This window comes from Gambusia affinis, linkage group LG09 (genome assembly GCF_019740435.1).
Source record: "Gambusia affinis linkage group LG09, SWU_Gaff_1.0, whole genome shotgun sequence".
Lineage (NCBI taxonomy): Eukaryota > Metazoa > Chordata > Actinopteri > Cyprinodontiformes > Poeciliidae > Gambusia > Gambusia affinis.
Genome location: NC_057876.1, coordinates 6,389,628 through 6,676,565, shown reverse-complemented (window position 1 = coordinate 6,676,565; position 286,938 = coordinate 6,389,628). Strand labels below are relative to the sequence as shown.

Below are 286,938 nucleotides of genomic sequence, written 5' to 3'. Positions count from 1 at the left end.
GGGGGATTTCAATGTAATCCATAGGGGGGCGCAGAAGAAAATCTCTGGGAGGCACACTGCCTTAAGTAGTTATTTGGTGGCGCCTCAACCGGTTCACGTGTTCAGAAGTTTGATTGATAGGTGCTACATGTACCTTCGTGTAGTATGTAATTGAGCTGTAACTAGCTAGGAACTTTTAGCCAAAGAAATGTTTGGTGTTTTTTTATTTATTCATTTGTGTTATCATCAGTCTAGCATTTCAAATGCATAGTAAAAGGCTCAAAAATAAATATTGTGGCTATGATGAACGCAGGTCAGCTTCTGACTGAAACATGCTGCTTGAGTCACTATCACCATGATGAGTAAATCACTTTCTAACAGCCTGGATGAATCCACTCAGCACATCACTTTTCTATATTTTAAACACTCAGAAAATGTTGTTGTTGTTGTTTTTTTTAACATGCTCAAAGTGAGTGAAACCAAACTCTTCTTACCTCAAAACAACCAAACCGAGGTTGATTTGATTCAGTTCCTATTACATGACAAAAGCTCAAATCTCAAGAGGAACAATTAGAGCAAGCATTTTGAGATACAATACACTCAACAAACACAATTAATTAAACAAGCACACCTTTATATATATATATATTTCCTCAGGATCTTAATTATTAGTAAAAACAACGAACTTCGCTTGCAATCTCACAAAGCCCCTGAATTCACTAATCAGGACCAAAATAAAAGAAAGAGCAGATGAAAGAGACCCGCTTTGCTTTGATACGAACATACAAGACGCTGACCGCGGGATTATGCGCCGCTGATAAGGTAATTAACAGACTATGATAGTGTAATTAAGCAACCTCAGAGAAGAAAGGCTGCTGGAGTGGCGTGAGGATGCTGCTGCTCATCCAAAGCCCATGGCGCCGCTTTAAAGGCACACCGTTTGGTCCGGCGCCTCTGCGCGCGGGAAGCGACGCGGGCCCGTGAAGAATTAGCTGACAAACGCCAAATAACTTCATTGTGATGGAAATAAAAGCACCTTTTGGTGTCTTTTTTTCTTTTTTTTTTTTCGATTGTAAAAAGGCAAAGATCATATCGCAGAAACACAACGTGGATTGTTAGAAAGTCTCTCTCTCTCTCTGTCCATATGTCAGCGTACGGCCTCAACAGATTTCACCCTATGAATGGCGCCAGCTTGAATTCACTTAGGTGTTTACCTTGCGTCGCTTTATTGAGGATGCATCTTCGTAGGGCTGGCCTCGCCGAGTGCACTTCCTCCAATCCTCCCCTCGCCTCACTTCCTCCCCCCTTCTGTGAGCACTGAACCAGCACAAATTCTGTTTTATTCTATTTATTTGTTTATTTACTCTTATCTCTTTTCCATTTCAGAGGCTTGCTATCAGAGACCTGCAAACCTCAGAAGCCGAGTGGCACGGGGAGTTTTTTTTCTTCTGTGTGCGCGTACGTCTGTGCGCTGCAGGATGAAATTAAAATACAAATAGAAAAGGAAACAGAGGAATCATCACTTTTTGTTATCGTCCGCCGCACTCGTTTTTTTTTTTTTGCACTTCCCTCTGTTCACAAACTCCCCCGGGGCGCCGAAACAGAAAACGCTCAAAATGAACTCACTCCGCGACTCACAGGATATCTTTTAAGTAAGATTATAAACAGTTGGGGGGGTCGGAGGGATTTGCTGCTGCAAAAGCCAGTGGTAACGGTCAGGACAGTTACAGAACGGTGTGACATTATTCAGCTGATTCAGAGCTGGAGAAACGTCAAGGCGGAGTCATTTGTCTCACAGAAAAGCGACTTGTCATGAAACCGTTTGAAGATTGCGTGAAACTACACATAAACCCTCTGTCCAGCCTTCCTGTAGTAGAAACGGTGTGACATGCAGGGCTTGATTAAACCATCGGCACCCCCTTTTTCACATTTTCTCTCAATAAAATTACAAACTTTAGCGTACTGCTGTAGGCTTTTGGTTAGCTTGGCTTGCAGTTGTGCGGATCGTTGAAAAAGTTTTCCTTATTCTGTCTTCCGTACTCTTTGGTCTTTCTGCTGAGTTTTGCTCATTAATGTTTTCGACCTGAATGGTGCACATACCTGAGTGACGTTGTCCCCCCCACCTTCTTCAAATCAGACCAAAATAGTGTCAAACGTTTGTGCTGCAAAAAATTCAGTTTGTGCCGCTGCCATTTCAAAGATATTAACATTTTTTTCCAGAGGTCATGAAAGGTCAACTAACCCCCGCGCCACATTCTTCAAATCAGACCAATACGATGTCGATCAACTCAACTACGCTGGTACAGCAAAAAAAGATTTGTTTTGTGCTGCTTTGGCTTTGAAGATATTGATGAAAGTTTAAAGGTCAAAAGGTTAACCAGCTGCCTCCCCCCGCACTTTTACAAAATCAAAATGACCTTTAAACTTTCATTAATATCTTCAAAGCCAAAGCAGCACAAACAAATCTTTTTTGCTGCACATACCAGCACAAACGTTTGACACCGTTGTTGTCTGATCTGAAGGTGGTGGTGGGTGTGGGGGTGGGGGGGGGCTTCACTCAGCTGCTCCACCGCTGTGGGTGAGCATGAACTCAGGAGGCCGACTGGAGAAAACATGAAACACAAATAGAACATGAGGATCTGAGTAACAACAACCAAACCAAACTAAACCTGAAAACCTGAAAACCAAATCCACAATATGAGATCAAATAAAACGGAGCAACTCAAGAATATGTTGATGTGATTCTCCATCTGTTTTTGATGAACTGCTACTTCTCTCTGTGCTCTCCTGGGAAGTGAAGTGAATTGAATTGAATTGAATTGAATTGAATTGAATTGAATTGAATTGAATTGAATTGAATTGAATTGAATTGAATTGAATTGAATTGAATGTCTTACAGGGAAACATTGGAGCTAAAGAGAACAGGGTCTGTAAGAGCAAAAAAAAATTATCAAAATAAAACTGTACTCAAAACCGAACGCCCTTCAACTCAGGACAGGTTATTTATGCAGAGCTTAAACTACAGGTTAGTAAACCCAACTTACTTATTCAGTCACTCAGGGCAATTCGGTCGACTGGATTGTATTGTTTTTACTGGATCTTTAAAAAACAAAAACAAAAACCAACATATTACTTGTATATTTGGAAACTTCTATAAATAAATTCTGCTGGCTTTATGTATGTATCATGTGGAAATAAAAGTAGTTTTACTGATATTCAGATTGTTTATAGCCCAGTTTTTATATGGTGAATTTTAAAATAAATATAATTCTTTTTTTACCCAAACATAGTGGTACAATAACCCTTGTGATGGGTTATAAGTTTCAGCCCAATTTTGGGTCATTTTAGCTTTAAGCAGTGGTCAATTTAACCCAACCTTTGGTTAGTTGCCGTAATATATTGGGTCAAACCATCAACCCAACCCAGTTGAGTTAACTTGACCCTGCGTTGGGTCGGTCCAAATTTGACCCAGCACTGGGTTAGACATTGGGTTATTTTTAACCCCGCATTTTTTGGTGAGCAGGTATGAGATTTAAAGGGGCCAAATACATGCACACCACACTTTTCAGAGTTTCCTTGTTTAGAAAAAGACCAGCTTGTTGGTCTTTTTCTAAAAAATATTCCAGCAGAACATGTTGAAGGTTGCGCTTGTATGAAGGTAATAAATACATTTGGGAGGTTTTGTAAAAAAAAAAAAATTCTGTGAACACAGATGTGTTTATTTTTGTGAATGAACTCATATGGAAAAGAATTCAAACTGTGCAGTAATAAACCATCAATCACTGCCTGATTAACTTGACCGTCCTCACCGGTCGTCCCCCGGTGTGTGTGTGTGTGTGTGTGTGTGTGTGTGTGTGCAGGAGTCCGGTCCACTCAGGAGGAGAGCGCGAGCGATCTCACCCAGAATCTGAGGCGCCGCTTTTGATCCTGCCCAAGCCAAACAGGGAGAGAGACGCTCGCCCCTCACAGAGAGGATTAAATATCCCTGAGTCGGGACATCGCAGCTCTCTCTCACCGCACTCCTTGCCCTCCTTCCATCCCTCCTTCCTCCTCTCCCTTCCTCCAGCTCTGGTTATCACTGAGTCTCCAGAGAGGCTGGAGGGGAAAGGGAGAACTCCAGAGGATGAGAAGAGGAGAAAAGAAAGTAAAAATGAGGCTTTGGGGGGTTTTGAAGCGAGGAGGACTTGGACTGTCTTACCCACGCAAAGTCACTGTTTGGACGCATCACGGTTCTGTCTTCTTTCTGTGTGTGTGAGTTCAGAGAGGTATTGTCGAGGTCACAGAGGAATGACTGGGATCTGGCTTGAAGCAGGATTTACTTAAGAGTTAGTAGGTTGTCAGAGTGGAGAGGATTTGTTTAAGAGAGGAGGGATGTGGAAAGAGGCAGATGAAAGAGTGCAGGATGTCCGAGTTGTTGTGCTAACCCCCAAACTCTCAGAGGTGCCCCCTTTTTTCACTTCCGACTCACACAAAACTCTGGGAAACGCTTTTATTAAAAAAAAAAATAAATCCTCTGTGATCACACGATAGTTTCGTTTGATCTGCGAGAAAAAGACGTTTCTTTCTCTCTTTTTTTTAACACTGTAAGACTGTTATTGTTTTTTTGTTTTTTTCCCTCCACCCTTTCATTTGTCACCGTTTAGGTGTCTGGGTTAGAATATTCTGGCAAGACGCCACAAACAGTGAGTCAGCGATGAAAGATCTCCTTTCAGTAAGCCTTTTCAGAACGCCGCCGAGAGAACTGGAGCTCTTTAGCGAGGAACCAGCTGTTTTGCTTCATGAGGCAGGTGCAGGTTGAAGTCTGGAAGTGACGCAGAAAAGAACAAAAACACAAGAGGAAAAACACTACAGGGAGAAACTAAACAGGTCCCGATGAAAATGAGACATCATGTCTCTACCTGTGCGAATGAAAGTGAAGTACAAATTATTTCAGATGAAGAATATCTCTACGAGTCTACGGAAGAGGATTAGGACCAAAACAGCAAACAAACAAAAAAGGAATTCTGACTTTAATCTCACAATTCTGTCGTTTTCTGTCTTGTACAGAAATCACATAAATCCATCTTGTTGCTACAGAAAGTTAAAGTCAAAAAGGTTTTTTGTTTTTTTCCCCGGTGGCACCAATAATCTTCCATAAGTGGAAGTAAAAAAAAAAAAGTCTCTAATTTACGGTAAAAAACTGGACTTTTACAGAATTTGACCATATAAATACAAATTCTACCATATTTTTATATATTTAAATTCTGGCAACCACAATTCCTGGTATTTTACCGTAAATTTTACTGATTTTTTTTTAGTCTGGCAGCCATTTTGACAAATTCTGTTTATATATATATATATATACAGAATTTGTCAAAATTAAATATATATATATATATATATATATATATATATATATATATATATATATATATATATATATATATATATATATATATATAAGAATAATTTAAGTTTAACACACACAAAAAAAAGAATAGAAGAGATCTCATTAAGTTTAAATACTTTTTTCACAGCTTTGCAAAACTGATTTCTTGGTACAAAAAGAAAAGATCTTTGTTGTAACTTTTTATTTCCTACCTTCTTGAATGCCAATGTTGCTGTTTTAAAGTGAAAAGAAATCCTTTTGTCAAGTAAAATCTTTTTTTGAACTAAACTCACCTCTTTTTTACATTATTCCTAAACAAGAACGATTGTTATACACTATTTTTGCCACAGACAACAAATCCTGACCTCACTTGACGCATCTCTTAAGTCCAATGAAGTTTATTCACAAGTTTTATGAGGATGTATGTCAATTTTTGTTAGCACAGTTTGTAGTTACATTACAGTCACATAGCAAGTTTTTTTTTTTTTTTTTTGCTAATTTCCTGAACAACTGTAAAACAAGTTGTCAAAGGAATTGCAATTAAAAATTTACAAAATAAAGGGTCAATGTTTTCAGAATCCAACTCCAACGTTTCCTTCAGGTTAGCGGTTTGGACAAGATGAAGAGACCGTCCCCTGGTTTCCAAACTGTCCGTCTTTCTGGCTGAATGTCGTTCGCTGTCAGCTGGAGATCCTCCCAGTTCATCGTCTTCGCTTCTCCTCGTTACAAGCTTGTTATTGTTAACTCATCAGCAGGGTCAAACTCTGGAAACGCACATTACAACACAGTCCAAGGATCACGTTACACAATTTGAATAAATACAAGGCAATTTGTCATTGTCACGTCAGAGCCGGCCCGTTTCTCTGTCTGCTTCGGCCCGCTCTCTCATCCTCCTCCTCCTCCTCCTCTTCCTCTTCCTCCTGTGTCCCGGCCCAGCAGCAGGAAGCGGTAATGGTGATTGTATTAACCTCTCGTAGAAAACGCTGACCTTTGCTGCTGTTCAGCAGAAGGTAACAGTGAAGCAACACTAACCCGGACATCATGCGTGTTTGCGCTCAGCCGAGGTTGATCGCTTTTGGGGGATTTTATTTCTAATGAAAGCAACAACATCGACGGATAACACGCTATTTTTAATTACTGATAATACTGTTACATATGTGTGTAACAGCCACCCATTTAAAGTAAATCCGATTATGTCAAAAGTTGTAGGGGAGCACTTTTGTTCTTCACCCCAAATTTGTTGTGGCGTCCCTCAAGGGTCCGTTTTGGTTCCTGCTTTTCTTTCAACGCCACCATTCGTTAAAGTATTCAGGGAATACTATTTCTCCTGATGACATGTAATGAAATGAATTTCTCAATCCCACTGCAGCTTCTCCTTTAATTGTCTACATCATGTCAAAGACTGGTTAATGTAGATGTATATATATATATATATATATATATATATATATATATATATATATATATATATATATATATATATATATATATATATATATATATATAAAACTGAACTGATCATATTTAGAAATCCCACTTCTTTGTGTAAGAAAGCAGACATCCTGCGCCCTCTTGCTTTTCGTTGTTCTAATCTTGGAGAGGTTTCGTTTAATTGGAGCAACAAGTGAACGCAGCTGTCACTTTTCATCAGCCACGTCAAAGTGGTTAAAGCAACATATGATTACTAATCTTTCAAAAAGACCCTCAGATAACTTATTCATGCCTTCATCACGTTTCAACGTTTTTTTGGAAGACGTGATGAAATCTCTCTGGCTGGAGCAATTTCTATTTTTATATTGATTTCTCATCCATCCGTTGTCTATACACCCTTTGTCCCTAATGGGGTCGGGAGGGTTGCTGGTTCCAATCCCCAGCTACGTTCCGGGTGAGAGGCGGGGTTCACCCTGGACAGGTCGCCAGTCTGTCGCAGGGCAACACAGAGACATACAGGACACACAACCATTCACACACACACTCACACCTAGGGAGAATTTAGAAACCAATTAACCTGACAGTCATGTTTTTGGACTGTGGGAGGAAGCCAGAGAACCCAGAGAGAACCCACCATGCACAGGGAGAACATGCAACTCCATGCAGAAAGACCCCGGGCCGGGAATCGAACCCAGGACCTTCTTGCTGCAAGGAAACAGCTCTACCAACTGCTCCACTGTGCAGCCCTCAAAATAAAATAAAATAATTGCTAAATTCGACCGAAACACAAAATAGTTAGCAGAAACAACAGCAAGAAAACTAAAAGTAGAAACCAATGCTTCAGTGAATGTGCGAATGTTAGCTAGCTAGCTAGCTAGCACTAACTTTTGCTAACTGTTTAGCAGCTAAACAGCTAATTGCTATCCTTAGTGAACAGACTAATAACAACCTCCAGACGTCGTCATCATTACGCAGCATCATTTCTCCATGTTATTAATACTTATTTCACGTTGTGGAATATTTTCAAATGGCGGACTATGAAGAACATGAGGCTCGTTTATTTTCAAAGCAAACTGGATCACAGTTTCAGACCTAGTTTTTCATGTCCCAACATTGTTTAATTGTTTGCATGGATGTGCCGTAACTTTCTTCAGCTGAATAGAAAAGAAAGTGAATTAATCGAGGAAGAGCCAGCACACAGGTTCAGCTTTTTCAGCTGTAGTGAAATGTTTTTCTTGTTTTTCTTTTGTCATGTAAAACACATTGAATTGCTCTGCTGCTGAAATATTCTTTACAAGCAAACGTGCCTTGCCTTGTTTATTTCTTCATTATCTATGATCTAAATAAGCCACAAACTAATCAGTTCTATATTATTTCATATTTTATTCACTTAATTTTTTCCCCGGATTTTTCTATTAGTCACTGAAAGCAGAAATGAACGCCCATTCAGAGGAATTTGTTGAATTAAGTAAGCTTATCTTTATCATGGAGTGCAACATGAAATCAAATCAATCTCGTTTTGAACACTGACCCAAAAAATATGGAGCTGAAGGCATCTAATCAACTGCAGAAGACAAAATTAATGCAGTCTATTAGTGTGAAACGTTGCAGTTTTTTTAAAATCATGTCGCCATTTAGTCCATTGGCTCCACTTATAAATGATCTTCTCTATTGTAATAATAGCTAAGAATCGTTTTGCACAGACTCTTAACACAGCTGATGAGTTAAGAAAACTAAAATATCTCCTGGTTTTCTTCCTGCTGCCCTCAGGACTATTGACACAGACACATGGATGGATCAAGGAAGCCGACTCGTAAGGAGACACGGCCAACATGGAGGACAAACCCAACGCGCCGCCATGATGCTACAGCGTGAGTCAGTGATCAGGTCCGAAGACGTTAGAAGAGAAAGGAAGCAGCTGCTCACAGCGGCGTCAGGGAGAGCGATCGCCACGTACGTTTGGTACGGAGATGTGAGGAGAGAAGGCTTTCTTTTTCTTAAAGGAGAGTGGAAGACATTTGTTAAGTTTTCTAAATGAGTCCTCAAGCTGCACGTTTTAATTAATCTGTAGTCAGTTACTTTGAAAAAGTAACTTTAATCGGACTACTGATTACTCCTTGAAAAAGTAACTTAGTTAGATTACTGACTTGACTTGGAAAGTAACTAAGTTACATTAAAAGTAACTTTTTAGTTACTTTCAGCAGTTGCTAACAACAACGCTCTGCCTCCTGTGAAAATCACATTGAGCTTTGTCAATACTTAATTGTAAGTTATTTTATAATGGTAACATCAACAATGTGTCTCCACTGATAAATGGTTGAATTGAAGAGGAGATTGTAAATAAAACAACGTGAGTAATTTGTGTGGTTCACTGTTGTCTGGAAAACTCTAAGAAGGATTTTAATGACGGACAAATTCTTGGATTTATTATGAGTCTCTCTTTATTTCCAAGCCCAAATGAGTAACTTCACGTTCAAAAACGAGCCCAAAAAGGCGCAACCCGCCACTCATTAAATTTTCAAGCGACTTTAAAAAAAATGAAGCCCAAAGCCGCTTATAATAATCGGACTTGGCGACAGAAACTCAAAATAGTTCCAGTTTTTCCACCAACAAAATGCGCATCTCCCTCCATTGTTTACATTTCTGTTGCATAGAGTGGTAACAGAAGAAAACTATAAATAAATGGCTACACTTAACTTTACTGGATGGCTCGCTCGCTGTTACTGTCTCTTACTCTGCGCCCCCTAGAGGCCTTTGTTGGAATTGTTGGTTTTTGGAAGGCTGCGACAAAACTTATGCATCCCATTTAAAGAGTGTATGTTGAAAGAAACACAATGTTCAGTACAGGTAAGGATGCAAGTTATTAATTAATGAGTTAATCTAAAGTTGATTAGATTAAAACAGAATATTATGGCTATGTTCAAAGTGCAAGAATAAATACACTGAAAAAAATACCTCTTTGGACAGCGTAAAAAAAAATCATAGAAAGGTTTTCCACCTGATTACTTTGCTTTATTTCAGCACCATGTAATTCTGTTACTCCTATTTAAAGCAAATGTGTTAGGTTAACTTAATTTATTAAGGTTATTCTAATTTAAATAAAATGAGTTGGCTCAACTTATTTTATTATGTTATTACAATTTAAAGCAAATGTGTTGGCTCAATTTAATTTATTAAGGTTGATTGGATCCAATGTAATTTAAAAGAGCCAGCCCAAATAATATGCAACACTTTGGACCAAATAATTTACTTGACCAAGATTAACGACAATTTAATCTGCCGACTTTCACATGTGATCACATGTGGTTCACACAAATTTTATATGTGAATGATGTGAATCACATGTGAAAGCACATGAATACCTGTGATTTTGGAAAGTTTCGTGGTAAAATCACGTGTGATTCACATGTGATTCACATCATTCACATGTAAAATTTATGTGAACCACATGTGATTTTCATGGGATTTTTTTGTAAGGGAAATGTCTTTGAGAACATTTTTTTACAGTTCTTAAATTTTTACAGTTCTTAAATGTATCAGTTCATTTAAAAACTGCACTGTTACAGTGCAGTTTTTAAATGAACTGATACAGAACAGTGCAGATATTTGTTTTCTCTGCAGGGCATCTGTTTTTTTTGTAATTTTAAAATTACCAAAACTTAAAGAACAAATCAAAAGCTGTACACTTTTTTTTTAAATGAACTACCTTTCTATTATTCTGAGTGTAAAAAACTGATGCCCTGCAGAGAAAACAAATATTTATAGTTTAATGTGTAACTAAAACCTCTTTGAAGTTTTCCCAGGTGTAAAACAGTGATGTGGTATAATCTCTCGTGATCCCCTGATCTCGCTAGATCCTCTTCAGAGGGAAATGAATCTGACTAAATTGAATCACATTCAATCAGACGAGTGAGATCACGCGAGACAATCGATTTTGTCTCAACTTGAATACATTATATGAAATTTAATCATATTATCTCAACATGATTAAATTTCATAAACGTGAAGTTTTTGAATTTCTTGTTTATCCAACATGATTGTCTCACGTTTTTGTTTGAAACATGAAATTATTTAGTTAAAGTACATGATATTCTTTTGTTAATGTGATAACCCCCTAAGTTCATTTTTACAGTGTAAAAGCGGACGTTATTAGTAAATACAAGAGGCGTATAGGAACTGTCTGTCCATCCATCCATCCATCCATCCATCCATCCATCCATCTTCTTTTGCTTCAGATCGCATAAGTTAATAAGTTAATATTCTTTCTATCTCTAACAGTTAATGAGCGAAAAACCAAGTTAAATTTAAAAGACACCAATTAGCCGAATCACTTTTTTCCCGAAGGTAGGAAAAACCGGAGCACCCGGAGAAAACCTATGTATTGAGTTTAATGAGTGTTTCGTAGAAAAAACCACAACGTCCAGGACAGGGAGGAACGCAAGTTATTAATTAATGAGTTAATCTAAAGTTGATTAGATTAACACAGAAAATTATGGCTATGGCCAAACAGCAAGAATAAATAAAAGTTTAAACGTTATTAGTTAATACAAGAGGCGTATACAAACTGTCTGTCTGTCCACCCACCCATCCATCCATCCATCCATCCATCCATCCATCCACCCATCCATCCATCCATCCATCCATCTATCCATCATCCATTTCAGATCACAGGGGTAGCAGCCTAAGTAAGGAGGTCCAGATTCCCTCTCCACAGCCTCTTGGTCCAGGAGTTCCCAGATCAGCTGAGAAACCTCCATAGTGTCCTGGGTCTTCCCCTTGGCCTTCTCCCGGTGGGATGTGCCTGAAACATCTCACCAGGGAGGCGACCAGGAGGCATCCTGACCAGATGGCACTGATCCTCATCCCGGCCGCTTCACACTCGGCTGCGAATCGCTCCAGTGAAAGCTGTAGATCACGACCTGATGAAGGCAGCAGGACCACATCTTCTGCAAAAAGCAGAGATGCGATCCTAAGGCCACCAGATCGGATCCCCTCAACGCCTTGGCTGTGCCTACAAATTCTGTCAATAAAAGTATTGAATAGAATTAGTGACAAACAGCCTTGGCGGAGTCCAGCTCTCACTGGAAACGAGCCCGAGTTGCTGCCGGCAATGAGGACCAGACTCTGGAAGTACAGGGAGCATCTGTAGCCCAGGATCAGATCACCAAGGTCCCCACCTTCTGCTAGGGAATCCTGTCTCCTCTTCGGCTGTGCCCTGCTGGGCTCCATGGGTTAAAGCCCAGCCCCAAGGTGTATACGCCTCTCATACGCGATGTTACAAACGGACCTCATGATATTCTGTTGAGGGAACTTTAACGTTCTCCTCTCCCGCCAGGTTGACCGCTATTTTTTTCTCCCTTTAGATTTTCCACCCCTTCCTGCCTCCCGCTATAAATGGAGGTCTTCCAGGCTTTCCTTGGCTAGGGGGCTGTGGCTTAAACTGTGATGTTAAATTATCTTTAAAATCTGGCAATAACTTGCCTTCACCCAAACTCAAAGTTCTTTGATTAAAAGATATCTTTGGTTTGGGTGGCTGGAGGTTTGATGCAATTGGTGGTAAATATATAATATTTCTATTTTCAGTTGGTGCCTTGATATTTTTTTCCACATCCGGTCTCACCACAGCAATGTCTTCCTGTTTATTGTTTCTAGATTTCCTCAAATCTTCTTGTTTAATTCTCTCGGTGATCACTTCTCTTTTGATCTTTGATAATTGCTCAGTTAGTTGTTTTATTTCATGTTGATCTTTACGCCTGTTCTCCATATGTACGGTTATTTCGGCATTTAAAGCTACATTTTCTCTTTTTAACTGTCTCCAATCTGCAGCAGTAGGTTCAAAACCTTTTTTTCCAGTCTCAGCCTCTCTCTTTACATGGGCGAATGAGGGTCGTTTCTTTGCCTGTTCCTCCAAGAGTTCATTGAGTTGCCGTTCTTTTTTTGTGAGAGATTCCTGTAACATCCGGCTTCGCTGTTTTTCTTTAGCGAAGGCGTCAAAATCAAGCCTGGCTTCGAATGCGATCCTTGTTTTCTCTATGGCTTCCTCCCTTGGAGTTTTTGCCAGTTTCTTAGTTAGATTTTTATTTTCATTTTCTGCCTCCATTAATTTCTTTTCTAGTTCTCTCACAGTGCTCTCCAGAAGTTTGGATTTCTCTTTCTCTTTCTGAATTTCAATGTTTTTCAATCCGATGTCATTGACCTTCTTGGACAATTCGATCTCCAGTTTCTTCATTTCATGTTCTTTCTTTTCAGTCTTTATTCTATACGTCGCGAATTCTGATGTCACTTGTCTTTTTTCTTCTATCGTCTTTTCGATCTGTAGTTTTGATTCCCTCTCCAGGGTTTTAAAAGAGTTTTGCAGATCTTTTACTTTAGTTTGGTACGACTTCACTTCAGCTAACAGCTGATTTCTATGGGAACTCCAAGTCGCAATCTCTAATTTTAACTTAGGTATTTTTTCATTACTTAGGTATCTGTTTTGCCTGTGAGAAATCTTTAGATCTTTAGTTAATGAATCAACTTTTTCATCTAAAAGCTCAATTTGTTCTTGGGCTTTTTCCAGATCCTGCTCCAGTATGTCCTGCTTTATCAGGATGGCCGATTTCTCCTTCAACCGTTGTAGAAAATCTACAAGCAAAGTAACTAATTCCTCTCTAGACATCAGTCTAATTTGAGAAAGTGTCAGCGAATTTGTATCAAACAACGACATTTTGATTATCCAACTATCACAAAAGCTACGAAAAAATCTAACGCTAAATCCAATATGCAAAACTACCGTCCGTGCTGCTCCTGCTTGCGATCTGCCAGTTTGATTCAGATGCAGGATATTCAAGGCTTCTGTCTCTTATGACATCATAACACTATGACATCATCAGATTCCATCAGTGGAAAAAATCTAATGTATGCAATGTTGCTAGGCAACAGCAAAGCCAGCCTCCTGGGAGGCTTACATATATATATATATATATATATATATATATATATATATATATATATATATATATATATATATATATATATATATATATATATATATATAGCTGTGGCCTTGCAGCAACCCAGGACCTTGCAGCAAGAAGGTCCTGGGTTCGATTCCCGGCCCGGGGTCTTTCTGCATGGAGTTTGCATGTTCTCCCTGTGCATGGTGGGTTCTCTCTGGGTTCTCCGGCTTCCTCCCACAGTCCAAAAACATGACTGTCAGGTTAATTGGTCTCTCTAAATTCTCCCTAGGTGTGAGTGTGTGTGTGAATGGTTGTGTGTCCTGTATGTTTTCTGTGTTGCCCTGCGACAGACTGGTGACCTGTCCAGGGTGAACCCGCCTCTCACCCGGAACGTTAGCTGGGGATTGGAACCAGCAACCCTCCCGACCCCATTAGGGACAAAGGGTGTATAGACAATGGATGGATGGATGGATGGATGGATGTATCTAAAACTTTATTGTAGAAACAGCTAAATCTTACAAGCACATATACGTCTCAAGCCCAGTTCACTAAAACTGGGCTTAAGTTTGCTCTACCAGGAAGATAGAGCACATAACACCAGTTTTAAAGTCTCTCCACTCCTGTAGCCCAAAGAATAGAGTTTAAAATACTGTTGTTACTTTATAAATCACTGAATGGTTTATCACCACAATACATTAAAGATTTGCTGCTGTTGTATCAACCTTCCAGAACTCTCAGGTCTTCTGGTTCTGGTTCTGCTCTGCATCGCCAGAACCAGAACCAAACGAGGAGAAGCAGCATTTAGCATCTATGCACCACAAATCTGGAATGCATCACATTTTGTGTAAAAACGGCAAAAGATGTGAAAAATCCAAGGGCATGAATATTATTTTAAGTCACTGTGTAATGAGGGGCTGATTTTAGATCTTATAAACTGTCTTTAGTTGCAGACACGACTCCGGTGGCCGTCCAGGCAGAAGTGACCCTACAGACAAACTTCTTTGCTGCCAGAGACTTCTTGATTCACTTCCTGCCGCTCATCAAACCAGGCGGTACGAACACACAGCTGCATCTGAAGAAGTGAGACACAAGGCTCCTCCTTCACAGGAACTCATTAAAGGTTCAGCTCAGGTTCAAATGAGCCAATTTATCTTTAGCTCAGCAGCTAAGGACTTTACTTCCTCGTAGGAGTTTTCTGGCCGATCAGCAATCATTAAAAATCCTGACCTGCAGACTTTCTGCAAATTCTGATTTTGGCCGATACCAATTTATTTATTTATTTAGTCAGTAAAGTCGTTAAATATGGCGACTGATTTTCAGACATTTGCGGATGACGTGTAAATATCAGCCAACCACGTTAAATTAAGGAAATCAGAACTGATTTATCGGTGCACCTCTACTTACTGCCTCCCTACTGAGCATTTTAACTGTAGTTAATGGAGAAAACGAATCTATTTTGATCTGTTGTAGTATTTTGGAAACGATACAGAACTTGTTGGTAACCTGTAAGCAGTGATGTCAGTAACGCGTTAATTTGTAACGCGTTACTGACGTCGGACCACTTTTTTCAGTAACGAGTAATCTAACGCGTTGCTATTTCAAATCCAGTAGTCAGACTACAGTTACTTATCAAAATCACCGTGCGTTACTATCTTCTTTTGTTATTTAATCGTATTTCCTCTACTCGTCTTGTCGAGGGACCGACGTCTCTATGCAACAGAAATGTAAACAATGGAGGGAGATGCGCATTTTGTTGGTGGAAAAACTGGAACTATTTTGAGTTTCTGTCGACAAGTCCGATTATTATAAGCGGCTTTGGGCTTCATTTTTTTAAAGTCGCTTGCAGATTTAATGAGTGGCGGGTTGCGCCTTTTTGGGCTCGTTTTTGAACGTGAAGTTACTCATTTAGGTTTGGAAATAAGCAGAGACTCAATAAATCCCAGAATTTGTCCGTCATTAAGGTAGTTTTACTCAGTCTCTCCCTGCATCATTTCCCGGATGATCCGTCCCGCTGTGTCTTTGTTGATGTCAAGTTAATATATTACCTCTGAATGACGTCGAGCTTCACGTTGCGCTCCAGAAAACTGCAAACATCGAGACCAATATGAACAGCGCAATAAACGTGAAAACAGCCACGAATAAACGTGTCCGGAGTTGGCAATAGTTATAATGGCAAGTTAACGCCACTATAATTATTAATATTAAGATAAGTGTCACAAATCTGTGCAGCCATCTGAGCTGTGGAGCTGCAGGAGGAGCTCTGGGCGCTGAGCTTTGAGACCAAACGCAGGGCCGTAACGCAGAACCTGAAGGTGGGGTGGGGCGGGGGGGGGGGCGGCTTTACAATCCTTCTTAGAGTTTTCCAGACAACAGTGGACCACACAAATTACTCACGTTTTTTATTTTTTTGTACTGTTTTTTCTACAATCTCCTCTTCAGTTCAACCTTATCAGTGGAGACACATTGTTGATCTAATCATTATAAAATAGCTTACAATTAAGTTTTGGCAAAGCTCAATGTGATTTTCACAGGAGGCGGAGCGTTGTTGTTAGCAGCTGCTGAAAGTAACTAAAAAGTTACTTTTAGTGTAACTTAGTTACTTTCCAAATCAAGTAGTCAGTAATATAACTAAGTTACTTTTTCAAGGAGTAATCAGTAGTCCGATTAAAGTTACTTTTTTAAAGTAACTATGCCAACACTGCCTGTAAGTCATCTCTGCATTCGTTTTTAGGACAGGTGGTGAACGTCTCAAGTTTTGTTGGTCGCCATACCCTAAACAAGTGCAGCCTGGAGCTCCAGCAGCGTTTCCGTAGCAACGACATCACAGAGAACGAGCTGGCGGTACTGATGCGGCGATTCGTTGACGCGGCCAAAACGGTGGAACACAAGCAAGATGGCTGGCCGGAAACGGCCTAATGAGTGTCGAAAACTGGACTGACGGCTGTGAAATGGCTTTCATCATTTGTTACAGATTTCATATTTAAATGTTACAGATCATGAAATAAATTTTAATTTCCAACTAATATGACCTGAGCGGTTACATGGAACCAGTTTTAAGATAGTTTTGCTTCTTAAAGGAGAACTGCGAGCTGACATTTTTATGTACTTCATTTGTAGCAGCACCATTATTAAAATATTTAACATAAATGGCACTGTTCTGAATATTTGTATTGCTATGTAGAACAAAGTTGTTTAAATTCTACATTTTTACTTGCACAATGCAGATCAACTGCTATGGGCTTCTTTGGGTTCAGATAATTCAAGAATTATTTAAAATGTTTAAAGATGCTAATTTAAAATTGAGGTTAAATCCTCAAAACACCAAAGTTAATTAGCAACAACATGAGCTCCTTGTCAAGACCAGGTGACCATGATTGAGTTTAGGATCTACTTCCGTCAAGCTGGACCTCAGTCCATTGGGAACGCTGTTCCAAAAAGCTTCTCCCTGTTTTCACATTGTGATGGAAAAGACAACTTAGGCTGAGTTCCCACCACAGGTAAATCAGATCCAAAGCCGACCTTTTAATCGCTGTCTGAACAGCCAAATTGCGAATCTTTTCACCCTCCCAGAAAAAGTGATTTGTGTCACTTCCATATGTGGTCCAAAATCTGATACACAGTGGCGCAAAAGGTGGCTATGCAGTGCATGCAACGCATAGGGGCGCTGCACCTCATCGCAAAACGATGAGGCGGATTTTTTTCTAGTCAGCATTTTTAACAGCTGTTTGTGTATGAAATGATCAATAACAGAAGAACAGCACTGATTAGGCGCCCTTCCCCTCCGATACAGGTAGCTTGGGCAGCGGCCCTTCGAGAAGACGCTGAGACGCGTTTTTTTTTTTCTTTTAAATTTGTAGTAATGCCTCGACAACAGGGAGCTAAAGATGAAGCGCAGAAAACAGAAAACGGAAGAGGGGGAGGGATAAAGATGTTGGAGAGACGAAGAAAAGCTTTTCAAAGTGGTTGAAAGACAGAAGGTAAGTAATGTCAGTGTATCATCAAGAGAGTTGTAAATATTCAGGTTAGCTTAAGCTAGGCTAAAATGACAGGTGGTTGTTGTTGTCCAATACGGGACGCGATTTATTCCGTATTGCTATAAATGTCTGACAGACACACCGATCACACACATCTCAACAATAAGTGTAATAATAATGACCAAAACAAAACACGCGAAATATTAGGGTCAGCTAAATTATTATTGTGGGACCTAAATCCACGAACTGACGTTGTTGTCATGGTTACCTAGCGGACACTACGCAGCCGCAGTGAGCTGCTATCAACCAGTGTCTTTTTAAAATGTCCACCCGATAAAACACCGTCCTTAAAGTAAAATCTCTGGCAAAAATACAGATGGTAGTGGGAAAACACAGGCTAAACAATCACAGTGAAGTTTAATAGGGGCATTAAAATAAACGTGTCGCGATATTCAGTGGCACCAGTAGGTTTGATATCAGACAGAATGGATCAGGAGAGGAAACGCAGAACCTAAAGAACCTAAAGAACCAGACATCAGTCTCTTCATCCCTCAGTCATTTCCTGAGACCAAAAAATAATATAGATGGCAATTTAAAGAACAAATCATACAAATAGATTAATAGTAAATAAATAAATAAATATTGTGAAGAGAACATCAATAACATTTGTTAGGATTGTGTAGGAAAAATGTTGATATCTTTTATAAATAGTGTTTTGTGGTCAATATTATTTCACCATTTTATTAATGTGGGTTGCCAGTTTGGATCAGGCTTCCTATCAAGCTATAAGAATGATAGAAAACATGCTAACAAAAAGCCTCAGACCTGCAGCTCATAGGAGGTTCTAGACACATGCTAACAGGCTAACAGGCTCTTTGGCTCACTTCTACAAGTTTATGTCCTGGGAGGGTGGGGGGGCGCCGGTGAGATGTTCGCATCCACCTAAAAAAATATGCAGTTGCGCTCCTGCATAGAGATGTCGGTCACTCGACAAGACGCGCAGAGGAAATATGATTAAATAACAAAAGAAGATAGTAACACACAGTAACGCAAAAATGATTTTGATAAGTAACTGTAGTCTGACAACTGGATTTGAAATAGCAACGCGTTGGATTACTCGTTACTGAAAAACGTGGTCCGATGTCAGTAACGCGTTACAAATTAACACGTTACTGACATCACTGTCTGTAGTCGTGTAATTGCTCTCTTAAAGAAATCCTCACTTCAGTAAGGTGAGAGGTAAAACCATGGGCTTCAGCCTGTGACCTCTAGGAAGTGCAAGGTGGGAATTATTTCACAAGCAAGTGTACACTTTTCAGTTCTTATTTGTTTTACCGTATACATACGAAAGAGAACAAAAGTCACATTTTGTTCAAAGTGACCAGAAATGAACTTAAATTTAAATAAAAAAATGTGTAACATCCATTGGTCCGATTGGAGATTTCTATTGATTGATTAAAAGATTTTTATAATTGCACTTGGGCCTTTTACTTTATTCATAGTCGACGTTAAAGATTTGTTATTTGATGCAGTACCTACGAACAGAAAAATTACTCCTGGTCATGATTTCATCTGAAACCACAACCTGCCACACACACTTCATCCACCAAACAGGAATCTGAGCTATGACCAGTGAAAACAGGGTGTGAAATAAAGTCTTAGGAAAATAACATACAGTTCGTTTAAATTAAACATGTTTTTGAATGTTTATCCGAAAGGTTTAGCAGAATACTTTGCTGTCCAGATAACTAAACTGACTGGTGACAGATACAGATACAAAATGGTTTGTTGAAGAGAAAATGGAAGAAGGTTGAGCCAAAAATGACCAAGCATGGACACGGAGTCGAGGTATGAACTGCTGAAAGGGGCTGTGCTGGATAAACACGGTAAAATCTGTATTTATAGAAAATTCTGGTAACTACAGCTGCTGGTATTTTACCATAAATTTGAAATTTGTTTATTGTTGTGTTTTTCTTTCACAGTGCACGGTTAAAGTGCGTTGGCCACCTGTTGACCACTGAGATGATCTGCAGAGTTCAACTTCTTTAACTCTAGTAGAAAATACAAGTCTAAATGAAGGCAAGACATTTTAGTTCAGCGATTTAGGTGTAAATCCATTAGAAATTCTTCAGAAATTCCACGTATCATGCAAAGTATTTTTCCTTCTCGTTCGACTGGATATTTTCCCGTATTCTCTCCATCCGTCTCCTCTGAGTGAATCCTTATCAGTGCTTCAGGGACTGACTGACATTCACACGGGCGCTAATGACACCACAGGATGTTTCCCTCTCTACTCTCCCCTCTCGCCTCGCTCTGCCTATCTGTTTCTGTTTCTCATTTGTGCTACTTTCCCCCCCCTTGTTCTCGCTTCCTGGGCAATTAGACAGAAGGAGAAGTCCCTGTTGGTTCGTGGTGGTAATCAAACATCTTTTTCTTGTCCATTTAACATTGGGATTAATTTCCGACAAGGTTAATTAAAGAGGCCCATCAGATAGAACTGATTACCGCAAAGGTTACTGTAGCACCGCTGGCTGACAGACACGATGGAGAACCTGAACCTCTCAAAATCTGTAACAAGAACACCACACACATTTTTATGGTCCATTGTCTGAGCTTTCTACAATGGTCACAGGACTCTGGGTTAGCAAGGTTAGCACATATTCATACTGTCGTAGTTTTAAGGTTAGAACCTCTCAAAACAGTGACGTGCGGTGAGGTTCATAACTGGTGAGGCACTGACGTCATCAGAATCAGATTTGCAAATAGATGCATAGATTGACAGCAGTTTACAGGTTATGTTTCACTTCTGCATCCTTACACATACAAACTGTAGCTCACAAAACACACATATTATCTCCTGCTTCGATTGAAAGTTCACTTGAGAAAACTTTTTTAGTGTTGTAATGTAGTCATCCATGTCGAAAGTCGGGATAAGCGAGAGGAAAAAAATCACTATCTCTATTATAATCTATCGCTGCACTTGACTTGCTTCCCTAATCGCTTAGCCTACTCGGCAGTTGAGGAGTGAACAAGGCGAACGTCTGGGATCTTGAGCGCCTGCCAGAGGCAAGAGAACTGCCTGCCTCACCTCGAACCTGTTCTCTGCCGTTTATAATCGCTCATTACACGTTACACAAACACAGTTGGTGACAAAAAGCACTGTACATTATATACATAAGCTAAATTATTGGAAATAAGTTCACATATTAAATTTGTTTAAACCATTTTATTGACGCCAGACAGCAACATGCTCTCTCCGCTTAGCAGCCAGCGCAGAGCCAGGGGTTGCGGTGAGGCAGAGCTCGCTGCTGCCTCACCGGCATCGCTTCCAAGCATTTGAATGGGAAAATAAGAAAATTCAGCGATTTTGAACAAATAAAAATCGAAATTGGTGAAGCTACATGAAAAATAAATATTTTTTAGTACAAACCACCGGATGAATATAACAATTTAAATTACTTTATGATTATATATTTTCTTTCTTTCCATGATGGCTGGTGAGGCACTGCCTCACCTGCCTCCCCTGACCGCACGTCACTGTCTCAAAACCATGCTAACACAGGTTAGCAAGATTAGAGACATACTCTATATGCCAGTTTTTGGATGTGTTATACATTCAGTAATGTTCAAAATTTTGTAAAACTTTCAATATTCCTCCCCCCTTCTACTTAGCTTAGCATAGCTAGCTAAGGAAACAATGTTTTTTTTTTCTCCCCTCCAGGGGGTCTTTTGTGGGCTCTAGTGTCCCTTATATAACAGTAGACTGGCAGGAAGGGAGAAGGAGAGGGGAAAGACATTTCCATGTCGCTGGGTCCGAATCGAACCTGCAGATGGGAGTTGAGGACTCACGCCGTCACCAAACTAATTAATACTCCTTAGAGAATCTGCTAATTAGCTTGAGTTGTTAGGTGTTTAACCTAACAGCTGCATAAACTTTTCAATAGTTTTACTTCCTCTGTTACTTGTCTCCTTCAGGCAAATATTTGTTTGGCTCAATACTCAGCCTTCACAGCTCATGCTGCCAGCTGCCAATCAAGTGGCCCAGAATGAAATAATCGCACAGTCCCTTCTATTGTGTCTCTCTTCCTGTCGTTCAGCAGGAATAAGGGAGAGTGTGTGTGTCTGTGTGTGTGTGTTTGTATACGAGTCAGTAAAGCAGAAATAACGACGGATGAGTCTAAGTTAAAGGAATATGTTCTGTCAGTTCGCTCCAAACGGTCTGTGTGTCGATTTTACCCAATAATTGTATTGTTTTTATTAATACTAATACTATTATCAAAGGAACTGAATTAATTTGAATATATTTGGGAGCTTCATCAGTGTTTTTGTCTGCAGTATGTTTTTAATTGTCTTTTGCTCTCCTTCAGGCAAATATTTGTTTCCTCAGAAGTGAGCGTGGGCAAACCTTCCTCACAGCTCCATATGCTGCCAGCTGCCAATCAAGTGGCCCAGAACCCTGAAACTAATCGCACAGCCCCCTCCCTCTCCTCTTCCTGTCGTTCAGCAGGAATAAGGGAGAGTGTGTGTGTCTGTGTGTGTGTGTTTGTATACGAGTCAGTAAAGCAGAAATAACGACGAATGAGTCAAAGTTAAAGGAATATGTTCTGTCAGTTCGCTCCAAACGGTCTGTGTGTCGATTTTACCCAATAATTGTATTGTTTTTATTAATACTAATACTATTATCAAAGGAACTGAATTAATTTGAATATATTTGGGAGCTTCATCAGTGTTTTTGTCTGCAGTATGTTTTTAATTGTCTTTTACGCAGTCGGTCAATGTTTTATAGCAACATTTATAAGACAAATAAAGACATATTGCTGTTTCTGGCTGTTTCTCTAAATAATAATCTCCTTATCAGCTTGTTTTCAGATGACGGCTTGAACAAAGCTCTTTGTCCAAAACCTGTTTTTTAACCTTATTCTGCTTTAAACCTCTCCACTTCTTCCTCCCTGACCAGACAGCAGTGTTTCTTGATGCTGCTTGTTCGTTTAATGTTATTTAACAAATGTTGGCGGTCTTTCATAGTTGGGTTACTTATAAACACAACCAGCTGATTTTCAAAGGGTGGCCAGGCCAGGATGGTAAAAATTTAATAACTAAGAAGAAACAACAACAAATATCTGAAAATAAACTGTCATATTTTATATTAACACATTTTTCTTATTTTATTTGGGATTTTATAAAGTTATTTATTGAGTCTTACGACTCTGTCTTGATTGAAGAAATTGACTAGCCCTTTTATGAGCTAAACAAGATTCTCTGGGAGAAGCATTGTGGTTGTAGAAAGGGCCGTGGTCTCCTCCGTCCCCCCACTTGGGGTTGCCCCTGCTGTTCTGGATTGTTTTTCATCAGAATTAAAATGGATCTTTTCTTCCAGATTTTTCCTTCATAAGTACCAGTATAAACTAACTTGTGCTGGAGCATTGGCTAAAAGTCTCAATAAAAAATATCAATAAAACACACTGAGGTTTGTCATAATTTTTAATTTGACCGCTGGTGTTTAGATTACTGCTTCAGTTGTTGGAACATGTCACTTCTTTTTATCTCCTCTATTTTCAGTAGCATGTGTTGCTGTATGTGAAGAATAAAACAACAAAAAATCTTCTCCAAAGACAGATGATATGACACGATGTCCTTCTCTAATGAGTTCGCTGTTTTATCAGTCGTTGCCGTGTTGTAAAGGCTGCAGCCACTTACGCACACACACACACACACACACACACACACACACATGTTTGCGCTGCTATCTTTCTGGGGCTTTTCCAATGACTTCCATTCATTTATACAGCCTAAACCTAACCCTAACCATTACATATCTAACCCTAACCAAAACTCAATTCACACATTAGTCCTAAATCTGACCCCTGACCCAAAACAGCGTTTACCCTTGTGGGGCCCAGGCTTTGGTCCCCACAAGGAGCAGTGGGTCCCCACAAAGTAGTATGTGTCAGGACAATGGTCCCCACAAGGTATTAGAAGCAAACGCGCGCGCACACACACACGAACACGCACACACATGGTCCTCAGTGTCTCCCTCCTGCTATCAGCATCATGAGCGTGTAAGTGATCCTGTCTTTGTGAGGTTAATTGAAGGCAGGAGCGCTGACTGTCTCAGACATAATCTGTCTGCATGAACTGTGTGTGTTTGCCAGAGAGTGTGTGTTTGTGTGTGAAAGGAAGGAATGTGTTCAATGTGACTACACTGGTTCTTCACACACATATATATATATATATATATATATATATATATGTACAATAATGCAAGAAGAAACCCACACAGCGACTCTTCTTTATCCCTCCACCTTCTCCTTCTCCACCTCAACTATAACCCCCAACAGAGATTAGCTCTCTCTCTCTGTCTGTCTTCTGTGTGTGTGGGTGTGTGTGTGTGTGTGTGTGTTTGGTAATAAGGGTGGGTGTGTTCCTGGGGATTTGGGGTTTACAAAAGAAACAAAAAAAGCAAGAGTGATGCCATAAGGCTTGCTTTTCTCCCATATCAGCTCTTATCAGGGCAGTCATTTTTGACAGGAGAAAAGGCTTTTATCTGCAAGAAACTGTGTCCGTCTGGCCTCAGCGCGCAAACACACACACACACACACACACACACACACACACACACACCAGTCTGACAGACTGGAACTCAAACACACACACAGAGCAGGTAATCGGCTCACTAGTGGAGTTAGGGGGTCAGAGAATGGGAAGAAAGTGCTCTCGCCGGGTGTATCCCCCCCTTTGACTGGATTAGGGCCCACCAGTATTCAGTCCAGGGGCTCCGGAGGGCCACAGGGCCCACGCAGGGTTAACTTTCCCTGCACAGTGAGTCCACATCCTGCTGCTTTGCCGTCTGACAGAAACGCAGAGGAGGGAACTTCAAACCCCAACCTGAAGGAAAAAGCACTAAAACACAAGCTACTTATATAGATATACATTTTTGTTTTAATAAAACAATTGTGTTTTTTTTTTATGTTTGTGTTTTATGTTAATCAGACAGGCGGACAAAGTGCCCTTCTGAATTTTAAAAAAAAAATTATTTTAATGTAATGTGCAGCCACTTTTTTTTTTTTTTTTTTAAATGCCCCCACCTTTAAAACGTCTGTTCAGCCACTGCGTTACCATAATTGCTCCCACTTCAGACGCAGGATCCCGTCTTCCTCAAACGAAGGGAGTTTTACGTCAGCCTGTTTCTGTCGCTCAGGATGACAGAGGAGAGTTCATCAGCCGTGATTAGCAAAAGCCACAGTGAGTGAACAGAAAACCGTCTCACTTCCTCTTCCCTTTCCGCGAGTTCGCCTCACTCTCCTTCCCGCACAGCAAAGCCAAGCAGAGAGCGGGAGCGCCCTCTGCTGGTTGGTAAGGGGCAGCGAATGAATAGATACTTTGTTTGTGGGGTAATTTTAGATCATTTCAACAGAAAATATCTGTTGTGATCGTTTCTTGAAAACAGTTTTTATTGCCGAAGCAAAAATGGACCTCTGTGATTTTGTGAAGGCTTGTAGAGATAAATGCTGAAAGTCTCAAATAAGTTGTAAATAAACAAATAAATATGGCATGCAGATTGTTCATACCCTCTGCCTTTTTAGCTGTTTTGATGTTTTAATTTTGCCAACATGTTTCTTCCGACTGGAAAAACAATGTTAATATTTTTAGTGTGACCCTGGCTGTTAATCTGATAGGAAATCTGTGAAGGGAGTTAAAGATTAGGGTGTTGGAATGAGGCCTTCCGACCCCCATAAGATGGAACTCATCATAAATAAACAAGCAGAAAAACTAAATAAAATGCCGTTGATCAATTTAATGAAGGCTTAATGTTGCTGTAATGCCACTAGAATTCTTCCATTGATTATTGAGATGAGCATAAATAATTTTCAATCTAACACTTAACACTTAAAATGTAAATCGAAACAAGTACAGAAACACCCTTCCTGATTTAATGAAAGTAACTCCAAAACTAAATTCATTATTGCCATGAAGACTTTGAGCTAAGCATCATAATAAAGTCTGTTGGTTGCTGTTGTACAAACACCAAGAGGAAGGACTGTATTGTCAACATTTTGCCGCCTTGAAATTATTTTACTGTAGCACAGTAAATATTTCTTTTAAAAAGCAGCTGGCATTTTGCCTCACCTCTGGTTTAATCTGGATTATCGTCCGTTCCCAGAGCAAACTGAAACCAGTTCTAACAATCTGCCGCGTCATAATAAACATGGTTTTTGACAGTCCCAGTGAGTGGTTTCCCTGGGATTTCTCTTCCTTTGTTTGTTTTCCGTCTGTCTTGCTGTCGCTCTGCATCTTCAGATCAGGCTTGGTGACTTTTCTTGCTTACTTTTCCAAGCAGGTTTTCTGTAGCACTCTCTTTTCTGTCGGTAAAGTCGAATACCATCGATTTGTCGTAGACAAAAAAAAGCACCTGGAATGATGATGTTGAGGTCAAAGATTGATTTTGTTGACACAAGAAATAGGCTTAACATATAAATAAACTTTACTCAGTTTATAAGGAGCAAGAGGATCAAGAGAACCAAGAAAAACTAAAGCAAGAACCTAAAACCGCATCTAAGTAAAAGAGCTCTATATTATATATGTATTAAATAAAACACCAAGAGAGTTTTCCACTGCAGGTAGGAAACTAGCTGCATATCAACCCATCCGCACTTTGAAAATCCCGAACTATCCCTTTAAGAACAGGATTTCACTACATTTATGACGACTAAAACGTCCCGATAACTGGAGCGACTACAACGCAAGCTGCGTTTTTCCTCCATTGTTTTCTGTTTTGTTGCTCTGACAGAAAAAAAAAATATGAACAAGAAAACACGGAAAAAAATGAAAATAATTACAAAACAGATGATATTACATTTCTACTGAGTTTTAACTTACACACACTTATTACAAACTCAGTCACTTCCGGATGAAAGTAGTTACAGTGGATTTTGTTGAGGAGTGACACAGACTGGCACTTATTTGTAAAACATTAGCAAATATAAAACCGTATATATCATCTCCTTTCCACTTCCTGAGAAACGATGACCCCAAAACGCCCCCACTCACCTTCTTCAAAATAAACAGAACTGGTTTGTGTCGCTGTGATTTTAACAATATTTATGAATGTTTCCAAAGATCACAAAATAAAATATGGCGCCAAGCACCTGTGCATTCCATTTGTGACATTTTGAATCTTTAAAGATTTCAAAACAAAAGGTTTCCAGAGAGCAACCTGCTCTAAACAAACACACACACTGACTGACACCAAATTTTCTTGATTCAGTAAACGTGGGGGCTCGTTGACCTTTGATGACCTCTGTGGAAACACTGAATAATAAATGACAAAATGTTTAACCCCAGTTTCATTTCATTTGAAGAAGGTGAAGGTGCAAAACTCTTGCAGCTAAAATCATAAATCAAAATTTGTGGCTGTAATGGGGTGGGGGGCGAAAAAGTGTGAAAACTTTTGCATGTTCCACGATAAAGTGTGTCAGCTCCCGTCTCTCCGGCCGGCCGCTTGCTCGGCTCATCTGCCGGCGCGCAGCGTGCGGCCCGCCAGCAGGAAGAGCAGCCCGGACAGGACCTCTAGGGGAACGCCGGCGGCCGCCGCCATGAAGGAGAGGCCATAGTGCACAGAGACCTCGGCGTCCGGACACTCTTCCCTGGCCTCCTGCAGGACGTAGCGGCTCACGTCCACCGCCTCCATCCAGAGCACAAAGAGCAGCAGCAGCAGGAGGAACAGGCTGGCTGCAGAGAGCAGGAGGAGGAGACAGAGAGACAGAAACAGAGACAACCGATGTTTACCGCCTGCTGTTGTCATGGAGACGGCAAAAGCAGAGAGACATCTGCTGCTCTTGGTGTTTGGGTATGTTTCTTTTCTGCTTCTTCTTCTTTTTTATGTCACGTGACTCAAATGAACAGCTGACTGCAGGCGAAGCCGTAATGTGTCGAACATGTCAGACACATGCGCACACGGCACGGCCGTCTGTGTTTTACCGGCTGTGATGAGGAACGCCCCGCCCAGCCGGTACAGTTTGCCGCTGATGAAGGGAACGCCGCAGGCCAGCAGCAGGCCTCCGGTCAGAGCGGAGAGCAGCCCGACCACGATCAGGACGGTCCAGAACCCTCGGAACACTGCGGGGAACACAAACGCAAGGACTTTAAAGACGAGCTTCCTCTCTTAAAGATTTACTCTGCGTTTGTCTCGCGTTAGATTATCAAACGAACTCTAGACTTGGATTTAATTTGCAAAAGAAAGAAAGAAAAAAGCTATTTGGGCTGAAAAGATTAATCGGATTAATCAGTTTAATTGTCACGAATCGATCCTTGAAATAATCACCTTCCTCAAATTCTGTTAAAGTTCTGAAAGAATTGATCCTAGTAAGCACCTTTTGCTATCCAATAATTAATTGGCTAATCAAATAATAACAATAATCCAATCGATCAGCTCTACATTGTATTGATTTTAAGTCAAGCAGAAATGGCTGAGCTTTTGAAGAATGATTCAGAAGAAGTGGGATAAGATAAGATAAGATAAGATAAGATAAGATAAGATAAGATAAGATAAGATAAGATAAGATAAGGTTTCTTTGACCAGAGGGCAGAACAAACAGAACAGTTCTTTTTAGCAGAACTTTGACTATTGTATTGTTACAAAAACCATTGTTTTTAATTTAATATTTATAGCAAGATGTAAATGGAGGGGGGAAAAAAATATAAAAATAAAAGACAGAGAAATTTGTAATTGCACACAAGGTGCCAGAAAGGCACATTAGGAATGTCTGCATGGACTTTTATCAACCAATACCTTTCTAAAATTTATTAGCGTCATTTTTTGGGGGGGGGATGCAATTTGGTACAGTAAATGTCCAGAGTCTGTACTGTGGATTGCCAGAGGTTCTGGTTTGCAACGGCTTACGTTCACGGATAATACACATCACAAAATGTATTCTATTAGAATTTTTATATATATATAGGCTATATATTACATTTTGCACTACATATGCATTTGCTCTCACTCGATAATGTTGATTTTATTTTAGACCTCTGGAGTGTTCTCCGGAGTGTTAGCTTTGTTTTGATGCCAGAACCGTTCAGATACACCCAGTAGGTCCTGATATATTTCCAATTCAAATCTCAAATAAATAATGTCTAGGGAGCGAAGGGCTACGTCATTTTTTTATTTTCTCGTTACCTGCTGTAGCGTCATAAACCACCCCAGGAACGTCTCCAAGTGCGACTGGCAGCGGGAAGAGGTAACCACGGAAACACACCTTACCCTCCGGCGGGTTTGCTGCAGTTTGAACAAGCGAAGCAAATGGCAAAGAGTCAACAAGTTTCTTTTCACTCGGCTGTCATGGGGGCATGTCATCGCAACCCCCAACTTCAAAAAAGAAAGAAAAAAAAAGTTAAATATTTTTTTAGTAGAAAAAACCCGTAAATATCTACATACTGATGAATGTGGCCAGGAGAGCGGGCGTCGAGGGCTCCACTAGAAACACACAGCGCCTGAAAAACCCCTCGTGGTGCAGAGTGACCCGCGAGGGAGCAACAGTGGTTTCACGTGGCTGGATCTGAGAGAGAAACACGGACAGACTTCACAGCAGCAGACACTTAAACGTCTTTCTTGGTTTCTGTCAGCTTTTGTCAAACAGACGTCCAGGAAAGCGGCTCTGCGTCGCTCGTTGTCTCGCGGCATCAAACGTGGTTCTGATTACGGCCCGCGGCTCCGTGAGGTTTCCTGGAGGGAACGAGTGAAAACTCTCCGTGGTTGATGGTGCTGCGTAGCACAACAACTTTAATCATCGTCCTTCATTGAAACTGAAAGACTTTGTCGCCGTGCTGAGTTCACAGCTTTCATAAATATATCCATCTCAATGAGCTTTGTGAATTTCTTTTCTTTCTTTTTTTTCACATATGAAAGAATAAACTGGAAGACTAAAGGAGTACTTTAATGGTTTTTACTAAGGAGATCCGTTGATTTGATAGTTCTGGTTCGTATATATATATATATTCATTTATTTATATTTGCTTTTGCAAAGAGCCTGCTAACATAAGTTTCCAAGTTTCTCAATTGGACTTTGTCTAGGCCATGGCAACCCAGCTCATTGTAGTTCCTGCCACATTTTTAAGTTCTGGCCTCAGTTTCAAGTCTTTTCCAGCCTCTGACATGTTTCATGTCTCTCACATCACTGCCCTGTTTTTCCCTTCCTCCTGTTGACCCGATCCGTTTCCCGATGCCGCCGCCGCTCCATGATAGGGGCTGTAACTTCAGGGCGATGCGGAGCGTCAGTTTTACCAGAGCTTTGAGAGTGCAGGGGGCTGAAATGTAAGTGCCATACTTGCCAGATTTTCTTAATCAAAAATGTAAAAATGCGTTGCTGTTTTTTGTTCACTTCGTAGTCATAGTAATGCACAACACTGACTGTTTCTATCCCATAAAAATTCCAACTGAATCTCCAGAAGTTTGTTTTTTCAGACACGTCGAGACGACTCAACGCCGCCTGCTGTGGGGATTGGAGTCCTGCGCCTCCATATTTATGGACACGCAGTGCTACATAGCATCGCTGTGTCTTTAAATATCCTAACAGACATGTCTTGCACGCCACTGTTTACAAAACATCTGACTAGCTTCCATAGTAGTCTTTTTGTGGTCGTCATGTAATCCTTCGCCATGAAAGCGGGCCATGTCTTTCTTTTGTGACAGAGATCTTGAACTAGGCGTGGCAGAAAGACGGTGACCTACCTTTGTCCTGTTAGCGTCTTTGCCCCGTGTTGGGTGGGGTTTGGTGGGCTCGTCTGAGTTACAGTCTTCTACGGCTACCAGCCAGTAGTCTGTACTGAAGGCCACGAGGAAACACAGGGTGCCCACCACCCCAAAAGTCCCCCCGGCCAAAGCTGCAGCTCCTATTTTCATGTTCCTAAACCTTCGTTGTCCCTTGTCCCGGAGCCTGAAGTCCTTGGGTCCTCATCAGCGTCCACCTAAACTAAATCCTCTGTCCCGGGCCCTAAGAAGTCTCTAAGAAGTCCATCGACCAGGCTGTTCCAGCGAGAGGAGGGTGAATGGGAGGGAGGGGGAGACACGAGTTATTTTGGGACGTAGTAATGTCTGTTGTAGTCAGATTACCAGCGAGTGTGCGAAGAGAAGGGTCTGTGGGTGAGGGGAATGTGGACAGTGTGTTAGTGTTTATGACGAAGAGGCGTTGGAAATAAATGAGGCTGAAGGTGGGAATGAGCCTGAAAGCTCCACCTGATGCCATCAAGAAAGAGTAGAGCTTTATTGCTTGCTTGCGACAACCATTACAACCATTTTGTTCATTTCCAGACCTTTGTGTGGAAAGTGTCCACAAGCTGTTCACAGCAGCTTTACATAGCCGCTACCGCTATGACCAATTCTTTATCAACTCTCCTTTTCCCTTCCTCAATAGCTGCGTTTCCATCGACCACATCATTTTCAAACCTGCCAATTTGGGGGAAAAATAACAATAATTTCAATAAAAAAAGTTGGTAGGTTTTCATGTGTATTGAAATTAGCGTGTTTCACAAAACTGCAACATTATTTTTGCATCTCAGGAATCATGAGCAACAACCAGACGTTACAGCTAGTGGAAAAGAGGAAGGAGAAGGCGACAGGACGTGGTTGGAGGATCATGCTTGTTTTTTAATGACTTATTGCATGAACAAACGCTTTCACCTGTGATTTTCAATGGGTTTCTTGTTTAACAGAAACATATTCTTATTTAATATGTGTTGGGGGGTTTTCGGACAGCGGCTGAGTTCTGCGTACATTTGTAGAGGAAACGCAGCAAATCTCTCCCTTTATTGATGCGTCTCACTTTCCAGGACAAAGCTGAGCTGTTTCTTTGTTGCTCTCTCTACCGGCGCCCTGGGCAGCGGAGATTGCTGCTCCTCCGCCGCAGGTTCAGGATCCGACGGCTGGGTGGGATTCAGAGCGGCCGGGTCTACAGAGTCGGGGGGGTCGGACCGTCTCGGGCTTGCTGAGCACACTGCGAGAAGGGGAGAAATCACGGTTATTTTTCACAAGGACAGTTGAGCAGACATTGGGACAGCTGGAGGAATTTTAATGAATCCAGACTGGATCAAATTTGAATCAGCATTTGTTACGTTTTCAGCAGGTGCGGTTCTCTTTCACGCTTAACCATGTCAAATGATTCAAACCCTTCGAAAAACCTGTTGTCCCTCTCCCTGCCTGTGGTGGCGCTGCACCATAGACCACTGAAGAGAAAGACACGAAAACCTCAGAAGAAGACTTCCTTCTTCACGAAATGTAAACTAAAATGGAGTGACATCAGATTTCACTGGTGGAGGATTTCTCTTTAGTCTTCGGTAAAAGACCATGAGCCATTTCTACCACTAGAGGTCGACTGTCGAGTTTGTTTTGGTTGTAATTACCCAGAATGCCTTGCATTATAGCTCACTATCTCCTTTTGAATCGGTCTCCAGTCCGCTTTCATCCACACACACATTGGAACCGCACCAGAGTTCACTCTAATCGAGCCGAGTCTTAAGTTTTTAGGCGGACCAGATGTAGCTTTTTTTTTGTTGTTGTTGTTCTGCATCAGAGTTTGACTTTGCACTCTCACCTCAACCGACCAGGACCTTGGAAGCCAATAAACTGGAGTTTGACCAGAACCAGAAATGAACGCACCCTCACAGAACAGGAAGTAATCTCATGTTTTTGTTTTAGCAAATCCACGCTGTCTTTTAAAGATCCTGAAATCAGTATCGTATAACTCAGAGCAAATTTCCGTGCTTATCTCAGTCTTATGCAAAATGTCTCAGATTTATGAAAAAAAAAAGTTAGTTTAAGGCTAAAAAAAATATGTACTTTAGCTAAAACTCGTCATTATATGTTTATTTATTATCACTCTGAAGAAAACCCACATTGTTTTCAACAATCTGCTGGCGTCCTGTGCAACATTTCAGATAGAAATAGAAGAAGGATCAACACTTTTTGATGCACTAGGCATCTGTTTCTGACCGTTGCGTCGTCAGCATCCCTCCTTACCTGTGTGAGATCTGCCGAGTCGTGCTCTCCCTCTATAAGACTTGGAGAACTCTCCTTGCGCCCGCTGACATTGGAAATAACAGAGAAAGGAAGTAAAGATGTAGTTTATATCCCCGGAACCAGAACCAAACGTGGAGAAGCAGCATTCAGCTGTAAAGCACCAGAAGTCTGGAATAAACCTCCAGAAAACAGCTGAAACACAGAATTCCTTTAAATAAAGACTAAAACTTTTTTTAGATCTGCTTTTGAGCCAAAACAAATGGATTATTGACCAGCATATTCGACGTGTGTTGATGATTGTGATGAAGGCATTTGTCAAAACGTAACGTTAGTTACTTGGTTTCTCAATTGGTGACTGCGTGTTGTTTTTGTGACTTTTTATTTTTGTGATTTTATGGTGTAAAGCACTTTGAACTGCCTTATTGCTGAAATGGGCTGTACACATAAACGTGACTGATTGATTTTCAAATTTCTCCTAATTTCTAAATAAATTGCCACCACAAATTCTTTTGAATTAAATCGGCTTGTACTGACGGTCTAATTTAATTGTGTTTAAATTTCATTTCCACACATAAACAGACATACGAGGCGCTCGGAAACTGAAGTAGCTTCTCTTGGAAACCTCTCTGGATGTGTGTTTTTCCCGGTTACCTGTGGGCAGAGCATGCTTCTGTTACAGGTGTGTCTCTCTGGAAGGCTCTGATGTCTGTGCAGGGCCGTCTTCGCTGAGGCGTCTTGGTGCAAGGTGTGTCTGCTGTAGGCCGGGGTCTGCTGCGGTCAGATTTCACATACGGTCACGTTTATTCCCTCCACAGGCTGGACGCAGGGAGGAACCTCCGAGGAGGGTCTGTAATCTACCTTCTTGTTAAAGTTTTGGAGGTTTCTGGACAGAATACGCCTGATGCTGTCCATTTCCTCCGGCAAGAGGGGACGGCCGCCAGGGCGGGGGTCCACTCTGAAAGAAAAGGTGTGAACGTTCATAAAGTGTTTTCTCCATCCATCCATTCATTCATCCCTTGTCCCTCGTGGGGTTAAGAGGGGTTCTGGTGCCTAGCTCGCGCTAACGTTTCAGGCGAGAGGCGGGGTTCACCCTGGACGGGTCGGCAGTCTGTCGCAGGAAGTGTTTTCTTTCAGGATTCATGATTGAGGTTTTATGTGAGAATGGGGATGTTTGGTTTCTATTAGATGATGACCCCAATGATGGCCACGAATACAATAGTAATTGTAAATTTGCCTCACGTGGGTAAAATTTAATCTTGTTCAATGAAATGCTTACAAAACCAGACAAGTTGCGTGTTAAACGTTCAGATGTTGGCAGTTTAAATGTGTCTTTAAGGTCCACAGTGTCAGACCGGGTCAGTATAAAGAAAAGGCTTGGATCAGTTGTTTTTTTGTTTTTTGCTTTTTTTCCTAAATCTTGATTTACACCAGGATCCCTAAACAGATCAACTTTCTGAACTCCCGTAGGAGTACTGGGTGGGTTCTACGGTTCTGTCCTCTTACGGCGGCGGTGCCTCCTCGTCCCCTTGCTGCTCCCTCCTCTCCAGCTCCTGGTAGACTCTCAGGATGCTGGAGCGAGCCCGGTGATGCTCACCGATGAGGAAACGTCGGAGGTACTTCTTGTTGAACTGCTCAAACCTCACACAAACGCAAACCACAGATGGAAAAAGTTCCATGTTATGAATTATTTGCTGCCACCTAGTGGCTGTTTTGCGTCACATGATCAGATAAAATACCAACTTTCCAGAATAAAAAAAGGGGAAATGAGTTAAACTAACCTGTCTTTCCAGAAATGTTGCCCCCAGTAGCCAACCACATCCTCTATTCCTGACAGCAGATGGTCTAAGAGCTAAAAGCAGATGTTATATTTTTATTTCCATACATCATACTCGTTATTAAAATAACACACTACACACTCGTTCTAACATGGGACTAAACATGGTTCCCTTGTCAGTTGACAAGCATTTTGGTTGGTTTAATGAATTTGATTTGAATTATATTGTACATATTACAAACGAAGGCAATCTTAAAGTTCCTTTTAAGACAAAAAAATAATTTTATATTCAGAAATATGATCAAATTTATGTCTAAGGATGCCAACCCAATTTCATAGAGACACTGACTATGCAGAAATCCTTCCTCATGGGTAAGCATGTGTGATAGAATGAATGAACGACTCCTTTTTACCAGGAACAAACATCCAGCAAAATCTGTCTGAGTATAGAGTAGAAACACAAACGGGTTCATGAGTACTTTCTGTTAAAGGAAAGGTAGTGTCATGGAGTTACTGATAGCAACCGCTACAAGAGAAAAATAGCTAAACAATAAGCTCTGAGTAGTAAAATCTATGAGATGAAAATCAGAGAACATGTACTGTAGATGGTGGCAACTATAGTAACATTAGGCTTCTGCAGGAGAGAGTCAGGGTTAAACACAAAAAGACAGGGCCAAGTATATCGTCAAACAGAACATGAAGTTGTTGTGGCTTCCACGAAGAGAGAAAAGTAGAAAAAATAAGTTTGTGGCAGCAAAAAGTACAGATAATCGCAGGAAATGGGAACACAATAATAAAAAGGACTCAGTGTGTCCTGCATCCCAAATATATGGCAACATAACCACAATAGTAGCTCAGGGTGAACGTCTCTTACTGTGAGCATTCTCAAAAAGTGAAGCTTTTAGCTTCGTCTTGAAAGTAAATGGGGTTAGGGTTGTCCAACCCTGAGCCCCCTAATCCAAACCCGCAAAGTACTGCTACCTGTTAAAGGCAAAGAAAGGACAGCATTATCCAGAGACGCAGTCAGATGGCCCATGGTAACTCTGGAAGAGCCACAGAGATCTATATCTCCAGTGGGACAATCTGTTAACAGGGCTGATATCACTCACACGTTAAACAAATATCGCCATTATGGAAAAGTGGTGAGAAGAAAAGCATTGATAAGAAACCAAAATAGAAGTTTTTGGCAGACGTGTAAAATACTAATTGTGGTAGAAACTTACTACTGCGTCACAACCCTGAACAAAATGTTCCATGATAAAACAAGGAGATGGCAGCATCATGCTGTGAGGATGCTTTACGTCAGCTGATACAGCAAACTGCTCAGAACTGATGTGAAGATGGAAGAAGCCAAGTAAGGGACAGTACTGAAAGAAAACCCGTTAAAAGGCTGCAATAGACTTGAGTTAGGGAGAAGGTTCTCCTCCGGTTGTTGCAATAACCTTTAACAGCCAGAGCTGCAATGGAGTGGATTAGGTCAAAGTACATTCACGTGTTGTGCATCTGAGAATCTGTGTAAGATGTGAAAATGGCTATCTGCAGATGGAAACTGCAGCTAAGCAGCTGAGCTAGACGTTATGAAGTCTCACCCTGCTGTGGATCTCCTCGCTGACTGTAGGCAGAGCTCTCTTCCTCTTCACGTCCAGCAGCTCCACTAGAGGCTTGATGGTCATCCCCTAATAACCAAGCAGGGTGGGTAAAAATCTAAAATCACCCCTGCTGTTGATTGAGGTGTTGTGATACACAATACATTTATTTCTCACCTGCACAAAGACGGTAAAGAGAATGACCACGATGGTGGTTGTGATGAAGAGCCTCTTCTTTGGGAAGTCATCAATGAGGAAGACCAGAGAAAAGCAGATTGCTCCTCTGAGGCCACCGTAGGCGATGATGAACTGGTCTCTAAAGGTCACGGCATTCCTCCGAAGCTTGTTCACCACGGCAGTGAGCAAAAGAACCCCTTACACATAGGGATGATGTTTGAGCAAGAGGCTTCTTTAACGACTGAAGTAATTTTGTACATAAGAAATACCTGTGGCCCTCCAGACAAGGCAGAGCAGCAGGGTGGAGCAGACAAAGGGCCAGCTCCACATGTGTATGTCTTGTATGGTGGACACACCGAGGAAGACAAAGATCAAGGTCTCACTCACGCTACTCCACATCTTCAGGAAGTACTGGATGCTGGTGTTGCTACGCTCTGACACGTTAGCCTCCACGTACTGTTTCATGGTCACAGCACAGGTCATGATGCTGGAGGATTGGGGAAAAACAAGACTGATTAATCAAGTTAATATGGTAGATTCAGGAGCAGGACCAAACCTCAACCAACCCTCTAATCCAGTGCTTCTCAATTCCAGTCCTCAGGCTCCCCTGCTCTGTATGTTTTAGATGTGCCTCTATACCAGAACAGCTGATTCAAATGATTGCATGACATCTTCTGCAGCCACCAAGTACTGCAGGAGCCTGTTAATCACCCAAAGATTCAATCCAGGTGTGTGGCAGAAGGGAAACACCTAAAACATGCAGGCAGGGGGGCGTGAGGACCGGAATTGAGAAATACTGCTGTAATCACTCGTCTATAACTCAATTCACCTGGCACTCTACTGCCATAATGCTCTTTCAACACCCACCCTCACTCACCCTACCTGAGTGAGTGAGGGTCCCTCATTACCCCCTCATACCTCCATCCTTCATCCCTTCCTCTATACTTCATCCCTTCCTCTATCCTTCAGCCTCCTAACCTCTCTCTGTTTCAGGTTCCATCTTGGGGGTCCTTAACAGGCTCAGGAGAGAATATTTTCTGAAGACTGGGCCCCACACTGAGTCTCCATTCATGTCTCTCTACAGATGACTCATCATTCATCCAACCTATCCATCCCTTCTTTCAGCCAATGTCCTGTCTTTAAAAAAAAAAATCCTTAAATTTGCATCATGGTGTTGTCCTTGCTAGTGCATTACAGTAGCTTTTATAAAGGGTCAGGATGACGGACAACAATACTCACGCCACGATTCCTGAGAAGTGAAGCATTTCTGAAGTCAGGTAGGACAGGTAGGAATACAGGAAGACAAAGAGGGGAGCGATGACCTGGGCTCTGGAGGTGAACCGTGAGGTGAGAGCTGCAACCAAGCCAAAGAACAGTCCCACAAAGAAGCCTCCCAAACCCACCACTATCAGCCTACAACCTCCCACCAGTACATCCAGTCCAGTCACCGAAGGCAGCCGCAGAAAGGACTCAAAGAGCTTGTAGAGCACCTAAGAAGTGGAGAAGTGCATTTCAGTAGGTTCTTCATGTAGAAAAAAAAACATCTCTGGAAACACCACTGACCACTGTGACAGCGTCGTTGAGCAGCGACTCTCCAAACACCAAGATGTGCAGCTGTTCATTGACGTGCATCTCTTGGAAGACAGAGAGCACGGCCACGGGATCAACGGCAGCAATTAACGAGCCAAACAGCAGGCAGTGGAGCAGAGAGATGTCCCCCAGAGAGTCTGGAACCAGCAGGCAAACAGCGTACAGAGACAGGCCAATGCCCAGCACGTTCCATAGGGTTCCCAGCACCGCATACCTACAGGTGGAGTAACAGGAAGGTCTTCCTCTCTCCCATTCATGGCTTTTGCAACTTCGCAAGTTACATCTTGGGTAATATATTACCAATTTTATTCAAATATAATCACAAGCATGCGTGTATTTTAAACAAAAACTAAGCAGTCGAGGTACGAACCAGAGGATGGTACCAAGGTTTTCAAAGAACAGCCTCCCAGGCAGGAAGTAACCTGCATCCAGAACGATGGGCGGGAGCAGGAAGAGGAAGAACGCGTCGGCACTCAGAGTAGGGGGAGCAGAGTGTCGGACCCCGTAGATCACCCCTCCCACAAGCAGGCCCACCATGATGAGGACGCAACTCTCTGGGACAACAGCTGGGACTCGACCGGACCAATGGAAACCTGAGAGGATGACACCAAGAGGGGGAAACTCAAATTGTGTCAACAGATTACTCTGACTTTCTATATTACCAATAGCAAAGTTGTTGTGTGGTTTATTTGTAAAATAAGAATAAAACTGTTTCAAAATGTGAAGTTTAAAAAGTTTGATTTACTCAGAGAATTTGACTGATTTGGGCTATCAAGTCACAAGGTCTTCTGTGAAAGGGTATGTTTTTGTACTAAAAGGTTGGAATAAACTGACTGAAGTTAATCCTAGTTATCAGCTCAATTTATTATTCAAATTAATGAAAATTATTTCTATTTAGGGAAACCAGGGGACACAAACAGAAAAACAAAGGAAGGTCAGCGATAGTCTGGTAAGTCTGCTCCAGATTATTACGAAGGAGAATAATTTGTGACTTTTATCAGGTGTGTCTTTGCAACAAAAAATGATCCAAAGATAATTTTAAATGGCTAAATGGCTGAAAGTAACAAAGAAACCTCCTGAAAGAATGTTTTTGAGCAGACAAGTTAAATAAAATTGTGACCTGAAACAGGCTTTTCCTGCTCAAAAACCTATCAATACGTTCAGGAGGTAACTTAACATTTTTCATTTCAGATGCGGATGGATTGGATAGCTTTCTCCTTGTTTGTACTTCGGTTATTTCCATCTGGCATTAAAATTCAGATGTAACGTTTACAGGATAAAAACCATAAAAGGGGGAAATCTGTCAGGTTCCAAACATGCTTTCTCAGCAGTCTGTGCTGTAGGTCTATAGATTCTGCATTTGGCTACATCTACAGCATCCCACCGTAAACACTGGACAGCTCTGTTTCTCATTCATCTGAAACCCGGAGCGGCGCTTGCCTGACTTTACCGGAGTCCTTGACAAATGTTGTGAAATTTTAACAGAATTTCAGTAATTCGGCTGCTTTGGCCAAATTGCTGACATTTTGCAGTTATACAATGTTCTGATGATTAATCAATAAATCAATCAAGTTTATTTGTGTAGCACATTTGAGCAACAAGGCAGTTCAAAGTCCTTTAAGGGCACTCTTGATCTAATACCCAATTTTCTACAAAAAATAATGTTAAATTTTTGTTTGTATGTGTGTTTTGAATGTTTTGTTGTTTAACTAGGATCAATTGTAATGTATGTACAGATGAACTGAAATGACTGGAGATGACATTTGTTCTGAATTGGCACTTTGCATCCAAATCTGCCATCTTATGGACATTTGATAGAATTCCTGACATTTCACATTTCTCGCCCTGAATTTGAGCAAGTTTTTCTCCCTCCACCCCCACCCCGTCTCCAACACTCTGTCTGTCAGAAAGGCGCTGCTGTCGGCCTTACCCAGCTTGGCCAGTGAGGCCAGCATTATCCACAGCACAATCTCAAAGGGAGCCTGCACGTGGTGGTAATCCAAGCTGAACACCCTCAGAGCACCGGGCTGGTCCACAGATGGGCCGACGCGACTGGCGTCGAAGCCCGCCGACGGGGGCCCGTCGTGAGGCTCATCCGGGAGGGTCAGGGCCAAACAGGCCCAGAGACGCTGGGAGAGCAGCAGAGGGAGAGGCCAAAGCGCAGCCATCCTGCAGCCATGCTGGAACAACAGGAGAGAGGCAGAGAATAGTACAGGGGTCAGAGAGACAGAGGGCGGGCCAGCAGCTCCTGTGCTTTCACCAAAACTGTTGAAGCCACGCAGACGCTAATGTGCACAGGAATCCCTGAGCTGGCAGCGGCGTCGGTCCAGCAGCTCAGAGCGCAGGTGCTGCTGTGTGCAATCGCTCTCTGTTTCGTTTCTGTCCCATCAGCGCAGTTTGAAATGTGTTCTCTGCAGTTGCAGCCTGTTGATTAGCAAGTCACAACGGCAAATGATTCAGAGAACAGGGACGTCGTCTCCCAAAAGAAGCCAAAACCCAAACACTGGAGTTTCATCAAACAGGGATGGTGACGTCTTATGTAGAAATAATTATTTTATTAGTTTATTTTTAAACATGTTCTACCAAGGCAGTCTGAATTTTTGTGTCAAGGTGCTGAGACCCAACACGTGAAGAATTACGACTTTCGTCACAATACTCCACTTGATATTTATATATATATTTTAAAAAATAAACATTTATTTAAAAGCAGAACAGTGAGATGGAATGTTGCATATTTTTTAGCTGCAATTTACAAAAAGTGGTGCATAATTGTAGCGCGGAGAGAAGAGCATTCAGGGTTTTTATTTACAATGAACATAAAATGCTAGCACAGTATTTTGTGGTATTTATTGGGATAACAGTAAAAGTGTTGATAAGAAAGTATTTATAAGTTCTTTTCTGTCTTTTCTAAGCCACTGTGTGACTCCAACAGCATATCAGGCCAACCATAGCCCCCCAGAAACACATAAAATAATCTTCAAATACATCTCCATTTTCAAATGGAGATGTATTTGAAGACGTCTTCTCCAGTTTCTTCTCCAGTTACATAGAAAAGCCTGATTCCTTTCACTAAACTGGACACAGTTACTGCATTTAAACCTAATTTTGAATTTGATCACATTTATCGATGTACACAGTACAGTAGAAGTAGCTATGCTGACACTACAGACTCCTTCAGGCGTTTTCAGACATCATGAATTGGATTTGTTGTCGTGTTAAATCCAGATTCTTGTCACGATGAGACAAGAATGATTATCAACACCATAAATGCCTCCCATCACCACAGCAATAAACATGCTCAAATAAAGATAAACAAAGAAGAAAATAAATCTTTTGGTTTAATTTTATCTGTAGATAGTTTAATCAGTATTCAGTTGTTCATATTGCTTTCTAGATATTTTTCTGTTGAGGTTTATTTTGATACTCTGCTGCTGTAACTTCCCCCAAAGACTATGCTATTCTATAGAATCAACTTATAAATATTTCTTCCCACTTGTTTTATGACTTAAACACCCAATACATTACACTACGGTTTGTGACATAAATCACCAAAATGTGCAAAAGTGCAAAGACCTTGAATACCTTCAAGTCTGTGGATGACATGTAGCTAAATCACTTTAAAAACTAGTTTAGTTAAACCTGAATTACTTGTTTGCAGATTATTTCTAATTAGTTAGTTTTCTTTCTAAGCGTGCTTCAGCCAGAAACATGGTTCATTTGTTGGAATGATGGAGAAATGAAGGGAATGTTGACGACTGAATTGTCTTTGATTTAGTGTAGCTGCTTGAAAACGTCCCTACGAGCAATTTGACAAAAACAGCAACCAGGTGAGGTTACACTAAATTCAAACTGGTTCCTCGTGTTCTCACTGTTCTTTAAAACTAGTTTTGCTCTTGTGTGATTTCCTCCCTCCCTCTTCTGGGCATTATCTCACTCCTACTCTTTGTCTTTGAATTTAATTTTGAGATCACCACAGATTTACCTGCCACAATCTCTGGAGAGACGTGGCACGATTCGACACGTCTAATCCGCTAATTACTGGCGAAACCTTGTCGAATCTCTGTTTTCCATCTCTGAGCGCAGCCGAGTAGAGCGCCTCAGGCTTTAACAGTGTTGCTTCATGCTAATGGATCACCATCTCCTTGACTGCAGAGAACCTGGCTGTGAGGATTTTAGGCTTCGCGGGTTACAAATCTAACTTGAGCAGTCGAATCCGCGGTAAGTCCTGGTATAATTGCTCTCCTGGATGTGCGGCGTGCCTCACAGTCCTCTGCAGGAAGCTTTGAATCGAGCTGGCTGGGTGGAAGTGGAGCCCCATTTTTTTCTGCAGCTCACGCTAATCATGCACCGTTCGAGGCTTCGGAGAGATTCAGTTTGATTTCATGAGTCTGAGAAGTGCTTTACATTTACAATTTCCAACCAGCTGAGTGGAGCTGTTGGTGGTTCAGATTTGAATGTTTCTGATGAGCAGAAAGAGAACATGAGATCCCCAAAAAGCCGCTTGGCACTTTTGTTGCATCACGCAGTACAGAGAAAACACACTGAAGTGGATTTAAAAGGAGCTATTTGATTACTTTATTATTTAGAGCCAGATTTTTACTGGTTTTAATTAGTTTTCAACATCTTTTAGCATTATTTTTTAATCTCCCTGTGTCAATACTGTGAAATCCGTCTCTTCCAGCTTTTAATAGTGCCATTTTATAACACAATCAAGAAACTATGGCAAATCCACTTGTTATAAAAAATACTATTTATATCAAACAATATTTAAAAGAAACTTAACTTTGATATTTAACGCCTTGAAATTGGGCCTCTGTCTCTTTAAGAAGCTCCTGCTCTTTCTGAAACTCCGCCTTCAGGAAGTCGTCACAACATGGCTCCTCTATTATTTGATGAATTTTTGAACAGAGTTGCTCTGAGAAGCAGCTCCCATAATGAGCTCAGCTGGTATTTGGTAATTGCTGGTGGCTAGTCTGAAGGACTATTACATGACTATCAAACTAATTTTTCAATTTGTGACATATCAAGATCATAAATGTCCTCAAAAGGGCCGGTTGACACAGAACACAACAATAAAACCCATTAAAACTGTTCTTTAAAAATCATATAAATACCTGCCACTGTAATTTAATGAGCAATCCTTAAACTCAAATAATATGGAACATCCTTTCACACTGATATAATCTGTCAATTTACAGGTAAAAACTAGTTTGATTTGATTGATAAAACAACATATAAAGTACACAACTGTTTTTTAAGGTTTTTTTGCCTCTTTACTAGGAAGCAAAGTCTTTCCAAGTAGGCTAATGCGTTGGTAGGGTTACAGCTGTACTATTTTTCCTTTACAGATAATGGATTAAAAATGTAAACTAATATTGTTTTACAGCCCAATTTTCTCCCTGAATACCTGGTAACTAATCTCGTAATCCCTTTGAATCTGTTCATTCACTCAATCCTTAAAACGGCCCATCTCACACATCTCAAACCTCTGAGGCCTCTGTAGAAAAGTGGTACTCAAAATGTGATCAAAATGCACTCAGGTGGACTTCATTTACTAAATAGTCAACATGTGGAGTCAGTTTAATTGCTCTGGATTTCATCAGTGTAAAACATGCTGTGCTTTACAGGTACATTTTTCTCTTTAAAGTGAAATCCATGCAACAATGTCTGTCAGATTCTAAGTCAAGCTCTACTCTGTGTTGGTCCATCACAGGTTGGGAACATACAAATCTGGAGCCATAAGTGGCTCTTTGGATCTTACACAACAGTTACTAATATATATATATATATATATATATATATATATATATATATATATATATATATATATATATATATATATATATATATATAAACCCGACTATAAAATAACAAGTGCAGGTTTTTAGCTATTTTATTGTGGAATAATGATATTGAAATTCCACAACAGGATGTAACTAAATGCACCAATTATGTTTATTTATTTCTATTTATGTTATTACATTTAAATCTGTGTGCAAATATCAACATCCCATAAAGGACATTATAGCCATCTTCTTTTTGCAAAAGTATTTTTTTTAGTTTTTCTTGTTTCAAGCCTAAAAATAGAAATGAAATGGTTTCATATTGAAGATTTTTATCAAAAGTAAAAAAAAAATTTTTTTTTTTCCAAATGTCAGGTAACATTTTTTTTGGCTCTAAACAAGTCTTATTTGACTAATCAATAATGACTCTTTAGATTGCGGCTACTAAGATAAATATGAAAAAAGTGATAATTTATTCATATGTAAAATAGCAAGCAATAACTAACTCTGAAATATCTTCTAATTTAATTTCGCAATGCATGTGAAATTCAATTCATTCAACGTCTTAGACGTAATACCAGAATCAAACAGCAGATGGGGTGTGGAAGCTGCTGTGATCCAGGCATCATTTCAGAGGGCAAGAAAAAGGCTTTGCATCATAAAACACACTGATACAATGCTTTTACATATGGCGTATGGGTTTAAAAAATGCCAGGCACAGATATCAAAAAGAAATTGTGTATCATGATTTTTATCACTTTGATGGATTGTTCCCTTGAAGCTGAGGATTGTCCACCTCTGAAATCCTCAGCATAGGAGAGCTGAAGGTAGATGAGCAGGGCACTAAGTTGTGGGTGTTCAGATAACTAATTTTATCGCCACTGTCTCCCCCGGATCCTTCCTCCAGACTGGCCTCCAATGAGTACGACCCGTGTGACTGGCAACCGGGCTGCGGTGGCGGCACCAGGCCGTGCAAAAGGCTGTGTCCGAAGTGGGAGTCGCATCGGGCCAAGTTGTCGGTCAGGTGTTGCATGTAAACCTCCTCCAGCTGTTTCTCCAGCAGTCCATTCAACACAGAGTTGGACATGGGCTCCAAGCCGGGCAAATCCAAGCTGATGTTTTCACTTGCCCCCATCACCAGGTACCCCTGGTCTGGGATGGACTCCTGTTTGGCCTCCGTTTGGAGGCACGCCTCATTAGGCTGAAAGTGAAAGTCCTCTTGGTTGGCCATGGCTCTGGGGAGGTTGTGTGAGATGCGGCCCGAGTCGGCCACCTGCAGGTCTGGGTAATGCTCCAGGAGGCTGCAGTCTTCCACGCAGATGGGTGGGAGGGTGGCTGCTGGCGAACACCCAGGAATCAGGAGGCCTGGAAGCTCAGACACCACTCTCAGTCCCTGGGGTTTGTTGGGGTCTAGCTCTTCCTGGTTTGACTCTGATCACAGAAAACACATTCAATGATTCCAGTGTAGCATTCACTTTCCCTTAACCTGTCCTTACCAAATTTCAAATGTAAGGCTTTAGACGCCTTAAATTTAGAGAGATGTGGAGTTTAAAAGTGAGAAGGACTTAGATATTGTCAGGAACAACAATATAATGTAAATTTACAACTGCTAGAGTTTGTTGGGAAGATCATATCTGGCAAAAGAGGAAGCACTAAGGCCATACTGAAGCAGTGCAACTAGAAGAAAAAGTAACACAAGATGAAAGTGGTATAGTTTGTTTTTTGATCACTAGATTCTACTTCCAACAATGCTGCTAGAAAATCGTAGTAACGACTCTACTCACCTTCTTCGGCCAAATGTATCTGTGGGTTGACAAAGTTTGGCTCAGAGCAGATGAGCAGGTCGGCACATCGCGCTCTCGTCTGATATCCTTTCCTTTTGGAAGCTGTGGCGAACTTCCTCTCCTCCCTGTAGCACATTAATCTGAGAAAACCTTCAGCCAGCATGACTCCGGGAATATCCTCTCCTCTGTGCCGTCCTTTCGGCTTATTTCGAGCGATAATTTCAAATCTTAATGGCGGCGTTAAGCTGCAAGTGTAATGATGCAGCTCTTTTGCCCTGTTTCACTTCTGCATTTGAGAACAGACAGCCCCCACCTCTCACTTCCTTTACTAATATCTCGTCAAACATCACAGAGTTAAAAAAAAAACAAACAAAAAAAGAAACAAGATCAGTACATTTCTACTTAAACAGGAATGGAGACAAAGATTGCCAGTTTGTACACTTCGAGAGAGATTCCCTACTCTGCACAGGAACTGACTTCTTTCTTGGCTTGAAGCTTCAGCTCCATCTTCAGTCAGCTGAAGACTGGATGGTCACCCTATGATCTCAATGAACTTCCTCTTTGGCTAATGGTTTGTGCTTTAGTGCTGCTCTTTGGATCACTGAAATGCTAGAAGTGTCTTCCACAAACCTTTAATGAGAAGAAGGTTCTTGCCCAAAGTTTGATGGCACATTGGCCCGTCAGTTTGGTAAAACTATCCTGTACTCGTCGCAGTAAATCTGTTTCAACTGTAAATCTTTCACCTTTGTGTGTTACTGTAGAGATTTAACTAATATCAGTGTGTTGGGTCAATGCCAAAGAGCATTGACCCAATGGCCGCTTCGTCAAGGCCAGGGCATTGGTGGTGACGGAGGTAGGAGTTTGTCCTGTAATCAGTGGGTCACCGGTTTGATCCCATCCATCTTTGTCGTTGTGTCTTTGATGCCAGAGGCGAGATATGGCATCCTTGCTTCTGACAGACTCGTTTTGATCTGGAGTCTCAACTCCAGTCCTTGATGTCCTAAAACTTTAATTGCATCCCACGTCCAACACATCTCAGTAAATTGGCTGAATTACCTCCTAACGATATGATTAAGCTCTGCAGACACCTCTAAGTTGAGTGTGTGTCATAGTTTTAGGCACCATTTTCATGATCTTCTTTACCCCGTGAGGACGTTTCTTGCAAGTCCATTGTATTTCATGCTTTTCAAAGTCATCACAGGAACAGCAATTAGCTATAGCTAGTGGTCTTTTAGATCACTACAGCTCTATTAGATCACCACTATTTAGTCAGTGACATACTTTGACAGCTTTTTTTATTATTACTCAGAAATAAAGAAGAGGTTGGAGTTGAAAAGATGGTTCACACATGCTGAGCGGAAAGCAGAAGTAGCTTTCATTGATAGATTAATCTGTGTTCCACGTTGTTGACATGGGAGACAAATACTTATTTAATTCAATGACATGAAAACTAGTTTATATATTTGCAATGCAAGAATTAATTTTTTATTATTTTGTCTGTACATCCTAAGTTTAGGGCTGCACAGTGGCGCAGGACGTATCTCTGTAGGATCTGTCTGATTCTAAATTTAAACCAAAGAAATAAAACATGAGACTGATTTTATTTATTATTATGCGAGGAAACGTACAAATTCATCAGGGGATCCGATAATTACTTCCCCACTGTAAAGGTACATTTTAGCCTTGTTTCAATTATCAAAATGAAGGTTTTTGCATTTGGTTCCCATTCTGCATTTTTCAAAGAACGTGCCTCTTATGTAAATCTCTCTGCCGTTTCCACTAATTATTGTCACTGGATACAGCTGATTAGTCAGTCTTTCTTGAATGACATACTTGTTAAATCATTAAGAAATATGTGTAATTACTTAACCTAATATGTTGATCACCACTTATATGATGCAGTTTAATGGCTCAAAAAATAACAAATACTGTGATGCTGAGGGCAAGAGTTGCTTTTCTACATATTCATTGTGTTGCATCTGCAAGTACACTCCTAGAACTAACCCCAACCCTGCTGCTATGAAATATAATCTCTGTTGGCCAGATTTAGCATTTATATATTGTCTTCAGTCAGAGGTTCCTTCCCATTTGTTGCAAGACTGACTGCTTCAGAGATCCTTCCTTCAGCATCCAGAACGACCCTTTGAAGATATTTGGATGATATGAGTTACAACTGATGCTTATGTTCTCAAATGAAAGGTCAGATTTCTCAAATTGCCTTCATTTTATGCCATAAAAATGCTTGAATGTCCCTGTAGCTTAGTTTTTGATTTTGCAAAACATTTACAAAAATGTATTTTCATTTAGTCACTGAAGGATATACATTTAGAGTGCAAGAGAGGATATTCAATGAGAATTTATGGCGTGAGAAACAATAAATCATTTTAGTAAAAACAAAAAAAAGGACATTCTAAAGCCTGGAAGCTATTTGTTGTGCATAAAATATAGAAAAGTGTCAGAAAAAAGTGGAAAATATACATTACTGATCGACCAACAGTCGTCTTTGTGTTTTATTTAAATTCGGGGGCATTATACAGAAATAAGAAACACAACAGGAAACATGATTCCAACTGCAGCTTTCTTAAAAATACAGACACATAATAATAATAATAATAAAACAATCCCTCATTTGGCCATTTGGCAGGTATTCTTAAACATTGAAATACAAAAAAAGAGAAAAGATTGCTAATAACCTAGCATTAAGACAATACCAAGTAAGTAAAAATATAGGCTAATAGACCATTTGTCCAGAACGCAGCTGATGTTTTAATGACTGTCAAGTGCTAAATATTGAATTAGGTGTTTCCAGGATTGGTGGTGTAACTGATTATTATGTGCTAATATTTAACGATGACATGGGTGGCACCCTGAATCTCAGTTACATTACTTTCAGACGCTCGTTTGTGCCTGGTGATGTGGCTTTCACATTCATACTGATGGTAGATGGGCATTAGGCTAACAGGTTTAGCAAGGCTGAGGCTAACCGGAGAGCTCCGTGCTTTTACCTGCTGCTGGGAAGGCACGGCGGAAATATAAGAGAACACACTGAGTAAAGGTAAGAATGAACGAACGGTCCGCTTATAAGCCGAGTGGTGAGTAGTATCTCTTAGTTTTTTGTTTGTTTTCTTCTGGGTCGGTTCTGGGTCAGTCCGGGTCTTGGGAAGGCCTGAGGTTTAAGGTAGAAACGGTGATAGAAATGCTACTGCTGCGCCTTCTTCGCTTGAGCCTCAGCTTCCTGGTGACAAACAAGGAGAGAGACAGAAGAAGAGGAAGAGGAAGAGGAAGGGTATGTTACACTAAAATGGAGGATATCGGTTTAAATATCTGCCGTAGAGGACGGCTTTGTTTCTACGGCAACCGCTACGCCTGCAGTTCCTGCTACGGCAGACAGGAGGTGCCAGTGAGCAAGAGAGAAGATACTGTGTAGTGAGGATGCGGTTTGTTGGACAGATGAATTGTGTGACAATTAAACGTGTTTTCTGAGCCGGAATTAACACAGTTATATTTAGAGATGTTCTGTATGGTTATACTGAAGCACTGCCAATTCACAGAAAGGACAAATACTGATGTGTTTTTGTTTTATGAACTCACCTTCGAACCTGGAGGAGCAGTCAGACCCAGAAACGCATACACAGCGTTGTCCTCTCTGGCGTCGAAGAAGGCCTCGTAGTTCTGAGAAGAAGAAAAAAGAGAGAGAAGCAGCAACAGTTCAGTCGTTTCAGGGTTAGGGCTATCAACTCATCTATATGTAAACAGCATCCTCTGAAATTGATGTTTCAAAATCCACAATGGTTTTAATTTTATTGAGATTTTATGTGATCGGCTAATACAAAGTACAGTAGCATATAAATGGGGAAAAACAGAAATCTGAAATGTGTGGCCTGTTTCTGTTCAGCCTACACTATGTAGAAGGATATTTTGGTGCAGTTATAGTCACAAGTAGTTAAGTGTATGGGAAGGTTTTGGTCATTCTTTTCCAAAGGCAGCTCTAACTCAGCCAGATTTGTTGGCGAGTGTATGACTAGTACTTTGACTAGGCCATGCTAACACGTTTTTGAACTATGGTGGTCCAATGTCTCCCAAGAAGTATGTTAAATACTAATAATTTATCTAACATAAATGATTGTTTATGTTAACTAAACTAACATAAGGGCTTTATGTTAATTTATTTAACATCTAAAAATCTGGGAGAGTTTTAAATTCAGAATTTAAAAATCTCTCAGATTTTTAAGTTTCTATTTGTTTTCATTCATATTTTATCTGTGGATACCTTATTAATACACAGTTGTTTGGACCACAGCAAGGTTTGATTATATTTTTCTTTTATGAGTTTGACGCAGCTGGAATTCCTTGGAGATGTTTTAGAAGAATATACAGGGAACATTGTGACATTTTCATTTGATAATTCACTGTATCTATAAAAAGAAATTGAAGTCATAATAAGCTCATGCTTCTACCTAGACTTTTTCCGGTCTACACAATGCCTGGTTTTAGTTTTCAACCTTGTGTTTTTGGGGGTATTTTGTTTGTTTTTTCTTTTCTTGACCGTAATATATGGAAATGTTTTACACATCATTTTGTATCACCCTGTGAGTGACTGTCACGCCACTGATGAATGACGTTGCGTGAGTTTTCACAGCCAGTCTAATCACAGAGGTTAGAGAACAGCTGAGATGAACAAGCCGCCCGTACTCCCCCACGTCCCGTTTGGTCGGACAGAGTCGCTCACATTCCTGGTTCCTCGCTCCGTCTCGGTCCTTTTATATTCCCTCCTTTTTCTCAAACACGCCCTACAGCTGCAGATGTCCTGGGAAATCGCTCTGCTCTTTTGTCTGTGACATTTAATACAACCAGAAAAAGCAGTTTCACCTTCAGCCACGCAGGACTCCTGCAAACAGTCAACGTGCTTTTAGCGGCAGCGTTCACGCCGTGCGGACATGCTGTGTTGCTAAATAGCGTCCCTGAGCGGAGCAAAGCAATAGCGTAATGAAAAAGCTGTATTTAACATTTTGTTTCAAAAGATAACTTATGTGTGCATTTGTTTTTGCTTTGGCCTGGTTATGTAAGCATTTTCCTAATAGAAAAATAAGCAAAAACTTCACAGAACTGGTCTCTGGTTGATGTGGGAAAGTTAACTATTCACTATTTACTTTTAATCCCTGGTGATGTGTCTTAAATGAAGCTCTTGTCCATGGATATATTTTCCTTCTGCTCACACGGTCAGATAATGATGTCACAGAATTTGTTTGCAGTCTAATAATATGCAAAACTTTATGGAAATGTTTTTCCTCAGCACCTGTCTTGTATCAGGTACCAGTACTCAAAAATCCCAGTTTGGTACGTACAAATAAACAAGATTACAAACCTGACCAGAGATTCGTTGTTAGTACCTGTGTTCCCACTGATCATATGCTTGATGAAAACACGGCAATTTCAGAAACCAATTTCATGTTTTTCTATGTAAAGGTTTTGCGCTAGGATGAGGTGGTTTTTGAAATTAGTGTATTTCGCGACACTGCAATGGAAACACGTTTTTTTCCCCTCGCATCACACCAGTCACGCGATCAACAACCGGATGTCCCTACTGGCGGAAAAGACAAAGACGACGACAGGAAGTGGTAATAAAGAGACTGACGGCGTTCCGTGTTTTTTTTAATGACGTCATATGAACAACTTTATTCACGTGTGATTTTAACTGTGTTTCTTATTTAATGGAAAGATCGCAATTGCACTTTATTTCTTTTCGACATTAGCCGAATTTTGACAAAATAATTTTGAGCACATTTGTAACGGAAACAGCTATTTCATCCGTTAATAAAATTACTTCATAACTCTAAAATCCCTAATCATGATGTAATTATGGGTTCTTTTGAAAAGGTTTTTCAGATATTTGACAACAGAAAATGCTTAGATCACCTTAGAGTTTGTCTAATAAACAAACTACATGTAAAAAGTGTACTTGAATGCATCGTAGCAGCACAGCTGGTCATGAAAGACGGTGGCTCTATTTTAAGGCTCTTTACACATAATTAACAATTACCAAACCAATAAAACTCAAAGAACTTTGCATGGTTAGTTTTTTTACCCCCAAACTAACCGACTGAGTTGAGTAATGCTGTTGGATGCAGGTAATGTTAGCTAAAAGACAGTGACGTGTGGTCATGATAAAATAATTTATATTGCTATTTTCACCCTGGGGTTTGTACTGTAAAGTATTTATTTTTTATTTAGCTTAACCAATTCTGATTATTTTTTCTTCAAAATCGCTGAATTTTCTTAATTTTCCATTCAAATGTTCGGAAGCACAGCTGGTGAGGCAGCAGTGAGCTGAGCCTCACCTGGGATTGATCAACCTCTCACTAACTGCACTGGCTGCCATTCTACGAGAGCATGATTATGTCTGTACATCACCAATAAAATGGCTAACAAACATTTAATGTATCAACTGATTTTCCATAATTTAGCTCATGTATATATAAATGTAAAGTGTTTTTTGTCACCAACTGTGTGGGTAACGTGTTTTATAAAAGGCAGAGAACAGCTTTGAGGTGAGGCAGGCAGTTCTCCTGCCTCATGGCAGGGGGCGCTCATGATCCCAGACATTGTGACTCCACAACTGCAGAGTAAGAGACAGTAACAGCGAGCTAGAAATACAGCACAGGTGTCAAACTCCAGTCCTTGGGGGCCACTGCCCTGCAACTTTTAGATGTGCCTCTGTTGCACCACCTAAATAAAATAATTAGGTCATCAAGGCTCTGGAGAACTGATCCACACAAGAAGGAGGTAATTAAGCCGTTTCATTCCAGGGTTTTGTACCTGTGGCACATCTAAAAACTTCAGGATAGTGGCCCTTGAGGACTGGACTGTATGACACTCCTGCCATACAGTAAAGTCAAGTGCAGCGACATATTTATAGTTTTCTCCTGTTACCACAGCAATCACTTATTAATAATCACAAAATAAACATTAAGCCTAAAACCATACTACTGCAACAGACTGGATGATCTGTTCAATGTGTGGGAAATTTTTCAATTTTTTTGTTTGTTTCGGGGCTGACCGAAAGAACTCCTTATCACAAATGATTTGTTCTTTAATAAGCAAAAATCAAAATAAGCCCTCCAATGAGTTGCAGTTTAAGATGAATTTGTCTTTAAGTTTATCTTAAACATATGAAAAGCTGCTGTGTCGGTGGTTTTAATGTATCCAGTCGGCCTCACCCCGCAGTATTTTTCTTCATTAAAAATCTGAGGGGGCAGAGGGTTCCCCGTGGCAGGTCGTGACTCCTCCGGTACGTTCTCCCTCATCCACTTCCTGTTGGCCTCGTTGGCCGCGATGTCGCACTCCTCGTACTCGATTTTATTGGCCGCCAGGAAGCCCATCACGTCCTGCTGCTGCTTTTTAATCTGCGTTGGGGGGCGGAGATGGAAAACAAAAAAACAAAAAAAGAGAGAAAAAGAAGGAAGCTGTCAGTTATTAGCTGCAAAATTAGGAGGAAGCAGAGGGTTCACCGCTCTGTCACTAGTCTGCTGCAGAAAAGAGGAAACGTCTATGATGAGATAAATAGAGCTAAGGAATTGCTCTGTTGCTAGGTTACCACGTTTTTGCTGAAAAGTGGGTGAAGTTAAGTAAGCATTGCTAGCGGTAGTTAAGACATACTGTATTTTATTTGCAAAGAAAACCCAAAAGAGAATCGATGTTCCAGCAAGATCTTGAGAAAAAAAATGTGGCACCATGCATTTATCTTTAGTCGCATCTATTACTGCAACAGTGTCCTCACAGGTCTGCCTACAAAATATAAATAAAAATTGTCCAGCTGCTGCTGCTGGACTTCTGACTAAAACCACATCGACACGTTTCACTCTCTTGTAGCTCAGAGAATAATTTATAAATTACCAAACGGATTAGCAATAAATTATATTAAAGACCTGCTTGTTGTTGTATCAACCTTCCAGACCTTTTAGTTTCTGTGGTTCTGGTCTGCTCTGCGTACCCAGAACCAGACCCAAACGTAAAGAACCAGTTTTAAGTTTTTATGCAACACTAATCGGGAACAAAATTCCAGAACGTTTTCTGGGAGTTTTTAGCCTTTAAACCATTTTTAAGGCTGAAACAAGAGGCTAAAATCGATTTTCTTAGTTGACCTTGAGCAATAATAACTGGAACATTCTTACTTCTAGTCTTCGTTTCAATATTCTGTTATACTTTTTGGATGATTTTGATGATGATGCCTTAGAAAATGTAATATTTGCTGCTTGTGTATTTGTTTTATGTCCTCATCACATTTATTAATTGTGTTATGCTTGTATCATGTGCAGCACTTTGCTGCTGAGATGTGCTTTACAAATACGTAAAAAGGTAATTTGTTTTAAAATAACCTGCACACATGCATTTCCTTAATTTGGACGCAGTTGAATATTTCTCTTCCTGTCTGTTCCATCCACTCATCCCGTTTGCCTCTTCTGCTACATATCTGTCCTGTTAAAATAAAGACAGCAGGCCTGTCCTAACCCTAACCCTAGCCCTAACCTGAAAGGAGGAACAAAGTGCAACTTTTCAGCTAAAAGGAAGTGAAACTGTCTCTGGATTGACGTGGCTTCAGATCAGATCTCTTCTAAAGCAAACCGTCGTGTTTTATTTTACATTTTAGCATAAAGGATTCTAAGACAGATGCAGAGGTTGAAAATTAAGACTTTAACTCTTGCCGTTTGTCTCAAGACGTCAATATGTGGCAGAGAGAGGAAGAGAGAGAGTGTGTGTGTGTGTGTCAGGGCAGTCCAATAGGCTCCCAGTGGGTGTGTGTAGGAAGGGAGGATGGCCCTACAAGGCCAGACGGAAACAAGAGCTCCTCTGGGACTCGAGAGGAGGTAACTGGTCAAACATGAGCCAAATAAGGCCTTGTGCGAGGAGAAACCCACACATCCCACTCTCAGCTGCATTCACACACATATACGCAGCTTCGTCACAAAACCAACACCCAGGGATTGAGCCGCCGCCGTCGCCCCGGCTCCTCCCAGTGTTTTATGGCATCCAGACGAAGACAGGTGGATTATTCAACAACCGTCTGCTGAGACAACACCGAGGCGTGTAAACCAGTGCTGGCAGATTAGCCGTGGCACAGTGTGAATTAATGAACGGGCTGGAAAAGGGGGCAAAGTCCCAAAAGCCAGCAGGCTACGGGAACCGGCATGGGGCTAAAGTAGCCGAGCAGAACGCCACACACACACACACACACACACACACACATGGTTTAACAGACCCTGTCTCCACTAACACACACACATTTGTACTTCATTTGACTCAAATCTGCATTGCCTCCAACAGACTGACCTGGTCCTAAATCCCATTGATGGCACATTTGTCTTTTCTCTTTCATGTTAGCTAACTCTGGCCGCAGAAAGCTTGCGCATTGTGCCGTTGCCAAGCAAAATTAATTTGTGGGACAAACTGGCCACATGCCATCTGCCTCTTGCTCTAATTGCTCAGTGGGAACTCCCTGCTCTGCCCATTTGAAATGCTCTCTGCTGTCCTCTGCCCTGACTTGAGCCTCTGGTCATTTTGGCAAAGAGGGAAACAAACTGTCCTTGTCTTCAGGAATGGTCATAAGCAGGAATTTTCCTCCTTTTCCCTCACGCTGTGTCAGGTCTATTTCTTCAGAAGATTATTTTCCAGTCTGTTTTATTGGTTTGTTTTGAAGGGACGAAGAGTGTTTGACCCTTGTCTGGAACTGCAAAGGTTACTAGCTTGAAGAGTCTGTAATGCTGACAAAAAACAGCGTGCAGATCTCCAAGTCCGATTTTTCTTTCTTCAATTGATTGGGTTTGACTAAGTTTTCACACTATGATCCATTTTATTGGTTAATAACATTTTTTTTATCTTTTTTTTTTTTTTTTTAAGATTTAATTTTTGGAAAATCTGGATTCTTTTTTTTTCACCAGTGCACTTCCTGGGTTTCCATAGCCACCATCTTGTTTGACGAGTGTCTTTTACAACTTATGTCTATTTGGACTTTGAATTGAGGCAAACTTTATGAGGTAATCTTAGAGTCAGGATTTGATTTGTGTTTTTAAATTTAAGAGAATAAATCCATAACATGATGAGAATGCAATCTTAATAAGAGGAGAACGAAGCAGAACACAAAAACACCAGACTCAAAAAAACAACTAATGAGGAACATCTTGTGAAGTTGCACTTTGGGTGTAAGTTTTAAAGATGATACTTAGTAGAAATATTGACTCTTTTACCACATCAGCATCAAATCATTTCTCTTCAGCAGGACTTGGAAACAACTGTGTCTGTTTAGAAGAAAGAACCAGAGGAACTGAGCTGGTCAATCTGATCCTGATAAATCTATCCAATCGTTCTTTTCATAAAAAGTCTTTTTTCTCGTCATTGTATGACTTTTTTTTGTGCTAAAATCACATCTCTATTCTGGTAATATTGTGACTGTACTCTTGTGATTAAACAAAATTTTCCTTGGCCTGGCCCCAATACGCCGTCGTGCAACTCAAATAATCAAAACAGGGATGACTGAAATGAAACCACTCTTTCAAACTATCTCTCCTTTTGAATTCCTCTTTTAGAGAATAAAGCAAGAAAAACAAATCGATTAAAAAAAAATCTGTAATCTGATCTAGTATGAAAAAATAGTCAGTGATTTTATTTTTAAGCCACGACGTAGCATCTAGTTGATTTTGGTTATCTGAATGTTTTGAGGTGCTTTCAGCAAACAGCGCTTCTCATTATCCCTTCAAATATCCCAAATATTTAGCTGGACTGCCAAGAAAACACTTTGCCACCAGGGTGTCTGATACTTCTCCTGAGTCAGAACAAACATTCTCTGTTTAAGTTTTTTGTTTAATATATTGGGAAAGGTCTTTTTTTTTTTAAGTTGGTCGTTTAGTTGAAAAAGACATGTGAACATTTCATAATTAAAAACTGAATATTTAAAGGGATCTCTTCAATTTTTCAAATATGTTTCTCCTCTTTCCTTGTGCAGTTCAGATGCAATCTGTTTCTCTAGAATGGTACAAAATTACTCTGCACCAATGTTTTTTTTTATTTTGTAACTGTTACACCACTACTGTGGGGCTTCCAGGCTGCAAACCTGCAACGTTTTTAAAACCTGATTTGCTTGAACCAGCCTTTGTTTTGGAGCATCTCAGGTTGCAAAGAAATCAGGATGCAAATATCCTGATAGATCAACAGAAATGCAAACGTTGAACTGACAAAAAAAAACAAACATAGATCATCTGAGTGTTGATTCTCTGGTGTAGATGTGTGGAGCGCAGTTTGAAACAGATTCTGTTGCTAGAAGGACAGCTCAATGGAAGGACAATGGAGCGTTATCATTACATTATCGTTGTGTAAACAAGGATACAGATTGTGATCCACCCACATTTTCCTCTTTATTTCCCATCATCATGTTGTCCCCGTGGCGACCAGGAGCCTAACCGTCCCGGTGACCGAGATCTCAATCAGGTGTCGGCAGTTGACCTAAGATTTCTTTAACATGCAGTTTGAATTCATTACCCATAAAATAAAAGACTTTACCAAACATTGCCTTTGTGAGTCAGACCTTTCTGAACCTTGTTACTCTGATCACAGTTTTCATAAATCACTCCAGTTGCTGCAGAGGTGAGAAAATGTACTGACAGTTATTTGGCAACAATCTATTTGACATTATACATTTGAATTCTTCAGACTTTTACAACTCTAAAGACATGATTGTTTGTTTTTGATAACTTTCATAAAACATGGCATACTTTCAGACCTGGATGACCAGTTTAGTTTTTTGTGGTGCGTTCAACAACTACAATTTTCACATGTCCTATCAAAAGTCCCAAATCTTCGGCCCAGTTTCAAGGTGATAAAATGCGATGTCAAATTTCTTTTTGAGTTATGTTTGGTATATGCATTTTTATAACAACTGACGGTGACATAGTTGCTTGTCTGTGCTATTAAAATGGCCTTATGTGTCTGGAAAATACACAATACTGCCCCTTTAACTTGCTGTAGAGGTCCATCAACAGAACTGTGCCACATTACTTGGTGGAAAGGCAATGTATTGGCATCTGGTGATGTCTGTGAAACGCTATGACTAGGAAGTAAACAGTTCTTTTTGAATATTTACAGGATCTGAAGGCGTCAGACCTTCAGGTATGAATGCTCTATGAGAAACACTGATGGTCACGCCACAAGAAAAGACCACTTTGAGATCCATCCCATTTTTACATAGAGGAAAAAAACTAGTTGTCATTGACATCAAAAACACAAGCAATGTAGACATAAATCTGACAAATCGGAGTTTAATTACAAAGATTTTAACACATTTAAAAAATTAACGCAATTAATAGTTTATTTTTTTTCTTTCCATTCAAAAGTTCCAGTGGGAACCTTTTATTTGTACCTTGTTTCTAGCACACCCCTTAATCTGACGCACAAGCGACATCCACAAACAACAACGACGGATGATAAGGTTGCTTCTTTTGACTGACCAGTGGTTAATATTTGCTCAAAAATTGCCTAAAGACATGCTGAAAAATATTGTTGTGTTCAAGTTGCACTAAAAGGAGTTGGCCTGTTAGTGAAACTATTCAAGCCTAAAATAGCATCTCGATGCTAAACATGTAGCATCAGTACAGACATAACGCTAACGTCAGTGTCCACATGCCACATATTTAAAGACTTTTCTTTTAAAAAAGTGACATAAATAATCAGGAGTTCCTCACACATTTGAAAGCTGAATGGGTATAGCAGCACTTTGCACCACTCTTATGGTTGAATAACCTAAAATTAAAAACAATAAATGTCTTTGTTGTCGAGCTAATATGTCTATATATTCAATAATTTGACAGTCTTTGAATTGAAAACATTGGGTATTTTGGGAATATATGGTTTTTGATGAAAATTATTATTAATTACAGATCCTGCAATTAACGCTGTTAGAAATTTCAATTGAGTCCCACCACTAGTAAAGTTATAGAGCTACTACAGGGAAAGTAGTGTGCATACGTATTTCCATACTTTTTCACAGTAAACATTACAAACTAAAAGGATTTCATCGTACCAAGATAACCCTGATTGCCTTTTGAATTGCATGCGTTTTTACAAGACAAACACAATTATTCCCCAGAATTTAATAAGATATTTTAAGAAACAGTTGTGGATCACTGCGACAGACTAGCGACCTGTCCAGGGTGAACCCCGCCTCTCGCCTGGAACGTTAGCTGGGGATAGGCACCAGCAACCCTCTCGACCCCATTAGGGACAAAGGGTGAATAGAAAATGGATGGATGGATGTGGATCAACGTTTCCTTTATTTTACAGCAAAATATCCTGATCTGCTAATATTTCTTCAGCAAATCCAATACAGACAAAATCTGATGTTCATTTCTGGATGTGGAAAATTGGGCCTTTCTGACAATGCTGCAAATATTTAACATTTTTAAGGAGGACTGTGCTCCTCTAAAGGTGTAGGAAGTGGAATGTGCAGCATCATGCACCGTGGTTCACATCCCCCTCCCCCCAGGGAGCTTTGGTCCAGCGTGAGATCAGATCCAGGCCTGATCAATCCCAGAAAAAGGTCAGCTGTTGACTCACGACATTAACAGCTACTAGACAATAGCGGGGTGAACTGTATCCAACAACGCGGGCTTCGATCAATGAGGCTGAGACTGGTTTTTCTGCTGACCCAGAACCAGTGTCAGTTGAAAAGAAAACACATTGAAACAGCGTGCCACAAAGATGAGACTAAGATAAGATAAGACTGCGTTTCTAATTCAACGCAGGCCCAATTTTTAAACCTTCCATCTGAGCTAAAGGAAACAAGAATCAACCCCGGCCCTGTGTGCTTCTAAGGGATAAAGGTTTGTTGCGATTAGATGTAGCCTGATTTCCACCATAAACAACAACTTACTGGAATGTGGTGACTGGAAGCCGCCCCACCCAGTCCTCAGCTCTGTCAGCATTTACAGCACTGCCACAGCAGGGTCTTACGCCGACACTCTGGATGGGTTCCCTGCCTCTACCCAAAGGTACGATAAAAAGTAACCTAACACAAACTGTCTGGCTAGCCACAGCAGCCATCCTACACAAAGCTAATTTAGAACCAACGGGGCACCAAGTGTGGCATACCTGACACAAATAAGGCCCAAACATGTTCACGAGTTATATTGCTCATTTATTGAGGCAATGAGGAAGCAGTTCAACTGTGCGACCGTTGAGCATAAATGGAAATAAGAGCAGGAAAGGTTCCTCGGTTGTGGCTAATGTTTTACTTTGTTCCTTCAGTAAAATTTCCCTTTCAGGTTGCCCTTGTTTGTCTACAGACTAGTAGGACTCGTGCAGGTGTACAGTAAATTTGCATCTGTAGATTTGGGTAAAACTACATCTTTTGCTTTCCAAATGCGAACTCATCGTAACCTCAAGAATGCAGGGTAATATCCAAAAGAGAATGCCTGTACAATCCAAGGAAGAGGGCTGACATTGGGACCTAGTAAGCTGTACCTTGTATGAACCCATTTTTATATACTCCTTTGGAAGAAGCATTGGAAGAACTTCCTAGAGAATTTCCAATCAGACAAGACAACGTACTTCCTGAAGTGACTCAATACAACAAATGACATTATCCCCAGGTCTGAAAATCGTGTACTAAATGGGACTAACGCATATCAAGATTTCCATTTGCCTTTATTACGTCCTACAACTTTTTCACCTTTGGGTTGCAACAGGGAATAGAGACTAAAGCAGAGATGTGAGAGTCTATCAAACATCCAAGAAAGGCATGCAACACTTGGCTGTCTTTCAAAATAAGTGGCCCATAGTGAGTTTGACTTGCGCCTGAATCATGGACAATATTTCAGACATGAGGAAAGTGCTTAATCTCTGTGACAATCAATCAAAAAATATGACAAAAGCTAAAGATCTGTACCTCTCCAAAAGGTGTATCTCTAATTTTAACATGCCTAGGTACGCTTCACGCTGTTGTAGGTTCTTAGTCGTCGAGCACACGGCAATCCTAAGTACCTAAAGAGAAAGCAGATGGACTTCTTCTTTTGCCTCACCTCTGACTCAAAAGGCGTCTTCAGTTCTAATCATGGATTAAGAGCTTCAGGTGTATCAGTGGCAGCCAGAACCATCTGATCATTCCACCAATCCCTTTAAATTTATATAGAAGAAAACAGGAAGAAAACTGTCACTTGTTATGGAGATTCAAATCCGTCGGTGAGAACAACGACCGTTGGAAGAGTTTGCGCGCAAAACATAGGCTCAAGATGGTATTTTGGAAATACTCCTACTCATCTCCGTGCTGTCCACTGTTCTGTACTGTTCTGTCATTCAGTGACACAGAGTGCGACACAGGAAAGAGATGGTAGAAAATACATTTTCAGTCTCGCATTTCATCAGACATACAAACCTTTGACTAGATCAGCCAGAATGTAGTGGCATGGCAGAACAGGTCAAGATAACTAGATAGAAGTAACATTATGATACAGTTTGACCCATCAAGCAGTGCAAGGTGTGTGTGTGCGGGTGTGCGTGCGTGTGTGTGTGTGTTTGTGCACACAAAACATAAGGTCGTCCACTGGCTCCAGCAGACGGTACTGTAGACGGATCAATGAGAGGAAATGCTGCAGCCCAGATGTACAACAGCGCACCGAAAGCATTCTGGGCTCTAAACTCTGTCCACCCTGACTCCACAGGAAGTTCCTGTCCTGTAATGCTCCTGTAGAGCCAATGCAAATGTCATTTGCTGTAATAGCCTCCCAGGACAGTCAAAATGAAAGAGGGTCTGTGTTTGTCTGTTGGGAGCTGCTAAACCACAAACTTGGGTGTATTTTTAGGACTTTACACGATACAGCAATATGAAATAGAGGCATACTTTCGAAGTGGAAGGTAAACTGTACGTCCTCCGAAGACTGAATTATAAGCTAGCATTTGCATGAGCTGTGCATTTGTGTTCAGCCACCTTAAACAAGCTTTATTTTATTTTTTTACAGAGGATTTATCTCCACCAACAGTGAAAGTTGTTGCCTTTCTAAATAGTTCCAATTCAGACAAATTGGATGTAGAGTCAGCATAAAATTTCATTCATTGTTTCTTGTCCTACTGCAAGTTCTCATTTGGATTTAGGTTAGGAGTTTTATGCCGTCCTAACCCGTAAATATGCCTCAATCCAAACCATTCCACTGTAGCGCTGGCTGTATGTTTAGCGTCATTCTCCAGCTGTAGAGGTGAACCTCCACCCCCAGCCTCTAAACCTTTTCAAAATACAGTGAACGCAACATTTGTGATCGATGTGTGTAAGAAGTAACACATTTTTGTCAGAATTCAACAGTAAGCTAGTACGTAACGAGGACAAGAACAAGCTGTGGTTTTCAGAAAGTCCTAAACTCTGCTCCTCTGCTGCAGCTGCTTCTCTGAAAGTGAGTCCCTGAGGAGAATTGCATCACCATCATTCCAATCCACTCGGAAAGAAAGTTGCAAATCCGAAGCAAACACTCCTCAATCCTGCATAACCCCGAGGAGAACGTCTAACCTCTATGCTTTCCGGAGCAAGCCAGACCCAAGCAGTGCTGGCTGGTATCAGGTGACACAGCACTGAATCTCAAGACCGTTATTGATTTCCAGTTCTGTTTTTTTTTTAAGTCATTGTTTTGCTTGTCATTTGGGGCGTTTCAGCTGAAGAAAAAGCTCTGAATTGTCACATCCGGAAGCTGTGACTGTTACAAACCGCAGCTTTGAGAGAAGTGAGGTCTGTCATGCCGTATGCACTTCCTCTGTGTTTCTGCCTCTGTGGCAAAGTTAGCTAAAATCAAGAGACAAGCCCCCCTGTGAATGCTCTAAACTTCTAGAAGAAAGCAGTCAAAATCTTTACTGATGATTCAGATGATTCTTTTAAACAGAAAGATGACAACCTGGCGTAAACCAGTCCAATCAAAGTTCACCTAACCCCTCCAGACAAAAGAAGAAAAAAAAAATCCATGGATCTTCTGAATAAATCATGTTTAAAGAAAAAACAACAAACCTCCAGCAAACAAGTCATGCCATTGTTGTATCCCTTACCGAGGTGGATCCGGAGGACGTTGCTATGTACACTTTGATCACCATCTTTTATCCCTGATGCAGTCTATTATCACAGGCTGGCTGCTGTCGACGCGTGCTCCGTTGCAGGCCGATGGAGCAGCAGAGGCGCAAAAACAATAATAATAATGATTTTTTTTTTTTAAACTAGAAACTTCCGAGGCTGGGAAACCGAGAATGTGTTCTTGCAGCGCAGACTATCTGCGCAAATGCTTCTGCTCTTAGCTCTGGATGGAGCTTGGCATTCCTCCTCCTCCAGCTCTCCGCCCCTTCTCTCTCTCACTCTTTCTCTCTCTCTCTGTAAGCCTCCCTCTCTCCGTCGAGCTCGAATAGCACGCACGCGCAAACGCGCACGCGCAAAGGGCGATAGGGCTGTCAAGATGGCATCACTTCGAGGTTATGTTGTCTGAGAATATTTCTGCGTGGAGCCCTTTGTCTGAGCCAGACTCCTTTTTTTTTTCCTTGAGCCCGGCGGCGCGTGTCAGAGAATACTCCGGCGTGCACGCGCGTGGATCGTGAATTAAAAGTGAGGATATATGCTGTGATTTTTTTTAAGCCGTCTTTGTGTAGCAGTGCAGTGTGAAGGCAGCCACTTTTCATTAGACGGGCTTTGCAGGCCCCCTGCAGGCCTTTGCTGCGGGAATGTATGGAGGGCCAGAAGTGTCACAATTTAGTACATCGATAAATGACTGAAGTTAAAATCAATACATTGGATCATTTCAACAGAACTAAATAAATATATTTTAAATAAAGAAATAAAAATATGTACTCATTTTACATTGATACCATACCTATGTATATCAGTATATTACATACAGAAAGCATATGTAGTTGTTATGTATGATATTAGCATGCAGTTACATCAAATTTCCAATTTAATTAGATGAGAAGAATTGCTTATTATCAGCTAAAAATACAAAAGTTAATTGAATAAAAATGCAGTGGTTACACTCGTGTTAATAAAGTATAATAGATAAAATTTAAAAAAGCACAAATATATCCTAATATACAGCAAGTACACTAAAAAGACATCATACCGTGCACTTTGTGTCGTTTTCTCTTATGGGAGGTCCATCATTTGGCCTGAATGGGATGTGAACAGAACAATTGGAGTTCCAAGATATTTCAATTCAGTATTTTGATTTTGAGGGTCCTGAGCCCTCATCTTATATTCTTACAGATATCGCCATACAGAGCCAAAACTGAACACAGAATAGTCACGTTTAAAACTAGAGAGACTCATAGATCTACATGACCAACACACACAGAAGCAATTATATACACATCCACATTTTCCTTTATTTAATGACAATGTTGCAATTTTATTTTAAAAACTCACAGTTTATTTAATTTTATTTTATTTGTGGCAGTTTTGGCCCTCCATGAAAGGAGCCTAAGACAAATTTAGGATAACAGGTCTATATATTTAATTCTAAGTATGTTTAGCACAATCATGACAAATATAACAGTAAAGAAACACAAAACACTGATACAAAAAATATACATTGTATCTAATAACTTGCTGACACTATTAAATAATAATAAGCACATTTGTATTTATTTAATGTATATATTACAGTTTTATTTAAACCACCAGCATATAAATATTCATTTGAAGTGTTTATTACATTTTTTGTATCGTGGCCCTTTTGGGCTTCCGTATATAGAGCCTAGGACAAATTTAGGATAACCGGACTATATATTTCCTTCTAAGCAAACTTTTTCTATCGTTGGTATATTTAGCGCCATCATGACAAATCTAACAATATAGAAACACAAAAATCTGATATAAAAATAAACGTATGTAATAACTTACTGGCACTATTAAATAATTACAAACACATTTGCATATTTCATGTACATTTTAAAGTTTTATTTAAACAACCAGTATATAAATATTAGCTGAAATCGTTTATTCACCAGTTGGATTGTGGCACTTTTGACCTTCTATAGAAGAAGCCTGTAACAAATTTAGGAAAGCACACCGAGAAGATTAAAAAAAAAAAAAAGTGTCGTAGAGAAGTGGGCGCCATATTGGACAGAAACACAGACGGGATTTGTGGGGGAAATCTCTCAGATGTTAGCTCCCGCTTCCACACTCTCCAGCGGGGGATGCACAGCTTTAAACACCGGGGCATGTGGCCTGCTTTTTTGCCGTCAGGGCCTGCCTTGCGCGCGCGCGCCTGTGCGTGTGTGTGTGCGCGTGTGTACGCGGCCGAGCGAGGCCTCCGCTTCGCAGTCATATGAAGGCAAACATGTCCTCGAAGGCAAAGAAAGCCCCTCCGTTCTTGCGGCGGCTTCCTCCCATCCTCTGCCTCGGTGAAGAAGACGAAGCCATTCGCGCAGACCTCGGAACATCACCGGCTCCAAAATTCCAAGTGTTCTGCGGCCCCGAATGGCGTCACCTGATTGGCCGAGAGCCTATCAATCACGGCTTTAGCCGCACCCCTCCCCCCATTCAACCACTCGCCTCTCTGTTCCAGTGTGTTTACTACACTGCCGAGCATAAGGGGAGACACTCGTCTTCACATGCACTGAACCCACTAAGAAAACCAGTTTCTAGTTGTATTTGTCAGGAAACCTCCAAGAGATCAACATGCCCAAGAGAAAGGTACGTATTCTCGAAATAATACAAATATTTGGAGGGGCAAATCAGTCATTAATCCAATGCAAACGATTGTGAAGACATCCCTCAGAGACATTACTTAATTATAACGCAACGTATAACCGTTCTCTGTCGCTGGGGATTTTTGCCTGCTTTCTACATATAATGTACATTTTTTGTGTGGTGGAATGAATATTTTCCCGCTCGATCACGGCCTTTAAAGCGCGTGTGGAGTGCGCGAGCCGCTGTCCTTTGGGGGAGTCAGAAGTCTCTCTCGGTCTCCATGCAGTTAAAGCACAAGCAGCAGCCATGCTTTGCAGCTCTCTTCCACCTTCGTCGCCCGACCTACCGAGAACAAAACGCTTCGCTTATCGCCGCGGGCCCACCGAACCGCCGGGAAGTAGCGCCAGAAAATGCCCCGGAGGCCCCGCTTTGCGTTTTGACCGCGAAATCGGACATTCGCCGCGGCGTTTCGGTAAAATTATATATTTTCTCTCTTTGTTCGTAGTCCCAAATGGCTGCAGTGGCGCGCCTCTGCCGCCGGGTGGAGCCCGCGAGCACCCCCCGGCAGGTCCCTCCCCCCTCCTGAAAGACTCCCGCGCCAGCGTTCAAATCCGAGCTGCATGCATTGAATGAAGGAGCCGGAGGGGGAGCGAGGCGCGGGGAAAAGCGGGGCCTGGACCCTCAAAATGTGGCTCCATGGAGCCGCGTGGTGCGGCCCCTGCTCTCTGCTCCTCAATCTACACATGACGGCCATATTTTAAGCCCGCAATGCGTTAAATCCACCTGGATTTGGATTTCTTATTTTAGTTTTTATGTGAAATTGAAAAGTTTTTCCAAGGGGTGTTCGACTTATCGGAATGTGTGCCAGAACCACACGGAAGCTGTCTGCTTACAGTAATAAGCCGAATAGTAAGCTCAGGGATGTTATTTATGATTTATTTCCTCATTTTGACTTGTTTTTGTTTTGTTTTCCAGGCACAGGGAACAGAAGGAGGAGACAAGGAGGAGGTGAGCGGAGCGCTGTCCTCTGGTTCTGTTTCATTCAAACGCAGTCCAGTTTACTGGACATGCGCTCTGTGTTCGATTGAACTGAAATGTGTTTTTCCACCAGCTGCCACATTTGATCCAAACTTGATCGTAACCTTTTTCGTTTCAGCCCCAGAGGAGATCAGCTCGGTTATCGGCGGTAAGAACCTCTCGCTGATCACACTTAGCTTCGTTAACGAACACGCTAAACATCACACCATGCCTCAGGATACCTGAATATTTGTAACGTTCAGTAAATATCACATGACTCCTCTCAGGGAATAAAATGAGGCATCTTAACTTTTTTTTTTTTACTTTTTAAACCGGAACCATGTCAATGCGAAACAAATAAAAGTGACATGTTTCATGACAAAACTACAGAATATGTCCTGAACATACGGCTTTCACGTTGTGTAACTAAAACAAGGATTAGCAAACAAAATAAACTTTAGTTGGAGGAACCAACTGATCAATTGGCTATAAAAATAAGTGAGATTGATCAAATTAAAAAGTTAAGGAACAGGAGCTGTTACGTGAAAATGGAGGTGATCATTTAAATCATTCTTTTTTCTTTTTTTTTTTGGTTTGATTCAAAACTGCTATTTTTATCAAAGAACAAGCATCACATTTTCCTCTCTTCCTTGTTATTAGAGGAGCGAATCGTCAGATTTAGTCAAATTCAGGAAGTCAGAGCTTCCGGGAAATTCAAAAACGATTATTATTATTATTAGCATGGGAAATCCTGATTGGTGCGTCTGTAATTCACCAAACGGTTAGAGTTGCCAAGACAAGTCTTATCAGTAACCCTCAGGGAGTGAAAAAGAGACTTTTATCCATTTCCTGACTTCTGAAACCCAGAAATAAACCTGCAAGCAAACCTTTAAACATTAAAGTGTAAGAACAACTTTTAAATGCACACTGGCAGCGCGAGGAACTGTTCAAAACCTAGGAGTCGTCTGTCAGATGGTAAAAGCACAACATAAGTAGAAAACCAGCTTTGAAAGCATAAAAAGTTAAGTTACTTGCTTTAGACGCGTTTCAAAGTTATCAAACATGAATTAAAGAAAGAGGAAAGAAGCATTCTGTCGCATTTTTGCTCTAAAACGTTTTTCTGGTTGTTAAACTTCCAGCATTAAGAAAAGTTTGGATTCAGGAACAACAGAAAGAGGGGAAATAAATAAATAAGCTGTAAATGTTCAAAATAAAGCGTTGCCAAGAGTAACCGGGGGCCGTTTGCCTCCCCAGAAACCAGCTCCTCCCAAGCCGGAGCCAAAGGTGAAGAAGGCGGCAAAGGTAAGGGGGCGGAGTCACCCGTCTGGGCCCGACCTCTACACTGCACTTTCTCTTTCTGTCGGCTCAGGATTTATATCTTTTTTTTTGTTGTTGTTTGTATCTCTTTTTTTTCTCTCTCTCTCTCTCTTGTTCTCTCTTCGGCAGAAAGAAAAGGCGGTGAACGACAAGAAGGAGGACAAGAAGACCAAGAAGGCGAAGGAGAACGCCGAGGCGGAGGCCAACGAGGAGAACCACTCTGAGAACGGAGAGGCCAAGACCAACGAGGTGAGGCGGCGACCGCGTAGCGCATCGCCCCGACGAACCCACCCAGCTGACGTTTTGCCCCTCTGAACCCCCCCCACAGGTGGAGGCAGCCCCCGAGGAGGCCAAGGAAGACGCCAAGTCCGAGTAGCACCACTGCCCCTCTCCCCCCCGACCTCCGACCCCTCCAGCTTCCTCCTCCTACTCTACATCCACCTCCCCTTCTTCTTCTCCCCCCTCCGCCCCTTCCTCAAGTCTCTCACATGGTTTCCCCCCCTCCGAGGCGTATTGTTAACAGAGGAATATTTTTATCAATGATTTTATAAGTATCCGTACAGATTTTTAGCACAAAAAAGCGAAGCTGATAATGGAGCGCCCTGGCAGACTTGCAGTGGTCATATCAAGTGTCTGCAGGCAAGGAATAAAGAAAAAAAAACCACACTAAAATCTTTTTTAAATGGCATTTCATGATTGTTGAAGGCTTGTTTGGTGTAGAAAGCGTGTCCCTTGTTGCCGGATTGGCTAATGTCGTGAGTTATGTATTACTGTGTTTATTTCCCCTCAGACCCCCCCCCAATCTCTCTCTCTCTTTCTTTTTCTCTCTCCCTCCTTCTCCTGCTCTGTCCCACAAATTAGACTACCCACACCAGCCCGCCCCCCTCCCGACAGATCAGCCTTTGTCCATCTTTTATTAACGGTTCAGCCATGTTCATGTGGGTGATTCTTTTAGACCTCTAAATGTGCAGTGAGTTCCCCCCCCTCTCCCACTTTCTCTCTCTCTCTCTCCCCCTCTCTCCCCTCTTCTGTTTTTTTTGGGGGGGGTTTTCCCCCCTTTTACTTTGTGGTCTTGTTTCTTTTCTCTTTTATTTCACTCAAACTGTGTTTTAAACAAACAAACAAACGAAGAAAAACAAAACAAAAAAAAATAAATAAGGTGTGCTTAAGCGTGTTGTCCATAAGAAAGAGGAAGACGAACAAGTGAAACATTCCGGGAAACAGCGATTGCCTCCGACCCCCGTCTCCTTAGACGACCCTGCGTGTTAAATAAGATTAAAAGAAAAAAAAACTTTGAAAAAACAAAACAAAAAAAAAATACAGCTCCTGCTCCATCCGGGCTGTCGCGTCAGCTTTTCTAAACACTCGGTTTTTGGGTTTTATTTTGTTGTTTTTTCTTGTTTTTTCTCTCTCTCTCTCTTTTCTTTTCCTTTTGTTTGTTTTTATTGAATTTGGATTCCTTCTCTAACTAATGCAGGTGTCTGGTCCCTCTCTTATGTTCTGAAATTCTCTTAATAAAAACAAGTCCTGGAAATTTTCCTCGAATCATCGTCTCCAGTGTGCTTTTTAAAAAAAACAAACCCTGATATCTCCCTGTAAATAAAAGCTTTTCTCATTAATATTCATCTTAAGCAGTAGCTCGAAGTGTTCATTATGATGTCGAACTTAATAAGCAAGATGCAGTAGAAATCACTACTTTGACAAGTTATTTTAACATGTTAGACCATATTTGTGGAAGGAAAGAAAGAAAGGCTGTCTATGCATCCCTAAAACATCTTAAATTCATGTAGCTAAAGTTTAGACCTTAAATTGTCTTGAATTCATTAGGAAATATGCAAGGTGGCCTTAAAAACGTGAGTCAGAGGTCTTAAATTTTGTTGTGGCAGGGAAAAATTTAACGTTTCTATGTGGTTTATTTTTCTCTGCGGTTTCTGTCAGGCAGCAGTTTGAGTCGAACACAGACGTCTTCGTTGGGTTCTGTGACTCAAGGCGGTTGAGGCTACCACCAACTAGCTGCTAATAAATCCTTTCGAGCTAGCAAGCTTTATTGCATCTATCATTGGCAAGTGTAAAATATCGCCAGTCGGACATGGCAACATTTGTCTTTGCTACTGGCTCACATCTGCTGCCAACCCGTGTGATGCTACTTGCATTCTGTGCAAGAAAAAAAGACCCTTGGCAGAACTGTACAAATTATGTAATTTCATCTTGTACATTTTTGTCCTGATAAAGGGCTTAAATGTCACTTATATCAGTCTTGATAGTCTTGAGAAGACTTAAATTTCCGTTGTTGAAACCTGACGAAACGTCGACCGTTTCCCCACAAAAGGCCGACTCCAACCAGCCTGCTTTGTCTAATTGCACAGATAAAACACTCCTCTGTGGGGTTTCAACTGAATCAGCCACAGGTTTGCAGCAACAGCTGTGCCACTGCGCTAACCCATCACTAAATGCTTAAATCCAGCCCTCATCCCTCGTCTTTATCCTCGCCAGTTACTGAAGTGCCCCAGTAAATGACGGTAGACTCGACGACTGACCGGAGGCCTTCTGCGAAGCCTGTCATAATCCTGACTTTCAGCCTGCATACCCGCTCAGACGAGGCCATGGCGGCGGGCATCTTTGTCCATTTTTTTACCTCCCCATGTTCTCTGGGTTCATTCACTCATGTTAAACCCTCGGTGAACTCACGCATGAGCACCGTGGCCCACATTCACCCCCCGACAACCCCGGAGCGAAAGATCACAGGCTTATTTAGCAGCGTGGCATAGAGGGAGCTCCAGATTTAGCTTCTGCACAGAGACGTTTGCATGTACGGCCTGATGGAGCCGCCACGGCCTTTTCAGCATGTGCATTTGCCTGCAGCACTCACAGCGCAGTGTGATCTGAGCGCGAGTGTGTGTGTGTATGTTTGCCGCATTCTTTCCCCTCATGTCCGCACCCAGTTTTTCATTTTATTTTTATTTTTTTACCCACAGGTGAAAACGCACATGGATTCACACGTGTCATGGTGATGTCAAACCGATGCATTTTTTTTTTTTTTTTTACAGGATTTCAGGAGTGCAGCTGAATGCAGTAAGCCCTCTTGTCTACACTTCAAAGCAAAGCCTTTGCGTTCTTTAAACCCTGAATCGCTTACAGGCTTTCAACAAACCTTGACTCCATGTTTGTTTGTTTGTTTAAGACATGCTTTTTCTTCAGCTACTGTGTGCAGCACACGCAGCGCCTCTGACCTGCATTGTCATGGCCGAGCACTAGGCACCATTTTGTCGATACTTTGTGTTTGCAAAAAAGGAGTGTTGCAACTTACCGCCACTAGATGGCAGCAATGTTCCACATTTACAGCTGCATGCACGGAGCGTTTGAAACGCTCTCTGGTGGAGTTTGATTACAGATGTATTAGATATCCCTCAAACTGGTTACTAGGAGATTATACAATATAATTCACATCTCGCTCCTTCTCAGCTCTTTTAGAGATATTACAGAATTTTCTGTCTTCTAAAACATTGACACTGACAACAAACCTCAACTGGACAATGAAGAGTGGATTTACACTGCAGCATTCCACGAATTTGGTTTAAAAAACTGTTAGTAGTTAGCTAAAAAGCTCACCGAAGAGGGGGGAAAAACACACCTTTCTTTCTATTCTGCTTGGCATACAGCTAGCATTCCTGCTAACATGGTGGCTATAGAACAGAATAGAATAGAATATTTATTTCAGGGGAAATTCACATGTACCAGCAGCAAAGTGACAGGCAAGTGCAGTTCGTCTTTAAGGGGTACGTTTTTATCTTGAATAAATCAGAATGTCAAACAGATCGAAAAACGGAAACATGACAGACATCATTTGAAGTAAGTTTTAATTGATTTTACAGAAGAGTCTGGCAACAAGCTTTAATCTCCCATCTCATCATCGACTGTTCAATGTGTTTCACTCTTCAATTTAGCATTGAGAGCCCATCACACAGTCCATGGATCCAGCGCTCTGTGTGCGGGATTCGTCGATAAAAACGCAGCGATGAGATGGGGAACCAAGGCAAAATAAATAAATACGACACTTTATTGATCTGGCAGAAAGTTTCAGCTCTGTGCCCACTTCTCCTTTCTGGACCTCCTGCTCTCGTCTGTCCCTGTGATGTTCCTCAGCTCTGTGCACTCTCACTGATCCGCTCATTCATCCCGTCTCCTGTGATCAGCCCTCTGACTCATTAACAGCTTTGATACTAAGACGCAGCCACATGCAGCTCTGCCTCCTATAAGGCATCAGAGAGCTAATCAGACAGGTTTCATGTCTGCCAGCATACAGAGGTCGGTCTGACCAGCAAACCTATCAGCTGCACAGTGGTGGATCCCACATGAATGGCACCCTGGGTGTGATAATTCACTATACTGACCTACTTTATCCTTGTAATAGAAGGATGGATGGATGGATTAATGTATTGATAGACAGACAGACAGACAGGGTCTATTCCTCTAGTTCTGCTAACAATATGGACTGGCTTCAATCAGCAGTCTGATCTTTAGATCATTCACACACCTGCTATAAACTTATTGCATCTCTGGCAGTGCTGTTTACATTATATACATGTATAATTGGATACATTTATTGGTCAACTGATTTAGCCACCAGTTGATTTCTGGGCGCCGATTTCCGTAATTTTGGGGGATCGTGATCTGCTGATACTTACATGTGAAGCTGATCTTATCCCCTAATCTTATCTTTGTCAGCAAAGGTTTATAAATCATCTCTGTGCTCTTCTGCTCTGCAGTGAGAGGTTTGACTGACAGACCCACCAGGTCAGGTCTGAACGTTTGCAGATAACAATATTCACCCCACTGTTGCCAACTCAGTGACTTTCTTGCTATATTTAACGACATTTCAGACAAAAAAAATTTATATAGCCAAAATCAAAATGGGCAGGTCAGACTTTTTAAAGATTGGTAACCAGGGATCGGCCAGAAAACTGCAATCGGTGCAGCTCTACACACATATTAATGACATTCTTTGATTAAATAAATTTCTCTTAAGCATTACTCCAATAGTTAAAAATTTTATTTATACCAAAATGAATGTGGGCCGGTACCGGTACTGGACTGATTCTGAGCCTTCAAATGATTTTCACATAACTTAGAAGTTGATGTAAAAATATTGTTTGTTTTAGCTACAAAATGATTTTGCTCTGCAGCAAACAACAAATCCCCAACCACAGCATAGAGCCGCTCATCGATGTAGCAGCCATGTAGCCTGATGTAAAAACATTTTGCTAGACAATGTCAAACATTGAGAAGTTTTAATTATTCTTATCAAACGTTATCAAACACGGCGTTTTGAAGCCAAAAATACCTCAGAAATAAACAGAGGGCCACTGAGGGGGATGGGAAAGTTATGACAATTCTAAGGGCCCCTGACGAAGTAAAAATTAAATGTTCCCACTCCCAGAACAAAAAACACAGATCCATATTTACCCTGAACCCCCCTGGATCTGCATGAAATGGTTGGTTCCTGCTTGGAGGCTTTACGGTGACGGTGTTCAGCAGCAGACAGTGGAAAACAAGAACGACTGTGGCGGTTACTATGCTGCCTAGAAAAATAATCAAGTAGGTTTTCAAAAAATAAATTAAAAGAGAGAGAGATAAGTTTTTCTCCAAGAGAAGTGGGTAGACTGTGTGAGGTTGTCAACCATTTACCATAGTTAGCTTAGCTGTAGACTACGTTTTGCCTCCATTTCACTAACATTTAATGAATTAAGAAAAAGAATTCCCAAGATATTGATATATTTAACCTGTCCCTGGTACCTTTCACCACTTAACAGGTGAGTCAGTCAGCAGCAGCTCTAATCCACGTCCCTCCTGACCTGCCCTCTCCTAAGTGAAATTAAAGCTGCAGTATGTAACTTTTATAGTATTTTTTCCTTTCCTTTTTTTTTCTTCACATATTTGTTAAAACTGTCGTTACATTTTTTTGACATGGGACCCAAGATTCATGGCGGCACCCCTGGAGCCAACCATGAGAATCAACTCATTTAAAGTTTAAACTCAGTTTCACACAAACACAGAGAGCCTAGCATAAATGTTTGGATGTTGAACTGGACCGTTCAAGATAGTTTTCTGTTAGCAGCTTTACAAATCTTTTACATTACATTACATTACCAAGACACATTAAAACAAACCTTTATCTTGGCTTTTTTTTTCTATTCTTCCTCTTTCTTTTCTCCCTCCCCAAAGGATCAGTCCTTTTTTGAGACATTGTTTTGTTTACTTATCTTCTGACCGGAGCTGTGGACTTTTGGATGAGCTCTGCAGGCAGCTCATGTTACCGCGAAGCATGCGGTACTTACCGCGGCCACCAGGGGCCCCCAAGAGCAATTATTTTTTTCTTTTTGTCCATAAATGATTTATCCATTAATGATTTCTAGATACATTATCAAATATATATTATTGTAAAAACAAATCCCTTCATAGTGAAATTGTGTGTTTTTGATATTATAATGACATAGAAATTATTACAAAAAAAAAAATTAGCTCCTCTGAGTGGCCTTGGGGGTCCTCAGGGGCTGCTTAGTTCGCTTTGCCTTGGGTCGACAATTAGAAAGAAAGTAAATAAATAAAAAGCTGCATTCAGTTTGAACTTCTGTCCAGGGTGGGAGTGGCTGACTGGACTACAGACATACTGTATATGGGACGGACCTCGGCTGTCATAATTTAAAAAAAATATATACACAAAATAGAATTTTTATCGATTGCGACAGCCCATTGGTCGACGTTATTGACGAACATTGGGCTTGTCCAATGAAATCCCTCAGTCCTCCTTGGCCCCGCCTCTCTCCACCGAGGTTACAAATAGCGTCATTTCAGCTAACGATTAGCAGCTAACCGGAGTCCGAGAAAAGTGAGCTGATACGAGACCGGGATGGGTCAGAAAAACTACAACTAAAGCTAAAAAGCGCGTAAAACCCATTCAGAAAAATGTGTTAAACTAACCGATATGTTAATTACCACACAGTAACGTCACAGAGGGTATTACTAGCATAAAGGCGGGGAGGGAGAGAAGCTAACTTGAGAGTGGGGAGAAGGGGGCTATAAAATACAGTACCATAGTTTCCCGGAGAAAACGAAAGACTTGACAGGTATGGGGATGAACACGTTTTGAGATGTTTTCATTAATAAGAATAATTGTGAATTTCAATAGAAAAGTAAGGAGCAACAAATAGAACAGTTAGAAAACAGTTATTGAAACTATTTAAAAATGACTAGACACATCTTCAGTAAATGCTATCTGGGGAGTTGTAGCCAAAATGTGGAAATGTTCAACATAGGAAATGCTTGCAAGAATGTTAGGGTTGTGTAGTTAAAATTTGTTGTTGGTTATTACTTCAAGTGAACCTATTACACTACAACCCTGTTAAGGTGTCCATGCATTGTTATGTTAAATTATATGTATACTACATATGTACGGTAAACTTATTGTCAGTAAGTTGGTTTTCATAGTGACATATGTAATTTGCTTGCAATGGTGGGTTTGTAATTGAAAGGAAAAAAAACCGTGGCTGGTGAAATGTCTGAGTGGCCGGTCAAAGATGTTCTCCAGGCACAGCAGTTGGTGGAGAAAATTTTTAATTTCCATCCCTGGTGACATCATTTCAACACAACTCAAAAACAGCAACGTATACGTCCCACTTTGATGGACTGCGAAGGCTGTAAAAGGTAAATTTCTTCTCCTGTACCTGTCCACTAGAGGCCGCCAGAACTCAGCCCAGATTTTGGTGCCAGCAGCACTGTTGTTGCTACAGTCTTAATCAAATGGTTGGATCAAAGACGCAGCACACAAAGAAAACTGCGAGTCAGATTATGAACAGAGGAGGAAAAGCAGGAATGGAGAAACTGATTATGGGGAAATTAGCTGTTGTGGATAATACACACAGAAACCACTGTATTTGTTATACTGGAGAAAAATCAATAAAATGCATTTGTGATGTGCCCCGGCGCGCAATCTTGAAGTAATTACTTTATGCAACGATTAGATATGGTCTCTAAACCAGAAGGAAAAAGATTTATTAAAATGATTGTAAAAAATTAAAAAAATCCACGTTTAGGGAATGTAATAATGAGACCAAGATAATATTTTTTGATACTGTAAAGTAGCATAAATCCTGTAAAATTTAACTATAAAAAAGATCTTTTAAAGTGACAAAGAAAAAGATATTAAAAAAAAGGCTTTAGTACTGAGTTGAATAAGTTTGAATCAATGGACCCTTGCCTAAAAATTGATTTATTTGTGGCACGTACCTCTGAATTATTTGCAGAAAATTCACAGGAACGGTAAACTATCTAAATAAATCAGCTTGTAGAGCTCAAATATGAGGCAAATTGACACTTGTTATGTTATTTGCTGGGCTTTCCAAAGCAGCCTGTTCAGGAACGACATTTACTTCCCTTATTGGCACTGACTGGCTAAGAGAAGAGGAAAAAGAAGCTTCTGAAGCAATGCTATGACAGTTTCCACTGTGCACATTAATTCACAGTAGAGCGTGTTTGGTGTTTTTAAGTGTTTTAGAGTGTATTTTTCCTCACCACAAACAGTGGTGTTCCTCAACCCCCAGCGAAAACCAGGGTTTCCTGTAAGCCTCATGCTAATACTTTGTTCAACCCCATTTTGATTCTCTTCTCATAGTCAGTATTGTCGAGTAGACACTTGCCATTAGAGTGAATCATAATTAGAGTTCAGATGTCCTAATGGGATTTTCTTGACTTTTGTTCATTTGCGTCATTTAGCTAAAAATACGAAAAAGTGCTAAACAAAAACAAACAAAAATAACTGCTTTACATACACACAATATGCCACAGTAAAGACAAAATATGGAACAACGATGGCTTTGGCAGTTTCAACATACCTAATAAAAAAAGACAAAGACTAAAACTAATTGAGACTCTTCCATTAGCTTATTACTTAATAAAGAATTGGAAAAATATAAATGTTAGTAAATGAATTTCTAATTTTCCAGTTTTAAGATACAAATATGATTTCTTGTTTCCTGGTGAGGTTTTTTTTTTTTTTTTATAACGTTTTTGGCACATTTGGTTTTTTCATTGCCACATCCTAGACAGATTCTCACTCCCCTCCTCCCCACGTTTCCTCTCCCCCTGGGCAGAGAGCCGTCCACCAACCATAACAAAAACCACCGCCGCTGCTTCTGCTGCATTCTGGACCCATTCTCTTTCGTTTCTCTGTCTTGTTTATGGTCTCAGGGAAATGTATTGATCCCAACAGCTCCTGAAGCCCGCTCAGTGCACGCTCTCTCTGATGGTGGCCAAAATGGACACCTTTTGGCTTTTATTTTAAAAAAACAAACAAAAAAAAGAAAAACTTCGTCCCACGCATTGCTTTCAGCCCCTGTCTTCTCTTTTGCACTCGTCTTGTTTGCGTCCACGTGGTTTTGGTCAAGGACTCGTGCATGTCCGCACACAGTGGGTCTGCGCGCGCTCTGGTGTGCGCCTCGAGGAGGTGTGTTGGGGTGAGTGGGGGGTGGAGTTGGGGTGTCTTTCAGAGCACAGAGTGAAGATGACCTTTCACGAGGAAGTGATTTAAATCGCTCTCTGTCGTCACCAGAGAAACTGCTGTGTGAATGTGGATGAGCAATTGTTGTGGAAAGGACGTCACGCGTTTTTTTTTCTTCTTCTTTTTCTTTCGCTCATGCGTAAAAAGTGAACTGACCAAGCGCACGGGAACGGGTCGCCCGACAGGTACGCACAGGTCACATTCAGTGTGAGAAAGCTCGGGTCAGATGTCGCCTCTCTGTCTCTCTCTGGACCTGTGAGACCCGTGGAGCTCGAAATGAGCAGATGTTTTCTGGCTAGATTCTAATAATAACGCGGATGTTGCTGTCTGGCTGTCTTAAGCTGTTTGTGTTTCTCTGTCTTGTTTATTTGCCGGGGTGGCTGCACTCTCTGTAAAGGGGTGGGAAGCTGCAAGAACGAATGGGAAGAGGCAGGATCAGACAAAGGAAGTGGTAAAGAAGAAGAAGAGGAAGAAGAAGAGGAGGAGAGGGTTGGGGGTGAAAGAGGAAAAAGGGATAGAAAGTGTGCAGGGGAGAAGGGCTGGGTGCAGATGGGGATCTATTCTCTCTGCAGGAGACAAGATGGAAATGAGTCGGCGTCTGTGACGTCAATCAGTGTAGACACACACACGCAAACACACCCACACACACACAGATAGAGAAAGAGAGAGAGATGCACCTCTCCTTTCCCAGTCCGACGCTAATACACACAACAGGAGTGGACTGAGTCAGAGCCGTAGACATTAGCATGATCACACACCTGAGTGACCTGGCTCATTGTGTCCCTCTCCCACTTCGCTCATTCACGAACACAGAAACAATTCTTTCCCCTCCTTTTGTTCTGGCTATATATAGCAGAGAGGTGAGTATTTTCAAACCTCTGTCAGGACTGGAAGAAGAAAAAAAAAAAGTGGTTTAATCTATTTCAAGCCAGCCTCTCCTCACCCTGACCCCCGTTTAAAAAAGGAGATGCAATGACTAAGACTGAGTTGTTAGGTGTTAATATAATAAGCTGACAAAAAAGGTGACAAATACTTACTTTTTTAGTGTGAATAGGTGTGAAATGATAAGAAAAGTTTTATTCAAAGGAGTTGACTTCTAAACCCCCAAAATAAAATCCTCTACAACCAACGTCCACTAGCTGTACGACTTAAATCTATTTTAAAAATAGCTTTCTTTTTGAACATTTTTACCACTGTATGTATTTTTGAAAAATTTAATAAAAATTTAATAAACTGAATTGTGATCCTAAAAAGTGGAAGTTGAAATGGCCTAGTCAAACCTCAGGTCCGAATCCAATTGACAGTCTTTGCCTAAACTTTAAATTGTAAGCCTACAGATGCTCCTCTTCCAGTCTGACTGGGCTTTCATTTTACCAAAAGGAATGGGCGAAATGCTGTAGTAAGCAGAGATTGGTTTTAGAAATAATTTAAAATCTTTCCACACTTTTCAAATCATTTGTGTTTTAGGAACCAGTTTATGCCCTGCCAATAATATGTTGGGTCCTGAAGTGGGTAGAGAACTGAAAAAGTGTACTCAAGTAAGAGTAGCACTACTTTAACATGTCTTTACTCAAATAAAAGAAAAAAAAAAAAACTGTCCAAGAGTAAAAAATGTATTTGGTAAAACGTTTGCTCAAGTACTGAGTATTTGATCAAAGCATAAATCACTTGATATTTAAAAGTTACATCATTAGAAGGACCAAAATATAAAGTTATGTTCAAGTTACTGAATTTTGAAGACTGAAATTACAATAATTTATATGATTACAAAAGAACAAAACCAGGCAAAAGAAACATTTTTTTCCAAATCAAATTCTTTCCAAATAAAACCGATGAAGCTAACAGAAACTGTCAGTTTCTGTTGAATTTATGCTTAAAACAGGCTTGTTCTCAATCCAGTGAAGTTACTCACAGCGGGCAGAGAATCCAGAAACTTTACTGGAGTAAAAGTAGCGATCATTCATAATAAAATCACTCAAATGAAAGTAAAAAGCACTGCGTAGTAAAAATACTCCTAAACATGTTTTCCCAAAAGGTTGGTCGAGTAAATCCAACTGTGGTGGAGTCTTATGGTCGTCATTTGACCGAGACATGCAGGCAGATAACCACTAGGTGGTGCTAGAATGCCTTTTCCTTTATCCTTTGGACTAAAAGTGCCCTTCTGAAATCGCCTCTTTGTTTTTTGTTTTTTTACAGTGTATTGTGTGGACCTGTGGTACCTTTGACCGGAAGCTCCCTCGCTCACTGTTGTAAAAAAAAACAAACAAAAAACAAACAAGCAAACCCTCCGCCGCTCCTTGTCTGTCCGATTGATGACCTGTTACATAAGTATGACTCTCTTGTCACGTGGCCAACATTGTGATCCATTATGCAGCATTTGGTTTGCATAATTAACAAAGTCGGGCCTCAGTGACCCAGAAGCCCAAAAATAGATTCGGCACCACGGAGACAAGTGAACTGCCGGGAGGCGCAGACATGATTTGCATTGGTGCACACGGCTTCCGATTGGCTGTAAGGTGATAGTTACATAGATGGCGGCACACTCTAAATATGATGACGGGGGTGGGGGGTAAAAAAGTGCAAATTGCTTCATTTAGTTTGATTGACAGCTCTGATTCCTCAAGGCTTTGTCATCCAAGGCCCTGCGTCTGCATGTACATAGTTGGCAAGTTTGCCTTTAAGAAATCATCCATCCATGTCACAGAGTCGTGATGATACAAGCTGCTATCTGGAGAAATCAGGGACTATTTTTGAAACACTCCGCATCGCCTTCCCAATTTTATATTCTTTTTTGCTTTACGTCTATTTATTTTTTCTTTTTAGGGTTGAATTGACTGGGTAAAGCATGGAGTACACCCATTTCAATGTGCGAGGGCGATGCTTGTGTGTGAGTGTGTGTGTGTGAGTGTTTCTAATGAGGGCTGGGTATGGCATCATCAGCCGCCGCCTTGCCAATCGTTCCATTTCTGTGAGTACAAAAAAAAGAGAGAGAGAAAAAAGGAAAGATATTCTTGGCTGTTTTTCATCAAGGGTTTTATCCTCATGTATCCCCAGCTGGAAGAGGACTGAGTCATAGCAGGCGAAGAAGCAGGTGGGTGGGAGGCACACTGTGGGTATGTGTTTGAGGAGTAGGGGGGGAGGATGTGGGTGGGGAGTGTTGTAGTGAATGAAAACAAAGTTATGAATGGTGGATACTATGCTCCAAATTCACTGCCCCGCCGGGAGGGATAAAATCTGCTGAATTGATCGTAAATGGGATTTCTATTACTGATTACTCAGGAAGCCATTTATATATAAATATGTGTGTGTGTGTATGTATGTATGTATAGATCATTATTTTAATTTTACTTTCCAGTTTCAAGGATCTAGCATGGAGCTTGTAGAGCAGCTGAAGGTTATGAAGAAATTAATTTTCATATAATCAAGGGAGAGGCAAGGGATGAATTGGCCAGCAGACATAATTATCTGAACTCACACTTCAAACGGAGTAACGTGTTTCATCCCTTACCCCACTAAGACCCGGCGTGACACCGGTGGCGCACGCGCAGTGGAGGTTCGCCTCAGGTTTTCGATGCGTCGCACGCACGCGCCTTTTACATTGCTCACATCTGATGTATTGGGATGTAAAAGTGAGGGATGGGCACTTTTTTTTGTTGTCTCTGTTGGTTAGAAAATGTTTGTTGAGCTCGTACCGGTGGGTAGACCATTAGGGAAATTGATGTGCATGCAGCTGTGTGTATAGCTGTGTGTATGCGTGTGTGTGCGTGTGTGTGTGTGTGTGTGTGTGTGTGTGAGAGAGAGAGAGAGTGTGTGTGTGTGTGAGAGGGTGTGCGTGTGTGTGTGTGTGTTCCGGCTCTGACATCACGGCTGCCGTCACTGCAGCCACCTCTCAGTGACTCCCCTGTGACTGAAGACCTGACAACCTCCCACGCTCTCCCCTGGCTCTATCTGTCACCCCGCCCCTCACGGACCGTGATGCGCTGTTCCCATCTCATCCTCGCCTCTAAATCTCTCATCCATCCATCCATCTTTATGTACACTGTCTATATACCCCCCCTCCTCTCAGTATCTGCTTGTTTTTTTTTGTATCTTACTCCCCCGTATTCAATGTGTGGGTCTTCCCTGGCTTCTGTCACGCTCTCTGCGCCCACAGTGCTGCATGTCTGCGTCTCTATGGAAACCTCTAGTGGACAGGAGTGCCTTGGAGGTCTGTGAGACAATGATGCAGACCCCACTGGATCACTTTTTATCTCTCTCTCTCTCTTTTTGTCTTGCAGAAAAGGAAAACATGTGAACATCGGTGCAAGCAAAAAAAAAAACCCTAACAAAACAAAAACAGACATCTGTGGCTGCGTCTAAAGCCTTGAAATGAATCTGTTTTTATAACAGTGACGCTTCTCACACTGAAAAATACTGAAATATTCAGCCCTTAACGTGAGTATATTTTAGTCAATGGAAGAGGGAGAAAATGTATCTTTTAGAGACCCACTGACCTCTTCTGTAGCAAATGTGACTGAATTGTTTTGCAATGCATGTATTCGTTTTTCAATTAATCAGACTTCTCAAAAATCTATGACTTCCAGAAGTCCAAGTCTGAGACAAAAGAACCTGTTCGAGTAAGGCAAATGTGTTCTTTATAGAAGTGAGGGATTGGCTACAAAGAAGCAGCCTCCACTTGCCAATTTCTACAAACGGAGCAATAAATAGAACATTAAAATGTCTGGAAATGTGGTAAACATGGTTGGAGCAAGGTCCACTAGAGGCATTTTATGATCACCTTGTCTCCATGATTAGGCACAATAAAAAGCAAGGTGTGGCAGGAACAAATGCCTCTTTTGGTTCACAGGCGCAAACTGAGAGATGGGGAGTTTATAACTGTGGTGCGATCAGACTAAGATTGAGCTCTCCAGGTGGGTTTGAACATGTGGAAGACGAGCTCCTCTCAACCACTTGTGGAGGATCCATGGGCTTCATTCTCTTCCAACTTTCCTGGTGTGAAAGGATGACATTACAGGATGTTTTTGAAATACAATGGAGTTTTGAATGAAAATGTCATAGACTCTATGTGCTATCGAGCTGAAACTAGGCAGCCATGTCTCCTTTAGCAGAAAATGACCCAAAGCATCCAGTTAAATCATCACACCAAACTGAACCTTGTTCCAGTTAGGGATAGAGTTGCCTCAGTCCTGTAGAAGACCTGTGGGGTGAGCAGGAGTGAAAATGGTGTATTATTATAGAGACTGTGTAAAGTTAATCATCTGGACTTTGTGAAATGTAACAGAAGAAGACAATATGCTTTTCAATAGGCGTAATGCGTCATAGCAAGGGTACCAAAGATCGTGCAACTGGTAAGTTTGTCAAAAATTTTCTTTTCTTTTCTAGATGTGCTCATAAGAAATGCTGGATTCTGCAGTGAGAGATTGTGCTTCTATGTCCCTGGACAGAGCTGAAAGATGGCCACTAACCCGAGGAAGGTTTCTGACTGGTGACAAAATGGAGGAAAATCGAAATCCGACAAGAAAGACAGGAAGTAGCATTATTGCCTCATTACACCGAGGGTCGTCTCAATTACTAGGAGCAGACAAGAGGCCACCTGATGCTGCCTCTGGAGGCAGGCCCTCCCCATCTGAAGCAACAAGACATAAGCTTTCTATGCCTCTCCCTTCTGCATCACACCTCCCAAACCACATTCCCCTCACATTTACACACTGTTGAGCCCGCTGTGTTGCGTAGCCTGTGCGTCATCTGGCTCCCAACACATCTGAAGGACAGGTAATTTGCGATAAGAGGCCTCAAACACACAGATTCTCACAGCTTTGGGCTGCTCTCCCGGGCATCGGAGTGATTTGACGGTCACGCCTAAGTGGATCATTGCAGAGCGTAATCATGGGGAAGATGCGTAAGTTGTGCAGTGTGTCATTTCGGGGAATCGAGCTGCTGGAGGGGATTGAGTGTACATCATGGAAAAAGACAAAATAATTGAACAAAAACAGGAATATTACACTTTTTTATAGGAAGAAGTTAGCGTCTCTCACACCTTGAGGTTTACTTATTTATTTTTTCTTTATTTTATCAAAACATACACAAATAAAATACAACAGAGGACTACATTAAAGAAGACATCAAAATGGGCAGCAGTAACAGGGGTCAAACAACTGAACATAGACCCAGCCTAGCCCTGGTCCCACCCCCTTTAAACACCCACAGTGCAGTAAGATAAAGACATGTCGACGATGTCTCACATTTAGGCACTTGTTTTCCAAACCAAACCATCTTTGGCCATAGTTGCTGTTGCGCAGGTTCAAATGGGCTGTCTGAACTCAATCAGTGTTGGTTATGGTGCAATCAGACAGCAATCATGCAAGTATACGCAAAAAAATTCTTTCGCTTCGGCAGATCTTCCGTATCTGCCTTGTTTGAGGATGACCCAAAGATGGTTATAACATGGCAACCTCCACTGCGTAAACTTGAACAATATTTAAATCAACACAAGAGGGTACGATAACTCACATGGTTACAGAAAGAACTCCACAAGGGAAAAGGAAACGAGCACTACATTGTAACACAGTTTACCTGAAAACAATACGTTGTATTTGCACAAGAAATACTGTAACCGATATGCTGTACAGTCTACACCAAAGGCATTGTTGTTGGCATTTCTCTTTTGGAACTAACCAGTATTTTTAATCTCGGAAAGTCTTGCAAAAATAGATCAGTTTCTAACAAATTAAACGTCTTTAATTGACTTTAAATGTGATCTATTAAGCTACTCATGCATCGTCTAACATTGAGTGTGTTACAGTGTTTCATCCTCTCATGAAAACGCTGCGCACACTGGTAGCTCTGTCACGCTGTGGTTTGTTTGTTTTTTTCATAAAATATCCCTTCTGTAAAGGACTGACAAAGTTACATAAAACTGTCTGAGAAGCATAGTAGTCACACAGTATTTGGCAGTGAAAAAACAGTCCTAATGTATCCATGCACAATATCAACCACAGGCAAGGTCCACATTCTGAACAAACGCATTAAGAACAACACAGTAGAACATGAAAGGAGTGAACAACAATTTAAGAACCTGGAAGTGTGTTTGTGTGTCTGTCTGCGTGTGTGTGTGTGCGCGCGCGTCCACATGTCGGTGTGTGCGTACACACGCTGACATGTGTGTTTGGACGTGTGTGAATGTCAACAGCACAGTTGGTTTCCCAGGGAGACCAAAGACCTATGACTCATGCAGTGCATACGGCATTTTCTGGAATTTGAACAATATCGGAAGAATTATTATTTTCCCACAAAGCCTGGATATAATTACATATAATCATGTTAGAACCTTATAGAGTTCTCAAGAAGTTTACTGTGAAACCCACTCAATTCCACCCACACAGGTCTATTATAGACCAAACAGTTCAACCCTGAATGAGTTTTCCATTCTCCAGATCTTCCCTCGCGATGAGCACAATCCCCTCAATCTTTTGTGTGTGTTTTTTTTATGCCACACTGTCTCAGACTAGTCCAGTCTGTGGGTGGAGGTGTAAAGGGTAAGGTTGGTACAGCAGAGTCGATCCCCCTTGTGGTATGTAGTAGCTGCAGTAGCTTGGCTCTGCTAGATAGGGGGCTGTGTGCTCAGCAAGGTATGGGGCTGGCTGGTAGAAGCACGTCACATGGTCTGTGTTGGGTATGATGTTCTGTTCGCCCAGAACCTTCAGAGCAAGAACTGTGATCATGTTCAGAGTCTGACGCCGTTCGTGTCCCATCAGGCACACCGTGCTGTCGTCTATGACCCGGCGGAGGGTCATCAGGTACTGGTACTTACTCCTCTCCTCGCCGATGAAGTGGTTCTTCAAGTAGGACAGAATTTTTCTCTGCTGCTCCTGCACATCGGGGAAGTCGATGAAAAAGCGCGAGCACATGTAACGCTCCAGCGTCTTTATCTGAGTCTCGCTGGCTGGCCGGTAGTCTCTGACCAGCAGGTTGCTGTATTTCAACAAACCGCCACCTCTGATCTCTTCAGGGTTTCTGGTTGCAATCAGCCGATAGCGCAGGTGGTCCATTGCTGCCTCAAAGTCCCCATACATGCTCTCTGCCAAGACCTCAACTGCAGGCACTGAATCCGATGCTTGAGACGGACTGCACAAGTCAGTTACTTCTGGGGCTGCTTTCGGAACATCTTTATCGTCAGGCACAGTGATGGATGCCTTAGTGGCTTTTGGAGGAGTTGGTACCGCTAAATCCCCAGGCTGAGGGTGAGGCAGAACTGGTGAGGTGGAACTTGGAATTGTGATTGGAAAAGAGACAGGCTCGACAACCTGAGGCAAAGAGGAGATGTAACTATTTTCCTTTGTCTCCTCCAACTCTAAGGGCAAAACTCCTGACTGAGGAGAGGACAGGTCGCCATGTTCATTCTCATCTGCATTTATTATCAAAGACTCTGTATCCGAAGATCCCTGAGGTAAAAGTTCACCAGACTCCACCGGTGGGGTGAAGCAGAGGAGGGGAGGGCTGAGGCAGGGCGACGGAGGCGTTGCACAGAGTGGGGGAGGGCTAAGGCTGAGCATCGGAGGAGTGAGGTAGGGAGGTGAGCTGAGGCAAGAAGAGGTTGGACTGAAACTTTGGGGTGGAGAGCTAAAGCTCGTCGGGCTCATGGTGCTTAACATTGGAGATGGGGGAGTCAAACATGGGGGAGGACTGGAACAAGGGGACGAGGGTGTGTAGTGAGGAGGAGACAGGCTGAGTACTGGGGGGATGATGGCATGGGAAGACGGTAAACTTAGAGTAGTTTCTTGTGAAGTGACATTTAGCTGATTCAAGCTTATATCTCTGGACTGTTCCCCTGTCCCAGCTGGAGACTCTTCAGCTGTTTTCTCAGGGTTATGGGTGTTGGTGCTGGGTGTGTCCACTGAGTCAAGAAGCTCTGATTCTTTGGGTTCAAAGACCCTTTCTTTCATGCAGGACTGATTTTGCTCATCCATCGCTGTGGGTGTGTGTAACGTCTCTTTGAGGCTTGATTCAGATAAATCAGTTATGTCCATCTTAGAGGAAGATACTTCTTGAGGTAACGGAGATGTAGGGCCTGGGTGTGATGGGAAAAGTATCTCAGGGTCTGGATCAGGAGCTGAGGTAAGATCAGGGTCTGAAGATGAGTAACTTGAAAGCTCAAGTTCAGGTCCAGAGTTTGCTTTGAGAGAGATACTTGTTGAGATAGTTGAAGGGTCTGAAGTGGGAATCCCTGGCTTCACATCAAACTCTTTGTTAGATTCACCTGCAGGGCAAGGGTTTAAATCTGTATAGGATGCAACAACAAGCTCACTTTCAGACACTTGGCTGGAGTGAGCGCTAGGCATGACCTTTCTGCACATCCGCCTCGGGGGTTTCGGGGATGAATGTTTAAGCACCACCATGTGAGACAGTCTGTCAGAGACCTTAGAAGAAGGAGAGGAGGAGGTCTTTTTGTCAGAAACAAGGCCAGGTGGTGTGGGTAAATTATCCTGAGTATCTGAAGGGCTGATGGGATCAGAAGGGCTGGCTGTTTTCTCTGAGTTACCTGTGGATTGTGTGCTATGAATCTCTAGTGTATCGTCCGTGTCAGTGGGCCGTGTGCTGCTGAGTGGAAGAGTGGAAGAGGTGGAGCAGGAACAATCAATACTCTGTGTGTCTTCTAAATGTTTCTCCTCTGATGCTGAAAACTCTTGTGTGATTTCACACATTTTCCTATCACTTTCCCTTTCTGCTTCAATCTGCTCCCTGTTCTCTGTTTCCACTTTGCTTTCATCTTCTAACCGCGCCTCTATCTTTGCGCATGAAGATGTGCATGTGTCCGAGGCAGACACGTGTTGAGTGTTATCTGCCTCATTGCTTCTCTGATCCGCTATGAAATGCTCAGATAAGTCTGTTTTATCAGATTGCTCGGTGCTGTCGGGCTCCTCTGCAAGGTTTAGACACTCTGCCGGAGTTATTTTAGAAGCATTAGGCGTATCAGAACGTACCATCTGCCCTGTGATTTCTCTCTTTTCGTCAGGCGGTTTTGTATAGTCAGCCAGTTCTTTCTGGACACTGGCTTCCTTGAGATTTGAACCTGTTGGTTGTTGGCCATCACAGGACTCCTCTAGTTTGTCTACTGTCGTTGATGGCTGAGACTGATCTACAAGCTCAGCATTGCATTTAGCTTCTGTTTGAGCCGGTGGCTCGGATTCATCAGAAGCTTGTTTCTTTTCTAACCCGGCGTTCAGAAGTGTCTTTTCTTCATCATTCAGATTGCCTTTGTGCTTAGACAAGTCCATCTCTGCAGATGCTTTCACTTTGTCTTCTTTGGAGCTTTTCGTTTCTTCTGAATGCTCATCTTGTTGTGAGAATTCGGTCTGAGACTCTTTTTCAAGCACTTCCTCCCTCGGCTCTGTCCCACTTAGCTTGGCCCCTCGTTCATCAGGTAAGTGGACGGTGGGCTTCTCTGCATCTGGAGCGGAGGTCTGATTGGGCTCAGGTGAAAAGGAGCTACTCTCACTTACAGCTGACTGGTCCTTCAGCTTAACAGCATTTAACTTGTGCATGACGTCCTGCTGCATGTAGGACTCTAGGAGTCGGTCCAGAATGATCTGGAAGGAGTCAACGCTGAACTCAAACTGGCGCCGAAGGGTACTCACAAATTTGAGCTCGAGGTTTTTGCCACTGTTGTTCGACAACGAGATAAGACTCCAGCGGTCGTGTTCGTTGAAAACTTTGACCATTTTCTGAACATAGGCCTCCTTCATTGTGGCACTGCTGATCCGCTCCCTGTTGACCCCGATGGGCAGGCAGTCCAGCAAGCAGCCCAGCACTGACTCTTTGATGACCTGGGGGAAGAAGAGGTCAACAACATGACAGTTTCAACCATTGACAGTGACCAGAGTGTAGTTTCGCTTGCGTTATTTAACTAGAGCAGTGTTTGCTTGAACAGAGATATTTTCTAAAATGGAGACAGCTGTTTGCACACTTTATTCCAAAAGCTAAAATTACAGCCTCTTTGATCCCTAACTTTAGATTTCAAATGTAACATAAAAAAGGTAATGACTAGAAGCATGTGATTAATATTTTTTATTAAAAGAGGAGCTACAATTGTTTGCGTGTTTGGCCTACTGCATCTTCAGTTCTTGTATGTTTTGTATTTTGTTTATGGTGATTATTACTGCCCCCTACTGCTGCGGCATAGGTATCACAGTGTTTTTGATTGAAATCTCTCAGACAATAATAATTTATTTTTAACAATGGAGAACAAAAACATCTTGAGCGATGTAGCTATAAAGCCTAAATGTGACACTTCTTGGTTTGCTTATCAATGCAGCTAAATGATGGAAAGATTCTGAATGTAAAAGAAAGCATATCACCAAATTATTAACCTCACTCCATATGTCAACCTCAAGTGCTTTGCTAAGTGTAAAGAGGTGCAGCCAAGCACAAGGCAGGCCTTACAAAATCAAAGTAAATGTTCCTCTGCTGTTATTGAAGGCTAGCAGTAACGTTACTGTCATAGTATAGGACATCTAATGCTGGAATAAAAATAGAAGACCTGATGCTAATACCTGCTTTTTCTCAACCTGTGCAATAAAAATCCCCCACAAGAATTCACACCTGAAACTCCTCTTGGCTTGGCAGTTCCACCCCGAAGATGATGTCCAGGTCTTTGTAGCTCGTCCCGTTGTCCCGAACCAGGACATGGCTGGCCGTGGAGCCGTTCAGTCGGACATCTTTGACCGTGATTCCCTGCTTCTGCAGCCTGGCCCGCACCGCTATGATAATATCACGGGGTCGCAGCTCCAGCGTGGGGAAGTTTCCGCGGCCGTGAATGGGCACCACTTCTGAAAGCACCTGATGCAGCACCTCCACCTGCTCTGAGTTCAGGCTGTGAAACCGCTGGCTAGGTTTCTTCTCAGACATGCTTCTTGCCCTGCGGGGGGAAAGCACCAGGGTGGTAATGAGACTTTATTACAACTCCTCATCAGGAGGCGCTACATGTTTAACTCGCATGCAGTCGCATTTTGTCACACAAGCACACACTTAGCACTCTGTTGCGCTCGGATGCATGCTCCCTGCCAGTCTGCTGTCTGCAAGTCACAGCTTGGCTGACAGCTTTCCTACAATGCTAATATAACTGCTGTGCTGCTAAACTGACACATGGAGCAAAGCACAGAAATGTGCTTTGGTTAAATATCCATCCATTGCCCAACAACAACAAATTAGGGGGTGGATTTTGAAGCCAGAAACACATTACAGTGTTTACCACCTACAACTTATGCCGTTCTTTTATCAGTAATTTTTTGCTTTTTAATTTTTGTTGTTACCTGATTAGAATTTATCACACAGAAAATTAAAGGCACGGTTTGTTTTAATGGAAGTATTACTAAATGTAAACCTTTATTTTTTGTTTTGTTTTCCACCAGGGGAGCAAGGGTTAATCGGAATGAGTCATCACCAGCAGACTGCATTAATCACACCAACGTCACTAATTAAAGACACACATCTGTTTTTGTGTGTGCAGCACATGATGTGCACACGCTACTCGCACAGCGCTCCTACGAGGGTGGGCAGACTTTACCAAAACACCTCTCTGAAAGTTACAAAACTCACCAGAACAATTTCACAGCAGCTTATTAATTTTTAGTTCAGCCTTTTACGCGCTTCGTTTCTGCATGAAGTTATCCTACAGCTCCTACACCCCCCATTTAATCTGCACACAGCTTTTCCTTTGAACCCAACCAAAGTCTGCCCAGGCGGTATGTATAACATGATTAAGCGTGCAATTGTCTGAGCCTGTTGAAGTGTTTCTGCGAAGCGAGCGCTCATGTCTGAATGAGCAACTGTGGTTCATACTAGCCCATTATGATCTTTTGTTTGCTTTAATCAATAGCTGTCACTCTGGGCTACAGCTGAGTGCTGCTGATTGCTATGATTTGTCAATACCAGTGGGCTAAAGACCAGGATACTAATGAGCAGTAATGGGATGCTTTCTGGTATCAGCTTGACTGACACCAGAAGGCTACAGTTTGGTACAACCGCAAACAATCTATTATGGGGAGTGTTTGGCTATAATTTAATCTACACTGCATGCATCAACAAACACCGGAGCAGCTCTACAGTTCGGGGACTACAGCAGCAAAAGGGGCAGCCCTACAAACAACAACAACAACGATATTAAAGGAGTTATCCGATCTTCTAAAGGCAAGATGAGACAATTGCATCCAACTTCAGTAAGATCAATTGGCGAAACAGTCACACATCCTGAATCAATAACCAGGGCTCCCATGTGCTGCCTCTGACCACATGCACAATAAAGCAATGTCTTGAGAAGACAAGACAAGGCGGTGCAGGACTGTATTCCTGCTGGCCCCTGTATCCCTGTGTCTCTACCCCTCTCCATCCTCTCTCCCCAATCCTCCCATATTCGCACTCTTCAGCAAACTTGCAGGCTGAGTGACTCATCCAGGCGTATCGGCTCAGCAAGCACATAATCTATGGCCACTGGAAGCACAACAAAAAGCTCAGTCTCCCCGCACCGAGCCGCATGCGAAACAGACGTAAACACATCATCTACAAAAAATGTATTCCGCTTGCTTTTTGACCAAATCTAGGTCAACAAATCTAGATACAGCTATGTTGTTGCTCTTCTTGTTCTTGGTAAGCATAAGCCTTTCAAAAATAAAAAAAATAAAAAATAACTTGCTAGTTTTGATAGCATAAAGTTTGAGATTTGAACACGAAAACACGTGAGTAGAATATCCAGGTCTAAGAATAAACAGAGCCTGTAGTTTCTCATTATCTAACCATCTGCTGGGCATTAAAGTTTGGGCTGTTTTGGATTTAGAGAGTTTAACAAGATGAAGCGTTGGGTTTTGCGTTGCCCTCCCGCTAATCATTTCATCATCCACTTATTTACACCTGAGACGCGCCGGGGAGGCAATTAAACAAATCGGCGCAGGGTCAGGGTTAGCAGATTAAAAACTTCACCTGTAGCCGAGTGGAGGTAAGGGGGTTTCTTACCTGTTGCTGTGTTGTTGGAGGGAGCGACTAGCTCCTGGCTCGCGGGTGGAGTAAAACCTTCAGCGTCCACCGAGCTACAGGTTCGGAGAAGTTCGTGTTTGCGTGTGTGTGTTTGTTTTCTAACGTCTCACTCCACTTCGGTCGGACTTGGTGCTGACTCGGCTCTGTCCCTTGTAAGGCACGCGACGCTCGAATCTACGCGCGAGTTCATTCGGGCGCTGTCCCGGAGGCGCGTGGTGCTGAAATGAGTGAAACGACTCCTCGCGCTCTTGTTTTCTCTCCCTCGGCCGCCTGGAGCGTAACGCAGTTTCCATGGCGACCTGCCGTCACTCAGTTATGACTGAGGGTGGGGTAAGGGGAGGGGGGTGCTCGCAACGATAACGATGGGAAAAGAGGGCGTTACCGTGTAAGAGCTGCTTTGTGTGTGTAAGTATGAACGTGTATGACTAATCTGTGTGTGAAGCCTGCGTTTATTAAATAATAACCAGTTAGTTAAGAGGAGAATATACTTTAATATGAGCAGGTGTGCTGCTTAAATTGAGTTTAGGAGTCAATAAGCTATCATAGTGAACAGTGGCGCCGCCATGGAAGAGCCGCGGGACATAATGGCCACCCGTGTAAATCCCCATGACAGCGACAAATGAGACAGCCATTATGGTGTGTTTTCCTTACTCTCAAAAGTTTAGTTTTCTGAATTCTCAATATGAAATACAGAAAAAAAAATTGTCAATAGTTTTAATAGAAAAGTTTTCAGTTGTGTAGACCTAACTTACTTTCCAATATGGCTGCCGCTCTCGGCCCATCACATCTATCATCTGTAGCAATTTATTAAACAAGCATGACGCGCCGGGGAGCGTGAACATGTTCCTGTAGAGATTTAAGAAGAAGAATCCACTAAGTGCATTTTAAAACATAATTTTTCACTTTAACTTTATGAATGTGTTTAGACATTATTATAAGTGTATGATTCTTAATACATATTCTGCGTTTATATTCAACTGTCCAATAAAAAAAAAAAAAAACTGCTTTCGCCATCACTCTTCTGCCCTTCCTGTTTGGCTAACACCTCTCACGTCACATCCGGAACACAGGACCGCGCGTGATTGGGTGAAATAAAGGAATACGTTCATTTCGTACTTTTGCAGCTTTAGTGCAATTTACTGTTAGATCCTATTATCCGTGAGTTAGTTCAGGTGGATGATTCATACTCCTTTTGACAACTTAAGATATATATATATATATATATATATATATATATATATATATATATATATATATATATATATATATATATATATATATATATATATATATATATATTCTATATATTTTATTATTCCTTCTCACCCACATGGTGGTGATTCTTCTTCCTCTTAGCTCGGGTCCTCTACCAGAGGCCTGGGAGCTTGAGGGTTCTGCGCAGTATCTTGGCTGTGCCTAGGACTGCACATTTCTGGACTGAGATGTCTGATGTTGTTCCTGGGATCTGTTGTAGCCACTGTTCCAGTTTGGGGGTGACTGCCCCGAGGGTCCCGATGACCACAGGCACCACTGTGGTCTTCACCTTCCAGGCCCTCTCCAGTTCCTCCTATATATATATATATATATATATATATATATATATATATATATATATATATATATTCTATTCGTATGTTATTGTGGGAAAATCTGATTATTTGATTCCAATAAATATATTCCAGCACTTAGAGGCATTTTGGTTTGATTTGGGGTCCAAATGTCATAAGAGTCAACTAGCCAAACATGGATCAAAGATACAGTAAACGGAAACAAGGTGTATTACAAAGTCTTCAGAGATTTCTATGTAAATTAATGCAAATGCGTGAGAACTGAGCAATTTTCTGACCATTTATTACCATAATACTTAACAGTAGTTTGCAATAGAAAGTAATCTCATACATCCTGGTATGGGTATGTGGGTTTGAAATTGTTTACATTTACAGAAAGTAGTACAGAAAGAAATGTGTTGGGACTAAATAGGGGCTTGAATTGAAAAACGTGTGAATTCGCACAGAGCGATGTTAATTACCAGTGAGTGGCTCTGCTGCTCTCATTTTTGTTCCAGTGGCTGGATTTACGGACTCTTGGCTGAGCTGTAAACTTTTAAAACAGTTTTTCATTGAAGTTGTGAGAGACTTTGGGGAACTTCAGGATCTACCTGAAGGCGAGCGCAATGTTTTTAAATCAACCTACAGTTAATGTTTTCAAGTACTTGCATACAAAAAGTTTAAAAAAAATAATAAATAAACCGTAAAAAAAGGAAAGTTAAAATTTAGTTTTGAGTAAAATACTTTTAAAATACAAATTGAGTGTTTTGATTTACCTCCAATTTCTTTTATTTTAAGATGGTGGCCATTTCAAAGTGGCCACCATCTTAAGATTCAATCGTTCTGTTTTCATTTGCGAAAACCTTGTTACAGTGCTCCAATATTTAAAATCTGCCTCCAAATGTACGCCCTCCACATTATTATACATGACCACAACACGGCTGTTTCATGGATTAGCTCCATTTTAGATTTCAGAAATGAAGTTAAGGATTCACAAATCAAAACAGTCTTTACATGATATGATAGATTAAATAATCTCTGATCAGTGTGGCGTAATCCAGGTCGAGGTAGACCAAACTAAATGTTTCAAATTTTGATCTAAAGTGAACCAAATGCACTTTAAATTCATTTATAACAATGAAAGTGTGAATAAATGTAATATAGAATAGAAATCAGGGCTAAGCACAACACACATGTGGAGGCCTCTGTCCTCCACATGGCCGTCGCAGGTTCGATTCCTGGCCTGGTGACCTTTGCCGCATTTCTTTCCCTTTCTCTCATTATCCACTTTCCTGTCAATTAACTACCAAATAAAGGTCACTAGAGCCAATAAAACCTTAAAAATAATTTAAAAAAATACAGAATAGGAATCAGTGAATAACATAAAGCTATAATTTTCCGCAGCAGACCGCTGCACTATTGGCGCCATGGATGGTGAGCCATATAATAAAGAAAAACCTGCCACCAGAATCCTGTTGGCTGTTTATTTTAGAGGTTTGAATTTTTAAATTGTTCTCATGTACTTCCCCTTTTCTCTCTCGCTCTCAGAGGAACATCTTTGGGCCTCTATCTGAACTGTGTCTACACAAAGTGTCCAGGAGATTGTCTACAGTATGAGTCATCCATTCTGCTCCCTCCCCCAGACCAAACCGTTAATCCCCCACCGCCCCATCCCCAGCCCTTTTCGGATGGCCAGTGCGCCGTCCATCCACTGGAACCTTTTTCTATCTGGGCAGTGGTCCTTATTTCGCCTCCTAATACTCACATTTTATGTCCCAAGTCTTTAACACACACACAAACACACGCACACATCTTTTGTATCCCTGGTTGGCCAGCCTTTCTCTCCACAGGCATAATTAAAAATAATGGATGAAAAAGTAAAATAAACACGACTGAGCGCCTCGACACACACACACACACACACACGCACGCACGCACGCACGGAAACATCAAAGCAGCCTTGCAGAAAAGGTCAATTTACTCCCTCACAAAAAAAGCACTAATGACGTCACTAGACATGTCCCACAACCTACCGATACCGGTTCTAAACTATTTTTAGACACCATAGAACTTTGGACACGCGCGCCTGTCCACTTCTCGAACAGTCGTGACGTAGAGGGCGCGAGCACGTCGTGCAGATCGTGATCATGTGTGACGACGGCGAAATGTTGGCAGAGGCAGCAGCAATTTGATCCGAAGATAATGGCGGATGAAGATAGCTCACCCAACGTTTTCCAGCTGTCGTACTGGGATCTAGTCGGTTCTAGCGCATCCCGGCATCAGGGAAGTAAAAATCAAATAAAATCTTAAAAATAAAATCAAGAAAATTTAGTCTGTAAGACAAAGCTCTGTTTACTGTGCGAAAATACAGTAAGGAGCATAAAAAGAAAGCAAAAACAAAAAAGAAAAATACACAACAGAGGAGACGTCAATCAAGGAGAAATCTCTGAAACTAAAACAAAATAAATAACTAAATATTCTAAAATTATTTAATTCAGATACATAAAATCAAATGTAATAAATCATAATTAAGCAATCTCCCCTTTGGGATCAAAATAGTAAGTTCTATTCTATTTTATAACGAAACTGTGGGAAAATTTGCATAATGAAACAATATTTACAAATCAATGTGACGCCGAACGACACGTCAAAATAATATTAAAGATTAAATTAACTGAAGACGACTTTAAGCTTGCAATAAATCATCGTAATTATTTTTTTTAAATGCTAGCTATAAAGAAAAAACAAAAAAGATAAGTCTTAGGTTTACTGTGTATCATTAAACTGCCGCTTCGTCAAACATAAACAAATGCGGAAGTGAGAATAAGCGCACTCTCCCGTTACACTGGCAAAAAAAAAAAAAAAATCAAAACAAGCCAGCGCTTGACTGAATAACTCTTTGTCTTTTTGAACAGCACCTAACTCGTCCCAGAAAGCCACCCACTCCATGTCGAACATGGAGAGTATCCTTTCTGTGTACTTTGTCGCCCACCGCGGAACACTCACACATTTACACTGTAGCAACCGTTGCTAGCCATAAACTGTGCTCGGTCCCTAGCTAGCCCTGCCTCACACGCTCCTTGTAACTTCTCTCCCCCTCTCCTCTCCTCTCCCGTCATTGAACGACGAAGGAAAACAGTGACAGCTGCCCGCTCGCGGTGTTGTTGCCGAGATGTTTAATGACTAGTTAATTTTTGACTAGTTTCTCAAAAAGAAAAGGGAGGGAGGGGAAAAACACCCTTCTGTCCCCTGCAATGACCTGGCTTTAATTTACCACATGTTCCACTGTTGCGTCAGTAAAACCATCATTTAACTGGAATATTGTCATAAACAGTCCCTTGACTAGCTTGTACAAGAACACTTGTTTAACCTCAAGATTGCTGCCAAGGAGCTGCAGCACAACTCTAAGAAATGTGACAAAGAGGAGAAGACAGAAAAGGCAAAAGCAAAGAAGGTTGGTTTGAGTCTAACCGATGACAGGCTACAGTACAGCTGTAGCCTTTGTTGGAAGTAAATGTGCCTCGTTGTTTCTTAGGCTATCCAGAAGGGTAACACGGAGGCAGCTAGGATCCATGCAGAGAATGCCATCCGTCAGAAGCACCAGTCCATTAACTTACTGAGGATGAGTGCCCGTGTGGACGCTGTGGCCTCTAGGGTCCAGACTGCTGTCACTATGAACCAGGTTTTCTCTGTTTTCCTTGCAAATGAGCAGTGGTTTTACATAGAATCAGATGTCATCTCTTTTCTGAGAGTAGTGCGACTCCTGTTGAGTCTTTCTGAAGTATTCATCATTCCCCGTGAACGTTTCAGATTTTGTCACAGTACAACCATCTGGGCCAGCGGGAGTATCCCACAGCCAGCACAGATGTTTAGTTTCTTTCTTTTTTTTTTTTTTTAATAAAGGCCGTGTTTTGCAAAATGTAGACCCATATGAGGCGCATATGAATATAAACAATACTCAAGTATTTTGAAATTATGAAGTTATAGTAGATGTTTTGTGGAGCATCTGGTGTATTGGAGGGGGAATGTAAAATAATTTAGTGGATAGGGACTGTCTAAATCTACTACACTGCCTCCAGCCTAGGGGCCCAAATCCTTGTAAATCCGGCCCTGATAATGATTTGTTTTTTTTGTCCGGATTTTGTGATAGACCAACACAAAGTTCAGCATACATGTGAATTCAAGGAAAACTGTAATAATCTGAGAAGTGAGTCAGTACTTTGTAGAACTTCCTGGTTCCTCAACCAGCTTAGCAAAATTTTTATAAACTGGACATTTTTGCCCATTCCTGTTTTTTAAACACCTCAAACTCAGTTTTGAATGGGGAGCTTTTGTTGACACAGATTTTCAAGTTTTGTCTCAAATTGTAAATTAGATCTAAGTCTGGGACTTGACGAGGCCAAGCATTTAATCCGCTTCAGTGTATATCTGGCTGCTCAGGGCTGTTATCCTGCTGAAGGCAAAGGCATTCTGAGCTCATGACATGTTTTCTTCCAGGATTTTCCTGTGTTTACCTCTATCTCTCTTCCCATGAACTCTGGGCATGTGAGGTAGTCATCTTTCTCAGTAGGGAACATTTGTCCAGGATGTAGTTTCCTGTCACACATGGTGTTTTGCATGAACACACATTTTTAAAGTGGTAGTATTATGCAAAATTGACTTTTATGAGCTGAACTTCTTACTATAATTTTAGTCCCTCATCAAAAACACACCTGGAGCGTTTCCTTGATTCTTTCATGCATGTTTGAGAAGTCCTTTAGTCTCCGTGGCAACCATTCAGCTGTGCAAATCGCCTGGTTGGACCTAGCTCCGCCTTCAAGATGGAGCTCCTCCTCAAAGCTGCAGTTTTTTTGTTTTTTGTTTTTTCCCCTCCAGGGGGTCTTTTTGTGGGCTCTAGTGTCCCTTATATGACAGTAGGCTGACATGAAAGGGGGAAGTAGAGGGGGGAAGACATGCGGCAAATGTCGTCGGGTCCGGGAATTGAACCCGCGACGGCCGCGTCGAGGACTCAAGGTCTCCAAACGTGGGTCGCGCTATCCCCTATGACACCGCAGCACGCCCAAAGCTGCAGTTTTTGAGCTTCTGCCGCAGAGAGCAGTCCTACTCAGCTCCTACAGACTAGCCAGCAGCAATTAGCAAACACCTGGTGGAAATAGCTCATCATAGGAGCCACTTCTCAGAGCAACACTGGTAAAAACATTGTTGAAGGGTGAAAAGAAGAGCCATGTTGTGATTACCTCCTAAAGGCAGAATTTCAGAAAGAGCAGGAGCTTTTAGGAGACGGTGATTATGCTATAAAATGTCACTATGTGCCTGAAAACATCATTCTGCCCCTTTAAGTTATGTTTTAACAGTTTTAACACTTTTTCACACAGGGCAATGTAGGTGTGGATCTTTTCCTCCCTTAATAATAGACATCTTCATTTAAAAACCGCATTTTGTGTTTACTTGCCTTGTTTGTGACTAATATTTAAATTAGTTTGATGTTGTGAAATACTGAAGTGTGTAGCTGTATCTCGTACGTCGACGTTTGTGGTTGTGTGATGACAAAATCCGAAGAATTTTAATGGACATGAATACTTTCCCAAGGCCGTGTATCTTCAGAGTGACTCGCACGCTCTCTGGAAAACAGAGTTGTTGCTTCAAAAATATTTCATAGTTCTGCTTCAGCCACGTACGAAAGAACCTAAATCAGACGCTCGTACAAATACATCCATCCGCTCGTTATTTATACCTGAAAAATCCAGTTATTTATCACAAAGAGGGGATAACTGGGTGAGAAATAAACTTCAGACAGGTTGCCACTTCATCATAGAACGACGAGACAAGCAGCCATGCAGGCCCAATTAAAAACCACCAATTAAACCAACTGCAAGATGTGAGTTTTTTATACCTCACAATTTACTGAGCGTATAGATTTTAGTGTTTACTCTAAATTCCCCTTGCCCCCATTTTTTTTTTTTTTTTTTTTTTTTTTTTTTTTTTTTACAGAAAAAGAAGCCATTTCCCGAGTAAGTATAAATAAAAAGGCTAGCAGACAGGCATACAGAAAGACAGCAATTACATAATGTCATTAGATGTGCTTCAGGCCACATGCAATTAGCTCGTCGCTCTTTAGGAGAGGTGGCCTCTTTCAAAATTGCTTTAATTGAAGTTGTCTATGGCGGAGGCGCCATTTTATAGAAATGATCCTATTTAATAATGTCTGCAGAGACAGTTGGAGGGTGTGAGCTTGTATAGCTGAAGCCCACCTCCTCCGAGAGGCTCCGCTCACCGCCGCCTCTCCTTAAGCAGGCACACGAAAGCATCAGTCATAAAACCATTCAGAGCGCCTCATTCAGCCGAGACTGGGCTCGTTTTCATCATATTAATCCGTAATCCTCGAGCTTTTAAGGAGGCTTTCAGAATAAGAGGCGCTAAGCGTGATAAGGCGCCTGGATAGAAGAGTTAAAGGGACCCCTAGTGGACAGATGAAGATACAGCACTTCTAGGTTTGTTACGTCAGGGGGAATCGTTCTCATGCTTTCTTTTTATTGTTGTTTGCACTTATTTGTGTTAATTTTTTTTTGTCCTCAGCAACCAGCTCTGCTCTCTGTGTTGTGTATTTCCCACACAGGTCACTAAATCCATGTCAGCAGTTTTTAAATCGATGGACGCGACGCTGAAAAGCATGAATTTGGAAAAGGTAAACAGAGATCCTAATAAAATTTTAAAAAAGCTTAAAAAGTGAAACTAATTTAAATAACCTTTTCACAAACGCAGATACACCGTTTTTGAAGTGTTTTGTTCTGTTGATTTTTTATTATTATGGCTTACAGATAATAAAACGTTTCTCAGAAGAATAAAACATTGCACACGACTAATAAAAAAAAAAAAAAAAAAGAAATATTGTCCGTAATAGCCTTCAATACTGCGTCCGCGTGGCCTGGTGGTGCCACCTTGATCACTGAAGCAGCTGTTGGTATCTGTGGCCGTGTCAGCCAGGTACTAAGGCCCACCAGAAATCAAAATCAGCGTCTACATAAAGATTTTAAGCAAAAGGAAACATGAAGAGCTCTAAAATGTCCTGCTAAATGGCAGTGGAACCCAGAGAACCAAACAAGAAGCAGATGACATGGCGCCCTGACTAATCACCGACTGTGGAAACTTCCCTCTTCAAGTGGCGTTTATTCTTTGCCTCCCCACATCTTTTCTAAATGAAACGTAAAATGTTTACTTTCATCTGAAAAGAGGACTTGTCGCTCCAGCCTCTGTCCAAATTTTCTTAATATACTTTGCTTGGCAATCCTCTCCAGGCTGCCGTTATCCCTGTTTTTGCCACCACACTTCTTCCTCCCGCTTAACTTTTCTGTGAACATATCTGGACGCAGCCCTCTGTGACCTGTCGTGCAGCGTGTCAGTGACCGCTGGAAAACTGTCCAGTCAGGGGTTTTTATCAACCGTGAGCCAAAATTACCAGCAGTATCAGGGGGAAAAAAAGCTGAAACCTGTCTGTTTGCTTGTCACGCGTCTATGTGAGTTGAACTTATCATTATTTCTTTGGTCCTTCTGCTCAGATGTCGGCCCTGATGAACCAGTTCGAGAGGCACTTTGAGACGTTGGACGTGCAGACGGTGCTCATGGAAGACACCATGGGCAGCACGTCCACGCTCACCACGCCTCAGGTAACCACCTCCGTTAGTTCCCAAACTGCCGACGGGTCGTGATTTGATGTCTTTGTCTGCAGAACGAAGTGGACACGCTTCTGCGAGAGATGGCCGACGAAGCGGGGTAAGGCTCCTCGGCTGGTCTGTAGCTGACTTTAAGCACCGTTAAAGACGGAGGCATTAGAGGCGTCTGCATTTTCTCACATTTGCCCTCCTGTGAAACCATGTTTGTCTCTGTTCAGGTTGGATCTCAGCTTGGCGCTTCCTGCTGGACAGACCTCCCCCGTGGCGTCCACTGTGGCTTCGGCCGAGCAGGTAACACAACTTTTCCCACCACAGTTCTTGCTTCCACTCAACTTTCCATGAATACGCTTGGATACGGCTCTGTGGATAATCAGCTTGGCCTATTCTGGCTTACCTTCCACATGAAGGGGAACACATTTAATTATTTCTTCTTCTACTACTTTTTATCGGGGGTTTCGCGCTGCACAGAGTTTTTGTAGCCGACCAAAGTTTTGTTTGAAATTGACACCAAAAACACAAGTGAAATGCAAGTAAACTGACTGTTTTATAATGTTCTACAATCCTTTCCAAATAAAAGACTGCAAAGTTTGAGAGCGATAATTTAAATGTTTATTAAATTACTTGTTTATTTCATTCATTTACAGTTTAAAATGAACATGTGACATGTTAAAATTAAGAAAAGCTTGGAATGAAAAGGAGTAGTTTTATCCACCTTGATAGGTTATTAGATTTAATTTTATTTTAAAGTAAAAAATATATCTTTAAAATATTTTTTTAGACAGATTTGATCCATAAACAGAAATTAAAGTTAATTTAATCTAGCAGTGTTAAAGTAAATTGTTAGTTTAACAAATTAAAGTAACAAATTGCAAACCAAGTAAATACAACTAAACAAGAGTTCCATTTGTTTAGTTCAGATTTTTATTTTTTAAATTTTTTTTGTATCTATGATCTTGTCAAATTGTAAACGCTGCTTCTTTTAAGCTATATCTATAATATACTGAAGATATACTATTTTAAACATAACCTGCTGAATAAAATAGTCCACCAAGTCGTGAAATGTCTTTCATTTTACGCTGAGTGATATTGGATTTGTTGGATCTCTGCAGTGTTTTAATCAGCCAGAAGGAAACCTATGGTGACGCCAGGAAGGCTGCAGATTTTATGCAGAGTCTGCTGACAGGACAATCGTTACCAGTGACTCATGCATTTACCAGTCTGGCTTTTATGATAGACTGGCAGGAAGAAGAAGAAGAAAAAATAGGTCCCGTTTGCAGTTTGCCCTCAGCTCGTTGCCACAGCTGATTCAGATCGACTGTTTTGCCTCCTGAAGGCTGTTGTTATTTAATCGTATTTCCTCTACGCGTCTTGTCGAGTGACCGACGTTTCTAATATAAACAATGGAGGGAGATGCGCATTTTGTTGGTGGAAAAACTGGAACTATTTTGAGTTTCTGTCGCCAAGTCAGAGTATTATAAGTGGCTTTGGGCTTCATTTTTTTAAAGTCGCTTGCATATTTAATCAGTGGCGGGTTGCGCCTTTTTGGGCTCGTTTTTGAACGTGAAGTTACTCATTTGGGTTTGGAAATGAGCAGAGACTCATAATAAATCTCAGAATTTGTCCGTCATTAAGGTAGTTTTACTCCGTCTCTCCCTGTCCATCATTTCCCGGATGATCCGTCCCGCTGTGTCTTTGTTAATGTCAAGTTAATGTATTACCTCTGAATGACGTCGAGTTTCGCGTTGCGCTCCAGAAAACTGCAAACATCGAGACTAATATGAACAGCGCAATAAACGTGAAAACAGCCACAAACAAAAGTGTCCGTAGTTGCCAATAATTATAATGGCAACTTAACGCCATTATAATTATTAATATTAAGATAAGTGTCACAAATCTGTGCAGCCATCTTAGCTGTGGAGCTGCAGGAGGAGATCTGTGGCTGAGCTTTGACACCAAACGCAGGGCCGTAACGCAGAACCTGGAGGCTGGGAGGAAGGGGGGGCTTTAAATTCCTTCTTAGAGTTTTCCGACAACAGTGGACCACACAAATTACTCACGTTTTTATTTTTTTGTACTGTTTTTTCTACAATCTCCTCTTCAGTTCAACCTTATCAGTGGAGACACATTGTTGATGTTGCCATTATAAAATAACTTACAATTAAGTTTTGGCAAAGATCAATGTGATTTTCACAGGAGGCGGAGTGTTGTTGTTAGCACCTGCTGAAAGTAACTAAAAAGTTACTTTTAGTGTAACTTAGTTACTTTCTAAATCAAGTAGTCAGTAATATAACTAAGTTACTTTTTCAAGGAGTAATCAGTAGTCCGATTAAAGTTACTTTTTCAAAGTAACTATGCCATCACTGTATATATATATATATATATATATATATATATGTATATATATATATATATATATATATATATATATATATATATATATATGTAAGCCTCCCAGGAGGCTGGCTTTGCTGTTGCCTAGCAACATTGCATACATTAGATTTTTTCCACTGATGGAATCTGATGATGTCATAGTGTTATGATGTCATAAGAGACAGAAGCCTTGAATATCCTGCATCTGAATCAAACTGGCAGATCGCAAGCAGGAGCAGCACGGACGGTAGTTTTGCATATTGGATTTAGCGTTACATTTTTTCGTAGCTTTTGTGATAGTTGGATAATCAAAATGTCGTTGTTTGATACAAATTCGCTGACACTTTCTCAAATTAGACTGATGTCTAGAGAGGAATTAGTTACTTTGCTTGTAGATTTTCTACAACGGTTGAAGGAGAAATCGGCCATCCTGATAAAGCAGGACATTCTGGAGCAGGACCTGGAAAAAGCCCAAGAACAAATTGAGCTTTTAGATGAAAAAGTTGATTCATTAACTAAAGATCTAAAGATTTCTCACAGGCAAAACAGATACCTAAGTAATGAAAAAATACCTAAGTTAAAATTAGAGATAGCGACTTGGAGTTCCCATAGAAATCAGCTGTTAGCTGAAGTGAAGTCGTACCAGAGTAAAGTTAAAGATCTGCAAAACTCTTTTAAAACCCTGGAGAGGGAATCAAAACTTCAGCTTGAAAAGACAATAGAAGAAAAGAGACAAGTGACATCAGAATTCGCGACGTATAGAATAAAGACCGAAAAGAAAGAACATGAAATAAAGAAACTGGAGATCGAATTGTCCAAGAAGGTCAACGACATCGGATTGAAAAACATTGAAATTCAGAAAGAGAAAGAGAAATCCAAACTTCTGGAGAGCACTGTGAGAGAAATAGAAAAGAAATTAATGGAGGCAGAAAATGAAAATAAAAATCTAACTAAGAAACTGGCAAAAACCCCAAGGGAGGAAGCCATCGAGAAAACAAGGATCGCATTCGAAGCCAGGCTGGATTTTGACGCGTTAGCTAAAGAAAAACAGCGAAGCCGGATGTTACAGGAATGCCTAACAAAAAAAGAACGGCAACTCAATGAACTCTTGGAGGAACAGGCAAAGAAACGACCCTCATTCGCCCATGTAAAGAGAGAGGCTGAGACTGGAAAAAAAGGTTTTGAACCTACTGCTGCAGATTGGAGACAGTTAAAAAGAGAAAATGTAGCTTTAAATGCCGAAATAAAAGTACATATGGAGAACAGGCATAAAGACCAACATGAAATAAAACAACTAACCGAGCAATTATCAAAGATCAAAAGAGAAGTGATCACCGAGAGAATTAAACAAGAAGATTTGAGGAAATCTAGAAACAATAAACAGGAAAACATTGCTGTGGTGAGACCGGATGTGGAAAAAAATATCAAGGCACCAACTGAAAATAGAAATATTATATATTTACCACCAATTGCCTCAAACATCCAGCCACCCAAACCAAAGATATCTTTTAATCAAAGAACTTTGAGTTTGGGTGAAGGCAAGTTATTGCCAGATTTTAAAGATAATTTAACATCACAGCTTAAGCCACAGCCCCCTAGACAAGGAAAGCCTGGAAGACCTCCATTTATAGCGGGAGGCAGGAAGGGGTGGAAAAACTAAATGGAGAAAAAATAGCGGTCAACCTGGCGGGAGAGGAGAACGTTAAAGTTCCCTCAACAGAATATCATGAGGTCCGTTTGTAACATCGCGTACGAGAGGCGTATACACCTTGGGGCTGGGCTTTAACCCATGGAGCCCAGCAGGGCACAGCCGAAGAGGAGACAGGATTCCCTAGCAGAAGGTGGGGACCTTGGTGATCTGATCCTGGGCTACAGATGTTCCCTGTACTTCCAGAGTCTGGTCCTCATTGCCGGCAGCAACTCGGGCTCGTTTCCAGTGAGAGCTGGACTCCGCCAAGGCTGTTTGTCACTAATTCTATTCAATACTTTTATTGACAGAATTTGTAGACACAGCCAAGGCGTTGAGGGGATCCGATCTGGTGGCCTTAGGATCGTATCTCTGCTTTTTGCAGAAGATGTGGTCCTGCTGCCTTCATCAGGTCGTGATCTGCAGCTTTCACTGGAGCGATTCGCAGCCGAGTGTGAAGCGGCCGGGATGAGGATCAGACCATCTGGTCAGGATGCCTCCTGGTCGCCTCCCTAGTGAGATGTTTCAGGCACATCCCACCGGGAGAAGGCCAAGGGGAAGACCCAGGACACTATGGAGGTTTCTCAGCTGATCTGGGAACTCCTGGACCAAGAGGCCGTGGAGAGGGAATCTGGACCTCCTTACTTAGGCTGCTACCCCTGTGATCTGAAGTGGATGGATGGATGGATGGATGGGTGGATGGATGGATGGATGGATGGATGGATGGATGGATGGGTGGGTGGTTCATATACGCCTCTTGTATTAACTAATAACGTTTAAACTTTTATTTATTCTTGCTGTTTGGCCATAGCCATAATTTTCTGTGTTAATCTAATCAACTTTAGATTAACTCATTAATTAATAACTTGCGTTCCTCCCTGTCCTGGACGTTGTGGTTTTTTCTACGAAACACTCATTAAACTCAATACATAGGTTTTCTCCGGGTGCTCCGGTTTTTCCTACCTTCGGAAAAAAAGTGATTCGGCTAATTGGTGTCTTTTAAATTTATCGTGGTTTTTCGCTCATTAACTGTTAGAGATAGAAAGAATATTAACTTATTAACTTATGCGATCTGAAGGAAAAGAAGATGGATGGATGGATGGATGGACGGATGGACGGACAGTTCCTATACGCCTCTTGTGTTTACTAATAACGTCCGCTTTTACACTGTAAAAATGAACTTAGGGGGTTATCAGATTAACAAAAGAATATCATGTACTTTAACTAAATAATTTCATGTTTCAAACAAAAACGTGATACAATCATGTTGGATAAACAAGAAATTCAACAACTTCACGTTTATGAAATTTAATCATGTTGAGAAGATATGATTAAATTTCATATAATGTATTCAAGTTGAGACAAAATCGATTGTCTCGCGTGAACTCACTCGTCTGATTGAATGTGATTCAATTTAGTCAGATTCATTTCCCTCTGAAGAGGATCTAGCGAGATCAGGGGATCACGAGAGATTATACGACATCACTGTTTTACACCTGGGAAAACTTCAAAGAGGTTTTAGTTACACATTAAACTATAAATATTTGTTTTCTCTGCAGGGCATCAGTTTTTTACACTCAGAATAATAGAAAGGTAGTTCATTTAAAAAAAAGTGCACAGCTTTTGTTTTATTTTTTAAGTTTTGGTAATTTTAAAATTACAAAAAAAACAGATGCCCTGCAGAGAAAATAAATATCTGCACTGTTCTGTATCAGTTCATTTAAGAACTGCACTGTAACAGTGCAGTTCTTAAATGAACTGATACATTTAAGAACTGTAAAAATTTAAGAACTGTAAAAAAAAGTTCTCAAAGAAATTTCCCTTACAAAAAATCCCATGAAAATCACATGTGGTTCACATAAATTTTACATGTGAATAATGTGAATCACATGTGAAAGCACATGAATACCTGTGATTTTGGAAAGTTTCATGGTAAAATCATGTGATTCACATGTGAATCACACATTTCCACATGTGATCACATGAAAATCATATGTGAAAACATGTGATTTTTTTGGGTGTGAAAATCACCTGTGGAAATGTGTGATTTACATGTGATTCACATGTGAATCACATGTGAATCACACGTGATTTTACCACGAAACTTTCCAAAATCACAGGTATTCATGTGCTTTCACACGTGATTCACATCATTCACATGTAAAATTTGTGTGAACCACACGTGATCACATGTGAAAGTCGACAGATTAAATTGCCGTTAATCTTGTTCAAGTAAATTATTTGGTCCAAAGCGTTGCACATTAGTTGGGCTGGCTCTTTTAAATTACATTGGATCCAATCGACCTTAATAAATTAAATTGAGCCAACACATTTGTTTTAAATTGTAATAACATAATAAAATAAGTTGAGCCAACTCATTTTATTTAAATTAGAATAACCTTAATAAATTAAATTGACCTAACACATCTGCTTTAAATAGGAGTAACAGAATTACATGGTGCTGAAATAAAGCAAAAATAATCAGGAGGAAAACCTTTCTATGATTTTTTTATGCTCGTCCAAAGTATATCGTCCAACTATGCCATCACTGCTTAGAAGTAGCTTTGAGGAGCTTTTTTAACTCAATAATTCATTAAAATTTATTTTTAAAAAAGTTCTAGTTCCACTGGCTGTAAAGTATTGACCCGGCAGGGTGAATACAGATATGTAACATACTTATTTATTTAAAAAAAACAAAAACAGAGGTAACATGAAAAGCTCTTTTCTTTCCTAATGGAAGGTAAGGTAATTTTATTTGTATAGCAGATTTTCAGCAACAAGGTAATTCAAAGTTCTTTACATGAATTAACAGGAAACACAAACAAAATGACAAACCAAAGGAAAGAGCAAAACAAGAAAAAGTATCTGATAATGTTGATCCAAAGTATATAAACTAGATAGTTTATAACTAGATTATAAACTAGAAGTTTACAATGTGCCACTTTATGTTGATCGATCAGATAAAAAGCTTTGAGGTTTGTAGTTTTAAAGCGACAAATTGCAAATCAATTCACACATTTTAAGTTCAAATGGGGTGAATACTCTTGCATGGAGTTAATAAGTTAGAATCAATATAAATAATTATTAAAACAGAGCTAATAAATCAGTGGAAATCATGGCAGCAGCTCAGCTTCTTTTAAACAAGAACAGATGAATACTGTAGAAGAATGTAAAGAGCGCCCCCCGCTGGCCTGGCGGACCTAAGCCAGGCCTTAGTTTGCTCTTGGAATGACAGTGTCACTCTGGTGGTAAATATGTTACAAAAGCATATTTTCCACCTTTTGCAGTAAGAGAAAAGGATGAACGGTTTCACAGCGTTCAATTTTCTCAAACATTCTGTTTAAATTGCTTGGAAGGAAAAAAAAAAAAAAAAGAGTCTGTTTTTCTTTTTTTAATCACATTTAGCTCCGTTCCACATTCGGTGGCAACAGGAGCGTGAACACAGCGCGGAGGCTTTCAACCTCCGGCTTTTCTTAAGCTCCAGTCATTAGTAATCCTGTGGGGACTTTCAGCGGTTTTACGCCAGCTAACACTCAATAATCTCTGCTGGAGGGTGAGGGGAGTGTGCAACCTTCATTGAGATATTTTAGATCACCCTTGCTTTAGATTTACCAGCCAGGATATCTTTTTAAAAGTGCTGTGTTTTAATTCTGTAAACCAGGAGGAGCTTTCCAAGAGACTGTCCAAGGTGAGAGACCAAGCGTCGTAGAGACGCAGCGGAAGAGGAACTGAAGAAATGAAAGGAGACGCAACCGAAAGGAGAACTCCAGCAGAAATATGAGCAAAACAATAAATAAATAAAAGCAGAACAAAAACAAGAGAAGAATCCAAATAGCAAACAGAGCAATGTGTCTACACACTCTGTTCTTTGTTCTCTTTTGAGGAAAACAACGATGAGCACGGTGAGAGGATGATAACAGTCCTGCTTCTTACTGCACAGCTTCATAATAGTACTTTACAATATTATAATAGTAATAATAATAACACATAATATGTTTCATTTTGTCACAAAAGACGCTTGTTGTTTCGAGCGACACGTGGAGAAAGATTAGCTGTGTTGTGAGCAGCTAAGGCCTCATAATCAGAAGGTTTGTACAAAACGCATTGGACCTTTTTGAAATGTATTTATATATTTAGGTATTTAAATTGTATTCATTCATTTCCTGTATCGTGTTTCCTTTAGGATATGAAGACTTCTGATGATCCTCTCTGCTTCTTACTCTGACTCTGCTACTGTAACCAGTGTGTGTGTGTGTGTGTGTGTGTGTGTTTTATTAGTTGTCCTATAAATATTTCAATTAGAAACCAGTTAAGTTGCCAGTTTAGTTTGTTCCTAAAGCACCAAATGTAACAACAAATGTAAACAGTAACCCACCTCCTCTGAGAAATAGTCAGTTAAGTGTGATGAGCCACACTTTGAGTGACGGAGGAGTTCGGCTTTGCTAGCCAGACCCGGGTAGAATTAGAACCCGTCTGATAGCAGGAAGTGGGATAAAAGATAGGAAAAAGCATCGTATCATGACCCCGTATAAGAAAATGTAATAACAGATGAGAATATTGATGTCTGTCTGCCTGAAGACGGTTACGGAGTCATTTCTAAGGCCGTGGATCTCCGCTGTCTCGGTTTAATTCTGGAAAATACGGAGCAAAATAATATGGTGAAGCTTCTATGGAGAGGACACATAGCAAACATGAGGCTAGGAGAGCATCCAGGAAGTCATAGCAAAACAAAAGAAACAAAACTCAGAACAGCATCTAGCGAACTGCAGCCATCAGGTAAGTGTTTGTGACTCCACAGGAAGAAAGAGACTGAGGAAAGATGGCCGCCGCTGGAGAGGCCGACTGTCGCCACCTGGGAAACGTTTGGAGAAACTTTTATTTGTTCTGTTCCATCTGGTGGTAAACCGACTCAGGATTTCAGAGGGCCATCTTACTGAGAGTCACATATGATGGTGGAAGTATGAGGGCACCGTTATGTCACTGATTTATTGATTTAAATACATTTAAAGCTGCTCTCCATCCTCTCATTTTCCATCCTTTTCCCTCCTCCTCTTTGGCTCCTCCAACACAGAACAGATGAGAGGTCAAAGGTGTCACCTGAAGAGGAAGTGGCCTTCTGCTGCTCGCATGCCAGCGCCCCATTACACACACACACCTACACACACACACACCTACACACACTGCAGCGTGTCTCAGCTGCGAGCGATTACAGGTGCCGTCCAAGCACACGGCTATCTGTGCTCTTGGACTCCGGCAGCAGCCGAGTTTCTCCTGACTGACGCCCGTTCACCTCTGACCCTGTTTGTGTCCCGCCCAATCATCATCAGCCCACACTTAACTGCGTCCACAATCATCATCAGGCTGACACGGGCCTCCATTTGGCTCATTACTCCAAACTTTGATGAGTTTACGTCCTCGGTGCAAGTCCTCAGCCGTTCCTGTCTGCAGCTGACCTCCGGTGATCCGACAGCTGTCAGTCATTTCTGCCTTTAGTTAAAATCGCATGAAATTAAAATTCCACGTCCCTCCTGTTTTGTTTTTTCTTCTCCTTTTTGCTGTAAAAGCCACAGAATGTATTTGATGCTGGTTGTTTTGAGTCTGTTTTAACCCTTTGTGGCTTTCCTCTCGGGTTTCAGCGTGATCAAAGCGAGGGGAGTCTGTCAGAGTCCATTTCTCCGTCCGCTCCGTTCATCCCAGCTCATGTGCCGGGGATGTTTTCGCCAGATGTGCGCAGAGATGGCTTCTGGAAGAGTTAAAAAAAAAAGAAAAACTCTTTGTCTTATGTGTGTGTGTGTGTCATCCAGGCGTAGATGCCAGGAGGCTCTCGCTGCAGCTCCTTTTAACGCCTCCTGAAGGAGTCGGTTCCTGATGACAGCGGTGATCCGTCGGGCCGCTGGTCCCGGCGCTGCATTCGCTCTAATCTGGTGGGGAAAAAAAGTCGCTCCATCACGCAGAAGAGCAACTGATTCATAGAAAAACGTACGGCTACTCTGTGACAGGGTGTGATATTCCACGTGTCTGTGGTTTAGTAGCTGGAGGAAAATGCAAACCTAATATTCTAAACACCCAAAAGCTGCTGGGTTTCTTTTTGTTACCATACCAAATTCCAGTTGTAACAAACTGTGAATTTGGCAGAAGCGGTCAGAGTTGCAATCTAATCTGAGAAATTGTTCTCAGATGTTTCCGTCGATGTGTTGATATTTCAGAGGAGTTTCAAACTTTTTAATTTTGTGAAATGTTTTGTTTCCTGGAAGTTTTAAAAGAAAATGCTTTTTGTTTAGTTTTTTTCAAATGAAGGGAGATTCTTTTCTCTGTGAACTGTAATAATTTTTGCTTCATATTTGGTTTGCACTGTGCAAATTTTTGATTTAGTTGTGGTCTTTAAAGGTCCAGTTAAAGGCGTAATGCTTCATACTGTGGTATCGATCCAATAAAAATACACGGGCCGTATCGCCAATAATGATACTAATAACGATATCGATACATTTTGTTATTTAAATTTTCTGTATCAACAAACTTCTGACCATTTGATGTTTTTGTAGTCCTTCCTTTTAATTGCTTGATTAAAACCTGTTAAAGAATTTTAGATCGAGTTTATATATACAAAATACATCAGTAGCATGTTAAAATAATAAACAGAAAAACAGAACAAATTGTGTAAATTGTTTTCCCACAAGTGTAAAAACATATAATTTGAGACTAAATCAAAGCAAAATCTTTTTGTTTTTTAAGTTAGAAATTAAATAAAATTTCAACACAGAATCAGAAACTAAAGTATCGATCTGGTACTGATGTCGATTTGGTGTCGATATTATCGGCATAGATAATATTAACATTAATAATATTGATAAAATGGCCCCACATCTAATAAATTGCACTGTTGTATTTTTGTCATAATCATAATAATAACTATTATAATAACATGCCATAAAATGTTGCAGCTTGCTTGTGTTAAAAAAAGCTACAACGTGGCTTATCAGTTTTCTCATTGTTGTGATTTTATTTTATTGAATTAAATTTGGGTCATTTCAATTATCAAATATATTCATCTGTGAGGAAAAAAGTTTAAGAAATGTCAGAAAAGTGGGGATTTGTGCCTCAGACCTGCAGCTTCTAACGTATTTAGAGATTTCATTTTTTTTTTTTTTGTTTTTGAATATATGTGCATCATTTCCACCTTCTGGAATTAGTTTTGACTCTACTTATTAATTTATTTAGCCAATTCACAGAAGATTTTTGGTTCAAATTCCTCTTGTACTTTTCTGTATTGGCCCGATCCCGATCAGGGTCACAGTGTGGGCGGCGTCTCGGGTCAGAGCAACACAACCAGGCAGATCAGAACCAACTAGATTCATTCAGAATTTAACTCACACAAAAAAACAAACGATCCAGTCAAATTCAGTCGCTACATGTCAGAGAAATTGTCTTTTTTAATTAATGACAGCATTGTTTTCGTATGTCAGATTCCTTTTAATCGCTTCAATAGATTCCTGAATTGTTGTATAATTTTTGACATCCATCCAGTTCAGTTGTGAGCAGGAAAGCAGGAAATGTTTCATAAGATAAGGTTAGGAGGTTGTATTTTCTTCTTCTCCTCCTGCTGCTTGTCTCCCTTCCCACCTCGCAGCCTCCTGGCTGAAAAAAAAAAAAAAAATTCAATTACCAGCCAGGAAGGGTCAGGTCAAACACAGGAAGCCCAGCTGATTGGTTCTGCTCGCATGTCCACGGGCATGTGTGACCAATCACTGCAGCCCTCAGTCACCATATGTTGCTGCTGCTGCTGCTGTGTGTGTGTGCGTGTGTGTGGGTGTGTGCGTGTGTGTGTGTGTCTAATTGTTCCAGACCGAGACTTCCCAGCAGTTTCCACTCTCACCTCTTGACCATTGTACCCGGTCAGACATGTTAACGCTGCTTTTAATCAGTTTTACCGTCACACACACACACACACACACACTTGAATACAGCTGGCCCTGTCCATCCTTACCCTCCACAGCACGCTTCATTAAGATTTAACCAATCTGCTGCACACACACACACACACACACCTGATCTCGCCCTGTTAACCCCGTCCAGCCTGCCTTCTCCTCTCACTCAGGCTCATCTCTCTTAACTGCTCCAGTCTTTGTCTCGGCACAAATCTCACATTTTCATCCAACCTGTAGGCTGTGTCAGCTCACATCGGGGAAACATGTTCACACAGACGACAACGTCCAGACAGGGGCAGAAGATCACTCTGGAGGAGCTTCACTTCAAACGTCCAGACAGCCTTTAAGTCGTCGTCACATGAAATCATTTAGCAATGAAGCTGATTTGTTTCAGTAACTCTGCAAGTGAAGCACAATATGTTGATTATTTCCACACTGGCTGATGTTTTCACGTTTTTTTTTATTCATCAGTCATGATGATTTTACGCCTGCTTAACGTTTTATCATTTTTCTACATATCTAAAATCCATCAGGACGGACTGTCATAATCTTTTCAAGAGCTGTCGTAATTAAACGCTCTAGTTGAATCTCTTGCTCCATGTTTTCTTTATTTCTGCTCCTGTTGACATTCTTTGTCAGAGTTTCCTGTCGTACCTGCTTCCTTGTTTATTTTCTGAAGCGTTTTTTTGTTACTTGTTGCCGTTTGCTTGGGATTCCTCGTCCAGCTTTCTGTGGAATTGTTTACGTGTTTCGGACTCTCGGCTTTCGAAATGTCTTCGTACCGTCACGCGCTGCGCAGAGTGAACCTAGACACACGAACAAACAGGAAGGATCAGGGTTGTAATGTCGACGGGATGACTGTTGGGACCTTTCGGTTGATCCCGAGGCATTAGGAACAAAAACACCTAAAGATCACGAAATGAGAAGACAGTTTGAAAGCAGCGTCTGCCTGGTAGCCCCAGAGTAGAGTCTGGGTCTGGCAGAAACCAGTCCTTTGTTCCACGCTACTGAGGGTCTTTGCTCTTGCCTGTTGAGAAAAACTTGCTTTTTAGAGGCGTGGATTCTTTTGAGGCTCTAAATTCTGCCCAGTCGCTGAAGTTTCACCGTGACAAACGTTATGTACCAGTTTGATGCTACGAAGCTTACCAGATATCACCTGTACTGTAAACAAAGACGTGCCGATCCAAACGGGGCGGCTGTTCATGTTAATTCAATGTTTAGAAGCGCAGCCAACACGGACCGAACGGCTTTGTTCCCTTCCTCTGACACCATTTCTAAACCTAAAGGAAGGCTACAATTCTAAAACAATCAATCAGTCAATCAAATTGTATTTGCATTGAACATTTAATGATTCAGGCATTTCAAAGTGTTTTACATCATAAAAACACAAAAATACAAAGTCAAATTGTACTGGAGGGAACCCAAGTCAGTGGGAGAAAGCCCAGAGGGAGCAGTGAAGCAAACAAAACTGTGTTGGAAGGCCATGGCCAGGGTAGATTCTGCCAGACACATCAATGTGCAGGCTTCCTGTTTTCAGGAGTTGGGCACGGATATAAGATAGCTAGGAACGTTTGTTGCTCCAAACTTTATGCTAACATTTTGGGGTTGGTCGGCAATGCACAAAGCAAGTTCCTCTGCTTGGCACCTGGCCCGTGTCGTGGCCTCTACCAGATAGAACACCTTTGAGATGTTCTTTCTCCCCTGAAATCAGTTCTCGTCCAACATCAGAGTCCGACCTCAGAAATGCACCTCTGTTAAAATATCCAACTTCAAGTCAGTGGATTAAGAACGTGATGTCAATCAAGTTAATCTGCTACTTGAAGGCGGGCGATGAGTGAAAACTCTTGGCAACAGCAGTGCGCGTCAGAGTGAACAGTGACGTGTTGAGAGCGTGTGTGGGGTGCATATGGTAAAACGCTCTGCGGGTCTGCTGTTTAGTCACACTCCCGCGTCTCAAATTGAATTAGCGTTGACAGCGCACAGCGTCAGCCGCGTGTACGTGTGTGCGCACCGGGGGCACTGGCTGCTGGTAAGCTGCGTGTGTGTGTAGAAACACTGGGTGGGGGAAGAGGGCTCTCTCTCTCTCCCTCTTTCTCTCTCTCTTTCCTTCTGTCTCTCTCCCTCTCTCTCTCTCTCTCTCTCTCTCTCTCTCTCTCTCCCTTTTTCTTTCTTTCTCTCTTTCTTTCTCCCCTGAAATCAATTAAACGAGTATAGATGTGCAGCGGTGGGGGTGAGAGGGCCACATCCTGTAGAGGGCAGCGCAGACAGACAGCACCATCTGGGGCAGCGGGCGGATCTGACCCGGGGTTGAGACATGAAAGCACCGAGGCAGGGATAAGAAAAGAGGAGAGTGTAGGTCTGCGCTAAATCACTCTTTCCTCCCTCCTCCCTCCTCCTGCTGCTCCATCACTCCATCCCTCCGTCTGCCATCCGATACATCAGCCACGGCGCATCACTCAATCACCCCCCTGCACCCCTCACCCAACTCTCCTTTCTTATCCCCCGCTCTCCTCGGAGGAGTGATAACCTGTCATACACAGGAAGCGAAAACAGGGGAGGGCGATCCATCCGCTCTGACAAGAGATCGGGGCAAAGAGGAAAAGAATATCTCGCATCTCTTGTTCCAGAAAGCGCTGATTTATAGGTTTGTCCTAAACAAAACCAGTGCCAGCGTCCTTTTGGTGTCGATCGCCCTCGTGCGCGGGTTGAAACGCACACCTGCGTGAAAAGTCCAGTTCGGTTTGGCAGATGATGGACAGCCCCGGGTCAGAGTGTGCGTTGTGTTTGTTGGTCATGAGGTGAGTGCTGACAGCCTTCAACCAGCCGCTGAAACGCACAGCTCCATTGATCAGTGTAATCTCAGCTCAACAAGAAACGCTGGATTGCGTTGTCTAAACCACACTGTAAAAAACTCCCCAAAAAAACAACAACAACAAAACGTCTTTAATTCACGGTAAAATACCGGCAGTTGTTTATCGTGTTTATACGGTAAAATTCTGGACATCACAGCTGCCGGTATTTTATCGGAAATTAGAGACGGTGTTTTGTTTTGTTTTGTTTTGTTTTGTTTTGTTTTGTTTTGTTTTGTTTTGTTTTGTTTTGTTTTGTTTTGTTTTGTTTTGTTTTGTTTTGTTTTGTTGTGGAGACATCTGGGGACACTATTCTACGGACTATACTACAAAGAACAACACGAGTAATGATAACTTATAAAAAGCACATTATAAAATCTAAATGATTAAAATTCATTAGCATAGTGAAATTAAAGACAGCTCTAATACTTTACAAAGCCAAAATGAACAGTTACCTGAAGACATAAAAAAAATATAACTCTTTTAAGACTAAGAAGCAAATGCATAAGTTCAGAGGGGAGTCACTGATCAAAATATTTAAAACTGCTGGGGGAAAAAATTGAGTCAATGTGGAATCATTTGAATATTGAACTTAGACAATGTCCAAAACTGTTTACAACACACATGAACAAACACATGAGTATAGCTGGATATAAAATATGAAATTATTATCCAATTATTGTTGGTGCTAGTTTTGTTGTTTAATGATCACTCATTCATATAATAAAAACTAAATAGATGCTATGGAAACTATGAAATATGGGTTTGGTTGTTATATAAATATGGATTAGAATGGGAATATTGACAGGTTTATACTTCCACCCACTCTCTTGACTATGTAAAACAAAAGTTTTGACATTATGGTTCATGTTGTAAGTATTTTTTTATTTTTTATTTTTTTTTGGACAGATTTTAAAAAGATAAACAAACAAAAATGCAGGGGAGTATGGGGAAAAAGGAACGTGGAGTAGAAATATGTGTGTATGCGGACAGGGTGAGGCTGCTGTTGACTGAAGGAGACGACATGAAAACCGCGTGTTGACGTCAGAACCGGGAGTCACAGAGCTGCTGGGGGGATTAGCACGTCGACTGACGAATGGCGTTGGTTTGAGGGCCGGACGGATCGCTCGCTTAGAGGAAACCCGACAACACACACACACACACACACACACGCACGTTTTTATGTGTACAAACACAGAAACACACTCATCTCTCCGTTCCTGGTAGACCAGGACGTTTGTTAATACACTGAGCGCCTCGCCAAAGTACCGTTTCCTCAATTAAAGTTGAAATTCAAGCTATGAAGTGGAGGATAAATAATGCAAGACTGTAAATGGTTTATACAAATCTGAAAAGTGCGGCCTGCATTTGTATTCAGCTCCCTTTGTTCCCAGCCCCTTAAACACAGCAGTCTGGTCATCATTAAGCATGATAAGATAATAAAACAATGTTCTAAGCTGATAGCATCTCGCAGAGTACTGCTCAGTCCAGCTTTATTGGTTTTACAACCACAGAGCCGTTTTCACTTGAAGAGTTTTAATAAATTTATACAATAGAAAATCTGTGGTCATCTTTTTTATGAAACACCAGTTTATTTCTGCTTTTTCTGAAGTTTTAAAATAAAGAAAAACATTTACAAAAAGAGGGCTGATACATTTTCTGGAATGGAATGTCGATGTTTGAGGAAATTGATTCCAAAAAACAAAAAAGCAAATATTTATTACTGATACTTGAGTCTTTCTGTTGTGAAAATTGAATGCAAATTTTATCTCATGCAAAAAAACAAAAACACCTAAAATCAGAACTCATATTTTAAAAGAAATTGTTGTTTCTGCACAGTTTTAGTCAAATTATTAAGAGCCATTGAAGAATGTCCAAAGAGCCACTTGCTCTTGAGCAACATAGATGATGTCCTGGAGGAAAACTAACCCTGAACATGTTTTAACACTGTAAAACCAGGTGGTGGCTTCATCATGCTGTGGATGGTTTTTGTCAGCAAAGACATGGAAGCTAATTAGAGTTTATTTTGGGAAGTTAAGTGACATTTGAGAAAAAGTAACAATTGTCTATTGCAAAAAAATCCTACTAAAGCACAAGGTTGTGGTTCTCACAAAAGGTGATAAAATTCACAGTTTATTATATTTTTGAGGATTTTTGCAAACTTATTTGGGATTCAGACAGTAAAACCCCAATATCTTCAATTTTACAGCTTCATATCCTTTTTAAAAGAACTTATGATCAAGTGTGAAATCAGCTCTTTGAATTTTTGACCAACTAGTAGAGAGCGCTCAATAACGGGTAACTGCTCTTGCTTTTCACATTGCACTCTGAGAGAAATTTAATTTCAGACACAGCTGGTTTCACTTCCAAATTCTTCTTATTATTTTTTGTTTTACAGCTGTGCTCAGTCATGTCTCATAATCTGACCTGATAAACAACCAGATTTTATTGAGTTTGCAGAGAAAATAGCGTCCAGCCTGCGCAGAGCGCCGAGCCGCAGGGCGCCGAGCGCGGCGGGCGCAGCACGGCGGAGTCCTGCAGGAGATGACCGACACGCGGCGTGTTTGTGCTGCGCCGCTGTGTGTGTCACGCATGCTAATCTAATGAATGAGAAGTATATTTACACTTCTAAACTCGCTGCAGAGCCTCTCTCCTGTTTCGGGATGCCATTTCACATGATTGGAAGCAAATGACTCCTGGGGTCAAATTTCCCTCCCTTTTTCTTTTTTTTTTTTTTTTTTTTACTGCCCGTCAATCACTGCCGGAGGGCCCACAGACATCCGTCCCCTCCTCGTGTTATTCCAAGCTGGAATCGGAATGGGCTCCGTGTTATTTCAGCCGCCACCTACAAGAGGATCATGTTGACACGCTTTACGGCGCTGGAGGAACAGAGGAGGACATTCACGATCAGCAGGCTGATAAAAGCTTCACTCCGCAGCCACTTCCAGGCAGACTTTTGTTGTACTTTGCATGTCAAGAATGAAATCAGAGGCTTTGCAGCCAGACAGAATGTCATATTAGGGTGCGCAGGATGGTAAATGTAGCTTAGAGGCGTTGGGATTCTCGCAAAAATGATCGTACCTCCCATGACTCCTTGCAACTCAAACTAACACGCCTTTCTCTCTGCAGACGATGACATCTTTTTCGTTTTCAGCAAGTTTGGGCGCCAGCTTACACCACGCCAGACGGAGACAGGTGCAGAGTTCAGGTCTCCTCGGATGAAAGCAATTAGTTTAATTGAAAGATCGGGAATTAGTTGGGAGTTTAGAATGATTGTCCTACAAGGTAGGCAAACATGGAAATGACAGACAGTATCGAGTGACCCGGTGCTGATTGTGTCTGCCTGTGCACAAAGGGCGAGCTGTCTGATAGTGCTGCTGCACCTGACCGCTGGCTGAAACCGAGGGGCCATCCCCCTTTAGCCCGAGTTCCTCAATTGACTCCTTCCTGCTATTTTCCCCTCTCCGCCCCGTCCGGCCCACGTTAGCTCGCTGACACGCTCGGCTATGACAAGTAAATTGCTGTTTGGTTATGACCGTTTGTCGGGAAACAGTCCATTTCCACCCACCATCCCCCTGCTTTGCCTAAACCGCCAGAAGAGAGGGAGGGTTGGGTACCGGGCCTCGAGTCGAAGCTGAAGGCAGGAATTATCACATCAGCGGCTAAACAGGCGTGCCCCATTTGGTACACGCAGTCTCACGTTGGGTCTATTTCATTTGATTTTCGTAAACTTTCTTAGCTGAAAAGCCACAAGAAAAAGTCTACACCTCTCTAACAATGACTCTTTGGACTGTGTTGGTGAACAAAGGTCTGTTTTCTGGTGCATCTGGGCCCAATAAAGAGCTCTGAAGCACAATCACTTCATCCCCAGGAGTCTCTGATTAGTCATAACGGTTGTACGGCTGCCTGAACTCTGGCAGCTGTTGCACCGAGCCGAAAACCACAGAGAGACCTGATGAGCTCATGGTATCGGTCGGAGCCTGACACCGAATCCTCGGAGTAAACAGAAAACACACTTTTGTTCGCCGTCAGAGAACTCCACGTGATGAATGCAGGGCCATTTGTCAGACAAAGCTGGAAAACACTTTGCTTATATGTACATTTTTATGTCTGTGTCGGCAAGTATCTGTGTATGGTACGTTCATAAACACATATCGTCACCTTCGTAGAGTAATGGCCTAAGTCATTTTTTGCCAAAAGTGATTCTTTTGTCAAAAAAATTACACAAGCGGTTATTTTACATATTTGCAGAGATACTTATAAATCCCCTGTATGTTTCTGTGTTGGTATGCTACAAAAATATTTTGAACCTTTTTGACCAAAGTACAAAATAAACTTTAATAGGTACTTCACCATGGTTATTTTAACAGCGACTGTGACAGTAAACGCCATGTTTGTCAGTCATTATCTGACACAACCCAGGATCTTTTTATCGATACTCACACGTCGTGTGAAGAAGTTGGCTTAAATAACGATAACCTCACAGAAAGACTATGTAAAAAAAACAATCTACTTCCACCCTGAAGAGAAAAGTTTGTACATTTACTCCAACTTAGGATGTTTTGGCTCAGGTTTGACCAGCTTCAGGATCGTCTTTTTTGTGCTTGAGCTTCCAACACGTCGTTTTGAACAGTTCTTAAATACAAAGGTCCACCTCACAGTCAGTCACTTTTTCCCCGTTCGGTTTTGCTTGGTCCTAAGAGTCCAGCTGTCAGAGGCAGTGGTTGGAGGTCTGCTGCCAGGCCGGGTGCCGCAGCAGGCAGTCCGTGGTGTCTTCGCTCAGTTTGCCGTGTCTAGAAATAGCTGTGAGTTGGGGACTCAGGGGAAAGCTGTAGCTGTAAAGACAGTAGGGGGTCGTAGTGTCAGAGAGATGAGGCAGGAGGGACGAACCCGGGGGGCTCAGCGGGCTGTGCAGGGGGACGAGGCACGGGGAGCTCCCGGGGGACCTGTGCAGACATGGATCCCTGCAGTGAAGGGGCTTCTTCCCCTGCAGCGCCGTCAGAAGTGGCAGGTCCGCTAGCGGCGGCAGAGAAGGAACGCCTTTCAGTCCGTCCGCTCCCAGGGAGAAGACTCTGCCGGGCAGCTGAGGAACGGAGGGCGCGGCGCTGGACGCCTTCCCGAAGAGGGGCAGGGTGAGAGCGTGGAGAGCGGCGTCCGGGCAGGAGAACGGAAGAAGAGGTGAAGACGACGAGAGAGGGAGGAAGTTCTTCGCACTGCTGCTCGGCGACAGGGAGCTTCCTGTCAACAAATGTCACCAACTGGAGTCACTCCGTTATGTGAGAAAGCGTAAGAAACTTTAGACAAGAAATCCAAACAGATTTTCAGATTAGTACCTTGGAGCTGGATGGAGAAAGGCTTAAAGTCCAAGCTCAGAGGGGCTCTCCAGGGGTATGACTCCAACAGGCCATCCAAAACCCCCCTACACACACACACACACACACACACACACACACACACACACACGCACACACACACACAAGTCCTGACTTACTGTGTAAACATTAAAAATCCTTACGTAGGAATTCAGATGTTGATTCTGAAAGGTGTGAAATTCTGCACTACGCTGCTCAGCTTTATTGGAAGGTTTTACACGGCTTCACATTTCAGTGGTTAAAACTGAAATCCCCTCCTGACTCGTTTAGCCAAACGCTAACCGAGTCAGGTTAGCATGACGCTAACCAGCCTGCAGGGTAAAAGCGTTGATGTTCTGTTTCTGGCGAGGTGTGCCGTACCTGTTCCGTCCTGGATCTCTGAAGCCTTTGGCGAACGGGTTCCTGTCGATCTTCAGCTTGGTGATCTTGCCCAAAAGAGAGGAACAAATTCAGAGCGTCAGCTGGCCATCTTTTAAGCTAACAACGAGCTCGGCTTCAGGCGGGAGGGAAAGGGTTTGTGGATTTTATCAGCCCTGTCAAACATTGTTCAGAGAGAGGAGTTTGTACGGTTTTATGCCCTGCTTTAATGGGCCGTGGACCCCGGCAGCTGTAGCAGTCACATCTTGTTACTAAGCTGCTGTAATAATATGTTCCCTGATAGTAAAATGAGCCCTGATGAAAAGAGGTGGGAGCCCCACACAGGCGGCTCTGTTACTGAAGGAATGGCAGCGAGCGGCAGGGTCAGGTAGGCTGTGAAATACACACAGCCTCTCGCAGATGAAAACAACACTGGATGTATGGTTTCACCGAGACCACATGCAGTACTAAAGCTTCACAAACTGGAGGTTCACTCATTCATACGTGACGTCAAACAGACAGGATCACAGCTACTAACATGTTCACAGCCAGGAGCAAACCTCGGCTTTCTGGTTATTCCCGGAGTCCACGCATGCCCTCAGTTTGACCCAGCTGTGCTCCGACCAGCTAGCATAGCAAATGTAAGCTAACTTCCACCAGGATGTATGAAAAACAACAACCTTTGGTGTGGAAAGAGATACTGAGAGAATTAGACTCAAACTCAGTTACGTTCAGTTTCTGTCAGGTGTTTTAAATGAATCTAAAGGAAGAAGTTAAAGTAAATACTATACCCAGTTTTCTACGGAGGGAGGTTAGCTGTTCATACAGACTGCTAACACAACCGGCTAGCGATAGCATCTCCTTTCACTCTTGGACTTTTTCGTCCTTTTCCTGCTTTAGTGCCAACTTGATGATTTCTCAGGTATATAAGAAACGCATCTACCTAAAGCAGTCAATTCTCAGCAAGGAAATATTTGTAAATATGGAGTGAATAACCTTTAGCAGCTAGCAGGGATACATTATCTTATAGCTACTCTGCTTCATGCTTCTAAGGTTTGGGAAGCTCTATTATGGAACATGATGGATTCTGAAATGTTAGCATTTTTAAAAAAGATTAGAATTAATGCAATGATCTATGGACTCAAGTAAATAGTCATGTTGACTCATAGTAATAGTTTTATTATCTATGTGGCTAATTGAAGATGCAAAAGCTTTAGGTTTCTAGCTGATAGTTTTAAATGACTAATTCCTGTTTTGCAGTTTTGCTCTCTTGCACATTGTAGCGATACAGCTAATGGCCGCATGTAGCTGGGAAACTAGAACTTATTTTCATGTTGTTTTCATTTGTTTTAAATTACAGCTCTTAGAGAGAAATCAGAATCAGCTTTAGGATTGCTTTGTTAAAACTGCAGTTTTCAAATCAACCACAAAGCTCTGACAGGTGGGTCGAATCATTTCTGAGCCCCAGAAAAATCAGAAAACCCGTGCATTTAGTTTAGTTTTCTTCTTCTTCTGAATATGCAGTCAAATAGAAGCTCAAAACAAAACGTTTCAGAGCAGCAGCTGCTATTCGCCAGATTGCCACAGAGTCTTTGTTGCTCTGTGTGTCGTTGGTGTCAGCGAAGCGTCACCTGTTGGTTCTGGTAGGCTGTGACGGTGGTGAACTCCGTCTCCGGGAAGGAGAAGGTGTTCACCCCTTCGGCAGGCAGGGACCGGATCTGGGACAGGTCCATCCGCGGGTCGAGCCGGATGATGTGCACGCGGGGCTTGTATTTATGCATCGACTGAAGAATGATCTGCTGGCCGACAGAGGAAAGACACGCAGAGATTCGTTAGGTTCATTCGACGGGGTGTTTTCTTCGCTGGTGATTCACGCCGACATTTATAAATGTAACAGGAGAACTGGATTAGCTCTCTGCCTGGAAGTGATGGAAAAAATCCCAAAAAGCTCCGTCACAACTTTTATTTTGTATGAGAGCATTTGATTTGAGTTTAAATATTACAATAAAACTAAACAATTGTTGTAAAATGAAGGAAAACCATGCAGTTTGTGTGATTACACTGATAAGAAAAAAGAAGCACTAGATGAAAGCTTAGATATTCTACAGAACCAATAATAATAAAAATAATAAAACACTGGGATTAGAATAAGTAAATCTAAATATAAAATGCATGAGGGATTCAATAAAACAATTCGAATCCAAAACAAAAGAAAAGGAAAAATGATAAGAAAATTAGTTTTTAGAGCTCAGGTGTGTCATAACTGTAGCTTAGTAATTTGTGAAATTGTTCAGAATAGACTAATTAAATTTGTTTTATTTGTTAAATCTCCTGTTTGAATTTAAGTTAAACAAATTACAAACATAAAAAGTTAGTTGAACACCCAGAAAAATTATTATTTTCACATGAGTTGATGAAATGAAGTGAAATATTTATAAAATTAACAGTCAGTTGGTACTTTAATCCTTTTTTTAAGCCATTATGTGTTAGAAATTTTAATTTAGCCCATAACCTCCAGGAGTCTGATGTCCGGCCAGACTTACAAATGTGAGGCCATGCTACGCCTCAACATGTTATCAAAAAACAAAACAACAACAACAACAACAAATAGAAATCCACCTTCCATACACTGCAAAAACAAGTCTAGGAGATGGTTAAATTTGAAAGAGAAATATTAGTTTATTTTTTTGTTGCTGCTGTTTTGGTGTTTGATCCCACCGTGACATTAAGATCTAATCGTCTTCACTTGTGTTGTGTTTTGAAAAACGTTGGAAACTCGATAAAATGTCACAGGATTCGTGGGACTTGCCAGAAGTCCAACTTGGCAGGAAGTCGACAGAAGGTTGAACCCTGAGTCACGAATTTAACCAATTTGTGGTTCTCTTTTAGCTGTAAAACTGAAATGAAGTTATTCATTTCAGTTTTACCAACAAAAATAAAAAATAAAAAAACTACCCTTGTAAAACATATAAGAAATTCTTCCCATCAGTGATAGTGATTAAATTCAACTTGTTTTGTTTGTTTGTTCGTCCCAGATCGACAGGATGTGGACGAGGAAGAGGAAAGCGACCCCCCGGGGTCAACCTACATGTCCCTTATCGTCCATCTCGTTGTTGGTGAGCTTGACCCGGTCGAAGCTGATCACCTGTCGCATCCACGTCTCCCCGGTGCTCGGCGAGTCCGGGTGAACGTAGAGGCGCGGAGAGATGCACGAGTGGTCCGTGTTTCCAGCCACCATCCATTGCGAGCTGTGGTACACGTACCTGCACAAATAAAAATAAAATAAACAAATCAAAAATAAAACGTCTGCAAGTAAAGGGCTAAAAGAAAAACTGTAAAAAAGGGAATTTTGGGAAAGTTTAATGCATCCTTTCTATTTTCCTTTAATTTTTAGCGATAGCTAATTTACAACGTTAGCTGCTTTGTTCAGGTGACAAATCCCACGAGAGCGAAGCAGCAGCCGGTGACCTCACATCCGCTTCCAGCGCTGAATTTATGAAAGGGGGATTTTTAAGAGCAAATTGCAAACTAGGTGAAATATAAGCACATTTATGATCAAATTTATCATTATTTTTGCTTTAATCACAAGCCAGTGCTGTTTGGTTTTTCTTTTCGGCATGGAGGTCAAACCACGCGGGAGAGAAACCGTGAAGCTGCTTCTTTGCACTTATTAAATTGGTTTTTGTACATTAATATTTTCAGTTACGAGTGTTTCGCTCCCCCCATTACTCATCAGGTGTATTTCTATATAAGCTTCTTGACTGAACATGTTAAACACATTTTCACATTTTCTGCTGTGTCCAAAGTTTAAGCCAGTGTAAAACAGAACAGTTGGACTCATTTATTTCAGCCAATAGAAATAGACGTTATTGGTTGAAATGGTTTTAATAAAAAAAAGAAGTTAGAGTTAAACAAATTGCATTAAGTGCATTTATCACATTTATTGGAGCCTTTTAGCTGTGAAGCTATAAACAATTGTTAACTCGTTAGATGCAGCAAGAAGAAATAAAGCATGAGTTGAATCTCCACGGTTTGTTTCACCTGTAGCGCTTGGAGTCCACGGGCATGACGTCCATTGCCACGTAATACTGCTGGCAGGGGTCCAGGTTGCGCACTTTGACGCGCACAGAAGGAAACATTCTTCTAAAGACAAGCGCAAAAAAGAAGAAAAAGAGAAAAAAAATTATCAAATGAAATATCGCGATAATATTGACAATTTTGCGAAACATTTTGTGAAATATTAAAACTCAATACAGTGTTGCTTATTATTATTATTATTATTATTATTATTCCGAATATTTTGTGTGGTTTTTTTGTTTGTTTGTTGTTTTTATAAAAAATATACTCCTCTGGAAAAATTGAACCCCATAGAAAACCTGCAACCAAACATGGATTCCTAAACTCTTCCTGAGTTCAAACATCAGTATTGTTGTTTCTAAATGAATATACATTTGTTTTCTTTGCATTATCTGAGGACTGAAAGCTCTGCATCTTTTTCCTTATTTTGACCAGTTCTCATTTTCGGCAAATAAACACAAAATGTTTGCTTGGAATTTTGGAAACATGATATCAGTGGTTCAGAGAATAAAAGAATAATGTTCATTTTACTCAAACATAAATACCTAGAAAGAGTAAAATCGGAGAAACGGATCCTTTTAAGTGGTCTCTTAATTTTTTTCCAGAGCTGCATGTATACATTTATATCCACAAAAAACAAACTTTGACCCACTTTCTGCATTTTTCTCTGTCACAATAAAACACGGAGGAAAGACGGAAATGTCTCCCAATAATCCGATTGGTTTCAGTTTCTTTAAATTCGAGCTGCAAACTGATAAGACGCTCATTTGTTTGGAAAACCATCAGTTTTCTTTACTCATTGAAAGGTCTTTATTTTTCTTTTTTGTTTTTCCGCCTGATAAACGCGCACCTGTGACCGCAGAGCAGTTAATGTAAATGCCGGAGCGATACGCGTTGCTGATAATGGCCACTTTGGAGTTCATTCGTAACTGACAGCGACAACGTGGACTGTTCATAAATGTTTTTTTGTTTGTTTGTTTTGTTTTTTAGACAAAAAAAAGGGTTGTCTGATTTAAACAGAAAAGTCCGGGGGCGGTTTATTTTAATTCCTCTGATCACAATCTGATGGAAAAGTTTCGCTTGTCCACCAGATGAAACGTTTTTACAGGCTTCGTTCATTCTGCAAATTGGAACAGCCAGTTGTGTTGAACTGTCTCAACGTCACTTCAACACAGTTTCTTTTCTTTTTTTTTTTTTTTTTCTTTTTTTTACCTGCCAGCTTTGGTGATGATCATCTCGGTTCCGATTTCATAGAATCTCTTCCACAGCTCGGAGCCCTGCAGTTCCGCCCGGACCTCTCTGTCCGGCCGGGACTCGCTCTCCTCGGGCCCCGGGTCAGACTCCTCCGGCCCGCTCTGTCCCGGCGCGTCTCCAGGCCTCCATGAACCTGCTGCAGTCATCTGGCTGGCGGTGTGTTCAGACAGGCCTGGAAAGATAATAATAGTTTAAAAAAAAAAAACATAAAACAACAACAACACATGTTTGAGTTATTTTGGGTGTTTTTAAAGAAATATCGGGATGCTTTCTTAGCAGAACTAAAGCTCTATTTAACATGACACGCGATGGACATATTTGCTTTTGAATTATAGCCTATGTTTCAGTAGCCAAGTGGGTAAAAAAACAAAAGTATATTATTTAAAAAAAATAAAAATCAAACTTCTTCCCTCCACTTTGGGAAGAAGTGGAGTGAAACTTGCTGCATCCCCAGCTTTGTGCGCGGTCTCACCGCTGTGGATGCCGCCGGCCGCGTCTGCAGCCGCGCTTGACTCGTGCCTCTCGGACACCTTCATCCTCTTGGAGGGTTTCCCCACCAGCGCCTCCACGGAGAACGCGTGGGCCCGGGAGCTCAGGCCCTGCATCCCGGGCGACAAGGAATAAAAAAATAAATAAAAAAGCGGTGCGTAACCGGCCGAACTCCCAAGATTTATCCTTCCGGGTCCCACTAGAAAAGGTTGGGGCACCAGAAGCGGCAGCGGCGCCTCAGGGAGTGCCTTCTCTCTCGCAGCGATTCCTGGACGCTGCGTAATGGATCCGGTGCGCTGCCATGTGTTCTCTCAGACGCGCGTCGCTCTTCGTCCAAAATCGCTGATTGTTGGCACGCCTCTCCACCTCGACTCAAAACTCTTCCCCACCTCCTTCATCCATGCCTCCGTCTCTCCCCCCTTTTTTTTCTTTGCCTCTCCGCTTGTTCCTCTGGTCCCTCTGCGCGTCACGGAGAGGGAGGGAAGAGCGCGGCGCGCATCGCTCCAGACAAATATACACGGGATCTTAAAGTAAAAGCTATTGTTTAACTAGGTTAAATAGTTATTGGGGGCTTATATGGTTTATTTTAAACATGTTGAAATTAGTGGTGGTCGATATGGATTTAAAGTTTTATCTTAATGTTTTGTGATAACGATGAAAGTGAGAATAAGAACTATTTGTTACTTCTGTTTAGCTAACTGTATGACTGACATCAACTAACATAAATAAATTAAAAAAAAAATACACGCGTACAGTACGGTTCTCTAGGAAACTCATACAATTAATCGCACTTTTCCATGACTAAATATTCTTTAATGACTAAAATCTGAAAAAAAATGTTTAGTGATATTTTTCTAATTTATTGATAATTATTTATATGCTCATTGATCAAATATTGAAAAAAAAACCCAGTAAAACTAAAAATCAATTTTTTTTTTAGTGTAAAAAAAAATCTGTTTTTATTTATTTATCGTTATTGTGACCACAATAAATCTGAATTATTATAACGATAAGAAACTTATCATGATACATTATATAATAAATGCCTAATCTTACTGGAAATACAAAATTAAACAAGATAAAGCCAATCAAGAAGCAGATATCAGCACTACTGCTATTACCACCAGTAATACAGCAGTTGTAGTAGTTAATAATAATAGCTGTTCAAAAAGGAAATGGTGAAAAAAATCTTCCCAAATCAAGTTGTTGCTTTAAAATCCATCTCCAAAACCAGCGACATGGAGGATATTAAATATTTTCTGTGCATGTACACAAATACATCTGCAGTAGGCAGAAAAAATCAGACTCTGATTTCTTCTCTCACTTTTTCTCACACATTTTCACAAACCTCAGGAATTTTATGGGAACAGATCGACTCAAAGCACCTGCAAAGTCGAGACATGGCGGCAAAAGGATACACGAGTCTTTTACAAACACAGATCTGAAAGGTGCGGCATGCCATCTGCGTTGGGCTCCGCTCGCTCTGACGGCCCCCACTTTAACCGACTTCTTTCAGAAACCATGGTTTTGTGACGTACGGCTCTATTTCTACACCTCAGTGGCTCGCTTGAGAGCATCAGATTCACACTGAGTGCAGCGCAACTTGAAACCTCAACCGACCTGGCAGAGACAACGGCGGCTGGATGAAGGGGCCCGGAGTGTCAGGGGTCACTGGAGGAGCTGCAGTGACAAATATCGGTCATGCGCTTCACAAATGTGACGTTTGTGAAAGAAAGAAGAAAGTCTGTGATGAGCAAAGCAAGGAGAAACAAAAACATTTAAAGTTTTGGTCACTGGACCAAAATGGACCTTACATCACGTCGCCCCGCAAGACCCTAACTCTGAAACATGGTGGTGGCAGGAGCATGCTGTGGGAAAGCTGAGAGCTTAATCAAAGTCGATGGATTCATTAATAGGACTAGGGGGAAAAAAACTGTTAGAGAATGCAAAGGACTTGAGGCAGAGGTCAAAGTTCACCTTCCGGCATGACAACCAGAAAGACAACTCAGTTCAACACGTTTGAATTATTCAGTTTTTTATCTGTCTTTCTCTCTTCTTTAGATAGAGGAATAATTCAGAAGTTCCTGAACTAAAGCGTTGTGATTTTCACAGATGTTGAATCTTGTGAACTCATTTCTGTTTCTAGTCTTTTCTCCAACAGCTACAGAATTGTTTTTAATGATTAGTGTTGCCATGGGGAAAGTCAATCTTCACTTTGTTTGTAACATCAGTGAACGACTCGCTGCTCCAACCCATTCATTCATTCATTCATTCATTCATTCATTCATTCATTCATTCATTCATTCATTCATTCATTCTGTGGTTCGTTTTATGACAAATTGGTTATTTATGCCTCACTGACGTAACAAAAATGATTATTATTGTTAGCTGAGGAGGGAAGTTGTAGCTGATTTAGTTGCACATTACAGGAAATGCTTTGATTTTATTTGAGCTTCGTGTCCTAAAGAGTTTGTCAAATAATGTCACTTTCGAATAAATCTGTAAATCTTAGTCTCGAATAAAGGCGATTCGATTTGATGGTCTGGAGTTTGAGAAGTTATTTTTTTCTTCTTCTTTTCCTCCTGAAAGGCACCGTTTTCTTTGAACGAGCCTCTCAGTATTCACCGGATCGCCTCTCCACATTCAGACAGCCGATATCTAAATAAAATGGGTTTTAAGAGTATTGGAAGGGAAACAAAGGGCCAAATATTTAAGTCTGCAAATTCAGGACATCTGGGGCGGGAAGGGAGAGGAAATATCTCCGTGAAACTCTCTGTTGAACTTAACATTTCCCATATTAATTTGAAGGGTTTCGTTGAGGCCCTTTATGTAGGTGGGACCTTCTAGTTCTCTCTCTCTCTCTCTCTCTCTCTCTCTCTCTCTCTCTCTCTCTCTCTCTCTCTCTCTCTCTCTCTCTCTCTCTCTCTCTCTCTCTTTCTTTCTCTCTGTCTCTCTCCCTCTCTCCTCGGTCGGGCCGTGCGTCAGTCTGCTTCTCATAAACGCGCGGATCGGATGGAGATCTCGGGCCATAATGACAGCCCGGGATTATTACATTACGGCTCGACATGAAATAGATCCGCTTTACACAAATAAAATTGAGCGAGGGCTCTGCTTAAAATGGTTTTAATCACATGCTATAATTGCTCTGAGGAGAAAACAAATGAGGGCTGTGTTTACGGCACGCTCGGTTTGGTTGCTGATGGAAATCTCCAGACAACAGCCGGGAAATGGAGAGCTATGACCAACCCGAATCACATGTTGCTCTGCCAATCGGAACCTGGACGGGAGTCGGCTTCTCAGTCCCTCCCCAAAACGTCTCCGTCTCCCCTTCAGTGTTGGAGAGCTAAAGAGCACAACGTGACCAAAGTCTCCAAAACCTGCACGGCTGCAGAGCCGGACCTAAGTACAAGCGAACTTTGCCACTTCAGTGCTGGAACCAGAGATGGCGCTGGACCATATGGCTCACCACCCAGGGGGGCAGAAAGTGTGGGGGCGGAGCCAAGAGGAACACTCAAAAATAAAATGTTTTCTATTGCTCAGCTGCAATGTGTTGTGCTTGGTGTAAGCTATTGTAGCCTTGCTAATACTGATAACTAATTTGTAGTGTTGGATTTAAGAGTTATTTTACAATTTTTTCTCTCATTTCTGCTTCAAAAGCCTTTAATCTTTAAAGCGAGCCTGAATATAAGCTGAAGAGATTCAACGTAACGCAGTTTGAGATTTGCATACCTTAAAAAAGATGTGGTTTAATGCACTAGTTGTTCTGATACGTTTCACTATAAAACGTAAGTTTCTTGCACACCTTAATACGTGAGCAAAGATGTCTTTTCTGGTCGAAAACAACTTTCAGTTCTCTGATTTTGGAGAGATCCTGTTTGTTTGTTTGTTTGTTTGTTTGTTTTTGTGAGAAGAACAATAAAATGTAAAAGAGGAAAATGTGTGCAACTGGTGGTTTAAAACATAACAGAAAAATAAACAATTACAAGATTATGCTAGGGGCGCCTCCAGAAAGGTAAATGTTTGGAGTGTCTCACTTCACTCAAACATCAAAATGGATTTAGAGGAGTTTTATTTTGAAATGTTGCTGAGAAGAGAAACTCTGAATTCAAAGACAAAAATCCTTAAATACTTTTTGGAAAAATCTAGTGGTTTGACTGGATTGCACTAATTTAAGCACCATAACAGAGGTGTCTTTCTGAGAGTTATTAATGACCTAAATGTACAAGCGGTAAGTTCGTGCAGTGATGTGTAAGGACCCCAGTGCTGCCCGGGGAGAATCCTGAACATAAAAAGGCACTTATGTCATCATCTTCGATCTGTGCTTTAACAGATCACCATTTTTATTAATTATATTTTTGAGGAATTTTAAAATAATTTAAGTTTACATTAAAAATGTGTATCTTTATATTTATTTATTCATTCTGTCTTCAGCAGTCAGCTCATAAATCTTCCTCTCTCGATCAGCGGATGTCGGCGGCGTGAGGACGGCTGTCATGGTGGCCCAGAAGGAAACTCTTTCCCCTCGTTGCTCTTCTGCTTCCTACTCCAGCGTAAATCTGAGTTTGTCCTGTTCGTGGATATTTGGCACACATGTTTCCTCTTATTAGGCCCAACACGAGCGGAAACGCGACACTCAAACCCAATTTGCTGAGATCCTCGGGTTTCCATCGAGGCGGAAGTCTCTGAAATTAGGAGCTGCGCCATCATTTCACGCCTTCAAGCCTGTCGACATGTTGTCCATTAATGACAATTAGCTAATTATTTGCTCATTGTTAAAGCCGTGAAGGTGGCCTTCAAGGAAACATTGTGGGTTAAACAGTAACCCGAGTACTGTTCCACAAACATAAAGAACAAAAAAAGTGAAAAATATCAGGTTAGCAATGATGAAATTACAACAACAAAATCTACATTTCCTACATAACTAATCCAAATGAGATTAATTATCTTATTTGTTAGAATTTAATTGAAGATTTTAACCAAATCTTACTATCAGTCATGTTCAGTGCCCAGCTGGTAACAGAAGGGCAAAACACTGACAGCATAAAACAACCAATATAATATTTTTTACCCCTAGTAAATGTTATATAGTTTAAATGCAGGTACTATTTGAAATGCCTGGGAATCTGTTAATATAATACCAATTATGTGAAATAATTCAGTTCAGTTTGACTTGTTTATAATTTGCATGTTTTAGCCTTTCAAGCTTGTCTTGAGGCTAGACAAAAAAAAAAATATCACAGAAAAAGCTTCTTTTTTTTTTATTGGGTCAATCGGAGTAAATATTTTATATTCTGAACTAAAAATCAAATGTATGCCATTAATTTTCCCACTGTAGACAAAATGTGTTCAGCATCCTAACCTAGCAGCACATTAAAATAGAAAATATCCCTGTTATGACTGGCTCAAGGTCATGACAGAAACGAGACCAGGCAGTGGTTAAAGTGCATAAAAAGGAATATTTATTGACAACAACAACAATGGTTTGTGGATGTCGGTATCAGTGGTGTAATGCAAATGCGTTTATTTCACCAAGTAAATCCAGTTGAGATTAAAAATCTGTTTGGTAGGAGAAACCCGACCAGAACTGGCAGCAGCACAGAGTTTACAGAACATTCACTCAAATTAGTGAAACGAATGCCTGGACATGCAGACGTGTGCCTCTATGGACCAGATATTGATCGAAATTTGTTCAACGCGTTAGGGAGATGGTCCTTATGCACACATTTTTAACTCGCTGGTCACACGGCTTCCTCATACGATTAATGAAACACAAAATAAAACACAAAAGCTGCTTTTTCTGTCTAATGTTTAAAAGTCAGTACCAAACATGGCAGATTTTTTTAAATTAATTTAGGTGAGCTCAGTTGATGTGACTGAACTTATTTCATTCAGAGGGTCCAGTTTGGGAAACACTAGGAGTGTGTCCAAGTGTCTTTACCTCCACGGGTAAACAAAGTCTGTTTGTGTAGAACGTTTCAGCAGCGAGGCGTTTCAAAGTGCTTTACGTCACGCAAAGTCACAGAAACACAGCAGTCAACAACTGAAAGGCTACATTTTACTAACTGTCGCTAAACGTCAAAATATGGGCCGACGTTTCATTTGTTATGATTCAAAGGCAACTCTAAACAGGCCAGGGGTTTTTAGACTTGATTTAAAGGAAGTCAGTCTTTCGGCTGTTTTGCAGTTTTCTGGAAGGTTCTTCTAGACCTGTGGTGCATAGAAGCTGAATGCTGAATGTTTGGTTTCTGGCTCTGTTGACGTTAATCTACCTACACAAAATGTAGCAGACCTTCACACCAATTCTTTTTATTAAATTCTAGCATCTTGTTTTATCAGTGTAATATCCATCTTTTTTTTTTTTTCATTTTTACCCTTACATAAAGTCTTTTTTTGATATCGTTTTGGTTACAGTTGAAGCTGAAATGTGTGTGTGTGTGTGTGTGTGTGTGTGTGTGTGTGTGTTTGCAGCTGCAAAGCAGAGCCCAGAGAGTAATCACGAGCAGTTGCACGACCATGCATCTTTGCGTATACAGTATCAGCGCACACACTCTCCCAGCTGGCAGTGTTTGTGTGTTTATAAACAGGCCTGTCCGCCTGTATCTCAGCGCTGAATGGAAGTGACGGGGCCCCCTGATGGTTTGTTTTATGTCGGGACCGTGATGCTGAGTAGTGTGTGTTCTCTCTCCCTCTCTCTCAGTGTGTGTGTGTGTGTGTGTGTAAAGGATTATTCTAGGTATGGAGTGCTGGAGCGGATGCCCGCTCGCTGCCAAACGTCAAACTCCCGCCAACCTGCCGAGTGTGACGCGTGCGAAGGGCTCCAACGCAGAGCGCTGGATGCACTTATTGTACGGTGGCCCTGATGGGACGGGAGCTCGCAGCGGGGAAAAGTGAAGGCTCACTGTGAATACATACACTGCAAAAACACAAAATATTACCAAGTAATGTTGGCCTAGTTCACTTGGAATAAGACTAAACTACTCATAGATTATTTCACTTATAACAAGACATTTTTCCTATATTATAAGTGAAATAATCTGCCAATGAAACTAGTCATTTTTCATCAATATTAAGGAAGTATTGGCTCAAAACAAGCTCCTGATTCTTGCTGAAAAGCTACTTATGAGTTAGTTTAGTCTTATTCCAAGTGAACTAAGATATTTGAACAATAAACTAGACCAAAGTTACTTGGTAACATGTTGTGTTTTTGCAGTTGACCAAATCTAGTTTCATACATTTCAAAACAACGTGTATCTGTGCTCTGTTTGTGTGGAAGAACAAAGCACAGAGGTGTCTGTCCTCTGAGTGTTTCCTAACCTTGTGACAAATTCATTTGACCCTCAGATGTCATCGGCTGGATGATGAGTGTGTGTGTGCGTGTGTGTGTGTGTGTAAAGCATCACATCTGCTTCTTATAACCTCTGCTTTAAATTTGGCCCGTCTTCGTGGTGAAGGTCTGCAGCGTCCGCTCAGCCGGCTGAATAGAGGTAGAAATTTTAGTTCAGTAGGAAAAATGTCTCTTCAGAGAATGTGGAGGAAAATCAGAAAGATGTTTCTACACGTCAGTCAGCTGCCTCATTTTGATGCTCAAAGGAGTCCAAATGCTCTCCTCCAGGGATATTTTAAAGATACAGCAAATGAATAAAATAGTATTTGAATGTGTAGCATAAATGTCTCAACCAAAATCATTCTTACAGCCATTTCTCTAAAATTATAATTCCTGACGCATGTTTAGTGGGTCATTTTGCTTTTCAAACTGTCCATGAATTCAGTTTTCCTTGTCGTCTTAATAAGTTGCCATAAAGAAGTTTGGTTTTTCTTTATCAATCAGTGATGTTGGCGAGACCAGAGTCCCGAGTTATTTAATTAAGACGGCGTGTTTTGGTCTTCATAAGTAAATTAAAGGAGCAGTATTATGTGTTTTCCATTCTACAGCACAATAAAGTCACATTCAGTTGTTTTAAAAATGCTGTCATCAAACATGATTTAAAAGGAAATTGACTTTGTAATTTAAAGCCTTGAAATTGGGCATTTGTCTCTTTAAAAGCTCCAGCTCGTTCTGAAACTCCGCCTTCAGGAAGTCGTCACAAGACGGCTCCTCTATTTAATAACGTTTTTACCAGCGTTGCTCTGAAAAGCAGCTCCAATAATGAGCTCAGCAGATGTTCCACCAGATGTTTGCTAATGGCAGCTGGCTAGTCTGAAGGAGCTGAGAGGGAGAGGGCTGCTCTGTGAGGCGGAAGCTGGGAAACTGAATCTCTGAGGGGGAGCTTCGTCCTCAAAAGCAGCACCTGGCCCACTCGGGTATTTACAGCTGAATGGTTGCCATGGAGAACAAAAGATTTCTCAGACATTCGTGAAAGAATCAAAGTAACACACCAGGTGTGTTTTTAATGATTATAATCATTATAACATGATGCAAAGCTCAAAAGCCTTACACTGCACTTTGCAGAACAGCTTAAGCTCATCGTCTTTCCACAAGTGCTCAATTGAATTAGGGTCTGGACTTTGACTGGGCCATTCAAACTCATGATTACACTTTTTGACCCACTGGAAGGTGAGCCTCTCCTCCAGTCTCAAGACATTTGCATTCTCTAACATAGGGGTGTCCACAGCATGATACTGCCTCCACCATGTTTCATTGTGGGGATGTTGTGTCCATGGGGATGTGGAGTTTCAGTGTTTTAGATTCATCTGACTGGAGAACCTTATTTAGTTTGCAGTGTCCCCTTTGTAGAAAACTACAAACATAACATATGTCTTTCTCTACACTATCAGTCTTCCTGCAACTTTAATAATGGTCGTCCCGGCAACAGATTGTCTCATCTGAGCTGTGGATCAGCGCAGATCCTCTAGAGTTTGGAAATCTGCAGCCAGGGTTATAATAGTCTTTCATGAAAGTTCAATTTCATGAAGAACTAAACTTTATTTATTTATTTTGAACAGATAAAAGTAAAAGCAAGAAAGAAGAAAAAACTTTAATTAAAATGAAAACAAATTATCATGCCCAATTGACACGCATGTTCGAAAAGGAGCAGGTAGAAGACGCAAGATTTCCTTTCCTACACATCAACTTATAAACAATTCAATCTCCAAACTCCTGATGAATTTAAATTATTTCCTCTTTACATGACATTTAAATTTCACATTCTCATCTTTAAATGTATAAATGTATTAATGCATTTAATTTAGTTTTTTAATAAAGTTTATTTTGTTACAACTTTTTGTTAGTCTTATTAAGTTAGTTTTAGTTAGTGTATGTTTGTTAGTTTTTATTAGTTATTAATTAAACATTGTTTAATTTCGATTTCGTTCTTATTAGTCATAGTAGAAGTTTTACTTTTTTCACACTTTGGCTAATTTTTAGATAAAGTATTGTCATTATGTTTACATCGACTGGGCAATGAAGATACAATTTGAACAGAAGATATAATTTTTAAAAATGTACTCAATTATTGTGCCATTTTGCGGACTGTCGTGAACTGCCGCCTTTGAGGAGTGGGTTAATTCACGCCTAAAAATTAATAAATACTTTCATAAACACAAACAAATTACATTTGTAGTTTAAATATGTTTTAATTAGTTTCATAAACCCACGATATAGTTCCAGTTATAATTTTCCCAAATTAATTACTGTTTTTATTTATTTATGTAAACAAAAACTTTTTTCTCAATTTCAGTTTTTATTTTTATTAGTGTTAGTTAACTATATCGACCTTATGTGCTTTATTCCTTTAATGAAATCGCCTGGAAATTGCACAAAAGGCGCACTCTGCTAAAACCCCGTTAGCATAGCTCTTAGCTCATGAGAAACTGAAATTAAAGGCCTATTAAAGTTTCGCATAATTTTAGAGAAAGGCGGACGTTGAACTGCACAGAATAAATATATTGAAAATGATAATAATAATAACAATAAATCAAAGTTCCTCCAGTGGTTTGGGTCAGACAGCCTGAGTTCCTCTTTGCTTCCTCGACGCTCTGCAGCTCCTCTGCTCTCCTCACTGGCTACATTTGGGATCCCGGGCATGACGCCTGGTACCGCCGCTCCCCCCTCCGTCTCCCCGCTGCCCACAGTGTTGGAAGATTTAATGGCTCATGTGCCACGGCATCCAGCCTTCACCGGCTCCCGCTGCCTCAGCCTGATCGGCGGGTAACGAGGGAAGAGGACGAGAGGGGAGAGAAACCAGGAGAGGAGAGGCAGATCTCTGCCAAGTCGCTGCCTCCCGCTCTCACCACAAGTGTGTTGTGAATTATCTCCTCCCTCCTCTTCCCTTTCCTCTCCTAAGCCTCCAGTTATCCCTTTGCTACTCACCCTCTTCCCATTAAACACATATAGATCTTCATCTGTCCACAAAGCTTCCGCGAGGCCAGCTGTAAATCCAGGGCTCGACGCCACACCCATCTCACTTGTTTAGATAGCTAATTCTTTTCGATGAAAATTGGTTTTTTCTTTCGGTCTCCCTTCCTTCTCTGGTTGCCAGTAACTGTGTGGTTAATGTTGTGGTAAAAGGAAACAAAAACAGCCGTAATTGATAATGGGAGTCAGCCTCGGCATGTGGGTTTGTCTCTCTCTCTCTCTGTTTTCCTCCGGGAAGCTCGAGCCAAGCTGGGGACGGTGATCCACCGGCTAGATCCACCGGGGGAATCCACTGGGGAGATCCACTGGGGAGATCCACCGGGGAAATCCACCGGGGAGATCCACTAGGGGAATCCACCGGGGAGATCCACTGGGGGAATCCACCGGGGGAGATCCACCGGGGGGGATCCACTAGGGGGATCCACCGGGGGAGATCCACCGGGGGGTGGGAACTGTTTTCACCCAGAAAGGATGGACAGGTTTTCAAAACTACTCAGAATGTTTGGTGTTCTTTACCAGTACCAATTTAAAGGGACAGTTCAAACTTTTAAAGTGAGGTTTAGCTAGCTAAAGGGATCTAAGTAGACAACTTTCTCTGCTTCTTCATTTAGTACACTGCAAAAACACAACATTTGGTTTCTAGTTCAAATATCTTGATTCATTTGAAATAAGCAATAATAACTTAGCACTTGTTTTAAGTCAGTAATTCCTCAACATGGATGAAAAAGTGCTAGTTCCACTTATAGATAATTTCAGCTATAACATGGGGAAAATGTCTTGTTACTAGTGAAATAATCTACCAGTGGAACTGGAACTTTTTCATCAATATTGAGGACTTATTTCATTAACTAAAGCTCCTAACTTGCTGAAAAGTTAGAACGACGTCAGAGTCTCAAAAGGTCTGAAATAACAACAGGAAAATGTCCCTTCATTTAACTTGTACAGCCATTTCAACTGAATAAAAATAATAATGTACAAAAGCCTGTCAGTGCAAGAAAGCTAAAATGTTTAACGCTATTTTATCAGTTTGTGTTTACATGTTGTATTCTCAGGACATTTTGTACAGTGGAAGAATTTTGGTGGCGCACAGCCTCCAACCTCAATTTCCTGTGTAAATAATCTTTGCTTCATGTGTGTTTTGCCATGGAAACATGATCGCGCTGTAGTTTAAAAGGTTTATTAAATATTGTTTCCACAAAGCCCCGTTTTGTTTTAGAAGTACCAGTTGTTTTAAGGTGGTTAAAGTCTTTTTTTTTTCTGAGCCATTAGCTTCAGTTTCCTGGAAAAATCTAGATTTATACTAAACAGAGATGCCAAACGAGACGATGTTGTTCGTTTATATTAAAACCTCACTTCAGAAACTCTTAGCCACCCGTGTAAACGTCTCGCTGAGACTTGAAATGTACTATTTACTCCGTTCAGAGCTGCTAACACGTCCGGTTGGAGGAAATGATAATTGTTCTTGGGAAATTGATTGTTTTGCGTGAAAACTTTCAGTCAGACTTGTCTGGATCGGTTTTATTCACACTGGAAGTAATCACTGTGAGCAGATTTTTCTGAAAAAAACAAAACAAAACAAAACAAAAAAGTCAGAGCTGGACTACAGCGGAGGGCGATTATTTTTAGATTAATTTTTTTTTGATAAATGAGGGGTTTCAAGTATCTGAATGTGGTTGAGGCCAAGAAGAATGAAAATATGGAAGAGGAAAAAATGGTCGTGGGGGGGTGGGGTTGGTGAAAAATGTTTCTGGCAGAGCCACAAAAGCTTTTAAAACAACATGTGAAAAATCAGCAGTTCTTAACAGTTAGCTTGTCATTTTTATTTGCCTCTTCAGACGGTGGCAGCGTTCGCCTTTCAGGCCGTGCCAGCTCAGATCGGCTGCTGGCTGGAAGGCGCAGGCCTGGCCCCGGTTAGCGCTCTTATTATCATCACCACACACTGCAATTCACATGCCAATCACGGCCGCGGAGGCGAGTGGGAGTGGAGGGGGGTGAGGGGCCGCCTGCTGGGACGATGTGGTGGGCGGGGTGGGGAGCGTATACGCTGAACGCTTCCAGCAGGCCCTAATCGGACCTTTCACTCCCACGTCTTCTCAGAACGAGCCCGGTTATTGAGCGAGGGGGTGGAGGGGGGGGGAATGTTTGGCTCCACAGAGCCGGCTCGAAATGCAAGCAGGAGTTCTGCGGTGGACGGGCCGGCTGCAACAATAGGCGTGACCTCTGAGGAAGGTCAAACCGTCAGCCTGGCTGGTGTGGCCTGGCTTGAGTTAGCTGGGGCAGACAGGACAGGACAGGAGCAGAGAGGAAGTCGTGTTAATGCAGCAGGAATTCTGTGTTTTGAAGCCAAAAGTCACAAAGATGAAAAAAGCGAGTCTTAACTATAGAGCAATATGGAGTATGAATAGTTCAGGCAGCGGGGTTTAAAGACGGAGACTGCGGCTTCGTTTTGTTTTGCTTTGGTCCAGGGAAACTCTCCGACCTTGTGAGGGGCAGTGTTGAAGCTGTAAGCTAACTGTGACTTTGACCTCAATTTAGAAATGTTCAAGGTGAAAAACAATAAAATCTGCTGTGTAAAATGACTGCTCTACGTTTTGTGCACAAATACCAATGCTGACATCAGCTGCGTCTCCATTGCAAATCTCTGTCGATATTCTGCTCATGTCGAAAAAACATTTCGCAATTGCACCATTTACGCTACGTTTTGTTTACAAAATTAAATAGAAATCACCTGTGAAGAAGCTTGTTCACTCAATAAGTCATTCAAAACACGGATGTAAACGGCTACGTGAGATATATTCATTGCTAGCAATCATCAGGAAACTTTGGCGTCTTGTTCAGGCGTTGGAGAGACAAGTCCCTTGTACTTGGAGCAGTACAAGGGGTAACACACTGATGGATGACACACTGATGTCACAATGTGGCGTTTTGGAGAGTCAGCCATTTTACAAAAGAGTTATGGATGTTATGTTATGGATCGTTTCATGAACTGTGTGGTGCTGTGAGATCTGTGGTGTAGCCAGCAGCACATTGTCCAGAAAAAGAAAACAAACCATCATCCTTCTACCACTTCCTGTTGTCTTCTTTGTCATTTTCTCCAGCAGTTGATCACGTGACTCCTGTGTTATGAAAACAGTTTTGCGAAATGCATCTATTTTGGCACAGAAATACCAAAAACCACTCATCTTTTTGTTAAAAACTTTTTTTTTTTTTAAATTGACGTTTCCTTTAAGTAAATTTATTTTCATGAATTCAATTCAATTTGAAGTTTATCCTGAAAATTTCTCCCAGAAGAACGAAATCTCGCGCAGCAGATGACGACAATATTTCATCTGTTCCTTGCTGAGGATACTTCTCTGAATGATTTCCAACGCTGTCCCCTCTCCGCTGATGGCTCTCACTTCGCTGATGTTAAACTGCGTTTTGCTGCTACAGAGAACTGACACGGGTAACGAGAACGGCTGCGGCGACAGAGCACACAGCTGAACCGATGCTGGAGCGGTTTTAAAGAGACACGTTTGCATTTCTCGGAAGGACGTTCAACCGCAATCCAAATGAGAGTTTGTGGTCTGACTTGAAGACTGCAGTCCAGGAGTCTTTCATGGAGGTGGAGTTGTTTTGTCTTGAGGAAGGGATAGAAATCTCAGCGACGTGACGTGCCAAACCTTGAAAGACTTACCCAAAAAGACTTACAGCTGTAGTTGTTGTTAAAGGAACTTGACAACGTATTTACTAACTTTGGCTGGGTGAGGATGCGTGCATTCGCTCCCAAAAGCAAAATCCAAAAATTATATATATATATGTATATATATATATATATATATATATATATATATATATATATATATATATATATATATATATATAGATCAAAACGTCCAACTTCAGCATATATATATATATATATATATGTATATCACCACTATACGAAGGGTGATTTAAATGTAGTAAAATAATCAAATCAGCCAGTGGGGTTAATATTCTTAAAATGTTCTGGAAAAAGATTTGGATAACACACTGCTGTCACAATTGGAAAGTTCAGTTCCAATGAATATTATCTGGGAAATGCAAAGATACAAAGACCAAAAAAAAATAAAAAATCATATTTGCTGGCAGATTTCCATGCAAACAACGTACTTTTTCACTCTAACACCTCAAAATGCTTTAATCTGATCCAGTGGAGAACATTATACAAGTACCACTTGAATATAAAGTAAGTCTTCCAAGTATCTTTATTCTTTCATAAATATTTTACATGTCACTCCAACAAGAAGTTGGACTTAGTTAGTTAGTTAGTTAGTTAGTTAGTTAGTTAGTTAGTTGGTTAGTTGGTTAGTTAGTTAGTTAGATAGTTAGTTAGTTAGTTAGAGGAAAAATCTTCCAAATTGATTAGTGCTAAACCTTTGAAATAAAAAATTCCTATTTTCAAGGTTTTTCACCATCTTCAATCTCAAAATCCAATATGGCTGCTGTGCATTTAAACTATTGCAGTAGTTTAATCAATAAACTATTTGCTGTCATTTCTCATGTTACACAAGACCTCTACTTTTGAATTTGTTTGATTACAGTTTGCATAAAGCGTAGAGAAATGCATTTTTACTAGCTTATGTTGCTAATGCTAATCTCTGAGTACAACAACTATTGGTTTTTGTACTTGCATGTTCAAACTGGTTTTATTATTTCTAAACCCAAGTTATGATTTGAGTTGTAAAAATAATTGCAGCATCATGAAACATGAGTATTTTTTCTTTCAATTTAAAAGCTATTAAAATAATTTCCACCACAGTTCCATTTCTGGTAGTAGTTGTTTGAAGAAAAGTGAGTTTGACCAATTTTTCTGTTGTTTTGTTGTTGTTGTTGATTAGTTCTATTGCAGACACATTAGTGCTTAAATTTGTGCTGTTAAATGAACTGAATAAAGTTTACTTGGATTCACTTTCTGAAACAGTTTATTTAAGTTGGATCATCTATTCTCTTTTGTTAGTGCAAAGAGGATAAATGATATAATATTGGGTTGAATAGGAGTTGAAAAAATGGCGGTAGAAATATAAAATTTTGGGCCTTAACAAATAGATTTATGTTTATACTCATGTAACCGGAAATGTAGTAAAGCTCCAGTGCGTAAAAAAGTAAAAGAAATTAGCCTCTTTAGCTTGTTATGCTACTTTGGAGACTTTAGCGATGAAGCACAGGTACAGTACCGGTTTAATGGATGCCATCATCACCGACCCACGACTTCTGCAGACATGAACGTTCACATCTGAGGTTATGATGTAGGACCAAAACAAACTGACTGATTCTGGCTCAACATCCTTTCAGTCAAATTCTCAATATCCTCATATATTTATTTATTTATTCTATTTTTTTCTTTTCTGATTTCATCCCTGGAGAGTTTTCTGCATTTGCAAGACTCTGTAATTTAAAGGCTGCCGAAACGGGAACTCGGCATGCTATTTCAATCAAAAAACCCGATTCCTGACCCATCACTGTGCCTGCCAAAGCATGGTGTAACACACACACACACACATACACACACAGAGAGAGAGAGCGAGAGAACAGGCCTGCCAATGTGCGGTTAGCTTTCACGAAGCCTTAATGCCTCGTGGTTAGAGCTCTATCAGGGCCATGAGAAATGATTTATTAGTGGCTCCCGCCTGTATTTATAGAAAACGCTCCTGCGTCAGTGTTAATAAAGAGATCCATTCTCAGCCTGGAAACGCAGCACCTCTTTAAGGGATTACTGCCACGGCTAAACAATAGCTCTTCCTCCGCGGAGAGCCGTGCAGCTTCGCCTGTTCGGCTGACTTTGTGTTTTAAAAATGTGAGCTCTTTGTTGTCGCGCTGTGTGGGGAGAAACAATCCATCTGTGATTCTAAGCCCGGCCTCATTCATTACAGACACAAATTTATCTCGAGTTGACTTTCCCATTATTGTTGCAGCTACGAGGAGAGACTTTCCCGCCTCCTCCTGTTCGGGCCGATTTAACGTTAGGAGGAGCAGTAATGAGAGGGCCGACTCCTTGTCTTTTATCTGTCGAAACGTCAAAATGAGCTCAAGAGTGTGTGTGGCGACGATGTGGATGAAACGGAGAGACGTGGAGACACACAGAGGAGAGCTCTGGTGGTGAAATGGGTCTCGTGTGACATCATTCCTGTCTCCTTCTGGTTCCAATCAGGCCCATCCGACCCAGATAATGACACCTGATGGATTAATGACTGATAGAAACTGTGTGTGTGGATGCGTGTGTGTGCTTGTGGGTTTGTTTGTAATACCTTATGGGGACCATTTTGATGACACTACGTTGTGGGGACCCACTGCTCCTTGTGGGACCGAAGCCTGGTCACAAGGGGAAACACAGTTTTTGGGTCAGGGGTCAGATTTAGGACTAAGTTGTGAAATGAGTTTTGTTTAGGGTTAGATATGTAATGGTTAAAGTTAGGATAAGGGTAAGTTTGAGGCTGTGGAAATGAATGGAAGTCAATGTGTGTGTGTGTGTGTGTGTGTGTGTGTGCGTGCGTGCGTGCGTGCGTGTGCGTGTGTGTGTGTGTGTGTTTGGTAAGGGATGGTGGGGGTTCACAGAAAGCTCGTAATCAGACAGCTCTCAAATTAGCGCTGCATAACTACATCCTGACTGGGGCTTATGGACTCCTAAGATGCTGGAAAGTTCTTCCAGACAATCAGGCCCAGTCGGGCGCACACAAACACTGGCACTTTCATCACACACATCAATGTTTTGGTTTTCTAATACGCCATAGTGACCTTTAACACAAAGAGAAGGAAGGGGAGGTAAAAAGTGAAGTCAGTTCGATTCATTTCTTTCCCTGTAAAGCTGCGAACATCCTCCTCTACTGTCTCTACTGCACTGTAAACAAAAGGGTTGGTTTGGTATAAAATACTTGACATGGAAAAAGTTTGAACTTTGCATACTTAAATTCCAACAGCATTGAAAACAAATGTTAGCAAAAAATCATTCCTGAACATTTTGATGAGAACTGACCTAAAGATGTTGGTTCACCGTGTTGCAGTTTCCAGCAGAAAACATTACGGTGGATATGTTCGTATGGACTGAAATATAAAGGAATATATCAACTCAGTAAAAGTTAAAAGCTGTTAAAGTACTTATCCTACTTTCTTTTAGTAAGCAAGAATTTAGGTTTTTATCAAATGTTGTCCCTGTTAAGCAAAAGCTATAGTCAGCGTTAGAAAAAATAGTTTTTTGTTCAAATTACCATTATCTCCTGACAGATAGCATATAGATAATCTGTGAAATAAATCAAGCTGCTATGTAATCACCCTGCGGTCCTACTGACATCGGCAGAAATACACAGCTTTGTCAAAAACAACCAATCAGAGCAAAGAGGACGGTCTTAGAGCCATCAATCATTTTCATGCTCTTTGCTAAGCTACAGCTGGTTCACCACAACATAGCCTGCCAAGAATGCTAACACTAGTTAGCATAGCCACCGATGACAGCAGACAAACAGTTCTCCTGTAATGTTGAGTTGTTTCTCTGCCATTAGCACATTGAGCAGTACATGGTTGTTTTGGACCAGGAGCAGTGCCTTTCTTCAGACAGCAATAGTAGCACTGGGAGAAGGTGGGGAAACGTGATTTTAGTTTTCACAGATTGTCTATCTCATACTACGACAGTCTTCACAAATGTGAAACAATTATATATACCTTTTATTTCATATTTTTACATATTAATACTCCAGCTTTTGGTGAGTCACTAGCAGTGATCGATTTATTCTAACTTTCGCAACGATTCTCTTTTTGTCACAGGACAAGATGAGCAAAGAGATTTTAATATTGCGTTAGAATTTGACTGAGTTGGAACATTATTAAACCTGACTTGAATTATGAATCTCTATGTTTTCAGTAGGATTCATTGTGAGATCAAAACGTCCAACTTCAGCTTTGCCAGCCATCAATATGGCTGCTGCAGCACTCAGTTCTTGTCACACCAGATCCAGGTGGAAGTTACCTCCTAGCTAACCTCTGCAGCTGATCAAATCACACCAGGGGGCATTTTAGAGTCCTGCTGGGACCATCATCACATGGAGTCCAAATCTGTCATCACTGTTAACAGTTGGATGGGAGGATCGTTTCTCACAGATGAATAGAAAACCTGAAAAAAGAGATGGCTCCAGAAAAAAAAGCTGCAGCTCAGTGTGTTGCCCTCTGGTGGCAGTATGCGTGCGCGCTCGCGTTTCTCCCCTTTAACCTTACAGAGGCGACGTCACTGAATCTGGAAGTGATTGGACCGGGCTCTGATGCTATTGGCCACCGTTCAATGGAAGGTAAATACATGTGTCTGTATGTGTGCGCTTCACTGCTACAAAGTCAACATGACTGCAGAGCGCTGGAGCGGTATCACGATGAGGTCACTTCCCTGAAGTTCAACCCCGAGGAACATAATAGACATTCACCCGTTTCCATCCCTCCGTTCTCTTCTCTTCTGGTCTTTCATCTGTTTTGATTCCTTCAGTTTTCTTTTTTTTTCTTTCTTCTCAAATAGTCAACCTTTTTCAACTCCTTTAAGTCTAATTATGTGGTTTATGTATTTTCATCCTTGCCCCTTCCGTCACTTACACCTACGCCCTTTATCTCCCAGACATTTGCTGTTCTCTCTCCTCCCTATTTCCCGGTCTATTCACTGTTGCAAAATGTTTATTTACTGTATGTATTTTCAGGAAATTATACTTTGGGGATGGTTGCTGGTTTTCCGGTGGGAGATGGAAAAACAGGTGAAAAGGAGCAGAGCTCTAAAGACTGGCTGTGCGCTAACGTGGGCAGTGACAGTTCACCGTAGGGACAATATGCCTCACTGCCCAGGGCGCCACAAACTGAGGGCTGCTTTAAACGCTGGGGGAAAAAAAACATACCCATGCGATTCTTTTTGCTTATTTGTGTATTTATTCATAGAAGAATAAATATTGGTGTTTGATTTGTTCTGCTAAATTAATAAGAGGCTGCTGTATAGTTTTTATTGAAGTCTGAAAATCATTTAGCCGTTTGCAGCTCATAATCTACTTCACAAAACCTTTTTTATTTTATTTTTGAAAAAACAAGGGGAAGAAAACATTTCAAACCATTTTAGCATTAGATAAAGACAAGTGTGAACAAGCAGAAAGTTTTCTGAAGAAAACAAGAACGGAAACACAACATCGTCTGTCAAGCATGAAGGTGGTGAATTGCAAAATGTGGATGAAATAAAGGATTTTATATGTTCATTAATAATTGCCCATTTATTAATATGTACTCATGGCCAAACAAAGTTTATTGCCAAATATAGAATCAAGGAAGGCAGGAAAATGTAACTGAGGTGAAACTCACTGAAGGGTATTTAACAAAACATCAACAAGTGGTATGTTTATATTTGAACATATTCTGAGAAAATCCACCATGAACTGAAATAACTGAATTCAATTCTTGTGAAATTCATTGTTTGTTGTACTTTTGAACTTTTCACTTTAATAAAGAACGGATATTTAAGTCACATGCCTGAATGTCACAAAACAGCAGCAGGTGTAGCAGTTCCTGTTCCTGTGTAGCTTTAGCACCGTAAAGCATTGTGGGTAACCTTAGCTAGCAATATGCTAGCCTGAGAAAGCAAACAAATGCAGAAGCATTTGGACTCAGATGTTTATTTCTTTTGAATGTGGAGATGATAACAAAAACTTAGTAATTAACAGTAATAGTATGAATTTTTGTATTTGCTACTAGAATAAGCTAAAACTGCGTCTGTTCACTCAAAGAAATGAATCGTTGACTTAACATAATCTTTTATGTCAACAGGTTCCACATAAATGTATTATATTAATTGAAAGCAAACATAGTAATCACACATAATAACTTAATGTTTAACTAAGATAAAATAAATGAATAAACCCAACTAATTCAAATCACTTCAGATTAACAAAATAGAAGTTAGTTGAACTAACTGAACTTTTTTGTGTTAGTCTGACAAAAGCAAACACTCTAAGTTTCATTTGGTCACTAAACATAAACAAATTATGTCACTTTAACAGCTAAAATGTGCTTTTCTTTAACTGATGTTTTTAATATGACTCAATTTTTCTTGTTAACTAAATTCAAGTTCACAATATAATGTAAAGCTGAGGAAGTATCTAAAATAGTAATCACTTAACAAATATTTTCATGTTGCATCATATGTTGAATGAGACTTTTTTTTCAATTTAACCATAAAATAGAAACCTTTGCCATTTCTAATCAGTAGATAAACTGTGATTATATATTAAATAAATAAAAAATATGCAATGTGTTTTAGAAAACCAACCAGCATTCCTGTAATATCCCAAACCTTCATATGTCCTGATGTACTAAATTGTGGCTATCTCAAAATATAAACCAAGGAATAGCTGCAGTAATGTAAGCTTGATGTTTTTCCCCCTCCAACAACTCCTCATCGGTTTATAACGATCACATTTCCCAAAGGTGAGCCACACTGTAAAGATGACGAGCCCAACATGGACTGTGCTTTTAAAGAGTGAAGGTACAGCTTTGGAAACTGATACTTCCCCAAGAAGAAATAAAAAAAAAAACCCTCATTTGTCACCCTGTCTCTGAGCCATGTGTGACTGCTAAAAGTGAGTCTGTGGTGAGGAAAGCAGCCGAGGAGAGAGTGATGACCTCCGGATCTGAAACGAGGCTTTGAAGCGTCTCTCTCTCTCTCTCTCTCGGACATGTCCGCTCTCGTTTCTCCGTGTTCCTCCTCTGCGCCTTGTCGCTCCGGTCGACCGCTAACTGCTCTCCCGCTCTTGGCACGTGGTGATTATGGCGGATCCGCGTGAAGACATGTCAGTGACGTAATGAAGGGAAGCTTTTTGAATCGAGTCCATCCTGCGGCCATGCTGTTGCCGTAGCAGTTTTTAGACTATGTGTGTGCGTGCGTGTGTGTGTGTTTGGTTTTGGGACAGAATCATTTGTCACCAGCGGTTTCACATGTCTGGTATTGAAACTGATGACAAATCTCTGAGGTGTTTTCCCTTTTTGCTTACGCGTTCATATTTGTTGGCACTTCAGAGGATGATGTCATTCTCAAGAGGCTCTTTTCATCGCTTTTTATTAGCCTGCTGTGCCTCTGCAGACATTTGGAGACCGTGGACTTGTGTGTATGTTTAGAAGCCTGGAAGTGTTCAACAAAAATAAATGGGTTTTGTTGTGTTTTGAGTGATTCAGCAACACAAAATAGTGCTTAAAGCTTCAGCATGTAATGTTTCTACAAAAAGAGAAAAAAGAATGTTTCTTTACATATTTGCTAAAATTATCATTATGTTGTGACAGTCAGTGAAATACAACTAACTGCAGAAATACTCAGTCGAAAAGAACCAGTCGGAGCAAGGAGGGGCATCTTAGTGCTGTCAATCACTCTCGTGCTCACCCTGCTTGCTCTTTGCTAAACTACAGCTGATTCACTAGAACATGCTAAGGCTAGTTAGCATAGCTACCGATGACGGCGGATAAACTTTTTTTTTTTTCTGGAGTTGTTTTTCCACCACTTGCGCATTTAGCAGCCTATATAGGAGGTTGATTGGCAGTGCAAAGTCCCGCCTCCTGCCTCTGATTGGTTGCTGTGCATTTTTGCAGGTCGCAATAGTAGCACTGTGAGGAGGTGGAGGGGCTCCAGCCTTTCACAGATTATCTGCCTCATCTCACACTGTCACAACATGGTGACACTTTTAATAAATGTGGGAAAAAAACAACAACATATTTTTGTAAAAGTTACACTCTGCACCTTTAGTTGCAAACTGGAAAAAATGTGAAAACGTTTTCAAAATTCCTTAGAAATAATGATCCAGAAAGTGAGGTGCGCGTTTGTGTTCAGTCCCTTCCAGTTGGGAGACTGGTTCTCCAAAATAAAATAGATTGAGTTTAGCCCAGAACAAAACATTTTCAAGTTTCATGCTCCCCGTCCGATCTGACTGAGCTTAAGTTATTTTTGCAAAGCAACATGGGCAAAAATGTCCATCTTTATTTGTGTAAAGGTGGTAGATGATTACCCCTAAAGACTTTGTAGCTAATTGGAGCGAAAGGCGGATCTACACAAAATTAACTCTGGTGGCTGAATACAAAAACCTCGCCGCATTTTTCTTTAATTACAGTTTACTCTAGTCTTTCATTCTTAACAGCTTTTGAAAACCATGTCTCCTTTTTCTTCCACTTCAAAATGGCACGGAACATAAAACCATTTGGAAAAAATGCACGGAGAAACGTGTCGTTCACGGGGCGCGGCTGCTTCAGTGAGGAACCTTAAATGTGACTTTTGCCTGAGTGTTTTCGTTGCATTGAGTGGCCGTTTGTTGCAGACCACATGGAAGCGCTGGCATTCAGACTCCATCATACGCGCCTGCCATCCTCCATCATGAGCACCACTGCCTCTTTGTTCCTAAAATAAAAAAAGAAAAGAAAATGATGTCGGTGTATACATTTTTGATCATTTTGGCTTAAAAAGCGGAGAACTTCTACCTTTCAGGCATGTAAGGAAGTTTGAGATGTAAACTAGACGGTCGGCGGGTTTAATCTGTTGTTAATCAGCCCCTTGGAAAACTCACTCAAGCATCAGATGCTGCAGATTGCTCTCTTTCTCCTCACAGTTCTCGTTCTGTTTTTTCTCAGTCATCCCTCCATTTCTCCCTCCACCTGCTGGTTTTGTCCTCCCCAACCTTGCCGCTACTCACTACGTCTACCTGCAGCTCTTTCAAAACTCTGCCCACTGTTGTGTGCGTGTGATCCAGAGAGGCCCAGATGATTAAATCTTTGCCTTTTGTTGATCAGTCCGGCTATTACCGCTAATGTCGGCTCCCCTCCTTTGTCCCAGCGTGTGTGGTGCGTGTTTGAGTCCATGCACGCACGTGTGGGCAAGCTCTCGGATCAAACACGGCGTAAGATGAGCCCATAAACAAGCCTTCAGGACCACTTAGGGTTTTCATTCGGAGTCAGTGTTGGTGGGGGCGCGCAAAGGGGGAGTTAGGTACAGAAATCAGCTGCTATGTTTATGCACCTTTCAGTGGTGATTACCGGTTCAATCTGTCTGTTTTACAGAGGGAATATCGTAGTCGCGCAGAGAGCGCAAGCACGCGCGCCTACGAGTGGGTCTCACACACGAGGCATATGTTCACGTTGCACCGGTTTGCTGGGAATTAAGAGTGCCAGTGCAGCAGTAAAGTGTTTATTTACTCATATGTTCAACCCTTAGTGAAATCAGAGGAAGCAGAGAACCGCCGCCGGCCGCAGACGGAGGGCGGACCGACGGTATGTGTCAGACACACAGTATGGCCTTGGTGCTGGCCTGTGTTTCTGCACAGCACACTGAGCTCTGTGTGCCATGTGTGTCAGCATGAGTGGGCATACACTCTGGCAGGCAGACGCACCTCGCAAGAGGGGGATATGTTTAGAGGTGAATAAGCAACATTATCCACTCAAAACATTGTTGTTATTACAATACCGGTGCAACATTGAGTCATTTTTGTGCCACCTAGTTGGACGGGCCGACCTTATCTTTAAGCAGCCTTTGCAACATCAGCAGCAGTTGATATGCTGCTGATAAGCCACGCCCATCGTGATTGCCTAAATAGAGACTGAGAATTAAAACAAAAAATCAGCAGCAATCTCGCTAGCCTGCCGGGTGTGGACCATGGCTTGGGGCGGATCATTTAAAGTATTCTAGAGGGTGCTGTAAAGGAAATTGGCCACGCTCACCAAAGATTGCTCTGGATTTCTGTCGGCGGGTGGATAAGGATCGATCCTAGTGAGTTTGGTTCAGCTCGATCCGAAACTGTGGAATTTAGAGCCAAATGTATGGCAACGGCGTACGCTTCGCCACGCCGCCACGTTCCATCGAAATCTGTTGGTGTTCGACACCCAGACACACTAACATGTCTTCTGTCTCTGGACACAGAAGACATGTTAGTTAATCAACATGTGTGACTGTTGATTAGGTCAAAGGGTCACGTAGAGACCGAGTAAAACATGACACTTCCTGTTCCCGGGGGGCGTGGCTTAAATTATGTCATCATTTGACCATTGGGTTTTGTAGGACACCCGATGATGATCAATCCCTGAAAGTTTGGTGCCTCTGTGAGTTTATGTGTAGGAGATACAACAGTTTTGTGTTTCATGGCGAGTAGGTAACCTTTGGCCCCCGGCAACTGCCCTTCAGCCTGCACGAAAACTCACCGTTTTGATAACTTTTAATCGGCCATGCCTTATGAACAAACTGAAGCCGATCAATCAAAATCCCTAATAGAAGGTCAATCAAATGTGAAGGCTGTAAATGTCAAAAATGGGGTCAAAATCGGAACTTCAATCCAAAATGGCCGACTTCCTGTGATACTTGCTTTATGACATTAATTGAATTTTCTGAGCATCTTGGTGAGTTCTACAAGTGTACCAAATTTCATGTCTCTACGATGAAATAAAGTCAATGCGGAGGGTTTTTTGAAAGGTGCTAGGCTGCGCCGTTGAACCATTTCTGTTGCAATTTTTGCTACGACCTTAATATACATAATTTTCACACAGAGTTGACGCATCCGCCAACTTTTGTTAGTTTTTCAATATGATAAAGCCCCCAAAAAGCCAATTCATTTGGCAGAAGGATAAAAAAAGAAGAAACAATACGATTACAAAAGGCCTTCACAGCTCTTAGCTGCATACTCGGTTAAAACAGCTATCGACCTGTTATAACCGAGTATGCACACAGTCAGTCTGTGTGCATACTCGGTTGTGAGTTAATAAGTGTCAATTCTTCCTTTTTGATTATAAATGTTTGTTTCACTTTTAATACATTTATCAGTAAATGTATTTTAATGTGTATATTTTCAGTTTCAATTATAGTTTTCAATGCCAGTGCATTTTCAGGTTAATTTAAGATGTCTGTTTTTAGCCCCATGCTGTCCATACTATTTTGTTTTTTTAGGAAAAGAAATGTCAGTTTCGACCTGCAGCCACTAGATGGCACCAAAGCCACAGAAATATTTTCCAAAAGACAACAACGAGAAGCAGTATTTCCTTTTCTAGTTATTGTTAAGTTCTTACAATAGATGACCTAAATTACGGCTAAAAATATCTACCCGTAAATTGTAGCTATTTAGGATCGATAATTCTCCAGTTAGAACCTGGTTTGTTTGGCTTTTTAATCTCCCCGGCCACCGGAAGCGGTGCGGATAAAGCCGAGGTTGCAAAGTGCGTCACACGGTTGAGTTGCGGAGAAGCACAACGCCGGAGCTGCAGACGACCGTCGATAAAAATACATCCACAGTTCCACCTTTTGTGTGTGCGTGTGTGTGTGTCCGTGACTAAAATACCCGAGCGGGACGTTTCCGGGTGCAGCATGGTGAAGATAGCTTTCAACTCGGCTCTGGCGCAGAAGGCGCTGGGCAAAGAGGTGCCAGCCGCGGTGAAGGTGAGCTAACGGGCTTCGTTCAGTGCGGTTCCGGGGGAGAGGGGACCTCCTCCAGGCCCGAACCCACCGCAGTTATTATTATCGTCATTATTATTATTATTATTATTATTTTTCGTTCATTTACTAAAATGCACCGGATGCAGGGTGCCGATGTTCACTGGATTACAGGCTTGCGTCTTTGCTTAACAATAAATCCATCCATGCATGCGTGTATGGATGCAACGCTGCAGTTGTTGTTGCTCTCTATGTGCTATTTGTGTGTATTTGTGCATGTGTGTGTTCAGGACCCGGAGCTGGCCTCTGACTCTGCGGCCACAGACGGCTTCGGTCGCCTTATTCTCTACCTGCTGGGCATCTCCTTCATCCTGACTGGACTCATCGTGGGGGGAGCGTGTCTCTACCGGCATTTCACCCCAAAGGTTTGTGTTTCAGTATGAAATTCCTAAAAATCTGCACCTTTATGTGGTAAAGCCGCGAATTTATACGATGAAACTTGGTGGAATTTTCCATTACAATGCAGACATGTTTCCCATGAGCTTTCAAAAGTCTAGTTTTGACATGATGTCTGTCATAATCTTTGTTTATTACAATGAATATTATCAGGAACTCATGGAGGACATACCAGATAATTAGGTTTTTGCACCCTGACATCAGCTACAAATTAGTTTTGGAGAAATCTGCCAGAAAACTAAATGAGCCCCTTTCTCCACCCAGTCACACACAAACATAAAGCTCACACACACACACACACACACACACACGCACACACACACACACACACACACACGCACGCACACACACACACACACACACGCACACCGACATCAGTATACATTTACAGTCTTATTACACACCAAAAACACAAATAACAATAAAATCACACGCATTAAAAAACGACTATGAATTATATAATCAGTCAGACAAGTTTATTTGTGTAGCACAAATAAACAAATATTTTGTCATCAAAATCTTCAATAGACGTCAAACATGTTTGTCAATTTTCCAGCGATTACAGCATTAAGCCTGTCACAATAATCAATAAATCAATGATAATTAAACCAAACTCAATCATTTGCATTGGCATGATTTATCGTTTATGGTTTCTTTTTCTCTCTTTCTACTAAAACCTGGAGGATAAAAGTCTTCAGTTTGGTGCTTTGGTTGTAACTAGACCTTTTGCTTACGAATATTAAATTTAATTTTATTTGTTTTTTGTATTTATTTGTTTTGGATATTTAAAATGTCTTCCAGTTCCTTTGTTAAATGTTCATTAGAATTTAATGTTTACTGACGCTTAAGAACGTGTTCCTGCGTTATTATTTTGCCATTACCACTGTGGTCCTTAAAAATGGTCCCAAACCAACAATATTATCATTTATCGCGATAATATTCTGGAACAATTTATCGTTCAGCAAAATTTGTTATTGTGACAGGCCTGTACGGCATAAAAGTTTTTAAAAATGGTAAATCAGCTAAGAATAAGTAACAGAATTAAAATCTAAAAAGTTGAATTATACCCATCTGTCGTCGATTCCAGCTTGTGAATGGATGGAACAATTTATCGTATTCATTTACCGTCTTAATACACACCAAAAACACAAATGCATAACGATATAAGAAAATCTATTTTTAAATAAAATATGCGGCAGGTTAAATTAAGATGAGCTTACTCGCATTGTGTTTTACACTTAACAAGGCTTATGAGGACTAATAGTTACAAACCATGTAATTACTTGGTTGCTATGGCACTTAGAGGCCTCATAATGCGGATGATACCGGGTCTGATCTTCAGTACATAGACATGTATTGCTACCAGGGGGGTTCCAATAAATTATTCACATATTTCCAGGCTGGCAGCTGATGCTCTTGTTGAAGAGGAAATATTGGAAATGTAGTCCAAGAAAATTAATTTACTAGAGCGCTGATGCTTCGGTGCAGGTTTTGAGAATTTGCACTTCAAAGGAGTAGCTTTTCATTTTTACTTTCATTCTACTACATTTTAAATATATAATTCATGTTTTTTACTCAATTACATTTCTCTACAGGCTTGCGTTAATGGTTACTTAAGGCGAACATGTTATTTTTTTTGTAGTTTTCATTTATTTTATTCCATCGACACACTAAAATTACACACTACCACGTCTCTTTAAACCGGTTCCAGAAAGTAGAAGAAGAATACAGATTTTTACACAGCAGAGGGTTGAAATGATAGACCAACATCAGCTTGTAAAGACAATAAAACTTGAATACAACCCTCTCTTAATTCACATCACGCATGTGGCTTTTTAGGTCTGTTTTTAAACACGTGGATCAGCAAAAACCAAGCAACAGCGTGGAGCCTCTAACCATAATATTGACCTAAAATGAACCAAACAAGGACTTCCGGTTTGGGTCATGAAGGAGTAGGCAGCGAGTGTGAAGAGCTCTGACCCAACTTCTAACTTATGAGACCAAACCTTATATATTTACCACAGAATTGACGTATCTTGTACACATTACCGTGTTGGACGACTTTGGCCGGTTAATGGCTACCTCCAAGCAAAAACAAACCTCCTCGATAACCACGCGGAACACCGTTGCTAGCAAGCCAGCCACCATGGCCTCCGACGCTAGCCCTTCCAAAAGCGATGGATTAACTATGACCCAACTAGTACAAGAGTTAGCCAAGCAACGAGAAAGTTTAAAAGAAGACATCTCCACCCTCATTCAAGAATCACTGGTGCCGTTACAAGCTTCGGTGAGTGCTCTGACAGAAACGGTGGGCTCTATACAACAACGCCTAACCGCTTCAGAATCACTCGCAGGTGATAATTTTGAGAAGATATGTGCTGCCGAATCTGCTGTTAAAGCTCTAAAAGGCCAAAATGCTGCACTCTTGGATCGTATTGAGGACTTAGAAAACCGGTCACGCCGCAACAACTTGAGGATTCTAAATGTTCCAGAAGGCAGTGAAGGTGTGGGGAATACTGTTAACTTTATGACGAATGCGCTAATGGAGCTCACCCGCAGCAACGCACTTTTCGACTCAGCCCCGGTGCTGGAGAGAGCACACAGGGTGGGCGCAAAACCCAGCGACACTAGCCGCCCTCCGCGCCCGTTTGTGGTATGCTTTCAAAGATACCAGGAGAAGGAACGGCTACTGCAGTGGGCAAGGCAGCACACAAGCACCTACCAGGGCGCTACACTGAGAATATACCCTGACTACAGCGCTGCTCTGTCGAGGAAACGCGCTGAATTTAACGGCGTCAAACAAACACTCTACGAGAAGGGGATCAAGTTTCGCTTGCGTTATCCAGCTAACCTACGAGTCTTCCATAAGGGAAAAACCCTCGACTTCAGCACTCCGGAAGAAGCACGAGCTTACTGCAATCAGCTGGTGGTTGGGGAAGAGGACTGACATGGACTAGTCGAGTCGTGTGTACCTGTTATGTGGTCACCATCTTACTGCTTGGAAGACGCTCTGACACGTATGTGAACTCTCGCCAAAGTCTATTTTGGGTAATCTAATTGTTTTTGAGAATTTTGGATATTTTCTTTTTCTTTTTCTTTACCTATATACTTAACATAACTGAATGTACATTAACGGTATGTTTAACGGTATGGCTTTACTTTAATTTTTAATACCGGAATGGTTTCAACTAATATAAACCATCCCTGGTAAAAGGTCATAGGCTCTTCACAAGTTAAGAGAAGAGTGTGTTTCGGAAGGTTCAGGAGTTAGAAGAGAACCTGCAGTCTGCCCATGTTCCGGGGACAGGCATAGGATATGTTCAGTTTGGGGTTAAAGGGAGATTTGTTTTTAAGAAGGGTGTGGGGTGTTTTTGGGTGGCTTTTTTTTTTTTTTTTTTTTTTTTTCTTCCTGGGGGTGTTCAACCTGCTTTTCATTTTTGAAGATGTCATATGTCGCACAACATTGATAGTGTTAGGGCAGATATAGGTGTAACTCCAACACGTTTCATTACCTGGAACGTGAGAGGGATGAATGGGCCTAATAAGAGAGCAAGGATCTTCTCTCACTTAAAGAGACTGAATGCAGAAATAATATTTTTACAGGAAACTCATTTGAAAATAGCAGACCATATCAGGCTTAAGAGGAATTGGATTGGACAGAGTTTCCACTCTAACTTTAATAATAAGGCACGAGGGGCAGCCATCCTGATCCACAAAAAAATATTGTTTACACCATCTCGGGTCATCTCTGACCCCCAGGGACGATTTGTGATAGTATCTGGGTCGCTGTTTAACTCTCCTGTAATTCTAGCTAGTATTTATGCCCCAAACTGGGATGATGTAGGCTTTATACATAAACTCACTTCTCTTTTCCCAGACTTAAATAGACATAGTCTTATTCTATCGGGGGACTTCAACACGGTTATGGACCCAGCTATGGACCGCTCTAGCCCTAGAAACTTATCTCGCTCTAAAATGTCTCTTGCTCTTGGTGAGTTTGCTGATAAGGCAGGTTGGGTTGACCCATGGAGGTTCTTTAATCCTAACAAAAAAGAATTCTCCTACTTCTCACATGTTCACCACACATACAGTCGTATCGATTTTTTCCTCATTGACAAGACACTTCTCCCTTTTACAAAGAGAATTGAATACAATACTATTGTTGAATCTGACCATGCGCCGGTCTCCCTGGATATTTTGTTCTCTCAAAATGTCACACAACGAAGAGTTTGGAGATTAGACACATCCTTACTATCAGACAGTCATTTCTGTGAATTCATTGGTAAAGAAATAGATGAGTTTATATATTTTAACAGATCTGATTCCATATCCCCATCCATATTGTGGGAAACACTTAAAGTAGTTATAAGAGGGAAGATAATTTCTTATTCTATTTCACGGAGTAAGGAAAGAAAGCAAAAAGCAAACGATCTCTTAGTATCATTAAAACAAATTGACCAACAATATTCTACCACTCCAACACCTGAGTTATATAAGGAAAGGGTTACATTGATGACCCAATATGATCTATTGTCAACAGAAATAACTGAAAAACACCAACTTTGGTTAAAAGGACAATATTATGAACATGGGGATAAGGCAGGCCGTCTTTTGGCCTATCAGCTTAAATGTAAATCAGCGTCCCGTCTAATACCTCAGATACGTAATACTCCACAATCCTTTACCGTAGACCCAATAGAGATAAACAACACCTTTAAGGATTTTTATTCTAAACTATACACATCTTGTCCCCCGCAAGATAAATCCAAAATGATTAGCTTTTTAGATAATATTGATATACCACAAGTAGATACACAAGCCAAAGGCAGCCTTGAGGAAGCCATAAAGTTACAAGAGATTATAGATTCCATTCATAAAATGCAGAATGGCAAATCACCTGGACCTGACGGTTATACCGTTGAGTTTTATAAAAAGTTTTCTCTTCAACTTGCTCCCCTGCTACTTGAAATGTTTAATCACTCATTTAATCAGAACCATTTACCACAAACCCTAACAGAGGCTTCCATTTCACTTCTTTTAAAGCCAGGCAAAGACCCAAATGATTGTGGCTCATATCGACCTATATCTTTGCTTAATGTTGATGTCAAAGTTTTAGCCAAACTGCTAGCATCAAGGTTAGAGAATGTTGTACCCAACATCGTCTCAACAGAACAAACTGGTTTCATAAAGGGTCGTCAGTCTTTTACAAATATTCGCAAACTTTTAAATGTCCTCTATTCCCCTGCGTCTGGGGAGATCCCTGAAGTAGTTGCCTCTCTGGACGCGGAAAAGGCATTTGACCGAGTGGAATTTAATTATTTGTTTACTGTACTGGAAAAATTTGGCTTTGGTTTAAATTTTATAACCTGGATACGCTTGTTATATACATCACCCAAAGCGTCTGTTCTTACAAATAAGATATCTTCCCATTTATTTTCTCTCTCAAGGGGCACACGCCAGGGTTGCCCTCTAAGCCCACTCTTATTTGCATTAGCTATCGAGCCTTTATCAATAAAATTAAGAACAACCCCCAATTTCCTCGGTATTCGCAGGTTTGATACTGAACATAAAGTTTCTTTATATGCCGATGACTTACTTTTGTATATTTCTGACCCAGTGTCATGTATTCCTACTATTGTCAATATTCTTAATGACTTTGGAAGTTTTTCAGGTTATAAATTAAACTATTCTAAAAGTGAATGCTTTCCAATTAACTATCTAGCCCTTCAGCTACCAGACAATGCGTTCCCCTTTCATATATCAAAGTCCGGATTTAAATATTTAGGCATACACATCACCCGTACGTTCTCTGATCTCTATGGAAAGAATTTCAAACCTCTCTTGCTTAAATTGGAGGCTGATTTTCAGAGATGGTCCGGTCTCTACTTATCTCTTCCGGGTAGAATTAACTGTATAAAAATGAATGTATTACCCCGCTTTTTGTATTTGTTTCAGTGTCTCCCAATATTTCTGTCTAGGTCTTTTTTCCAGTCTTTAAATAAATTATTCTCCTCTTTTCTCTGGGCAAATAAAAATGCTAGAGTTCGCAGAGAGTTTCTAGAAAGGCCCAGAGATAAAGGTGGTCTGGCTTTACCTAATATGAGAAACTATTACTGGGCATCTAATATCCAAAAAATTATATATTGGTATCAAAGCCCGCAGTTGGATTGGTGTAGGATTGAAGCAAACTCCTGCACCTCTTCCTCTCTTTCTGCTTTGGTCACTACTGGATTACCACTTTCACCCTCTAAATTCACCCATAGTCCTGTAGTATCTTCCTCTCTTAGGATATGGATACAATTCAGACAACATTTTAATCTAAAAGAATTTTCTATATATAGCCCTATTTGTAATAATCACCTTTTCCCGGCTGCCAGGATGGATCACACCTTCGCTCAATGGAGGAGAAATGGTTTGGAAACTTGTGACCATTTTTATATAGATGGTGTTTTTGCCAACTTCACTGACCTTTCGGCCAAATTCCAATTACAAAAAACTGATCTTTTCAGATATTTCCAGGTTCGTCATTTTATTCAAAGTCAAAGTCCAGTATTTCCTGCCTCTCCAGCAGACTCGGGGCTTGAGAGGATTTTGCGTAACCCTTTGTATCTCAGGAGGCACATTGCAAACATCTCAAATATCATAACATCTCTTCAGGAAACAACACTAGATGAGCTTAGAATTGCATGGTCTGAAGAACTTGGTTCTGTTATTTCTGAACATTTCTGGGAACGTGCTCTGAAAAGAATCAATGGAACATCGTCCTGTGCACGGCTTAGCCTTATACAGTTAAAAGTCCTCCATAGAACTTACTATACCAAATCTAAACTTTCAAGAATTTATAAGGACATTGATGACAGGTGTGAGCGGTGTCATTCTGCTCCAGCAAATATGACCCATATGTTTTGGAATTGCCCGAAATTAACTGAATTTTGGTTATCCATCTGTAAAACACTGAATGAAGCATTTAATACCAAAATCAAACCGTCTGCAGGAATGGCCATCTTTGGAGTATTGTTTGAGGAGCACATGCTATCCACTGATCAAATGAATGCGTTCGCCTTTGCTTCCTTGGTAGCTCGTAGACTTATAGTTTTACTCTGGAAATCATCTGAACCACCTAAAGCCTGGGTTTGGCTCACTGATTTAATGTTTCTCTTGAAATTAGAAAAAATTAAATACTTTATTAGAGGCTCCACAAGACAATTTCACAGGGTGTGGGACCCTATGATGGAATACTTTAAAAATCTTAAAAATATAGAATTACCTTCATAAGCCTATGGAGCCCTGGGATGTATATGTGTGTGTATATGTGCATGTATGTATATATATGTATATATATAATATAATTGATGATGTCCAATTGTTGTATTATTGACATGTAATGTCCCCCGTTGTCCCCCTCCTGTTTTTTTTTTTTTATTTTTTTTTTTTTTTTATTTTCTCTGTTGAATGTGGGTGGGTGGGTGGGGTTTGGTTGTTAAAAGATAAAGCAAATTCAATTCATGTTACCGTATTTTTATGCACCTTACTTTGTACTTTTTTGAATAAAAATATAATGAAAAAAAAAAAAAAATGAACCAAACAAGACTGTGCAAAATTCTTTCTATTAATTTAAAAATATAGGAGTTTATAAAGTATTTAGAAATGTTTAAATTGAAAAAGTATTGTGGCGTTCCCACCCTGACCGTACCGTTGTCCAATGGACGTACAGCTGAACTAAGCCCAGGAATGGCGTTCTACCAGTCGCTGTTGCCATGGAAACACACAAACTGTGGTATGGAAACCACATCATACTTTTGTTGACCACAACCAGGAACTTCTGTTAAACCCTGAACAGCCTCTGGCACCAGATTCACCAGACGGACGATCGCAATGGAAGACGTCTTTTCTTTACACGTTATCACGTCTGTATACGTAACGGATGCATTATTATTCTTCCCATGTCTTGGTCCCTTTGTTATAACCGTTCTTGTCCCTTTTTGGGATTTCGCTTTACCGTTTTCACCGTGATGGGTGTAAAAAATAAAAAGAAACACCACCTAAATCCCTGAGGAGTTTACCTGAATTGCTGTTTTTGGCCGACCAAAACCGCCGTCGGATGAGATCGCCACCCCTCCATGCGTGGTTTTTAATCCTAGAGGATTGTCCCGACTCCGGCTTTAGTGGAACCAATCGCAAGGCTCCCTGCTAATTCCTCCGCCAGCTTGTGCAGAGACGAGCTGAGAGCCGGGCGAGTTTGGGAAGAAATTTTATTTTGAAAACACTCTAATCTTGGTGGAAAGCAGGAGTGCTGACTCTCAAATGCTTCCTTAGTCTTGGGAGAGAGAAGGCTCAATATTTTGAGTCAAGGACTTCAACTGTTGATACAAACCAGGTTTAATGTGATCCAGTTTTATATCTACATGGGGATCCAACTCCTTTTTGGAAACAAGGTTTGTCTAACGTTAGCTACACATTAATGTCTGTCTAATAATACAGGCAGCCTTGATTACATCCAGTATCAGCTGTGGGTCGCGGCTGCAAGCTAAACGCCAAAACACTGACGGTCACCACTTCAGTGGAGATTCCTGTGACAGATGGAAGGGAAAAAAAATTAAGAAAGGTTCTGGTCATTATGAAAGTGAACACAAGATTATAATTCCCAAAGGGTTTTTTTTCCATGTGACAAGTGGAAGTTGAGTTCAGCTCTAAAGGATTTTAAAAAGGAGAGTTTCTTTGATGTGAAAAACCAGGTTCCTAGTTTTGCACATAATTGAAGTTCTTCAAAAAATAATGAGGGGGGGAAACACTTTTTAACACCTAAAACCACAGAAACAGTTTCGATCCACAGTGTTTCTGATGCAGAATAACAGGAAATACTGACCTCTAGCTGTCGACCTGTGAATTATTTTGTCTTTTACATCAGAGTTGTGAAAAATCAAAACAAAAACAAGTGGAACAAAATCAAATATAATTTGGAAAATAATAAAACAGATTTCATAGATCCTTAAATTAGCTTGAAAATCACTTTGAAAATGTGACTTTTTAACCCACATGTCCTAATTTAGCCAAAACACGAATGTTAAAAGTCTCAGGGACGTTTAAGCATCAGTAGAAATATTTCTGTTGGATTCCACTTTATCTTTCGCTCTGAAAAACGGCATTGCTCTGTTGAAACCTGCAGTGCACCATCCTACAGAAACTAAACTGACACTAAGATTACATTCATAGCAAAACCCAACATCGAAGATAGATTTTATTTTTCCCATCCTCCTCTGCTTTCATTCATTTTATATTTGCATGATAATAATTTTTTTTTTTTCCGGTTCTTGTTTCCTACCTGGGGCTGTCTTTGTGTGAATGATTTATCTCTTTCGACTCCCCACCAGAGGCTGTATCACGGAGCGATGCAGTTCTCCGACGTGTCCACCGGGGCGGAGAGCCAGCCCCACCAGCCCTACTACCTGCCGCTGGTGGAGGAGGAGGTGGAGATCTCGGACAGCATGGCCGTCGTCAGCGTGCCCCCTCCTCGCTTCCGGTCCGGAGACCCCGCCTACATCCTCCACGACTTCAACCGGGTGAGAGCCGCGGGCGACCGCTCTCTGTCCCGTTGGTGCTCTGGTTCTGAGCTCGCCGATTTCACGCGTTTTTGTTTTGTTTTGACGACGCAGAAGCTGACAGCGTACCTGGACCTGACTCTGAGGACCTGCTTCGTGATTCCTCTCAACACTTCGGTGGTCCTCCCCCCTCAGGACCTCATCGACCTCTTCTCACAGCTGATGGTGAGTGACGTCCACTCAGTGGCTGGCCGAGTGGCTGGATTACAATAAAATGACAGGACGCAGATGAAAATCTGCTTGAGAGCCTTGGAAATGTAGTTGATGGTGGTTGGTATTCAGACTGCGCAGTTTGGCAATAAAGTGCCATCCAACGTTGATTAAAAAACAAAATTTTAAGGCATTATTTACAAGTGAAACCAGATATTTAAAGATAATGAAAAGACAAATGCACTCTTTTCCCCTCCCTGTCTGAAGTTAGATCTGACCAAACGTTTCTCGTCTCAGGTTTGTCCTAATTATCACAATTATTTCTATTTGTTAAATACCTGAAAACGTTGGGAGAAAACTTTTTATACATTATTTAGTAACTTTCTCAGACCAGTCAGATGTACAGGACATGTGTGTAAGAGAGATATTTAATTTGTTTCTAGTAAATGCTGGAGTAAATAGAATACTAACACAAGATATTAATAAATAATCGATGTTATGTAATAGTGAAGAGAAACGGTCTTCATAGTTCATTTTTCAAGGTGTTGTGATGGAGAAGTTTGAAAAATTACCTTGAAAATCTTTGAAAAGTGTGTGAACCTTAGTTTTTCTGTTTGATAAATATTTTATTTATTTTTTGGTCATTTTTAGCCTTTAGCCTGGCAACAACACAAAGTCATATCTGAAAACTCTTAAAACTCCCTGGTTTGTTTGCTCTGTGTTCAGCTTACGCACAAAAAGTGGAGACACACTAATCAGCATTTTAGTGGCGGATTTCCAATCTTTTTTATTTTAATACTGATTCCCATTTCAGTTTAACTTTATGATCTATATTAAGTCTAGCTCTTCAGCTTTCCTGCCATAAGTTTCAATAATTATTTAAACTGAGTTTGAGAGAGCATTTTAGAAAATTAGCATCTCATATCATGATTAGCATGCTAGCTTATCCTGTTAGCTCTGAGGCTGCTAGCATTTCAGTTTCTGCTGTTTCTGTTAGCAGCTGAAAGTGAGTCTGAATGAACAGCAGACATGTTTATAGTAAAAAAGACACTTTCATTTGAAATAACTTCCTTTTGCTGTTATTAAAAACCCGATACTGAAACTAGCTAACAGTAGTAACTAGCTGTCACCTTCATCTGGTTGGCGCTTATATAAATCTATTTCTGAGCTTCCAACTAGCTGCTGGTCAAAGCAGATTAAATGTAAAACTGTCCAATTCACCTCTGCTAATTTCTGTTTATTTCTCATAAATGGGGATAATCTTGTAATCCTGTCATTTTCTATAATTAAGGTATAAAAGTCATTTTTCTAAGATCAGTCACATTTGATGCGTGTTATAGTGCCTTTACTCTCACTGTTTTATGACTTATTCTCTAATTTTAAATATTATTTCTCCAATTGTATCTTTTTTTTTTCCTCATTATGCGTATTTTTCGCTTTGTTTTTTTTTTGTTAAATACCATAAGCAACATGAATAAGATTTCAGGAAATGGCAAATAACTATTAGATGTTTTAAACAAAGGTCACAGAGACTAAAGCTGCAAATCATGTCAATATTACTTAAAATCAGCATGTTTTAGTTAAAAATATTGCAGTTGTAGCAGTTTGTTTGTTTGTATATATCTGTGTGTGTGTTGGTGTGTGCATTGAAACATTATGTTGCGGTTGTATAATATGAGACTGTCAGGAAAGTTTTAATTCAAATGTAAGCAGAAGAAAATCCCTGATTATGCATCAAAATACCACAAGTAGCAACAAATATCCCATAAAACCACAAGAAAGATTAAACTGTTATATTTAAACCTCACATTCCTAAACTGATGTGAGGAATTTTACACTTCCTCACATCAGTTTAGTTTACTGTAAACCCCCCAAGGATAAATATGTAGAAAAGTTACTGGGAAATGGCACAGCAGTCTAATGTTGTTAAAAAAATAAATAAAATGTTTTCTGGTTGTTCCTCTTTCTGAGGGTTCTTCATGGGCAAGTCAAAAGTCTGCACAGGATGTTTGCATGTATAATATTTGACTCAATTCCCAAATTCAAACAGCACAGCTCGGAGGTATTTTGTGCACACTTTGTTTTTCTTTTTTTTTTCATGCAAAACTGAATGTTTTTACAGATTTGCAGATTGTGAAATACACCTAAGGAGACCTAAAAGAGGAAATGTGCTTAGCTGGTATGGTTACTTAAAATGAAACGTAGCTTCTGCTCGGTATGGGACGCTTCGCTTTGCTTGTTGTTTCTGCAGCGTGTGTTTGTGGACACCTTTTTATTTCACGTAACAGTGGGCTAAAAATAAGCGCAGCCTCACTCGTTCCGTCTCTCTTCTCTCCAGAGTGACTCATACCGCAGCTACCTGGTGCGCGAGGACCTTGTGGTCACCGAGCGCATCGAGGACGTCAAGCCGCTGGGTTTCTACATCCGCCGGCTGTGTGACGGGAAGGAAACTTACAGAATGCAGCGCCGGTCCACCCTGCCAGGTACGGACGACGAGCGCGGTGACAGCAGCTGGCGCTGAGGGTTTACTGTAGACAGCGAAAATGTGGAAGTCAATTTACATGCAAAACGCTGTCCGGCAAAAAAAAAAAAAAAAGCCCAAAAAATACCCAAACAAACATGGTGGTGGTAGTGTCATGCTGTGGGGATTCTTTTCTTCAGGTAATCTTAGCAATAAAACCTTTTAGAGGCTGCTAAAGATTTGACATCAGGACAACATCGATGTGTGAGAAACGGCCCAGTCAAACTCCGGACCGGAGTTAAAGGAGCCTGAGGCAAGACTTCAGGTTCATATACGCCTGTCGCTGAACATAGATAGATAAATTAAAACGAGCTCAATAATTGCCATCGGCATGATTTATTGTTTTTCTCTGGGTGATAAAACTCTTCAGTCTGGCTCTTTGGTCTCAACTGGCCACTTTTTCTGAAGGTCAGTTTTGTTTACAGTCTTCACGATTCACTTTATTTGTCGTTTTGCTTATTTATTTTCAACATTTAAAAGCTCTTCCAGTTCCGCTGTCAAACGTCAATCAGAATGTAAAGATTATTGATCTTTCAGAATGTGATCATGCGATTACCGTTATATCACTTGAACATTTTCTAGAACAACAACGTTATCGTTTATTGTGACGACTTCTGGGGACAATTTATCGCCCGGCTGAATTTGTTATCATGACAGAAATAGCTGCAGATGACGGGTGAAAGACTCGGCGCCGTCCCTGCAGTGACACACGGTTCCACCACCTCAGTGAAACCCACTGAAGTGGTCGTAATGTGACAAACGCGATAAGTGCTTTTGCCAGACGCTGTACGGTTAAAGTTGGTCCAGAGTGGCTTTAAATAGCCCTTAAACTTCACCATGAGTCAGAACTATTTGTTTGTTTATCAGAAACTCCTGACTGCTCTACAGTCTGTACAAGAAGCTCGACTTTATTTGGCTTTAAATAGAAGAACTGAAACAACGTATTGGAAAACCAGAGGTATATATTGTCTTTGAGGTTTCTGAGTCATGCTCGGCTGCGTTTTATTGTTTTATTTTTTCTCCTCACGTCCAAAAACGAACACCAGGGATGGTTGTTTTTAGCAAGAGGAACATTTTATGGGGTTCCCCCTGATTCAGGCTGTGAAGCAGATCTGAAGAGCTCCTTTCAACCAAAGAGGAAGCTGGACGGCCGAGCGAGGTGTTTTTGTTTTCACTGACGGCCAAAACGACAAATAAAATGTAAAATAATAATCAAACTCCTGCGGGTATGAACATAAAACGTCCACACGTCAGTTCTGGAACCATTTCAGGAAGCTGACAACAAGGTTGGAACAGTCATTCGAATTAATCGCGATTAATCGATCATTGAAACAATCGTCAACTAATCTAGTCACTGATTGATCGTTACCTGCAGCATTCGGGCTCCAAAAATGTCGGTTTGCTGAAAGAACATCACATTATGAGCAGGGATTAGGTCAGAGCTGCACAGAAAATAGAAACATTTTGCATTTAAATTTAAAAACCTTCTTTGTAAACCTGTCCTACCCTGAACTCCTCATGTTGCATTTTTAACGACACCTGGTTCAAATTTTATTAAACACCTTTTGGTCCAATTATTAATAAAAAAAAATTAAAAAAATCAACAAACTAGTAATTGTTTGGCAGCAGATGCAACATTTGCTACAAATGATCATGTGTTCCCTACAGGAATGCTGTTACTGCATTTTAGGCAATTATTTATTTTTCTTGCTCTTAAAAGTACTTAAATTATTTGCTCATTTGCGTCTTTTAATGTATTCTAACATCATGTAAAAAAAAAAGAGGCTCAAGTTGTTGATTGAAAGAAAATCTGTGGGATGTGGCAACTTTTTTATTGGATTAACCGAATAATCATCAGAATCCTCATTACAATAATCGAGTACTGAAATAATCTGTAGAAAGAGGAAGAAACCTTTCCTCACACCTTCCTACTTCTTTGCTGGATTTACTTTAAAAAAAAAAAGGTCTAACTTGATGTAGAATAAAAATGTAAAATATTTTCCGGCTGCTGTTTATTTTTATTTATTTATTTTTTTTGTCAGGCGGAAACATCCAGAAGCGCTCCGCCGACGACTGCTTCACCATCCACCACTTTGAGAACAAGTTTGTGACGGAGACCCGCATCTGCAAGGCCTGATGGGGAAACGGCGAGAGAGAGAGAGACAGAGAGAGAGAGAAAGAGAGAGACAGAGAGAGAGAGAGAAAGAGAGAGATAGGGAGAAAATGGGTGAGCCAGGGTGACTGAGAGAAGGAGGGAGTGGATGAATGACAGCGACAGGAAGCACAACTTTCAGCAGAAAGCTACTTTTGTACAAATTGTTTAGCCTCCCTTTGCTTCCCAGCTTGTGTCGAGTGAGTTTGGGTTCCAGAGCCGCTGTACCTCCACCTAACCTCCACCTAACCTCCACCTGCTGTTTGTTGTTACCTTAGACCAGGGGTCTCAAACTCCAGTCCTCGAGGGCCGCTGTCCTGCAACTTTTAGATGTGGCTCTGCTGCACCACCTGAATAAAATAATTAAGGCTCTGGAGAACTGGTCTACACCAGGTGGAGGTCATTAAGTCGTTTCATTCCAGTGTTTTGTACCTGTGACACATCTAAGAACTGCAGGACAGCGACTGGAGGACTGGAGTTTGACACTCCTGCCTTAGACGCACTAAGTTTCATTTGCGCCGTTAGAATCCGTTTCGTTCGCCGTGGCTTCCTGCAGACCCATCCTATCGATGTTCTTGTATCCCAGACACGAGTTGTTTGACATCCTGCTTGATATTCCCGTCGTTCCCAGCAGGTGTGCGACGCCTCTCGTGTTTCCCGTCGCCTCCTTTCCCAGAGCGGCTTTAGCAGCGCGCCGCAACGCCGACACGCACGTTTGAACGCACGCTCGTTGCCAACATGGACGAACATCCGGCAGCTGCCGCTCCCCACTTTTTGTAGATATTTCCCAGAGTGCCCTGCTGCTGCTGGCACTCCTCCGTCCCGCCGTGTCATGATTTAGTGCAACTCCTTCGTTTTTTGTGTTTGTGTAGAGACATTTCTAGATGTTAACTAGTGAAGACCGTGAGCTAAACCAGCGGGACCAAGCTAAAGGGAAACGTTGCGAGTTATTTTGAACGTTTATTTGATCGCCTGCTTTGGTTTGCGATTTTGTTCGTATGTTTCATTTTAACCTGAACAAAAAACAAAAAAAAGAAAAGAAGAAGAAAAAAAGCAGATGTAACTCGTCGTTATTATAGTTGGTAGCAAATGAAGTTTTACATTTTTCACTGGAAATCTTATAGTTGCTTAGATTTAATTACACGAAACTGTTACGGTTGAGTTTGGAAAATCCCTTGATGAGCGAAAAGGAAAAATGTGAAAAATCGTATTTTTGAAATGGCTTTGTGCCAAAGAGAATAAAAAGGGGGAACAAAAGGAAACGTTGCGAGTTGTTCTGTGAATCCCACACAGGAAGACAATCAGTAGGAAGCGCTGTAGGCTGGTAACGACAGGCTGCTCTCCAACCCGACGCCTGAGGAATAACACGAAACAACTTTGTGTGACACTACTGAACTGAATTTCATTTTTGTTGTTGAATAAAGTTGCTTTTCTCAACCTGCTTAAAAACTAAACTTTCCTGTGTGGTTCTTGGTACGTCATACATCACTGCCATTCAACCTTTTTTTTTTTTTTTTGCTCTAGACAATAATAACTGGACAACATACAACTTGAATTAATTTTGAAAACAAGAAATGTGTGGTGACCTTGACGTCGACGCTGGTGGGAACAAATGGGACAACGCTGCAAATCTCTCCAGGAATTATTTGGTCTAGTTTCTAGATGTTGGAGTTTTCCTTTTTTTTAAGTTTACAAGTTCTAAATATGGATTTAAAAAATACATTTCACTTATAATGTTCCGGTGGAACTAGTTTTATGAATATGAAGGAATTGCTGGCTAAAAACAAGCTGCTATTTCATGCTGTAAAGTTACTCATAAGTTAGTTTTGCCTTATTTCAAGAGTATCAAGATGTTTGCAATAAAAACTCAAAACATACATTTTGTTTTTTGCAGTGGCTTAGTCTGGTTTGTGTCAATAAACTAGCCAATCAAAATAAAGAGTTATTTAGTATCCAGCAGCTTGCAGAAAGTGTACAATCATCTAAATATTAGCCGTCTATATTTTAGACTGCGTGCATAATTTCAGCGTAAACCCACAATAAATTCACATTTGTGCAACCAGTTCTTGTTTTTCAAATGCAAATTTTTGCCAAGTTTCTGCTTTTAGAAATCATTTCTCTTTTCTTTTTTTTTTGTTGATCAGAGGATTTCAGAACAAGGACCAACCAAATAAAAACTAAAACATGTTTTAATTACACATAAATAGGGAAAGGGTTTCACATTTCTGATGCATATTTTCTCATATTCACAAATAATTTATATTTTCACCAAAGGAATGCTCACATTTTATTTGGAGGATTAGTGGTTGTAAAGACACCGGCTTCCTCAGCGACAGCTACGGAAGCCCGGAATGGACACAAAGTTGGCACTTTTACTACACATTTGGCAAAAAAAAAGAAAACCAAAAATACACGCCGGTTTATGACTTAGGAAAATGCGTTGAAAATCCCGTCAAAACGGCTCTTTTGTTATTGTCTGTTGTAAGACTAACTTAAACGCATCATGGCGTTTATCCGGCTCACTGGCTGGTCCTTCTTACGTGTGACAGCGATCGAGCGGTTTGTGACGACTTGAATTTTCAGAGTTCAGAAGGTCTGCGTTTTCACGGGATTTTCGCCGTGTTTTAAGTCAAAAACCGGCATTTTTTTTTTTTTTTTATCTTTTCTCGCCAGACGTGTAGCAAAAGCAGCGATTTGTGGCTTTCCATCGCCTAATTTGGCTCTACGTCCTCTTGTGCGGTTAAGCAGGACAGCCGTCTGCTCAAATTAAAATGGTCCGGCATCTCGGGCTTGGTTATCCGCCTCCTGAATTCGTCGCTCGTGAAGTAGTACATGATCGGGTCGAAGGTGCAGTTCAGGCTGGCGAGGCAGAGCGTGATGATGTGGCTCCTCTGAATCGTGTTTTTGGTGGCGCAGTCATCCAAAGCGCCGGCTTTCACCAGGAAGTCCAGCGGCATGGTGATGTGATACGGTGCAAAGCACAGCAAGAAGACGACGGCGCAGCACAGCACCATCTTCAGTGCCCTCTGCTTCTCCCCAAAGTCTTGAACGCCCTCCGTCGTCACCTCTTTGAGGCTTAAAACTGTCAAAATTGAACAGGACACCACCACGATGAGGGGGATGATGAAGCCCAGCAGTTCCGCCAATATAATCAGGAGCGAGACTGATAAAATGTCGATGTGTTTCGTCGGCAGCTCTGAAAAACACTCCCCTGGGTGCCTTGGATTGTCCCTCAGCAAGGGGAAAGCTACGCAGGCCACGCAGACAAACAGCCAGCCGAGCGCGCATGTCAAAATGTCTCCTTTCTGCTTCACCTTGTACATCAGTGGGTTCACGGTGAGCTGGCAGCGACGCACACTGATCCACCCCAGGAAGTAGATGGAGGCGTACATGTTGACGTACTTGAGATAGAAGCTGAATAAGCAGAGAGGGTGACCGAAGGGCCAGTAGTTGTTCAAGTAGTAGTAGATCCGCAGAGGCAGCGACAGCACCTGAGGACAGAGGCAAAGTGTTCAGGAACAGCCGACGGAGGACGAGCACAAAGTTACGTGGACTATGAATGTGTTTAGAAAGATTCTTTGTCAACGGGGCAGTGTTGGCTGTTTTCCAGCCACATAGAATCAATTTACAGCACAATCAAGTAACTATGTTACCTTCCGTTGTTACGCATATCAAAGATGACTTAAAGGAAAGTTGACTTCATAATTTAACCTGGAAATTGGGCCTCTGTGTCTTTAAAAAAAACTTCTGCTCTTTCTGAAACTCCGCCTTCAGAAAGTAATCCCAACATGGCCCCTCCATTAGCTCCTTAGCAACGTTTTTGTGTTTATCATCATAGAGCCAGAATTTCAAAAAGGGATTGTCCTTGTTAAATGAAAGCCGGCCGGATTGTTACTTATTTTGAGCTCAACTGAAGAAAACTGAAAGAATATTTTTCCAGGTCATTCTTCATTTGAGAACACTCTGCGTATTTAGCCAAGTTTCTTACTCATTCTGCTGCATGTTGGCGCGCAAGACGTAACCGGCAGCATCCGGTTTAGTATTTTCTAAATAAAAGCTCCTCCCGGACTCAATACATAGAACAGCCATATTTAATTATTTCTTGCGCGGCCCGGTACCAATTGGTCCACGGACCGGTACCGGTCCGTGGGCCCGGTGGTTGGGGACCACTGCTTTAGAGTACAAGTTAAGTCATAAAATTAAAAGGAAAGCAGAAAGCCTGGAGGAGACGATCACTTTGTGTTGTTTTTGTTCCTGAAAATGAAGACACTCTGCAAACTGTGCATCTGTACAGCATTACAGCTCAGTTCATTAATTTGCTCCTATTTCTACTCTATCATTATTTAGCCGGAATTCAAATATCTCCATCCTATCTAGCTGATGATCTCACTTGATTACGAGTCACCAAAACAAAGTCACGCATGCTAACATTTTGTTGAACTGCCTTTAGCGTTGACTCAGACATTTGCAGTGATATTGTTTTGATACGCTTCTGTAATTTCACAAGACATATTTCCATCCCATTTTCTTTTCACCCAATGAATCCTGGCATTGTGGTCTTGGGATATGCTTTTCCTGGAAGAAAAGCATTTGTTGTTGGAGCAGCCTGGTTGTTTGGTACGTTCTGGTAGTTATCTGACCTCCTTTGGGTACGTAATGTTGCTGGACCGAATAGCAACCCCACTACCCTAAACCACAGACTTGTACATCAGACAATAAGCATCTAGAACAGAACAGAGCAAACCTGGACTCATCAAACCACTCCGCCTTGTCCCATTGCTCCTCAGTCCAGGCGTTAGTGCTCCTTTGCCAAGGGGAGCCCTTTTTCTCAGGGTTGCTTCACAGATGAATGTTTTTCTGACAGCTACACCGTTGTTCAATCCCAATCTCTTGAGTTCCCTTTTCATTGTGGAAGTGCTCTCTAAACATAACCTCGAGTTCTACGTTTGTTTTCCTTCCATTGGACGTGCCGCCAATCATCCAGGGTTTCTTTCCAACCACATATCTTCTTCCAGGACGATGGTTCCCAACTATGCTTCCAAGTTGTTCTTGGACGGGTTTCAGAGGAATTTCAGCCACTTCTACAATTTCCTGAGATGTTTTCTCAGCTTGCTGCCAATGATTTGACCCTTCTTAACCAGACTAACAACTCTTCCACCTATAGGGACCGCGTGTTTCAGCATCACAGGACATGGGAAACTACTATATGCATCAGTTGGGATTAAATAACTTCTTGCCAGCTTAAGTATAATCGCCCATGCAGGGATTATGTAATAGGAGGTGTGTGCGTGTTTGCATAGTTAAACCCAGGCGGTAACTACTTTTGACCAGGCAGTGTGTAACTGTTCCTTCTCGTTGTGCTGGACGCTGCAGGTCATTTCAGCTGATTTTAATTCTGCCTGGCTGGAATATTGAAATTTTTAGTCAGGAATTTATCGGCTGCAAATGTTAGCAGCAGTGCTTACAACATCTGACTTAAATCTGCCAAGTTTTAGTAGAGTTAATGCTCTGGTTCCTGTGCTGAGTTTAGTCGTGCAGAAAAGTCAGAATCTACAGACATTTCATAATTTATTCCTATCTGTGAGATAAGGGACAGTCAATCAAGGTGGTGCGACATAATAATTGTTTTTATAACAAAGGGTCATTAGAGTTTGTTGCTCCACTTTTTCAGCAACATGATGTTTGTGAAAATTTGTAAAATCCGCACTACACTTTAGCACAACTGCTTACTTTTCCTTTTTTAAAGTTAAAATGTGTTTTGGAAAATGACATAACCTCTTTTCTGCACCGTTAAATCTATCAGCAGATGATTCTTCTTTAAAATGCTGGTTAATGGGAGCAGTTTTAAAACAGTTTGTCACTACAAGAATATGGCAGTATTTATTGTATTCTATCCTTCCCAAAAAAAACAATGCTAAAGTCAAAGACCTCGCCGTAACCCTGAGAACGTGACAAAGAGGGTGATGTCACCGTCATACAGCGCTCACAGCACCTGCTGCAACAGGTACATGCAGAGGAGACATTGTGAATTTCATTTGCCTCCCAACGTGTCAGAATAAAATGTCGGCACTTTGCATGTTTCCCATTGCCACAATACCAAAATGTAACATGTACTTTTGTGGATTTATGAGACAGGCCAACATTGGCAAGTTTGTGAAATCAACTGTTTGCATTTTATTAAGGGGTACCCGAATAAAAGGAGCTGAAAACATATGCACACTTTTCCCATTTTTAATTTGTATAAGATTACCCAGAATCCCTTCCGTTTGACAACGTTGCACTCCCTTGGGTTGGTCTGTCACAGAAAAATCCCCAATGAAACACATTAAAGTTTGATGTTGCCTAAATGCAATTAAAAGGGGAGTTAGACTGCTTTTCCAAGACACTATATCTGGAGAGATGATGAATAAGATATGAATGTAAAAGCTGCGCAATCAAATTCTGAGTGAGTCCCGCTCCGTTTTGTTTCCCAATAATTCAGTTTTAAGTGTTTGTCGAAGCAATTCAGCTTCATTTCAGCTCCTTCGTCTGCTCTGAGCACTTAGGACAGAAAGTAGCCCTTTAAAAGCCACCAGCTAATGCTGCAGAGCCACTCATAGTCTGCTTTCTTCCAAAGCCCACAACACAATAGATAACTCCATTAAGAAGTCTTTATTCTGAAATACATCCGGAATATTCTGCCGCTAATCGTTTTCCTCCTTGGGTTTTATGCTTAGGGCCAACAATAACAACCACTTTTTACCTTGTTTCTAAAAGGCTTAGCTAACATCAGTTCATAATCGCTTCAGCTTAGGATTGCTAATGTCTAGAAGTGCCAATTTTAACAGTTAGTTCTTTCATTAGTTAGTATGTTAATCGATCTACTTGTTGTGTCCCATGTTGGTAACAGTAGTTGCCTTTCCGTTACTGATGTGGGCAAAGTTTTGTCAATATTTCGCTAATGCCGAAAAAAACACAGTGTTTCCATTAAATCAGAAACACATTTAAAATCACATGTATTCACGCTACAAGTCTTTAAAAACATGCCGCGCCACGATCCTCCACCTACTTCCCATTGTTGTCTTCTTCATGGTTCGCGTCAATGGCTGCATCCGGTTGTTGATCATGTGACTCGTGTGACGCGAAAAAAGTGTTTTTCTGTTGCTAAATCAACCAATTACGATACGGCCCAAAAAAAACAACACCTCATCCTAGCCCTCACCCAAAACATTTGAACAAAGAATGAAGAGTTTTCTCCATATTGCCGTGTTTCCACTGGGCAAATTTGTTTCCGGAATATCATATTGTTCAATTAAAACGTCAACGGAAACTTTAAGGGCATAATCAAAAGATTAGTTTACATTTTAATTTGGCAGTGGTATGAATAGTTTTGATCTTAAATCATTATCTATTTCTTGTTCTTGCTCTTAGATGATGGCACAGCTGTTCTTAATCGTTGAAATAGGTCTGTACTGTATGTCCACGTCTTCATCTTATTGTGTTTGTATCTTGCACTCGCTGCACTTCTGCTTTCAAATTTCCCTTAGGGGACAATAAAGTATATCTGTATTTGCGCATACACATAATGTCTTATTATCCTATCTAGATATCTTATAACATCACATAAACCGGATTGGCAGAGCTCTTGTTGACTATCCTCATGGGTACAGAGTTAAATGTTATCCACTACACACAGACAGATGATGTGACCAGAGGGAAGGAGGAAGTCAGAAGGAGCGGGGCGGCGTTACCTGAAGCAGATCGGCCAGAGCGAGGTTCATCATGAACACCACAGCCCTCTTGGTTTCCCGTATGTAGATCCTAAACACCCACAGAGCCAGGACGTTTCCCAGCAAGCCCGGTGCCAAGATGATGCTGTACACCACAGCATAAACTTGGTGCTGGAACTCTTGCAGAGTGACTTCCGCAGAGCAGTTGTTCTGGGGATCAGAGCTGTTATTCATCTTAAAGATACGAGGACGTCTGCAGGAGGCTGGTATCAGAAAAGCTGCCTTTGGTTTGATGAACGTTCAATCCGGGCTCCCATGCTGTCCGTTGTGGCGAAAGGAGTCCATGCAGCGAGCCGTATTCCCGGGAACTTCTCAGCAGCTTTTTCAGACGAGAGGAACGACGACTTCAGGGGAGCTTCGTGTCCAACACTGATAGTTTGCAGGTCTTCGGTTTAGTAGAGGATAGTCTGACGAAAGAGATGAGAGTGAGTGGGTTGAAAGGAGACAAGTCTAAAATCTAACTAAGGATCTTGGTTGCGCTGTCGCCAAAGCAGAAACATAGTTTGTCTCCGCCTGGGGTTTATAACTGGCCTTGTGTCCTAGAGAGCACATAAAGTGAACGTCACTGAACAGAGTTATAACTTTGTTGAAACAGCTGAACTGGCCCTGCCTCCTAACATCCACTGATAGATGAAACGCACTCGATGGTTCTGTCAGCCTCGATTGGCCACAGGATTTGCATACAGCCCAGCAGACCATCAGGTTGTCAGAAAGAGCCCTTTCAATGATCAAACACTGATGTCATTGTCCTACATACTGAAGTTTTCCTTGAATTCCTAACATCTGTTCATCCTGAGAAAGTCCTTTATCAGGGTCCTGTCCAGTAAGTTAAGCAAACTCAAAAGAGATGTAGATGTTACATACTCTCACACTTCTCTATCTGCACAACAAGCCAAAGTCAGCCTTCGTCAAGTGTCTAAGCACCAGCGAAACCACGTTAGCATAGACAAAACATGCGCGTGGTTAGCGGGACATGCAACGCTACCCTGAACCCGCACAGTCTGATTCGATGGGGATCTCTTCTGTGGGAAACACGCCCAACAGGCGCTCTGATACGTGAGGGGATAAAAGCAAGCGAAACTTTCAGATGACATTTCACAGAGAAGAGCTGCAGATGTTCACCGCCCCAGGAAACAGTAATAACTAGCTTTCTGTAGACGCTTGTGGGTGTTGCTGTATGTGAAGTGCACAAGTTAAGATCATTTAAACTTGATGCTCTTCACTTATTTCATTGTCTCTCTTCATTTAAGCAGGAACCACTGTAGTCTCAGGGTTGTAGGTACGTTTCTAAGCATACGCGTTCTACAACTGATTTGTTAAATTGAGCTCAGCTTTTGAAAAAACAAGATTAATCACAGATAATTAATGATTTACCTAGGAGTCGAAAGAGAGAAAGGTGGAGAGCAGGGCAGGGAAAAGAGCATACAAAGAATACAAGAGAACACTCCTGAAGTTTGTCTCTACACCTTCAGAAAGAGAAGAAAACAAAACCAAGAAGCCACAACAATAAACAGCATATCTACATAGAGTAACAATTGTGACATCGCTAAAAAGTACATGATACAAGTTACCACAAGGTGTATTTAGTGACAGCCGCAATCTAATCGAGAGAGTCTCTCAGGAAATTTCATTAAATATTTTAAGAATTACAAAGGCAGCTACATTTATGGGTTACAACAATTATCAGTTTAATTGATTAACATGATAATATTTAATCAAATGAAACTGTTATTAATCCGAGGCATTAAAAACCTCTGGTTAATTCAACATCTATCACATTACAATGCTGTGTCTTACACTTTTATAAGCAGGTACTAAATAAAAGCAGAGATTTTTTTTTTTTTTACCACAGAATAAAATCTTCAATGTAATAAGAAATCACATTTTGTATCATAGTTGCATGGTTTCTCACTGAATCAAACTACCATTTTTTAAATCTTGTACCAATAGTATTGCCGTACTTGAAGAGTGTGAGCATGTTTAACTTTGCTCTGGTTTAACTTTGCTCTGATTCGTATTTAAATAGCCCTGGGTGTAGTACTTACATCTTTCAGTGTCATACTTACCTATTAATAAATGTTCTGTCTCAAGTTGATTTAGTGACATGACTTTTGTCAAACTTGCTGGCAACACGTGTGTTAGCTTGTTCGATTTCTCAGGTTATCGTTATTAAAGAAGACGCAAAATGTTTCTAAAAGCTTGACGAGAATCTGCGTTGTTAAAAGCAAGTTGGGATTAAAAACTAGTACTGTGCAGTAATTAGAGTTTGTTTTTTTTTTGTTTAGCTGACAAACTGCTGCTTTCTGCTGTGTGTGCTTGAGCCACCAGCACACTGAAAAAAACAACAAAAAAAAACTCTCCAAGGTAGCAAGTTCCCACACACCAAGGACATCCCCTGGAAAACGGCCTCTGGTTCATTCATCTACAGGTTGTTTGACTGCTGCAGCCGGCTTCCTGATCACTTCAGATAAAGTTTGTGAAGTCTGTGTGGAAGTTTCCGTGCTTATGTAGAGGGGTGAATAATAAGCTATTAGTGAATAAAAAACCAAGTAGAAAAAGGACACCCCAACATTATTTTTCATTTTTGTAATAAGTTAGATAGTTTTGTTTCATTTCGTCCGTGCAATTCCGCGCGCGGCCGCTAGGGACGCTGTCGCGTTCGTGGTGTAGAAAGGACTGAGCACACAAGAAGAATAAATCTTCCTGTTATGCTGACGGAAGCTCAACGTGTGTGTCTCATCTTTTCTATACCGCAGGTTAGTAAAAATGTATTATAATACATACACATTGATGTCCTTCGGGAGTTAAAGAGATTATTGAATCGAATTGTTGACTACTGAGTCATTTTGTCCGGTTTGTGTTTAATATTGTGTAAAAAACGGGACACAGTTCTGTTTGCTGGGGCATGCTAATGCTAGCGGACTTTGGTTTTTATGTATTAAGCTAGCTGAGAAGCGACTGAAGCACTGCTGATTTTATATTGAACTGGGCATGCTAATGCTAGCGGACTTTGGTTTTTATGTATTAAGCTAGCTGAGAAGCGACTGAAGCACTGCTGATTTTATATGGAACTGGTTTGATGCACCCTTTATTTTTCAGTTCTGTATCTATTTATCTGGCAGATACAAGAAATTCTTACTGTTGTAAGAAAGATGCTTGGACATTATAAAATGTTTTATCTGTGTAGAATAGGTCTTGAAGGATATTAAAATATCATAAAACAAATTCATGCACTTTTATTTGAATTGTTAAAAAAAAGCAAATATTTGACAATGTGTTCATTGTACTGAAGAAGAATAAATCTTCCTGTTATGCTGACGGAAGCTCAACGTGTGTGTCTCATCTTTTCTATACCGCAGCACCACACGTTGAGGGAAGATCATCATACACATTACCCTCAGCCCTCCAAGGTTGCAGGGTAACAAATTTGGGGGCTCGTCCGGGATAGCGCCTCCTGCCGGCTTGGTGCTATCCAACAAAGAACCGTGGGATCCTGACTTCATGTTCCACAAGCTGATTACCTAAGGGCAAGACTTCAGGTATCCAGAGATGACGACGCTACATAAGCTTCAGTGGGAGATCCAGCAGCTACTTCACCAACTGATTGATGACGCCAGAAGAGATCTGCTTCACCAGCTAGCAGTATTATGCCAAGATGAGGTGGGAGAAGACGCCCAGGGGAGGAGTCGTCCGAGGTGGAACTCTTTGACTTCATTGTTGACTTTTTGAGAAGTAAACAATTGAGGAGTCTGGAGGACCAAGGGATGTCGCGCCTGCTGGTGTTTCGGGACCTCATTGATGAACTGCAGTCAGCCGAAGAAGCAAAGAATCTGCATCATTCAGTGAATGAAGAAGAAGCTGCATCGGTGAATGAGACTGAGCAGACTGTAGCAGCATCCGTGTCGAGTAAGACAGTGTCACCACCAGTTGTTGCTGATCAGGTAACCGGGTTAGTAAAATTGACAGATGTTGCTGCATTACTCCCACGAAGAGAATTTCGTATTCATGCTGGTCAGATCTCAGATTCTGATTCAGATGTGAGCTTTAACTGTTTGTGTAAGCAAATTGATGAAGGATTGAGTGAAGGTTACACTGAGGCTGAGATTATTAGAACAGTTCTCAGAATAATTAAACCGGGTACATTTAAAGACATGCTAATTACAAAAGATAGTCTGACTGTAACTGAGCTGAAGCGTTTTCTCAGAGCGCATCTTAAAGATAAGAGCAGTACTGAATTATTTCAGGAACTGAGCAACGCAAGACAACATGATAAAGAAGGTCCACAACAGTTTATGTATAGACTGATGGGGTTAAAACAGCGTGTGCTCTTTGCTTCTAAAGTAAGCACAGGTTTCCAGTATGACAAGAAATTAGTTCAGGGAGTGTTCCTACATTCACTCTACCAGGGGATACATGAAAAATATTCATATGTCCGACGAGACCTTAAACCCCACCTTTCAGATGAAAAGGTCACTGATGACGTTATCCTAGAAGTGATAACAAAGTCAGTAGGTGAAGACACAGAGAGGCAGAATAGACTAGGTCAGGCTCTCAAATCAAAAGCAGTCAGCGTCAGTACAGTGCAGATGGATAAGAAAAGTCAGAATGCAGTTCAGATGCAGGCAGAAGTCCAAGCTAATCTGCCATACAAGAGCTAACAGCACAAGTTTCATCACTGACCAAGAGTTTAGAGAAAGCCTTAACACCTATGGTTAGTTCAGGGACTGAAAACATTCACCCACATTTCTCACACCAAAAACAGCCAGTAAAGTCAGAAGCTAAACGAAGATGTCAGCAATGTGTCTCCCAAGGAAAGGACAGCTGTAGCCACTGTTTCAAGTGTGGGAAAGAGGGACACAGAGCGGTTGGCTGTCTGATGAAGAACAATCTGTCGGGAAACTGGACGAGGTCGCTGGGGCGGACCACCAGTGATCAGAGAGAATGCAGAGTCCCATCCCACTCCAAAGCTGCATCTTCAAGAGGGCACACCATACTCCAACAGGCCCATCAAACAAAACAACTCCACTAAGCAGAAACATGTTGCACAGCTGATTGGTGGTAGATGCACTGTGACATGCCAACTAAATGGGGTCAAGTTGCAGATGCTATTGGACAGTGGGGCACAAGTGAGCATAGTGGAGAAGTCATGGGTACAGAAAGCTCTACCAAATGTAACAATCCAACCACTTGAGAGTTTACTACCAGAACACCCTCTCAAAGTCACAGCAGCTAATGGAACAGAGGTGCCATTTGATGGGTGGATAGAAGTCCTGCTCGAGATCAAAAGCCTCAAGTATGGTTCAGTTGCTCTTTACGTTCCATTGCTTGTAAGTCAAGAGAGTGTAAGCAGCCCTTTGCTAGGCTTTAATGTGATACAAGAAATCATAATGGGAAACACTGACCAGACAAACAACATCAACTTGGTGGACTTACTGTCAGAGGCTTTGAGAATCCAAAAAAATAGTGTTGAAACTCTAGTCTCTGTGGTTTGCACTATGCCATCTCAGAAAGAATCAAAGAGTTCAACAGTGAGAGTTGGAAAGAAGGGCCTTAATGTTCAAAGTGGCCAAATCTGTGAAGTGAAATGTCGTATCAGAACTTTTCCAGGAGGAGGAGTAATGTTGTTTGAACCAGACATACAGAGCGTCGTGCCGGACGGGTTGGAATTATTCCCTGCTCTGGTTGACGTACCTGTTGGCGCTTCAAAAATGGTGAGAATTCCAGTTCAGAATTCAACCAACCATGACATTTTCTTACCTCCAAGGGTAGCTTTAGGAGTCATTGAGGAAATTGATGGAATGAAACCTGTAAACATCTCTCCATCATCTCATAAACATGTCAGTGGACAAGATGATCCACTTTTGTGCACCACCCATGTGAACTCATTAAATGATGGGGACTCCACTCAAAAGAGAAACCATACACCTGCTCATTCACAAGAGAAATGGCATCCAAATGTCAACCTGAATCATCTCTCTGAGCACGAACAGGACATAGTACGCCAAATGTTGTATGAAGAATCAGATGTGTTTGCGTCTGAAGAAGGCGACATTGGATGCATTCCTGGGTTACAGCTCCAGATTACCACGACAGATAACACCCCTGTCCAAAAAAATTATAACTCCATTCCTCGACCATTGTATAAAGAGGTCAAAGATTATATTTCCAACCTTTTGGATAGAGGGTGGGTCAGAAAGTCAGTTTCAGCCTACTCCTCACCTGTTGTCTGTGTGCGAAAGAAAGACCACAGTCTGCGTCTTTGTGTTGACTTCCGTGAGCTCAACCGTAAAACCATTCCTGATCGCCATCCACTACCACGCATCCAAGATCTATTGGACAGTCTTGGAGGAAATTCATGGTTCTCCATTTTGGACCAAGGAAGTGCATATCACCAAGGGTTTGTGAGTGAGGAGTCAAGGCATCTGACAGCATTTAGCACACCTTGGGGTCTCTACGAATGGATAAGGATTCCATTCGGACTGACAAATGCTCCAGCTGCATTCCAGAGATGTATGGAAGGTGTATTAGAAGGCATCAGGGATGAGTGCTGCGTACCTTATTTAGATGATGTCCTCTGTTACTCAAAAACATTTGAGGAACATGTGGACCATCTTAGACAGGTTTTCTGCAGAATGCGACAACATGGCATCAAACTTCGACCAGCCAAATGCGAGCTTTTCAAGAGACAAATTCGTTATCTTGGACGAATGGTCTCAGGAGAAGGCGTCCAGATTGACCCAAAAGATTTGGAAGCTGTAATAGCTCTGAAGGAGAAGAAGCCTCACACAGTTGGAGAAGTTCGGACATTGCTAGGCTTCCTTAGTTATTATCGATCTTTCATCCAAGATTTCTCACGACTGGCGAGACCTCTGTTTGAACTCCTTCAAAGCTCAACTGACACAAGTAAGACCAACAAGCTCCAGACTTCTAAGGGTCGAGGTTGTAAAATTAAAGAAAACACAGGTCAGCTCCCCTCTCGCACACCTGTGACATGGACGACTGAACATCAAACTGTGCTGTCCAAGCTTGTGGAGATGCTGATTAATCCGCCCATCTTAGCCTACCCTGACTTTGATTGTCCATTTGTTTTGCATACAGATGCATCAAATGAAGGACTCGGAGCAGTCTTGTATCAGTCCCAAAACAACAAGCTGCGCGTTATTGGCTATGGATCTAGGACTTTAACACCTGCTGAACGAAACTATCACCTCCATTCTGGTAAACTTGAGTTCCTAGCACTCAAGTGGGCCATTTGTGATAAGTTTCGAGACTATCTGTATTATGCACCAACATTCACGGTCTATACAGACAACAATCCCCTGACCTATGTTTTGACTTCTGCCAGGTTAAATGCTGTAGGTCATAGGTGGGTTGGGGAATTAGCCGACTTCCACTTTGATATCAAGTATAGACCGGGGAAGAGAAATGCTGATGCAGATATGTTGTCCAGATACCCAGTAGGCCTTGAACAGTACATGAAGGATCATACTGAGACAGTGTCTCCTGAAGTTGTGTCTGCAGTGTGGCAAGGCAACAAAGCAACAAAAAGCAATGATGTTCCCTGGGTTGCTGCATTACAACTTACGGATGAAAATGATGAGACTGACCTACCGGATAGTGTCATGACCATTATGCCTGAAAACATCAGAGCAGCACAACAAGAAGATACAGCTATTAAAGAGATTGTATCATTGAAACAAAGAGATTGGAGTCCAAATGAAAAGGATAAAAGAAACATGTGTAAAGAAACAAGGAGACTGTTGTACGAGTGGAACAAGTTAGTCGTGGAAAACGGACTACTTTTCCGGAAAACAGAACTAAACAGACAGCTAGTTCTCCCCGAAAAACTCAAACCACTAGTGTTAAAGAGCTTGCATGACGATATGGGCCATGTCGGTCCTGACAAGGTGATTCATCTTGCTCGAGAACGCTTTTACTGGCCGAACATGCAACAAGACATTGAGGATTATGTGACCAAGAGATGTCAATGTATTAAACAAAAACATCCCAATGTCCCACAGAGAGCTCCAATGGGATCCATCACAACTAGTGCGCCATTTGAGTTGGTCTCTATTGATTATTTGCATTTAGAGCCAAGCAAAGGAGGATACGAGTATATCCTGGTTGTCTCTGACCATTTCACTCGATTTGCACAAGCTGCACTAACGAGAAACAAATCCGGAAAGACAGCAGCTGAAAAGATATTTCAAGATTTCATTCCTCGTTTTGGGTACCCAGAGAAACTACATCATGATCAGGGACGTGAGTTTGAGAATAGCTTATTCCAAAGATTACAACAACTCTCTGGAATCTCTCACTCACGCACCACTCCCTATCATCCTCAGTGCAATCCAGTGGAACGACTGAACCGGACGCTTCTCCAGATGTTGCGCACCTTACAAGAGGAGAAAAAGAGTGAATGGAAAGATCATCTTCCACAAATCGTGCATGCTTATAATTGCACAAGGCATGAAGCGACAGGATACTCGCCTTTCTTCCTATTGTATGGCAGAGCTCCACGTCTACCAGTCGATTTGCTCTTTGGCACCAGGAGAGAGACTGAAGACCGCAACCATCAAACCTTTGTTAAAAAGTGGGCTGAAAGGATGCGTGTGGCTTACCAAATAGCTGCCCAGAACAGTCAAAAGTCTTCAGCTAAAGGCAAAAAGCAATATGACAGACGTGCCAGAGGTGTCGCCCTCCAGGCAGGTGATAGAGTCCTGGTCAAAAACCTTTCGGAAAGGGGAGGTCCAGGTAAACTCCGCTCATACTGGGAGCAGGCAGTGTACCGTGTGATCGAAAGAGTGAGGGATGGACCTATCTACAAAGTGCAGCCAGAGAGAGGTAACAAAACCATGCGTGTGCTTCACAGAAACCTGCTGCTGCCTGTCAATGACCTACCTCTGGAGGATGAACTTCCTGTGAGAGAACAGACAAAACAGAAAAGTAAGCGACAAACTGAAAGATGTGAGAATGAACCTGAAATGAATGACTCTGATGTTGAAGAAGAAGAGTTTACTTACCATTATAACCTCCGGAACAGAATTCCGTGTTATGGATTTGTAAACCCACAACAACTACAGTCAAACCAAACTCAAAATCTTGAACAAGGACATGTGACAAGACAGAATCCAGAAAATCAAAATAATCTGCGTGCAACGGCTGAAGAATTCTGTCCCTCCGGAAGAGAAGGAACTGTCACTAACAGAAATGCTTCTGAAACTGGAGAAAGATCTGAAATGTGTGAAAGAGATCAGGATCAGATGGAGATGGATGAGACCAGAGTGGAAAATGATATACGGAGATCAGAGAGAAGAGGGAGACCAACAGAAAGACTAACATATGAGACACTGGGCCAGCCATCATATAGCTGTTGGAGTGCAGGTGTTAGTCCATTGCTGTTCAACCAACCCTTCACAATGACACCTGGTCTACTGCCATTTCCCTATATTCCATATCCACATCCACATGTGTATCAACAGTACACTCCCATACAGTGAGCCTCACACAAGAAATAGTTAATGTCAGGAGACATTTTTTTTAAGTGAGGGAGAGTGTAGAGGGGTGAATAATAAGCTATTAGTGAATAAAAAACCAAGTAGAAAAAGGACACCCCAACATTATTTTTCATTTTTGTAATAAGTTAGATAGTTTTGTTTCATTTCGTCTGCGGTAATCACACATGTTGCTTAGGGACGCTGTCGCGTTCGTGGTGTAGAAAGGACTGAGCACACAAGAAGAATAAATCTTCCTGTTATGCTGACGGAAGCTCAACGTGTGTGTCTCATCTTTTCTATACCGCAGGTTAGTAAAAATGTATTATAATACATACACATTGATGTCCTTCGGGAGTTAAAGAGATTATTGAATCGAATTGTTGACTACTGAGTCATTTTGTCCGGTTTGTGTTTAATATTGTGTAAAAAACGGGACACAGTTCTGTTTGCTGGGGCATGCTAATGCTAGCGGACTTTGGTTTTTATGTATTAAGCTAGCTGAGAAGCGACTGAAGCACTGCTGATTTTATATTGAACTGGGCATGCTAATGCTAGCGGACTTTGGTTTTTATGTATTAAGCTAGCTGAGAAGCGACTGAAGCACTGCTGATTTTATATGGAACTGGTTTGATGCACCCTTTATTTTTCAGTTCTGTATCTATTTATCTGGCAGATACAAGAAATTCTTACTGTTGTAAGAAAGATGCTTGGACATTATAAAATGTTTTATCTGTGTAGAATAGGTCTTGAAGGATATTAAAATATCATAAAACAAATTCATGCACTTTTATTTGAATTGTTAAAAAAAAGCAAATATTTGACAATGTGTTCATTGTACTGAAGAAGAATAAATCTTCCTGTTATGCTGACGGAAGCTCAACGTGTGTGTCTCATCTTTTCTATACCGCAGCACCACACGTTGAGGGAAGATCATCATACACATTACCCTCAGCCCTCCAAGGTTGCAGGGTAACACTTAGAGTCGGCCTCTTTCGAAAATGAGCTGAACAAGTTTGAGGGGGTGTGAAGTGACTAATAGGGCGAGCCAAGAGAATAAACAAAACCTCTGCTGCCCAGGGTTTTGAAGTGCTCTTTTTTTGGGAGGGGGGGATACAGTGGACAGGGAGAGGATTAGAGCTAGAGATAAAATCTGCTTGTTGGGGTTTCACTGTGTCTCAGTTCACTTTCTGGCTGGTAAGATGTTTAATATCAAATCAGAACAAAATGGCTCAATAAGAGGTAAGTAAAGCTTTAAACTTGATCAGTTATTAGAACAAGAAAAATAAATACAAAATCTCTAAAGTATTTAACATAAACAAATTCAAGCTGGCATTTTCAGTAACTCTCAAAATTGGAGACACTTAGGTCCCAAACTATTCATACTCCTGCCAGATTTATTTAAAAGATTATTTTCATTCAGTCAAGTTGTACAGGCGGAATAATTTAGCAATAATAATAATACTAATAATAATAATAATAATAATAATAATAATAATAATAATAATAATAATAATAATAATAAGATCCTTTTTAATATTCAGTGGGGAAAGAAAATGTCAATTGACGTCAAAGTAGTCAAACCGTTCTTTTAACCGTTCTCTACCAAATCAAAATGGCGCCGGGTGTCATGGCTTGCCGTCCCTCACTCTCTCAGTCCTGAAATGTTTCTTTGAGATGTCTCTACGAGTGATAAATACCCGCTCGTTGCCGGTGTGTGAGCGACGGACTCTTCCCAACGTCCGTGACTCGCTGCTGATGCTTCCTTCGCGCCGGACAGCGGACCCGTGTCGTCGCGACCCAACCGTGGATTCTTTCGAAACGGAACACCTGGACAAGTAAGTGGTCGCGTGGGTATGCCGGCGCTCTGGAAAGCGTGAGCGGATCAGATCTCAGGACGTCCTCAAACACGAATTCACGTCTATGCTCAAACAGCGTTACCTCCTTCCTTTTCCACTGACGCCATCGGCTCGGTTGCCCTTGAATTGTTGGTAACCTAGGCAACGGGACTTGGCGCTCTTAAACGCATGGTCGATATCTGTGCTGCCTACTTGTTTGATACTTATCATCAGCTGGACCTTTTGTTCTTAACTTAGGTTACGATGTGGTTCTAATCAAAGTGGTTTATCACCCAGCTAAATATTGTGATATTTTTAATTTCTGAATTTTCAGACTTTCTGTCATTCTGTCGTTGCTCATTATTACATAATGACAATTTAATAGTCGGGGATTTTTATGTTCACTTATTGTTGTGAGGATAAACCAGCCAACATGTAAGGGACACCTCAATTACTTAATCCCAGGCTTCTGAAAGGGGAAAATGCCCCCTATGTCCTCTGGTCACTCAATTGAACCAATAAAAGAACCTTATTTATTGGCTCAAAGAGGAAATCAACTATCTGAGGCAAAATTGGAGAAAGTCCAAACGCCGCTGACGATGATCTCGATTAGGTCTAATTCTGTGGGCTTGTTGGCAACTTATTTCTGAAATCTCATTATGAGTCATTAAACCCTCTTTGTTTTTCCGTTTTCTTACATATGCGTTTTTGTCAAGAAATGTATATATTTTCTTTTGTGTTTTCCATAAACATGCATTTTCATCAGGAAACTTAGATATTTTGTTTTGTCTTTTTCTTATACAAGCGTTTGTTCTTTTGTCGTTGCTTTGTCTCCTTTTCCTACTTCTCCTTGTGCAGCGTTGTCATCAAGAAATGTTAAATGCAAATGAAGGACGGCTTCATCAGCCTTCTGCTGATTGGTTGGTTAGCATCACACTTTATTTAGCTGGAAGACAGATGGCTAGCAGCTTAGCAACTATTAGAAAATAACGCTTTAACTCTCGACTTTATTATTTTTCTTGTGGATTAGTTACACAGGCAGATGTTTCAAAGCTTTTATGTGTAATAATTAGGACTTGTTTGGTTACAGCTAATGAAAACATAGCACTTAAGATTAGAATATCACACCAGCAGTGAAAAATATGTTGAATACCTTCTTAAACATTATTTTCAAAAGGTAGTCTTAATCTAATTTAGAACCCGTTCTAATTGATGAAATATCACTGTACTGTTTTTGTCAGAGGCATGGCGTCTCTGCACCACACTGTAATTAATATTTCTATTGTGTGCGTATGTTTTCGGATGTTCAAATGTTCATATGTTTTCAAATATTCAGTTTATGAACTCAGATTTGAGCTGGAGATCTTTTATTCCACCCAAGATCTGTCTCAGGTGGCCGTTGTGTTGCACTTTGACGTTCACGTTCTGAACATCCTTCTTCGACCTATTTTTGTGCGTCTGATTTTCGGTAATCGGGCCAAATGTAAGACCACGTTCACACAAGCAGGTCTTTTAATTTTTCTGGCATGGTCGTTTGTGCTACTGATTAAAATCGACCGCAATGAGACCTCTGTGTGGACGGTTTACGACCCCAAAGCGATCCGCGTGCGCTGCAGAGAAACGTTGCGCAGGAGCACGTTATTTATGAAAGCAATCATGGATGAATGGAGCCGTTTGTGGATGGATTTTTAAAGTTTACTCAGCATTTGCAGCTCACAGTATTATTACAGGATTATAACAGGAGTATAGCTACTAAAAAGAGAGCAACGGCTTTTTCTGGAGGGCTAACAAATTTTGTAGAGAAGTCTGTTTGGATGTGTAGTCAGAACCAAAAGTGGCAGGATTTGTGACATGATGCGCTGTAGTGCTACAGACTCCTCTCACAAGTTCATAATCATAATTTTCAGCCACTGTTTAAGTCCCGGTTCATTTTATACCTCTGACCTTCTCATGACTTGTTGTCCAGTTATTTTCACTTTTACAGTTACTGTCTACTTGAAGTAGTCGTTACATTAACTCAACTGGCTTTCATTTCCTCTTTGAGTTTTGCTGTGAATTTGAACGTCTGAGCAGTCTGTCAAAACCGGTGACGGGTGGCAGCCTCTCGCTAACGTATCGTGACCAAACCGTGCTCGTCTGTCTGTGACAGTTATTGATTTTATTCTGAGACGGGCTTTCAAACGGAGAGCTTTGAGTCAAAGGTCAGGTATAAAGTAGAAGGCGATAAATACCTTGGGGTTGAAGCGTTTCAGTCCAGAGATCTTGCCGATGGAAACATCAGTTTCATCAGCTGTGATTCACCTCTCTGTGGGCGGCTGTAGGGGTTACACCGGTTCCATGCAGTCATGATCAGCGGCGTCAAATAAAGAGCAAGGGAACCCGGGTCCTTCCACGTGAGAGCTGTACGAAACGGACAAAACACGTGACAGTCCTGATGAAGCACACTCCCGACTGGACACAGAGTAACACAGGCGCCCTGTTCAACAGAGCAGGCGTTCCTCACTTTGGAGAAACATACGAGATCCCCCACGAGACGTGACTCCACGCTCCAAGCATCCCAGCTGCTTCGCACAACTAATTTCATAACACAACTAAAAGAACATTTATGGCCACTCTCACCTCTCCCTCCTCAAACGTTTACGTCGTCTCAGCATCAAAAAGAAGAAGGGTGAAGCATCAGCTCCTTTCTCGCTCGCCCCGTCTCCAACGTGCCAACCCCACCGGTTTTCTCACCTAAGTTTCTGAAACACTTTAAGTGCGTCTGTAATTTCCTGTTATTTTCTCATTTCATTGTTGCTGTGCGTTTGGTGTCTGTCTCTATCTGTCTCCAGGATGAAATGGGGATTTTTAGCACACACACACAGAGGACTTCCTGTGTAGTGAGAAGAGGAGTGGCTTGCTTTTTTTTTTTTCTAACACTACTAGTTCTGCTATTGTGTTCTTTGAAAGGAGTTTTGTGTGGATTGGACTCACTCACACTTATACTTGACTCCATTCAGCACCTCAAAAAGAGCAAACTTAAAAATCTTATTTCAGAAATGTTAGAAGGTGTTATTTTCTGACACGTTCAAACGGATTGACAGCAGGAAGATAGGCAGTGGGTGCATTATTCTGTGTTTCCAGGGGTGGGCTGAACTTATTTTGATGTCGGAGGCGGTTTGGCAAATTTGAAAAAAAATTTTTTTTGTTTAGCAGATGCCTGAGAGGAGCAGGTGGGCGTGTGTGTGTGTGGGGGGCCCAGACCCAAACGGTTATCGCTTTTCAACGCATCTACAGCAGCTGCCAACTTCAACCACGCTCTCTGAGAGGAAATGCAATGAAGGAAGATGGAAACAAAGAAAGAAAGAAAGAACGTGCCAGTTTTATTTACTTTTTTTTTTTTTTTCCATTTACTGAATGTCACAAAGAAGAAGACTCAACTCAAAGCAACAGGAAAACAAAAAACAACTCACCAGAGACAAATATTAACGGACACATAAGACAAAAAGCATCACTTGTATTTACAGTAAATTGCAATACACTGACAGGTGGCTTCTGTCAGATAGCTTATCTGAAATCTCTTCATTCAGCGCAGAGAATGAAGAGATTCTCTTCATTCAGCTCAGGGGACTAACAGGCCTGAAGATGAACATTTGAGAACTATGATGAGGAAACGTGAGGTCGTCGTTTCTTCTTCCTCCTTTCTTCTAGGTCGCAGCTTTTCAGAGGCGGGAACATTTGATCAAATCCAAACCTCACATGTCAGCGTATGTCAAACTTTCCTTGGGCAAGATTTAAAGTCTGCTTTGCTCCCAGCAGGTTGCCCTTTTTTTTTTTTTTGCATAACAGCAAGTCAGTTCAGTTCAGCTTAAATATCACCTGAATGAAGGCAGCAGAGTCTTGCAAAAGGTTTTGTGCCGCAGAATGTTTTTCATACAGTCACAGACGTCGGCGTATTGATTTGTTTTAGCTGTGTGTTGATGTAAAGTGGAAGGAAAAGTCTATTTTTTTCAAGCGAATGTGTGTAGATTGTATGCTTTCAGAGTTCTTTCTGTGATGCCCCAAAATAAAAACCAGTGGAACCAGTCAGGTGTTATTCAGATAACGAACAGCTTCATGAAGATTAAGGAACACAAGTAGGGACGGGTTTTTGGTCGATTTCCGTTTTTTTCTTTGTTGTTATCTTTGCCAATTTAGCCTGCTATTGAATGCAAATTCTAGAGTGAGGCTGAATATCATGCAACACTTCCAACTAGCATTGTTTTTATGTCAAATTTATTCATGACATTATCTTCCGGACAATGACAACGCCTCAAACAGTGCAAGTTTGTCAATCTTCACAAAACTAAACTCAACCTGTTCACAAGCAGCAAGTGAAAAGCACATCAGTCGTGCATTAATACCGAACGGTTTATGAAGTTGTGCTGCAGGCGTCGCTGTCACTGGTCTGTTTTATAAAAGCAACGCTTATTATATCGGTGAGTTATTTTTGATGGATTGGCTGATGTTAAATTTTACAGTTAACATCGTCCAATACCGATTCCATGCCAATAATATCGTGCATCCCTAAACACAACCACATAATTCAAGCAGATACTTGTGGATAGGTTTGAAGCTGGGTTAAGATCCAGAAGATCTCATAGAGTTCAAATCATTTTCTAGAAAAACAGGGTGGAATATTGCAAAACCGCAAGGGAGGCAAGACGTGGGCGTCTTAAACGGACAAAAGAGAACTTTAATCAAGAGACGCAGCCAATGGGCTCATGGTAACTCTAGAGGAGCTTCACAGATCCACAGCTCAGGTAGGATAACGTGTTGACTGAATAGGTTCTTAAATATGCAACGTTCATGGAAGAGTGGCATGAGCTATTGGAAGTTTCTTTTACTTTTTGCCACAAGCCAAGAAGGGCGGTAGTCTCCTACTGTAGGATAGATGACCCACGGTCTTGATATGTTCAGATGTCCCTCTGGGTTGTGACTGTGGGGAAATGTGGACATGCAGGACAGCAGGACTTGTTGAGCAGGGTTGAGGACGGGACACAGTAAAGATGTGGTCCGGTCAGAAAAACCCCCAAAATGTAACTTTCTGGCCTACAAGCAAGCATAATCTGTGTTGGAAAGCTAAAACTGGAGATTGGCCTGAACGAATCATTCCCTTGGTGAAACATGGGAGAGGCAGCACCATGCTGTGGGAAGACATTCACTCATCAGAAACTGGACAGCCAATTGGAACGGTTGAAAAGATGGACGGCACCAACCTGCTAAAGGGGCAGTGTTATGTGTTCAGGCACATAGTGACTTTTTACAGCACAATCTAGTAACTATGTCACATTCAGTTGTTATGAAATGTGTACATAATCACACATGACTAAAAAAGAATTGACTTTGCAATTTAACGCTTTGAGATTGGGCCTCCGTCTCTTTAAGAAGGTCCTGCTCTTTTCCACGCTCTTCCTTCATTATGTCATCGCAACAAAGTTTCTATGTTAAGCCCTTAACAACGTCCTTCAGCTGCTGGACTGAGAGAGTTCATATAATAACTTTCACAGGTGTTCACTAATGGCTGCTGTCACTAGTCTGAAGGAGCTATGTGGAAGACGGCGCTTGGTGAGAACAAATGTTTTGGTAACCACAAATGGTTGCCATTGCAGATTAAAGGATTTCTCAAACATGAATAAAAGAATCAAGGCGACACTCTCCAGGTATATTTTCGACGAGGCATTGTAACATGATATAAAGCTTCACAAAGTCAATTTTACAAAACACTGTCCCTTCAGAGACTCAGACAGCAGCGGATTGGGTTAGCTTAAACCTTGTTTATGAGAACGACCCAATCAAAGTGGAAAAGTCAATCCAATTGAGAATATCTGGCAAGACTGGTGTCCACAGATGGTTCCACTTTACAATTACGCACTTGTGTTTTCTCAAAAAGAGAAAGACACAGAAATAGACAATTAAGTCTGTGACCAAAACACATGTGAAAGAGTTCAAGAGGCAGTATGAATACTTTTGCAAGGCCCAGTGGGATCTTCTCTCTGCGATGCTAATTGGAACAGGTGCTCTCCATCCTCAGCAGCTTGGCTTGCGTCGGACAGTCTCTCGGGGAGCTTGGCGAGGACAGGATCGAGTTGGAGAAGGATGAGGTGCGCTTGAGGTGCATTCTGAATTCGGCGTTCAGGAAGTAATACAGCAGAGGGTTCAGGCAGCAGCTCATGCTCGCCAAGCAGAGGGAAATGGGGTGAAACTGTTTGACAGCCAGCACGGTGGCGCAGTGTACGACAACCCTCTGCGAGACCATCATGTAGAGCACGAAGTTGATGTGGTACGGGGCGAAGCAGAGCAGGAAAAGAGCCGAGCAGCTCAGGACCATCTGCAGGGCCCGCCGCTTCTCGCCGCTGTTGGCGGGCTTTTCGTGGCTTTTGTCTGGGTGGCCGTTGGAAGTGAAGGACTGGAGTCTGCTGCGCATCGAAGAGCCGGGAGCGACGGAGTCCTGCCGGTTCTGGGGCTGACTGTGGTTGAGAGACCAGGCTATGCGGATGGAGGAGTAGCTGATGCAGGCGAGAGGGATCAGGAATCCAAACAGCTCGCACATGCTGATCAGGCTGACGGCCAGCGGGACGGAGATCTTCCGCATGGGCAGGTCTTTGAAGCAGCTGCCGTTGCTGGATGCGGCGCTGGCGTTTGGAGTGCATGTCGTGCTCAACGGCATGGCGGGGGCGGAGGTGTGCGGGGCGAGGCTCTCGCTGGCGTTGCCGCTCCCGCTGCTCCTCATCAGAATAAAAGGCAAGCAACCGACAGCGACAAACACCCACACCGCCATGCTGATGAGCAGGTCGTAGCGACGCCGCCAGTTGCGGGCGGTGAACGGCTTGAGGAGGAACCTGTATCTCTGCACGCTGATGCACACCTGAAACAGAAAGAGCATGAATCACACCGATACTTTTAGAAACCCAACAAAAATCATCTCGTGACTTTCTGCTCTTCTTAAACTGGCATCATAACGCTTGAGCTTTTTTCTCAATTTAGTCACGTTGTAACCACAAACCTGGGAGTCTTTTGGTGGGATGTCATGTGGCAGACCAACACAAAGCGGCAAATGATTGTGAAGTACAAGAACAGGTAGAAGTGGGTTTCAGAGCACTTTTCAGAAATACACAACAAAAAGAGAAGAGTGGATAGTTTTTCAGTCCGTCACGTGCTTTCAGAAGTAACCTGATTATTAAGTAAAATCCACTCGTGTGTGTGTGGATTCATTTCAGCGTAAATTCAACTGTTCCTTTAAAATAACCAGCAAACGGCATCTGAAGATTAGTGAACAGTTCACAGGGAAATTTGTGGGGAAGTTTAAAGCCAAATTTAGTTATAAAACTAAATACCAAGCTTTATAGCGAAGGGCAGATTTAGGTAGAGTAACCAAAAACTGTGCTCCCGTAAGAGGAGAACTACTTCAACATATTTTTCACTCAAGTAAAAGTAAAAAGTAGCCGTCCAAGAACATAAAAACGTGTTTGGTAAAAGGGCTGCTCAAGTAACATAGAATCTGGGCTGCTGTGGTGGCGTAGGGGATAGCGCGACCCACATTTGGAAGCCTTGAGTACTTGACGCGGCCGTCACGGGTTCGATTCCCGGACCCAACGACATTTGCCGCATGTCTCCTCCCCCCCTTCCTGTCAGCCTACAGAAAATGGATGGATGGACGGATAATGTTGAGCTAAAGTAATTAGCAGTTTCTAGAGATAAACTAATAAGTTTCCCTGGATTCTAAGTTTGTTCTAATTCCTGAATATATAAACTAGACGTTCCTGTTGTAAGTATAAGTACGCCACAATTTATAAGCTAGAAGAAAACCTCCATGCAATCTGCCAGCGCTTCAGTTATTTTGTCAGAAGGAATGGAGAGAGACAAAGTTCTGCTGGCTATCAAACCGGGTTCTAGATTGTCCTTTTTGTACAACACAGCTCTGTTCAACCTTGTGTTGGTCTGTCGCATGAAAACCCCCAAAATATATTGAAGTTAATGGCTGAGCAATAAATCAGTAACTATATATATAAATATTTATATATAAATATATATATATATATATATATATATATATATATATATATATATATATATATATATATATATATATATATATAACAACAGACACATAATCAATATCACTGAAAGCAGAGGAAAGACAGCTCATGCCCAGCTGCTAAATGTTGTTTGGCCAACTAGCTCACGCACTTTGGTTACCTAGCAACAACCTGTTGAGTACGTTGAACAGGAGCAGTTTCAGGTTTCAACACTGTGGCTCATAACTGCTTAAAAATAGAAAAATTATAAAACAGTGACGTGGATTGAAAACTGTGGGTAAAACAGATAAAGTTCACATCACTGGTTTGGCAGCATTTGAGATGTTTAAAACAATATCAATCAATCAATACCGATATGAAGCACTGATGTATTTTCAGCCATGTCGTCAAGCCACAGTTTATGGGTAGAACTTGACAAAAAAAAAAAATCCAAATAATTTCAAGAGGCTTGAGCACTTCTCCAAAAGTTTAGTGTTTGACTTTATGTTGGCATAAAAGGCCAAATCAGTTGGACTTCTCATAATTTCATCCAACGTCTCTGAAATTAAACTACATTAAAATATAGCAAATAATAATAATAATTAAAAAAAAACTGCACTCTTACCAGGAAAAAGATTGCGGCGTACATGTTTAGGTATTTGAGATAAAAGCAGAGCAAGCAGATGCCTTTTCCGAAGGGCCAGGAGTGTGTGAAGTAATAATAGATCCGTAGGGGCAGAGAGAGGACGTGGACCAGGTCTGCAAAAGCCAGGTTGATCATGAATATCACCGCTTTGGTCTTCTTACTGTGGAACGACACAGAGGAGCCGGTTAGTGACTGCAGGACCGGACGCCGTTGCGCAAAGGTTTTGAAACAAAAGCAGTTTCCTTTGGCTTTAACGGCAGCAGATACAATCGATTGAAGGGGTCTTGAGTAACGTTGTGTCTTTTGAAGTGTCTAGCAAAAAGAAATTGCTCTTGCCGGTTAGGGTCAAGGGTTGAAGTCTGACCTACCTGAAGTGTTTGCAGAGGACCCAGAGAGCGGTGGTGTTGAGGAAGAGCCCGGGGACGAAGAGCAGCAGGTAGAAGTAGGTGTACATCTTGTCCATCGTCTGCTCCCAGCAGGACAGGTCATGGTTGCAGGACGGGTCGTAGAGGTTGCTTGAGAACCCGTCTGTCGGTCCAGTTTCGTTTACGGTCATTATGTTGTTGTTCTCTTATTAAATAAGAACACCACCGAGGGCGGGTTTGTCAGATCATGTTCTTAGTCAGCATCACCACTGAAAGAGAGAAGGAAGAGAAGTGTTGCAAAGTACTCAAAACAAACACCGTGAACGTTGATCTGACTTGTTTGCAAACTTTTTCATCTGAATTCATTCTGAGCAGAGTTGGTGAACGTTTCGCCAGTTTCAAACATTTGCTGAAACTGTTTTAAAACTTAGGACATAAAGGGTTAAAGAGACAAACTAATAGAGAAGAGTGTTTAAAAAAACGGGGCCGTCGTGCAGCCCCGCATCCTCACGTGAAGGTTTGGTTTCGCATTGAGCGGGCGTTTTTCTTCCTGCTTCAGAACCCGTTCCTTTGCATCTGCCAACGTTCTCTTACGTTTGGTCCCACATCTTCTACAGTCTGCTGTCTGTAGAAATGTCCTCAAAGCAACCAGTTGTATAAAACCTTTATTTTTACACAGTCACTCACAGAAAAAAAGAAGAAGCTTTATTTAGGTAAATCAATATCTGTGTATGAGAATAGAAAATAATATACAATTCTTGTTAACTCTACTGTCATATTAAGACAGTAGTTTTTTTCCTGTACCATTTTACAGGATGAAACACAAACAGAGGTAGAGGGAGACATTTTCTTTTTGCTCTCTCCTCTTCAGCTCATCTCGTTTTTAGTTTTTGCTTTTCATAGCATTCAGCTCTGAGCGCCGAGGAGGAGAGAAGGTAGATTTTGTGTCTGGGGATTTGGTTGTGAGTGATTATCGTTCTCAGTTTACAGGTAAAACACGCCGGACTTTTTTCTCTTAAAACGTCCTGGTATTTGAAAGAGATGCCAGCCTGGCACTGACTCCACAAAAATTACTGGGGGCATCACTGATCTTGAACTGTGTTTGTGTAGCTGACTGTTAAACTGTATGAGTTTTGTTTTGCCTACATGCAGGTTGGAGAAAATGTTGCAGCGACAACATCATGGGCAAAGACAATAACAAACTCCTTCCCCGGTGAGAAGTGGTCTGAAATTAAACGGAGCGCCGACGATCCAGCCAAATTTGCAGTACCGTAATTCCTCCACACTTGGCGCTATCTGAAAAATTCCAAGAGATTCTGAAAGGGGAGACGTTGCGCTTTCCAGCCAATTTCCGGTTATTACGGTAATTTATCCCCCCACTGTAGCAGGGAGTGAAATTAATCGGCGGGCCGCTCTTTAAATAGACGGTGAATTGTCAAAATAACTTGGAAGAGATTGAATGTAGTGGATTAATGGACAAATATATTTACTCAAGACATTTAAAGAGCTGGGTACAATTAAATTAAGCAAAAATATCGAGGCAGTTTTAAAACTTAGGACATAAAGGGTTAAAGAGACAAATTAATAGAGAAGGGTGTTTAAAAAAAACAACATCTAAAGGTTAAAAACAACTGTATTTAAGTTACAAGGTTTCAGATGTGGAATAATTGTTAGGAGGAGTTAAAACTCTGTTTTTCAATCATTAAATAAAAAAATGGATAAAAATAATTTGCTAAACGAATACGATAAGGTTTTATTTTGCGGGTTTCCCTGCAGACTCACCTGGGATTAATTCAAGACCAATAAATACACAGAAAAGATTCTGCTGTTTAGATTTTGATGACCCTGTGTGAAGGTATAAGTTTGTGTTTTTACCACTGACATTAATTGAAATATTGTTTCTATATTTCCGTATTGGTTCGGTCTTTGTTGCTGCTGTTTTGTTGTCAGGATTGTGGTTTTTTTATTTTAATTTTACTTTTTTGGTGTATGGAAGAGTTAAAAATGGCCGACAATAAATAAATAAACACATAAATAAATAGTCTTATCAATTGTGATAAATTTCCATTTTCCTCCAATCTGTTTATCATCTTTGCTCCCATCCCATCTCTGGCTCTGTTTCAGTAAGACTCCATCCAGCATCTGATTACTGTGTTAATGTTGAACATTTGTACTGGGTTGTTGATTTAATGTATGATGCAGAAAATGTCTGTGTCATTTGACCAGAAGCGCATGGCTCCAGGTAAAGGTCCCAGCAGTTTTGTAGTTTTTAATCAACCTTCCAGTGATTTTTGATTCCATTTTTTAAAAGTTTCTTTGTTCCTCTGGATGTTGCTTCTCTAAACCCGATCAGGCTTATCAACGCCTCACTTTGTCCTGCTGTGGCTCTGGAGATACGGACGCCAGCCAAGGTGCGGCCCTGCCCTGAAATTTACGATCTAACAGCTTAGATGAGGGGTTTTCCTGATAAACCGCAGAGTTAGATTAAAAACATAAAATAAAACTGGTCGTCGTGCAACTGGAAGCATTCCTCTCAGTCCTGTCGGAGAGACCTTCTTGAGATTTCACAACAGGCTGAAATAGTCAGAGTATTAAGTAAGCACTCTGAATTCCCTCTTTAGAAAGCAGCTCAGCTCACAAAGTGTGAAACAAAAGAGTCGTGTGAAATCAAAACATAACAGTTGTCAGGACCGTTAACTGTTTTGCGTGCTCAATAAAGTGTTGACAGTGAAGGTAGCAGATTAAACTTTGATAAAGGCTGCAACAGGAAATCTAAGGGTAGGAGCTAGTTTTTTTTTTTTGTTTGTTTTTTTTTTTTTTTTATCAGAGAAGCATCAGCCTTCCCTCTGTCATCTAGACTGGTCCACACCCTTCCTACACTGGTCCCACAAGAGGAAGACAAAAACAGACCTTTTTTTCTCTCTCTTTCTTTTTGGCCGTTTTGCTGGAAACCTGGACTTGCCTTGACCCCTGACTGCGTTGGTCTTCGGTTGCGCTTGGTTATCCATCATCTACCCGTTTTCCTTTCACTCCGCAAACATCTCCGAACTGAGATACAGAGACGGTCTCCTCATCTTAAAACGTCTTAGATCAGAATTACAAAATGAAAAATCAAAAAAGACAGCAGGACACAGCAGTCAAGACGTCGTTCACACCCTGCGTGCATGAGCATAACAGAAGACTTCAAAACAAACCCTACTCATCAAAAAATGCAAAGCGTGGCAAACCGCAAGGACAAGCAGCCAAACTTCCTCTCAGTCGCTACGTTCAAAGAGAAGGTCGGTCATTACCTTGTGTTGCTTCGTCTTCTCCTGAACTCATCATCGGACGCTGAAGGAAGAGTCCACGACCAGAGACATGTGCTGGCATCCGCATGCTTCGACTGCTTCATCAACACACACCCCTCCTCCGGCTGTACAGTAGCAAACACACACACGCACACACCCTTCCTCTCCTTCCTCTTTCTTGTGCACTGTTTTTGCACGAGACAAAGAGAGTTGTCCGTTGGCTTGTGAAGTCAGAAAATCCCGCGTACTGATGTGGTTTGCCTGCGTAGCTGCAAGAAGAGGTGGCATCTGCTGCGAGCAGATGACTCTTGGTTTCGGAGGTGAGAAATCATGAGGGGAAGAAGAGGAAGCTCTAGCCCTTCAAGGTCTGGTGGGGTGCTTTTCTGCCGTTTGATACGTCACCGACTGCCTAGCAACCGGGTAAATAGCAAAGGCTGACACAGAATCGATTGCACGTGCGGTTAAGAATGAGCAAAGGCAGGCTGAACGTTTGTATTTTCGTTCCTTCTCTTCAACAGGTGTCAGAGCAGCCTCACTCCCTGTGTCATGTGTGCAAATGTTTACTTTGGACCATTGAGTAGTTACAGAAATGCTAATCAGCTTCCCCTGCTACAATACCACTTCCTCTTTTTTTTTTAAACAGTTTAGCAAAAAAAAAAAAAAAGAAGACAAATCAAACAATCTAAGCATTCTGCTATTTTTCCAGCTGTAAGGCGACAGAGGGAAACAGAGGGAAGCTGAAAGTTTATGGCAGGAACATGTGGAGCTTTTTTTAGATGTTCAACACTTACACTTATACTTATAGCTTCTGTCATCATGTCCAAGTCGAGAACCATGAAAACATAGAAAGACAAACATCCAATAATGACTCACCAGGCGTGAGGCTCTTAAAGGTGAGTCAGCGTGGCCCCTGCGTTCTGCCTAGTCCTGCCACTAGATGTCACACTAGCCCAACGCGAAGCAGCTGCTCCTTTTCTTTCAAATCCTGCTGCTTTCCACTTGGAGGCCCAGCAGCTGATTGCTTCCACCATCGGCCTCGCAGGAGATTTTCTTTCATGCTTCAAAGCTCCTGCTCCTCTTATTTCCTGCCCTTCTGTCTGCTGCCCCTCTCAATGCCACCCCTGACCCCGGACTCCACAAAGCGCCCGCTGTTACGAGCCTCTGCGGTTGAAAATAAAATGGTCACGTCGCATGCACACGCCCGGAGGTTGCTGTCAGCGTCAACAGATCGTTTTTAGCCCACTTGGTCGACACACCGTTGCAGGAGACGTTGGTGTCTGAAGGATTAGCAGTGGAGGGTGTGAATTTCTGTCTCTGGATTGCTGAAAAGACTAAACAGTCAGATCCCGGTTGCGGATGTCCATTAGTGCAAGTGCTAGATGCTTGAAAAGCTGCACAGTTTTCTACAAACCATGAGCGCCGGAGGCTTAATGGAGACACGGCAATTTAAAAACAACCCAAGTTTTTTTTATAAAATGTTTTTGCGGTAAGCTTCATTGACCAGAGAGCTTTCTTCCACGTGGTTCCTCGATCTATATGGGTTACTACAAACTGCTAATGAGAGTGTTTATGGTTTTCCTCTCATCAGATGTTGTATTTTATTACCACTCTTTATTGAGCGCCTGATTGAATTGCCTCCAGACTTGAAACATTGTTTTATATCTTGAAACGTCTTAAAATGCAGCCCCACGTTTACCCCTGATCTGATGTGTTGTGTTCGCCGATCATCCTGGTCAACTTATAAAATACATAGAAATTTGAGGGTCAAAGAGATTTGCTGGCTCTGCGAAAGCCAACAAAACAAAAGCTGTTTATATTTCCGCTGTGATCAGGTTGGCAATCCAGAATAAAAAGTTGCCCACGTTTCATTTGTAGAAACTAACGTCAGTTCATCAATTCACATTCTCTCTCTTGGAATCTGCTGACTCAGCACTGTTTGGAGCGTCGGTTTGTGAGGTAAACATGCAGGAGTGTTCATCCGCACTGTGGAATGTGAGCATATTTGTTGCGTGTAAGAGACTTTGAGCAGATCTGCAGTCTAATGCCAGATTAGGGCAGAGAGCCCTCATTCAGAGGCAAACAATGGACCATTGCTCAAGTCATAATAAGCGCTTGGCCTGCGACACGGCACACAGGCCCAAGTCCTCAGACAAGTCAGGAGAATGGAAAAAACTCCTGCAGGAGTGAAACCCTACAGTCCAGGTCACAGGAGGCTTGACTAACCGGTACCGAGCTGGAAAAGGAACGACAAATAAAAGCAAAAAAGAAAATCAAAAAGACACTTAGTTAAACGAAACTTCAACATGACAGACGTTTAATTCAGCAGGTCAACATAATACTGCTTTATACAGTAACACCAGGTCTGACCAAACTGAACTACGACGGAGTGATAGGGCCATGCTAAGAAAAAGGTTTAATAAAATGACACAATGTCACGAGGAGAAAGTCGAAATAACACGAGAACACAGTTGTAATATTTTGAGAATAAAGACACAAGAATAAAGTCATAAAATCATGAATTTATTCTGAAAATAAAGTCACGATTTGATTATAAAGTCAACATTATGTCTTTATTCTCAAAAATATGACAACTTTCTTGTTGAATATTTATTCTAGTATTATTTCAGCATTATTCTTGTACAACTTTCTAAAGTCATGATTTTATCTTGTTAATATTATGATTTTGTTCTTGTATTCTCGTAATTTTATGCCTTTAATTTTGTTTTCAGTTTCTGAGCGCGACCCTGACCCCCCCGCCGAACTGATCAGTGTCACTACATCGATGATGTAACGCACTGCCAGAGCTGAAACTTTCTAAAAATAACGATTTTATTACAAAAGCACTGAACAGCTCATATCAACAAAGTGAATAAGAATCTCCATCTTATGGACAGCTCAGTGTCAGCTTGAGCAGCTCCTTGTCTCTGTCACGGTGGCCCCGGCGTGGCTCTGCCACCCCTCTGCCTGTGTGTGTGTGTGTGTGTGTGTGTGTGTGTTATAACAAACACAGCTACATTCCTCTGTCCTCCAGTGTTGGATTAATCCACAAAGCCCAGGCCAAACCTCAGGACTTACCTCTGGTCTTAGCTAATCTGCTGAGCTATTTGTTTTCCACTTCCACAATTAAACAGCTGATTGTTGTTCAAGTTCAGGGTTCCTCCAGAACCCGCCCGCGACCCGTTTTCACCCCTGACAGCGCCGAGTCATAGCTGGCTGTCGGATATCGGGGCGTCTTTCCCGTTGCTGGACGCGGTCTGAGTGTCCCTGGGGACGGCCGTGTCCTGGGCCTCGTTGTCGCTGCGGGGGATGCTCTCGGGCCTCGAGCCGGACCCCTTGCCACCAATGGTCAGGCTCTTCTTGAAGCTCTCTGAGGTGAAGTAGTAAACCACGGGGTCCAGGCAGCAGTTGAGGCTGGCCAGACACAGGGTGATGGGGTACAGGGTCCGAGCGAACCGCTCCACGGCGCAGTTAGCCAGGGCCTGGGTCCGCACCAGGGCGTACAGGAAGAGCAGGAAGTTGTACGGGACGAAGCAAATGATGAAAATGGTGAGATGGACCACGATCATCCGCAGGACGCGCTTCTTGCTGTCACAGCCGTGGCCGGCGCTGACCGGGCGGCGAAGCGTCCGGAGAACCAGGGAGGAGCACACCAGGTTGGCCAGGAGGGGGAAGAGAAAACCCACGATCTGAGGAAGTACAGGAGAGTTACAGGACATGCAGCGCTTTTCCAAATGACTTATACAGCTGGACAATATGAAAATAAATATATCATAATATCGTCACCTTGGTGAAATATGGCCGGAGTTATTTTTGTTTTTTCAAATTGATTTTTAAGTAAAACTTGTGTTGAAGTTCTCAACACAGGTTTTACATTTTGGTGAAAAATCTTTACTTGAATGTGTATCACTTTCCTTCAGCTCAAAGTAGGGCACCATTTTGCTTTGGTCTATCGTCTACAATCCCAATAATACACAAAGTTTTGGGCTGCTGGGGGCGTGCTGTGGTGGTGTAGGGGATAGCGCGACCCACATTTGGAGGCCTTCAGTCCTCGACGCGGCCATCGTGGGTTCGAATCCCGGACCCGGTGACATTTGCCGCATGTCTTCCCCTTTCTTCTTCCCCCCTTCCTATCAGCCTACTTTCGAATAAGGGACACTAGAGCCCACAAAAGACCCCCTGGTGGGGAGAAAAAAAAAAGTTTTGGGCTGAAAACTCACAAATATGTGAAAAGATTTAAAGCAGAACCTCCCTGCTGTGTATCTCGATGTCTTACTGAATGCCGTTCCGGTAGTGAACGTGTTCGTGCACATCAGCTTACCTCTATGAAGATGGTGATTTTGGAGAGGTAGGTCTTCCAGGTGTTCTTGGAAAATCCTTCGAAGCATGTGGTGGCTCTGTGTCTGCTGTTGATGGTGGAGAAGAAGGTCACCGATATTCCTCCGCCCACGATGGTGAGCCACACGGCGGCGCACACCAGCGCCGCGTTCCTCCTCGTGCGGATGGAGCGCGATCGGAACGGGTAGACTATCGCCAGGAAGCGGTCCACGCTGATGCAGGTGAGGAAGAGCATGCTGCCGTAGATGTTGGTGATGAAGGCCGTCCCTGACACCTTGCAGAGCCCGTCTCCGAAGGGCCAGTTGCGGTTGACGTTGTAGAAGACCTTGAACGGCAGCGTGAAGACGAAGACCAGGTCTGAAAAAGCGAGGTTGGTCATGAACATTGTGGTCTCGTTGCATATCTTCATCCGGAAGCAGAAGACGAAGAGGGCGGCGCAGTTGGTCATCAGGCCCGAAACGAAGACCACACTGTAAACCGTGGAGTACAAGTTGTACTTGAAGGAGTCGTCGATCCCACAATCCTCCACTCCAGTTTCGTTAATCACAAGGCTGGCCATGGTGACGGAAGAGACAAAGTCTTCACTGTAAAAAAAAAAAAAGATACAAATAGATCTTCAGGAAAGGAGCGGAAGTCTGGCTGTCAGCAGGGGACCGTCCGCCGAAGCCCCCTCCAAGTCATCATGGACCCCCAGGCGGACGGAGCCGGACTCAGTCAGGATGCACGGCTGCTCAGATCGCCGGTCCTCCTGCGGAGAGAAAAGGAAACGGCACTCAGGAACTTCCAGACTATAAAAGTTGTTCCCCAGAAAGCAAACCATGAATGTGCACAGCGATAAAAACAAGGAACAAGCTAAATATTAGAAATGTGCATAAAAAGAACAATAGAGGGCTTCAAGACGTCGATCGTACATCAGCACTGCAGAGTAAACCTTTAACATTTACTTCACTTCTGTTTACCTTATGTTTTAAATGTTTAATTCAGTAAATCCATGCAGACTTTTAGCATCAATAATTCAACAACAATCTGTTTTTAATTTCTGGCTCTCACCAGGCAAACATTCCTGATTCAAACTAGCTCCCAGTTAAAAAAAACAAAAATGCTGCCAAGTATTTTTAGCCTAATTTATAGAGCAAATATCTTAGTACACTTGAAATTAAAACCAAACTACCTTTTCAGCAAGATACAGGAGATTGTTTTAAGTCAATGATTCATTAATATTGACATATAAAAAAGTATTATTTCCACTGGTAGAATATTTCTCCTATGGGAAAATGTCTTTGTATCAGTGAAAAAATATGCTGGTGGAAATAGAACTTTTAAATCAATATTAAGGAATTATTGACCTAGAACAGGCTCAAATATGTTGCTGAAAAGTTATTTCTTAGTTAGTTTTGTCTTGTTTCAAGTGTATTAAGATATTTGCACTGGATCAAAACCACTTGGTAGCATTTTATGTGTTTGTGGTGCATAAACCTGAAGGGCTCACAGACGGCAGCATGAAAACCAGGATCTGTTGTGATTCACAGACTTGTTGAATCACAGCCTCCAGGTTTTCTGCTGAGTCTTGGTGGGTTTGGTTTGACTGTTCTGTGGGTTATACAGATTGTTGTGGTCAAGAAGAAGCTTTCTTTGACATTCCTCCGGATCCACGCATTTAAAAATCGGCATCCAGGTGCAAAGAAGAATCTGTGAGCAGATTCCAGCTACTGAATAGGTCCTTTTGGAGGAAACTGCTGTGCAAAATCCAGTTTTTTGTTTGTTTACTTACTGAAATATTTGAATTTGTAATTCAGGGGAAGTGGAGGACTGTAGGACTGTTTTGAGACTGTAAAGCTCCAAACATATCTAAGTAGCTCTCACATTTGTCCAACAAATGATGGAAAATCTGGACGTCCACTTTGCAGTAACTAAAGAACTAAAGTAATTCATACCACCCAAGTAGTAAACTTTATAATATCTACTGTATGCTGGGGAGCTAATTTCTCTCCGTCGCAGTTTTAAAATAAAAGGTTTGACACACAAGGTTTGGGTTTATTAGTCACACATCATGTGTTTAATACCTGCTGAGGCTGGGAATCAGTGGCTAAAGTCAATTGACAACAACATCTGGTACAGAATAATCAATTGCTACGGTAATATCATCGGTAGTGGCAGCCCCAGTCGTTGTAACAAGTTAAACTGGACTTGTTACGTTATAAAACAGAGGTAAGCTGCTCTCCTGTGAAGACCCAGCCGGTTCAGCCTGATCTCCTCTGATGCGCCGCTTTAGCCTGAAGACCTCGTCCTGTGCCAGCTGCACTCTGACATCTTGACTGCATTTTCACACTCCGCCCCCAAAAGCCTCCCATCGACCCTCACAATGGCCTCACTGTACCAATCTGCAGCAAACACACATTTACATATGCAAACGCCTCCACATGAGAGCACACAAGCAGGCAAACACTCACATTTGCCAATCTTCAAACGGGTCTCTGTGTGCCGGGGGTGGGGGGTGGGGGGTGGGGAGGGGGGAGGAGGTACTGGGCCGCCGAACCCCCGACCGAGTCAACCTTGACTTTCTGCTTGAAAGTCGAGGTTTAGATGGTCTACGTTTGTCTGAAGGTGAGAAGGACCTTCAGCTCAGGAGCCAAGCTATGTGAGTAGTGGATTGCAAAAAAAAAAAGGTCTTGCCGAGGGATTTTGGTCCTGAGAGAGTGAATGAGTGCACATTATGCAGCAGGTTGTGGACAGCTGCACAGTTACGAGGGTTTACCCCCACGGCCGGACACAGCAGCGACAGAAACAGGCCTCTGGGACCCGCTGATACGGAGAGATCAAGTTCAGGCCAAGCTCACATCCAGCTGTTCTTTTCTCTCACAGGCAAGGCAGAGAAAAGGGGGACAGAGAGGTGAAGACTGGGGGAAAACAACTTAAAAAAACTTAAACCCACGTCTTGGGATCACAGAGGGTTCTGCTCAGGCTCGTGTCGCCCTGAGAAATACCTTTGAGGACTTCCTAACGGTTCATAGTGATGTTTTAATGAAGAAGAAAAGGATTCACAAACAAATACATGAAACAATGTGTGTATCAGTGGCACCTGTTTGGTTGGAAAAGGATTATAATCTTAGCATTTCTGTGCAGCTCCTCTCAATTATAATCTCCTTTCAGTGATTCTGGGCTTTCTCCCATTGACTTAGATTTCTCCAGTTGATTTTTGAGCAGCCAATCAGCGAGTAGGATAAGTTGTGAACAACAATGTTGATTTTCTTTGCTGTTTATAATTTGTTTTCACAATGGCAGCGAAGGAAGTGAACACTGCTGTTCAGTTTGTGTTGTTCAGGCTTCCAAATATTGAATCAATGAGAACAGCCATCTTGTTGGGATCAGGACTCCTCTCTTGGCAGTAGAGGACAGTTGTTTACTGGCAGCAATTTCTGTTCAGCTTCATAGTGTCAAACTGGCGCGTCGCATACGTCATGGGCAAATGTTAGTGATTACGAAAAATTTCAAACTTTAACAGAGTTCACGTCTCCAGGAAGCAATTGTTTCTCAATAGCCGAGAGTCCAGACCCTCTGGACGAAGTGAAGGTTAGAACAGGGGGCTGGATTTTACCAGGCTATTATAATCTGGATATTTGGCTCTTTTTTTAAGGTAGAACTCACCACTTCTACCTAAAGCTCAACTACCAATCTGTTGGTTATATCAAGGTTTGTAATTTTGCTAAATTTAGTTGCAACTTCAAAGTTTACCCTAGTAACCTTTTCTACGTCGAACGTAGTAAAAGTTCCCATAAACTCTTGCGACATTTCATTGTTTTAGAACAACAACAATACAAAAATGTTCAAGGGCAACAAAATTCAGTAAGGCCTAACTTTAGTGGAAAGATTGGGCGAATAGGGAAAGCAGCCATGATACCTTGACCAAAAGTAGGCCAATGTACCGACATGAAAAACTTTAACAAAAACGTCCTTTATGTTCTTGCTGTTGTTGAATCACTATTTAGTAAAAGTCTTACCCTAAATATTGTTTTGCTTTGTTTGCTTTATGTTAACTTTCCAACTAGAAGAGTTTTCTGTTTATGGACCGCTATGTTGGCAAGTACACTGTTCACTGTTTTGGTTGCCAGAGCTGCCAGTATTTTACCGTATTTTTAAAATAAGCTAAATTTCTGGCATCCAAAACTTCATTGAAACTTCAATGAAGGGCGACTTCACAATTTTTATGCATCTGGATCACACTTGAACTGCTCCTTATTGAAGTTTCACAAATTAGATAAAGGTTTCACAAATTCCACACTTGGTTTAAAATAGTCTGCTATTAGTTGAGAATTATCTAGTCCAGGTTTGAAGAGTCTAGGTGATGTAGTTTTTTAGCTAGAGTAAGTTAAAGATGCTGCTAGTGAAAAATTAGGTGGAATCGCCCTTTAGCCATTTCCCAATTGAAAGCCGCCATTGGAAACCAACTTCAGCTTCATCCAAGCAGCAGGGGCTAACATGCAGTTCTCTTAATGTATGACAGATCCATGGTTTGCATAAAATTAAATAATCCCAAATACATCATTTAATAAAGGACTTCCATAAATGATGGTGGCGTCGGCTGTAGGAGTTTGTCTTGCAATTGAAGGGTTGTCAGTTCGACCCCTGATTTCAGTTTGGTGTGTAAAAGGCATTATTAAAAAAGAAACCAAAATTTCACACCAGCATTCTATTCTTTATAAAAATTAAAAAAAAAACAGTCTGGTTTACCGTTTACATTGTGGATATAAACATCAGCTAAATTTTTTTTATTTTGGCCGATTAGTACCGTTAATTTTAGGATAATTAGCTGCTGGCAATATTACAATATTTTTCTATGAATTTTAAAATTACTTATATTTTTATAATATATTTCTGTGTTTTCTACATTTCATGACTGTCAAAATTACTTGAAATAATTGTTTATTGAGTTATTGTAATTCCATGTATTTTCTACGGTAATAAAATGTTTTGGATATTATGGTCAGTAACTGTTGGTATTTCACCATTTTTTATTTTTTTACCGTAAATTCTCGGAGGTTTATTTTTTTACAGTGTAGCTAAGCCATATTTCATTCACCAAGGTGGGAGCCAGCTTCTTTTTGCGTTATGTTGCAGATGAATTTGAAGCATGTTTTCCCCAGGAGTGGAGAAAAAAATGTCACTTTCCACAAACAAAGTGGTGGACACTCACCGGCAGCTGAGCGGTCGATGACAGCTCACCTCCCGGTCACCGAGGGTTTCCAGTCTGGCGGCGGTGCAGCTGTCAAAGGTCCGGAGCCCCGGTTTTTTTTGGGGGGGGTGGGCGCGGGGGTCTCTTTTTCTCTCGTCACTGGACCAAAACTCTCCAGAACAACTCCCTCGAAGTTTCCCCGCTCCGCTCCGAGGTTGAGTGCCGGCTCCCCGGCGTGAAAAGAGCAGCTTATAAACTTGTAACAAATCCCGCGGGTGTGAGTCCCTCCATTAATCCTGACGACTTGCTCCGTCCGTCCGGACCGCATCACAGCCCGCCGCCCCGAACTGCTGCGCGCGCAAGAGCCTGTGCGCGAGCGTACAGAGGGCCCGCTCGGCCACAGGAAGCGAGACAATAGCACCTCGAGGATGAAGGAGGAGGAGGAGGAGCAGGGCAGTCAACAGTGGAGAAAGAGGAAAGGATGAGGGCCTCCGATTAATCTTCTATCTGTGTTTGCACCTTCATTAGCTCTCAAAATATCTCCATTAAACTTACCATTATCGATCATCTCAGACATGTAACACGTGTATTAAACATATAATTTAGCATTTCTCACGTACAATCCACTGATGAAACCAAACTTGAGCTTTTGGTGTATGATTCCAAAACGCACCCACTGAGGCACATGGTGGTGGCAGCGTCATTATGTGGGCAGGTTTTCTCTAGATGATGCTTAGGATTTTGTCAACATGTATTAAATTCTGAATATGTTTTACACGCAGTCAGTTTGAGAGCAAAACCTTCAGGTGTCTTCAGGAAAGCTGGGAATCTAGAGGGTTTTTACTTTTCGATATCCCGATATACATCCAAGTTAACAAAAGAATAGATTCATGAAAGGAAAATTAAAGTTTTGGATAAAGCCCAGAGCTAAACTCTGACAGAGAGTTTGAGGAGTCACCTGAAGAGACGGCGCTTGGTATTTTCCAATGTTATAGATTAAAATGTTGCAGGTCTATGAAATATGCAACACTGGTTGCTCTCATTTGAAAATAAAACAGTTTGTTGCTTCTGTTGTGGTAAGGATTGGGAGACAGTATGAAAACTTAAATCTAAATCTAATCTGTAGATTCATTACGCTTGAAAAAGTAATGCAGTGTTGTACCTGAAGGGTATCAATATGTGGGATGAAACAGTTCCAGGTTAGAACTGGTCAAATTAGACATTTTCTGCTACTGTCTTTGCATCCAGCTGCTCTGTATTAAAATTACTTTCATATTCCAAACTTTTACATTGTATGCTCAGAGGAGCTGCCACAGACTTTTTTTGTATGGAAGGCACTATCACACCTAATTTATAAGTCAGCAAAATCACTGTAAAATTATGCATTTTTGCATTTTTAATATGTCCATCAGGACAGAGGTTCTTTAGGCTATACTAGGATAATTTGCAGTAGCGTTGTAACAGCCTGAAAATATCATTAGATTTATTTAAAGAGACGTGATGTGCTTGTCTAGGTTCTGACATGAAGCTGACTCTCTTTAAAACGTCCCCACAGACGAAAATGTGACAGACAAAGAAAACAGAATAAAGGCTTAAAATAAATTTACTGTCTACCACAATCGCAACAAGAACAAAAACACTATTAGCAAGGGTGCGTAATATCTCAGGATAACAATATCTTGCTGCTTCAGTTGATCAAAGTGCTGCCACACCATTGTTACAACACAGTCATAATGTCTGAGGCCACCAAAAGAGTTATTTTTAACCAGGTGGCAGGGCGGTGTTGGACAGGTTCCCATTGTTTTCTGGATGGCATTGGGCTATGACCACGTGTGTGTGTGTGTCTGTGTGTGTGCGTGTTTGTTTGTAGTACCTCGTGGGGACCATTGTCCTGACACATACTACATTGTGGGGGCCCACTGCAACTTGTGGGGACCGAAGCCTGGTCTTCACAAGGGAAACACTGTTTTTGAGTCGGGTCAGATTTAGAACTAAGGTGTGAAATGAGTTTTGGTCAGGGTTAGGATAAGGCTAAGGTTTAGGCTGTAGAAATGAATGGATGTCAATGGAAAGTCCCCACAAAGATAGCTGCGCAAACTTGTGGGTGTGTGTGTGTGTGAGCGACGTGCAGATAGAGGCTCTTGACAGAGGGGAAGTGGTCTTTGTGGCCGTCTGGCAGGCTGACCACTCCACAATAGCAGCAGGGAGGACAGGACATCCTGCTCACTACTGAAGTCAGACACACATTACTGTAAGGACACACACGGCCCAACACACACCAGCACATGCCCTTAAAGCCTCCTTAATTAGTGGTGTTGAGGAACATGTGTGTGTGAATGCATGAGCCACACACTGTGATGAAAACAGATTTCCCTTATGGCGTTTCATAATATAATTCCTCCATAGTTTTAGGTTTTGCCATGCCTGATGTGCACAACACCTAAAACTATTGTTACACTGCTTCCTCTTCTGAAGGGTATGTTAGTGCACTGAAAGGTAGGAGCTGTGTGGGGTCTAAATGTAAGGAATAAATGTAAAACATCACTGCATGGTGTTTTGAATAATTAAAGTTTAATGGGATGAATGGTGTGGAACTGTGTTCCATCGCATCATGTTGGGCTATGTTTCTTTAATCAAGGTTGCATTTTCTCATTCTTACAAGTTCTTATGTTGCTTTCAAGTTATACATTTTTGTAAATGGGGATATGGGCACATATGGAGGCTGCTGTGCTATGGCTACCCAATGGAGGTAATTATTCTTTTTTATTTATTCTTCCCTTCTGTGTCCTTAAAGAATCAATCAAAACAAAGCATTTACAGACTGCATTGTTCCCTAAATGTCAGCCTTTTAAAAAATATTTTAGGAAAGAGACAAAGTTCTTAAAAGGGCAGTATCATGTGCTTTCTAGGTCATATTTTTTAAGCATAATCAAGTAACTGTGTTAACTTTAGCTGTTGTAAAAGTGCTGTACTTATCAAATATTACTTAAAAGACATTTTACTGTGTAATTTACCACTTTGAAATTTGACCTCTGTCCCTTTAAGAAGCTTCTGCTCCTCCTGAAACTCTGCCTACAGGAAGTCATCACAACATGGCTCCTCTATTAACCCTTTAACAACGTTTTTATCAGTGTTGCATTGAGAAGTAGCTTGCATGACGAGCTCATCTTAGGTGTTTGCTAATTGCTGCTGACTAATCTGAAGGAGCTGAGTGAGGGAGGGTCGCTTTGTGAGGTGGAAACTTGGAAATTGAAGTTCTGAGGAGTAGCTGCTCCTCAAAGGCGGGGCTACATCCAACCAGGCGTTTTGCACAGCTGAATGGTTGCCATGGAGATTAAAGGACTTCTCAAACATACATGAAAGAGTCAAGGCAACCCCCAGGTATGTTTTTGATGAGGGAATAACATCATAACATGCTGTAAAACTAACATGCTGTAGTATTTCCCCTTAAAATTGCCTATTTTTAATAAATGTTAACCTCAGGCTGGTCACATGTGAACATTTATTAACAGAACAATATGTGAAGGAAGGCACATTATAAGTCAGAGGAACATATCCTTACCACTTAGCTCACCAAGTCATGTTTCCAGACCAATGGTTCCTATCTCCTCACTGAGGGGATTGCTTTTGGAGAAACTGAAGACAACCCTATTTATAAGTAAACCATGAAACAAAGTTCATTCTTTACATTCCTGGCCGTATGTGCATGCAGCACTCAGTCTTGGACCGACAGACAGCTCTTGTCTTTAATGGGCTACGGTGCAGGAAGTACTTCTTAAGGAAAACTTTGGTTTTTTTAGGAGTGAGCAGAGAAATTCTGGCTTTGTTTAGTCTATACAGCCGTTTAAAGCATTTTCCAATATGGAGTGGTCAGTTTGGATCAGGGGCCCATCTGCTTGACTGCAAAGCCTGCAAAGCTGGTGTGAAACATTTCTTATTTGACAGCCTCTGTCCTCGGACTCGGTAGTGATAATAAAAAAAAGCTCTGGACTTCAAACATGTCAGGGATGAAGAGTATCACATTTTGCCTTCTACAAGAGGATTCAGTTTCTGATTATGAGAAACAAAAGTATAAAAACTGTTTGTGTGCTTTTGTCTTGCTTAGACTATAAATGTGTGTCAAATATTTCTCTTTCTCACTGGGTGCTAAAAATGGAAACTTTAAAGAAAAGGTTCAGAATTTATTACTCATCATATTAATTGTTAGGCTTCTTGATTCAGTTTAAATCTAGATTAGTTGTCCTGGAGACTTAAACGTTTTATATAGTGGACATGTTGCATTAATAAAATTTAAGCATGCTCGTATGACCTCCAACCTTTACGGTTATTTGTATAGATGCCTAGGTGTGCCTTTAGCAGGCTTAGCCAAAATGTCTGATTGAGTTGTTTGACTTTAAAGTTTTTAGCAAAGAACCAAATGTTTCTAAGGATTTCAAATTTTAATGTATATTTCCAAATCTTTCCTGTTGGACCTAATATAAATTCCCACACTAGAGTTCAGTAAAGTACCATCTAACTCTTCTAACCCAAACATGTCATTTACTGTCTAAAGTGAAGTGAAGTGCTAAGCTACTTAAGATATCTCCATTAGATTCCTTTTAAAAAAACATTTCACTTCCTACAAGTATTTCCCACAACCCCTAATGGTGTCATTAGGTTGTTTTTTTTCTCCATTTGAGCCACATGTTTGTAGTCATTTTGAAAATAATCACATAAAGCAAATCAATATCAGTCCTCAAAGACGATCAAGTTTCACTGAGATGTTTTCTGAGCATCTTCTCTGCCACACAACACTAAACTTTCTTCCCGCTATGATTTCATGTCCTTATGACGGGAAGAGGTCACCTCTGCCTCTTCTATTGATCTTTTGTACGTGACGTCACGTTCGTCAAAAAGCGACGCACTCCGAAAGACAAATGTCAAAAGAACTCCTGTAAAGTTTGCTAAAATACAGACTGTTGGTAGTCTAACATCATTTTCACTTACTTGATTTCACTCCAGAAATGGTCACAAAGTGCTGCACAAACAGACAAGAACGCAAACCGAATTTTAGCGTAAACCTTTTGTCAAAGAAGCAAGACGACAACAGAAGGCAGCCGTCAATCGTAAGCACCTGGGCCGGATTTTAGCAGGGGCTTACCGGGGCTGCAGCCCGGGGCCCCGGCATTTCGGGGGCCCCGAAGGATGTTTTATATTTTTGTGAATGGATAGTGTCAGAATTTAATCAATGACTACCATGATTTTGACAGCACCGATGAAAAATGTTCCAATTTGTTCTGGCAAACGTCCATCTTGAATGCTTGCTTGTTATTGGTCCACTTTTGACGCATCTTACGCATTGGGGAGGAGGAGCGTCAAGGGAATATTATTTTGCAATGGCGGACAACAGGAAATATGACAGCGGAGCGCAGAAAAGAAGGAAGAGAAAAGAAAAAGAGCATCGCACCAAAGAGGCGACAAACAAAATGCCTAAACTGACAGGCTTTTTTAAACCTGTTAGCGGAGATGGAGCAGAAACATTATTATCCCCCGCTCCTCAAACCCTTAGCTATGCTAACACCGGCACTAAGATCCCGCCAGAACCTATAACCGTGACTGAGTCGGTGGCTGGACTGGCGTCTGTGGAGTCAGAGTTGGTGGAAGCGGGATCTTCTTCCGCAGATGGAAAGACGACTGTGGATCCGTACAGTACCGATCCGGCGCATTGGGGGGAAATTGACGAGTCCGTGCGAGCTTACTGGGCTGAGCGAGGACCGGAGAGCTGTCAAAATATGAATGTTGGCTTTCAAGCATCAGAACGGGTGTACAAGCATCAAAAGCGTCACTTCTCCAAATTTCACTTTAAACGCAAGATGTTAAATGGTGAGTACGTCGAAAGACCGTGGCTGCTCTACTCTCCATCCACCGGAGCTGCATTTTGTTTTGCATGCCGCATTTTCAGCAATGCTAATACTCAGTCAAACTTTGAAACTGGTTTCAGTGACTGGAAGCACGCAACTGAACGCAAATGCCTAAACTTTAAAAAATCCTTCAGAGGGCAGCACTTTGGACTTACCTGGGTCAGGATATTTACTGAAAACTACAGTATGCCTGATCTCTTTTTTCCAGAAGATATTGTTTATATCCATGTTCTGTCTGACTGGCAGAGAAGCACTTTTTTGACATTTATTTCCTCCACTATTTACCAAGAACTTTAAAACCAAAGAAAAAGTTTGAGTTTTGATATATTCCACTTGTACTTATATGAACTTGTAAATGCTGGGGATATTTGTATAAATATTGTTTTACTCGCTTTGCTTTGTAAAAGTATATTTGAGCATTGTGTTTCTTGCACTCAATCTGTTTTATAGTTTGTGTTGAAGTCCAGGCAACAATAACTATTCAGTGATTTTATTTTGTGATGCAAGCATCATATTCTAGTTTCAACCCCAACATGTGGTTTAGTCTTTCTAGAAAAGAGTTCAGAGTTGTTTGTAGTTTGTGACAACTGGCTTATTAAAGTTGTAAGTTGTCAAAACTTACTGTTCGGTCATTTTCTGTTCATCCTCTAAAACAAAACAAACACATACAAATATATATATATATATATATACTCTAGCCCAGGGGCCCCCATCCTGACTCCAGCCCAGGGGCCCCCATCCTCCTAAATCCGGCCCTGGTAAGCACTAGCAGTTCTTGGTGTTTTTGTGAATTTGCAGCAAACAATCTTTTGAAGGTAATAATATTAACATTTGTGTACTTCAGGGGTGCTTTGTAGGTCTTCAAGAAACGCCTTTATGTGTCAGTATCTGCGCTACCTATTTCCAACTTTTGTAAACACCGCCATCTATGAGCCATCTAATTTGTCTGTGGAAGTAGCAAACCCATTTGGGGGTTTGCTACTTCCACAGACAAATTAGCTGGACTCAGAACAAGGAGAAGCCATGGCTACTATGGTTCCAAGTTGGCAGGAATAAATTGGAAAAACAATCACAGTTGCTCTGTTCAACAGATCCGTCCCTCACTTCCGATGTCCGACAAGGCGCCTCGCATGATTAAGAGACTTAGTTGCAAAGGGTCAAAAGTCACAGGTGTTTTGTAGCCCCATCATAACTAACACCAGGTTAGATTGAAAACATTAACACCCTTCAGTCCTCACGCTGGCCCCCTGGCTGCTAATGTAACGGTAACTAAGCAGTGCTAACCAGGCCAAGCCTTTGTGGGTCACAACAACTAAAACAAAAAAACCCTGTTACTGCAGCCCCACTCCTCTGCTGCCCGCCCTCCCTTCTTCCCTCCATCCTCTCCTCTTCTCCTCTGTCCATCTCTCCTTTAATGCGATGATGAGTGTATTTCCTTTGCTGCCCTCCCTTCGCCTCAGCCCATCCTCTCATTTACTGGCTCCAAGAGGGTTTTGGGGGCAGCACTGTTGTGCCATACATACTTCTGCCCTGACAACAGAGCCGTACAAAGGCAGCGAGGCCGTACCGGCACAGGAGTCCTGAGCTTTGTGGGGCTTTATGGACAGATATTAACATGAGGACAGAGTTGTCTCCTGGGTAGTGTTATGGTCTGGAGCCAGCTGTAGCCCCGCAGTTCAGCTGTGACGATCAGATTTTGTCAAATGAATAAGCAGCGGTAACCTTCAACGGCGTCCGAATCATTAAAGCCGCAGACTGAGGTCGATTGGAGCCTTTACACCGGAGTGTTTTCTGCTTGAGCAGCTGTGGGTCAGAGCTTGTTCCTCCAGACGGAGAGGCGAGACAGACGGACTGACCAGATTGACCCCAGCTTGTGCAGACGGAGCTGCACGAGCGCCGTCTGCTTTTTATGAATTTCCTTTGTCCATTGAATTTGAAATCTTCAAAATTCAGCAAAAGATTTGCAGTCTTTGAAGAAATCAGAAGATTTTTTTTCTCTGCTTTTAAGGGATCCTAAATGGGAATCAAGACTCCAGTCCTGTCACCTGTTGGGCGTTTAAAAACATGAAGTAACACATCGCCTATGTGGAAGTCTGTTGTGTAGTTCTGTATTTCCTGCTGACTGTTCAGTTTGATCGCCCCTCTGGGTAGCAGTGATTACTCCCCACATTCCTCTCTTTGTTCACAAAACAAAAATGTCTAGAAACAATCTGAACAGCTCACTCCAGCCGGTTTCCCTTGTCGTGTCTTTATGTTTGGACGAAGTTCTACGTTTTAATGTGCTTCTTTGCTTTATTCGTGAGAAAAAGCCATCCGTCTCCACCTACGCCATATAAGGCTGAAAGGCCTTTCTTTTAGCCAAATAGCCCGATAGCTGGCATTGTTGTCGCAGCAACGCGGGTCTGTGATCCTGGTGGATCCTGAACAGGTGGAGGCAGTCGGTTTGACTGCAAAGTTTAAATATAAAGTCTTTCTTCAGAATTACGTACTCTACCTTTTCATGGAATGCAACCTAAAATAGCTGAGGGTTTCATTTACATTTACTGACAAATGTCTCCCTACAGAGAGAGAAAGACAATAAACAGGCCCAGGGAGGAGCCCTCGCTGCACAATTACACACATATTTAGAGTTAAGCTAAAATGTGTTCGCTTACATGGAAAGGATAGGTTTAAAAAAAATAATTTATCCCTGAATATTGTTTGGAAAACAAATGACATTTTCCAAAATACAGTACAAAATACAGTGTACAGGGTAGTATCTGTTTGGGAAAAATAGTAATTTACCAATTACCTTTTTGGCATGTTTCTACTATTTTGACTAATTATCTTAAGTGATGAACTCGGTTATTTTGTTATACCTGTTACTGGTTTTACAGTTGACTATATGAACTACATTGTTGCCAAAATGTGGAACACAAATAAACCTGATTGATTGATTGATTGACTGTAAACCTAAATCTGCCTGTCTTGACTTATCTTGGACCTAGCTGACTACTGACACATTTGAAGAGTCCTGACATGATTTCATTGACTTCAACATGTTCCTGGATGACCAACACAAAGAACCTGAACAGTCGTTCTTGGCCCAGATTTGGTGGAGTGGTTTGTCCTGAACCCAAGAGGATACAACAGAACTACTGCCTGTTCTGCAGCCACTTTTTAAACACGGAAACGTCGCCTCGCAGCCGGTTGTTAAGCTGAGTAACGGAAATTTTCTTTTCTTCTAGTTCCTCAGAAGTGCTTTTTTTTCCCAGCACAAACCTGTTTAGACTTTTTCAAAGGTTGCAGTTCACACACATAGCGTGCTAAGAAAAGGCAGTTCTTACTCATGATGCGACATTCTCACGTTATCTGTGTGATCTCATTGTGGTTTTGTTGAACTGGAGGGAACTGCATCTGCAAACATCAGCCACATGTGGTAAAAGTATAAACTCATCAGCATCCCCAACCCTTATCCACTTATACACAAACTTTCATTTATTGTTGAGTAATACAGACATATAACAATTAAAACCATATTTAATAGTCGACCCATCAATGTAGCATCTCATTCATTTGAACTACAATGGAAGAACAATCATTACACTTCAAATTTCACAAAAAAAATAGCATCAATAACAAAAACCCCAATAATAATAATAATAATAATAATAATAATAATAATAATATGTCAAGCAATAATCTTGTTTATAAGATCATTTGAAAACTTTTCAATGATCTGCAGTACGACTGTTTATTCCATGGTTTTTGATTGTAAATACGGAATAGATACATTAGCTAGCATTCGTAAAAACAAACAAACAAACAAACAAACAAAATCTGTCAGTCGTTCACATGTGAGCGACTGTGGAATCTCAAACACAAGCTGCGTAGAGCTGCTAACTGCCAAACAGAGAGCATCATGGGAAGAAGAATCTTCAGGCATAATTGATTAGTTCTACACACAAACACGACTTTATATTTTTACAAAGACTTTACATTGACTCCCATTCATTTTTAAAATTAATTTCTGTAGCCCGCTTACCCTTAAACAGTATATTTCTAACCCAAACCTTAACTAGAACTTAAGTCAAACTTTTTACCTTTTTGCTGCTGGATCTGTTGGTCATGACTTAAAAAGTGGCTCAGCTGTTCTCTGCTGCCACCTGCTGGACATCACACAGGTAGCAGGAAAGAGCGGTTGACAACAAAGTGAAACTGCTTGAACCGTAAGACTACAGTAAGTCCCTCTGCTCGTATATACAGGCACCTGGAGGTGTTCTGTGAGATTTACCTTCTTACATCTTTTTATATGCCAGACCAACACAAAGTAGTAGTGTAATTTCCTTCACGAAGGAAAATACAAACAAAGATCTGAAAAGTGGTGCGCATTGATTTATTTTTATTTGTAAAGTGAAAAATAAATAAATTTTTTCTAAATTGATTTATAAAAAATATTCTTTATAAATTTATAAAACAAATTAATATTTTATTTATATTAAAAATATTTTTTTTCTTTATTTATAAATATTTATATAAATAAATAATTATTTTTTTATTCATAAAAATATTTGTTAATATTTTTATTAACATTTGTTTTATTAGCACGTTTGTAACTTGTTAAGAGTCCACTCAACAAATGTGCACTATTTCACGTTTTGGTTGTTGTGTAACAGAATGTAAAATAAAGTGGTGCAAATACCTATAGTACAGACCAAAAGTCTGGACACCCCTTCTAATTGAGTTCAATTAGAAGGGGTGTCCAGACTTTTGGTCTGTACTGGACATCAGGTTCTTTTTGTGATTTGTCTCGCCATCAGCAGCCATGATGGAAGCAGCTGATATCGGAGACGTCAGCGTGCGTCTGTGTCGTCTGTGCGCTTACAGCGTGGCGCGTTATCGGTTTGACCCGTTTGACCCAAACACGCCAAAGAGTCTCTGTGTGTGTGCTGAAAAACAATAAATTCATTAAGCTGAGGTCACTTACTTAAAGAAAATGCATCACTTAAACTCTTTGTATCACATCTTGTTTTTCTTTAAAAAATATATCAATAGAGAAATGTAAAACTGAACCTCGCTGGTATGAGTAGGCAGCGCCAGGATGGGGTAGGGAGGCGGAGAACTCTGGATGGTGTCTAAGGACATGGAAACAGACGGAAAGTTCACGAGGGACGGCAAGGAGGAAGTAGATGAGCGTGAATGTGAGGTTAAAACAACATTTTAAAAAAACGGTCGGTGCGTGAATGTTAGCGTAAAATTGCTGGAGTGCCTGGAAAGTTGCCCTGCAGCAAAGGCGTGTTTATTTTGTAGTCGCTCATATTGTTTCCTTGTCCATATAACAGGTGGAAACGCTGCTGCGATCTCACAAAACCAGCCTGGTGACTAAGTGAGGCCACAGCCTGCGATTAAAAACGTCAAGCTGCAGGTCTTCACCCAAGGCCTTCTAATTTTAAACTCTAGAAATCTCGGATGGAAAACTTGGGAGAGTCATATTGACGAGGAAGTACAAGCCACTCGACCCGTAGGCATGTTCCGATCCCCCAGTGCGATGCTTCTGTTAAACCGTCTAATAACACTATATTTAATCTGCACCGCGTCCAGTTGTGTCACAAAGTTTATCGCCTGGTGTTTCAGCTGCTTTCTGATGAGAAATGCTGGCAAAATGGGTCCAACACAAGGAGCTGCGGCAGCCAATTCTGTCTCTGTTTCACGACTTTTGTCACAGTTTAAACTTATAAACACTTTTATTTTATTGTGTGTTTGTTTTGAAGTTTAGTTTTGGAAGGTAAGCAAATGAAATAGGTCATGATTGTTAAAAATGGCTGCAAAGAATGTTGTTGTATTTGAGGTGCAGCTTGCAAAATAACATATTACACCAAGACCAGCTAAGTTAAGTCAGGGAGAGCAATACTAATCTACTAATCATTTTAAAAAAAAAGCTTCAATCTGTGTCGTCCTGAGGCGATAGCTGGGATCAGAGAATCCCTGCTTCAATCTATTAATAGTGGAAAGACTGGATCATTATCATGAAGAGGCAGACAGACGGTATTTTTCCTTGATGCTTTGAATCACGTTGGAAATTATGAGAAAACAAAGTTCATTCGTCATGTTGACGTCCATGAGCAACACGTGTTCAGTAATATTCAAAACTCTTTTCATTACTCTTCACTCCTGGCGTCTGTGTCCCTAAATGTAAACATGCTTCATTTGCTACACAGTCATCATAACGCAAAACGCTCGCCACAATTTACACCCTTATAAAAATAAAAAATTTAAAACTCCATGAAAGTCACATGTGATAAAGTATTTTGTTCATGTGATCCATGGTTTATTCAACGTGCGGTCACATATTTCTCACATGTGATCAGATTTTTTTCCATGTAAAGATTAGGTGATTATAATGAATATGTAATAAAAACCTAATTAATTTTACATGTAAAAAAATCACATCTGAAAATCATGTACCACATGAAAAACGCACGTGTGGTTCACACAAATTCTCACATGTTTACGTGTGATTTTGGAACACTTTGTGGAAAAAAGTGATCCGTGGTTTAATTCAACATGTGATGCACATGGGAATTTTTTTTTTGTAAGGGCGGTTTCAGTTCCAGCGGTACGAAGGCGAAGCCGCAAGAAAATATTCAGTCCGTTTCTAATTGACCTCAAAAACGAGTCATCTGGTCTTTTTCTCATCACATACAAACACTTCTCCACAGTAATAATGCATAACTCGTACACTGCAAAAAATAAAACACCGACAATGATGTGAAATCACTATAGAAACGTATCGTAAAGTGGAAAACGTAACGGTTTGTTTCATTTCGTTCGCAGAAACCTTAGTGAACTGTTAAATAACATGCTTGTGTTGGTTTTACAGTAACAAAATGTGAGTGTTTAATCAAAATAAAAAAAAAATAAAAAAAACTACAAATGGTGATTTAAAAAACAGGAAAGAAAAATATTTTAGTAATCATTAGAGAATACTGGAAAAACTAGTTTTTGTCAGTTGATTTTAGTCGCTTTATGTTGTACTTTTAAAAAATATCTTGCTCTGCAAAATTAACATTAGATTTTTATAATCTTAACAGATTATTAAAGTAATTCAGCTGTGATTTTACATCATTTTAGAAGAGTTAATTACTTCACATCTGTAACTTTCACAGAGTAAAAATGATCTTTTTGACAGTTTTTCTAGGTGGTTTTTTGACGGTTTTATTATAGAACCTGCTGTTACTTGCATAATTCATCTCACCAGGTCTTTTTATTCACTCAGCATTGTTAAAAAACACATTTCTTCAATTACACATTGTGACAGCATCATTTCTGCATCACTAAACAGATCAAGATACATGAGCATCTTTACCGTTTATCCCATCGTAAAGTGAGATAACCTTCCAAATGGACAAGATGTAATATTTCATCAAGACCTTCGATTGGAAGAAAGACACATTTGTTGAAAATAGTTAAAGATTTAGGGTGAATTTCCCAAACACAATATGAGGAATAAATTATTAATGCTTTTACATTCATTAAGTCATGCATTCTGAGTCAAGTAGGTAAGAATAGAATAGAAATACTCTTAATTTTCCCCCAGTGGGGAAATTCAAGTAACTGGTTATAAATTTTTTTAAATCCTAAGGAGAGTTCTGGGAAAATAGTTTGCTAGAGGGCTAAAAATCTGCAATTTGGCAAAAAAATAATGTAATAATCTTTTGCGTAAGAGCACAAAGCAAGCACTGGGTTCACCACAGCAAATTCTGGATTCTGCAACCCAGATCCTGGACAAACAGAAAATTTAAAACGTAAGCAGGAAATGGCTCGTTATATCTTTATATGACCTTTACAATAACTTAAGCTTTTTTTTTTTTTCTTTTTTTAAAATAAAGAAACTACCATCATCATAAGAAACCTTTAAAGAGACATTACTGTCCATTTATTTGGGCCAATAAAATCTTAAAAGATTTTTCACTAGTCTTAAATTTGACACTAAGTAATGAATTTAAGAGACACTTTAAACAAGAAAAGAGGATAGGCTTCAAAACATCTGAAAACACTGTTTGACTATAAATCAACATAATTATAGTATATAAATAAAATGCTCTGCAAAAACATGAAATCAAGCATTTCTGGTCTAGTTTTAGTGCAAGCATCTTATAACACGGGGGAAATTGATCTCATTGGTAGTTTTTTGCCCTCCAACAGGAAGATGGGAGGGGGGACCTTACGCAGGTTTGCAGGGGTCCAACTAACCTGACTTCATTTTAATTTTAAGTTAGCTTGGTCTTATTTCAAGTGTTTGTACTAAAAAATAAAAATAAAAAACCGACCACAAAGTACTTCGTAAGGTTTAGTGTTTTAGCAGAGTGGAAACGCTTTTGAGTTTTTAAAAGCTCTTAATGAAACGAGCTCTTCCTTCTCTGCGGTCTGAACCTGTAAACGGCGTAATGCATCCACGAATTCACGAACCACAGCATCTTCCTCAGGCTCAGGGAGACGACGGGCAGCGTCGACAGGTACGTCTGCTGCTCAAAGAGCCTCGCGTGCAGCAAACACACGAGCTCCAGCAGCACGAGCCCCCAGGTCAGACTGCAGCACAGCCGGGCCCACTGGGAAGTCCTGAACCTCCGGGTCTGCAGCGGCCAGTGGGACAGCAGCGTGGCCTCCAGTCCCAGCAGCCCCAGCAGCAGCAGCGAGGCCAGGTGATGGGCTTCGAGCAGCTGCTCGCTGAGCGCGCTCACAGCCCGGCTCGTTCCCGCCTCTTCCTCCTCCTCCTCCTCGGCCCACAGTCCCACGGACAGACCCAGCCGGATGAGCCAGCGCAGCAGCACTAGCGCGTCCGTCCGGGCCAGCTGGAGCAGGAAGACGGCGGACGGCTTGGTGGAGATGTGAGGGGAGCGGAGCAGCTGCAGAGCCCGCAGGCTGAACACGCAGCCGACCAGCAGGGGGAGCTCATAGCCGTAGGGGAAGAGCAGCACGGTGACCAGCTTGAGCAAGAGGAAGCGCCGCAGCCAGCCTCTGGAGGAGGAGAGGACTCCCTCTGTGACCGAACCGGGCCAGCACTGCGAGCTCAGCTTCCACACAGACTTTAAGGCTTCATGAGATCTGCACACAGTTTAAACCAATGTTAGTTCAGAGAGAGAGAGGTTAACCTCATCAGTTCAGTTTATTTTGGTAAACTGTCAACACTCAATAAACAAACCCATAATTTACCAAAAAAGAAATGGGCTGGAGCAAAAGCTTATATCTGCCTACCCTCATCATATACTTAGCAGCCTACCATCATAAAACATATCTTCTGTCCGTATGGATAAGAAAACTATATTATTTTACTAGTGCAAAAGTATTTAATTTTTACAATAAACTTAAGAGTTTTTTAAATTATTTTATACCATGGACCATCTCAAGTGATGTTTTATAGCTTTAGATTTGTTTTATGATTGGGGGAAAAAAGTGACCTGTATTTGATTTCAGACACCTGAGCAGAGTTGGGTAGTAACAACCCACAGGAAAAGGTTGACCTCAAGGTCAACGATTGCTGGTCGATCAACCATCCAATCGTCAATCACCCAATTCTAGCCAATTAACCAATGTTGTAAAGATGTCAATGAATCAGCATTGTTTTGTGGCCGAATTCTTGAGATTGAAATGTCAACGTCTAATCAATGTCGTATGCGTTTGTCGGAAGAACTCGTCCTACAGCTGCATTTACTGGACTTTTGACTTCTGCTTGAGTAACTTTACTGTGAAGCATCGCGACTCTTACTTCACTAAACTGTTAACCGAATTCACCAATCCAAACTAATGTCTGTGTTCGGTGAACCTAACCAGAAATGTACTGATTCAGACACACGCCTGTGGTTTTTGTTAAAGTTTCATAAGTTTTACAAAGAAAGAAACTGATAGAGAAAACTGGTTTCTAATAATTTGGAATTATTTTCACTGCGGTCTTTAAAATACCAAAATGTCCACATAACTTTGTATTTTTGCTCCGTCTGATGATGTAATTTTTAAATATTAAATGATTGGTGTTTTGATTGGTTACACAGTTGCAGAGCAGACTTTTTACTAAATACTTTGCTAGTATTATTTTCTAACTTTAGTAGTTTCTTGGGAAGCTACTTTTTACTTTTGCAGTTTTTGGGTACTTCTACATCTGAGTCACTACTTGTATTTTTTTTTAAAAAGTGCTTTAGAATACTTTTAACTCTGTAAAAGTTAAAAGTATTCTTTAAAAAAAACACAGTTTATGTTTTTTTTTAATCTTCTGCTTATGTCAGTTAAAGCTCAGTTACATTTTGAAGAAATGTGTCTGTGATCAACATTTTCCAAGTTAGCTTGTGAGTTGGATTTGGGTCTGGGCTTTGACTGGGCCACTTTAACAGATGAACATGTTTTGATCTTGACCACATGTGGGCCAAAATGGTCAGTTTGGAGTAGTTAAGAGCCACAACAATGTAAAATAAAAGTGCAACTCTAAATCCAGTATGATTTAGAGTTGTGATTATTATTCTCTTTTCTTTTTTTGCCTAAAATGAGAGCTGTGGAGAGAGCAGAAACATGCCACACTTTTCAGATTTTTCTTTCTAAAAAGATTTGACAATCATAGATTTCCTACACCATGTGACATTTTGTGGGTTGGCCTATCACATAAATTACTCTTAAGTTTGTGACTGCAATCTGGCCAATGGTTAGAAAAAGCTGAAGGGGTGGGAAAACTTTTGTTTAAAGTGCTCTACATCACTGTAAGAACGCATAATTGCAGCCGGATTGCAATTAAAAGTAAAAGTTTTCAGCCTCAGCTATATTTTTAAACTGTATATTTATCTGCTATAAAATAATTTGTACTTTTAAAACCTGAAGCGACCCAAACCTCTCATTCTGATGGTCTAGCTAATAGTATTTTAAGCATATATCGACAGGATTAAAGTCATCATTTTCCAATAAAAGAAAAAAAAAAACGTAGGAATGTATGAGTGTTTAGTTGGTAGCGTTGGGTTTATCAGTTTTGAACGAAGCCTGTTAGGTTTTGTATAAATCAGGTTATGTACGGCAACAAAGACACACAACTCATCCAGGGTTTTATCCCTGAAAACCTGAGGAAGAAACGTTTAAAAGTTGGAGATAAAACAGCTTGGGACGTTTCAGCAGTTCTACAGGTGAGAACATGGGGTTTTCCCTTTCTACGTTGGCTAGATTAAATCAACAATCTCAACATCTCCCCACACTTCCTTGTCCGAGGTCACGCCAACTTTCAATCTTCCCAGCCTCTAGAGACAAGTTCATCTCCCCTCTCCACCCCTGTGGTCGTTATTTTTAACAAGTTCATTTTCCTCTTGGCTGCTTATCAGAACTCACCCGTGTAGAGGTAGGTCAAGGTCAAAGCTCACCATTCTTGTTTCACAACTTCTCCACAATAACCATAATTCCAGTGTGGCGGTGTGGGAAATAAAAGTGCGTGAGGAGCCTTCGCTGCTTTGTCTCCGCTAATGTGACTCCACCTGAACAGCCTGCACATGCCTGCGGAACAGCCTGCTTGCGCCTGCGGAGCAAAACCCGTCTACATGTGACTCATGATTGTGCAAAAAAATATTTTCTGCCCAAGGCTTCCCCTCCTCTCAGCTGGCATCTGTGCGGGCTTGTGTCGGTTTTCCAGGCAACTCTTAAAAGAAGGAGCTGCCAGTGGAGGCCGACGTTCCCCAAGGAGGGAATGTCAGGTGTGAACTGCTGCTAGATATTCATTTTCCCCAGAACAACATCAAGTGGAAATAACGCGGAGTAAAGAGCAAGAGACATGATGAGGGCAGTTTTATTGCTGTCTCGTCTTATTTTGGTTGTTCTCTCCTCAGGGGACAACAGTCGTATCCACAACAAACGATGCGATCACAGTTCAGTAGCTAAACATGACGTGGATGTCACCCTGAAATGACTAATCACTCTGCTTACTGTGGCACATTATATGTGTCAACAGGCCTCCCTAACCTCACATCTGTGAGGTTATCCGACATCACAGAGCAACAAGTCTGACTGTGTAACGTAGAGCCTTCATCCAGTAGCTCTTTGATGCATTCCTCTTTCTACACACCTGAACTACATGAATGACTCACTCCCACGACTCCGCAGAACAGGATGACGCCATAATGAAGGAATTCAGCCATTTGACTTGGTTGTGTTTCAGAAGGGATGCATCAAGGAGTTGTTGTTGTAACCCTGAAGCTTTAGCCCATTAGCTGGATTACATGATCCTTCACATTCCCCATAGTCCACCCCCTGATTGACTGGACTCACCTGAGTCCGTTTCCACATGAGGACGTTTGCTTCTTAAGCTTGAGATGCCATGAACCAACCACTCAGCTAAGCAAGAACCAGAACTGGGTCACCAAGACCTGGCTAGTCCATAGCGAGCCACTTAAGTTGGACTGAGTTAAGTTGAGTTGAGTATGGGTTATGTTGGATTGCGTTAAGTGAAGCTGGGCTGAATTGGACTGAGTTAGGTTGAGTTGGGTTAAGTTAAAACAAATTGAATTACGTGGCATATTATAATCCAGAAAAAATTATGAGGTAATCTGTTGTTCTCATCCATAAAAAGTTTAAAAACATTAAAATACATAATAAAAGGCACATTAAAGATATAAAAATAATCAAGACATTAATACCCACATTTCCCACCCGTCCCCTTTGCAGTTGAAAACCCAAAGCGAAGGCCCCTGAGAGCCAAAGAGGCCACCAGTAGCGTCCTGTCTGAAGGAGATGAGACCAGCAGTGTGTCTCTAAGCCAGAGCGGCAGTCTGAATGGGGCGGCACACCAGGGTGAGAATACACCTGTTCCCTTGAGTTACTGAGACTGAAACACGTCAGAACCTGAAAATGGCCCAGTCTTCTAGTGACGAGCAGGTCCCCTGGAATCCAAAATGATTTTTATTTTTCTTACAGTTTGTCCCATGAAACATTTGAAATCTTCCACTTCCCTAATTTATGTTCTCAAATTAAAACCTGTCTTAAAACTCAAATCTCATTCTAACAGCCTGGGGTTTTAAAGTTTCCTTTTTTAAAACCCAAACAAATAATGTGAAGCTTAGAAGAACACGGTTTTGTCGAGCAGATAGTAATCAGTGTCAATCTTACTTTCCTGCATATTGACCCATCAATGGTAAACAGACTTTAACTGGTGGGATTAGCTGTTGTAACCTGTGGTAAAAATTAGCTTAAGCCAATAAGCTCAAAAGTTTTACACCAAACTTTTTACGTTGTATAAATTACTGAGATTATTGCGGTAATTTACACATGAACACAGAACTTAACAGTGTGAGCTGTTTACGTTATCTGTAATTACAGTGGTGTTGTGTTAATATTGGGAAAAGCGTTGGAGTAAAGCCGCTCTCTGTCTAGGCTTGCAGAGCTGACGTTTAGCTTTTGATGTGTGTCGTTGCTGAGGTGAATTAAATTGAGCTCTGCTTACTAAATCAGTGAGTGATGGCTTGATTTGGTCCACTGCCCCGGGGATCCTGCGGGGGGAACCAAGGGGAAAGAATGTAAACAGTCAGGTGTGTCAGGAAATGTAGAATATTTTCAATTTCACTGGTGTTTATGGCTGATGGTTTACCAATGATAGGTTGTTTGTGTTTCCCAGCGATCTTCTCGCCACATTCCTCCGATCTCCAGGATGAGACACAAACAGGTGCATGAGGACTTGTTTTTTTCCTTGCGTTTATTTTCTACAATCCGGTTTTTGGTAAACATGTAAACGCAAAACGTGGACGGAAAGTTTTCCTCGTTTTTTGGGGGGGAGATTTTATTTTGTATATTATTGCTAATTTGTGTTACAGATCAACACAAAGCACAACATAAATGGAAAGAGGCTACCTATTGTTGTAATAATGTGGAAGATGTAAAGGAGAATAAAGTTATTGAACAATATCCCAAGCTCTGTTCATTAAAAATGAGAAAAAAAATACTTTGAGACTGTTAACTTAAACAGAAAGGGCCAGAGAACAGCGTTAATCAGAGAAGAGGCTTGTGGTAGCTCTGAAACATTTCAACTTTGATAAAAAGTCCATAAATCTGACCTTAATGGAAGAGTGGCAAGAAGAAAACCACAGATTCCCAATTAAAATGTTCCACAAGAAGAAAGAAACTCGAGTCAGATGGAAACCTAACCTTATGATCAACAAACAAAATCGTTTGCCATCCTCGAAAGTAAAGTACTGAAGAAATAAATCAGTAAGTGTACGTCACATGCAGATCAGATTGCAACAACAATACAATCACCCTTCACAAAATAATACTAGCATTAGCATTTCAAAAGATGCTGAAAACACTATGAAAATGAACAACATGGTAAATGACAATATAGGCAAGTTGTTAAGGACTCTTAAAAGATTAACCAAAAATAATGAATATACTTTTTTTTAGCAGGATCTTAGATAGTTTTATTTATTTTAACAATCTTATCAAAATAACCAACAGGTAAAATTGACATAATGGGACCTAAAAACAGATAAAATTTGTAAATTTAGCAACTTGTGACAAAAAGATCCAAACAACCTGAATGTCAAGCAACTCCCTGCAGAATTTGGTAACTCTGTGTCAAAGGCACAGGGTCTCCTCTTGGCTGACTGGACTCTGCACAGGTGGGCTGGACTTCACACACGTGTCCGTTTACTCAAAGGGTTTGGAGATGACTTCACCCTGGCCTTAGAAAAAACATGAAACTATGGACAGTTTCTCTGCAGGTCTTCTAAGATATTTTAAGACTGATGCCACAACTGTTCTGTCCAGATCCACGTTGTCTGAAAGAAGCAAACTTCCCACAACTGGACCGGATCCCCTAAGTTTTTAACAAATAACCTCAACGATCTTCTGGCTGTGAATGGAGATTATTTCTGGGTCACCATCAGTTTGTTCCCCTGAACTTCAGCCCAAACTTCCTCTAAGAGCCGTTCATGAATGTTACGAACGTCCCGAAGAGAGAAGAGGAAAGCTGAAGCTTTAATGGCCTGGGCAATCGCGCAGTGTGTCAACAAGGACAACGAATCTCTCTTGTCTTCCTGTTCCTCTGTTTCCACCGAGGAAGCTGGCATCTCATTGACAGACAAAGTTTCTCCCTCAGAGGAATACTCAGAAACTTCCTCTATAGCAGACAAGGGAGTCGAGAATTCATTAAACTCTAAACTCCTGTGCCCCCGGATGTGCTAGGATATAAAACTCCTCCTTTCATCAAACCATAGCTCCGGTTCAAATTCCTCCCAATCCAAATCTGACAGTTGTCCTGGAAGAACAAAGTCCACCTCAAATGTTTGCTTCAGTTTTAACACCTGTATGTGTACACACACACACACACACACACACACACACACACACACACACACACACAGCTTTGGAGGGACAGTTCTCCAGCTCTACAACATCAGATAAGTCATCTGGAGGAATGAAAGTCTCCACAGGAGAGGTTTCATCAAACCTTGGCTCTGGTTCTGATTCCTGTAGACCTTCAGTTGACAGGACAGGCGGGTAAACAAAGGTTTCCATGTCTTTACTTTTTCTCTCTCTGAAAAAGTAAAGACATCGTGAACATCGGCCATTTTGTTATATCATATAGGCCAGGGGTTTTCAAAGTATGAAAGGGTGAGCCCCCCTTCAAGGAGCACAATGCCTCCTGCGCCCCCCCCCCCCCACCCCTACCCCCCTGTGGAGGGGGGTGGAGGGGGGTGGATTTGTAAAAACTCCACCTTCAGCCCCCCTCTGGCCAAAACCAGTGATGGCATAGTTACTTTGAAAAAGTAACTTTAATCGGACTACTAATTACTCCTTGAAAAAGTAACTTAGTTAGATTAAAAGTAACTTTTTAGTTACTTTCACCAGCTGCTAACAACAACGCTCTGCCTCCTGTGAAAATCACATTGAGCTTTGCCAAAAGTTAATTGTAAGTTATTTTATAATGGTAACATCAACAATGTGTCTCCACTGATAAGGTTGAACTGAAGAGGAGATTGTAGAAAAATAAAAAACGTGAGTAGTTTGTGTGGTCCACTGTTGTCTGGAAAACTCTAAGAAGGATTTAAAGCCCCCCTTCCCCCAGCCTCCAGATTCTGCGTTACGCCCCTGAGTTTGATGTCGCAGCGCACAGAGCTCCTCCGCAGCTCCACAGCTCAGATGGCTGCGACACTTACCGTAATATTAATAATTATAACGGTGCTAACTTGCCATTATAACTATTGCCAACTACGGACACTGACTGTTTTTCCACGTTTATTCGCTGTTCATATTGGTCTCGATGTTTTGCAGTTTTCTGGGCGCTGGCTTCGATGTCATTGAGAGGTAATACATTAACTTGACATTAACAAAGACACAGCGGGACGGATCATCCGGGAAATGATGAACAGGGAGAGACTGAGTAAGACTCCCTTAATGACGGACAAATTCTGGGATTTATTATGAGTCTCTGCTTATTTCCAAGCCCAAATGAGTAACTTCACGTTCAAAAACGAGCCCAAAAAGGCGCAACCCGCCACTCATTAAATTTGCAAGCGACTTTTAAAAAATGAAGCCCAAAGCCGCTTATAATAATCGGACTTGGCGACAGAAACTGAAAATAGTTCCAGTTTTTCCACCAACAAAATGCGCATCTCCCTCCATTGTTTACATTTCTGTCGCATAGAGACGTCGGTCACTCGACAAGACGAGTAGAGGAAATACGATTAAATAACAAAAGAAGATAGTAACGCAAAAATGATTTTGATAAGTAACTGTAGTCTGACTACTGGATTTGAAATAGCAACGCGTTAGATTACTCGTTACTGAAAAAAGTGGTCCGACGTCAGTAACGTTACTGACATCACTGGCCAAAACATCCTCGGGAAACATTTCCACTGATCCCCGCTCCACACGCGCACTCCACTACCAACTTTTTCCTAAATCCACAGAGTTGATCGTGTGCGTAAAAGACGTTTCTCTCACATCAGTAGACAGCAAGCAGATAGCTTTTCCGGTTTACTTTTTCCCTCGCACCGCGCCTCCCCTAAAGTACTCTGGCGCCCCCCAGGGGAGGCGCGCCTCACACTTTGAAAACCGCCGATATAGGCTATTAATATTTTAGTTTAATTACACTATTTTTTATTAAACCTCGCTAAATAGATGTTTGTAGCGATATTGATATTGCACAGCTTTAAAGCTGTGCAATATCAAAAAACAGTTGCGGTGATCTGTATTTGTGGATGTCCGTGTTTAATTTAATTCCAATAAAAACCTGTTTCCCAGTCTGATGCTGTTTTATTCTTACAAACACCTCTGTATTTAAAATATTTTTAAAAGGTTGGATATTCAGATGAAGGAAGTGATGTTCTTGTGGTTTCGTCATATAAATGGTTTCAATGCGGTTTTGGACGCGCAGCATTGACAGACAGAACACCAGCTGCTTTATGAAGTCCAGCAAATATTGAGATTAGCTAAAGTTTATGATCTAAGAAGATTATTTTAAACAGGTTCTAAGTAGCTGAAGTGACCTGGTTGATCTGAACAGAACCACCGGTGGATGCTTATGCCTCCATCATGCCCGTTTTCTTCAACATCACAATGAAATGTTATTTTTGCATTGGTCTGTCTCACTAAACCCCAAAACTGTGCAGTGTGAGGCTGTAACATAACAAAATGTGGAAAAAGTCCAGGGAATGTGGGATTTGTATTCATTTTGTCCCACAAACACATGGATATTTTTCGTGCCACCACATATTAATAAAAATACATATAGCTATTTTAGCAAAAACTATGGGTTCTTGTGCTTACCTGAGTATGATCATTTGGTTGGATGTATATTTAAACCATATTAAAACCAAATCATGTTGTTCCCATTTCAGCCTTTGCGACTTTATCCGCATCCTTCAACGTTCGACTCCTTTCAGATCTTTTCATGTTGGCATCTTTTCTGAAGTTTTTAAACCTTACTGACCTTACAAACTTTACGCTTTTCTCACTCTTACTGGTAAAACTACATCATCACTTGAAAACCTTCTTGGGGCCATTAATCGGAAGCACGAGGAGGAAAAGTGTTTTGTTGGGACTGAACATCTATAATTCATAAAGATTGATCTGATTGTGAGTCACATACTGCAATTAAAACCCAAAGGCTGTTTAAGTGGTCACAGAGTCAATGCTGTTGACTCCACAGAACAACTGAGACTGAGTTGATGACGCTGATTGAATTAGAGCCTGGCCGCAGGCGGTGTTGACAACTTTACCCCCCCATTTAACCCATTAACACCGGAAGGAACCAGCGATTGTAGCATCTGCACCTCTCAGACCGGGGGCGTCTGCTGTGAGATGATTCTTTCATTGATTTTTTGTTTGTTCTGCAACAAAGGCTGAGAAACAGAAGTTTAATTTAAAGCAAAAAAAAATTATTATAGTAATAAAAACAGAAAAAAATTTGAAAGTATTTTTGAAAAGAAACAGCATCTTCGAAAAAGCCACCACCATTGTTTCACCTTAACCACGTGTTTGAGTGTGGGCTAATGTTTTCCGCCACATACAGTGCTTTGCAGGCAGGCCCTGCAGTTCAGTTACCATCTCGTCGTTTGACGTTTTATGACTTTCCCTCCACGGTGAAGAGCTGCCATGTCTCTCGGCAGTTTTGTCTGACTCATTTCAGGTCAATTTCCTCCGAGCAAAAAACCCCCAAAAAGACACACGATCCTCTTCAGTATATACCCGGCGTTGTTGCTGCTGTTCGTGACCCCGGACGGCCTCCTGGAGTCAAAAGGCAGAGCTTGCTGCTTTGACACGGTGTCGCTCTATCAGCACAATCTCAGCTGCTCGGAAACCGCCGCAGCCGTTTGGTGACACTTTGCTGAACTCTCTTTTGTGAAACTTTGCAACCGAGAATCAATATATTTCAGAGATAAGATGGCCCAAATAAACATCCTCGTATGCAGTTCTGCTAAAAAAAAAAAAAAAAGTTATTGTCTCGTTTCATGAAGACAGTGGATCTCACTGTCAGCAGACCACCCAGGCAGGAAGACGGTCTCTGCTCTGTGTCCACAAAGCTGTCCTGCTGTTGTTTGCATTGCTGCTGATAAGGGATTACAGCAGGAGAAAGTGTAAAACTTTCCACCGGCGTTAAATCACACAGACTGTATAACTATCATGCCGTTGTGATTAGTATAAACTGGCTCTATGGAAGGACTCGTGCCGCTGCAGAAGCAGGAAAAGCTGCTGGGCTCGGCTCAAATATGCACTACGTCTGAATCAAGTAAACAAAACTTATCAAGTGTTCCTGACTAAAGAACCAGCTGGGACACGCTGGTCTTTCCATCATAACTGAGTGGTGAGTGTAAACATAACGTTTCCCATTCGTCATCAATTTGGCTGGTTCTCTTTAAGACTTTCTAAAAACGACAGACAATCACAGAGGAAAAGCGGTAATTAATTCCATCCACTTATTAAACAGAAAAAGCTAATAATTCCCTCATTAGGCGATAGTTTACTAAGACACTCATGTGCAGTGGCTCCTTGGAGAGGCCTTTCTCCCTTAGCAGAGTTACTGCAGCTGTCTGTCTGTAAGTGTAATTCTGTAGCAATAAACGAACGTGCACCCGGTGATACGAAGTGCTTTCAACGACATCAAAGGAGACGTGCATTTAAATTCCAAAAAAGTTTATGTCTGGAAAGCGTAGTAAGAAAGCCAACGGTGGGGGAGCGCTGTTATGTAACTTCCAGGCACAGAGTGCCATTTGATAGCAACGTCAAGGAACTATGTCGCCTTCAGTTCCTATGAAATGGCTGTATGTATCAAACAGGATCTAAAAGAAAATTGACTTCGCAGTTTGACGCCTTGAAATTGGGCCTCTGTCTCTTTAAGAAGCTCCTGCTCTTTTCAAAACTTCGCCTTCAGTACATCATCACAGACATCACAGTTTACAACCCCCAGTGGTTGCCACGGGAGATTCAATGATTTCTCAGGCATGCACCAAAGAATCAAAGCAACACTTCAGGTATGTTTTTGATGAGGTAACGTGATGGAACGCTAAAAAAAGGTTGATGTTGCATAATACTGTCCCTTTAAGACCATTCAGTACTTCATACACAGTAAATTCAGTTCAGTGTATTATCTTGATGTTGCTCAGGACTCAAGCAGCAGCATTTTGGATGAGCAGCAGATACAGAAATCGCATGCTATCATGCTAAAATGCTAACATGCTAATACCCAACCATCCAGACAACCAGAAGATCTTGTTGTTGGGTTCCAACATTTCCATCACTTCTATTTCACAACAAGACCTTTTAAATGACCAAAAAATGATTTTCCACACACTGCAGATAAAACTCAGAGGTGATAATATGTACAACAACACAAATCAGGAAAATTTTACTTTTCATGTATTTTAACTACAATCTGTCACTAAACTATATCAGCATTTTTTTTTTAATATGTAATTTGGAAGTGTGGAGGCAAGTTAGCTAAATTAAACAAGTTAAACAAGCCAAGTTTCTGTGGCTTTCATAAGAAACCCGCTTGTAGAAACCTCGTTGGGACAATGCACTTAGCGCACTAAGTATCTCCATTTTCCACCCACATTATTAGATTTTGCAAATCAATGCAATTATGATCCACAAAGCAACCACAGCATCTCTGCAAACTCCACTCGACTCAGTCAGCCTTTCATCTCTGTTTGATGTTATTACAAAATACGTTTTGTTTTTTCTCAACTTTTATCTCAGCTTTTGTATTTGCGGCAAGTTCTTGATCTTGGTGTTTTTCTGACTGCCGTAAATGTGAGAATTGTGTTTCCTGTGCGTGTTTCTAAGCATGAAAGGGTTTGATTAGGGAGATATTCAGTCAAAAAAAAAATCCCCACTTTCTTCAGAGCTGGAAACGCATAAATCATACTCTGGGTTTGCATGTGTGTAACACCTTCGTCAATCTAGTAATTAATCCAGGGGTCTCAAACTCGCGGCCCGTGGGCCAACTGCGGCCCTCGGGACGATAGTTTGTGGCCCCCACCTTAATATGAAAGTTTAATGTTAGTGTGGCCCGCGAGTTTGATATGATTGGCACTTTTCAGTGTTGTGTGCGGAGCTGAACTAACTTACCAATCACAGTGCTTCAAATGGAGCTCATTGACCCGCAGTGCCACTCTGAACTCAAAGCCAAGTTCAGGGAGGTGAGTGGAAAAGCAGACAAGCTTGGGCAATTTTTGAGAGAATTGCCACCCAGCTTCCCTGAGCTTTCCTGAATGTTCAAGCGGACCATGTGTCTTTTTGGGAGCACATACTTGTGCGAAAAGCTCTTCTCTACCTTGAACTTCAATAAGTCCAAGTACAGGTCCAGACTTACTGACGAGCATCTTCAAGCTCTACTTAGGGTCTCAACTGCGTCCTCCCTTAAGCCAAATGTGGCTCGGCTATGCGAGAGGAAACGCTGCCAGACCTCTAGCAGTAAGAAGTAGGCAGAAGAAACAGTTTATAAACTGTTATATTTATAACAGTTTATGTTCAATGTTCCATTCATGTTCAGAAAGTTAAAGGTTAAAGAACTTTAACCTTTAACATAAAGGTTACCTTACTGGCAACAGTGTTGCCAGTAAGGTACTGTAATTACCATTCTACAGTACCTTTACTGTTATGATATTTCACAGTTAATTTTTACTGTGAGTGTGCTTTGCAGTTATAACTGCTTTACTATAAATGTATTTTATAGTAAAGCTGGTCTACTGTAAACTTGTTTCACAACATAATGTCAGTTTTACTGTAAATTAAAGTTTACATTTTTTAATACAAGAATATTTTACCATAAACCGAAAAATTTCATAAAAGAAATTTTAGTCCAAGTACTGTGAATAAAAACAGGTATTTATTTTCAGCAGATTTGTTGAAATAAAATCCATTTATATATTCACAATGTCATAAAGAACAATGTCACAATACAATATAATGTGCTATAAAACAACAAAACCATAGAACACACTACAGGTCATGTCAATATTTTTATGGCACATGTATGTAGCAACATGAACATGTGCATCAAGTACCAGCCATAAACTATTAAAAGACTGACTTTTAAAAAAATATATAGAATATACTTAACTTCATTTGAATATGAACTGTATTTCATTCAATATGGACACTTGAATGCATCTGGATCCAATAACAGTAACAATCTTTACATAACCTTTTCTATTTGTTGCACACTGTACAACAAAAGAACAACTAAAAAAATTGGCCACTACAAATTTTATGTACCACATCAGGTATGCACCAACATGAACACGTATATCATTCAAATGGTGAACAGTCAAAAACCAGCAGAGGCTGCATTGTCAGAAAGCAGTTAACAGTAGCTTAAATGTGCACTGTTACACAATATATCACAAAAACAGTGCTATGTAATAATGTACTGTATGGTAGGCATTCATATCAATAAATATTGTTATATAAGATGCATTTCCTACATCAGAAGAACTTTTATTCCATTCGTCAAACAAAATCAGTGAGATCCATCTTGTGGAAGCTGAACTGTAAAGAATAAGACAGACAATGTGGGAGGTCATGAGATGTTCAGGAAGTTATCTACATTTTCAAATCGACAGGAAGGCTGACAAATTAATGCTATGCTAGGTTAAGCTACGCTAGGTTCAGTGACGTGCGGTGAGGTTCATAGCTGGTGAGACACTGACGTCATCAGAATCAGATTTGCAAATAGATGCATAGATTGACAGCAGTTTACAGGTTATGTTTCACTTCTGCATCCTTACACATACAAACTGTAGCTCACAAAACACACATATTATCTCCTGCTTCGATTGAAAGTCCACTTGAGAAAACTTTTTTGGTGTTGTAATGTAGACATGCATGTCGAAAGTCGGGATAAGCGAGAGGAAAAAAATCACTATCTCTATTATAATCTATCGCTGCACTTGATTTGCTTCCCGAATCGTTTAGCCTAGCTCGCTGTCACTTACTCGGCAGTTGAGGAGTGAACAAGACGAACGTCTGGAATCTTGAGCGCCCCCTGCCATGAGGCAAGAGAACTGCCTGCCTCACCTCGAACCTTTTCTCTGCCGTTTATAATCGCTCATTACACGAAACACGTTACACAAACACAGTTGGTGACAAAAAGCACTGTACATTATATACATAAGCTAAATTATTGGAAATAAGTTCACATATTAAATTAGTGTAAACCATTTTATTGACGCCAGACAGCAACATGCTCTCCGCTTAGCAGCCAGCGCAGAGCCAGGGGTTGCGCAATCCAAGGTGAGGCAGAGCTCGCTGCTGCCTCACCGGCATCGCTTCCAAGCATTTGAATGGGAAAATAAGAAAATTCAGCGATTTTGAACAAATAAAAATCGAAATTGGTGAAGCTACATGAAAAATAAATATTTTTTAGTACAAACCACCGGATGAATATAACAATTTAAATTACTTTATGATTATATATTTTCTTTCTTTCCATGAGGCACTGCCTCACCTGCCTCCCCTGACCGCACGTCACTGGCTAGGTTAGGCTACGCCAGTCAGATAAACAGTGAATGTGCGAATGAGGGGGGAATATGGAAAAGCTAAGACCTAACCTGCTTGAAAATCAATACAAATGCTCCGAAACAGAGACCATTTTTGCTCAAAACCCGCTCTTCTAAAGTGGCTCTCTCCGTCCTGGCGCTATATTTGCGCTACAAATCTGAGCTCATATTTCCCCATTTTTGACCAAATAAAAAAATAAAAACTATGTAGGAAGGTGACAATTTGCAAAGTTGTAGCGTTAGCTGCCACTCTCTCCTCATCCTCGTGCGCGCACTCGACCTAACTGCTGCCTTCGTTACGTAACTTAATGTAATGTTACGTAAAGTAAGTCTGCATAAACGAGCCACTTACAGACAGTTTGACCAGATCTCCCTGGCAACCACACGGTAAAGTCGATAATATGGTGCACTGTATTTACTTTAGAAAGGGCGGGAAGGCAAGAATGCATTTCAAATCGAAACTGACGAAGCTATGCATTTATAAAACACATTACATACGGTGGAGAAATGCTCGACCCAGGTTCTCTCTCTGCTTCCTTTCAGTGGTAAGTAGATCGTCTGAGATAATAATCACGCATTTACTATTGCAAAAGAGTAACTCCCCTTTAATATGAATTCAAGTCTGAAATAATTCTTCAGAAAAATGGCTTGGACCTTACAAGACGTGCAGTTTGACACGTTGAAAACAGGCTTAGCCCTTGAAATCTTTGAAGTTGTCTCCTCATTTCATTCATGTATTTTCTTGTGAGAGGTTTTTAAGTTTTAATTTTGTCTCATTGAATAATTTTCATTATTTTCCGCAAGAGTTGCTCGTCTTGTAAAATTCAACTTCAAATAAGGAACTTCATGTTTAGTAGATTGTTGATTCATAATTTAGAAGTCAATATTAGCTTTACAGACAGTGATTAAACAAACAGTAAAACTGCAATGTAACAATTTGGGTGTTGCACCAGTCCAACCAGTAAAAAACAAAGTTAGTCTGGAACTCAGTAAAAGCTTGAATTTTATCTCACCATAAACCAATACATTTTAGATTTATTTACTGAAAAAGAGGAATGCTATTAAATTTGATTTGACAAGTTCAGCATACATGAATTGGAATATTTTAAACTGTTTTAAAATTTGACTTTTTAAAGGATTCCTAAGAAGTTACAAGTCCGCTTTGCATAAGTTCAGAAGGTAACCCAACGCTACGGTACGTGTGTACACAAGTGTGTATTCATGAACTACTAAGAGATTCAGAGGAATCGATGGGGAATTACTCAAAAAACGTACAAATGCACTTCCATCAACTGGCAGAAGGGGTCAAAACAGTTGGTGCACTCCCTTAAGATGAGTTTAATGCTCAGGCTAGCCATAGTGAAGCCAAAAGCCTCTGAGACTCGTTGGCGTTGAAGCACGGCTTTCACCGGCAACAGAGGCCAAGATAAAGCAAATTATTAAAATCGAGTTACGGGAGCACCATCGGGCTGTCCTTCCACCTCCTCGCCAGCCTCCGGAACGAGTGCCTCCATTTACAACTGGCTTATCCGAACGCCATCAACCCACTGCAAATGACGCTCATTACCAAGGCAGAGAGGAAATACTAAGGCCTAAGTGTGTGTGTGTGTGTATGTATATATAACTGTAAACATCATCGTGTGAACTCAAGTTTCCTCAGATCTTGACAAGTCCAGACAACGCACTGTACTCACGCCAGACACGCCAGAGACTCTTCTCACATTATGCAATGAATAAATATAAATCGTCGGCGCAGAGCCGCTGGCTCTCGAGGCGTCACAGTCCGGTTGTGTCGTCCGTGTTTCTCAGTGCACGCCTTGTCAAAAGCCACGTCTGCTCGACTGCATAGTGCAAAGTACTTTGTAAATATAGAGATATCCATTACAACAGGTTGGATATGAGAGAGCAAACATCTGACCAAGAAACATGAGACGTCTCTAACTTCTTCTTAAGGAAGAGACGAGTTCACACCACACATAATCCTGCATGTCGTGTATTCAGGGTGTGTGTGTGTGGCGGGGGGGGAAGAGGGAAGGAGAGGGGCGTGGCGGGGAATTAGCAGGAAAAAAATTCATGACACATCAAGACGTGCATAAAAAGCAGAGCTGCGCTAAGCTGTATTCAAACAGGCGCAGGATGGAGAGTTGAAAGAGCCATTATCGAAACCAAACCCTTCTGCACCTCGAGCTTCTTCTTTTTTTTTCTCCTCACTCTCACTGGTTTATGCACTGTCTGTGGCTTTTTGTAATGTCACTGGGTTCCTGCGCCGCGTAGCTGAGGAGACAGACGGGTCCTATGCTGAAAGACACACGAAACAGCTGAGAGCCCGAAGAGAGCAAGACAGACAGAGAGAGAGAAGGAAGAGAGCGCTTCATCCCTCCGCAGCTGATGAGGCGAAGCGGTGGAGGGGACCGTCTGAAGCGGCACGACCTGGACCTGCTTTACCAGGACGGAAAGTTGGAAAGTTGGTGGTAAGGACGACCTTTTTGAAGCCCTATTTGATGAAGGAGAAAGTTTTTGTTTGGCTGCTTTTACTTTCTGCCTGCTTGACTTGACCAGGAATGTTTGCTTAAGCGTACAGCTACAGCTCTTGCTTTTGTTTTGTTTTGTCTCTTCACAGTGTTTGCATTTTAACTCATGCATAAGATATGAACTTGAGTGTAAAAGCTGTAATTAAAATGGTAAGATAATATGCATGAAAAAAAAGTTAAGTAAAATTAGTTTTATTTACATTTAATTCATAATTCTAAGTGGTTTTCTTCATTACTACATTTTTCCTCAGGATATGTGAATTTCATGTATTTTCAGATACCTGGAGGTTAGAAAATGTAACAACTCAACTTAAAAACTGGTGCATTGTTAGAAAAAAAGCTATTTAAAAATATACTTTTTCACATTTTAGCCACTTTTTTCCCCCACCATTGTCAATACGTACCATTGTCTTCTTAACATCTTAAAAATGACAGGAAACGGCCCACTGTAGTTAACCTGAAAAGGTGCCAGGAAATTGATCAACTATTGTTTATTCAATGACTTATTTAGCATATCTGAGCATAATGTGGAGTGTCACTCTTAGATAAGGAAAAGAGGAAGATGAAAGAAGAAGCGACGGGTTTAAAAACATCGGCAGCAGATAAAGCGATGTCTGAAAATTCAAAAATAATAAAATACTAGAAACTGATGCACTTCACTTTTTCACTAATACATTTCTTTAAGACATTTCAGCAAACAATAAGGACTGGAGATCAAATCCTAATCCTCTAATCAGGAGGCAACAGGTGTAAAACCAACCTAAAACTGCCCTGTTAATCCAAATAATATATTAAAAGCATTTTTTACAGACTTTTAGAAAGTCTTCAATTTGTGAATTCTCTCCACCTGCCAAACTACTTCATCTTCAGCATTTCAACAGAAACAACATGGAACAAATTTGAGTCTTTCTGATAGACAGATAAAAGTATCTAACTCAAGATTTGTTCTCATTTTAAAATTTTTTATACACTGAAAATATTTGTAGATGAAGCACCTCTTCCTATATGTAAAACACAATTATGCAACTTTACAAGGACTGCTCGTAAAGCAGCAGTCCTTTGTTGGACAACAATGTTCAACAAAGCCTTAAGAGCACTTAAAACTATAAAAGTCAAGTCAAGAAGTTGGCTTCTTTGAAGCACGTAATAATATAAAATCTTCCTTTATCTAGTCTGCATGTATGTGTTTGCAAGTAATAATTTTTGCTTTTTGCCAATTTCTTATCACTGACAGGACTGCATTTGTCAAAACCTGTGCAGCAGCGGCAGATATTAGTAATTTCGCCTTTCCTGGTTTGATAAAACCTCTGTCACATGACAGGATGACAGTCTTAAAATGCTTATCTGATTTCTCTGTTTCCACCAGAGCATGCACAGCTGCTCAAAGTAGGTCAAATCTAAATCAACCCATCTCTTCAGAACAGCTTCTGATAATATATGTGTTTTTTCTACTTGTGTGTTTCGCTTGCAGATTTTTGCAGTGTTTTATCCCGCGGTCTTCCCCTCTGACTCTACAAGCTGCGACCAAACATGGCATACTCGAACATGACAGACGGCGTGCGAAACAGAACCGAGGAATGCCACCCCATCGACGACTTCCGTAACCAGGTCTACTCCACGTCGTACTCCCTCATCACGGTGCTGGGGTTTGTGGGGAATGGCTTTGCCCTGATCGTGCTGATCAAAACGTACCGCCAGATCACGCCCTTTCACGTCTACATGATGAACTTGGCCATGTCCGACCTGCTGTGCGTGATGACTCTGCCTCTGCGGGTTCTCTACTATGTCCGAAAAGGTCACTGGGAGCAAGGGGATTTCCTCTGCCGCATCAGCTCCTACTTCCTCTACGTGAACCTCTACTGCAGCATTTACTTCATGACCGCCATGTCCGTCACGCGGTTCCTGGCTATAGTTTATCCCGTGAAGAACTTGGGGATGGCCACGGTGAACCGCGCTCGCTTCGTGTGTCTGGGGATATGGGTCTTCAGCAGTTTCGCATCCTCGCCCTTTCTCATGTCTGGTCAATCCTTCGACGAAAAGTCAAACAAAACCAAATGCTTCGAGCCACCGGAATACAATAGTGAACGTCTACCCAAGCTCCAGGCCCTGAACTACTTTGCTCTAGTGCTGGGGTTCATCCTGCCCTTCCTGGTTATACTAATCTGCTACGCCGGAATAGTCCGCACTCTGCTTTCTCGCAACCCGGCTGTCCGTCGACAGAAGAGCTCGGCTTCGAAAGCCATCAGGATGATCGTCATCGTCCTGCTGACCTTCCTGGTCAGCTTCATGCCGTACCACATACAGCGCACCATCCACCTGAGTCTGCTTTCCACGACGATGACCTGCGATGACAAGAACTTCATGCATAAGTCCGTTGTGGTGACGCTGTGCCTCGCCGCCTGCAACTCGTGCTTTGACCCCATGCTGTACTTCTTCTCCGGAGAGAGCTTCCGCAGTCGTCTGTCCTCCTTCCGCAACACGATTAAAAACAGCGCCATGCGTCGCCCGTCCAAGATGAAGCAGATCATGGGCTCAGAGTCTGGGGAGAACCAGAACCAGGTCGAAGGCTTAACTCCGGCATGCCTGGCAGATCTTCGAACAAGCAGAGGGTCTTTGGTTAAAGCAGGGAATGAAAGCAACATATAAAGGAGATATGAAAGGAAAAAGAATAAATAATTTTTTTTTAGAAATGTTGCTGGGTTAACGTACAGCATGAGTATTAAACGTCGAGTAAGTTATAAGACTACTGAAGACAGGTTTCATTGAAATGGATATTTATTTTTCAAAAGACTCCTTATTTAAAGGAACAGTAAACAGCAACCTGTTGTACTGCGTAGGTTAGTGTATGATCATATCGTTGTAGGAATGCATCCTGGATAATGTTTTGAACCCCGAGTGTCATGAATGTGTCTTGTTTCATACATATGAAGGACATGTGCCGCCTTTGTGAAATACTGTGGACGTAAACACGTCAAGACAATAAATCATGTAGATAAATCAATATTTCTGTCCAGTTTCTTCCACTGCAGTGTTTACATTCAGTGATTGCCAGTTTAGAAATGTTTTCAAAGCTTTTGAAGCTGCCTTAGTTTATTTAAACTTTTAAAGTGCTTTTATTTTGATAAGATCTTACCAGCTTGTCAAACGTCCAGTACTACACTATTGACTTATTTTCCCTTCAACAATCTCAGGATCACATGACATTCTGCTACAGATTAGGGAACTACTAACCCCTGAACCTCACTTTAAAAAAAAAAAAAAAAATTCTTTATAATGTTTTTAGCCGTCAATTGACAAAGAGAAACATATAATCAACCAGCTAGAACAACAGAAACTAATATTGTGTATAAAAGGAGCGTGTAGTGGGTAACTGATCATAAAAATGATCGAATATCTGGAATGTCTAATTACACCCTATTTCCATTTATTTGTGAGAAGACAGATGAGACTAAATCTGACTAAACCAAAGTAGAAACTATTGGCTGACATTCTACAATTGAGTCTTGAAACAACTTTCTCTACAGCAGATAATGAGAAAATTATTTTTAAAAATTATCTCATTTAATGATTTCCAAAGTTAACATGAAGCAATGACTCCATGGGGGATGCAAATGGATCTTGAGCCAAAAAGTAGCAAACTGCTCAATTTCAACTAATTTTTTCTTTTCCTACTCTATTTTCTTACTACTTCCTATTATAAATCCGTCATATGACACCATTTCATCTCGTGTATTTATCTTATCTCACTTTGCCATATCGTTTCTCCCTCTTACAACAGAAACTATTAAAACTAATAACAGGGTTTGGTAAGTGATGCTTACGAGTAACTGAAAGAGGTTTTGCTTACGACTTCTTTGTCTTGGCTCAGATGACACAACCGACATCGCTCTCGTGTTTGGAAAGTAAACAAGCAACAGGCTGAGAGTGAGTGAGCTCAACGCCCGGGACGCAGACAAAACGTGTGGCTTTGCTAATGTCAAGAAACTCCTCTGCGAGCATTAATATAGCTTGGTGCAAAATGGCGGCATTTAGCCGTCAGCGTTTCCAGTCTTTATGTCAAACTGAGTACAAATTTTTGATCTACGTTTGAGGTTAATATTAAGTTTAACTGCTCGGTATATTTTCTGTAAATATGAATGTACCATCAGAAACACCTGCCTCTCTGGACTGAGTAATGCAGTTACACACTCTGACCAGCAGGTGGTGCACCAACACATCATTTAGTTCCTGTCTGTTGGTCGTTTTTTTTTTCTTTTCCCCCCTGCATGCAAAACTCATCATAATGTTCCTCCTCACCTCTTCGAGACTAACTTACAAATAAATTTTTTTTTGACCAGACGAGTCACAAGGCTGTTTTTTTTAATGCTATGTACACAAATAAAGTGACTCTATAACAGGGGTGGGCAGCTCCAGGCCTCGAGGGCCGGTCTCCTGTAACTTTTAGATGTATCTCTATTTCAACACACCTGAGTCAAATAATGAGGTCATTAGCAGGACTCTGGAGAACCTGACTGCACTTGGGAGGAGATTCAGCTGTTGGATTCAAGTGTGTTGGACTAGGAAGACATCTAAGAGTTGCAGGACACCGGCCCTTGAGGACCAGGAGTGCCCATCCCTGCTCTATAAGGATCATGGAGAACGGTAAGAGCGTGTCTTCTTCTATCTTCGAAGGCACAGCGATGATGATGAGACATCCTGTGCACCGCGCTTCCAGCTCCATGAGAAATACAGAACAGCCGGGAGGGAGGATGCTGCTGAGGCCTGCCCTGCTGATTGGAACATAGAGGACCACTGTCTCTCTGCTTCATAAACAGATAATATCGAGCACATGATCGCCTCCCGCCTCCGTTTGCACAAGAACATGTTTGTTTTGAGTCTGCAACGATAACAGGAGGAGGCGGGTCACAACGTTAATAATATACCATGCCAAGATGCTCGTGTAAGGAAAGTCCCAGCTGAATATTTCTAAAGCGGTGGGTAAAAAAAAAAAAAACACAAAAAAACAAACAAACTCTGGCTGTTAAAGTCATCACTCCCCTTAAGTGATTTAGCCCAAACACTCATTAGGTTCTGAGAAAGAGTAAGAATAAAACTTGTTTTGTTTTACAACTCCTGCTGATGTTCTCCACACAGGGCAGTGTTATGGCGTGTGTTTGTCGAGTGGATCCAAATGCAGATAGACGAAGGCAGCGAGTTGATGGAAGCACAGGGAGCCAGAGGAAAATAAAAAACATCAGGAGCAAACAAAAAGCGCAAAGAGCGCAATCGGGGAACTGGATCTAATGGGAGGAACCAGCAAAGAGGGGAGAGCAGCAGAAGTATTTAAGTACTGGGAGAGTGAATGTGGACCAATAGACCTGGGCTGATTGCAGATGTGAGAGGAGAGAGCAGATGGCAACCAAAGAGAAAGAGTGAGTGAGTGGTACAGGGGACTAGGAAATAAATCTAACATTAAATAATAACTAGAGAAAACAAAGAATAACTAACTAGTCACAAGAAATAAATGTAGTAAACCAGAATCACTAAAGGAAAACAGAAACAAGACTCATCAAACAAAAAGAAAGCGACTGACAGAATAAACAAATGTCAAAACACAGGATCCTAACAGGGCCGGTCTTCAATGCGTCTGACAAAAGTTTGGTAACATCTGTGCTGACCTGTGCAGCTGAGGATCCTGACAGTCAGTCTGACCAAATCTTCAAGCAAACTGTCAAAAACAAACATCCACAGAAACATTGGGATTTCCAAATGGTGCTTTTCATTTTTCTTTTGAGTCTGATCAATCTTCCTGCCATGTACAGATGGCAGGAACTTCTCATACTGTAAATGTGGGACTAATGCAGTTGTATCCACCTCCTTTCCTCTGATGCCCTTAAATAAAATCCAGTGGCATAAAATTCAAATTAACTTAAAAAAAAAAAAGGTCAGTAAGCAGAGTTATGGTTTTGGCCTCTTAATTCAAAGGCTTTTGTTGATGTCTTCTCCACTAAATCAGATGAGAAATGTATCTGAGGTCCAAACTTTGGTGATACAACACTCTTCTGATTTACAACACATCAGCACCGGTACCACTGGACCCAGTTTTCCTCTGAAACACACTGCTTATACGGTGCAAGCAGATGTACAAACGCATCGCCAGACAACTTCGTCATCCTTTCCTCCACATTTGAGTTTCACGTTTGAGCCCTACATCTGCTGTTTTGGACATATTTATTACGTCCACAAGGTATGAGCTCTGATCCAAAACAGAATTGGGCAGCTGTTGCTGGAAGGGGGGAGATGAAAGTCTTCATAAAATGTACATATTTGCTCTGTGTGGTAGCAGGTTCTAAAGGATCACACTTATAAGGCAGAATTGTGTTGGTTGAGTAAATATATAATGATTTCTTTGCATGCGTGTGAATAATTGGGGCAACCAGAGCAGTAAATCACCTGTAATTTTTGGCACTGCTGCTGAATATATTTGGAACGCTCCTAATTATATCTGAAAACACTTATTGCTGCTTCAGACATGCTGTTCTTTTAAAAAGAAATGTACATAACTCAGAATGTTTGGACAGTTTTTGACATGTTTAGACCACAGACTCCAATGTACTCTATTACGATTATTTTGTGATTAAAACAGTTGCTATGTTAAAGGGAAACGACTCACGGTTTCTAAATCGTTTCTCCAAATACAAAATAACTGAAAGCCGACGACTAATGCTTATAGGTAGTCACGTCAACAGATTCTCCTCACCAGAGCCGTGGACTTCTGCAGCTCCTCCAGAGTTTCCGTGGCTTTCTTCTCTGCTCTTCTTGCCTAAGGCAGTAGGTTTCGGTTAACGCAAAACAAGTTTTAGATCTTTTTCTGGTTCAAGCAAATGTGGGTGGAGTAACCAGAAATTACACTCAAAAATGAGTCGCTTCAAAATAATTTGACTTAACTAGAAGTAAAAATTTACTTGTCACGTGACGTCACACTCCCACCAACATGGTAGATGACAGCCTGTCAACACAGTTGCTATGGAGTTGCTATGACAAAAATGAACAAACAAACCACAAGCTTAGAAACAGCTCTCGCCTCGTTCCTATCTAAGTTGTAAAACATTACAACTATGGCTCAATTCTAATTTTTGAGTTCACTGCTTTCATTTATTTGGTCTCAACATCATGGTTCATCTCTGCGCTTTTCCTACCAAGATGGTGGTTCAGTGGCGTGGATCACTTCCGGTTCAGACTCATGGGAGCCCAGTATTGTGCTGTAAGACTACGTCTAGACTTAGATTGTTTTAAGTTACTCATTGTTGGGTTTTATACTAGATAACGTGCGATGCTTTTTTGATTTCACCGATGACAGATTAAGCCGCTGTCTCACAGCGACGCGTGTTCGGTTGAAAACAATGACGGAGAGCTAGGAGAGACGGATTTTAACTGATGAGTGGTAGCTGCAATAAATTAAAAGATAATACAAGCAGACACAAGAGAATTAGTTATAGACATGGGAGTATCACAATCAAAGAAGTCAGACAAATTATGACAAAGTCAATTTTATATTGCAACGTCCGGAGGCAACTGGCAATCCACTTTTTTACTATCAACATATATTAAATATTTATTAGCGTGTGTGAGTTTTATAAATTCTATTGTCAGAGTCAACTTGTTCTACTCGTGTCCCTTGAAATCTCCCCTCAGGGACAAATTATTTGAAATAAATAAATAAAGTCATTTCCTTTCCTCTTACAGTAATACACCCCCTGTGCTGGTCTGTCACAGAAAATCTTAAAACGTGAAAAGAGGGTTTAACTGTCTTGTTTTTCCCTGTGTGTCCCATGTCTGAAGGACCTTAATTGTCCGATTGCGCACAACGTCTATTAGGCGAAATTCTTCTAAATACCTTGGCTTATCCAACACAATTATGCACTGTAGATGGAGGGAGTGGAAAACGGTTTCAAATCCCTCTTAATGGAAAAATGTTACATCTTCTGAGAATGTTATTTTGGGGGTTTTTTGGCTCATCAAACAGCACCGTTGATAAATATCTATTTAATCTTGTATTTTCCATCATTTTTTGTCTCTACATTTTGGGGTTTTCTCATTGCCCTTGGATTAGGTGAAAGGTCAAAATCTCCTGATTTTATATCCATTTTACAATATAAAACTCCAGGTTACAGAAAGAATTACACTGCATTTCACACACTATTCTTTCTCTTTTTTTTTTTAAAACTGTTTATTTGCTCGTCCTACATGATGGTAGAGGATTTGAGATCAGCTTTAACCAGATTACTTTAGTTATAAATTTCCCTAAAAAGATTTAAATTAACCTTGGCTCGGAGCGCAGCAAGCCAAGTAAACATCTATTGACCTCTTAAACTTTGGCTGTGACGCTTCGTGGGGCCTGGAGGAGCTACTGTTATTGACAATGTTGCCTTTTTTAGTCCTCCGTATAAATTTAGCTGATTTCAAGAATCTGTGACTGTGAATTCACAGAAGTTGTAAATCGCTAGTTAAAAGAGGCAAAAGATACCCAAACGTTGAGTAGATTTGGAAAAAGGAATAGACTCAGATGTCTTTGAATGCGTACCTATAAAGAGGGTAATTCAAACACAGTGTGTTTCCTTTGGTGAAACACCAGCCAGAGTTTAAGAACCAAAAACTCGTCTTTCTTCCGTTTACTGGCTTCACATGATTCCCTCGAACAGAAGCTCATGATCGTCAGTCCGTGGCCTTGCGTTACCCTTTACTCCTAAACATTACACACAGAGTTAAGGGTTTCTGGTTCTAATGAGCACATGAATACTGCACCAACCATTATCTTTATTTCTAGTTTGAATTAAAGTCTTATTAATTTTCTGTAAAACAATTTGGATAACATTTGTTTTACATAACCAGATCCCACCCTACACCTGTCCTTTTCGTAATATCCAGCTGAGACAATGAAAGATGTTCAGTTCAAGACAATGAGATGAGGGTTTATGTAAATGAATGAATGAATTCACGTGATGACCGCAACTGGATAGTTTTTCATATCTTTGATTAGAAATTTTGTGGTTTTGTAAAATTGCACATTACCTCGGTAATTCCAAGCCTTTTTAAATTGGTTATTAAACTAAATATAACCACCATTCTCCATCAAGGCAGGGCTAACAACCTAAATATCAATACTATCGATACCAAGGTGAGTATTGGTATTGGATTGACGGTAACGAGAAAAGATCTGTTGTTTTGTTTGCATTTTCTGTTTCATATGTCCAAGAAATTACACAAACTTGATCGCAGAGTTCATGCAGGAATTATAAAGCCAAATATCAAGAGTTCACACATTTAAATTAGAGGGCAGAATTTAATATCTTTGCAATGTTTGCAAATATTGATAAGAGAGAACATGCCATCACGTTTCTGTATTAAATATTGAAGGGAAATTAGATGGCAGTTAAAGACTTTAATAAACGATTCACTTGATCTTCCGACATTAGACAGGCATCTTCACTTCCACTTTTTAAATCCTTTTTCAAAACATATCTGTTATCGTTGGCTTGTTCCTAAGACACTTTTACTCAATTTGTTTTCCGTTTAATATCTCTGTGTTTTTATTTTCATTGTTTTAATCACTGTTTTAAGCTGTCATGGTTGTGTTCAGTTGCCGTTGTCTTAAATGTGTGCAGTAGAAGGTGAAAAGTGAATCATGTTATCTCCTTTCTGCTACATTTTATTATGTCGTAGTTAATGTCTTTTTTTCTGCATTTTATCAGAATCACAGTCAACTGACTCAAGTCAAATCAGCCAATTGTGACAATAATCACATTTTAAGAAAAACGTATTGGTCTTGGTATCTGTATTGGTGATACTGGCCCTGTATTTACCAGATATCGGATCGATACCGACGTTCTCAGTATCGCACAGCCCCGTTCTCCAGATGGCAAAACACGACGAGCTGATTCTGTTTTGATGTAAGTTCCTGAACCATCGTCACACGTCACTTGTAAAGCTTCAGATCTGGTAAAATGCTTCACCCGACGTTTATTTGCTCCAGGTGCAGCGTCTGAGTTTTGACAAACTACTGAAACTTGACCAGGAGGCGTCGGTTTCCCACATTCACTCTGTCCTCTTGGTGTGGTCAGTCCGCAGTACTGACTCTGCTCCTCTCTACTGCGGCCCCAGGATGCTTGTTTTGGCTTTCTGATTATGTTCCTATATTTCTTGTCACATTCAGGGATGCAGGGTTTTTTTTAAGGTGGAAATTGCAAACATAAAAAATGGTAACAGGAGCCTGCAGCCTGAAGTTACTGGAATTAAGTCAAGCCAAACGTCCGTCAATCAAAAATGGACGACTTTTCTCAGACAGGCCGCGCCGAGCGCCACCTGCATCCCTCCTTGTTCGTCTGTAACTTCCTCACCCTGCAGACGAGGCACCGCCAACCTGCTCAGGCCGTCTGCCGTGTCTCTTAACAGGAAGCTGCAGTGTCCCCAAAAGCCACTGTGTATCCCATCGAAAGTATTTTTGTCTGCCGGTGTATTTTTATCCCCCACTATGACGCACGCAGAGAGAAAGGGTCTTCAGTTTGCTTATCTTTAAAAATGTTATCACCGCATCGCTTCCCTCCACTCAAAAATCACAGAAAGCCCCCTGGCCTTTTATTTCCCATGGAAACGAAGGACGAAATAAATTTAAAAAGGGTTTTTCCTTTAGTGAATTAAAAACAAACAAACAAAAAACATTCTGGGGCTTGTCTTTCTCTGAATGCATTATTGTGTGCTACTGAACGTCTCAGTAGGGTTCTGCAGTTTTTAACATACCTCTCCTTTTTCTTTCTTTTGGAGAAATCTGTACTACATACAATAAAGCAGCTAGTTCATGTCTTTTTGTAGTCAGAGTGCAGCTGTTTACTGGAAAAAAGAGTCATTTCCTTTTTATCTACGCTCCCAGAGACAAAGTTTGTTGAAAGTTTCCCTCCCTTCTAAACAAATTGGTTCAACGCAGTTCCAGCTGATTTCCATCATAAACTGAAGACCTAAATCTCTCATTCTCAAAAAAAAAAAAAAAACACAACTAAATATTTGCAGCTATTCCAAGTATTTACCTTTTTAAATTGCTCACTGACTTACAGATGGTGACTGAGGAAAAAACATGTTTTGAGCCGGTGGATCTCAGCAAGAGTCCGCAGCTGTTGTTCGCCAGAACTGTGAATGAATATTTGTCAAAGACGAGAAACAACAGTACAGAGCAGAAATGTTACAGTTTAGGGTGAAAGGAAATGATTAGTAGCAAATCTGAGAAAAAAAAAAACAAAAACAAAAAAACTTTGTAAATCAATGAGGTAGAAAAGAAAAAAGAAAGAGGATTTGGAGAAGAAGTCAGTGGGAGGACGGGGCAAACAGACCGTACACTAACACGCCGTAGCAAGTGGCATGCAGGGAAACTGGGTCACTGTGGTGAAAGACCCACACAGAAACACACACACACACACACACACACACACACACACACACACACACCCACACACACACACACACACACACACACACACACATGTTTGCGCAGCTATCTTTCTGGGGACTTTCCATTGACTTCCATTCATTTTTACATCCTAAACCTTATCCTTACCCTTATCCTAACCCTAACCATTACATATCTTTACCTTAACCCTAAACAAAACTCAATTCACACCTTAGTCCTAAATCTGACCCCTGACCCAAAACCAGCGTTTCCCCTTGTGGGGACCAGGCTTCGGTCCCCACAATTAGCAGTGGGTCCCCACAATGTAGTATAGGTCATGACAATGGTCCCCACAAGGTATTAGAAACAAACGCGTGCACGCACACGCACACACACACACGCATTGATATTAGCTCCACCACTCTGGGCTGCGGTCCTACACATCCATCAGTGCTTATAGTAAAACATATTAGACTGTTGGAAGGCTTGCTGAGTCCCATGATAGTTCGGTCAGGACTTGGCTTCAGCACGCAATTAAATCTGAGGGAGGGGGGTTTAAAGGTACAATAGAGTGTCATAAAATAAAATAAAAAGAACTATTAAATTATGAAATAATAAATACAACTTTTAAAAAACCTGGTTAGATAAAGGACCGTCCATAATCAGTCCACACGAGCAAGTAAAAGTTAGAGAAACCATTTCCCAAAGCATTGAGAGACTGCCATCAAATGAGACGCAGTGAAGTTATAGAGACATAACAACGTCGTTTGGGGATTTGTTTTTCCTCTCAGGGGAAAAAATAAATAAAAAATCCAAGTAGTAAAATCTTACAAAACAGATCAATCTGTTTTAAGATGAAAATAGAGCAAGGAAGAAAAGAAAACTGAGTCAACACAGAATTCAGTGAGAGCGAAGGGAAAACAATCCTCCTGCCCCATTCTTGTTTTGGGTTGTTGAGTTGGGAAGCAATAATTTAACAGCTTTGTCATGTTTTTTTATTTTATTTGTGTAGCTTTATTGGTGCTTGCGAATCTTAAACAAACCACAACAGCCTGGCAGCTCCTTGTCGTAACTTGGTCACACACTGTTGTGGGACGCAGCTCTGTTCTTCAGCCAGCATGCTACTGTTCCTCCCGTGTCCCGAAATGCACGTGTGGGTCAGAAAAATCCCCTGGGAGCGTGACACTGTGTGCTCTCGTTCCACCATTTCTCCATGTTCAAATGCTCCAGGCCCAGTTTGTGGTCTGCGCTTTGCTTTTTTTATTTTTTATTTGTTGCACTTGTTCTTGTTTTGAACTGTTTATTATATCAAATCCTGACTTCCATCACGATTCTGCCTTTTTTCCTGCCCAGTGTTTTGGATCCTGCGTCAACACATTGTTTGACTCACAGAGGCAGTCAGTTTTGAGGCACTTGTGATAAATCACAACTCGGTGCCAGAAAGCGCTTGTGCAAGAGCGACACAGCACAACTCCGGCTTTCCACTGCGTGCAGGATTCATTGTGTTACAGCTGGGAGATCTGAACTCTTTTCCTCAATGCATCAGAGCGAAACCCGCCTTGTTTCCCATCGCTCAGATAAGACAGAAGTTGGATTAAAGTCCAGACCTCTCTGGGTCTGCATACCCAGAACCAGAACCAAACACGAAGAAGCAGCATTCAGCTTCTATGAATCCAGAATCTGGAACAAACTTCCAGAAAACTGCAAAACAGCTGGAATACTGAGCTCCTTTGAATCAAGGCTAAAGCCCCAGCTGCTCAGGTCTGCTTTTGAACATTAATAAAAGGAACTTTGACCACCATATCTGATGTGTATTGATGATTTTATTGATGACATTTGGACAAAATGTGATGTCTGTTGCTGGTTTTCACAACTGTTGACTAACTGTTGATGTTTTCATGATGTAAAGCACCTCGAACTGCCATGTTGCTGAAATGTGCTATAAAAATAAACTTGATTAATTTTCTTATCTTAGCTTAGCATGCCTTCTCTTAGCTCTGCTTAGCTTATCCTAGCCTAGTTTATCTGATCTTATTTAGCACATCTTCTCTTCGCTTTGCATATCTTAGCTTAGCATATCATATCTTATAGCTAGTTGTCATTTGTTAAGTCACTACAGATTATCTGAATGCCCTGTGTGCACAGTGTCTGGGCAGTTATCTCTATACAGTTTGTTATACAGCAAAAGACGATGTCATCACCTCGTCGCATTAAATCTCTTGTGTGTCTTTGTTTACTTGCCAGGAATTACAATCTCTGTTTAAAGGAGAAATTCAGGACAACTGAATGATGCAACTTTAATGTGTAATCTTACCTCTTTCATATCTGCAACATTTACAACAGATTGGCACACGGCAACATTACTCACCTAATGTGAAGTTGATGTTTCTCAGTTAAATGAGCTCAGTTTTGGTTCTAACCCCTGGCTAGATACGACTAAACGTTCCTTCACACCTCATCAGTGTGAAGCGCTGTTTGTTTCCTGCTTTTTCTGTGCTCATGTGGTCATGTGTGTGCCCCCCTCCACAGGGAGGTCAAAGCACGGGATTGTCCATCGATCGGCACAAACGTCCGTCAGAAGGGACAGATGTTTTGCCCAAGGGCGTTTCGTAGCGGCTGCTTGGGAGCAAAGATGCCTGAAAATCTTTTGTCCTTCCGCTGAAAGACGGCTCCTCTGCTCTGTGTGTGTGGTAAGGAATGCTGAGTGGTTGTCCACCAAACGTCCACAGCTGCTCCTAGCACAGAGGGTGTGTGTGTGTGTGGGTGTGTATGTGCAGATGCAGACGTCCTGGTCGTTTGTTTTTCCCCCCCCTACAACTGAGGGGTTCATCTTCTCCTAATGAGACTCTCATGCGTCCCATTACTGACTGGCAGACGGCGTAATTGGAAGCATGTAGCCGCCGGTTGTTTTTCTGTCAGATAAAGTATACGTCGCACATCATCGGCTGTTTCATCAACACCGAATTTTCAAAGTTCACAAAGGAGCCATGAAAATAACAGAGTGAATGTGATTTGGGGTGATTTTTTTATTATTTTTTTTACCCTATCTCAGTGCGAGACTCTGCTCCGAGAGCAGAGTCCCAGCATCTTTTAACATTTCACATCTTGTGAAACGTCTGCTGGGACTGCAGCTTTCTCGCATCTGTGGATGTTGTTTTTGAAGCCGCCGGATGAGACTTGAAGTCGACAAAAAGTAAAGGCAAAGAAAAATACGCCATCTCTTTTGAAACGTCTAACCTCATCGCTTGGCCCGCCTGGGTGGTGTCCTGTCAGAATTTATGCTTCAGCTTCTCAGTCCTGCTCATTTTGGTGGGTGGTGGTGGTGGGCTTTGGCTGCGCTAACAATCGCAGCTGTACATCTGCTTTACATCTTGTTTCCTCCCCTCCTTCATGTGAAAAAACGGCTACAACCTTTTATCGTCATTAGCAACAGGAGAGGAGGAAAAAAAAATAAGACGGGAAAATTGTTTTGAAATCCCAAAAATGCACGTCTACGTTACAACTCCAAATGCTTATAGTGGAACGGAAGGTCACGTAGGAAAGGGTTCGGGCATAAATTGCCACAAGGTGGCAGAGGTAACCCCACCCCCCACCAAAAATAGAATAGAAAAAATGTCAAATAAATATGGCATCTTTAATGACCCGGCATAAAAATAAACACATAAAATGTTTGGGAATTTATGAGCTGTATGGGAAAAGTTCATTTCATAGACGCATTTTTATTATTAGATTTATTGTTACCAATATTCACAATGCGGAAAAAACAAAATGCTACTGAAAATACAGTAGCACCTCATTCTTCTTAAGGCACAGTGTGGAGAAAACCGCCCAACATTTCACTGCGTGCCGCCTTCGTCATGTCCAGCCTGCTGCTGACTGGCACACGCCTTCAGTCACATTTCCAGCTGCGACTGGAAACGAAACTGTTTCTCCAGCAGAAAATCTTCCGGAGTGATGAAGGTGCCAGAGCAGAAGTGATTAAAAACTGTCAGTCAGTAGCTTCGTTGTTTTGTTTAGTCGTACATTTCCAGACGCTATTTGACGACCCCTATAAAGTTCCTCACAGAAGTATTAATAATTCTTAGCTTTTTAAAATTTTATCACAGTACAACATACCTGTCAAGTCTCCCGCCGTGGTCCTGTATTATTATTTTCCAGTAAATATCTCGGATTATGTCCCCCTCAGCAAAAATAAAAATATATGCATTTCTTTAAAAAGTCACATACTGTGGCTTTAAGGATTTTGCACCTCCATGTTAGCATGAATAGCATCTTGTCTTCATTTTGGCCCTAAATTGAACTGGTAACCCGTCCTGGTTCCGACCCCCCCCGGCCCCTCAGCCCAAAACAGGACAAAGCGGCTATAGATGGTTTATGTCTCGGTGAATGGATGAACACCAGCTAGCCCAAACTACCATGACCAAGAAAGTCATAAAAACCCTGAGAGTCTGTCACCAGGTCACTGGCAGGATCGTCGCCCTCTTCAACGCCCTTTAGCACGAAGCAGGGGAGGATGACCGATGGTGTGTTTAGTGAAAACCCAACTCCTCACATTCTTACACAACTAAAAACGTGAGCGCGAATTTTTATGCTAGCTTTGTATTGAGACTTTTACTCGTTCAAGGGAACAGAATGATATACGGTCTTCATTCGCTCATGAACTCATAATCTGGCTTTCGATCACATTGACATTGGCATTTTAGCCGGGGACGGTTAGCTGTCGCCCGTTAGCCGAAGGAAGCGAGCGGCGAGTCAATGGGCCGCATTGATGAGGTCGGTGGGGGCGAGCGGGGAAGGGGAACATGCGGGGAGCACGTCAACATCATGATTTTGGCTCCCGTATCTCCCTTCCTGTACACTTGCTGGAGAAAACAAGCGGGCCATTGTGTGCGTTGAAGTGCGTGATTTTTGAGTGTGTGTATTTTTGTGAGGCTGGAAGTGGAGGGTGGCGGTGGGGGAAGGCCTGATGAGGAGACCGTGACCAGGTGTCATGTGATGGGTAGAGACCAACACAATAGACACTTGAGAAAGAAAGTAAACACAGTTGGTGTCTTCTTCTGTTCGTCTGTAGGTATCATGCTTACAAATCTTTACATCTGAACCGGGATGAATGCGCGATCGCTGTACGGATAACGACTGAGGTCATGATGGGTCGTTTTACACACTTAAATATATTTTCACCATATCACACAAGACGATAAGTCTGCACTAGCATGCAGGTTAAAACCTGTATAAAAAGAAAAAGCTCATAATTTTCTTATTTTGATAGATATTTCTTCAATCTTGAGTTCGCAATGAGGACGGAGGAAGACCCGATGCTTATAGTTCGGGGAAACACAAACCGTGACGTCTTTAAACAAGAAAGAAATGTACCTCCTTAAACGAGAAACCGCTTGTTTTTCCAACACTTACTTCACCGCTCCCGGAGGGGAAGGAAATCTGTGAAAGCGGACAGAGTAAAGCTGCGGACAACGGCCGCGGACGAACTTGATCCCAGTGGCGGTTCAACAGCTAATAAATTAGCGTCCAGAGAGAGAAGATGGCGGCTCGCTGGCTTAAAAGCTTTTCTGCTCTTTCATCAGGAATACAGCTCATTCTTTTTCTTCTTTCACTGTTGTATGTTATCATTTTTTTCCGGGGATAAAATTCTCCTTTAGAAATGAAACAAAGCTCAATGGGGAAAAAAACGTTTCCTGGAAATCCTTAACGCAGTTAGCAAGACAATCTGTCAGTATGTTAGCACCATACTGAGTTATGCTAGTGTATAAATCAAGAAATAACGTAATTCTCATCCTCCATGCACACAATTAAGCTATTAGTTTACCTATCTGATATATTTCTCTACGTTTCCTCTGTGTGATCTGTATTATACATAAAAATCTGACTTATTTTGATGCTACGCTCTATTATTATTATATCTAATCATAAGAAACTCATGATGATCTGGAGAAAATCCACAAAGCCTCCAATTGAGTCCATGTGTAACTTTATTTATCAATCAAACTGACATAAAAATAAGTACAAAACAACCCAGTTCTGCTGTGATAACTGAATGGATCCCGGACAAAGACTGGGCAAATGTTGTTTTATGAGATTTTATTGGATTTCTGAGAAACTCTACCTGAGAACATCTCCACTTATCGCTACTTCAGTTTATCTTATCAGCTCTCAGAGGGAAAAGGAGGGAAACTCTTCCTTCCACATTGGGTTTTTATGCCGTTTCTCGTAAGCGGAGCAGCACAGGACTTCACCTTGTATCCATGGAAACCTGGATGTTAGGGTAGATTAAGTCCTAAAGCTGATGATGAGGAATCAAATAATGTTTTAAATCAAAATTTAATAACAAATACTCGTTTTACCATTTTTTATAGAAAAATATTAAAATACTAGTGATATTGTTTTACATGATATTTTTTGTGATGAAGTTGGAAACAATGTGCTTTTTTCTTTTTCATTTTTCATACATAAGATCCCACATGATGAAATGTATCCGTCTTCTTCTCTCCAAAAGTTTTAATTTATTTTAAAAACTGAAAACAGATGGGACTATTTAAAAGAGAAACATTTCCTATCTCCAGCATATATATATGCATTAATCCTTTTTAGGATTAATGCAGAGTAAACCATAATTGTACTAGTCAAAGTATCAAAAAAAAATTACCATCTTGAAAATAAACTAAGATCTCAAATCATCTCATCCAATATTCCTCTAAGAACTTACATTTCTGAATCAATCAGTTACAAAAATTTTTTTTAGTCTAGTAAACAACGTTTATCAAACACAAAACATACAAACAAATATTCACTCCAACATGAAACAGCAGTAAACAGAAACAGTAGCAAGCAGTCTTCGTTGCAGTGTGTGTGTGTGTGTGTGTGTGAGCGTTATAGCTGTGTGTTTATAACTTATCTTAAATGTTTCTTTTTGCTCCCCTTGCCCTCCTGCATCGCTGCAGCGAAATCCTCCCCCATCTCTTTCCTCCGGCTCTCTGTCAATCCAAATGGCTCTGGCGTAGGCTCTTTGGGTTGTCCAGATCGTCCCTCAGTCAATGTCCCGGTGGGACGTGTCCCGAGCACCTCACCAGGGAGGCATCCCGACCAGATGCCCAAGCCACCTCAACTGGCTCCTCTCGATGTGAAGGAGCAGCGGCTCTACTCTGAGTCCCTCCTGGATGACTGAGTTTCTCACCCGATCTCTAAGGGAGAGCCCAGGAGAAAACCCATTTCAGCCACTTGTATCCGCGATCTCGTTCTTTCGGTCATGACCCAAATCATAACCATAGATGAGGGTGGGAAGGTAGATCGACCAGTGAATCAAGAGCTTTGCTTTTTGACTCAGCTTCACCACAACGGATTGGTACAGCTTCACTGCAGACGCTGCGCCAATCCGCCTGTTGAAGACAGGCGGATTGTGTTTTACATTTAACCTTGACACATGTGAAACTAAAAGGTGAATAAAGAAAACAATTTTTTTTGTGTTTTGTTGAAGGCAAAAAGTCCAGTAAGGACTTTAAAATATACAAATATCAGGCTATGATCAATAAACTGAATTAGCTTTGTATACAGTTGTTGATTCATGTCATCTTATGTCAGATTTCAAACTGATCTGGAAAAGCTCAGCTGTTTTCTATAGCATCAGTAAAAAAAATTGCATAAAATCATAATTCACATGCTTTTTTAAGTCCTTTTTCTTTTGGGCTCACAGGATCGCATAATGTGTACATAATCTGACAGCTCACGCTGTGCGACTTTCCCACACTGTTTGGCTGCAGGACGGAGAAACGCCCAGCGATTTTGGTGAACAGAGTGAACTCTCCAGGAATGCTGCGTGTTATTTCGCTAATAATCTACTTAAAGCTAATCTACAGAAAACAGTGATGAAACCTAATTGTCATAACCGCATTTGGAATTTGGAGGTCAATTTGATAAAAAACTTGAGCACTTGAAGGAATGTGGAAAACCAGCATGTGAGCCGTGTTGGACGGATTTTTTGTAGTTACATTTTCCAGAACTTGTGGAAAACACTAAAAGCTCCTGCTGTAGACGTCGACTGAGGCTGATAGGTGGGGAGTTAAATCCCTGCTGCAACTCGCTGCTCAGGTTTTCTTCAGCTGGTTTTCAGACAGAAGGAAGACAGACAGATATCGGTTTTCCTTAAAAACATCTTCATGCTGTACTTTTCGTAAAGTCGCTAAGGCTGAAAGCTAAAACAGCAATCAGAAAGTTCATGAGAACGTTGCAGAGATGCCAGGCTTCCTTCCTTTTTCTTTCTGGAAGTGCAGCTGTGAATCAGCATGTAATTGTCCAACGGGGGACAACGGCAGACCGCGAAGCCTGCAGCACAGCTGATGGAAAAACCAGACGGCACGTCGGCCCAGATCCCGAACTCACTGGCGCATCACACTGAAGGGATTAACGGCGGATAGAGGCTGGTGTGAGAAAAAAAAAATCAATTAAAGAACGAGTGTGTGAGTGAGGAGAAACATGTCTGCACCTTTCAAATGGTAGATTTTGATATTGACAATGTTGCTCCCGATCCAGGAGAAACATACAGCTAACAAAAAAATAGAGATAAACAGTTTTTATTATTACTATTATTAACTATTCTGTGGGTTGGCTGTTTATTATCTTGTAATAAAATATAGTGATTCACTGGCAGGACTGAAGCTGCGTTTCCAATGACCATATCATTTGCTCAATTTGACATTTCAAAAATAAAACTTGGTTTTTGATCAAAGTTCTGTTGCTAGGATGAGATGGGTTTTTCTGTTTTGTTTTGTGGCTTTATCAAAATTAGTTTATTTAGCAAAACTGTAATACAAAAACATTTTTTGCATCACACCAGTCACACGATCGACAACCAGATGTTGCCGCTGGTGGAAACCACAAAGAAGGAGACAACAGGAAGTAGTCAGAGGACTTCGGAGCAGGATGTTACTTAATGACTTATTGTGTGAACAAACTTATTCATGCATAATTTTATTTGCGTTTCTAATTTATACGTAACATTGTTGCGTTTTTATCCCGACAATAGCGTAACATCAACAACGTTTTGCATACATTTGTCATGGAAACACAGCTACCGAATCTGACTGACTCCCAGCTTCCTACCCGGCACCTTTTGACTGTCTTTGAGAAAAAGTTCAGCAATTCGCAAACAGAAATGCTTAACAGAGAAACGACACGTTGTGGATACTTTTACCAGTGAAGTAAGCACTAATCTTAGTTTTGATACAAATGCTGGATTTATAATGTCTCTCATTCCTTTGTTGCTCTGGCTGCCTGTTAGCATAGCTGTCCTCCAGGAAGATGGCTCTCAACCCCGGTCAAAGGTCAAACGTCTATGCTATTTACATCTTTCTTCCTGATCTGTCTGCTGTATTTCTTGGTCTTTGCTCTCTAACAAAACCTCTGAGCCTTCCGCAGATGGACGTTAAATAATAATAATAATAATAATAATAATAATAATAATAATAATAATAATAAAACAAGTGGACTCTAGATTCTCACTTTCTGAAAGCAATTTCTGGAAACCACGTTGTCCTTTTCCTTCTGCTTCGAGATGCACTTTGCTTTGCGTTGGTTTGTCTCATAAAATCCTGAGATAATTCAGTGAAGTTGGGGTGGTTGCAAATTGACAAACCCGGTTTTGATTACTCTCACAACAAAAGCTTTCTGTTCTGAAGTGTCAGATGAGGCGTTGTCAATTCAGGCAACAAAAAAAAGACAGAGATCTGCATTCATATTCTGCTTTCATCTAAAAACAAGTAATTATGTATCTTTAGATCACATCTAGGGAACTGAAACAAGCCCTCAGGAAGACTTTTTAAATATTTTTTTGTATTCCTGCATCTGTTCTCAAGTCTCAGCATGTGGCTTCCTGCACTCAGCTTGAGCGGAAAGGAAGTACACACCTATCCTGACTGTGCTTTTCCTCTACTGTTATACTGTGGCTAAACAGGGAGATTAAAACTCCCCCTTGTCTCAACACTAACAAACACTGCAACTTCTGCCCAGCCAATCATAAACCCCCTCCTCCTCAACTTGTTGCTGCTGGAGGTCAAGGTGCCGTTCCTGTTCCCAAAGCGATGATGGATCACGAAACGTTGACGTCTCTGGTGCGTAACCAGGGTTATTTGCGTTGCCACTTGGAAGAAATAAAAGCCCTCAAGAAGAAAAAAATCAATCCTCAACACAATGTGAGGTCACTCTCCTGCTATTTCCTCCTGCTGCTTTATTCAAACGTGTGCATTTTGGATGGGATTTGTTTTGGATTTTTTCTCTTTTGGTTTTTCCTCACTTTGAAAACTGAAAAAAAAAAAAAAAAAAAAAAACAGGGTTCATGGAATCCCACCGTTTTGTCACGATGGCCTCCCCTCGGCCGCAGCGTCCCGTATCTGATGCAACCAAACTGCGGCGAGGGCACAAATAAGCACTGTGAAGCTACGCAGAGCCAGAGGACTGATAACTGCCAGATGCGGTTTTGATCCCGAAATGCCAGAACGCCGTTTCCAAAAGCTGTGGGAGCTACAGGAAAACAAAATAGATTCCTGTTTTATTGTCACTTTGCTTCTGCTTTGAATTCGTCACCAGAAACAGAAAACATGTTTTAAGCTTTGAGACGTTGCAATGAAGGAGAAAAGAAGAAAGGGAAAAGTGTGCCAAGGTCGGTTCTCATCTGATCTCATTGTTCGAGATAGTGAGTAAATAATCAGTAATGTTTGGGATAACCTTTATGACATTTTATACTTTGTTTTGAGAGAGACCAGATCGCGCGGGCCAACAAAAATAACGTAACAGGCTTGACACGGCTGTTCTGTGTTTCTGTCTCGTCCTGTTAGGAGATATCAGCTGCAAACAAAGAAAAAGAACAACACTCCCCTTTATGAGGCCTGTTCACCGCCTCATAAATTGTTCATCAGCCAACCTACTCTCAAAGCAACTGGCATTTAACCACTCAAACTGATAGGAACAAGGTCAAAGCCAACAATAACCATCTATAGTGTTAACAGCCTAAGATGGCACTGGATCGAGTTCATTTAAAGCTCTGGGGAACAAAGTTTAAACAGGCTGCCATTTTTTATCTGAATCATGTCTAAAAACGTGCTTCACGTGTTTTAAGATGAGTCCCGTCTTGTCTTTGAAGCCTGCATATCTCTTTTTTGTTTTCGTTTTGGATAGTTTGTTTGAACCAAAAGGAGCGACATAGAGTTCAGTGTTGCACTGCATTAGCCTTTTATTTTCATGCTTAATGACCTGCAGAAACAAAGAAAACGCAAAGAAGAGGATGCAGCGTAAGAGAGAGCGCCCAAGTGCCGGTAAAACTTGAGCTTTATTATTAAAAGAAGGGTGAGTCTTTAGGAGCCATTCCAAGGATTTGTTGCTTTGAAGTGAACCAATCTTCATTAGCACAGACAGAGCATCTGCACAGAGTTGCATGAGATTGAATAATAATAATAATATTCTTCTCTCGAAGGTTTTCTTTCAGGATTACATCTTGTTTAGTGCCATCCATCTTTGTTCAGCTTTCCATTTATATAACTTCTGCGATAGTTGAGAAGTTTTATAAATTCTGTTGCACTGGAGAGTGAGCAGCACACGAGGAATCCTTCAACATTTCCAGATCAGGCTGACTTAGCTGGTGATCAGAAGGTGAACTCTAAAGGTTTAAAATGTTTTTGGAATTCAATTTTGGGGGATTATTTACTTAAAGCCATTCACCTTGCTTGAATAGAACTTGTCTAAGAACGTGATGTAGGTGAAATAGTCTTAAAAAGCAACACAGCACACTTTGATAAAATGAAACTGAAAAACAGATGAGGAATAAAGTCATTCTGGCTTTGATCCATTTCTGTTTGGGACTCCATAAAACCACAGTGAGTGTTATTAGCCACAAATTGCCCAACCCGCCAGTATTGGTCCAAAAGTTTAATAAAAAATCTGATGGAAGTTAATTACAAATGCTTCCACGCATAAACTGGAGGTAATCTTACAATCCATACATTTTCTGTCTGACTCAAAATGCAGCTCATTTCTCTTATGGTCAATATGACATTTATACACTGCTTTAGTTTTCAGAAACAGCATTGGGATTTACCACATCAGATCTGACAGGTCAATTCAGAACTCAAAGGAAACCACAAATCAATCTGGACCAGCAGAAGCCCAGTCGCTGCACCGCCGTCTAACATGGCCGAAATCTTCCCCGTCGGCCCCATTCTGACAAGCCAACAGATCAGGTCTCTAGAAGTAAACCGAGATCCTTCAGACTACTGAAAGTAAGAAACCAAGCACAAATAGCAACTCTCCAGCACCCCACATTATAAAAGAAAAGAGTCTGAACTGCTCCTTTAACAGCGACGTATTGTTGAGCCAACATAAGGAAACGTTTGTATTCATAATGTCGCTATTATTACTACAGATCTCTTAAAGATCCAGACATTGTTTCTTTGATCATTTTTGCTTAATTTATAGAACAATGCCCAATTCTGTTCTGCTCACTGTATGCCATCATCAAAAAAACAAAAAAAAACTTTGTTGTTGTTGATTAAGTTCAAACCTTTCACTCAATAAAAATATTTTGGCTCCTCATAAAAGTTCTTAAATCTTAAACTGTGGAGCAGCTAAGGCTGCTAACAGGGCTGAGGAAGAGCAACGCTCAGAAAGGAACTCAGAAACACAACTAAACGTTAGTCAGAAATGACACCAGAGAAACAAGAAACCCTATAGACACACACACACACACACTCAGGTGTTTGTCACTCTCAGTTGGGTCATGGTTGCCACTAAACATCTCGTTTTACCATGTACCGTGTAATTTGTAGTGATGCTATAAATGTTGTCATTGTATGTGCATGTGTTGTTTGTTGTCGTGGTTTCTTGGTTTTGTTTTCTCTCTTTCTGCAGCTTTATAGGCACTTCTAAGGTGTTGTCATCTCTACTCCCATCTTCTTTCTTTTTAAAAAAAGTAATGATACCAGATTGTAGAGAGCTTCCCGTGCTGTTTTCTCCACTTTGTCCTTGAGGTAATGGGACAGTGGACATGTCTTAGGATAAATTATGTTTATCTACCTTAGGCTTTGATACTGATCCAAGACGAAATTTCTAGTAAAGCACAATCAAGATTGGTTAGTCCTTTTTTTTTTGTTGTTTTTTTCAAAAGTTGAGTGTAAGGTCATGTTATGGACTTTATCCTAATTTATTGTGACACCATAAGGACAAGTTGGATGTTTCAGTGTCTCTCTCTCTGCAAACAAAGAAATGGTTGAGCGAGAGCACCTTCTTCTCAGTGTTGGCTACAGAAATTGACCTTACCTGTTTTTAAAAAAAAAAAGTTTGTCAAGGTTTATTCACGATTTCAAAACAAGAGTTTGATTTTTTTATGTACAATCAGCCTGGTTTGAATCAACTGGGGTTTTTTCTTTAATGAATGAATCAATATTTATATATAAAAAATTACTAGTTTGATGATCCATTTGTGTGTAAAGACCAAGAATCATATTTGTAACGTGACGAAAACTTTTTCCCAGTAAATCTGACGCTCCAGGTTTTTTAGAAAAGACCCACCACCACCCGCATTGCTGAAATTACAATTTAAAACATGAATATCGTTAGATAATCTTACACTAGAGTTCTGCAACTTTTGCTACCAAAAAAAGTACTTTTTGCTCTCTGTCTATCATATGTTTTGTTTTTAACGCTTGAAGGAATTTTTGAGTGAACCTTTACACGCAAATTTTTCCCTTGCGGGACAATAAATGCTGTTTCTATTCTACTATATGCACATTTTCAACATTTGAAGTAGAGGTAAAAATAGAATTTTGCAAGAAAATAATGGAAATTTAATTTTGTTGGACGAAACATGACGTAAAAAACAAAGCAGATTCCAATCTAACGACATGAACAATAAATCAACAAGCACAACTGCTTGTTACTTTTAGTGTCTTTCTCTGTAAATATTGCAAAAAAAAAAAAAAGACTTTCTAAAACCAGAATTTATAGACAAAGATATTAAGTGCCATTGTAAGACCACCTACTTACACCAATTGGGTGAGATAATAAATGGAGCCTTTACCAGCAACCACAAACATCTGTCTGTCTGAATCAGAACGGCGCTTTACACGGTCGGCCAAGCGATGAGGTCAGCGTCCTGAGACCGCGCTCCATCTCCCAGCAGAGCACCAATTGAGGAAATCCTAGAAGGAACCGTGAGTGTTGGGGAGGGGAAAAGGCGCTGAGACACATCAGTTCGGAAACCCTGGCTGTACTTTGTGTCCTGGTTGCTGGGGGAGGGGAAACAGAAACAGGAAGAAGAGCGAGAGAGCGGCCTCCTGATGAGGACGTCCGCAGAAAAATCAACAACCGTCGGGGGCAGAATCAAGCTGTCGTCTCCAGAAAAAAACATTTTCTCCTAACACAAATATGCTTTTTTTTTTTTTTCTTGAAACATAAAAATAAAACAACAGGAACCGCTTCTTGTAAAAGACAGCCATGCATGTTTTGATCTGTAAACCCTGAGGCGAAGACTGAAACGAACTCAGACCAACATGTTAACCACAGCGCTTTGATCCGGTGGAACATCACAGAAGGAAGGAAAACACAGAAACTGCAGTGTTACGGCTCGTTATGGATGTGCGGTTTGCTGTGTTGGGAGAGTCGCGCCACTAATCGGATGTTTCCTAAATGCCTTTTGTCATTCCAGCACGTGTTTTTTCTTCCTTTCTGTTTCGTTTGCATTCTTTGCTGTGTGCAAACCACAGCTTCATGTTGCACAATCCTACGTTTTGGTCTGCGCTTAAAACACAGCACAGATTTGCAGCCAAAGTTACCTCTGATGGGGAGTCGCATTGCAGAAACATAAAATCTGGTCTGATTCCTAGCGCAAATATCTTAGTACACTTTAAAAAATTAACTCACAAGTAACTTTTCAGCAAGATCTAAAAACAAGTCAGACTGTTTCACTTTTAACAAGACATAGTCTAGTACTTTTTCATCTATACTAAAGAAATTATATGTCTTAAAGCTCCTGTATCTTGCTGAAAAGTTACTTGCAACTAGAAAATACCTGGTCAGATTTTGTCTTTACATCTTTGAAGCTCCAGCTAATTTATGGTGAAGGTGAATGTCGGTCAGTGATTTCTTTACTTCCATCCCCTCGATCGCTATCATCAGCTGGGACGCTCCTTTCGACATATTTATGAAACTTTTGTTGAGATTCCGTTTGATAGCGAACCAGAGATTTGTGAGCCATCAGCTTCGAAGATGAAAGTCACAAACAGACTCAGGCTTTCCACCTGCTGATGGTCATAAATAATTAGTGTAATCATAGCAAACAGCTGCACGGGTCCTCGGGTTTACTTGTACTTTTGCCTCATGGTTCGAGTCTCTACATTTCATATCGGCGGATAGAGGAGGAAGAGGAAGCACAACTCCAATGGAAAAAAAGCAAATAGGTGACAGGTTCTGATGAACAACCGACAATGAAAATAAACAGCACTCCAAAATTCAAAAGGTTTTAATGTGGGCAAGAAAAGAAGGACAGCATAACCTTGTTCTGTAGAGTTTACATTTTCTCGCTGTGTCCCGTTGGGTTTTCTCCAGAATATTTCTGCTACACTGAAAACCACATTAAATTGTTCCACATTTTGTCACGTTTAAAGTATTTCATCGGGACAGAGGGAAGCAACGCAGGGGAAACTGTGAGGTGGTAGGACGATTTGACTCGGTTTTTAAGAATGTTTTAGGAAACAAAAACACGAGCATGATTGATAGCGCTAAGACCCTCCTCCTGGCTCTGATTGGAGGTTTCTGATGAGCACTGAGAGAAGAGGGAGGAGTTTGATTTCTTTCAAATTGTCAGTCTCATACCATGACATGATGACAGTTTCAACAAATATATATAAAAAAAATGTATACATCATGGATTATGGAAGATTATTCTTCCATAATCTTTGTTTAATTGCTCATAGAGGACTAAGCAGGTGCAGGGATTGGATGGACGGGACCAGAACAGCCTTCTCTGTGGTCTACGGTGTTGTTTCAGGCAGCGTTCCTCCGTCATGTGAGACGGCGAAGACTGTTAGAGTTTTGTCTCATCGAGAAACCACAAGAAGATTCAGTTTGGCCGACTAAAAAAACGCGACAGGCGATGAAAGGCTAATGTTGTGTGACAGAAGACGGTTTCGCATCCACAAATGTTTGTTTTGAAATTCCAGCTGAGATTTCTTGAGTCGTAAAAGATGAGAAAACGTCTCCTGCTGTTGTCTGAAATGTTGCAATAATGCGAACAAGAAAGTCTAAAACATTCAGGAGGTCAAATAGACGTCTTAATTTATCTAAATGGCAGCCCAGTTTACCCATAGCGGTAAAAGGGTCACTGCCATTAAAAAAAAACTTTTTGAGTGATTTGACATGACATAAAACTGCAACAATTGGATTTTCTGACCTTACCGGTGCCTGCAAGTTGCTCCAGACGTCATGCGGTGCAGACAGACACATCCCCTCTAGGGAGTGGTTTTTATTCCCGTTCATCCCTCTGGACTTCAGCCTGATGGATCCCTGCCATGCAGCTCAGGCAATTATCTCAGCTCCTAAACAATGAGGGGATTTGTCCCACTCTTATCGGCGTTCTTCTTTTTGATCAGCCTCTGGTGGCCAAGAAAATAACCAAACTTTAATCAAGAGTTCAAAGTTCTGCTGCTTCCTGAGAAAGGCCAGGAGGAAGCAGAAAACGTTTTACAGTAGCTCTCCAAGAGTAAACGTCCCATAAAACAATAAATGTCCATTCAACAAGGCTGCATCCTGTGGAGCATCAGGGAGGGCAGCACATCCACACACACACGCACACACACACACACACAGGTGCACAGTAATAAGGCACTGAGTGCCATGCATAATGGTGCTAATGTCAGATAATGGTGTAATAATATAAGACTGTGTTAATGACAGTAATGGTGCCCCAGGAATAGTCACCTCCCAAAATAGAGCAGGGGATGGGTGTCATTAAACAGACTCCAGAGAAAGGGCCTTTGTCTTCTTGGGTGTGTGTGTGTGTGTGTGTGTGTGTGTGTTTTCAGCAGGGTTGGAAACTGTCCCTATCTTTGCTTTTTCTGGCCTGTTACATGTCTAAGTAGATTTGGGCACAGGAACAGACAACAAATCCAGGAGCATTACAAAACATTACAAAGAGGGAGCAACTTTTAAGATTAAAATAATAATAAAAAAAAATAGTGTTAAAAGATATATTTCAGGTTTTATTTACTATTTGATTTTGCTGAATTTCTTTTCATGTATTTTGCAGACAGTTTGTTGTTGGATTGTTTATGTCAGGGTTGGCCTTCTACTAAATGTCTTTGGCTAAAAGACGTCTTACTTCTTCAGACTGCGACCACAATTCAAGAATTTCACAAATTTGGCTGCCAGATGCTTTTTATTCTTTGAATTGGGATAAAATATTCAGTGGTGTGCATTTTTTAAGCTTTAGTTTTAATTTCATATAGTAATAGAATGACTGCACAGTTTTTCTAGAGTAATAACCAACCAGGGTCAGCAGCCTTAGGCATGCCATCTTCCCTGTTTGGATGGGCTGTACTGAAACAAAATGTTAATAACAATAACAATAAAACTATTCTGATTCTGAATATAGAAAACAATTAACACCCAAGCTCTAGGGACTACTATAGCTTCCTTTTAATAAGGCAGACATCCTGTTTATATTTCTGGTCTCAAACCAGTTTAACATTGAAACATCAGCTTGCTTTGTTTCAATGTTTATCTTATTTGTGAGTGTATATAAATAAAAAATAAAGATAATATATATATATTTTTTTAATTTCTAATAAAGAAAAAACTGATTGTCCTGACCATTGTAATTTCAACTCATTGATTGTAGTGGGCATGACTAAAGTTTTGCTGAAGCTAATATTAGCTAATATCAGCGTACACTGCTAATATCAGTATTAAAAATTATTTCACGTTGGGTCAATCACGTTAGTTTGGAAAGGTGTTCATTAACAAATTACCATTGATAATACGTTTTTGGGGCAAGGATTTAGGGCTGAATCCACCTTTAGCTACCTTAGCTTGTGCTAAAGCTAAGGTAAGCTAAGCTTCCCGGAAGCAGTTGCTCATTTATAAAGGGAACATCCTAACTTCGGTCGCCGGGCAAAACATCCACATTCCACATGCTTTGGTGGGGCAGATATAAGTTTTTTTCCGTTTCCTGTAACTTATTTTCACAAACCAGATGAGTAAAACTATCTCAATTATTTCAATTTAACTGATTTATTTGTTTTGTTGGTAAACACCTAGCCTTATTCCTGCTCAGAAAAAAGTGGTATCCAAATTATTACAGTTTAATTGGGTAATTGTAGTAGATTTTTAAGCTTAATTATCTTAGTGTACAGTATCCTGAAAATAAACTCATTAAATCTTCCGTCACTGAGGGGAACAAGAAAAGTTCGGCCACGTTACAGAAAGACGATAATAAAAGTTTCTGTCGGTTTTAGAACCTCAAAGTGGGTATGCTGGATTTTTTTTGGTTTGTTTTTGTTTTTGCTACTTTTTTTAATGACATCTGTAAAAGTTAGAAAGTTGAAAATAATTTTGCGTTCAGACTGATTCTCGCAGAGGGAAGGATGGTCGTGTCTGGGCTGTGATTGGTTTGTCCTGCAGCCTCCTGGCTTGCAGCTATAAAAGCAGCGATGCAGCCGCGGAGCTCAGGAGGTGCAGGGAGAGAAGGACCGTCTGTTTCTGCTGCTGCTGCTGGAGGAGGAGGAGGAACTGGGATCTTTAACTCCGGGACAGCGCTATTACAAATGCTCGTTAATTAACCCCAAAACGATCGATGTGATCAGATCGAGTCTGCGGGGAATATTGATGCGAACAGTTTGACGCCCCAACACTCGCCGTGACTCTGGAAATCCGTAAGTGTGTCTGATTTCCTCTCACTGCTGTGAATGTGGCGCATCACAGACACTTGTTGCATTTCTGATTGAATGTATGAATATGTGGGATTTATTTACTGATTTCAACCTTTTAGCAGTCACATCTTTGCATGAAACCGATTAATCAAATGCAAATGGCATTTATTTTATTTTTTATTTTAGTGTCGATCACAACTGCATGAACACAGCAAAAATAAATATCCCAAAAGCTTTATTTAAACGGAACAAATATATATATATTTACATTTTAGTACAGTGTACTGCATCTGCTATAGCATATTTAACATACATTGTTCGATAAAAACATATTTTGTTTTGCGGACTTCTGCAGAGTCGCTGTATCCACAGCGTCTTTAAGTGTGACAGATTAGTGAGTTTTGTGACCAGTCATGTTTTACTGTTTCAAAAAAACAAACAAACAAAACAAAACAAAAAACACAGCTTTGAAATCTTTATATTTGGAAACAAACTTATGTTTTAAATTGTTTGCACCAATTAAACAAAATCATTTATGTAAATTTTTAATGTGATTTGTGCTCCCAGTCGTTTGCTGATTGAAGAAGCGCAGCTCTCAGCCTTTTGTTTTTCCACTCATGCCTTCTCCTCCATTTGCTCTTATAAATTCTGCAGCAGGAAAGTTTTCTCAATTTTGGCTTCATCTTCTTCTTGTTCTTCTTCTTCCTCTGCAGGTTTCTTTAAAATAAATAAATAAATAAACACTTTCAACACTCACCTCTCCCTCCTCTATCCTGCCCTCAATCTGGTCACACATGTTCTGACCCCCAACAAAAGTCTCCCCCCATCCGCTCTTTCAGCCAACTTTTTTCCTTTCTTTTATTCTTAAAAAGAAAACAAAGCCATCAGAGCTAAAGGTCAGAGATGGTTTGTAATAGAATAAAAGGATCAAGCTTCCTAATTAAATCAGAAAGCCCTGCTCTAATATACTCTAATGAGCCGCCATGTTACCCAACACAAAGGCATCGTTCACAGGGTGGAATATTTACAAAGTCTGTGGCCACAAAATAAAAAAAAAAATCAAAACTGGTTTCTTGTGATACGTGCATCGAATCACCCGCGCCTTCCCGCCTCTGTTTGGCTCAACAACAGTCGTCCTTGTTTAGTTTTGTTGTGCCGTTTGTTATTTTGCACTGGAACGTAAAGAGGAGGATGAGCGTTTTTAGCACCGACCTCTGGCATCATATAAAGAGCTGTGCACTCGCAGAGAGAGGCTCTCTTTGTGTGGACGTGTTCGTCCCCAACGCTCCACTCTCTGCGGCCGTCACAATCCCACAGCCTGTTCGGCCTCAGATGTCCGCTGGCGTTTTTTATGGACACACATGATTCTGCAGAGGCTCAGAGCCAAAATCTGTCCAAAACCCCCCCCAAAAAACATAAAGGATCTCTGTTATAGACACACTGAACTTCATTTATTCAGCTTTCTTCCTTTATTTTGTTCTATGAAAATGAGGCGCTTTGGGTGACTTTGTGTTCGCCGTTTGGTTCAATTTGCTTGCGAGTGGATGTTCGCTTTTAACGTCTCGGTCAGAGTTGGAATTTTGTCGAAACGTTCATCTATTACACTAATTTAATTAGAAATGTATGGCTGCATTAAGCAGAGTGTGTGTGTGAATTGCTTTTCCAAGTATTTGTGTAAATTAATTTTTATGACTGTTGCTCACAGGATAGTCATTTATCGTGATCAGTTTCTTATCGTGATAAGAATTTTGATTTATCGTTGTTCCAATTATGTTTAAAAATCAATGTAAACTCTCAGTGTTGTCTGGATTGTTAGCTTTACTGTTTTCTCAATTTTTTTGTTAGATGATGAGAGAGTCAATAGGTGGCAAATTTTTTAAAATATGGTTAAATGTGGTTACTGTGTGCAGTTTATGTGACTGGAACGACTGAAGGAAGCGTATTACTGATGCTTATGTTTTTCAACAGCAAGTGTTTGTGTCTAGAAACGTTATAATGAATAGTTCTTATTGTCACTTTTATTGTTATGACACTGCCGCAAAATGTTTTGATAAAACTTTAAGTTTGTGTCGCTTACGTCTACTTACAGTTGTTGAAAATTTCATTTTTTCAGATTTATTCTGAAAAATCTTCCTCTTGACAATACTAGGACTTGGTGAAGTCAAATTATGTCATTGTTATTAGTCTTTTTTTCCCTTTCACTCAACTTTCCATTAGCTTAACTCCAGCAGGTTTTGCTTCACAGTTTTTCCTTTCCACATTTGGATCTTCTGGCTCTTCGGTTCAGTCCTCTGTTAGGAACCTTCAGCTTCTGGTTTTTACTTTTGGATGCACATGTCAGCTCTCTACTTCGTCCCTGTTTTTATCAACTGAGAGAAAAGTGAGCCACATTTTATCACGTCCTGAACTAGAAACAATTATTCAAGCTTTTGTTTCATCGCGCTCGGATTACCGTAGAGCATAAAACGGAAACCTTAGTAAAGCCTCTCCGGAACGGCTGCAAGTCGTTTAAAACGCTGCTTTGACAAAACCCTAAAGGTTTTTACGAGTGCCTCCCATGTCGATACGATCACACAAGGTTCTGCTTTATTTTACAATTTAGGATTATTTCACTAACTTGGAGATTTTTCACAAACAGACATGTGGTTATGTCATTCTGTTCAGTTTCTCCTGGAGCTCTCCTCCTTTTGTACTTGAGATCCAGGGACTCTGCGGTCTCCTTCAGAAGCCAGTTTAAATCAGCTTCTCCTTAATCTGCTCTACTTTATTCAGCGTTAGATCGTGTGAAGCTCGTTGAGATTTTGTATTTGGAAGGTGCTTGTAAATAACATTTTACCACTTCCCCGCTTTTGCTGGCGCAAGTTTTTCTTCCACTCAACTTTCCTTCAACATACTCGTGGATACAGCATTCTTTGAACACCCATCTTCCTTCGAAATCCCCTCCTCATGCGAAGCGTCGCTGACGGCTGTCAAATGACCAGCTAGCATAACATTTCTGTATTTAAAATATTTTTATTGGTTTTAAGAGATATTATAATAGATTTTCTGTACCTTTTTATTTTTAGACGATTGCAGATATGTATATCTGTTTGGTTGTTTATCTTGATCTTTTATATGGACTGTGAGTCATAAAGTATCTATACAGCTAGCTACAATAGCTAGTTAGCTATCCATCTAGCTATTCATCTAGCTATACAACTAGCTATGATAGCTGGCTAGCTATCCATCTAGCTATTTAAATAGACAGCTAGCTAGCATCAAACTGCTACAGGTGCATGGCAGGATGTCTGACTCAATCAGAAATCTCTAGAAAAACCCATAGTAAATATTGGCCTGTTATCAGGGCACACCAAGAACCAGCTAAAGTTGCCCGTCGTATCACTCTTGCTGTTTAAAGTTTACATAATGAGTTAAAACTCCAAATGACGAGCTATGAGCTTCCAGTGTTCGGGTTTAAGGCTACAAACAGCTGAGTGGTGGTCAAGCTGTTTGTAGCCTTACAAACAGCGGCAGTGGGAATAATTGTAGCTTCCCTGGATTAAATGAAAGCAATGAAATCAACTCACACACTTTTGTTTTCAACAGTTTGTACTAATGCAGTGACATGGTGGTGTTTTTACTGAAACTCATGCTGCTGTAGCATACAGAGAAAACACAGTGTGCATGGTAAGATTAGTGCTGTGTGTTGGACACATTATGGGTGTTCTTGGAGCAATAGCAGGGACTCAAAGCAATTGATCTAAAGTTTTGTTAAATTTCCAGCGAAGCTTTGGTTCTTAGCTCAGATATCGAAAATAGAATCATTGCATATTCTTCGCATTATGTGGCTGGATAAGCAAGCTGGTGACTGATAAGACTTGCTGTTAAAAAAAAAAAAAAAAAAGGCTCAAATGATTGTAAAAGGCAGTGGTAAAGCACGGGGGTTTACCAAAGCAACCAAAGATTCAACAGTTCAAACAAATGGGCCCTGACCTGAAAAATAAGTGGCAACATTTATGGATTTTCATATTTCTACTGTTTTCCTTAGAAAATATAAAAACACATAAATACAATTTAAATCTAGGTTTCACAAGACATCAGTCACAAAAATCATCAGCTTCTATGAAAGAAATGTGCGGTTTGCTTTGGGTCTCTTGTACGTTTCACAGAAAACTGTAGTTCCTGCAGCAATAACAGCAAAAACATATTTCGTATTTCTGTCTAGTTTCTAGTGAAAGTATCTTAAGACACTTGAAATAAGACAAAATTAGCTTACAAATAACTTTTCAGCAACATATATGACCTGTTTTAAGTCAAGAATTCCTTAATGCTGATTTTTAAAAAACGTTCTAGTCCCACTGGCAGATTGTTTCACTTACAACATGAGAAAAATGTCTTTTTATAAGTGCAATAATCTACCAGTGGAACTAAAATGTTTTCTCATAAATATTAAGGAATTAATTACTTAAAACAGGCTCCTGTATTGCTGAAAAGTTACTTGTAAGCTAATTTTGTCTTATTTCAAAGCGTAGGAGTGAACTAGATCAAAAAATACTTGATAAAATGTTGTATTTTCTCAAAATGACTAAGAAATGCTGCATGTGGGCCGATACTTGTATTCCTGAGGAAGACGTAAGCAGAACTCTTGAGCTTTTTCAGGAAGACTTTGACTAAAGCGAGAGAATGTAAAACTATTAGAGTGGTTATTTCTTCAAAACCTTCTCCATTTCTCCTAAACACACTTGGCAACAACACTCTGCTCTTTGTTCAGCGCGACGCTCGCTGTGTTTTTCCTTGCAGGATCTGAGTTTGGACGGACCAAACCCCCGTCGCGCTCGTGAGCGATCGTCGACATGTTTGTGAGAACGAGGGCCGTCGTGCTGCTGTTGTGCCTCCTGCTGGCGGCGGAGGCCGGGGCCTCGAGGTCGGCCCGCGACTCCCAGAGCGTCCCCGACCCCCTGGAGCCCTCAGAGGGCAACGCGTCCGTCCAGCTCCCGGCGCCGCAGCCGGACCGCCCGCGGAGGCCGTTCCCGCCCATGTGCGTCAAGCCGACGGAGATCAGACACGCCTTCAAGTACGTGAACACCATCATTTCCTGCCTGATCTTCGTGGTGGGGATCATCGGCAACTCGACGCTGCTCAGGATCATCTACAGGAATAAATGCATGAGGAACGGACCCAACGTGCTGATTGGCAGCCTGGCGCTCGGAGACCTGCTGTACATCATCATCGCCATCCCCATCAACGTGTACAAGGTAGGCTTCAACGTGATGTCTGTCGTTTGACTCCAATTTCCCTTCTGTGTGTTTTTTTTTTTTTGGGACTAAGGCCAGGAAAAAAAACCCTAGACTTTCTGGAAAACGTTATGAAGTTACAATAAACATCCTAATTGTTTAATTTACATCAGTAATAATTAAGAAACCAGGCCTTTTATGCTCCTAATCATTTACATTTGACACACAAGCCTGACTTCCAGCTTAATGTGATTTTGAAGCAGAATGGTTTCCAAAAAACATAAAAAAACATTTTTTTAAAAATCAGACATTTCCTTTAGCCTCATCCAGCGATCAGGCCTTTCATATTAACTTTTTATCAACGGGTTTTTCAGTCGCAGCTTGTGTTGAAATGTGTGTCTGTGGCAGAAAAACGTGGATTTTAAGTCAAGGGATATGAATCATGGGGTTGTGATTTTTTCTTTTTTCACTTCACAGCCTCAAACTCCCACGTGTTTTTGTGTGACGGATCGACACGAAGTAACGAAAAGAAAAAAAATGGTTTTCAAAATCTGTAAAGTTTAACAAGCAAAACCACGGACAAGTCTCCTCGGGGTAGTTTTGAGTCATTTCAGATGATGTCAAGCACACGGAAATCAAAAAAGGAAAGGGATGGCTATGTGGATGCCGACACTCAGAAATCCAGATTTCTTAGAAAATTTCTCCACAAACCTGCGACAAAGGTTGATAATTCGCATGACTTTGCAATAACTGACTGTCAGCTAGCGATGGGAGTAATGGCTCTTTGAAGGGAACCAAATCTTCAGGATCATTTCACCTTAAAGAGCCACTAAAAGAATCAGTTTCATAAGCCATCTTATCCCTAATACAGATGTTATGAGTGAAATTCATAAAAAATAAAATCATCTGTGTTACGTAAATAAAACATTTGTCCAAAACGCAATCACATGATGTTCTTGCAGAAAAAAAATGTTTATGTACTTTCATAAAGTTCAACATTTTAGCAAATAGATAAGTGTCAAATATCTATAAAAGAAAAATGGACTAGAGTAGCTTTGGAAGAAACAAAAATTGTCTTCGGCTCCACAAAATACAGAAATCAGACTCTATGGTCAGAGTACAGAAACGCAACGCAGTTCGTTTCAAACACAGTCCAACCAAAAAAACCACAAAGACAAACAACCTAAGACCTGGGTGGAGCCGTCAAAAAGCTCTGTCCTTTTATTACATGAGAAGAAAATAATCACAGCACGATGTAATCTGATACTTATTTTTAGCCTAATATTGATCCAATATCAATATCGGATCGGGACATTGTGATAGATGACGCTCCGGCTACGATCTGATCCTTTGTTTGGCTGCGTTTCAAATAGGAACGATAAATGATGATAAAGCGACAGACGGGACACAATCAATATGAGTTACAAGTTGTTTAGACGCTGACAGAGGCAGAAAGCATCGCCATAGCAACCAGTGGATGATGTCACAGGGGACTTTGAGCTACATGACAGTCAGAGCCGCTGGGAAATGTTGACGTACCGTCCAAAAAAAAAAAAAAAAAAAATCAGAAATCAGTTTGTTGGGTAAAATCCCATTTATGGACCATAAATGGGATTTTTGAAGTTTTCTCAAAAGTACAATTACCAACCTCGTCCCTCCTTGTGAGTTTTAGGTGTTTTACCCTCACAAACTGGGTCTTGTAAATATCTTGCTGCGGTCACCTGAAATGTCTTTTCTTTTTCCAGAGAAGTAAAACAAAATAGAATTTGAAGTTTGTCCATTTTGCCAAAGTAGCAACAAAAACAAAGAGAACATCGTGATCTCTTTTTAGATAATGGCTATTAAATACCCATTAAAACATGTAGAATAATTAAACATGTAGTCTTATTTGTTATTCCTTGCTCAGTCCAGACCAGAACTGAAACTATCTCCCCCTGCAGACCGCAGCGAGGAGCGGCCCCCAGCTGTAGGTTTTGGCCTCGACTAAATTCATTTTGGAAGAATTAAAGACAAAGGGAGCCTTAAGTGAACCTTTGAGAGATCTGTGTGTGTGTTTGCACAAGCGATACTGACATCTCTCTTATTACAAGTTTTTATTGTTTCTACCGCAGCTAATAGCCGAGGACTGGCCGTTCGGCGTGCACGTCTGTAAGCTGATCCCGTTCATCCAGAAAGCCTCGGTGGGAATCACCGTCCTCAGCCTGTGTGCCCTCAGCATTGACCGGTGAGCGCACACACACACACACACACACACACTCCCTATTGACCACCATTGTGGACACATTTGAGCGACTGTGTCCGCGTCTGAATGGTTTTTAGCTACCACGCCGTGATATCGTGGAGCCGGGTGAAGGGCATGGGGATCCCCCTGTGGAAGGCCATGGAGGTGACCGTGATCTGGATGGTTGCCGTGGTGCTGGCCGTCCCCGAGGCGGTGGCGTTCGACATGATAGAGATGTCGTACAGAGGCAACAAGCTGCGCATCTGCCTGCTGCACCCGGAGCAGGCCACCAGCTTCATGAAGGTATGCTCCGAGTTCATCCTGCTCGACGCAGAGGAAAAAGTTGTTTTTCCCTCAATACGTGTTCCAAACATTATGGTTCAACTAGTGGTGGGATTCGATTAAGGTTTTAAATCGAGTTAATTCCAAAGTCTGGAATTAATTCCAGCATTTTAGTCAACAAAGCTAGAATTATTTTCAACTTAACAAACCCTTTTGCTGCTGAATTATTGAATAAATAGACATGTGATCTCAGCAACAACAATACTTATTGCAATATCTTCAAGACTGTGTTATTGCATTATTATGATGCTAATGGCATGAAAATGCCATTAGCATCATATTATTTGAAAATGGTCTCAAAACAAGAATATTATCGTTCAGTGCAGTGATTTCTGGGAGATTTTATCGCTACAGGACGCTTACATCGTCATCATTGAGATGCTACTATAGAATTAATTAACTTTGATTAGCTAGCCCCTTTTAGCACAACGCTCATACGTTGTGCTAAAACAACATACAAACACAACATACAACGATAGTCCAGAGTATTTTTGTAGCAAATGCCTAGTGGGCCATGAAAAGCACCTTTGTTTGCGGATGACGCTCGTGCGTCAGATTTTGTTCCGGCCAGAACTTTTGTATGTGAAAAAGAAACAAATGTGATTAATTGCATTAACATTTTAATAACGTCAGATGTAAAAATGTAATTAACTAATTGAAATTGACGGGTGAAAGTCCCGGGACTAATATTAGTGAGCAGCGGAGTAAATACGACGCATTTTGTAAAGTGAAATATCAAGTGTTTGATTCGCTTCCTAAATAATTGAGGGCTAAAGTGAATATCCTGTTTCAAATGCTCCTGTTCTTGAGCTTGCATATTTTCGACCAGCTCCTTAAACTCCTTCCTTCTTATATTAAAACAAAAATAAACAAATAAAAAAACACAGTGCTGCGTCTGCATGGATCCATACGAGGTTGCCGCGGTTAACCTCTGTCTACTCACAAATGTTTGAGAGTGGCTTAGTCAAAGTCTGGACTTAAATCTAAAACAGGCTGAAAGTGAACAATTCTGCAAAGAACAGTGGGGTCAAAATTCTTCCACAGAAATCTTTGTAATTAACTGTCACAAAAATGAGTAAATAAGAGCTGCATGGACTGCACAGTTCATGAACCTCGTCCTCTGCTGAAGCAACTCCTCCACCTTCCCATCAAATTAGTCACACCGATCATGCTGGTTTAGCGTCTGCGCTGCGTTCAGGCTTTGGCAGCCGCGCATCTGGTGAGTAATAGCACAAAAACACTGGAGGAGTGTTGGGAATGCAATGAGAGGTTATCGTCAGAGCCAGCCCCGTCGTTTCGCGGGCCTCTAAGTTAAACGTATTGTAGTTGATTAGATTTTCGGTCCAGCAAAAACATGAGGAGGCGACCGGCAAAGGTTATCCGTGTGCAACGCCGAGGTAAAACAGGAAGACAAATTGCTTCTGACATCGACTGTACCAGGCGCTGTGGGGATTATCTGTCAGGAACTCAGATAGGGAGGAAGACAACTCATAAAAACAAGAGTGGCTTCAATATCTGCAACTGCTTTCTCTTTCGTAGAGGTAGGAGCAGAACAGCTGGGATGATTGTAATTTTGCATGAATCGGTGACTAATAACATTTTTTATTTTTTATTTCTACGGAGTAACGGTAAGGAGAGAACCTTCTGGACGGTGTCCAGCGTGTGCACCTGGTGTTTGCTTTCCGGTTCCAACGGAACCGGTTCACGTCGGATCTACGAGAGCCCCGGATGCTAGGTCCGTTTAATCAGGGCCTCCCTTTTGTCTTTGCCAGAAAGCAATCACAAAATCCGACGAGGGGGCGCGGCGCTGCTGCACGTAAATCACCCTAATGTGACGGCCTCTCGTGATCTCCGTGGTGAATTCATAATGCGGTGCAGGAAGAAGGAAATTGGAAAGAAATGTCAAACCTGTGACCTCTTTAAGTCAGAGGGAAAGACCCGGAGTTAAAAGTTTACAGTTAATAAACAAACAGACAAAAAAAAAGTTCTATAATGAACAGACATTCGTGTTGTAGAGGAAACGTTTTGCAGTTTCTTTTCCAAACAAAGGAGGAGGATCATAATTAAACATGTTTTTGAATCCAGTTTTGAATTATTGGAGCAAAAAGTGAAGCATTTAAACTTTACTTTTGATCTTTTTAATGCAGTTTAAGAGTCTATCAGGATAATTTATTAGTTCATTTCCTTGAGAATTATTGCATTCACAATTTCATCTTTTGATCTAAAGCTTTTATGCCAGAATGAAATGATTTGTGCTTTATTTTTAGCTAAAACTAATTGTGTGTGTGTGTGTGTGTGTTTTTTTCTGCCAGCTGTACCAGGAAGTTAAAGATTGGTGGTTGTTCGGCTTCTACTTCTGCCTCCCGCTGGCCTGCACGGGGGTCTTCTACACGCTCATGTCCTGCGAAATGCTCAGTCGCAAGAAAGGCATGCGGATCGCGCTCAACGACCACATGAAACAGGTGTGCAGGAAAGAAAAAACACAAAACAAAAAACACAGAAAGAACTTGACAGTAGAGTTCAGCTGAGCTTAAAAGGCTGGATGTTTGGAAGAGGGATCCTGCGGAATAAAAACGAGCAGACAATATCTTGCGTTCAGAAGATTTAATTGCGGTGAAAAGAAACGGCGCCTTTTATCAATCTGGAAAATGATCTGGGGTTAAAATCTGAACAGTACAACACTTTGGCTTTAATTTGTTTTGTAAATAATTAATTTTAACAAAGTGAATTATAGCTTGTAGAGTTGCTTTTTGGAACAAAGACTTAAAGTTGTTTCGTTGTTTTTTTTTCCATCTTTTTGTGGTTTTCACATCTGTGTGGGAGGATTATGGCCCATTCATCTTTAAACAACGTTGCTTCAGCAAGAACGTCACCAACATTTAATAGTGTCTTATTTGACTCTAGATCAGCGGTGTCCAAAGTGCGGTCTGGGGGCCATATGTGGCCCCTGAATGATAAAAAGCTGTCCGGAAACTCTTGAAAAAAATTCTAGATCAGGTGTTAGTGAGAGTGTGTCAGTAAGGCCAGATCTTTTCCATCTAGTTCTATGCTTTGTGCCCCGTGGGACGTCATACTTTTATTTGTTTTATTTTATATTTGAAATTCCTAACTGAACTTTCTGAACCATTTGAAAGAAAGTTTGTTGCAGTTTATTTTTTACATGTTTGCCCAAAATGGTCAACTTTTTGTTTTTGTCAGTTTCTTTATTACTTATTTTTACATTGGCTGTTATCCTCCTGAATTCACTAACTGAACAGATTAAAGTTGTTTTTATATGTTTCACCAAGCTTGTGAAGGAGCTATTGGTGTATGTAAGTGTGCAGGACTGATGCAGAGTTAACAAATAAAACTACAATTCAGTACATTTAGGTGCGTGTTTAAAAAGAGAAACGTTTTAAGTCGATGCGGCAATGTTTTTCTGTATCGGATCGTATCGGTCGATACTAAGCATCAGATATGGGTATCAGAAGTGAAAATAGTGGATTCCTCTTAATGGGGACAAACTAATTTCTGTTGATTAGTTAATTAGTGTTGATTTATATACTTGCTAGTAAAGCAGTACAAACACAGTTGGCTCTTTACTTTTTTGGCTTTGCGTATAGAAATAATGCCGATGTTTTTGTGTTTTTGCATTCTTCATTCAGATGTGAATAATTTAATAAGTCTTTGTTAAATAATGAGATATAATAATACTGGCAGAGGGTGTACTTTCCTTTATTTGAGACTAGCTTTCTAAAAGTCTTCAGTTTGCATGTATAAGGAGGACTTAAGGCTCACAGATAAACCTTTCTAAATGTATTTACACTTCCACAAAATACCGTTTGCATCAACAGATATCACATTTTTAACTTGCTCTGACCAGCTGTCAGCTTTAGCCTTTGAGGAGTCTGTATTATTAAAAAACTGAAGACCTTCAGGGCTTTCTCTAGAAGTAAAAACGTTCTCCGCTGAAGCCCTGTGTTTACGTTCCTCTGTGTAAATTTGGTGCAGCGGAGGGAAGTGGCGAAGACGGTGTTCTGCCTCGTGCTGATCTTTGCTTTCTGCTGGCTGCCGCTCCACCTCAGCCGCATTCTGAAGAAAACCGTCTACGACGAAAACGACCCCAACCGCTGCGAGCTGCTCAGGTAGGAAAACAGATTTCCGCCCCAACACCCAGAGAAAGCCTCACGAGAATCCATTGTTCTCCGTTTCTTGGGCTTCCTGGAGTCTTTACAGTAAACTCTGCCCTTTTCCTCCTCCTGTCAGCTTCCTTCTGGTGATGGATTACATCGGGATCAACATGGCCTCTCTAAACTCCTGCATTAACCCGATTGCCCTCTACTTTGTCAGCCAGAAGTTTAAAAATTGTTTCCAGGTAAGGAGGATCGCTTTGGCTTTAAACAAAGGGCGCCGGAAGCAAATAACAGCGTTTGAACGTTTTCCCATTTTGTCATGTTACACACCCAACTCTGGGTGTGTAAAAAAAAAAATTACTTTCAGGAGTATTTTTACTGTACTTTTTACTTCTATTTGAGTCTGTTTTCTTTTAAGTATTTCTACTCTAACAAGAGTAAAATTTCTGGATTCTCTACCCGCTGTGAATAACAGCACTGAATGAGGAACAAGCCAAAAATTCACCTGACACAGACACACCTGCAGTTTCTGTTAAAGTTTGGTAGGTTTTCTAATGGAAAATTTGTATTTATTAAATTTTTTTTAACCTAATTTTCTTTGAAATTATTTTCGTTTTGGACTTCAAAATACCAAACTTTCCACATAACTTTATATTTCAGCCCATCTAAATATGTAATTTTTAAATATTAAATTATTGATGTTTTGATTTATGATTCAAAACATCATTGATGTTTTGATGATCATTGATGATCATATTATACTCAAAGTTACTTGAGCATAATAATAAAGTTACTTGAGTAACTTTATTATATAATACTTTTTATTTTTTCTCTTACTTGAGTCATTTCTTGGATGGCTACTTTTGGCTTTTACCTGAGTAAAAATATGTTGTAGTAGTGCTACTATTTCTTGAGTACAATTTTTGGTTGCTCTACCTACATCTGTATAAAACTTAAGATTTTACAAATTAAAATCTGAAAAGTGTGGTGTGCATTTGTATTCAGCCCCCTTGACTCAACATCAGTATCAGGAATTTATGGTGACAACAATAAATCAAAAGTCTTTATCATGAGGTGGAATTTATCACGATAAATGATACGATACGATACGCCTTTTAAAACACACTGCAGTTTGTGGTTGTGTGACAAAATGTTAAGAATAGAGGCTGGCAGAGCAGCCAAAAATTAGCACGACTTCAACATATCTACTCAAGCGAAAGTAAAACAGTCGTCTAAGAAATTACTCAAATAAGAGTAAAAAGGTATTTGGTAAAGACTCTACTCAATTACTTAGTAACTGATCAAATTATCAGTTGTCAAATAGGTAAAAATTTCATCATCAGATGGACTGAAATATAAGGTTATTTGGAAATTTTTTGATTTTAAAGATCAAAATGAAAATAATTCACATAAATAACATGACTAATAACAATCAGAGAAAAGAGAGATTTTTCTAAGTTAATTTGTTTCAATATAAAACAGATGAAACTTCAACAAAAACTGCAGGTGTGTGTCAACGTCTGGTGAATTTATGGTTAAAACGAGCTTGTTTCTCATTCAGTGAAGATATTCACAGTGGATCAACTAGCCAGAAATTTTACTCAAGCAAGAGAAGCGACACGTCACGATAAAGTTAGTCAAGTAAAAAGGACAGTGTAGTAAAACTACTCCTAAAAGTGCATTTTTTTTCCCAAAAATGTGCTCAAGTAAATGAACCTGATTAATAGGCAACTCTGGTAAAGATTGTGAAAACTTTTATGAAGCACAATACTTTTACTGACAGCTCGTTTTTGCCTCGTAGTCCTGCCTGTGCTGCTGGTGCTACAGGACGTCTCCTCTGGACGACCGCTGCTCCGGAGGACGCTGGAAGGGATCTTGCCATGGCAACGGACTGGACCGCACCAGCTCCCGCTCCAGTCAAAAGTACACAAGCTCTTCATAGACACGCACAAACACTCTCTCTCTCTCTCGCCGCGCTCTCCAACCAAACCGGACCGATATTCCCCATGTGTTTTCCCACCCGGAGAAACAGCGACGTTACTGCCAACACACACACCATCACTTTGGAGTCAGGAGTGGGATAGGGAGGAGTCAGGCGGAAGAGCTTTTGTTTCCTTTTTCCCTTGCAGACTGAAAGACTCGGTGATCAACCCAAAGCTGGAGAATGAAACTACAGGATTGTCACCTGTTCAAGCTGTTATAACTCAGGCCACCAACCAATGCTACGTGAATGTGTTCGAGGATACAAAGCCTCTCGGTGGACCAGGTTGAGAAGAATTAGGTCAAGCCACTTGTAAATTTGTGTACTGGGTTATTTACATGTAGAATACAGACTTTACCCTATATCTAGCTGTAGTGCTTGGAGTATGAATGAGCGCTGATCAATCAGCCCTACCGGTGACGCTGTAATACCTCATAGGGGAAACCGTGACGCAGAGTCATTTGAGACTCAAAGGACCGGAGCCTTTGAGAGTCTCCGCACCTCCAAGGCACCGCCGCCGCCAAGACATCAAAGACCAGAGCACCGCCTTATCTGGAAAAAGACGCACTCCACGCTCAAAGTTCGCGGAATCTCCCGGCAAGAAAAAGAGAAACAAAAGAAACGGGGGCCCTTAACTGTGAATCTCCCAGTCATGTGGAGAGTGGCTCGGCAGAAATCCTTTTTATCTCCGTTTTCAGTCACAAGAAGGGCTGCTGTTGTCCAGGAAAACAAGAAAAACACCATATGATCTTCATCATGCGTCGCGTTTGACAAAGTAGCTTCTATTTTTCGGTGGATGTAGCACAAGGAACATGAAAGGCTTGTGTAAGCCCTCGGTCCAGCGAGGCGTCCGCTTCGCCTTCTCCAGGCCGTTCACCTCAGTCAGACTAAGCTGCCGACGTAAAGACGTGCCTGTTGCTGGAACTTAACTTGTTATGTTGCGCTATTTAAAAGATTTAAGAAATGAAAGTATATACAGCTGACTGGACGTTTTAAGAGATTCTTGAACTGCATTATGGTCATAAAAGCACCAAATATTTTCCCACTGGCCCCCTCACAGCAGGGGGATTCTGGGAAAACTTTGGCCTTTTTTTTTTTTTTTTTTTTTAAAGACATGATTGCTGACTTTGTCATCCATCTTTGAATCTGGGAGTCCTTCATTTACACAGTTGAAACCAGGTATTTGGATATAGTGTTTATTATTTTCATTTCTACACAGTGTATGTAAATAAGACAACTTTTTTTATTATTATTATTTCTCACATCAAACCGGATTAAACATTTTCTGTTTTAGGTCAGTTAGGACAACCAAAATGATTTCTATCTGATAAATGCCAAAACTTTTAAAGGATTTTTTTTTTTACTTTCCTCAAGCATTTCTTCACTACAAAATATTGACTTTGTTGTCTGTATGACTAGTTAAAAGTGAAATAATCTGCTAGTGGAACATGACATTTTTACCATATTATAAGTAAAAATGTCTTGTTCCATTGGCAGATTATTTCACTTAAAACTAGCACTTTTTCATCACTATTAATACATATTTGACTTAAAATAAGCTTCCATATCTTGCTGAAAAGTTACTTGTGAGTTCGTTTTGTGTTCTTTAAATTGTACTAATATTTGCTCTAGAAACTGGACCACAAATACTTGGTACTTTTTTACCACAAAAACACAAAATGTTAACTAACAGAAATGTAATTATTTTAGTATTTAGTAAACAGAAATAATTTGAGAAATCCAAACTGACATCAAACAGGAAATGTTTAATCATCAGACATAAAAAAAAAAGGTTTTATCTCTTCTTATGGGTTCTAAATATTTGGTTTCAATTGTTCATATGCCTTTTACAGTTTTAACAAGATATATTGAAAACATTACATTAATCGAGTTGGGTCTTTTTTTTGTCAATTTCTTCAAAAACATTTTATCACTTTGTTTCTAAGAAACTTATTAAGTTATGCATTTAATGACACTCTTTTGGTTTGTTTGTTTGTTTTATAAGTAGAGCTGATATTTTCCCATGTTCATTGTTGGACTTGTTTTCTTTACACTTTATAAACTCTTTTTATTTTTTACATCATAGTTAAATGATGTAGCTGACGCAGAATGTGACTCATGAAACTTTTTATATCTGCTTCTAGCCACGTGAATGAAACCCTATGAAGGAGACTCAGAGTAGCTTTGCTAGCGTCTTTACTGAGTGATGTTGGACATGAAAATATATGTGAATGCTGTAAAGGCTTTGGTCATTTAAATACATTTACACAGTACTATTTTGTTAAGGGTATACATTAATAAATAGTATTTTATACTGTGTGTTGTTTGACTTATTTACAGTGGCTTTCACACAACAGCAACCTAAAGAGAGACCTTTGAGAATTTATCAGAAAAGCAACCAAGAGACTAAAGGTAGCGCTGCGGTATCAACAGAGCTATGATGGAAAATCAGTTTCCAAGACAACTCTTGGTTGTTCACTTCACCAATCTGGCTTTTATGGACGAGTGGCAAGAAGAAAGCCATAAGAAGTTTTCTTTGTACTTTCCTACTGACTTTCTTGGGGACACAAACTTGCTAGAGGCTGCAGAAGATTTTAGGATGTTTTCATACCTGCAGTGGTGGAGAA

At 41.0% G+C, this 286,938-nt stretch overlaps 14 protein-coding genes and 2 long non-coding RNA genes across 25 annotated transcripts; 7 read left to right on the top strand and 9 right to left on the bottom strand.

Moving 5' to 3' along the window:
- Positions 1–26,154: 26,154 nt before the first annotated feature.
- LOC122837286 (transmembrane protein 182-like) lies at positions 26,155–30,749 on the bottom strand. The gene is made up of 5 exons (XM_044127539.1): positions 30,418–30,749; positions 29,125–29,245; positions 28,867–28,965; positions 27,669–27,806; positions 26,155–27,419 (listed from the first exon to the last, which is right to left on the bottom strand). The coding sequence occupies exons 1-5, from the start codon at positions 30,586–30,588 to the stop codon at positions 27,199–27,201; spliced, it is 750 nt and encodes a 249-aa protein (XP_043983474.1). The 5' UTR covers positions 30,589–30,749; the 3' UTR covers positions 26,155–27,198.
- Positions 27,420–30,402, top strand: LOC122837288. The gene is made up of 3 exons (XR_006371743.1): positions 27,420–27,537; positions 29,932–30,000; positions 30,151–30,402. It is a non-coding gene; the product is annotated as an uncharacterized LOC122837288 (long non-coding RNA).
- A 178-nt stretch (positions 30,750–30,927) lies between the features above and the next one.
- LOC122837285 (sodium/hydrogen exchanger 2-like) lies at positions 30,928–45,511 on the bottom strand. 3 transcript variants are annotated; one of them, XM_044127537.1, is made up of 15 exons: positions 45,395–45,511; positions 39,758–40,007; positions 38,198–38,420; positions 37,801–38,041; positions 37,477–37,727; positions 36,507–36,724; positions 36,238–36,434; positions 36,064–36,150; positions 34,479–34,549; positions 34,204–34,338; positions 33,559–33,655; positions 33,352–33,471; positions 32,701–32,764; positions 31,459–31,678; positions 30,928–31,131 (listed from the first exon to the last, which is right to left on the bottom strand). In XM_044127537.1, exons 2-14 carry the CDS (start codon positions 39,993–39,995, stop codon positions 31,491–31,493), a joined length of 2,130 nt encoding a protein of 709 aa, XP_043983472.1. In that variant the 5' UTR covers positions 39,996–40,007; positions 45,395–45,511; the 3' UTR covers positions 30,928–31,131; positions 31,459–31,490. The 3 variants fall into 3 exon arrangements, with proteins under 3 accessions (XP_043983472.1, XP_043983471.1, XP_043983473.1); XM_044127536.1 differs by having other exon boundaries at positions 30,928–31,678; XM_044127538.1 differs by having other exon boundaries at positions 30,928–31,678; positions 33,352–33,468.
- A 2,358-nt stretch (positions 45,512–47,869) lies between these two features.
- sh3bgrl (SH3 domain binding glutamate-rich protein like) lies at positions 47,870–62,773 on the bottom strand. The gene is made up of 4 exons (XM_044127534.1): positions 62,459–62,773; positions 52,612–52,797; positions 48,986–49,066; positions 47,870–48,629 (listed from the first exon to the last, which is right to left on the bottom strand). The coding sequence occupies exons 1-4, from the start codon at positions 62,501–62,503 to the stop codon at positions 48,594–48,596; spliced, it is 348 nt and encodes a 115-aa protein (XP_043983469.1). The 5' UTR covers positions 62,504–62,773; the 3' UTR covers positions 47,870–48,593.
- Positions 62,774–64,490: 1,717 nt separating this feature from the next.
- On the top strand, positions 64,491–68,963 carry LOC122837284 (non-histone chromosomal protein HMG-14A-like). Its single transcript, XM_044127535.1, has 6 exons — positions 64,491–65,087; positions 66,060–66,092; positions 66,241–66,270; positions 67,356–67,403; positions 67,548–67,667; positions 67,747–68,963. Exons 1-6 carry the CDS (start codon positions 65,073–65,075, stop codon positions 67,792–67,794), a joined length of 294 nt encoding a protein of 97 aa, XP_043983470.1. The 5' UTR covers positions 64,491–65,072; the 3' UTR covers positions 67,795–68,963.
- A 14,046-nt stretch (positions 68,964–83,009) lies between these two features.
- Positions 83,010–91,241, bottom strand: LOC122837281 (anucleate primary sterigmata protein A). Its single transcript, XM_044127530.1, has 3 exons — positions 90,976–91,241; positions 88,570–88,885; positions 83,010–87,794 (listed from the first exon to the last, which is right to left on the bottom strand). Exons 2-3 carry the CDS (start codon positions 88,873–88,875, stop codon positions 84,471–84,473), a joined length of 3,630 nt encoding a protein of 1,209 aa, XP_043983465.1. The 5' UTR covers positions 88,876–88,885; positions 90,976–91,241; the 3' UTR covers positions 83,010–84,470.
- A 74-nt stretch (positions 91,242–91,315) lies between these two features.
- On the top strand, positions 91,316–108,578 carry LOC122837282 (charged multivesicular body protein 1b-like). Of its 2 annotated transcripts, XM_044127533.1 has the most exons (12): positions 91,330–91,401; positions 94,092–94,154; positions 95,459–95,506; positions 95,900–95,997; positions 96,079–96,225; positions 99,160–99,228; positions 100,100–100,207; positions 100,270–100,313; positions 100,432–100,504; positions 107,932–108,172; positions 108,285–108,358; positions 108,454–108,578. In XM_044127533.1, exons 3-10 carry the CDS (start codon positions 95,491–95,493, stop codon positions 107,977–107,979), a joined length of 603 nt encoding a protein of 200 aa, XP_043983468.1. In that variant the 5' UTR covers positions 91,330–91,401; positions 94,092–94,154; positions 95,459–95,490; the 3' UTR covers positions 107,980–108,172; positions 108,285–108,358; positions 108,454–108,578. The 2 variants fall into 2 exon arrangements, with proteins under 2 accessions (XP_043983467.1, XP_043983468.1); XM_044127532.1 differs by lacking the exon at positions 94,092–94,154 and having other exon boundaries at positions 91,316–91,401.
- A 10,658-nt stretch (positions 108,579–119,236) lies between these two features.
- On the bottom strand, positions 119,237–126,709 carry tbx22 (T-box transcription factor 22). Its single transcript, XM_044127529.1, has 8 exons — positions 126,577–126,709; positions 126,063–126,276; positions 124,815–124,916; positions 123,862–124,036; positions 122,405–122,569; positions 120,777–120,841; positions 120,378–120,463; positions 119,237–120,282 (listed from the first exon to the last, which is right to left on the bottom strand). The coding sequence occupies exons 1-8, from the start codon at positions 126,707–126,709 to the stop codon at positions 119,756–119,758; spliced, it is 1,467 nt and encodes a 488-aa protein (XP_043983464.1). The 3' UTR covers positions 119,237–119,755.
- A 25,224-nt stretch (positions 126,710–151,933) lies between these two features.
- LOC122837279 (integral membrane protein 2A-like) lies at positions 151,934–168,689 on the top strand. The gene is made up of 6 exons (XM_044127528.1): positions 151,934–152,368; positions 152,653–152,787; positions 162,190–162,378; positions 162,472–162,582; positions 164,906–165,050; positions 167,131–168,689. The coding sequence occupies exons 1-6, from the start codon at positions 152,297–152,299 to the stop codon at positions 167,223–167,225; spliced, it is 747 nt and encodes a 248-aa protein (XP_043983463.1). The 5' UTR covers positions 151,934–152,296; the 3' UTR covers positions 167,226–168,689.
- Positions 168,690–169,514: 825 nt separating this feature from the next.
- Positions 169,515–189,173, bottom strand: gpr174 (G protein-coupled receptor 174). Of its 2 annotated transcripts, XM_044127527.1 has the most exons (4): positions 188,961–189,173; positions 188,573–188,741; positions 174,971–175,416; positions 169,515–170,731 (listed from the first exon to the last, which is right to left on the bottom strand). In XM_044127527.1, exons 3-4 carry the CDS (start codon positions 175,181–175,183, stop codon positions 169,952–169,954), a joined length of 993 nt encoding a protein of 330 aa, XP_043983462.1. In that variant the 5' UTR covers positions 175,184–175,416; positions 188,573–188,741; positions 188,961–189,173; the 3' UTR covers positions 169,515–169,951. The 2 variants fall into 2 exon arrangements, with proteins under 2 accessions (XP_043983462.1, XP_043983461.1); XM_044127526.1 differs by lacking the exons at positions 188,573–188,741; positions 188,961–189,173 and adding an exon at positions 186,204–186,505.
- Positions 189,174–190,290: 1,117 nt separating this feature from the next.
- On the bottom strand, positions 190,291–200,864 carry p2ry10 (P2Y receptor family member 10). Of its 5 annotated transcripts, none has more exons than XM_044127521.1 (5): positions 198,679–200,864; positions 195,900–198,544; positions 195,392–195,657; positions 195,003–195,183; positions 190,291–193,227 (listed from the first exon to the last, which is right to left on the bottom strand). In XM_044127521.1, the coding sequence occupies exons 3-5, from the start codon at positions 195,577–195,579 to the stop codon at positions 192,364–192,366; spliced, it is 1,233 nt and encodes a 410-aa protein (XP_043983456.1). In that variant the 5' UTR covers positions 195,580–195,657; positions 195,900–198,544; positions 198,679–200,864; the 3' UTR covers positions 190,291–192,363. The 5 variants fall into 5 exon arrangements, with proteins under 5 accessions (XP_043983456.1, XP_043983459.1, XP_043983457.1 ...); XM_044127524.1 differs by having other exon boundaries at positions 195,900–198,472; XM_044127522.1 differs by having other exon boundaries at positions 195,900–198,436.
- A 108-nt stretch (positions 200,865–200,972) lies between these two features.
- On the bottom strand, positions 200,973–208,581 carry lpar4 (lysophosphatidic acid receptor 4). The gene is made up of 3 exons (XM_044127525.1): positions 208,202–208,581; positions 202,994–203,758; positions 200,973–202,361 (listed from the first exon to the last, which is right to left on the bottom strand). Exons 2-3 carry the CDS (start codon positions 203,567–203,569, stop codon positions 201,879–201,881), a joined length of 1,059 nt encoding a protein of 352 aa, XP_043983460.1. The 5' UTR covers positions 203,570–203,758; positions 208,202–208,581; the 3' UTR covers positions 200,973–201,878.
- Positions 208,582–221,131: 12,550 nt separating this feature from the next.
- LOC122837274 lies at positions 221,132–247,083 on the bottom strand. 2 transcript variants are annotated; one of them, XM_044127518.1, is made up of 2 exons: positions 225,418–225,560; positions 221,132–223,164 (listed from the first exon to the last, which is right to left on the bottom strand). In XM_044127518.1, the coding sequence occupies exons 1-2, from the start codon at positions 225,450–225,452 to the stop codon at positions 222,456–222,458; spliced, it is 744 nt and encodes a 247-aa protein (XP_043983453.1). In that variant the 5' UTR covers positions 225,453–225,560; the 3' UTR covers positions 221,132–222,455. The 2 variants fall into 2 exon arrangements, 1 of the variants encoding a protein (XP_043983453.1); XR_006371741.1 differs by lacking the exon at positions 225,418–225,560 and adding an exon at positions 246,846–247,083 and having other exon boundaries at positions 223,090–223,164.
- cysltr1 (cysteinyl leukotriene receptor 1) lies at positions 237,986–243,107 on the top strand. The gene is made up of 3 exons (XM_044127517.1): positions 237,986–238,120; positions 239,850–240,046; positions 241,578–243,107. The coding sequence occupies exon 3, from the start codon at positions 241,637–241,639 to the stop codon at positions 242,750–242,752; it is 1,116 nt and encodes a 371-aa protein (XP_043983452.1). The 5' UTR covers positions 237,986–238,120; positions 239,850–240,046; positions 241,578–241,636; the 3' UTR covers positions 242,753–243,107.
- Positions 247,077–250,734, top strand: LOC122837275. Its single transcript, XR_006371742.1, has 3 exons — positions 247,077–247,349; positions 249,838–250,035; positions 250,119–250,734. It is a non-coding gene; the product is annotated as an uncharacterized LOC122837275 (long non-coding RNA).
- Positions 250,735–270,240: 19,506 nt separating this feature from the next.
- LOC122837272 (endothelin receptor type B-like) lies at positions 270,241–286,630 on the top strand. The gene is made up of 8 exons (XM_044127516.1): positions 270,241–270,445; positions 275,222–275,676; positions 277,767–277,879; positions 277,975–278,179; positions 280,531–280,680; positions 282,209–282,342; positions 282,464–282,572; positions 284,132–286,630. Exons 2-8 carry the CDS (start codon positions 275,275–275,277, stop codon positions 284,270–284,272), a joined length of 1,254 nt encoding a protein of 417 aa, XP_043983451.1. The 5' UTR covers positions 270,241–270,445; positions 275,222–275,274; the 3' UTR covers positions 284,273–286,630.
- The last annotated feature ends 308 nt before the right edge of the window (positions 286,631–286,938 follow it).

Excerpts from the sequence above, each read along its gene's own strand:
- gpr174 (XM_044127527.1), bottom strand. The coding sequence starts at position 175,183 with ATGAATAACAGCTCTGATCCCCAGAACAACTGCTCTGCGGAAGTCACT. Across the intron at positions 170,732-174,970 it reads CTCTGGCCGATCTGCTTCAG|GTGCTGTCGCTGCCTCTGCG; the intron begins GTAACGCCGCCC and ends CTCTGTCCTCAG.
- LOC122837284 (XM_044127535.1), top strand. Across the intron at positions 66,093-66,240 it reads AAGGAGGAGACAAGGAGGAG|CCCCAGAGGAGATCAGCTCG; the intron begins GTGAGCGGAGCG and ends TTTTCGTTTCAG. Across the intron at positions 67,404-67,547 it reads AGGTGAAGAAGGCGGCAAAG|AAAGAAAAGGCGGTGAACGA; the intron begins GTAAGGGGGCGG and ends TCTCTTCGGCAG.
- sh3bgrl (XM_044127534.1), bottom strand. The coding sequence starts at position 62,503 with ATGGTGATCAAAGTGTACATAGCAACGTCCTCCGGATCCACCTCG. Across the intron at positions 49,067-52,611 it reads ATGAAGAAAAATACTGCGGG|AACTACGAGGCCTTCTTCGA; the intron begins GTGAGGCCGACT and ends TCTTCTTCTCAG. Across the intron at positions 48,630-48,985 it reads CTGCTCCTCCAGGTTCGAAG|GAAGCTGAGGCTCAAGCGAA; the intron begins GTGAGTTCATAA and ends GTTTGTCACCAG.
- lpar4 (XM_044127525.1), bottom strand. The coding sequence starts at position 203,569 with ATGGCCAGCCTTGTGATTAACGAAACTGGAGTGGAGGATTGTGGGATC. Across the intron at positions 202,362-202,993 it reads AAATCACCATCTTCATAGAG|ATCGTGGGTTTTCTCTTCCC; the intron begins GTAAGCTGATGT and ends GTACTTCCTCAG.
- LOC122837279 (XM_044127528.1), top strand. The coding sequence starts at position 152,297 with ATGGTGAAGATAGCTTTCAACTCGGCTCTGGCGCAGAAGGCGCTGGGC. Across the intron at positions 152,788-162,189 it reads ACCGGCATTTCACCCCAAAG|AGGCTGTATCACGGAGCGAT; the intron begins GTTTGTGTTTCA and ends ACTCCCCACCAG. Across the intron at positions 162,583-164,905 it reads ACCTCTTCTCACAGCTGATG|AGTGACTCATACCGCAGCTA; the intron begins GTGAGTGACGTC and ends TCTTCTCTCCAG.
- LOC122837285 (XM_044127536.1), bottom strand. The coding sequence starts at position 39,995 with ATGGCTGCGCTTTGGCCTCTCCCTCTGCTGCTCTCCCAGCGTCTCTGG. Across the intron at positions 34,550-36,063 it reads GCGAGGAGATCCACAGCAGG|CTCTTAGACCATCTGCTGTC; the intron begins GTGAGACTTCAT and ends ATCTGCTTTTAG. Across the intron at positions 33,656-34,203 it reads GACGAGGAGGCACCGCCGCC|AGTGGACCCCCGCCCTGGCG; the intron begins GTAAGAGGACAG and ends CTTTTCTTTCAG.
- LOC122837272 (XM_044127516.1), top strand. The coding sequence starts at position 275,275 with ATGTTTGTGAGAACGAGGGCCGTCGTGCTGCTGTTGTGCCTCCTGCTG. Across the intron at positions 277,880-277,974 it reads TGTGCCCTCAGCATTGACCG|CTACCACGCCGTGATATCGT; the intron begins GTGAGCGCACAC and ends AATGGTTTTTAG. Across the intron at positions 282,573-284,131 it reads AGTTTAAAAATTGTTTCCAG|TCCTGCCTGTGCTGCTGGTG; the intron begins GTAAGGAGGATC and ends TTTGCCTCGTAG.
- p2ry10 (XM_044127519.1), bottom strand. The coding sequence starts at position 195,579 with ATGACCGTAAACGAAACTGGACCGACAGACGGGTTCTCAAGCAACCTC. Across the intron at positions 195,184-195,391 it reads GTCCTCTGCAAACACTTCAG|TAAGAAGACCAAAGCGGTGA; the intron begins GTAGGTCAGACT and ends GTCGTTCCACAG. Across the intron at positions 193,228-195,002 it reads ACGCCGCAATCTTTTTCCTG|GTGTGCATCAGCGTGCAGAG; the intron begins GTAAGAGTGCAG and ends TTTCTGTTTCAG.
- LOC122837274 (XM_044127518.1), bottom strand. The coding sequence starts at position 225,452 with ATGGTGAGCTTTGACCTTGACCTACCTCTACACGG. Across the intron at positions 223,165-225,417 it reads CTTGACCTACCTCTACACGG|ATCTCATGAAGCCTTAAAGT; the intron begins GTGAGTTCTGAT and ends AACTGTGTGCAG.
- LOC122837286 (XM_044127539.1), bottom strand. The coding sequence starts at position 30,588 with ATGAAAATAGGAGCTGCAGCTTTGGCCGGGGGGACTTTTGGGGTGGTG. Across the intron at positions 27,807-28,866 it reads GGTTTATGACGCTACAGCAG|TGTTCCGAGGGTTCTGGACC; the intron begins GTAACGAGAAAA and ends TGTTCCCCGCAG. Across the intron at positions 27,420-27,668 it reads GGCGTTCCTCATCACAGCCG|CCAGCCTGTTCCTCCTGCTG; the intron begins GTAAAACACAGA and ends TGCTCTCTGCAG.
- cysltr1 (XM_044127517.1), top strand. The coding sequence starts at position 241,637 with ATGGCATACTCGAACATGACAGACGGCGTGCGAAACAGAACCGAGGAA.
- LOC122837282 (XM_044127532.1), top strand. Across the intron at positions 99,229-100,099 it reads AAAGCATGAATTTGGAAAAG|ATGTCGGCCCTGATGAACCA; the intron begins GTAAACAGAGAT and ends CCTTCTGCTCAG. Across the intron at positions 100,505-107,931 it reads CTGTGGCTTCGGCCGAGCAG|GAGGAGCTTTCCAAGAGACT; the intron begins GTAACACAACTT and ends TCTGTAAACCAG.
- tbx22 (XM_044127529.1), bottom strand. The coding sequence starts at position 126,709 with ATGCAGGGCCTGAGCTCCCGGGCCCACGCGTTCTCCGTGGAGGCGCTG. Across the intron at positions 126,277-126,576 it reads GGCCGGCGGCATCCACAGCG|GCCTGTCTGAACACACCGCC; the intron begins GTGAGACCGCGC and ends TTATCTTTCCAG. Across the intron at positions 124,037-124,814 it reads GTGGACTCCAAGCGCTACAG|GTACGTGTACCACAGCTCGC; the intron begins GTGAAACAAACC and ends TTATTTGTGCAG.
- LOC122837281 (XM_044127530.1), bottom strand. The coding sequence starts at position 88,875 with ATGTCTGAGAAGAAACCTAGCCAGCGGTTTCACAGCCTGAACTCAGAG. Across the intron at positions 87,795-88,569 it reads CAAGCCAAGAGGAGTTTCAG|GTCATCAAAGAGTCAGTGCT; the intron begins GTGTGAATTCTT and ends TTCTTCCCCCAG.